This window comes from Leptodactylus fuscus, chromosome 2, assembly GCF_031893055.1.
Source record: "Leptodactylus fuscus isolate aLepFus1 chromosome 2, aLepFus1.hap2, whole genome shotgun sequence".
Lineage (NCBI taxonomy): Eukaryota > Metazoa > Chordata > Amphibia > Anura > Leptodactylidae > Leptodactylus > Leptodactylus fuscus.
Window position 1 is genome coordinate 10,973,413 of NC_134266.1, and position 288,358 is coordinate 11,261,770.

Here is a 288,358-nt window from a genome sequence, read left to right on the forward strand (position 1 = left end):
GTTTTCGTCGGTATGCAAATGAGTTCTCTCGCAGCACTGGAGGCGGCCCCAGCGCTAAAACCGCACTGGGGGCGGCCCCAATGCTGCTAGAGAACTCTCCAGCACCGCCTCCATCTTCTTCTGGAACAAGGTCTTCACCGCGTCTTCTTCCGGTGGTGTCTTCTAACTTCTAGGCCTCGGGCCTAAGGCAAGCCGACTGCGCATGCCCACCGGCCACGAGAAAATGGCCGTTTCCAATACTGTGTAAGTGGCCATTTTTCTTGTGGCTGTGAGCATGAGCAGTCGGCTTGCCCTAAGCCCAAGGCATAGAAGTTAGAAGCCACCGCTGGAAGAAGATGCGGTGAAGACCTCGTTCCAGAAGAAGATGGAGGCGGCGCTGGAGAGTTCTCTCACAGCATTGGGGACGCCCCCAGTGCTGTTTGAGTGCTGGGGCCCGCCCCCAGTGCTGTGAGAGAACTCATTTGCATACCAAAAAAAATAGATTTTTCACCGAATGGCTGGCCGGAGACGACTTATAAAGGTAGGAGAGGAATAGCCTCTCTTAAAACTATTCCGACCTTTGAACTAGAAAAAAAATGTTTAAATGGTAGAATCCGTTTAAAAACATGTAAACTAAAATAGAGAACCATAGACAATCGATGGCAAAAAAAACCTGCAAACATGTGTCGGGTCATGACCCAAGGAGAATGGATTGGTCCCAATGTAGTCAAGCTAATTGCATTAAATAGTGGTCTTCTAGAGAGGTAGACTTCTCAGAGAAGACGGCACAGAAAATGTATTCAGGGTAAGGGCCTGATCTTTGTATCTGGGTAAGGGCCTGATCTTTGGGAGAGGTTTCACTGTATCTTGAACATGGTGAGGAACTAGAACAGAAAAGTTGCAGACCAGTTCAGTATACAGTACTTATGCTTTTTTGTGCTTTATTAGCCCCTATACCACTTACCTCCACCAGGAAGGACAGTCTCTCGCTCTCGTCCTCAGGGACGCCTCTTCCGCACTTTTCTAGCTCATCTTTTGTGATCTGAAGTTTATTTTTTATCTGGTCCTCCAGGGCAGGCAGAGATTTCTGTGAACGTAAGAAAACTGTAAAATATCAAGAGTCTACCCGCAGAGTGACGTCACATAACCGTATGGGCAGCAACGTGGTGGAGAAGAGTGGAGAGGATTGGAGTGGTAGTTGGTCACAGTTAGGTTCATGGTGGCTGTAGATTTTACCAGAACTTCTGGGCTGGTGCAGTGATGGATGTTGGTGGTAATAGAAGATTCCAACATGGCACACAATGTGGTTCTGTCATCTGCCTGATGGTGGTTGGGGTGCTCATGATGTTTTATCACAAAGTGAAAATCACACAAGACTCGATGGATAAATCTTGCACATGTACCACTCACACACAGTACACATCATACACACCGCTCATACATTGAGTAGTAGTCCATTATACATAGGAGACATATTACACACAACAAGACACACCATACACATGGCACTTCAGTCATAGGACTTATGTCACAAACTGGCACCCAGTATGAGGAGTACACGTGTCAGGAGTACAATCGGTAGTACCCTCATAGTCACCTAATCATCCGAGACCCATTCTAAGAGATAAGATTTCCCACCTGGAGTGTCCCTTTAATATGTCTTACGTTGCACACTTCATCAGGATATTTAGGGGACTTACATTGATGTGCTCCACAAGTTCCGTCGTGAGTCGTTGAGCTAGACATGGGATGGTGGCCTTCTCCTCAGCTATGAGGTCACTGTAGTGATTGAAACAAGTCGATGATCAGATATGGACATAAAGAAAGAGGACATTTGCTTTATTACTGGACCCTCTGACCACAGCATAGTAAAATGTTTTTGGTTGGTTGGTAATGTTATCTGTCAGTGACTCACCAGAAAAACTCATGGTCCTCGAAAAAGTTCTTCTCCTTCTCGATGGCTTCCTTCAGTGACAGCCGCTCCTGGATCTCCTGCTGTCCCCGACACTTCACAATCATGTAGCCCTTCTTCAGGTGGATGACATTATTATTTACTATATTAACAATATCCTCCTCTGTTCCCTTGTCAATTAGATCCGGCTTAGTCAGGATTCCTGTGGTTGTAAAGAAAAAAATTACCATTTCTGTGTTGAAGACCATGTGCATCTTCTGGGAATTTTTGGTATGACGGTCTGAACGCATTTTCACTCTAGGATTGAGAATTTTTAATAAAACCCTTTTTTTTCTGTACTGTGTAAGCGGCCATTTTTCTTGTGGCCATGGGCATGCGTAGTCGGCTCTGCCCGAGGCCTACAAATTTGACCGCCTGCACCAGAAGAAGACACGTGAAGAGGACGCTCCTGAAGAAGATGGAGGCGTCTCTGGAGAGTTCTCTCGCAGCATTGGGGATGCCCACAGTGCTGCGAGAGAACTCATTTGCATACCACCGAAAACTGGTATTTCTACGGCAGCGCAGAGAAGACATCTAAAGGTAGGAGAAGAATAGCCTTTCTTAAGGTTATTCCTACATGTCAACAAGAAAAAAATGTGTTTTAATGATAGGATCCCTTTAACAATAAAAAAATTTCCCCGAACGTTTACATACGTCTTTGAATACTAAATTCTATTGACCTTGTTTGACATTGTCATTTTAAAAACTTCTTTAGTGACATCAAGTTTGTTGATCAGACCTTAAAGGGATCCTATCATTTAAACACTTTTTTTTCTAGTTGACATGTCAGAATAGTCTTAAGAAAGGCTATTCGTCTCCTACCTTTAGATGTCTTCTCTGACCCGCCATTCGGTAGACATACCGGTTTTTACCGGTATGCAAATGAGTTCTTTCTCAGTCTGGGGGCGGGCCCCAGTGCTCAGACAGCACTGGGGGCGTCCCCAATGCTGCCAGAGAACTCTCTCCAGCGACACCTCCATCTTCAACAGCAACCGCCTCTTCTGCGTCTTCTTCCAGCTGGGGTCACACTCCGGCGCCTGCGCAGTCGGCTCTACCATCGGGACGCAGGTAAGAGCCGAGTGCACAGGCCGGCCAGCGGCCATTTTTTTTGAGGCTGCTACGCGCGCATGCGCAGTATGCTCCTGTAATTCTATGGAGAACAGGAGAGTACTGCGCATGCACGCGTCAGTGGCCTAAAAAAAAAAGGTCGCTGGCCGGCCTGTGCACTCGGCTCTTGCCTACATCCCGATGGCAGAGCCGACTGCGCAGGCGCCGGAGTGTGACCCCAGCTGGCAGTGATCCCAGCTGGAAGAAGACGCAGAAGAGGCGGTTGCTGTTGAAGATGGAAGCGTGGCTGGAGAGAGTTCTCTGGCAGCACTGGAGATGCCCCCAGTGCTGTCTGAGCGCTGGGGCCCGCCTCCAGTGCTTCAAGAGGACTCATTTACACACCGGTAAAAAACGGTATTTCTACCGAACAGCAGGCTGGAGGCGACTAATAAAGGTAGGAGACGAATAGACTTTTTTAAGGCTATTCTGACGTGTCAGCTAGAAAAAAAAATATTTAAATGATAGGATCCCTTTAAATTGGGAACCCAAACATGCCTGGACCATCATAACCTGAAGTATGAGATGCCCATGATCCATTGGTGTGTAGAACAGAAGAACTTGGCACATAATGTAGAGTCAAGTCCTAAAGCAAAAATCAGATAGATTTCCCTTCTTGTACTGACTTACTAAACCACGCACCCACCATCCTGATCAGGATAGTCGCGCTCTTAGTCAACTTCTATTACCATCTATTGTAGGACAGAATGGACTTGTGATCCTCGGATTTGATTTGCCTTCCATTGATTGCTAATGTCTTTATAGAACGTAATCCTACTAATAGAAAATGGAATAGGATGGGACCAACACGAATCATAAGGTCCACTTGCGCTTTCTTTCTTGGATATACACACTTGAATATGTCTATGATCCCAAACTCACCTAAAGTTCTTTCTCCACTTGGATCCACCTCTCGTGCCATCTCAAGGGCTTCCGTTGTGGCAATGTCTACATTACAGGGCACCACAACCAAACAGATTGTTTCTTGCCTCTCAATATACTTCTTGATGAGTCTTTTGATCTGGAATTATATGGGTTACAGTTAGATCACCTGATACATCAGTCACGGGGTAGAGTTTCAAGGATAGTCGTCATGACTTAGGAGTTCCCGATCCCACTACGGACATGGGCCATATGTACAAATTCTGACCTGGGGCTTTTATACAAATGTTGTGTCTTTATAGCTATGTTAAGGTATTCTTTCCAGAAATAACTGTGGTTTGATTCCTTACCTTCTCCCCAATGTCTCTTGGTTGGTTCCCTACAGCAACTCTAGCGATTCCAGGCAGATCGATGAGCGTCAGGTCAGGGACTTCAGGAGAGACCACCTCAAGGCTTATAAGCTCAGAACTGATCCCCAAACCTGGACCAGCCATTGCATCCTGAGCTAAAATATAGTGTTAGAAACAATAAAATGGCCGAAAAATAATAACAACATAACAGAATTTTTGCCACCTAGGAACAGATGATACCGCTCACCTTTCATGATCTCCTTCTCCACCTCCATGGGGTTCTCCAGCTCTTGGTTGATTGTTAGGTAACTGATTTTTCCCCTCCATTCAGAATCCTTTTTACCTTTGATAAGTTTCAGCTCTAATGGACACCGGGTGACGATACCTGCAAAGTAAGAGGATGGTCGGGAAGTCAAAGATCTGGTGTCCGACTCAACCTTGGTGTGTGGAGCTGGGGTAAGGGGTTAGCTGCCCGGAACCCAAGAACTGGACCAACTGGTGCAGCGTGAGACTGGAGCTTGTCTCTAGACCACCAGGAACATTATGGCAGTAATATTTTGACACTGAGTCTTTGGATAACTTTGGCGCCTCTCACACCTTTCGGGGTCTTTATTAAGACTCATATGGGGGACGTGAATTTTAATAACTTCCCCCAGTGAGTTTATTATAATAAAGCTAAAGCTGTGTCTATAGAAGCTGCTGCTCATGTTGTCTGTGTGTGCAAGGTCCATAAGCTGTCCTCACCGCTTCCTCGGGGTAATGTGATTCCAGACAGGGCCTCCAGGACGGAGCTTTTACCAGAACTCTGATCCCCAATCACAGCGATCGCCGGTAATGCCAGATCCTTCTCCACCCCCAGTGACCTCAGGGAGTCAATGAGATCAATACATGGGCGGATCTTCTCCTCATAGGTGTCATGTAAGTAACTTGACATTCTGTAGGTACAAAAGTATGTATTTCGATTTTTAATATCAATGGGTGGTTGTGCTTGGTAGTGCAGACACTAGAAGTCCTGAATAGGACTAAGATGCCCTACCAGGCACTGCCAGGAATGTGGCACTCAATGGAGCCCCTTCATTCTTCTGACTGGTAGGGCCTAGAGGATCCTCTGATGACCTATCCTCAAGCCTGCTTCATACAGACAGATTTGATCCGGAAGATATGGACTAGGTGTTGGCAGTATTTCTTGGACCAAATCCTGAGCCGGCACCTGGACGTCCACCATCATAGTCATCTAGGAGTCCCTGCTCTACTGTTCCATACTGTACTTCTGCCACAGAGAAGTAGAGACTCTTAGTATCATAGATGACTATGATCTTGGGCATCCAGGTGCTGGCTCAGGATTTGGTATGGAAATAATGACAACATCTGCTTTGTATCTCCAAGACCAAATCAGTCCTTGCGAAGCTGGCCTAACAGTAGTAAAAGTAGTCACGTAAAAAAAAACATACTTACCTGTCCCACCTGCTCCAGGGCACTTCATTCCTGCAACTCCCAGGTCCCCAAGGCTCGTGACTGCTGAGGACAATTAGTGGCTTAAAGAAAGGACACGGGAAATCACAGGTGACGTTTGCGAGTAACATCTTGGTTCCTTGCCTCAGGTCACGGATTGGCCTCAGTGGTTACGGCGGAGAGAACTTCCACCTGAAGAAGAGGAGCACCAGGTCCGGACCATGGTGGGAGACACCGGAGCACCGGGACAGGTGAGTATGGGTTTGTTTTGTTTGCCAAAAACTGTACCCAAAAATAAAAGCTCAAGTGCCCCCCCGATCACATATAACAATAAATAATAAACAACATAAAGACATTAGGTCTCTGGGGCTCCAAAATGTCCGAACTATTAAAATATAAAAAGATTTATCCCAAAAGAATAAAAATGGCCAAATGGAGATTTTTTTTTTCTCAACACTTCTCCTAAAAAAAATGAAGTAAAAAGAGATCAAACCATCAGACCTTCCCCAAAATGGTATCAATAAAAACGCCATATTGTCCTGCATAAAAAGACGCCGCACCCAACTCCATGCATGTAAATATGAAAAATTGACAGGTGTCACAATATGGCGGCACAAACATTTTTTTTTTTTATTTTGCAAAGTTTAATTTTTTTTTTAAAAAGGTATCAATACATTACAAATACTATATAAATTTGGTATCGCCGTGATTGTACCGACCTTCAGAATACAGGTAACATGTCATTTATTCTACATAGTGAATGCTGTAAAAAAATTATAAGAGAATGGAACAAATGCATCCCCCCCCCCCCCAATTCCACCTCATTCAATTTGTCCCACAAACAATAAACCATCATGTGATTCTGTGAACTGAGAAATGATAATAATTCTGGCTCTTGGAATGGGGAGAGGGAAAAACAGAAATGCAAAAACAAAAGTCGTCATGAAAAGGTTAAGCAGTCACAGAGAGGATTTTGCTGTCTCACCTGTCTGGGTGCGCGGAGCTCGGTGCGACTACAGCCTTGGAGAGGATGGAGCAGAGTGAGAGCTTCTATGGCAGGAAACAGGGATGGGAGGGAGAAAATCCTCATTACAGGAAAACGAAACTAAGAATGCCGAATCTCAGAGAAATGAAAGTCCTCCCAGGACCCCCCCCCCCCCCCCCCCGAAATGCAGAGTCACAGAAACAGACATGGAATCGGATGCAGTTTTGTTTTTGTTTTGATCCAATACAAAGGAAATAAACATCTATATAACAAAAGAGGTGTAACTGCAATCATATACAAAGAGAAATACTGCATTTTTCTGGAACAAAGGTGAAAACCTTTGATAGATAGTTAGACAGATTAGATAGATAGATAGATAGATAGATAGATAGATAGATAGATAGATAGATAGATAGATAGGAGATAGATAGATAGAGAGAGAGAGAGAGAGAGAGAGATAGATAGATAGATAGATAGATAGATAGATAGATAGATAGATAGATAGATAGATAGATAGATAGATAGGAGATAGATAGAGAGAGAGATAGATAGATAGATAGATAGATAGATAGATAGATAGGAGATAGATAGATAGATAGGAGATAGATAGATAGATAGATAGATAGATAGATAGATAGGAGATAGATAGATAGATAGATAGATAGATAGATAGGAGATAGATAGATAGATAGATAGATAGATAGATAGGAGATAGATAGATAGATAGATAGATAGATAGATAGATAGGAGATAGATAGATAGATAGATAGATAGATAGATATGAGGCAGATATGATAGATAGATAGATAGATAGATAGGAGATAGATAGATAATAGATAGATAGATAGATAGATAGATAGATAGATAGGAGATAGATAGATAGGAGATAGATAGATAGATAGATAGATAGATAGATAGGAGATAGATACATAGATAATAGATAGATAGATAGATAGATAGATAGATAGATAGATAGATAGGAGATAGATAGATACATAGATAATAGATAGATAGATAGATAGATAGATAGATAGATAGATAAATAGATAGATAGATAGATAGATAGATAGATAGATAGATAGATAGGAGATAGATAGATAATAGATAGATAGATAGATAGATAGATAGGAGATAGATACATAGATAATAGATAGATAGATAGATAGATAGATAGATAGGAGATAGATAGATACATAGATAATAGATAGATAGATAGATAGATAGATAGATAGATAAATAGATAGATAGATAGATAGATAGATAGATAGATAGGAGATAGATAGATAATAGATAGATAGATAGATAGATAGATAGGAGATAGATACATAGATAATAGATAGATAGATAGATAGATAGATAGATAGATAGGAGATAGATAGATAATAGATAGATAGATAGATAGATAGATAGGAGATAGATACATAGATAATAGATAGATAGATAGATAGATAGATAGGAGATAGATAGATACATAGATAATAGATAGATAGATAGATAGATAGATAGATAATAGATAGATAGATAGATAGATAGATAGATAGGAGATAGATACATAGATAATAGATAGATAGATAGATAGATAGATAGATTGATAGATAGATAGATAGATAGATAGATAGATAGATAGGAGATAGATAGATAGATAGATAGGAGATAGATAGATAATAGATAGATAGATAGATAGATAGATAGATAGGAGATAGATACATAGATAATAGATAGATAGATAGATAGATAGATAGGAGATAGATAGATACATAGATAATAGATAGATAGATAGATAGATAGATAGATAATAGATAGATAGATAGATAGATAGATAGATAGGAGATAGATACATAGATAATAGATAGATAGATAGATAGATAGATAATAGATAGATAGATAGATAGATAGATAGATAGATAGATAGATAGGAGATAGATACATAGATAATAGATAGATAGATTGATAGATAGATAGATAGATAGGAGATAGATAAGTGATATGTAGGAGTCAGTTGTCCCTTCCAAACTTTTTTGTGAAATTGCCTTAAAGCAGTATTCCCCATGTACATAATCATATCTATATCTATATTTGTAGATAATTAAAAGTTTAACACTTTTGCAAATATAAGTAATTAAAAATTCTGCAAAGTTTTAAAGATTTTCTGTAACTTTCTTAGTGGTGACAGTCTTTTATCTTCATCGGTTGCCAATGGTTATGACCACTAATACAGAAACTTTCTATGCTCTGGGACTTGTCAGGTACCCATCCATGATTTTCTTATTGTAGCCGGGTTATCAGGCAGGGACACGACATGTAGCAGGAGATATCCCGGCCACAATAAGGACATCATGGCTGATTTTCTGACCTTAGAAAGGTCCTGCACTCATGGTCGTATCCATGGGTAACCGATCAAGAAAACAAGACTGTGACCACAAGATATTTAGAGAAAATCTTAAAAACGCTGCAAAATGTCTAATTATATTTGCAAAAATGTTTAACTTTTAATTATCTACAAATTTTAAAATAATAATGTACATGGGAATATCCCTTTAACTGTATTGTTTTGCTGCCACCTACTGGTGTGAGGAACTATTGCCAAGGACTCTACTAATGTGAGAGACAATAATCTCCCTGCTTCTGCCTGCTTAATGGTGCGGTCCAAAGGAAGTAGACGTGGAGCAGGAAGACAAGAGCAGCCAGTTTGGGCCCAGATTCTGTGCTGTGAGGACCTGTTAGAGGCCATGTCTGACTTAGGGGGCAGTAGAAGGCCGAGAGTCAGGCAGAGGCTGACAGGAAAAAGTGGCAGTGTTACTAAGAGAGTTCTTAGAGACTAAAGCCCGGCTGAGAGACTTTCTATGGACGGCTGACACTCAACAAATTTTGCATAGATTATTTTCTGGAGTTCTTTCACCGTTATGGAGGATTGTTGTGTGTGTGTTATGCATACCTCCCAACCGTCCCGATTTCCGCGAGACAGTCCCGATTTGGGTGACATGTCCCGCGGTCCCGGTTGGAGGGAGGTATGTCCCGATTTCAACTCAGATCTGCGTCCAGAGGACGCAGATCTGAGTTGAACACACATGCGGCTGAAGGAAGGAGCTGACACAGGTCAGCTCCTCGCTTCGCCGCTGCCTGCCTCTCTCCCTGACACACGCGGCTGAAGCTGCTCGCGTGCTCGCTTCGCCGCTGCGTCTCTCTCTCTCGCTGACACATGCGGCTGAAGGAAGGAGCTGACCTGTGTCAGCTCCTCGCTTCGCTGCTGCCGCCGGCTCCTGGTTTGTACATCGCGTCTACAAGCCAGGAGCCGGCTGCAGCAGCGAAGCGAGGAGCTGACACAGGTCAGCTCCTCGCTTCAGCCGCATGTGTCAGCGAGAGAGAGAGACGCAGCGGCGAAGCGAGCACGCGAGCAGCTTCAGCCGCATATGTCAGGGAGAGAGGCGGGCAGCGGCGAAGCGAGGAGCTGACCTGTGTCAGCTCCTTCCTTCAGACGCATGTGTCAGCGAGGGAGCGGAGGAGAAGGTAAGTTTAATGTGGAGGTGGAACGTGAATCTGGGGGCAGATGAAGGAGAGGACGGCATGACATTGGGGCAGAGATGGGGGACATGAATCTGGGGGCAGAGATGGAGAGGACATGAATCTGGGGGCAGAGATGGAGAGGACATGAATCTGGGGGCAGAGATGGGGGACATGAATCTGGGGGCAGAGATGGAGAGGACATGAATTTGGGGGCAGAGATGGAGGGACATGAATCTGGGGGCAGAGATGTGGGACATGAATCTGGGGGCAGAGATGTGGGGACATGAATCTGGGGGCAGAGATGGTGGGGACATGAATTTGGGGGCAGAGATGGAGGGACATGAATCTGGGGGCAGAGATGGAGGGACATGAATCTGGGGGCAGAGATGTGGGACATGAATCTGGGGGCAGAGATGTGGGGACATGAATCTGGGGGCAGAGATGGTGGGGACATGAATCTGGGGGCAGAGATGGAGAGGACATGAATCTGGGGGCAGAGATGGAGGGACATGAATCTGGGGGCAGAGATGGGGGACATGAATCTGGGGGCAGAGATGGGGGACATGAATCTGGGGGCAGAGATGGAGGGACAGGAATCTGGGGGCAGAGATGTGGGACATGAATCTGGGGGCAGAGATGTGGGGACATGAATCTGGGGGCAGAGATGGAGGGGACATGAATCTGGGGGCAGAGATGGAGGGGACATGAATCTGGGGGCAGAGATGGAGGGACATGAATCTGGGGGCAGAGATGTGGGACATGAATCTGGGGGCAGAGATGGAGGGGACATGAATCTGGGGGCAGAGATGGAGAGGACATGAATCTGGGGGCAGAGATGGAGGGGACATGAATCTGGGGGCAGAGATGTGGGACATGAATCTGGGGGCAGAGATGGAGGGGACATGAATCTGGGGGCAGAGATGGAGGGGACATGAATCTGGGGGCAGAGATGGAGGGACATGAATCTGGGGGCAGAGATGGAAGAGGGACATGAAACTGGAGGCAGATGAAGGGTGTATATGAAACTGGGGGAGAGATAGAGGGGGGACATATAATTTATGGGTGACTGTAGGAGGATTATACTGTGTACGGGCACATGAAAAATTAACGAGTGGGCGGAGTCAACACAAAAGTGGGTGGGGCTAAATTTGCCGTGGCGCGCTAAGCGCGATGCACATTTTGTCCCTCTTTCGCTTCTTCAAAAGTTGGGAGGTATGGTGTTATGGATAGGGTTGAGATGATCTTGAGATTTCAGGATCGATTTTAACCCCTTCCCGCCAATGGCATTTTTTGATTTTCATTTTTCGTTTTTGACTCCCCTCCTTCTAAACTCCATAACCTTTTTATTTCTCCGCTCCCAGAGCCATATGAGGTCTTAATTTTTGCGGGACAAATTTTTCTTCATGATGCCGCCATTAATTATTCTATATCATGTACTGGGAAGCAGGAAAAAAATTCAGAATGGGGTGGATTTGAAGAAAAAATGCATTTCTGTGACTTTCTTATGGGCTTTGGTTTTACGGCGTTCACTGTGCAGCCAAAATGACCTGTCCCCTGTATTCTGTGTTTCGGTACGGTTCCAGGGATACCAAATTTATATGGTTTTATTTACATTTTGACCCCTTAAAAAAAATCCAAAACTGTGTTAAAAATTTTTTTTTCTAAAAGTCGCCATATTCCAACGACTAAGTTTTTTTTATACGTAAGTGTACGGGGATGCATAGGGCGTCTTTTTTTTGCGGGGCCGGGTGTACTTTTCAGTTCTACCATTTTTGGGAAATGTTATTGCTTTGATCACTTTTTATTCAAATTTTTATCAGAATCAAAGCGGTTTGGCACTTTTGACTATTTTTCCCGCTACGGCGTTTACTGAACAGGAAAAATATTTTTATAGATTTGTAGAGCGGGCGATTTCAGACGCGGGGATACCTAACATGTATGTGTTTCACAGTTTTTAACTACTTTTATATGTGTTCTAGGGAAAGGGGGGGTGATTTGAACTTTTAATACTTTTTATATTTTTTATATTTTTTTTAACTTTTTTTAAATTTTTTTTTTGCATTTATTATACCCCCTAGGGGTGTTTAACCCCAGAGGGGCTGATCACTAATGCAATGCATTACAATGCTAATGCATTGCAAAAAATCATCCTCTCTTTTGCAGGCTGCATAGACCAGCCTGCAAAAGAGAGAATTTGCAGACAAGCCTGGGAGCCGCGAGATTTGGCACGTGTACACCGCGTGACCCTTTGCATGCCGTACACGCTCCCATTCATTTCAATGGGAGCGGGGATCGTATGCGCCGCGCTAGTTTGCGGCCGTGCATTTATTCACGGCCACAAACTAGCGCGGCGCATAGATCCCCGCTCCCATTCAACTCAATGGGAGCGTGTACGGCACGCAAAGGGTCACGCGGTGTACACGTGCCAAATCTCGCGGGACGTTACACCGTGTGAACGAGCCCTAAAGCAGTAGACACCCGGCGGCTATGGCGGTCGCCCGACTCCCGGGCGGTCGCCATAGTTACAGACCCGACATGCACCGTACTATTACGGCGCATGTCGGGAAGGGGTTAAAATCCGATTTCCGATCATTTTTCAGCCAATTGCGATCGTGAAATTTTCTCAATCGCCAATCAGGATCCAATCGTTCCCGATCGCTCAACCCTAGTCAATGCTTCTCTATGGGAAGAATCACTTTTAGGGTTGAGCCGATCTTGAGATTGCAAAATCCGATTTCCGATCATTTTCCAGCTGATCGCAATCGTGAAATTTGCTCAATCGAGAGCAGATCTTTCCCAATCTCTCAACCCTAGTTAGGGACTGTGCCTTAGATGTCTACGAGTTACTGCCAGAGTGTGCTGAGTTCCTGGACCCAGTCCTGCACCGAGGGAGCGCCGCAGACAGCTGAGACACTGTATAAATCCAGTACCGTACAATTACCTCAGGGTCAGATAGGGCCAGATTATATAGTGTGTTATACTCATACTGATATATAACTTACCATATATACTCAAGTATAAGCCGACCTGAGTATAAGCCGAGGCCCCTAATTTTACCACAAAAAACTGGGAAAACTTATTGACTCGAGTATAAGACGAGGGGGGGAAATGCAGCAGCTACTGGAAAATTTCAAAAATTAAAATGTTTTTTTTTTTTTGGTGCAGTAGATGCTGGGAAAGGGGAAAGGGTGTTTTGGTTGTCTGTCTGCCCCTTCCCTGAGCTTGAGGACTGTTTTTTTTCCCCCCACTTGGAATTCAGTCTGGCTGAATACAGGGGATCTGCAGTGCTGCTATTAACCCATACCTCCCAACTTTTGAAGAAAATTTAGCCCCGCCCACTTTTTTGTTGACTCCGCCCACTCATTAATTTTTCATGTGCCCGCACAGTATAATCCTCCTACAGTCACCCGTAAATTATATGTCCCCCCTCTATCTCTCCCCCAGTTTCATATACACCCTTCATCTGCCCCCAGTTTCATGTCCCTCTTCCATCTCTGCCCCCAGATTCATGTTCCTCCATCTCTGCCCCCAGATTCATGTCCCCACATCTCTGCCCCCAGATTCATGTCCCACATCTCTGCCCTCAGATTCATGTCCCTCCATCTCTGCCCCCAGATTCATGTCCCACATCTCTGCCCTCAGATTCATGTCCCTCCATCTCTGCCCCCAGATTCATGTCCCCCATCTCTGCCCCCAGATTCATGTCCCCCATCTCTGCCCTCAGATTCATGTCCTCTCCATCTCTGCCCCCAGATTCATGTCCCCCATCTCTGCCCCCAGTTTCATGTCCACTCCATCTCTGCCCCCAGATTCATGTCCCCATCTCTGCCCTCAGATTCATGTCCTCTCCATCTCTGCCCCAGATTCATGTCCCCTCCATCTCTGCCCCCAGATTCATGTCCCTCCATCTCTGCCCCCAGATTCATGTCCCTCCATCTCTGCCCCCAGATTCATGTCCCTCCATCTCTGCCCCCAGATTCATGTCCTCTCCATCTCTGCCCCAGATTCATGTCCCCACATCTCTGCCCCCAGATTCATGTCCCACATCTCTGCCCCCAGATTCATGTCCCTCCATCTCTGCCCCCAGATTCATGTCCCTCCATCTCTGCCCCCAAATTCATGTCCTCTCCATCTCTGCCCCCAGATTCATGTCCCCCATCTCTGCCCTCAGATTCATGTCCTCTCCATCTCTGCCCCCAGATTCATGTCCCTCCATCTCTGCCCCCAAATTCATGTCCTCTCCATCTCTGCCCCCAGATTCATGTCCCCCATCTCTGCCCTCAGATTCATGTCCCCCATCTCTGCCCCCAGTTTCATGTCCACTCCATCTCTGCCCCCAGATTCATGTCCCCCATCTCTGCCCCCAGATTCATGTCCAACATCTCTGCCCTCAGATTCATGTCTTCTCCATCTCTGCCCCCAGATTCATGTCCCTCCATCTCTGCCCCCAAATTCATGTCCTCTCCATCTCTGTCCCCAAATTCATGTCCCCTATCTCTGCCCTCAGATTCATGTCCCCCATCTCTGCCCTCAGATTCATGTCCTCTCCATCTCTGCCCCTAGATTCATGTCCCCACATCTCTGCCCCCAGATTCATGTCCCTCCATCTCTGCCCCCAGATTCATGTCCTCTCCATCTCTGCCCCAGATTCATGTCCCCACATCTCTGCCCCCAGATTCATGTCCCACATCTCTGCCCCCAGATTCATGTCCCTCCATCTCTGCCCCCAAATTCATGTCCTCTCCTCTCTGCCCCCAGATTCATGTCCCCTATCTCTGCCCCCAGATTCATGTCCCTCATCTCTGCCCCCAGTTTCATGTCCACTCCATCTCTGCCCCCAGATTCATGTCCCTCCATATCTGCCCCCAGATTCATGTCCCCACATCTCTGCCCCCAGATTCATGTCCCCCATCTCTGCCCCCAGATTCATGTCCCCTCCATCTCTGCCCCCAGTGTCATGCCGTCCTCTCCATCTCTGCCCCCAGTGTCATGCCGTCCTCTCCATCTCTGCCCCCAGTGTCATGCCGTCCTCTCCTTCATCTGCCCCCTGCCCCCTACCTGTGTCAGCTCCTCGCTTCGCCGCTGCCGCCGGCTCCTGGCTTGTACATCGCGTCTACAAGCCAGGAGCCGGCGGCAGCAGCGAAGCGAGGAGCTGACACAGGTCAGCTCCTCGCTTCAGCCGCATGTGTCAGCGAGAGAGAGACGCAGCGGCGAAGCGAGCACGCAAGCAGCTTCAGCCGCATGTGTCAGGGAGAGAGGCGGGCAGAGGCGAAGCGAGGAGCTGACCTGTGTCAGCTCCTTGCTTCAGCCGCATATGTGTTCAACTCAGATCTGCGTCCTCTGGACGCAGATCTGAGTTGAAATCGGGACATACTTCCCTCCAACCGGGACCGCGGGATATGTCACCCAAATCGTGACTGTCCCGCGGAAATCGGGACGGTTGGGAGGTATGTTAACCCCTTCCCGAGGAGCCCTGCAGATCCCCTATATTCAGTAGACAGGGCACTGTCAGACACAGGGAGACCTAATGTGTATGTGTGTCTCAGTCATTTACTACTTTTATATGTATTTTAGGGAAAGGAGGGATTTATAACTTTTATTTAGTTTATTTTTTTATTATATTTTTTGAAGCTTCTTTTTTTTTTCACCATTTTATGGGAGATTCTATACATTACTATTGCGGCTGGTCATAGTACTCCCCTCTTCCCCCCCCCAAAAAAAAAAAATATATTTTTTTTGCTTCTCTCGTGTATAAGCCGAGGGGTCTTTTTCAGCACAAAAACTGTGCTTAAAAATTTGGCTTATACTCGAGTATATACAGTATATGTTTCCCTTGTTATTTAATTCCCATTTCCCACAAGTAAACTCTGTTATATGTTCTCTTCAGCAGCCATGACTTGTAAATAGGCAGGCAATGCATCAAGAGTCCTGTCGCCTGCTGCTATTACCGTTGTCCCGCCGCCATTATCCTGTACGATGTCCCTGCTGCGTTGTACCGTATGAGCGTGCTGGGGTGAGCGTATATAATAAATGGTGATTTTTTTTGCTCAGCAATAAATGTGAATTCTTCTTCGTTGAAAAAAATAAGACATCTCCTGAAAATAAGTGTAGCGCTTCTTTGGGGGCACAAATTAATATAAAACACTGTTTTATTTTTGGGGAAACAGTCCAGGAGTTGGTAGATGCTTTAGTCCAGGTCTGAGAGGAGATCCCTCAGGAGACCGTCCACAACCTCATGAGGAGCTGCCCAGGCGTTGTAGGGAAGTCATACAGGCACGTGGAGGCCACCCACACTACTCAGCCTCATTGGGACATGTTTTAAGGACATTACATCAAAATTGGATCAGCCTGTAGTAAGTTTTTCCACTTTAATTTTTTTTTTTTTTTGGGGTGGGGGGCACTCCAAATCCAGGCCTGTCTGGGTCTCCAATTTTTAAGCCAGTGTTTTTCTCTGTTACTGTCAGAGGCCTGGCCTTATTATTACCCTAAAGGGCATAATTGCTTAGGATTGGGACGTGTACAAGTGCTTCCAAGCCACTATATAACAGTGGGTGGTTTGGGATACATTAACAAGCTGTTTTTGCCATTTCTTGACCGGACAGTGTTCTCCAGGCTTGTAAGTATATAGTGTATACAGTACAGGAAACGTTCTGCTTTACCATTCTCTGACTTGTAGGCCATAAGCCACCTTAGGACTGTAGGGCAATGTCTACACTTTCCAGATACCTTTCTTAATCTACATTGCAGCTTCAGTTTCATGACAATCAATGTTTTATTCTTTTTTTTAAATGTAGATTGTGAGCCCCATATAGAAATCATAATGTACATTTATTTCGTTATCAGTATGTCTTTTGTAGAATGGGAGGAAATCCACGCAAACACTGGGAGAACATACAAACTCCTTGCAGATGTTGTTCCTGGTGGGATTCAAACCCAGGACTCCGGCGCTGCAAGGCTGCAGTGCTAACCACTGAGCCACTGTGGTGTCCCATATTTTTATGTCATTACCTAGAGCAGAGAGCCCTGGCAAGAAAGGACACACCCATAAAGCATGCATAAGAATAAAGGACTAATTTGCATGAAAATGAAGCTGCAATGCAGAATAAGAAAAGCATCTTTGGAAAGTGTAGAATTCGCCCTATAAGGTGCTGTCGTTAGTTTGATACCCATCTTCCTGCTGATAGACTCTCACATAATGGGGGGCATCAGGGTCTTTAAGAGGAAAATTAACACAAGGGGTCAATTAATATGCGGGAAATCACAATGTATTGTAGGGGACATTATACTGATCACCATCATACCATTAGATGTCCAATAGATGCTCCATTTCCGTCAGCCTCATTTGCACCCTTTGGAAATACAAAAGTAAGGCTTAAGTGCAATGGGGGTGTGCCAAAGGCTCCAGGTGGGGGAGGGGGGGACACACACACCAGGTACTAGAGATGGGAGAACCAGGAGGCTAAAGGAGGATGGAAGACGCAAGGGAGCCCAGGACAGGTGAGTAACTCCTCCATCACCGCTTATCATACCCTGGAGTCTGAAGATACCCCAGAGTACAATAATCATTTTCGTATGGTGAACCCCCCAAAATTAAGGCTTTGGACAAATCTAAAATTTTTGGAAAATTGGTAACAAATCCTGCTTGTTATGATCTGGTTTGTTCACCTGTACCAGGCACATGTATAAGAATTCAACAAGAATCGTCCTAGCTGTAGGACAGAAAGAGGATGTCAATCTAGGACTGGGACAACAGTATATACCTGGAAACGGAGCCTCTTGGAGGCACTGACAGACTCCAATGCACTTGAGTCTCATTTGCATATTCCTACAAACTGATTTTTCAAGTTAATGGTGCATTTATAGGGACATAATGTCCCCTGCAATGGACTGTGACTGGTTTGATATTGAGTTTCCTGCTGATAGATTCCATTCAAACTTTGCTGTGTAGACTATGGCACGGTCCGCAGAGCCATCTCCTGATCACTGGAGGGTGCAGAAAGAAAAACAAGTCTGCTCGGCTGCTGGAGGTCCAGATAAGACATGGGAATAACACAATACACTTCATAAATAGGTCTCTGTTTGTGTCAGACTGCGGGTCCTTGAGCCCATTAATAAAAAAATTCTGAGGGCCGAATTTACAGCAACCCCCTAAGGAAACACAGTACTCTTCACATTTTGGTGTCTTCTGCTGGACCATAATTGTATTAAAGCCATGGCCCAATGGAGCATCCTCTGGTTCACTATGCTGACCCCTGAGGAGAGGGTTTGTACAACAATCTTTTTTTCGTGACTGTATTAGTCTATAGACAAGTTTATAGCCATTATCTCCCATTCATTGCAGCTGCCATAAATCAGACTCCCCCTGCCGCCATGTTTGTGCAGACAAGGACGTGTCTATTTGCAATGAGGCCGAACTCAAGGAAGCTTTGAAAACCAAAAAGCAACAAAATAATAAAAAAAAATCTATCAAACACAAGTTCTCTTCTATAGTTAATTTATAAAACTAACATTGCACGTCGATGACACGGAAATAGTAATAAATAGACCGTGTACAAGCACAAAGGGTTTTGGACATGGGTTTCCCAGGTTTTCTTATTGGGTAGGACGAGGGTCACATGTAAAGGTGATAAAAGAGCAAAGAAAAAAAAATCATATTTTGATTTATTTTACTAGCAACGGCCTTGGGGGACAGAACCCATTTATTCAGATTTCGAGTTGTTTAAAAAAAAAGTTCAAAGGAAAAGGAAATATTAAGATCAGGGACCCGTCAGACACCTTGTCTATAACAGAAATGTTAGGGAAATACAATGGAAACCCAACAGACCCCCTTATGGACCATTCCAAGTCCTTTGGGAACCATTGTTGGCCATCTTTAGATGGACCAGTTTGGTTCATTCATCTAGTCCTATGATGGACAAGAACAGATCAAAGGATGCAAATATGATCGTACCCTTATGCTAGGATCTCATATATGCCGGGTTCTTTGTTGTTTGAGGCCATCGAGGGACCCAAACAATAGAAAGCCAGACTGCTAAAACAACAGGTACCCATGAAATTCTAGAGAGAAACCTTCCGTCTTTAAAGTAACTGCAACTTGGCAGAAGACTTATTTGTGAGCAAGACAATGACCTCCAATGCCAGCCGGATAAGATTTCTTCATGCTGAGGGCAAAGATATGTAAGAGCGCTCTTCTCCCAAACCTCATGGATGGTATATTAATCCAAAAATTGTGCCCACCACCATCAACGTGACCTACAGTGTTGGCCAAAAGTATTGGCACCCCTGCAATTCTGTCAGATAATACTCATGTTCTTCCAGAAAATGATTGCAATCACAAATTATTTGGTATTATTATCTTCATTTAATTTGTCTTCAATGGAAAACCACTAAAAGAATTGTCAAAAAGCCAAATTGGATATAATTCCACACCAAACATAAAAAAAAGGGGATGGACAAAAGTATTGGCACTGTGTGAAAAATCATGTGATGCTTCTCTAATTTGTGTAATTAACAGCACCTGTTACTTACCTGAGGCACCTAACGGGTGGTGGCAATAACTAAATCACACTTGCAGCCAGTTGAAATGGATTAAAGTTGACTCCACCTCTGTCCTGTGTCCTTGTGTGACCACATTGAGCATGGAGAAAAGAAAGAAGACCAAAGAACTGTCTGAGGACTTGAGAAGCAAAATTGTGAGGAAGACTGAGCAATCACAAGGCTACAAGTCCATCTCCAAAGACCTGAATGTTCCTGTGTCTACCGTGCGCAGTGTCATCAAGAAGTGTAAAGCCCATGGCACTGTGGCTAACCTCCCTAGATGTGGACGCAAAAGAAAAATTGCCGAGAGATTTCAACGCAAGATTGTGCGGATGGCGGATAAAGAACCTCGACTAACATCCAAACAAGTTCAAGCTGCTCTGCAGTCCGAGGGTACAACAGTGTCACCCCGTACTATCCAGTGTCAGCGTCTGAATGAGAAGGGACTGTATGGTAGGAGACCCAGGAAGACCCCACTTCTTACCCAGAGACAGAAAAAAGCCAGGCTGGAGTTTGCCAAAACTTACCTGAGAAAGCCAAAACCATTCTGGAAGAATGTTCTCTGGTCAGAGGAGACAAAAGTAGGAAAAGGCCTCAACATAGAGTTTACAGGAAAAAAAGAGGCCTTCAAAGAAAAGAAGACGCCCCCTACAGTCAGACATGGCGGAGGTCCCTGATGGTTTGGAGTTGCTTTGCTGCCTCTGGTACTGGACTGCTTGACCGTGTGCATGGCATTATGAAGTCTGAAGACGACCAACACATTGTGCAGCATAATGTAGGGCCCAGTGTGAGAAAGCTGGGTCTCCCTCACAGGTCAGGGCTCTTCCAGCAGGACAAGGACCCAAAACACACTTCAGGTCAGCACTAGAAAATGGTGGTGAGAGAAAGCCCTGGAGACTTGTAAAGTGGCAGCAATGAGTCCAGCCCTGAATCCCATAGAACACCTGTGGGGGAGGGGGAGAGATCTCTTGGTGGAAGTTTGGAGAAGGCCCCTTCACATCTCAGGGGGGACCTGGAGCAGTTTGCCAAAGAAGAATGGTCTAAAATTCCAGCAGAGCCTTGTAAGAAACTCATTGCTGGTTAGCGGGAGCGGTTGTGCGCAGTTATTGTGTCTAAAGGTTGTGCTACCAAGTATTAGGCTGAGGGCGCCAATACTTCTGTCCGCACCAGTTTTGGAGTTTTGTGTAAAATGATCAATGATGTGACTTTTTTTTCATTCTCTTTTGTGTTTTTTCATTGCAAGCAAAATAAATGAAGATATTACCAAAGAGTTTGTGCTTGTAATCATTATCTGGAAGAACACGAGGATTATCTGACAGAACTGCAGGAGTGCCAATACTTTTGGCCAACACTGTATGTGTTTCACAGTATGTAATGAGTTTTTAATGTGTTCTAGGGAAAGTGGCGTTTTATGTTTTGTTTTTTTTGAGGTTTTTATTTTTTGTAAATTTTATTTGTGCATTTATTGCACTCTCTAGGGGTCTCGAATCCCAGGGTGTGTGATTAGTAATACAATGCATAATACCAGTGCTTCGATTGCAGGCCACGTAGCATAGGGTGCAATCGAAGTGCCGGTTTTCTGCAATGCATAGGCTGCAATAGAACCGTGGGTTTTATGCTATGCTTTGCATAATACTGGTCGGTGGCCGCAATGATCATCCACATCAACCCTTCCAGCGCCTCAGTCACAGCTGACCAAGGTGCCACTTCCTCCGCCAGCGCGTGGGCGCTGCTATGTTCCTTCTCTGCGCCGGCATGTGGACCAAGCTCCGGGACCCGCGTCACATTGCTATGGCAGCCAGGAGTCTTGCGCAGGGTCCCCGGCCTGTCGGTCTTCCGCTCCTATTGCAGCCTATGCTATGTAGCCTGCAGTAGAAGTGCCAGTTTTATGCTATAATATACCAGTGCTTCTATTGCAGGCTACGTAGCATAGGCTGCAGTAGGAGCGAAAGACCGACAGGCCAGGGACCCTGTGCAAGGCTCCCGGCTGCCATAGCTACGTGACGCCGTCCCCAGTGCTTGGTCTGGGTGCCGGAACTGAGAAGGAACATCGCAGCACCCACGCGCCGGCGGAGGACATGGCGCCTCGGTCAGCTGTGACTTAGGCACCGTTAGGGTTAATGGGGACGATCGTTGTGGATACCGGCCACCCCCCACCCCCACTGTGCTGGACTCACCTTGTGCATGCTGTGTAGGCCGCAACATCTGCCGGCTTGAGTGGTCCTGTGTAGCCGGACTGCATGCCGGCAGTGTGTAGGCGGCCTGTGATGGCAGCGGCGGGCGGAACATGCGGGCTGCCGTCATGTTGACTACTGTCTCTGTGATGAATGGCCCCGCCCACACTTCGCCAGCAATGTATGGTGTCACAGAGCTGGCTCCATAGCCCGCCCACACCCTGCCATGCACCAATAGGAGGTGCGTGGAAAGACCTGGACTAGCGTAATGCCAGCGCCTACAGCAGAGCCGGAGTGAACTTTTGAGGGTTACGGTGGCGATTTGGGGTGAGTGACCCACTTTTAGAGTAGCCTATCCTTCCTTCCTGGGCAATATGTCAGTGAGTGTGAAATTTCAACAAAATCCATTCAGCCGATTGGCTGTGATTGAGGAACAAACATATAATATTAGTAGGATATTAAAGGGGCTATTGACTGTCTAATATTAATGGCCTATTCTTGGTAAATGCCTTCGATATTAGGTACGTGAGGGAATAGCTATATACCTGTATATACTGTATATATATGGCTTCTTAGTCCACTTATCAGCTTCTTTTCCTCCAACCCCCTCCCAAACTGTCATTTACTCTAAAATCTCTCTTGGCCTCCCATAAAAGTGTCAGACTACAACTCACCATATAAGTCCAAGAAGAGAAGATGCAGAGACGTGAGAGAGAGAAGGAGAGATACAATTACTGACAAAGGCTGCTGGAGCTAATAATAGGTTTTCTATCTTACTTCAGGTGCTTTGTTCACATCAGTACTTTTCAACACATCTCCATGATGTTTCTATGTGAGTGTTAGTTTTGGAGCAGATTCTCCCTTTTTTTCCTCCTTCATCTCCTGTCTATGGAAGACGCTGTAGTAGTTAGAGAACCTTAAAGGGCAAAACTGCTAGAATATGCAGAATGCAAGTCCTATAAAGGCCAAAAATAGTATTACTCTTTATATATGTGTACATTGCAGCCAGTGGCGTAATGAGGCAGCTGCCACAGGGCCCGGGACATTAGGGGCCCGGCGACAGCCGCTACCCCTGCGTTTTTTTTTTTAATAGACCGTTACCAGCTGGAGTTACTCCAGCGGTAACGGGCCCTATATACTTACCGATCCTGGCAGGCACTATTATACTCAGGGGTCTTTTTGGACCCCCGAGTATAACGATCGGAGGCCGGGGAGAGGTAAGCTAACATAAAAAACTGTGTTACTTACCTCTCCAGGCTCCGTGCATGCTTCGGCCTACTTGTGTGATGTCATATGACCCGCGACGCAGGGCCCCAGTCACATGACGTCCCGGAAGATGGCCGACAGTGACAGAGAGTGCAGGGGAGTCGGGAGATAAGTAACAGTAGTTTGTTGTTTGTATCCCTCTGGGTCTCCGATTATTATACTCTGGGGTCTGAAAAGAGAACATTCTTCCAAGACGGTTTTGGCTTTCTCAGGTAAGTTCTGGCAAACTCCAGGCTGGCTTTTTTCTGTCTCTGGGTAAGAAGTGGGGTCTTCCTGGGTCTCCTACCATACAGTCTCTTCTCATTCAGACGCTGACACTGGATAGTACGGGGTGACACTGTTGTACCCTCGGACTGCAGGGCAGCTTGGACTTGTTTGGATGTTAGTCGAGGTTCTTTATCCACCATCCGCACAATCTTGCGGTGAAGTCTCTCGTCAATTTTTCTTTTGCGTCCACATCTAGGGAGGTTAGCCACAGTGCCATGGGCTTTACACTTCTTGATGACACTGCGCACGGTAGACACAGGAACATTCAGGTCTTTGGAGATGGACTTGTAGCCTTGAGATTGCTCAGGCTTCCTCACAATTTTGCTTCTCAAGTCCTCAGACAGTTCTTTGGTCTTCTTTCTTTTCTCCATGCTCAATGTGGTACACACAAGGACACAGGACAGAGGTGGAGTCAACTTTAATCCATTTCAACTGGCTGCAAGTGTGATTTAGTTATTGCCACCACCTGTTAGGTGCCTCAGGTAAGTAACAGGTGCTGTTAATTACACAAATTAGAGAAGCATCACATGATTTTTCAAACAGTGCCAATACTTTTGTCCACCCCCTTTTTTATGTTTGGTGTGGAATTATATCCAATTTGGCTTTTTGACAATTCTTTTTGTGGTTTTCCATTGAAGACAAATTAAATGAAGATAATACCAAAGAATGTGTGATTGCAATCATTTTCTGGAAGAACAAGAGTATTATCTGACAGAATTGCAGGGGGGCCAATACTTTTGGCCAACACTGTAATAATTGTTCATGTGTGTCCACAATGGAACATAATACTGTGTACTGGGGCCAATATAGGATATTAAAGTGTGCGCAGAAGGGGGGGGGGCGTCGGCGGTAGGGGTCAGTTGGTTGAGGTCTTCAGCGTCGGTTGGGGGGAGGGGGCATGTCAAAAGTTCGTCACGGGGCCCCGCCATTCCTAGTTACGCCACTGGGTGATATGCTGGTTCTGGTGACAGACTCCCTTTAAGTGGAGATATTCTGGTTATTATGACACTGGGGGTCTGCAGAACTCGGAGAGCTGAGTTTCCCTGTGTTAGTAATGTCTATTTTCTGATAAAATTTAACTTAAAAAGTTCAGTGAATAAAACAAATAAAATCCTTACTTCTGAGAAAAATAATCCATTGTAAATGTTAAAGGGTTTGTAGAAAGGACACGGGGCGACTCCTGCAGAACATTTTATCCAGAAAAGTCTGGATAAAGTTAGTTTCCATAGAAACCACTCTTTGCTTTTTACATAACTCATTATGCACAATCCACTGTAGATAAGATGTAATAATGAACCTGATGGCAAGTTCTCGTAAGGCGACGGATACACCGAGACTTGTCTTTGTAGCACTGACAATTGATTTTAACTATTGAGAGACAACTCAAGAGTATTGCATACAATGCAGGGAATTTCTGAGCTGGAATCAAGAGCACTCCAAAAAGTCTTAGTGCAGCCCTAGCCTTAGACCCCAAGCACATGACTGAGCAATAGACCCCATGCCCATGACTGAGCCTTAGACCCCATGCCCATGACTGAGCCTTAGACCCCATGCCCATGACTGAGCCTTAGACCCCATGCCCATGACTGAGCCTTAGACCCCAAGCCCATGACTGAGCCTTAGACCCCATGCCCATGACTGAGCCTTAGACCCCATGCCCATGACTGAGCCTTAGACCCCATGCACATGACTGAGCCTTAGACCCCAAGCACGTGACTGAGCCTTAGACCCCAAGCACATGACTGAGCCTTAGACCCCAAGCACGTGACTGAGCCTTAGACCCCAAGCACGTGACTGAGTCTTAGACCCCAAGCACATGACTGAGCCTTAGACCCCAAGCACATGACTGAGCCTTAGACCCCAAGCCCATGACTGAGCCTTAGACCCCAAGCACATGACTGAACCTTAGACCCCAAACACATGACTGAGCCTTAGACCCCAAGCACATGACTGAGCCTTAGACCCCATGACATGACTGAGCCTTAGACCCCAAGCACATGGCTGAGCCTTAGACCCCAAGCACATGACTGAGCCTTAGACCCCAAGCACGTGACTGAGCAATAGACCCCATGCCCATGACTGAGCCTTAGACCCCATGCACATGACTGAGCCTTAGACCCCAAGCACGTGACTGAGCCTTAGACCCCAAGCACGTGACTGAGCCTTAGACCCCAAGCACATGACTGAGCCTTAGACCCCAAGCACATGACTGAGCCTTAGACCCCAAGCCCATGACTGAGCCTTAGACCCCAAGCACATGACTGAACCTTAGACCCCAAACACATGACTGAGCCTTAGACCCCAAGCCCATGACTGAACCTTAGACCCCAAACACATGACTGAGCCTTAGACCCCAAGCACATGACTGAGCCTTAGACCCCAAGCACATGACTGAGCCTTAGACCCCAAACACATGACTGAGCCTTAGACCCCAAGCACATGACTGAGCCTTAGACCCCAAGCACATGACTGAGTCTTAGACCCCAAGTACGTGACTGAGCCTTAGACCCCAAGCACATGACTGAGCCTTAGACCCCAAGCACGTGACTGAGCCTTAGACCCCAAGCACATGACTGAACCTTAGACCCCAAGCACATGACTGAGCCTTAGACCCCATGCACATGACTGAGCCTTAGACCCCATGCCCATGACTGAGCCTTAGACCCCATGCCCATGACTGAGCCTTAGACCCCAAGCACATGACTGAGCCTTAGACTCCAAGCACATGACTGAGCTTTAGACCCCATGCCATGACTGAGCCTTAGACCCCAAGCCTATGACTGAGCCTTAGACCCCAAGCACATGACTGAGCCTTAGCCCCCAAGCACATGACTGAGCCTTAGACCCCATGACATGACTGAGCCTTAGACCCCAAGCACATGACTGAGCCTTAGACCCCAAGCACATGACTGAGCCTTAGACCCCATGACATGACTGAGCCTTAGACCCCAGGCACATGACTGAGCCTTAGACCCCATGACATGACTGAGCCTTAGACCCCAAGCATATGACTGAGCCTTAGACCCCAAGCACATGACTGAACCTTAGACCCCAAGCACATGACTGAGCCTTAGACCCCACGCCCATGACTGAGCCTTAGATCCCAAGCACATGACTGAGCCTTAGACCCCAAACACATGACTGAGCCTTAGACCCCAAGCACATGACTGAGCCTTAGACCCCAAGCACATGACTGAGCCTTAGACCCCAAGCACATGACTGAGCCTTAGACCCCAAGCACATGACTGAGCCTTAGACCCCACGCCCATGACTGAGCCTTAGATCCCAAGCACATGACTGAGCCTTAGACCCCAAGCACATGACTGAGCCTTAGACCCCAAGCACATGACTGAGCCTTAGACCCCAAGCACATGACTGAGCCTTAGACCCCAAGCACATGACTGAGCCTTAGACCCCATGCCCATGACTGAGCCTTAGACCCCATGCCCATGACTGAGCCTTAGACCCCAAGCACATGAATGAGCCTTAGACCCCAAGCACATGACTGAGCCTTAGACTCCAAGCACATGACTGAGCCTTAGACCCCATGCACATGACTGAGCCTTAGACCCCATGCCATGACTGAGCCTTAGACCCCATGCCTATGACTGAGCCTTAGACCCCAAGCACATGACTGAGCCTTAGCCCCCAAGCACATGACTGAGCCTTAGACCCCATGACATGACTGAGCCTTAGACCCCAAGCACATGACTGAGCCTTAGACCCCAAGCACATGACTGAGCCTTAGACCCCATGACATGACTGAGCCTTAGACCCCAAGCACATGACTGAGCCTTAGACCCCATGACATGACTGAGCCTTAGACCCCAAGCACATGACTGAGCCTTAGACCCCATGACATGACTGAGCCTTAGACCCCAAGCACATGACTGAGCCTTAGACCCCATGACATGACTGAGCCTTAGACCCCAAGCACATGGCTGAGCCTTAGACCCCAAGCACATGACTGAGCCTTAGACCCCAAGCACATGACTGAGCCTTAGACCTCAAGCACATGACTGAGCCTTAGACCCCAAGCACATGACTGAGCCTTAGACCCCAAGCACATGACTGAGCCTTAGACCCCAAGCACATGACTGAGCCTTAGACCCCATGCACATGACTGAGCCTTAGACCCCATGCCATGACTGAGCCTTAGACCCCATGCCTATGACTGAGCCTTAGACCCCAAGCACATGACTGAGCCTTAGCCCCCAAGCACATGACTGAGCCTTAGACCCCATGACATGACTGAGCCTTAGACCCCAAGCACATGACTGAGCCTTAGACCCCAAGCACATGACTGAGCCTTAGACCCCATGACATGACTGAGCCTTAGACCCCAAGCACATGACTGAGCCTTAGACCCCATGACATGACTGAGCCTTAGACCCCAAGCACATGACTGAGCCTTAGACCCCATGGCATGACTGAGCCTTAGACCCCAAGCACATGACTGAGCCTTAGACCCCATGACATGACTGAGCCTTAGACCCCAAGCACATGGCTGAGCCTTAGACCCCAAGCACATGACTGAGCCTTAGACCCCAAGCACATGACTGAGCCTTAGACCCCAAGCACATGACTGAGCCTTAGACCCCAAGCACATGACTGAGCCTTAGACCCCAAGCACATGACTGAGCCTTAGACCCCATGCCCATGACTGAGCCTTAGACCCCAAGCACATGACTGAGCCTTAGACCCCAAGCACATGACTGAGCCTTAGACCCCAAGCACATGACTGGGCCTTAGACCCCAAGCACATGACTGAGCCTTAGACCCCATGCCCATGACTGAGCCTTAGACCCCATGCCTATGACTGAGCCTTAGACCCCAAGCACATGACTGAGCCTTAGACCCCAAGCACATGACTGAGCCTTAGACCCCAAGCACATGACTGAGCCTTAGACCCCACGCCCATGACTGAGCCTTAGACCCCAAGCACATGACTGAGCCTTAGACCCCAAGCACATGACTGAGCCTTAGACCCCACGCCCATGACTGAGCCTTAGACCCCAAACACATGACTGAGCCTTAGACCCCATGCCCATGACTGAGCCTTAGACCCCAAGCACATGACTGAGCCTTAGACCCCAAGCACATGACTGAGCCTTAGACCCCAAGCACATGACTGAGCCTTAGACCCCAAGCACATGACTGAGCCTTAGACCCCATGCCCATGACTGAGCCTTAGACCCCATGCCTATGACTGAGCCTTAGACCCCAAACACATGACTGAGCCTTAGACCCCAAGCCCATGACTGAGCCTTAGACCCCAAGCACATGACTGAGCCTTAGACCCCATACCCATGACTGATCCTTAGACCTCATGCCCATGTTTGAGCCTTAGACCCCAAGCACATGACTGAGTATACATGGGGCCATTTATGCAGTGGAATGCAGTCGGATGACACTCGAAGTGCCTTCTATGATGCATCCATGTCTATGGGGTTTCCAATCTGTTCCATTTCGGTGACACAGAACAAGATAAGACCTGCTTTGTAATCATTTATGTGCAGCAGAATGGAGTATATCAGAAGCCCCAATATACATCCAACTACATGCCGCTGCAAACTTGATCCACTTTGGATGCGCACTGATATATATAGGGTGTTAGTGTTAGGAAACGTGAATCAGGGTCATTCTCATGTTTGTCCACTAGATGGCAGCATTAGTACAGACTCTGTAAGCAATAATACGACTGAGCTACCTGTCAGGACACAAGGCCTTCATATAGAATAACCTTCTGTAATAGACTAGTACTGTATAGTCACATTCTAACCTGCACAAAGCCATGTTATTACTGTGTACACAGAAGCAATATCATTCCATACAACTAATGCCATTGGAATAGACACAACCTATATTTCTATCTACTATTTCTTGCAGGTATATACTTTGTGTTAGGCAGCTATAGAGAAATGTGAATTACATGGAGGTCAGTTAATGAATGACCATCTATATGATGCAGCATGTAAACCGGGCAAAAAGAGTGGGGCTCTGAGTAGGACACCCCTCTGGGCTACCTATTATTATTATTATTATTATTATTTAGTTATATTTTGCTTTCTGTAATAAAAATGCAAAAGCTGGATTGTTGTGCAATGGCGGTATTCAATATATTAACTGAATAAGGACCGGAGGCCTGGTCTCTGAAGACCGGCCGATTGTAAAAATACGGCCGGTCCTCAGACATTATTATTATTATTATTTATTTTTTTGGGAGGGGGGGGGAGGGGAGTCTATGACCAGCCGCAATAGTAATGTATAGAATCTCCCATAAAATAGTGAAAAAAAAATCTTTAAAAAAATTATAATAAAAAAATAAAGTAAATAAAAGTTGTAAATCCCTCCTTTCCCGAGAATACGTACAAAAGTAGAAAATGACTATGACACACATACACATTAGGTATCCCTGTGTCTACTGAATATAGGGGATCTGCAGTGCTCCTGTTCCATCAGGAAGGGGTTAATAGGAGCACTGCAGATCCCCTATAGTCAGCCAGGCTGAATTCCAAGTGGGGGGTAAAAACCCGTCCTCAAGCTCAGGGAAGGGGCAATTCTGTGAAACTCTTGTAGGGTCAAAGTGCTCGCCATACCCCTTGATAAATCCCTTGAAGGGTCTAGTTTCCACTGTTTTGGCACCTTAGGGGCTCTGCAAAAGGGACCTGGTGCCTGAAAACTACTCTAGCAAAATCTGGCCTACAAAATCCAATTAGCGCTCCATCCGTTCTGAGAGCGACTGTGTGCCCGTACATTAGGGTACCAGCACATATGGGTTATTGTCGTGTTCGGGAGAAATTGTGCAACAAAATGTGGGGTGCAATTTCTCCTTTAACCCCTTGTGAAGATGAAAAATTTGGGGCTACAGTGACATCTTATTATAAAAAAAGTAATTTTTCATTTTCATGTCTCAATGGTAAAAAAATCTGTGAAACACCTGTAGGGTCAAAGTGTTCAGTGTAACCCTTGATAAATTCCTTAAGGGGTCTAGTTTCCAAAATGGGGTCATTTTTTTTTTTTTTTTTTTTTTTTTTTTTGGGGGGGGGGGGGGGGGGGTCTACTGTTCTGGCACTTCAGGGGCTCTCCAAATGCAACATGGTGCCTGAAACAGATTCCAGCTAAATTTGCCCTCCAAAACCCCAATAGCGCTCCTTCCATTCTGGACCTTACAGTGTGCCCATACATCACTTTACAGCCACATGTGGGGCATTTCTGTAGTTGGAGGACAATTCCTAACAAAATGTGGGGTGCATTTCCTCTTTTAACCCTTACTAAATGTGTAAATTCTAGGGCTAAATGAATATATTAGTGATAGAAATTGACTAACTGCTGTTTTGGATTCTTTCATAAGATAAGATAAGATATTCCTTTAATAGTCCCACAATGGGGAAATTTCAGTGATACAGTTTCATAGATGGTACAGTAGTATATAACAAGAGAGAAACACATACAAGCTCAGGGCAGATAGAGAAATCCTAGGAATCAGAGCAACTAAAACGAAAGAAACACAGACACACTGCAGGATCATTTAGTTCTCTGTGTGGATTGATGTTAATAATAATACAGCCCGACTGTGGTTGGAGGACACGAGGAGGGGGGGGGGGGGGGGGGGTCACAGCATGTAGATATAACAGGCAAAAAACATTTTTTGCTGAGGTGGGGGACATATGCAGCTATCATGATAACATGTGGTAGTTCCTTTGGTAGGTGGTGAGATCTCCTGCTCACAGCTGATAGTTCGGTATCTTGCATCAGCACTATTGTCCATTAACCACAAAAAAAATGGCCCAAATGTCCTTCATCACAAGCCCTCTTCCTCCTTCTTACCACTGTGTTCTACTTCCCCAAAGAAGTCTGAAGCCATCCAGGTATACATGGTGCTATTCTCCTGCCAAGCTTCCATAACTCCTGGGGTAGGTGGGTGATGGTTCCCAGGCTGTAACAGAGTCCCACGTGTCCACAGTAATAGAAAGAAATACCAGTCAGCTGTAGCATCTTCACACATCAGCAATAGAAGCCAAAAATCATCTCCTTGAACGAAGTCCACACATCCATGCAGGTTTCTCTTCCATGCCGCATGGAGTCCATGCTGTCCTAGCTCTGGGGGGATGGTAATAGGCACATGTGTAGACACAGGAAACCAGCTGAACCAGGTCTTGAGTCCATGCTTTACAATAGAAACAAAAGGAACAAGAAACTCCACAGGGTCTTCCATTCGATTTATAGTTACTAATTCATAGTGCTAGTTTCTTGGTTACAGGATTTTTGAAGATACAGAAAAAAAAGAGTGAAAAAGGAAAAGAAAGGAAAGATAAAGGTTGCTCCCAGCTTGAAGCCCTGTATCGAGGCAGCCACTAAGGGCGCCAGGAAGAGGAGGAGTGTTTCATGAGTGCGTTTTTGAGATTGGGGTGACTTATGTTTTGTTTTTTTTTTTATTAGAGATGCCTTTCAAGTTCCCTTCAGAACTCAACTGGTCCCTTGAAAAATGTGTTTAGGAAATTTTCTTGAAAATTTGAAAAATTCCTGCTTGACTTTTAAGCCTTATAATATCTGAAAAAAAAATGAAAGGTGATTAAAATGTGATTGCTACATAAATCAGAGACATGGTTCATTACATTTCTGAAAAAAAATTGGGTAGTATGACTTTTTATTTGAAAGGCTTGCAATTTCAGTTTGAAAACTGCATTTTTTTCAAAATTTTCGCCAAATTTCCTATTTTTTCATAATCAAAGATAAAACATATCGACCACACTTTATTACTGACATGAAGAACAATGTGTTACGAAAAAACATTCCGACCTTCCCAGAGGCCTTTGTTGCAATGATGTGGGATTTTACCAAGTACAGCCTCTCAGCCGAGGACAGCTGTTTCAACCTGATTGGATCTCTTCAGCCCGGCGCAGAGAAGACTGACTTGGCAGAGGTGAGAGGCTTCTAGACAGGGTTAAGGGGATATCGTCACTCCTTAGGGAGAGGTGTAGGTGTGTGGAGTCTCATCAAGCCATAGACGCTCCACTGTGAGGGATCATGGTAAGTATATGCAAATCTGTCTTCCATGATGTAATTAGGAAGACAAAGGCCTCTGGGAAGGTCGGGCATGATGTTAAAGGGAGCGCCCTCTATTGAGCTGCTTGACTGAGGCACTGTCTTCCTAATTACATCATGGAAGACAGATTTGCGTATTCTTCCTATTTTTCCTAAGTTATACTTAGAGTTTTAGGTAAGGCTTAGGCCTGGTTTACATCTGCGTTCGGTATTCCGTTCGGGGAGTCGACTTGGGGACCCCCCAGACAGAATACTGAACATATTAAAAGCAGTGAAAGCACACGGACCCCATAGACTATAGCTATTTTTTTTTGTGTAGATTGTGAGCCCCATATAGGAATCACAAGGTACTTTGTTTCCCTATCAGTATGTCTTTGGAGTATGGGAGGAAATTCATGCAGACACGGGGAGAACATACAAACTCTTTGCAGATGTAGTTCCTGGCGGGATTTGAACCGAGGACTCCAGCGCTGCAAAGCTAATCACTGAGCCACCATGTTTCCCCTATCCTGATGCCTTAACTCCTCTACCACATGGTAGGTGGGGCCCATTTATGCATTGCATTGGGACCCTGGAGCTTCAAGTTCTGCCCATAGCCATGTGAGCGGGCACAGAGGGTGCACTTGCACCCTGGCCCAAGAGCTTTAGGAGACCCACAAGGTATCAATATGAGGACACTGGTACTATAAGCGATACCTTATCGTTGGGTAGCTTTGTCAACAATCCAAAGTATACTGTTCTGTGGATGTCACTCCGTTTACATCTCCTACATTAACCCAACTTTCTAGAAGAGTCTCAGTCGGAGCCCTGTTCTCCTGTATCCATGTGCAGGGACTCTCGGACACGTAAGCGATCGGGTAACTTTAGTTTAGCCGCACGCTTGATGTTGCACAGATGCTAGCTGGGTAGATGTGTCACAATAGTTTCCTGCGATTCCGGCGGCTTTATTCTTTTTGTATAATGCATGTTTTATTTATTTGTATCTTTGTCATTGCCGAGCTTATGAGCAGTTTCAAAACGGTAAAACTTCAATGAAGTTGCGATGACAGGAGATTTTAATTTTTTATTTCTGTCAGCATTGGTTGTAAATAAGATTTCTTGGCCGTCCTATCACGCCAAGATCTACGTTTGAAGCTACAAGTTTTTGCTACAAGGACAAGAACAATGAAGACTATGAAGGATAATCTTATGCCACCTATATTTTACATGTCAACCCAAGACGCCCTGCGGTTTACTTCCAATCTCTTGGCGGATCAAATATGGGTTAAATTCTTAAAGAGAAGCTGTCACCATTATAGGTGGCTGTAGATTAGGACATACCGTGACAGGCCGTGGTCTTGTATTATGTCACCCACTTAAAGGGGATCTGTCAGCGCTCCTGAGAACTCTGTTTAACCCCTTCATGCTAAATCACATACATGTACATGATTCGGTACGATGGGGTGTATGGCGAGGGTTTAAGAGCCGAGCCCTGTCCATACACAACCAGCATCTGCCAACACCAATCGCGGTTGTTAACACCTTAGATGATGCGGTTAAAGAAGATGGCAGCATCTAAAGTGCACACATAGTGAATGCCGTAAAATTACTTTGGATTGGCCTAATAATTCAGTATAACACTAAAGCAGCTCTGGGATCTTGGATCTTCATCAGGCCCCGGCTACCGTATAAAGGAATCGGAGCATTGTATTTTTGATTACAGGGGTATCATTGCCTCCAAAAGGGGTGTCCTTGTGTGACCACATTGAGCATGGAGAAAAGAAAGAAGACCAAAGAACTGTCTGAGGACTTGAGAAACAAAATTGTGAGGAAGCATGAGCAATCTCAAGGCTACAAGTCCATCTCCAAAGACCTGAATGTTCCTGTGTCTACCGTGCGCAGTGTCATCAAGAAGTGTAAAGCCCATGGCACTGTGGCTAACCTCCCTAGATGTGGACGCAAAAGAAACATTGACGAGAGAATTTCAATTCGAGATTGTGCGGATGGCGGATAAAGAACCTCGACTAACATCCAAACAAGTGCAAGCTGCCCTGCAGTCCGAGGGTACAACAGTGTCACCCCGTACTATCCAGTGTCAGCGTCTGAATGAGAAGGGACTGTATGGTAGGAGACCCAGGAAGACCCCACTTCTTACCCAGAGACATAATAAGCCAGGCTGGAGTTTGCCAAAACTTACCTGAGAAAGCCAAAACCGTTCTGGAAGAATGTTCTCTGGTCAGAGGAGACAAAAGTAGGAGAAGGCCTCAACATAGAGATTACAGGAAAAAAAGAGGCCTTCAAAGAGAAGAAGACACCCCCTACAGTCAGACATGGCGGAGGGTTCCTGATGTTTTGGGGTTGCTTTGCTGCCTCTGGCACTGGACTGCTTGACCGTGTGCATGGCATTATGAAGTCTGAAGACGACCAACACATTGTGCAGCATCATGTAGGGCCCAGTGTGAGAAAGCTGGGTCAGGGTCAGAGGTCAGGGCTCTTCCAGCAGGACAAGGACCCAAAACACACTTCAGGTCAGCACTAGAAAATGGTGGTGAGAGAAAGCCCTGGAGACTTGTAAAGTGGCAGCAATGAGTCCAGCCCTGAATCCCATAGGACACCTGTGGGGGAGGGGGAGAGATCTCTTGGTGGCAGTTTGGAGAAGGCCCCCTTCACATCTCAGGGGGGACCGCGAGCAGTTTGCCAAAGAAGAATGGTCTAAGATTCCAGCAGAGCCTTGTAAGAAACTCATTGCTGGTTAGCGGGAGCGGCTGTTCACAGTTATTGTGTCTAAAGGTTGTGCTACCAAGTATTAGGCTGAGGGGGCCAATACTTCTGTCCGGACCATTTTTGGAGTTTTGTGTAAAATGATCAATGATGTGACTTTTTTTTCATTCTCTTTTGTGTTTTTTTTCATTGCAAGCAAAATAAATGAAGATATTACCAAAGAGTTTGTGCTTGCAATCATTATCTGGGGGACACCAAGGATTATCTGACAGAATTAATCAACACTGTATGTGTGTCTCCTTCTGTAATATATTACTGTATATTATCCTGTATCTGTATTACCATGCAGCTGTAACATCTTGAATTTTCCCCCAAGTGGGACTATTAAAGGATTATCTTATCTTATCTTTAGTGTAGTAGAACGTACATCACCCACAGAATCCGTCTATTTTTATGTTAACATTTTGATATTGATCTATTGTGACATTACGTATTAGTTAGCCAGTATCCACCCATCAGTATAGCGCAGGCTATAATGTGAGACACCTACTGCTTTGTATATAGTGAGGATGGGTTAGGAGATTATTCATTGGTTTATGACAATTCTGACTATTGGCAATGTCTCAAAAATCCTAGAGCTGTAATTTTGGTGTCATATAATAGCTGAGGATCTCATTGTTCTTATGACACCAGAAGGACTGCTCTATGAATTCAGGAGATATGTGACCTCTGAGCTTCAGCGGCCCTGCATTACATGGGAACCTGCCCCATATTCCTAGTGTAAGTAATGTACAGCTCTCAATAGAGAAAAGGATGGAAGAATAAAGAAGTCACGGATTTCACAGAAAGGAGTCTATTACAAAATGTATCAATGCCAGAAAATGAAAAGTTATGTGAAAGTTTAGTTCTGCTTTAACATTCTGCAGATCCTCCTACAATTACTTTGGAGAGGTTACGCATCATCCCGGACTGTGGTCAATCATCACTATTGTTGCTCAGGGTGAAATAATGACAAGCAAAGGAACCTCGATATAATTCACCATTAACTTCATTATAAAACTTTCTATTAACACAACATAGAAATTACCATAACAGTAAAATGACTTAAGCTCTTCATTATTATGCTAATTGCTCTCATCTATTAATAAGTTAATTTTGTAATGAACTTGCCAGAGACTTTCCTGAGTGCAGCTTTAGTTCCTGATAGACAATAAACCCCGGTAGGATTTTCACATTTGAAAGAAAAGGTCAAAATTTGCAGTTATCGGTAGAGTCTGGGGACGACTGAATGGCGAAGCAAAGCAGGTCATTGACTATAGCCGGACATACACAAGCAATAGACCAGACCATACACATGCAATAGACAAGGGGTCTATACGTCGATCGTGATCTACCGTTCGATCGCAAAGGACGTATGGGTCGATGGCGGGATGCAACCAGGGATCCCCGGTGTCCGCTTGTTCACAGTGCAGGCTGAGAGTCGACTCTCAGCCTGCGCTTTGAACAAGCACCCCGGACACTTGCAGGCCGGGCAGCAGCAGCTCTGGGGGATGACGCGCTCCTCGCTCTTAGGGATGGACGGAGCTGGGGTGCTGCTTGTTCACAGCGCAGGCTGAGAGTCATCTCCGGACACTGGCAGGCGGTGTCCAGGGATCCCTGGGCGGCCACAGAACGCCACTGTCTCCGCCCGACCCAGCCCACATGCCCTGCCCCTCCCACAGGCCCGCCTCGGCCCCGCTCCCCACACAAAGTGGGTAGTAGATCTTTTGCCTTGGTCAGTTTATAAAGTAGCTCACATGCTGAAAAAGTGTGAGCACCCCTGCAATAGATTACATGTTTATTTGTCTGACAGTTATCGCTCCTGACTCTTCCGTACTTGCTTGTCTTAGTTGGGTATGTATGTGTTTTCAATAGGGAGAGAAGAGTAAGTGGCTGCCAGACGTAACTTTATCTCCAGTGAGTACAAAGAATTATATAAAAAACAAAAAACTTGAGACTCTCCAGTAGTTGATATCTTTTTTAATGGCTAACTAATAATGATGACAGATTACAACGTTTCGAAGTTCTCGGCTTCTTCTTCAGGTATATCCTAAAAACCATTTCTGAAGGATGCATATTTATGTACAGAGGGACACATAGGAATAGAATTCTAGGAGGGAGGGTGGAAGAAGGTTATTGGTTATTGGTACATACAAATAAACAATTCATCAGTTTGCAATGTTCTTATCAGTTCAGAGTGTTTTTATGGTTTTCTCAGTTCAGTGATTTCTGTAGGATGCCATGAACCCATGTGACGGATTCACCCCTTTCTGCAATGTTTGAAGCAGGGTCATAAACTTGTGCTCATAAATCCGTCGCTCTTTCCTTGATTTAAAGTTCCCTCTTAAAACCAAATTTTTCATGTCATTGATGATATTATGATCTTCATTGCAGAAATGTTTTCATACGGGAAGGTCCATTCTTCGTTCTCTAATTGTATGGCGATGTGAATTCATCCGCATTCTAAGCTGCTGTCCGGTCTCTCCAACATACAGATTTTCAGTGGAACATTTGGTGCATATTATTAAATACACTACATTAGGTGTGTTACAGGTGAACGTACCTGGGATTTTATATTTCCTGTTAGAGTTTGGTATCTCTATCTTGTCGGTGCTCAGTATGTGCGGGCAGGTTTTGTATCTTTTTTGTCTGCATGGAAATGTTCCTGTGTTAGTTGATTATGGATGTTAGACGATTGTCTTTTCGCAGTAGTGGATGTAATTTGCGTGTGATTCCTCTCAGCGTCTCCAGGTGGGGGTTATATGTGACGACCAGGGGCACCCAATTGTTTTCCTGTTTGGTATTGTATTTTAATAAATCCGATCTTGGTATTCTCGTGGCCCTGGTGATTTGGTTTTCAATTGTTCTTGGAAGGTAACCCTGCCTCAAGAATGTGTTTTTGAGGCCCCCAAGGTGTTTGTCTCTATCTGCAGGGTCTGAACATATGCGATGGTATCTGATGGCCTGGCTGTAGACAATGGAGTTCTTTATGTGTTTAGGATGAAAGCTATCCCATCTTAGGTAGGTAGGGCGGACAATTGGTTTCCGATACAGTGAAGGTTTTAAGCTGTTGTTCAGTCCCAGTCCAAATGATTAGGATATTTGTATGTACCAATAACCAATAACCTTCTTCCACCCTCCCTCCTAGAATTGTATTCCTGAGTGTCCTTTTGTACATAAATCTGCTCCTTCAGTAATTGTTTTTAGATATACCTGAAGAAGAAGCCAAGAGCCTTGAAACGTTGTAATTTGTCATCATTATTAGTTAGCCATTAAAATAGGTATCAACTACTGAAGACTCTCAAGTTTTTTGGTTTTTATATTTCCTACCCACTGGCTAACACGGTACAAAAACAAATATTTTCCTTATACAAAGGATTAGACATGTTGAAATTCAGCATGCTCAGTCCTTCCTTTTCCCAATATCATTTGTCAGGGGTGAATCAGCACACCATTGTACTAATAAATTAGTCATCTGTCCCCCCAAAATGGTCATAGCTACAAAGTAGATGAGGTTGGATGAAGACATCAGTCCATCAAGTCCAACCTATAACCCATTAACCCCTTCCCGACATGCGCCGTAATAGTACGGCGCATGTCGGGTCTGTAACTATGGCGACCGCCCGGGAGTCGGGCGACCGCCATAGCCGCCGGGTGTCTACTGCTTTAAGCAGTAGACAACCGGCTCTAATGCCTCCGATTGGTGCCTGGACCGATCGGAGGCATTAACCCCTCCGGCGCCGCGGTCAAAGGCGCCGGAGGCGCCATTTTCCTGGCAGCGCATGGGCGCCGCCATTTTGGCCGGGATCGCCGGCTCCTGGAGCATGCTCCAGGGCTGACGTCCCGTTGCCATGACAGCCGGGAGCCTTGTACAAGCTCCCAGGCTTGTCTGCAAATTCTCTCTTTTGCAGGCTGGTCTATGCAGCCTGCAAAAGAAAGGATGATTTTTTGCAATGCATTGCAATGCATTAGCATTGTAATGCATTGCATTAGTGATCAGACCCCCTGGGGTTCAACACCCCTAGGGGGTCTAATAAATGCAAAAAATTAAAATAAAAAAAAAAGTAAAAAAAAATATTAAAAAATATAAAAAGAATTAAAAGTTCAAATCACTCCCCTTTCCCTAGAACACATATAAAAGTAGTTAAAAACTGTGAAACATATACATGTTAGGTATCCCCGCATCCGAAATCGCCCGCTCTACAAATCTATAAAAATATTTTTCTTGTTCGGTAAACGCCGTAGCGGGAAAAATAGTCGAAATTGCCAAACCGCCGTTTTTTCACTGTTTTGATTCTGATAAAAATTTGAATAAAAAGTGATCAAAGCAATAACATTTCCCGAAAATGGTAGAACTAAAAAGTACACCCGGCCCCCCACACTTACGTATAAAAAAGTTACGGCCGTCAGAATATGGCGACTTTTAGAAAAAATTTTTTTTAACATAGTTTTGGAAAAATTTTTAGGGGTCAAAGTGTAAATAAAACCATATAAATTTGGTATCCCTGGAACCGTACCGAAACACAGAATACAGGGGACATGTCATTTTGACTGCACAGTGAACGCCGTAAAACCAAAGCCCGTAAGAAAGTCGCAGAAATGCATTTTTTCTTCAAATCCACCCCATTCTGAATTTTTTTCCAGCTTCCCAGTACATTATATAGAATAATTAATGGTGGCATCATGAAGAAAAATTTGTCCCGCAAAAATTAAGACCTCATATGGCTCTGGGAGCGGAGAAATAAAAAAGTTATGGGGTTTAGAAGGAGGGGAGTCAAAAACGAAAAACGAAAATCAAAAAATGTCATCGGCAGGAAGGGGTTAATCCTCTACAGTGTTGATCCAGAGGAAGGCAACAAACCCCATGAGGCTCATGCCAATTGCCCCATTTCAGGGGAAAAAATTCCTTCCCAACTCCAGTCTGGCAGTCAGTATAAAAACTTGGATCAACTTGTTCTTAAAATCTATAACCCATAACCTGTAATATTGTTCTCTTCGAGAAAGGCATGCAGGTCCTCTTTGAACTTGTTCAACTAATTTTTCTTGTGTATGTGCAAGTGGACCCTTAAAGGTACACATAAGAAATCCCAATTGAATCACTTAGTGCAGGGTCTGTCATTAAAGGGGTATTCCCATCTCAATTATCCTATCTATACTGATAGCTTATGTAAATTCAAGAGTTTTCCTAAATACTTTGCATATATGTTTACTGGGCATATTATTTGATCTGCATTTACAGTATATTAGCATTCTAGTAATTATAATAAATAATCTCTCATAGTAAAGGCAAAGTCTATATTGTGATACTTCAGTGTTCTGTTCATCAAACAGTCAAAGCCGACTCCCCTCAGCTTGTAGAAGAATCCATTTTCCCGTGGCCTGTGCACCTGCGCAGTCTGCTCTGCTCAAGGCCTGACACCTAGAAGTTACGAGCCTGCACCGGAAGAAGACATTGAAGATGACGCTGCGGACGAAGAAGGAGGCGGTGCTTGGAGACAGTTCTCTGGCAGCGGTGAGGACACCCCCATCGCTGTTTGAGCGCTGGGGTCCGCCCCCAACCCCGCGAGAGAACTAATTTGCATACCGGTAAAAACTGGCATTTCTAAGGAACGGCGCAGCCAAGACCACGTCTAAAGGTAAGAGACGAATGGCCTTTCTAAAGGCTATTCCGACGTCTTATCCACAAAACAAGAGGTTTTAATGGAGAACATGAACTGGTTTTTCCAGGTCCTTTCTGTGACCGATCATCAGTAGATTAAAGAGTAATGAAATAATGGCAAGGCTAGAAAAGTGAGGCCCATTAAGCGTAGAGGCAGCGGAGTCGCTGAGCGCAGCACATTCCCTGTTTTCCGTGTAATCTATTTGATATATAAAATGACACTTTCTATCTAATCATCTTTCACGCCGCACAACATTTTTCCCCAGCACTTTATCTGACATTTGTGCTTAAACAAGGAACAACGCCCGCTGACAGTGCAAAATTATAGGGCGCAATGCTTCCAGATTACCATCTACATTAAGAGCAGACTTGTATACAGAATGTACTTGTGTACGCCGCGCTTGGGATGCGGATGAATGCCACTTCTGCTAAGTCACTGCATAAACAGGATGAATTGCAGAATAGTTTGCTTCTTACAGTACCGTGTGTATAGTGAGCGGTGAGCCGGCCTTATGTATTTTTGCTTATTGGATACAGAATCTATTTCGATACCAATTTATTTTGGTAGTAAGCAGCCTTCCTATGTACTGTATATGACAGCATGTGACTAATGTAGTATCAGGACCATGGAAAATGACTTATAACTAGACATGAAGGAATTCTTTAAGACATGCTCCTCTGCTGATTTCCCAAGACAATCCATTTTCCATTGATTTATGAGCTTGTTCTCATTATATTCCGTCTCTGTATTCCTACATTTTTGCTTTCAGCCACGTGGAGAGAAGAGGCCGCGGTGTGAAAATGAGCGGGATACTCATAATGGCGTGCGGCCATTCTCACACATCAGAAAACCAGTGCTTGTATCTGTATACCGGTATAAACTCCAGGGAGCTGAGAAGACGTATCGAAAGTCTGGTACACGTCCAGTGATTCGGAAAGTCTGGTACACGTCCAGTGATTCGGAAAGTCGGGTACACGTCTAGTGGGAATGGACAATGGACAATGACTAAGGCCACTTCTATCTGGAAGCAGATTAAGGCGTTGTGTGACCATTTGGGGGTCCAATTTTGAGTGGAAACTGGGTGGACTCCATTACAGTCCATGGGGTCCGTGTGTTTCTGTAGGAAACCGCTTGTAAGTGGATAGGGTTTCCGTGTTTCGGATCCCTGAAGAACGGAAACCAGAACGCTAGTGTGAACCTAACAATGAAAAAGTACAAAAACTGCTTTTGATGATTCTTCCGTTTTCCCTGGAACCAGTCTTATGGTTTGTAGGAGAAAATCTTTAAAGTTTCTGGAACTGTGAAATACCCGCCATTCATCAAAAAAGAGGCCAAAAAATGGCTCACTGGAGACTGGGACTTACTAGATTGGGACTTAATGGACTTAGCACGAGATTGAACCCAGGAATGGAATCTAAGGGACGGTGCATTTTTTAGCTATAACCCTTTTTTTTTTTTTTAAATGTACAGTAGATTGTGAGCCCCATATAGGCTGATAGCGAGTAGTATTGGATCGAGTAGGTATTCGAATGAATACTACGGTATTCAAAATAATCATACTCAATTGAATACTACTCACTATTCACAGTAAAGATTCGATTCAGAACCAGCGTTGATTGGCCGAATGCCATACAGTGTACATCATTCGGCCAATCAATGCTGGTTCTGCCGGAGGCTTGTCTGTGACGAGGCGGAGTCTAAGATCGGACCACAGCAGTCTCCATTGTGGTCCGATCTTAGACTCCGCCTCATCACAGATGACCCTCCAGCAGAACCAGCGTTGATTGGCCGAATGCTGTACACTGTATAGGATTCGGCCAATCAACGCTGGTTCTGCAGGAGGGATGCTGCAATACTATCCTGTGGGTCTATCATTCTCCACGTGCCGTGTCCTACTCCTTCCACTTTGCTTTTAGGGCTGCAATACTATCCTGTGGGTCTATCATTCTCCACGTGCCGTGTCCTACTCCTTCCACTTTGCTTTTAGGGCCGGATCACATTAGCGCTTACCTCCCGTCCGGAAGGAGTCCGTAGGAGGACCCCCAAATGGAATATCAGCGAAACTGCAAGCGCTGTGCAGTTAAAGCACACGGACCCCATAGACTATAATGGGATCTGTGTGCTTGCTGCACACTGCCCACACAAATCATTTGTGCGGGCAGTGCGCTGCAAGAACACGAACCCCGTTATAGTCTATGGGGTCCATACTCTTTAACTGCACAGCGCTCCTCCTAAACACTCTCCTCCTTCTACTCGTGGACTTGGTGACTCTCCTTTAGTAGAATAGTGGTTTCCCCTTAAACGAGCATTTTTTCCCATAGACTATAATGGGATTCGATAGAGTAGTCGAATATTGAGGCGCTACTCGAAACGAATATCGGATCTCGAATATTTCACTACTCGCTCAGCTCTAATCACAATATACTTTTTTTTTAACCTATCAGTATGCCTTTGTGGTACAGGAGGAAATCCATGCAAACACGGGGAGAACATACAAACTCCTTTCAGATGTTGTTCCTGGCAGGATTTGAACCCAGGACTCCAGCACTGCAAGGCTGAAGAGCTAAACACTCAGCCACTATGTTGCCCCACAGCTATAACCCTTGTAAGAATGTATGGACTTTATAATATATGGCTTTCCCAGTTTGCTAGCCCTTGAATAGTCTTTATTAGCAATGACTGACATACAGGCAAGCTGGTATTGAGGGGGTCGGCAGGACTCTTTGTCAGAAGAATTAAAGGTCAAAGACTGCTCAAGTTCAGTCATATCTGAAAGTCAAACATAAGTGAGGGAAAGCACAGCTAGAGGATGAGATCAGGAGAACAAGAGGACTGTGAGGAGCAGGAACAAATGCATAGAGGCAGATTGGAACCAAATGGACCTTACTACATAGGCTGAGAGTGGTGTGGGAAGGAGCTTTGTAAGTCTTGGAGTCACGTGCACTGACTCTTAAAGGGAGCAGGAACTGGAGGAGCCAACCCTCAGAGTGGAACAGTGTCACAACAAGAAACAGAGCACCACATATACATAGTAGTGAATTGGCAAATTAGGTTTGCCATATAACTACTGTCAAAATCATCCTATGATAGTTCCCTGTGATCTGGGGGACGACAAAGCACAAGTACGAAACATCCATATGTATATACTTTACTTGGCTGCATAGTCCAATGGTTAAATTGGGATGTTACATCCATTAACCCTTTCACTGCCAAGGGTCTCTGGAAATTTTGCACCTCCAGTAGCCGGAGCAATTTTCACAGTTTTGAGATGAACAAATCAAACCTAAATTGCAACATTAAAAAAAGCATCCAACCCCCCCCCCATACCTATATATTTTCTTAAAGTAGACACCTGCAGCATTGTCTCAATGCCACTTGATACCAAGTTCTTCATGATAGAACTTATAGTTTTGGAGCGATTCACTGTTGAAACACTGTCGGGAATTGAGATCTGCAGTTGGATCTCAATGCCAAATAGCGTTTGCAACAGTGAATCGCTCCAAAACTTTAAGTTCTATCATGAAAATCTGGGTATCATTTTAAAGAAGAGATTCTCATCCTTAAAATTCATCTTAAACCATCCAGATATCTGCATGCAGTCATGAGATATCGGCATTAGTAGGGAGGATATATTAGCTATGTCCTCTGCTACTGAAATGCCACCCTGGGAGGACGTAGAGCTGATGTCCTTGGCAAGAAAAGGGTAAAGCCAAAATATACGGCAATAACAATGCAACATTCTACAGCCATCATTAGACAATGGAGCTAGATAACATGCCATTTAGTTGGAATCAGTCACTGTGATATAAACTTAGAAGCTGTCCCAAATTCTATGGCCAGGCTTCACTGTCCCCACAAGGACTTCTGGGGTTAAGAAAAAAATAAATAAATGAATAAGTCAGCTATTCATAATACATGGATAGAATGTGCATGGGGGCTTATACACTTCATACTGAACTCGATGGGAGCTGTGTATCTGTATGCAGTCACCTAGTGTGGTAACCAATCCAATAGCAGGAATAAGAAACCTGCAGAATTTTCTGTTCACTGACTTGCGGTGATGACCTGGGGTGCATTTATATGTGACCACTGTAGCCAATCACTGCCTGGATGTATATCGCATGACTGCCAGTGCTTTACTGTTGTGGTCAGTGGTGAATGTGCAGTGCATTATTGCTACAGCCCAGTAAATGGAGACCAATGGGGCCATCAAAGCACTGGAGCAGGTGACTATAGTTCTGGCTCTTGTTCCTTGATAAGGATCTATGCATGGCTTCTCAATTAGAGATGAGCGAGTAGTGAAATATTCGAGATTCGATATTTGTTTCGAGTAGAACCTCAATATTCGACTACTCGAATCGAATATCGAATCCCATTACAGTCTATGGGAAAAATGCTCATTTCATGGGAAACCACTATTCGACTAAAGGAGAGTCACCAAGTCCACGAGTAGCAGGAGGAGAGTGTTTAGGAGGAGCGCTGTGCAGTTAAAGCGCACGGACCCCATAGGCTATAACGGGTCCATGTGCTTTAACTGCACAGCACTTGCAGTACTGATATTCTGTTTGGGGGGGTCCTCCTGCGGACTCCTTCCAGACGGGAGGCAAGCGCTAATGTGAACTCACTCGTCCTGCAGAACCAGCAATGATTGGCCGAATGCTGTACAGTGTATAGAATTCGGCCAATCAACGCTGGTTCTGCTGCAGGCTCGTCTTTGCTAGTCAGGAGAGCTGTCAGCTTTCGGTTATGCAGGAACTGACTTTTTCTCATAGGAATGCATTGACCAGCGTTGATTGGCTGAATACTATACAGTGTACAGCATTCGGCCAATCAACGCTGGTTCTGCCGGAGGCTCATCTGTGAGGAGGCGGAGTCTAAGATCGGACCACAGCAGTCTCTGCCTGCAGAACCAGCGTTGATTTGCCGAATGCTGTACACTGTATAGCATTTGGCCAATCAATGCTGGTTCTGAATCGAATCTTTACTGCGAATAGCGATAGTATTCGAACCAGTACGAGTTTTTCGAATACCGTAGTATTCTATCGAATACCTACTCGATCCAATACTACTCGCTCATCTCTATTCCCAATCTATTGGACGCTGCATAAGTGAAGACATAAAGCCATAACTACGATGCGCCATTGTGTTTTTACTCTCTTATATTTTCTTCCATTGCAGTCCTTTGTTATACCATTACTGAAATTCTGCTTGAGATGAGGAATCTTCCACTGCTTCTCTTCAGGGCATTTCTCTTCTTTCTATAAATTGTAGTTACTTTTCTTCTTCACCTGATACATTTGCTATTTCTTCTGTGGCACGTCTTCCCTCCTGTACAATATGGTCTTTAGTGGAGCCTTGTTTGGGCTACAGGCTGTAAAACATTAATATCCCTGAGCATTATAGTAATGAGGATGTTGATGTTCGCTCCTGTTGTTCGGAGAACGGTTTGTGTTGCAATGTAACGTCTTATCCCCTTAATAAGAGAAGGATAGTAAAGTTTCTAATGAGTTCATAGATATGGAAATCATAAATGTGATCCTGCGCCTTTCATTTCGGAGGGCGATGCATCGTAAGCTCATTACACAAGCTGTTGACATACAGAAAAGATTCTCCGCAGTACAAATAAATTGTCGGATGAATAAATTGACAGAGTATGGGCTGGTTTTAATTATTCTATATCCCATTAAGCCATTACAGAAACAGCTTTACTATATTATACAGGACTAGCAATATTTACTTGTATCAGGGATCGGGCTCTTGTTACAGTTCCAATTACTGAAGCTGCCAAATTTTGTTAGTATAATTTAATAGGCTGCATATGAAATGCACATAATTTAGAATATAACTTGTAAAAGAAGCTATCATATACAAATGAAGGCTGAAATATGTTTTGTGTGTTTTTATTGCTATGTATTATGAATATTATGGGCTTTTCCCATTGGAATACGTGTAATCCGTACCGCATACTGTATAGCTGAAAGCCATTTAACAATGGAATCTAATACTTGGCTCTATATTGCTTATGCACCATTCACACTTGGAATGATGAATTAAAAAGCTTTTGTTTGCAGCCTTACTGTTCCCATTTTATCTCCGCTTTGCTTGCATTTAGGACTTTGGATGATATTCCAGCACTGTAGATGAAATTTCTACTGTGGTAGTCTTTATTATGCACATGCAGAGTTTTTGAGCTTTGGAGGTCAACCCAACTTACAGCTCCCATACATAAGGCTAGGTTCACATTTGTGATCAGGTTTCTGTTCAGGGGGGTCCGCTTGGGGTCACCCCCCCCCCCCTGAATGGAAACCACATGGACCCCATTATAGTATATAGGGTCCATGTGGTTTCTTTAGGTAACTGCTCTTTAAAGGGGCTCTATCAGCAAAATTATGCTGATAGAGCCCCACATATGCGTGAATAGCCTTTAAAAAGGCTATTCAGGCACCTCTGAAGTTATATTAAATCCCCCCCCCCCCGTTTTAAAATAAAACCCTAAAAAATAATATGTTAATCTTATCTATCGTGCACGGTCGGTGGGCATTCAGGGTCCGACGTCATCTTCAGCCATGCCTCCTCTTCCAGTGATGTGCTCGGGTCCCGTCTTCCTCCGACACTGCCATTGATAAAAAATGGCGCGGGTGCATGCGCAGTAGCGTGCTGCTACTACTACTACTGCTACTGCACATGCACCCGTGTAGGAACAGATCAATGTGATTTAGTGTGCAGCGGCTCGGAACCGAGGAAGACTGTACCATATACAGTACAGTACAGTATTCTGCTGCATACTTAATCACGTACTGTACAGGGAGAGCTGGCAGCTTGCGTTTAAGCGGGAGTTGACTTATTCTCATAGGAATGCATTGGCCAGCCTTGATTGGCCAGTGTACAGCATTCGTCCAATCAACACTGGCCAGGAGGCGGAGTCTAATATCGGACCACAATGGAGACTGTTGTGATCTAATCTTAGACTCCGCCTCCTCACAGACGAGCCTCCGGCAGAACCAAAGTTGATTGGCTGAATGCTGTACACTGGCCAATGAACGCCGGTCAATTCATTCCTATGAGAAAAAGTAAGCTCCCTCGTAACAGCAAGCTGCCAGCTCTCCTGACTAGTCGGGAGTGCCAGCAGCTTGCTGTTACGAGGGAGCTTTACTTATTAGCTCATCTCTAGTCATAACCATGAAAAGTCTAATCCAAAACCGTCGTAACCCGAGGACTACCTGTACTGTAATTTGTTATATACTTTCTCAATAAAATGAGTTAAAAAAAATATATAAATCTTAGAAGAATGTCTAGAATTCAGAAGTTTCTGTAAATAGAAGGTTACAATGTCTCACAATCTGCATTGGTTTTTGTTGTTTCGTTCTTTTTTCCTCATACCGCTTGTAGTTTTGTATCATCGTTTATCGTCCTTTCCTTCTACTTACGGCCTCAGCTCATCCTCATCCTCTATTTCTCCTTCAGACGTCTGGAAGGTTTTGGACCTTCTTACGGGTTCTGCTTGATCACCCATTTACCATTTTGAGAATTGGTTACAGGAAATTTTCCTTGTATTATAAGAAGATTGGTTGGTGAATTCCATTAACAGGAACAATTGTATTTTGCTCTCTTATATTCTCTTTTTCAGCTAACAATTTAGAAGGCAACCTTTGGCACTTTCCTACTGCAAATGACATTTAATTAAATAAAGTGCTTTCAACATTTGTGCCAAGAACATCTCATGTCACCAATGTGCTTAACTTATTCATTATTAACATAATGGAAGAAAAAAATACACATTATAATGAGAGAGTGTTACAATGTCATGCACGTGGATGGCTGCGAACATAGCTGCAGTGTATTACTAATATATTATCATTTATTGTCATCTATATCATAATTGTTGATATGACTTACATCGGTTCTATGCTATGAATCAGCTTTATCGGTATGGTTTGTGTATTCTGCAAACAATGGAGGCAAAAGGACACATGTAAACCACCAAACCAGCGCTCAGGCGCACCACCCTCTCCTAAGTGTCGCTCAGAGCCTCTGAGGGGGACTGTCCATTCTCTTCATCTGAGAGGCCAAAAAGACCCATACTGCCATAAATATGGACATACTGGGCCTCAATGTTAAAACAGGCTTCCACTGAGGCCAAGGACCGCCCTTCAGAGGGAAGAACAATAGGTCCATCCAAGACAAAGCCTAAATATGTGGGACCCGTTCTGAAGTTACCATCCACATCGATGGGGTGCCACTGACTGCCCTGCTGGACACTGGTTCTCAAGTTACCACTATCCAGAGAGACACCTTCACTGAATTTTGGGGAGATGACCAGCTGATGCTCCCTCGTGAGTCTCCACCTATGGTGCTTATTAGCAATGGACTGGTGATACCTATCACATGGTAGTGGACCCCTGATGTACAGGCTGGATGGGTCAAGCTGTCTGTACTTTCTGAAGACTCATTTGAAGAAAGAAGAAATAAGAAAATTCTCCAAAATGGCGGCGCAGAGAAGAAACATAAAGGTAGGAGAAGAATAGTCTTTCTAAAGGTTATTCCGATGTGCGGTCAGTGAAAGTAGGGTTTCCCAATGATAGAATCTGGTAAACATGATGTATATGGATAATACAAGATGGTGGAAAGTGAAATAAATTCACCTGCTTATGGTGGTCAGGGATTAGATGGAGGTAAAAACTGGACATGACTCCACTGTCTGGAAGGACAAGTCAAGGAGAAGTAACAGAATTCTAATATTATAGTATTTCCTATATTCTCTGCCTATAATGGAAAAAAAAATGTAGGGGGAACTCTGGAATAATTATATACAAAAACCGGGGACGTCACCTGAAGCCTTCTGGAGCCAGGAGAGGTAAGTAACAGTGTTTTTATGTTCCCTCACCTCTCCTAGCCCTACGATCATAATACTCTGGGGTCTGAAAAGAGCCCGAGTACAATGATAGTGGTGTTTGTGGGGTTCTTTATACCATTCCGGTACAAATTGGGCATTCCGGTCCAATTTACGCAAAGCCTATATTGTTATATCAGATCTATGCTACAATAGAGTCACAAGGGAGGGCTTTACAGCCGGGGAATCAGCTTCAAATACCAGACAGAATCTGCCCCTCCCCCATTGTTTAAGGAGTGGTGGACACCTCTCATTTTTTGAGGTCACTGATAAAAGAAATTGCGGATTCTGCAGCTGATCGCACCACAAGAACCCACGGCACAAAGCTACTGTTGTTTAGCCCCTTTGTTTCTGAGGTTAAACTCTGAGCAAAGCTGAGGCAGAAGTCCGAAGCCCTTCCAGGGGTTATACAGTGCTGGGATTCTGTCATATGGACAAGGCCATAATCTCCTCCCCTCACAGTGGCGTAACTAGGAATGGCGGGCCCCGTGGCGAACTTTTGACATGGTCCCCCCTCTTCCTGAGCGACACCGAAGACCTTGACCGACTGACCCCCCCTCCCCCCGCCACATTCCCATGCGCTCTATTGTGCCCCTTAGTGGCCCCAGTACACGGGACTATGATACATAATAAACACCCACGAACAATTATTATACTCTGGGGTCTTTTCAGACCCCAGAGTATAATAATCGGAGACCGAGGGGAGATACAAACATAAAAACAAAGTTACTTACCTGTCTCTGTCTCCGCTGCAGTCTTTGGTGGTGTTGGCCATCTTTAATAACGCACGGATGTCACATGACATTTCATGTCCTCCCTCCATCTGCCCCCACTTTCAGGCACCCCTCATCTCTACCCCCATTGTCATGTCCTCCCCTCCATCTCTGCCCCAGTATAATGTTCCCCTCCATCTCTGCCCCTAGGTTACTGTTGCTCCTCAATTGCTCCACACCACACATACACACTCACACACACACACTCTCCATCCTGCATCTCACTACCCCCCTCCCCTTCAGTACCTAGCATTGCATCTTTCCTTCTCTTCCAGGACTGCACAGGCTATAAAGACACGCCCTCCTAGTTATGTGACATCTGACGTCACACACAGGTCCTTCAGCACAAGCTTTCCCCTCTCTTATCGCAGTTACAACATTTTGTCTGTTATAAGAGCGGGGGAAAGTTTTTTAATAAGTAAAACACTACAAGGAGCTGCGCGGGACAGGAGTATAAATGCGGGACATGCAGGGAGCTATGCCGTTACCGGATGGAGTAACTCTAGCCAGTAACGGCCTGTCATGAAAAAAAACCCGCAGGGGTAGCGACTGTCGCCAGGCCCCCTAATGTCCTGGGCCCTGTGGCAGCCGCTACCATTATCACTTACTACCAGTTATATATCAGGATACAGAATAGCAGTAGTACAGATGTCATGGAGGTCAGAGCCAGTCTAATATGGCACATTCGCCGACTGCTGAAGGACCTCTTATACAGGAGAGTCGCTTGATATAAGTTGAAAATGTCAGAAAATCCAAAACCGAGTCCTGCGCCAAGATCGTGAGCTCTAAGGCTGACATTCACCTAGAATGTAAATACATAGATATATTATCAATGAGTCATGGAGATCTAACACTATGTAACAGCAGAGCTGAAGGGTTACGTGTAAATATACAGGGGAAGTAAGAACTGATAGGGTTAATTATGATTTGTATTTATAGACACCAGGGGGCGCCACTGTAATGGGGATCTGCATGGAGAGAGAATAAAAACATTCAAAAACTACCGATATTTAACATAGTATAAACTATACTAAATATATATATGTGTACTGACTGTCAGACAATGTTCACTCTCTATATTACATGCCATATGATTGAATATTTTCAATAAAACGCAATAACTAACCGGAAATACAGCATTCAGGGCGGACCTAATACAGGATATCCATCCTATGGCAAGGAGTATTCGCTGGACAATGATATGTCGCTTCTCCGTTGGTTCAGTCCGAATTATCATGAACTTGTATTGGATGAAAATGATGCCAGCTCCTGTAATAGACAATGCATGTTATCAGAGATTTCTATAAGTCACTTCTATAGACACCTTCCATCTCCAGTAATGGCCGCCGGTCAGCGCTGATGTTTTCACTCCATTAGAAGCTCCACTTACCCAGAATGGAAGACACCATGAAGACCACCGTGTAGATCACTGACTTGGACAACTGAACTGCTGTCCCACTGTGAAAGAGAGTAAAATATAGGGTGTTAGTAGGACACAAGTGGTGGAATTGTTACATCTCATCCCTATATTACATCAATGTAACCTCCAGACACAAGTACAAGCAAAGGACATTGGTGGAGATTAGAGATGGGCGAGTAGTGAAATATTGGAGATGCCATATTCGTTTCGAGTAGAGCCTCAATGTTAGACTACTCGATTGAATATCGAATCTCATTATAGTCTATGGGAAAAAATGCTCGTTTCAGGGGAAACCACTATTCGACTAAAGGAGAGTCACCAAGTCCACGAGTAGCAGGAGGAGAGTGTTTAGGAGGAGCGCTGTGCAATTAAAGTGCACAGATCCCATTATAGTCTACACAATGCTTGCAGTTGCCCTGATAAAAAGTCAGCTCCCTCGTAACAGCAAGCTGCCAGTTCTCCCGACTAGCAAAGACGAGCCTGCGGCAAATCAACGCTGGTTCTGCAGCAGGCTCGTCCTTGCTAGTCGGGAGAGCTGGCAGCTTGCTGTTATGAAGGAGCTTACTTTTTTGTCATAGGAATGCATATAACCAGCGTTGATTGGCCAGTGTACAGCATTCGGCCAATCAACGCTGGTTTTGTCGGAGGCTCGTCTGTGAGGACTGCTGTGGTCCGATCTTATACTCCGCTTCTTACTGACGAGCCTCCAGCAGAACCAGCGTTGATTGGCCGAATGATGTACACTGACCAATCAACGCTGGTCAATTCATTCCTATGAGAAAAAGTAAGCTCCCTCGTAACAGCAAGCTGCCAGCTCTCCCGACTAGCAAAGACCAGCCTGCTGCAGAACCAGCGTTGATTTGCATAATGCTGTACACTGTACAGCATTTGGCCAATCAACGCAGGTTCTGAATCAAATCTTTACTGCAAATAGCTAGTAGTATTCGATCGAGCACGAATATTTCGAATACCATAATATTCTATCCAATACTAGAGATGAGCGAACACTAAAATGTTCGAGGTTCGAAATTCGATTCGAACAGCCGCTCACTGTTCGAGTGTTCGAATGGGTTTCGAACCCCATTATAGTCTATGGGGAACATAAACTCGTTAAGGGGGAAACCCAAATTCGTGTCTGGAGGGTCACCAAGTCCACTATGACACCCCAGGAAATGATACCAACACCCTGGAATGACACTGGGACAGCAGGGGAAGCATGTCTGGGGGCATAAAAGTCACTTTATTTCATGGAAATCCCTGTCAGTTTGCGATTTTCGCAAGCTAACTTTTCCCCATAGAAATGCATTGGCCAGTGCTGATTGGCCAGAGTACGGAACTCGACCAATCAGCGCTGGCTCTGCTGGAGGAGGCGGAGTCTAAGATAGCTCCACACCAGTCTCCATTCAGGTCCGACCTTAGACTCCGCCTCCTCCGGCAGAGCCAGCGCTGATTGGCCGAAGGCTGGCCAATGCATTCCTATGCGAATGCAGACTTAGCAGTGCTGAGTCAGTTTTGCTCAACTACACATCTGATGCACACTCGGCACTGCTACATCAGATGTAGCAATCTGATGTAGCAGAGCCGAGGGTGCACTAGAACCCCTGTGCAAACTCAGTTCACGCTAATAGAATGCATTGGCCAGCGCTGATTGGCCAATGCATTCTATTAGCCCGATGAAGTAGAGCTGAATGTGTGTGCTAAGCACACACATTCAGCACTGCTTCATCACGCCAATACAATGCATTAGCCAGTGCTGATTGGCCAGAGTACGGAATTCGGCCAATCAGCGCTGGCTCTGCTGGAGGAGGCGGAGTCTAAGGTCGCTCCACACCAGTCTCCATTCAGGTCCGACCTTAGACTCCGCCTCCTCCGGCAGAGCCAGCGCTGATTGGCCGAAGGCTGGCCAATGCATTCCTATGCGAATGCAGACTTAGCAGTGCTGAGTCAGTTTTGCTCAACTACACATCTGATGCACACTCGGCACTGCTACATCAGATGTAGCAATCTGATGTAGCAGAGCCGAGGGTGCACTAGAACCCCTGTGCAAACTCAGTTCACGCTAATAGAATGCATTGGCCAGCGCTGATTGGCCAATGCATTCTATTAGCCCGATGAAGTAGAGCTGAATGTGTGTGCTAAGCACACACATTCAGCACTGCTTCATCAAGCCAATACAATGCATTAGCCAGTGCTGATTGGCCAGAGTACGGAATTCGGCCAATCAGCGCTGGCCAATGCATTCTATTAGCCCGATGAAGTAGAGCTGAATGTGTGTGCTAAGCACACACATTCAGCTCTACTTCATCGGGCTAATAGAATGCATTGGCCAGCGCTGATTGGCCAGAGTACGGAACTCGACCAATCAGCGCTGGCTCTGCTGGAGGAGGCGGAGTCTAAGGTCGGACCTGAATGGAGACTGGTGTGGAGCGATCTTAGACTCCGCCTCCTCCAGCAGAGCCAGCGCTGATTGGCCGAATTCCGTACTCTGGCCAATCAGCACTGGCTAATGCATTGTATTGGCGTGATGAAGCAGTGCTGAATGTGTGTGCTTAGCACACACATTCAGCTCTACTTCATCGGGCTAATAGAATGCATTGGCCAGCGCTGATTGGCCGAATTCCGTACTCTGGCCAATCAGTGCTGGCCAATGCATTCTATTAGCTTGATGAAGCAGAGTGTGCACAAGGGTTCAAGCGCACCCTCGGCTCTGATGTAGCAGAGCTGAGGGTGCACAAGGGTTCAAGTGCACCCTCGGCTCTCCTACATCAGAGCCGAGGGTGCGCTTGAACCCTTGTGCAGCCTCGGCTCTGCTACATCAGAGCCGAGGGTGCGCTTGAACCCTTGTGCACACTCTGCTTCATCAAGCTAATAGAATGCATTGGCCAGCACTGATTGGCCAGAGTACGGAATTCGGCCAATCAGCGCTGGCCAATGCATCCCTATGGGAAAAAGTTTATCTCACAAAAATCACAATTACACACCCGATAGAGCCCCAAAAAGTTATTTTTAATAACATTCCCCCCTAAATAAAGGTTATCCCTAGCTATCCCTGCCTGTACAGCTATCCCTGTCTCATAGTCACAAAGTTCACATTCTCATATGACCCGGATTTGAAATCCACTATTCGTCTAAAATGGAGGTCACCTGATTTCGGCAGCCAATGACTTTTTCCAATTTTTTTCAATGCCCCCAGTGTCGTAGTTCCTGTCCCACCTCCCCTGCGCTGTTATTGGTGCAAAAAAGGCGCCAGGGAAGGTGGGAGGGGAATCGAATTTTGGCGCACTTTACCACGTGGTGTTCGATTCGATTCGAACATGGCGAACACCCTGATATCCGATCGAACATGTGTTCGATAGAACACTGTTCGCTCATCTCTATCCAATACCTATCGAATACTACTCGCTCATCTCTAGTGGAGATGGATTAACAAGAAAGCAAAAAACATGGCGGCCTATAGCGACCAATCAGATTGTAGTTGTCATGATGTATAAAACTTTTGGGAAATAAAATCAGCAAACCAATTGGTTGGTATGGGCAACAGCACTACTTCTTCTTGTTTATTCTATCCACTCCTGAATCTTTGGCCTTTCCATCCTCTTCATATGAGCACTACCATACCCTGACACATAACTCATCCCCTCCCCCATACTATCTGCCGACTATAATTGAATTCAATCACTGCCACTTTTTTATTAGCAGATGTGATGGCTGCAAGTCCTGAATAACCTCCGGCCCTTTACCTGCCTCTATGTATACTCTACACCAGGCATGTCAAACTCAGGGTACCCCGAGGGCCACATGAGTAACAAGAGGTTGTTGCGAGGGCCACACACAGCAGCTAATGTCACACACGTATTTTAACAGCAGTCATGAAAACAAGATATGAAGTAGTAATATGTAACAGCAACATATATATTTAACAAAAATACAGCAATTAAAAACTAAACATTTATTTGCTATCATTTTTTTCAATCTTTTTTTAGATTATAAGTGGTGATCAGTCAGCCTTGTTCTCTGAGAAGATTTTGTTAGTTTCATAAAAGAAAATTATCTATTTACATATACACCCTTCATCTGCCCCCAGATTCATGTCCTCTCCATCTCTGCCCCCAGATTCATGTCCCACATCTCTGCCCCAGATTCATGTCCCCCCATATCTGCCCCCAGATTCATGTCTCCACATCTCTGCTCCCAGATTCATGTCCCCCATATCTGCCCCCAGATTCATGTCCCCCATCTCTGCCCCCAGATTCATGTCCCCCATCTCTTCCCCAGATACATGTCCCCCATCTCTGCCCCCAGATTCATGTCTCCCCCATCTCTGCCCCCAGATTCATGTCCCCCCATATCTGCCCCCAGATTCATGTCCCCCCATCTCTGCCCCAGATTCATGTCCTCTCCATCTCTGCCTCCAGATTCATGTCCCCCATCTCTGCCCCAGTGTCATGTCCCCCATCTCTGTCCCCAGATTCATGTTTCCCATCCCTGCCCCCAGATTCATGTCCCCTCATCTCTGCCCCCAGATTCATGTCCCCCCATCTCTGCCCCAGATTCATGTCCTCTCCATCTCTGCCTCCAGATTCATGTCCCCCATCTCTGCCCCAGTGTCATGTCCCCCATCTCTGTCCCCAGATTCATGTTTCCCATCCCTGCCCCCAGATTCATGTCCCCTCATCTCTGCCCCCAGATTCATGTCTCCACATCTCTGCCCCAGTGTCATGTCCCCCATCTCTGCCCCCAGATTCATGTCCCCACATCTCTGTCCCCAGATTCATGTCTCCCATCTCTGCCCCCAGATTCATGTCTCCACATCTCTGCCCCCAGATTCATGTCCCCCATCTCTGCCCCCAGTGTCATGTCCCCTCCATCTCTGCCCCCAGTGTCATGTCCCCCATCTCTGCCCCCAGATTCATGTCCCCCCATCTCTGCCCCCAGATTCATGTCCCCCATCTCTGCCCCCAGTGTCATGTCCCCTCCATCTCTGCCCCCAGTGTCATGTCCCCCATCTCTGCCCCAGATTCATGTCCCTCCATCTCTGCCCCCAGATTCATGTCCCCCATCTCTGCCCCCAGATTCATGTCCCCCATCTCTGCCCCCAGTGTCATGTCCCCTCCATCTCTGCCCCCAGTGTCATGTCCCCCATCTCTGCCCCAGATTCATGTCCCTCCATCTCTGCCTCTAGATTCATGTCCCCCATCTCTGCCCTCAGATTCATGTCCCCCCATCTCTGTCCCCAGTGTCATGCCGTCCCCTCCTTCATCTGCCCTGTTTCACATTCCACCTCTATGCATACATACACACATTAAACTTACCTTCTTTGACGACTCCGAGTCCTCGCTCCCCCGCCGCACTCTCTCTCTCCCACCTGCCGTGACCATCGCGGTCGCGGCTTTCCCCTCCGCTGTCATCTCAAATGAATGAGCCGACATAGGAGGGAGCTGCCGGGGGCGGAAGCCGCGCGGCTCAACCCGCGCGGCTTCCGTCTGAAGATTTAGACGCGATGTGACGTCATCACATCACATCACGTCTACACAGCAGCGAGTAGCCGCGTGAGTATTGCACCTCTGCGGCCCGCACAAAAGTCTCAAACTTTGTCTCTTAGAGAGTCAAATAAAATGATTATTTCTGACATAGAATGGAATGATCTCCATTACCATATATCAATATATGGAATTTGATCTTCTGATGGTGTACAATTGGCTCGACCAACCAACCGGCCACGTAGTCACTCACCGGTTGTTCTCTTCCAATAATACTCCTCTTGGACTACTGTTTCTTTTAAGGGATTGTACTAATATAAGAATAGCATGTATCTTCTGTGTAAAACAGCTCCACTGCCCATCATGTATACTTTGTTTTTCCAGTCCGCACCATTACTATTACCTGCAAGATACCCTAAGAGAAAAAAAATCATATTGTAAAATATTCTCCGAGCTAAGTTTTTAGCAGGGCTCTTCTGTTTGACCTTCTATAGCTATAGTTTTTTTTGACTTATTACAAGGTAAGAGTGTTGCCGCTGTTAGACAATCCCTCCTTCTCCCTCCTGTACTGACCTCTGACATTCACGCTCATTGTAGCTAGTGGGGAAAACTACTGTCAGCAAAGCTAAAAGGCAAAATAATGTGATTGTAAACTGATGGTGTTGTGTTATAGGAAGACTAAACCGAAAGTGGAAAATTACTTAGTAGGAGAAAGTAAACTGATATCCAAGTTTTTCTGAAGGTTTTTAGAATTTTTCTCCTACTGACTCCAATGTCGGAGACTAGAGATGAGCGAACAGTAAAATGTCCAAGGTTCGATATTCGTTTCGAGTAGCCCCTCAATATTCGACTACTCGAATCGAATATCGAACCCTATTAGAGTCTATGGGGGGAAAATGCTCGTTTCAGGGGTAGGCAACGTTCGATCAAATTATACTTACCAAGTCCACGAGTGAGGGTCGGGCTGTATCCTCCAAGAAGTCTTCTCCGTGCAGGGTCCCCGCGGTGTCTTCCGGCTCTTCATTCACTCTGCCAGGCATCGCACTACAAGCGGACATGCGCAGTCGGCTCTGCCCAGGCCCGATGCCTGGCAGAGTGAATGAAGAGCCGGAAGATGCCGCAGGGAAGCTGCACAGAGAAGACTTCTAAAGGTAGGAGAAGAACCAGCATTGATTGGCCGACTGTATAGCATTCGGCCAATCAATGCTGGTTCTGCATCAAACTTTTACATTCGAACAGTGAGTGGTACTCGATCGAGTACGAGTATTTCGAATACCGTAGTATTCGATCGAACACCTACTCGATCCAATACTACTCGCTCATCTCTATTGAAGACCTCTACATGGAAACTGTCCCCATCATGTGATAATCCTAGGAATGGGGTTGTGGAAAGGATGAGGCTTATTTAAACCTTGCCCCAAAGTGGACATTTTTGGGGTGTTTTGTGAGCTTAAATGTCCAGATATGTATGGCCGGGTTCACACCTGCGCCTGGTCTCTGCTTTAGCCAATCTGGCCAGTTTCCTTCTTCTGCCCCAAGACACTGGACAGCAGACGGAAACCCGGCAGTTAGTTTTCAAACCCAGTCACTTGAATGGGTTTGCAAAGTAGCCGCCCACTTGCATCTTGTGTCTGTCCGCGTTTTTTTTTAACCAGACACAAATTCCTGCATGTGCGACTTTATGTCTGGTTAAAAGAAAAACGGTTTCGCCGCGGACAAGCAGAAGACGCACACAGGCGGTCAGTTTGCAAACCCATTCAAGTGGGTTTCCGTCTCCTGTCCATTTTCTCGGGGGAGAAGATGGAAACCCACTGGATTGGCTAAAGCGGAGACCGGGCGCAGGCGTGAACCAGCCCAATGGAATATTTCCCCTCATATATATTACCCCACTATTGAAGCTAGTATAGTTACCATGTAACTAAAGACTTACTGTAGGGATGAGGGAACTCAATAACTTACCCAACAATCAACAGAAACAAGGACTAGTCCTTAGCAAATAGTTTGACTTGCTTTAGAGAGCAAAATGTCCATGTACATCCATACAGCTGATGAGTCAATGACCATGAGAGGCCTATGGCTTCCTGGGAGCGGAGCGTCTAGCTGCTATCCTTTTCTGTTATCTAAAGGCATAACTCTGTCAATACGGTTCATGGAGAAATTTGGAAGACAGAACGAGAGAACAACGATGGCTGAGGTGCAGGACATTGCACACGGGTGTCGCTTCTCTCAACAAAGGAGGGAACCAATTACTGTATTGGAGCAAAAGCGCCTCAACATATAGAAGTCTTACCTATGTGCTGGATGTGATGTCACCGTGGGGAGGCACCAAGGCCAAGTCCAACAAAGAACTTAGCCTACGACTCAACAAAAGTTGTATCTCCCTTACACAAAATAACTCAGCACAACACCACAAAAGATGGTGAAGCACCAACCCAAGGATGGCAGATCCAAATTAAAAAGGACCTGTCTCCAGGTCTGAAAAGCCCAATAACATATCTCCTTTGATGCACAACATCACCATGAACATTTTGGAATCTTGGTTATCCAAATCCAGTTACATGGGAAGAATATGCAAATCTGACTTCCATGATGTAATTAGGATGTCAGTGCCTCAAGTATGCACACCAATAGAGGGCGCTGACTGAGTATGTGCCAGTCTATCTTCCATGATGTAATTAGGAAGACAGAGTCTCAGTCAAGCAAACCTATAGAGGGCGCTTCCTTTAACATCATGCCGACCTTCTCACAGGCCTTTGTTTGCAATGATGTTGGGATTATACCAGATACAGTCTCTCAGCCAAGGACAGCCGTTTCGATGCACTTGCATCTCATCAGCTTGGCGCAGATAAGACTCCATACACCTAAATGGAGTGACAATATCCCCTCAAATCCAGTTAGTCAAAGTTATAAGCCCTTTTAGTGTTGATGCAAACTAGGGTCTAGTAGACAAGTGGGAGGTAACACTTCATTACATACAGGACACAGATTACACTCAGATACGCCACAATGTTACCCCCATTTCTATCACTCTAACTCCTATGCCCTAACAAGCACAGAAACCTAATGATCAGAGAGGATCTGAGGGTTCTCCATTCTCCATACATTGATGATATTTTCATTCTTGATCCCCCATCATATGAAAATATTTGTTTCCGCTTGCAATGACCATATATTTAATGGATAAAACCAAGACTGTGACCCATACATGTGTGTAGACATGTTTGTATGCTGCACTTGATGTGCTGAGCTATGTAAACTGTTTCCTCGGAGTCGTTCTTTAAATAATACATGTACCCCTGGATACTTTTCATGTTTCTGGTAGATTTATTCCTTAACCTGGGCCCCCCATGAGAAAACACAACCTTAGGCTTTGTTTACACTTTTATGTGAGTTAGAAAGAAAACCTTCCACCAAATCCCTTTGGGAGAAGTCGTCTTCAATCCCCTGATCCTGCATTTGGTATTGAATATACAACTGACATATGAAGATGTAAGATGGGCAGAAAATATGTAGTGATTTATATGGCAGATGCATGACTAGTGTGTTTTGCAACCAAGCTCATTGTCCATTGAAATCTTTACTGAAGAAATGTTAGATACTGATATCCTTTAATAATGTACGTCGGGATTCTGTAGAGTATGGAGTGATAGATAGGAGACTGTGCACAGGAAGAGGACAAAAAACCCTAAAGGGATTTCCGGGACTATGATATTGATGTCCCTAGGAGTCAGCCCCACTTCTGCTTCACAGGCCTGTCATGTCACATTCATGGATCACATGGCCTCTGTGGCGTAACTACTAGAGATGAGCGAGTAGTATTTGATCATACTCGCTATTCGAATGGAAAAGTTCGATGCAGAACCAGCATTGATTGGCCGAATGCTATACAGTCGGCCAATCAACACTGGTTCTTCTCCTACGGAGCTGGTTCGGGCTGGATCCTCCGTGCAGTCTTCTCCTTGCAGCGTCCCCGCGGCGTCTTCTAGCTCTGAATTCGCTCTGCCAGGCATCGGGCCCGGGCAGAGCCGACTGCTCATGCCCGCGCTACAAGAAAATGTCCGCTTTGACTGTAAGTGGCCATTTTCTTGTAGTGCGGACATGCGCAGTTGGCTCTGCCCAGGCCCAATGCCTGGCAGAGTGAATTCAGAGCCGGAAGATGCCGTGGGGAAGCTGCACAGAGAAGACTGCACGGAGGATCCAGCCCGAACCTCACTCGTGGACTTGGTAAGTTCTATTTGATCGAATGTTGCCTACCCCTGAAACGAGCATTTTCCCCCATAGACTATAATAGGATTCGATATTCGAGTAGTCGAATATTGAGGAGCTACTCGAAACAAATATTGAATATTTAACTACTCGCTCATCTCTAGTAACTACCAGGGTAGCAGCTGTCGGGCTGCCACAGGGCCCGGGACATTAAGGGGCCCAGCCACACCCGCCGCCGCTTTTTTTTTTTTTTTAATAGGCCTTTACTGGCTGGAGTAACTACAGCCTATAATGGGCCCCATTTGCTTAGCTGTCTGGGCTCTGGGCAGGCTTCGGGCCTACTAGTGTGACATCCCTTACATCACATGACCTGCAACCATATGTGTCACGTCCCGTACGTCATTTGAAGATGGCTGACATCAGCAGGGAGTGCAGTGGAGCCGGAGATAGGTAAGTAACAGTTTTTTTTATGTTTGTATCCCCCTCTTGGGTCTCCGACTATTATATCAGATTATAATAATTGTTCATGGGTGTCCACAATGGGACATATTAGTGTGTTCAGGGGCCATTATGGAGCATAATACTGTATTTAGGGGCCACTATGGGGCATAATCGAACGGGGGGGGGGGGGGGAATGTCGGTCAGTCAGGGTCTTTGGCATCAGTCCAGGGGGGGGGGGGAGTCAAAAGTTCGCCATGGGGCTCTGCCATTCCTAGTTACGCTACTGCATTGCCTGTTTGCAGTTCAGTCCCATTCAAATGAATGGAGTTGAGTTGCAATGCAAAGCACAACCACTATATAATGGAACAATGAAGTCTGGAGTCCCATTTAAAGGGTGAGTTCACACGGAGTAACGCGCTGCGTGATTTGGCACGTAGACACCACGTGAGCTTTTGCGGGCCGTATACGCTCCCATTGATTTTGTTTACGCGGTGCTATTTTGCGGCCGCAAAATCACGGCCACAAAATAGTGCCACGTATACGATCCCGGCTCCCATTGAAATCAATGGGAGCGTATACGGCCCGCAAAAGCTGACGCGGCGTCTACGTGCCACATCACGCGGCACGTTACTCCGTGTGAAGATAGGTCACCAATACAGATGAGCGAACACTATTCGGAACGGCCGTTCCGAATAGTATGCTCCCATAGAAATGAATGGACTAAGTCCACACTCTATCCCCCCAAAAATTCTAGCTCCCATAACCTAGGATACTATTACTTTGAAAAACGATATCCAGGCCTCGTCGCGGCATCTAGCGCTCTGACTCTACCTCATTATGGCTTCCGGTGCCGGCCGTCATCACCGAGGCAGAGACCGAGCGGACGGTAAGTGAATGTTTTTTATCCCGTGTTATATCTGCTACACGTTTTGTTATTTGGGAACAAGACAGAGCTTTTAATTTTAGAATTACAGAAAGTTGTAAAGATTTGTAATTCTTTCTAGAGCTCCCCTTTAACCTCATGTCCCACCAATCACCTTTAGTAATGTACATGTGACAGGACATCTATCTTACAGGACACTCGCTCATTGATTAATAGAGGCAATGCGCTAGCAAAGGAATTAACCTCTTGTATGCCGGCTGTCTGCCATATTTATAGCAGTATTAGAAATGGTAAAAATATATAAGAAAATGAATTAATGAATTGAAGGAGATAAATGAATTCTCCTTGTTTGATGCTTAGCCTTGGTGGGTTGGTTCCTAGCAGGCTGCTGGTTAGCCACCTTTCCAGCCTAGTTATCATGACGCTTAGTGTGCCCATCGTGGCCCAATCACTGGCTTCATCAGTGACCCCAGGCTGTTGAGGTTACTGAAGACCACCAGATGTCACCAAGAAAGCATCGGATACCGTGAGGAGGCCAAAAAAAGGTAACGGAAAGAGAGTCCTATATATTCTGGGGTCTGAGTATAATAGTGTCTCTTTGTCCATTTTGACATAACTTTGGTTGTGCTTTCCTTAGAGAGTTAGACATTTAAGCCAATTTAAGGTGTGGTTTGTGCCGAACTTGTTCGACCTGAAACATATTGGGGACCAGTGGCGCAACTAGGAATGGCCGGGCCCCATGGCGAACTTTTGACATGGGCCGTCCCCCAACCAACACCTACCCAAGACCCCGACCGACCCTCCCCCACACACATTCCTGCGCTATTATTCCCCATAGTGGCCCCTGTACACACTATTATGTCCCACTATGGACTCCCATGAACAATTATTATACTCTGGGGTCTTTTGAACACCGGGCACCGGACAAGCCATCTCTGCAGGTAAGTGGACACCAGGGGGTACTAAGTAGCCAGAGGATTAAAAAAAAAATCCTCTGCCTACTTAGTGATTAAAAAAAAATCACTACACAGTGTGGATTCTAACAATTAAAGCGTTCAATCGTTAGATTCCATGCTGTATAGTGAATAGGATTGTTTTTAAAATCCAATCTCCGATTAGTAAAAAAATCCCATTGAATTGCATTGGGATCGGAATTGGGATCAAATGAAAAATGATTGGAAATCAGATTTCAAAATCGATCCTGAAAAGTCAAGATCGGCTCAACCCTAATATTGACACATCAAGGGGCCCTGGCCCCCTGACGTGTCGGGCCCTGTGGCAGCTGCCTCTGCTGCCTCTGTGGTAGTTACGCCACTGTTGGGGACCCAATCCTGAGGGGTTCGCCCATCTCTATTAATAAACATACCATATGCATAAAGCAACAATAACTGTCCTTTTTCTAGCACCTGTGACGTAGAAAGTAATATGTACCTTCTATACCTACTGTGCGTATACCGTATATCACAACACAGGGTGAATATATTTAAAGGAACAAGTAACAATTCCGTGTGCACGTTGGGTCTCCTTCGCACCTTACAAGCATATCATGAGAATAACTTCAATGCATTTTAGCCGCCCTTAGGAGAATGAATATTTGCACTCTTCAGAGATCAGCTCAACAAAAACAACATGGGCAAGTTTATCGTATAACCCAACCATTAGAGGTTAAAACTGCGTAGGTCGACTCTGAAACTTGATGTAAAAAATGGAAGTAATTTTTCCCTCCGCATCAGCTCCAGCACTCCTCCCTGGACTCATAAATAATGCACAGACCAGGAAGCATGCCACTTGGTTGTTGACAGCTAAGCTAGAGGTGGAACCGAAATTTGCTGAAGGCTGATGTACTGTAACTATTGATGATGTACTGCTGTTAGCAGTGGGCAGAGAGAATCAGACAACAAATAAACTAATGAGCACTTTGTTATTTCCTCCATAAGCGGAGCCCGAACATACTGTAATAAGAACATGTTCCGTTTATATCCTTCCACGTTGCACTTATGACAAGTAATAGTAACAAAGGTCACAGGAGGTCACATTGGGGGTTTCGATGAAGCGTGCGTCATTGTGTATTCTGGAAAATTGTTAGTCATTTGTTTATAGATTTATCTACTAAGCTGTTACTTCCTATGTAATAAAGCAATGCAATACAGCAACGAGGCTGTATACAGGGCCCGACACTTGTGCCTATAGACTTATAAAGAGTCTAGAACTTTCTACATGCATTGTATCATGGGATTATGTGGAGGTTAGGGGTAAGGGCCCTTGCACATACCATGTGGAACGCATGGCAGAGAGATGCATAGAGAACTGCGACAGTGTTATGATTAAGACTTCAAAGGATGTCAAGGGGACAGTATGGAGGCAGGAAGTAAGTGTAAAACAGAAGAAGAAGTTGTCCAAAGTTTGGTAGGCGAGTGCGGGGTGGAGCTAAGACCCACTGCATGTCCTGCATAGTACTAGAATCCCGGACATACAGCAGGTCCCGGCTCAACCCCGCACCTTATCCCGATGAGCAACAACCAAACTGCTGACTCCTCACCGCCGGTACGCAGATCAGTGAAACCAGCGCCGCACCTCCCATGATTCGACCTGAAGCGACCGCTTCAGGCGGCGCTATGCCAGGGCCCTGGGGAGGGCGGTATTTTTGCTGACCTAAGCCAGTCCAGGACAAGCCGTCACTGAGCAGTGGATTGGGGAAGCTGCTGGAGCAACGTTGCTCCAGCGGCCGCCCCTCACGCTCAGGCAGAGAGCAGGTCGTCTCCCTGCCTGCTCTCTGCCTGCTAAAGACGCTCGCTCCGCTAAGCCCCGCCCCCTCCGCTCGACCCCGCCCCTCAGTGCAGCCCCACCCCTTCTGATCGGCCCCACTCATTCTGAACGGCACCACCCCTCCGCTCCGCCCCCTCCTCCGGGGGGCGGGGGGCTTTCTGACATCTGCCTCAGGCGGCAGAAACCCATGGTTGGGGACCCCTGCAATAGAGGAATTACATACAGGAAAAAAGGAGCCCAAATATAGAAACAATCTCAGGCAAACGACTGTGCTAAAACATGATGAAATACCCCGCCTCAAGCCAGGATTGGACGGTGAAGCAGAAGTCTTATTGGGTCTGCGTCTCAAAGGTCTGACAGGCTAAGGACACCCAGGCAGAGGTTAACTGGTGATCACGGTAACCGGTAACCTTAAGGGTATGTTCACACGGCGGAAAATGAAGAGGAATTCCTGATTGGACCCATTTATCTGGCTGAATGAGGCACGGAATCCATGGCAAGGTCGAGCAGGACATTTCTTTTTTCTGAGTGTTTCTTTGTCTCCCAACTCTGTGGCAAATTCACATACTCTAAAGTTCCTAACAATATCCCACCTAGTGGCAGGTGCGTTACCTATTTGACTTGACAGGCTGATCATAAGGGCCAGCTCTGTCCTGGACCCAGTACAGGTGGTGGGTGACAGAAGGACACTGTCTGTGGAGGAGAACAAATCCCACCCCATGTATGGGACCTTGATGGGACTTGGCAGCACTGTAAGTGACCGTCTGCTTCACCCCAAGTGTGAGAAGGAGCTATTGCAAGTCCTTCCTTCCAACCGCGACCAGGCTGTATAATCTACATCAGACCAAGCGAAGACACTCCGCACAGAGAACTAATGATTATGACTATGAAGTCTTCCTTCTTTCTTCTTCTGTTCCTTAGCTGCTATGGACTCCTAGTATATCTTCTCTTCTCAGCATATGTGTGTCTACGTCTGTAATATATTACTGTGTATTATCCTGTATCTGTATTACTAGGCTGCTGTAACATGCTGAAATTTCCCCACTCTGGGACTAGTAAAGGATTATCTTATCTGAGGTTTTAAAGTTATGGCATATCAGTGTATCTATATCAGCATAATTTGCATAGATGAACGGTGACATCATTGTGCTCCATTACGGGAAACCTCTTTAGCGTTCTCTCCTCTATATAGGAATGAATGGCTTTAATGCAGTATTTAGCCCTAATGTTCAGAGAGCGGCAGACTGTCCCTATTATTGAGTGAGCGCCCCCTCCTGTGATCCCGCCTGTAATACCTCCCGCTGCCACAACCGCTACTCATTAAGCATAACAGTTTTGGCCCCGGGCATTATTCTGTTTACTAATGAATCGATGAATTAATGAATTCATTCTTTAATTCCTCCTGTCGGGAGCGGAGATTACTCACCTTATAACACAATAGCGGCAAAAGTTCACTTGACTTTGGGCAGACTTTCTTTGCGCTCATTATTTCTCGCTCTTCGGCTATTGTTACCCTATTAGACTATACAAATATAAATTAAGTCAATGGCCGCTCTTATGAACAGTCGGTCTGAAAAGTCAACACAACGCGGGAGAGCCCGGGCATAATTCTCGGTAATGAATGGCAATGGCTCCGGCGAAATCGTCTTGCCATATGTGTTTTAGACCCTCCTCTGTGTAATCTGAAGAGCAGGAGAATTGCCAGGTTCATTGTAAAGAGAGCACAAAATAATCACTTCATTAAAGCTGTTCAGGTATTCATGAAGTACTAAAATATGGATAATGAGTTGCGCTCCCTACTAAAATCATCATCTGTCCCCAATTAATACTGATGTATGGCACTTGTAAGAGCTGTTAATGATCATATTAATAGTAAATTATTGCTGCTCATATAATTTGTCCTTATAATCATGTATTTATCATACAGTGGTGGCAACTGAACAATACCCCAGGAGGCTTATTACCAGACATATTGTACAAAATTTATTGAGGGAGTTTATTTGTTGAGATTTATGGGAAAACAATAAAAAATAATGGTTTGCTGATTACAAAATGCGTAAAATTCGGAGTATTGTATAACCGGGAGTATACTAGTCAGATGTCGTGTATATAGGACAACGTATCGGGATGAGTCCCCCGGAGACCTCAGTCTATCTGTCTTCTTTAGATCAGGGGTCCCCAACCTCCGGTCCGCGGGATCAGTACTGAGCTGCGGGGCATGTTGCACCGGTCCACGTCCTGGCGGCGAGTGCCCGCCCGTGGTTGAGCCAGGACCGGCTCCACAACACTGACGCTTGGTTGTTGCTCATTGTGAAATTTACTCGATCGCCAATCGGGATCCGATCCCGATCGCTCAACCCTACCTGTGAATATGCCCAAAGACAGTGACAATATTTCTTTTCTTTTTATGTAGATTGTGAGCCCCACATAGCGCTCACAATGTACATTTTTCCCTATCAGTATGTCTTTGGAATATGGGATGGAAATCCATGCAAACACGGGTGGAACATACAAACTCCTTGCAGATGGTTTTTTTTTTTTTTTTTTTTGCCCTTGGAAGGATTTGAACACCAGGACTCCAGCGCTGCAAGGCTGCAGTGCTAACCACTAAGCCACCATGTGGCCCCCAAGTGACAATATTTCTGAAACAAAAGACCAACCTTTTTTCAAATCTCATATGACCTCTTGAGGACCATGTCAGGAGCAGGCCCAGTAGTCACGTCCCTATGGCCAGTATTTTAATAAAGAGTTTGCCTCTGATACGGCAGTGCTTCTAGACCTATTATACAGGACTTGATGGAAGTTCTTGGGTTCCAATGCCAAATCTGTAATGGGGCTCCTACCTACATTGTAATATTTATAACAGTCATCTATTTTATGTGGCAAAGGGACCTTTGGGGCTCCCTCAGGGTCTTGGGCCTGGTGGTGACTGCTACTGTTTTATAGTACAATATTAATAGAACACTAATTGTTACTGTCAGTGCCAGTTTTGAGTTTTTGAGTTTTGATCCATATCCCTTTCCAAGATCCTGCATTTGGTATATCCCTGATCTTCAGAGGTTTTATGATACAAACTATACGAATCCAGATTAGTTCAGTCACAATTTCATGTACTTGCAATTTCATGCTCTTGTGGGGTAAAGTTTCTCCATGCGGAGACCACCAGCTGATGTAGGAAGTCTCACAGGACATGCACCCTGGGATGTAGGTATGCAAATTGAAACATGACCACCAGGAAGAGACCCATCTAGGAACATTACACTGCTCATATACCATTAGTATCTGTCAAATTCATGGACTTTCTCTGATGTAAATTTTTGAATGAATTGCTTAATCATTTATTGAACATTCTGTGTAGAACATTTTGTACATTACTGACTCCCTCACAGGTTTTATTTGTCGGCTAGTTTCCTAATCTACAACTTTCTGGTCTCTGGACTTGTTTTAATAAGAGACGATATTTCCGTGTCATTACGCCACGGTACCTAGTTTTGGCTAATGAACATCAAAATCTTTGCAAACTTTTGAATGTTTACTGTACTCTGGATTTCTAGAGCAATCTGTTAAAGATGCCGTATTACCTATTCATATTGAGGACATTTTATTACTCCCCTATGCGATCGTATTTTTGCAGACCCTACAAAAACTTAAAGTTCTTCCTTGTAACTTACAGAAAAGCCAACTAAATCTCAAAAAGTGAAAGTGTTACTTTGTTATTAGAATTAAAAAGTGGTGGAATTTGTTGCATTTCCATTAAGGCTGTGTCCTTTTCAAGGCGATATTTACATGACGACTACAGATGAAAAAAAAAAACACCCATGAGAAATAATTTTTTTGCATCTATCTGAGAACTGTTTTCACAGACCCCATAGACTTGAGTCTATAGAGGGATCCATGAAAACACAAAAAGATACATGTCCTATTGTTCAGGTTGTTCACCAAATAGACACATAACTAGTCACATTGTAATAAATGTATTCTACAAACAGTCATGTGATGGCCATTTTTGTTGTTCCTAAGGCCCATGGTATAAAAATCACCTCTGTGATTTGGTGACTCCAGTAAAAGCACCAGCTTATAGTTATCACGTGGTATATGGCCACCATTTTATTCTTAATCTGCTTCTTTTTGTTATACCAATTGAAATGGATTTTCTTGAGGTTGCCGGCGAATGGTGTAAAGCTACAATGCCCAGCACTATCGGGTTCACACCTCCGCCCGGTCTCCGCTTTGTGGGTTTCCGTTTTCTGCCCGAGTAACTGGACAGGAGATGGAAACCCGGCAGTCAGTGTCCGCCCGTAAGCGTCTTGTGCCGTTTTTTTTTAACCGGACAAAATGGAGAGGCACAAGACGCTCATGGGCAGTCACTTTACAAAGCCATTCAAGTGAATGGGTTTGAAAACTGACTGCCAGTTTCCGTCTCCTGTCCAGTTTTTTGGGCAGAAGACAGAAACCTGCAAAGCGGAGACCGGGCGCAGGTGTGAACCCGTATGTAGGAAGACAGGTGCAAAAAATGAAGAGGACACAGTACTTAGCCAAACGCCTCAGCCCTTTCAAACATCTGATCAATGGGGCATGCCATGAGTCAGACCCCCAGGTATCTGATACCGACGGTCTAGCGAAGAGTTGTAGGAAGGATTTTGGTCACATAGAACAGAGGTTCTCTACTCTTACTTTGTATCTAAATAAGTGACTTGTTGCTATTGCACCTGGGGTACATACCATCTAGATATGCCCCTTGCCCATTCCATGGATAGTCCACCAATAAACTGATCCTAGAAAACCTATTTAGGTCGGGTTCACATCTGCACCTGGTCTCCGGTTTAGCCAATCTGGCCGTTTTTTGTCTTCTGCCTCGCGTTTTTTTAGCCAGACACAGGACTTTGTGTCCAGTTAAAAAAAACGGACAGGCAGAAGACGCACACGGGCGGTCACCTCTGCCAACCCATTCAAGTGAATGGGTTTGAAAGCTGACCACTGGGTTTCCGTCTCCCATCCAGTTTCGCGGGGCAGAAGACGGAAACCAGCCGTTGGCTAAGCTGAAAACAGGGTGCAGATGTGAACCCGCCCTCAGCTGCAATCGAATTTGTATCTTGTGTATGCACATAGCAAAGTGTCTTTAAAAAACCCATATACAAAGCTCAGCCTACTATATAACGCAGGTGCTTACAATAATTATATGGAAACCATTTTGAAAAACTTTGACTTCACCTATTGGGAATAGTTCTTAAAAAAAATTAAAAAAAATTCAACGACACATGAATTTTAATGTCAAAAAATTGTAAATCTTGAGAAGCTACTGCATAAAAAAGTAGATTGTAATTTTTATTAAACAAAAAGCTGAGTCTTGCTTTCATTTTTCTTCATTAAAACCCTGCAGATATATATTACCTTGACATGGCTTCAGCTTGACAACGTAGTATCGGGCTGATATTTCTGGGCATCCTTCCAAGTGTTGTCTAGAAATAAAAACCCATCATAAACAATTCCATATGTCCCATTCCCACAAGTCTTTGAACCTAGCAAGCATTGCTACTAAGAGATAAGATGCTGATGATGAATATTGGAAATGTGTCAAGAGCGCACAAAAGGAGGACACCGAGCGCCGTCCCCAAAGGTTTAACATTCAAAAGCTAAAAAGAGCGCAAAACACAACTATACATTCACTGCGTCGGCTAGTTGAAGAAACAATGTGGAATTTTCTTGGCCCGTTTTTAAGAAAAATACATTACCATGTCAATACGTAATAATATGGGGGAAAAACAAGCAAGGCCATATAACAGGCGAGACGCAGAAATTCTGAAACTCCTATTTTCTAGAAAATGTCTTGCCCAATCCTTTTGTTTCATGAAGAGGTAGGTAGCCCTATTGAAATAAGCGCTGCCGCAATATATCCTTTCAGAGGGAAGCTCTGTATTGTAGAGTTTTATAATAAGACCCCTGCCAATCATTAAAGAGGTTTCCCCACCTCCCTCTCTCAGCAGTTTTGCCTACTTCTCACTTCCTGTATTCATCCGCAAGCTGCAAATATAGATATAGATATTGCCATTCCTATGAGAGATTATTTATTATGATTACTAAATCATATATATCGTATAGAACTCTCATAGAAATGCAGATCAAATAATGAACACAGTAAATGTATATTATATTACACTGGTTTGGAGAGAAAAAAAAAACTTACACATGCTGCCTGGACTGACAAGGACTTGCAGTAAACTCAATGTTTCCTTGATGCTTACATAATACATAACCACACTCACTGTCTGAGCCTTTATCTGCAAAATTCAATTAGCTGGTCTGATTGCCCGGACAGAAGATAACAGCTCTGAAAGCAAGGGTAATCCAGAAAACTCACCCCTCTCCTCTAGAGAGTAGTGACCCATCCTGCATCATTACAGACATATGCGTAAGGACTTAGGCTAAATTCACATTGAGAAAGCTGGAACTGATTTTGAGGTGGACTCTGCCTCAAAATCAGTTCTAAATTTCCACTGAAATCTGCCTTCCATTGTTTTCAGGACACAGGTACTTAGTAGAGGCTATCAAGGCAGCTCTCTCTCTGTCTGGAGACACAGTAGAAAGCCAGTGAGAGACACATGTAAGCAATAGGTTGCTGGATGTTGTTTGTGAACTTGAAGGGAGAAGCTCTACAGCTGCTAGCTAGGGTTGTTTAATGTTTAGTTAGTGCAGGGCAGGCCAGGATTTTCTTTTGTTGCTGTTTTATTCTATTTTCTGTAAACTTGCAACCTTATCAATAAAGCTTGAGTCAGTGTCGGCTTATACTTGTTGCAGGTTGCTCTGGTTCTGATGAGACATACATTATGTGATCAAAAGTATCCAGACACCCCCAAAAACATAGGTTTTTCATATTAGGTGCATTCTGCCGCCACCTACTGCCAGGTCCTCCATATCAGCGACCTCAGTAGACATTAGACATCGTGAGAGAGGAGAATGGGGCGCTCCGCAGAACTCACGGACTTCGAACGTGGTCAGGTGATTGGGGGCCACACATCACACAGGTCAATGCCAAATGACGCCTCGCTTGGTGTAAGGAGCGTAAACATTGGACGATTGAACAGTGGAAAAACGTGTGGAGTGACGAATCCGGTACACAATGTGGTGATCCGATGGCAGGGTGTGGGTATGGCGAATGCCCAGTGAACGTCATCTGCCAGCGTGTGTAGTGCCAACAGTAAAATTCGGAGGCGGTGGTGTTATGTGTGGTCATGTTTTTCATGGAGGGGGCTTGCACCCCTTGTTGTTTTGCGTGGCACTATCACAGCACAGGCCTACATTGATGTATTAAACCCCTTCTTGCTTCCCACTGTTGAAGAGCAATTCGGGGATGGCGATTGCATCTTACAACACGATGGAGCGCCTGTTCATACTGCACGGCCTGTGGCGGAGTGGTTATACCACAATAACATCTCTGTAATGGACTGGCCTGCACACAGTCCTGACCTGAATCCTATAGAACACCTTTGGGATGTTTTGGAACGCCGACTTGGTGCCAGGCCTCACCGACCTACATCGATACCTCTCCTCAGTGCAGCACTGCCGTGAAGAATGGGCGGCCATTCCCCAAGAAACCTTCCAGCACCTGATTGAGAGTGGAAGCTGTCATCAAGGCTAAGGGTGGGCCGACACCATATTGACTTCCAGCATTACCGATGGAGGGCGCCACCAACTTGTAAGTCATGTTCAGCCAGGTCTCCGGATACATTTGATCACATAGTGTAGATAGATAGATAATAAATAAATAGATAGATAGATGATAGATAGATAGATAGATAGATAGATAGATAGATAGATAGGAGATAGATAGATAGATAGATAGATAGATAGATAGATAGATAGGAGATAGATAGATAGATAGATAGATAGATAGATAGGAGATAGATAGATAGATAGATAGATAGATAGATAGATAGGAGATAGATAGATAGATAGATAGATAGATAGGAGATAGATAGATAGATAGATAGATAGATAGATAGATAGATAGGAGATAGATAGATAGATAGATAGATAGATAGATAGATAGATGATAGATAGATAGAAGATAGATCGATAGATAGATAGATAGATAGATAGGAGATAGATAGATAGATAGATAGATAGATAGGAGATAGATAGGAGATAGATAGATAGCAGATAGATAGATAGATAGATAGATAGGAGATAGATAGATAGATAGATAGATAGAAGATAGATAGATAGATAGATAGATCGATAGATAGATAGGAGATAGATAGATAGATAGATAGATAGATAGATAGGAGATAGATAGATAGATAGATAGGAGATAGATAGATAGATAGATAGATAGATGATAGATAGATAGAAGATAGATCGATAGATAGATAGATAGATAGATAGATAGATAGATAGATAGGAGATAGATAGATAGATAGATAGGAGATAGATAGATAGATAGATAGATAGATAGGAGATAGATAGATAGATAGATAGATAGGAGATAGATAGATAGATAGATAGATGATAGATAGATAGAAGATAGATCGATAGATAGATAGATAGATAGATAGATAGGAGATAGATAGATAGATAGATAGATAGATAGATAGGAGATAGATAGATAGATAGATAGATAGATAGATAGGAGATAGATAGATAGATAGATGATAGATAGATAGAAGATAGATCGATAGATAGATAGATAGATAGATAGATAGATAGATAGCAGATAGATAGATAGATAGATAGATAGGAGATAGATAGATAGATAGATAGATAGATAGATAGAAGATAGATAGATAGATCGATAGATAGATAGGAGATAGATAGATAGATAGATAGATAGGAGATAGATAGATAGATAGATAGATAGGAGATAGATAGATAGATAGATAGATAGATAGATAGATGGATAGGTAGATAGATAGATAGATAGATAGGAGATAGATAGATAGATAGATAGGTAGATAGATAGGTAGATAGATAGATAGATAGATAGGAGATAGATAGATAGATAGATAGATAGATAGATAGATAGGAGATAGATAGATAGATAGATAGATAGGAGATAGATAGATAGATAGATAGATAGATCGATAGATAGATAGATAGATAGATAGATAGATAGGAGATAGATAGATAGATAGATAGATAGATAGATAGAAGATAGATCGATAGATAGATAGATAGATAGATAGATAGATAGATAGATAGATAGGAGATAGATAGATAGATAGATAGATAGATAGATAGGAGACAGACAGATAGATAGATAGATAGATAGATAGATAGATAGGAGACAGACAGATAGATAGATAGATAGATAGATAGATAGATAGATAGGAGACAGACAGACAGATAGATAGATAGATAGATAGATAGATAGGAGATAGATAGATAGATAGATAGATAGATAGATAGAAGATAGATAGATAGATAGATAGATAGATAGATAGATAGATAGGAGATAGATAGATAGATAGATAGATAGGAGATAGATAGATAGATAGATAGATAGGAGATAGATAGATAGATAGATAGATGGATAGGTAGATAGATAGATAGATAGATAGGAGATAGATAGATAGATAGATAGATAGGTAGATAGATAGGTAGATAGATAGATAGATAGATAGGAGATAGATAGATAGATAGATAGATAGGAGATAGATAGATAGATAGATAGATAGATAGATAGGAGATAGATAGATAGATAGATAGATAGATAGAAGATAGATCGATAGATAGATAGATAGATAGATAGATAGATAGGAGATAGATAGATAGATAGATAGATAGATAGATAGAAGATAGATCGATAGATAGATAGATAGATAGATAGATAGATAGATAGGAGATAGATAGATAGATAGATAGATAGGAGACAGACAGATAGATAGATAGATAGATAGATAGATAGGAGATAGATAGATAGATAGATAGATAGATAGATAGGAGATAGATAGATAGATAGATAGATAGATAGAAGATAGATCGATAGATAGATAGATAGATAGATAGATAGATAGATAGATAGGAGATAGATAGATAGATAGATAGATAGATAGGAGATAGATAGATAGATAGATAGATAGGAGACAGACAGACAGATAGATAGATAGATAGATAGATAGATAGATAGATAGATAGATAGTGTTGCTGACTCTTCTTGAGCTCTTTTTGTTGCTCTACAAATCAGGTAATTGTTATACTTTTCTCGTAGAATTGAAGCCCTGGACAGGCCGCGTTGTGTCTGGCGAGGGCCCAGTAGATAAAGTAGCGGTGCTTTATAAAGTTCGGACTTAGAACTACTTAGATAATCAATTCAATCTAATAAGTTCTCTCCTCTTTATAAATAGTCCTGAGGACAATTGTTCCCATTGACCTTCAAGATATGCAAGTAAGTTTGCTTAGAAAAGGCAATTGACTATTAACATAATAGCTTCAGCCGTAAGAAGTTTTTATACCAGTTATTTCGTAGAATCAAAAAGATTTGAAGTCGAGGCTTTTATGCTTAGCAGAAAATGACATGAATAATACTTGAACTTGAATATAAAATCTCCAGCTATTAGTGCCATGATACTTGAATTGTATAGTATTAGACCGCGCTTTATTATACGTACACAGAACAGCACAATAGCGGATCGTGTGCAGCTCACATTGTCCACATTACCTTTGACTGTTGCTAGACATGTACTGCACAATTTTTCATGATTTTTTGTTGTTTTTTTGCCCACTGCATTGTTGTGGCAGTGACTTTATAAAAGCGCTTTGTCATTTGCATGGAAAAACTGTGCGGAGACAAAATGGCGTAACACAATGGTAGCGCTGCTGCCACGTCAATCTAGTGATCGACATGGGTTATGAGGACAAGACTCCACGTGATGGACATTGGTGGCATGTTTTACCAATATATATCTATGATGAGATAACTCACTTTATTTACACGGTTGATAGTACTTACTGGCCTAGCTATAGGGGTGGCAGTTGTGACTTGGCCCATAGACCTGGGGGGCACAGAAATCACACTCCAGCAATATCGTACAGTCAGAATGCAATAAAAAGGGATAGGGGAAAGGGAGGGGTGGGTGGGGTCGGGGGGGGGGGGGGGCGAGCTGGTAGAGTACAGGGTCACATCATCTATTACATTCCTCTAGGCGGAATAGACAGTGGTATAGGGATGGGCATAAGACGCAAGTCCCGCCTGCGACCCTGGGCGCAGTGGTGCGAAAAAGGGCATAATGCCCAGAAAAAAGTCGCTAACGAGCAAAACAAACCATATGGATGTGTGCAGTAGCGCCAGGGTGACAGGTCAAGAGCTGCTACATAGGACAGGTAGGGGAGAAAGGCAACGGATCGAAAGAGGGAGGGGGAAGGGGGGGGAGTAGAGTGAAGGTATAGGGAAGTAACATTTGCAACTGTACAAATTAGGCATCAAAGGCAGCAGCGGTAAAATCCGAGAGTTTAATGCGCTGAAATATGAAAAGGCACCAAGTGCCTAAAAAGCGCCCCCAGGGCAAAATATAAAGAAGAGTGGGAATGCAGAGAAGCACTAGGGTGATAGGCCGGTCACCGCCATAAGCCAGGAAGCGGAAGAGTCCGCCACTGGCATCAATATGCATGTGGTACAAAAGATTAGACATTAACGCATATAACCACTATACAAACAATAGAAAGAGCAAGAGGAGTAAGAGAGGGAAGGAGTGAGGGGGGAAAACAAAAGGGAGAGAGGAAAGGGAGAGGAAGATGTGGTAAGAAGCGGTGAGAGGGAGGGGAAGGAGAAAGGGAAGAGAGGGAAAAGAGAAGGAGGGGGAAGGGAAGGATTTGAGAAGAATAGGGAGGGAGGGGGAAGAGAGGAGGGAGAAGGGGGGAGAAGAGAGAGGGGAGGGGAAGGGGGGATGGAGGCAATGGTTAGAAATGCAAAAATAAAATGGCGGATAACACTCTCACATGTCCAAATCAAGTGACATGGAAGCACAAGGGGAACAGTAGAGGGGGTATACAGGCAGGGCGAAGTATACCCAATCTTGATGTAGAGGTCAAATCATCCCAGGGAGAGGGCGGTCGGGATAATACTCGACTTGGGGTGAGCTCTCTTGTTCCCCAATGATTTGGTCCTGCCTGGCGTGCGTGGAGAGGCAGCGGGAGTAATCAGGGGTTGCGGTGGTGGTGAGTCCTGCACAGGCAGACAGGTGGGGATGTCCGGGGGGGGGGGTATATCAAGGGCCAAATAAAGTCCTTCCAAATTGGCAGGGGAGTATACATTAAATCTTTTCCCATTTCTCATGACCCACAAACCGAAAGGAAAAAGCCAGGAATACTGCAAGTTGTTGGCCCATAGGGCATCTAAGAGAGGCCTCAGAATTCTCCTCTTCTGGAGGGTGACAGGGGAAAGGTCCTGATAAAAATGGAGCTGGGCACCCTCGTGGTCCAGACCAGGCTTACCTCTCGCCGCTCGCAGGATTGCCGCTGTGTCTGCTGATGTGAGCAGTGCGCAGATAATATTCCTCGGTGGGTCTTCAGGACCGGGTTTAGGGCATAGTGCTCTGTGGACTCTCTCAATGCGAGACTTGGTGAAGGGCAACTCCACAGTGCACTGTTCAGGCGCAGAGGACAGGAGCTTATGGAAAATGGAGGCGATCACTTCCGGTAGTGCGTCCGGGAGAACCAGTTATGGAAGGCCGCGGATCTGAACATTTCTACGACGGCTTCTGTTTTCAACATCCTCCAGCATAAGGTAGGTCTTATTCAAGTGTTCCATATGGAGGTCAAGTTGTTTGGAGTTGGCTTAACGGGTCATAACGGGGGCGATCGCTTGAGCCAGTGCTTGAGCAAGAGTCTTTTTGAGGTAGTTCCTCGATATAGGCGCAGAGGCAGGGGCGGTAGTGGGTTCTGGAATATAGGAGTCCACATCGGAGTTGGCCGCAGCTTCAGCCACGCTGCTGCTGTCATCAGGCGCCATATTGTCGTGCTGGGAGGGTAACTTCAGCGAGCCTTTTTTCAGGAATTTGTGCATTCCGGACTGAGAACTGTGGGATTTCTGATAGCCTGGAGTCTCAGAGAATCTGTCCTTTCCAGTTCTCACCATTTTTCTCTGTTAATGGGCTGGATGGAGATGGATGTGGACACTCGTGTGGCAGAGCTGCAGATCAAGCTGCCATCTCGTTTCCCGGTTAGGCTCCACCCCACAGAAATCACACTCAACCTTAATGGCCTTGTAAATGTGTTACCCCTGCCCCTGGTGCACTGTAGTGAGACAGATTTATGATACCCAGCCTTACAATGTCAGAAAGGATAAAATTAACCTTGTAATGTCAAAATTAGCAGTTGGTTAACATTAGAGATGGGTGAACCTCTCAAGACTGGTTTTGTTTGGGTTCAGCAGCTTGAGTCCCTGATTTGTTTCGGGTCAAACAAGTTTGGCATGAACCACACCTTAAATTGGCTTAAGGGAGCCTTCACACGGAGTTTACACTGTGCTCATTCAGACACGTAATCACGTGTCAGAGTGACCGCTGTAAAACACAATCTCATAGACTTCAATGGGTGCCGGTCTTACGCGCGCTACACATTGAAATCAATGGGTTTAAAAGCCTTCCATTAATTTCAATGTGTAGCGCGCGTAAGACCGGCACCCATTGAAGTCTATGGGATTATGTTTTACAGCGCTCACTCTGACACGTGTTTACGTGTCTGAATGAGCGGAGCGTAAACTCCATGTAAAGGCTCCCTTAAGCCTAGAACTCTATCTATCTAATTTCTCACTCTCTAAAGCAAACAGAGCCAATGTTATGTCGATATAAAAGTCTTTAGACTCCAGAGTATAATAAGTGGAGGCTGAGGGGAGGTGTAAAAATTAAAAAAAAAAAAGAAAAACACAGGCCTTAGTGCTGAACCTGGGCCGATGATGTCACGGAAGAGCACCAAACATCACCAGGAGAGCACCAGATACTATGAGGAGGCCCAAAAGAGGTAAAGGAACGTAAGAATGTTTTGGGGTTTTTGGTTCTTTTTAAAAAATTTTTTACCTCTCCTGGGCCTCAGAACCTAGGATATAAGGCAGTGGCTATTTGGAAATTTCAAGCTGAACCCGGTTCAGTATGAACTGATTCACCCACCTTCAGTGAACAGAAAGTAAAGGAGGGGAGGTTATGATGCAAAGTTGGGCACGGTTGCTTTTTGCAGGGCACCGACAAGGAGTGGGAATAATGGGGAGCTTGTGTATTACGGACATGTGAACAAATCTTTATGGGTTCAAACCAAGGTGGAAAAGGAAACGTCAGGGCTAGAGATGAGCGAACGCTAAAATGTGCGAGGTTCGAAATCCGATTCGAACAGCCGCTCACTGTTCGGCTGTTCGAACGGATTTCGAACCCCATTATAGTCTATGGGGGGAAATGCTCGTTTCAGGGGTACGCAAAATGCGATAAAATTATACTTACCAAGTCCACGAGTGACGGTCGGGCTGGATTCCTCTTGAAGTCTTCTCTCGGCGCAGCGCCCCCGTGGCGTCTTCCGGCTGGAATTCACTCTGCCTAGGCATCAGGGCCTAGGCAGAGCCGACTGCGCATGTGAGGGCATGCCCGCGCATGCGCAGTTGGCTCTGCCTATGCCAGATACCTAGGCAGTGTGAATTCCAGCCGGCAGAAGACGCGGGGACGCAGCGCGGAGAAGACTTCTAAAGGTAAGAGAAGAACCAGTGTTGATTGGCAGAATGTATAGCATTCTGCCAATCAATTCTGGTTCTGCATCGAACCTTAAACTTCGAACAGCTAGTAGTGTTCGATCGAGTACGAGTATCTCGAATACCGTAGTATTCCATCGAACACCTACTCGATCGAACACTACTCGCTCATCTCTAGTCAGGGCTACTAAGAAGTATGAATGGAACAAAGTTGATGGTCATGCGGCGATATGGCCCATGGCCTCTCCCATCGAGTTTTGCATGGGGGCCTGTGAGCCATTCGTTACACTTAGGGATCACTTACTTAGAGGCTATCCGTGATTTTTTTTTAATTGTTAGCAATGTTTAATTAGATAGGAAACACGCACGGGTTTTGCTTTGTAATATTTTAGAACATTTTGTGTAAGAAATGTAGAAAAGCAATATCTTTAAGACGGATGTGGTTTAATTTAATATTAAACACATATTGTACTTTAGACCTTAAATTTCATTGAATTGGATTTTTGTGCAAATTAGGCAGATGAATGTTCGGGGGATGCGGTAGGTAATGTGTTGTCAACAATATAACGGATTCTTTGTTGCTTTGAACCATTTCTGTTACAAATTATATTAATATATGGCGCAATTAAATCAGGGTTCACATAAGGATCCAATTACTGTAATTGATGGCTATAATAGTTGATCTTTACTCTCTTTAGCCCAGGCGCCCTAGAATTCTGCAGCCTGATACAATAAATATTAACTCTCATATCAGATTCCTCTCTTCAATGGCAAGAAATCAAGATTTATTTTTTTTTGCCACTGGTTTTATTGGCTAAGTGTTGTTTTAATGCCTGTCCATACTCCGAGGATGAGGATTACGTACACGACTCAGCTGCCGCATAACGAAGGATTATGTAGATAATCTTGTTTCCCTTAGTCCTAACAGCGGCACAATGTGGGGTATTTCGTGCCCCTGTGTGCTGGTAGGACAGGCGGAGTTTTAATTAGCCATGTATTAATTTCACATGGCTTGCACCCTTTAAGAGGGCACAGATACCTCCCCCCTGTGTGTCAATAACAAGTAATAATACATACATTTCAAATAAACAACAATAGGGGGGGAAATCCTTGTGCCGCTGTTAGGACTAAGGGAAACAAGATTATCTACATAATCCTTCGTTCCCTGTTGTCCTTACCAGCGGCACAATGTGGGGAAATAGCAAGTAATCCCCATAAGGGTGGGACATTAAACACAAGCAGAATGTAATACAGTGCGCCCAAAGGCAGTAGCTTCTGAGCTATACCGATCAAGTCGGTAGTGCTTCACAAAAGTCGATTCTGAAGACCAGGATTCTGCTGCACAAATTTGGTCCAAGGCAAGAGCCTTGACTTCCGCCCAAGAAGTCAATACTGCCCGCGTCGAGTGGGCCCTTAGGACAGTGGGCGGAGGTAAGTTCTGATTTACAAAAGCCAATTTAATTGTTTCTTTCACCCAGCGGGAAATGGTTGCTTTAGAAGCCTTGAGGCCTTTATGGCCCCCTACAAAATTTATTAGCAAGTTTTCCGACTTCCTGAATGCGCGTGTGCGCTGAAGATAAATCTGCAGGTTCCGGACTAAATCTAGGGTGTGCCACTTCTCCTCCTCAGGAGAAGTGGGAACTGGAAAAAAGGTTGGCAGGCAAATGAGTTGGCCCACATTCGCCGTAGAGGAATTCTTCGGTCTGAACCCCGGCAGAAACCTTAATTGAACCCGGTCTTCAAAGAAGGCAATGTAAGGAGCTTCCGATGAAAGTGCTTGAAGCTCTCCTACTCTTTTCGCCGAGGTGATAGCGAAGAGAAAAGACACCTTATAAGATAGCCACTTAAGATCCACCTCCTCCAGAGGTTCAAATGGAGCAACACAAAGTGCTGTTAGGACCATGTTGAGGTCCCATTGGTGGACCGGAGCAGATACTGCTGGTCTCAGCCTAGTTGCCCCTTTAATAAAGGTGCTCACTAAGGGATCCTGAGACAACCGCCTCCCCAGATAGGCGGACAGAGCGGCCACATGTACCTTCAGGGTAGAAGCTGCAAGCCCTCTGTCTAGGCCGTCCTGAAGGAAATCCAGGATCACCCTCACAGGGGGATCGGAAGAGTCCACATCGTGATCCGTGCACCAGGATTGAAAAATATTACCGATCCTACGGTAATTCTTATTGGTAGAGTTGGCCCTGGCGCTGGCTAAAGTCATTAGGACGCCTTGAGACAGTCCTCTATTCCTTAATAGGGACTGGTCAACCTCCAGGCTGTCAGATTGAATCTCCTCAGATTGTGGTGTCTCAGCTCTCCTTGTGTCACCAGATCTGGGAGGGGGGGAGGCCTCCAATACCTGCCTTGACTCATCCACATGAGCTGGGCAAACCAAGTCCTTTTCGGCCAGAACGGGATTATGGCAATTCCCGAGACTTGGTCCTGTCTGATTTTCATCAATACCTTGGGTATGATGGAAACTGGAGGGAAGATGTATATCAGCCTGAACCTCCATGGGATGGACAGGGCATCCACTGCCAAGGCATTGTCCTCCTGGTACAGGGAGCAGAAGGTTTCCACCTTGGCGTTGAGTCGGGTTGCCATAAGGTCGACGTCTGGAAGGCCCCATGCCTGGACAATCTGTTGGAATATGTCTTGATTGAGAGACCATTCTCCTGATACAGGGATACCCCAACTCAACTGATCCGCTACTATGTTCAGGGAGCCTTTGATGTGAACAGCGGATAGGTGGGACAGATTATTCTCTGCCCACGTGAAGATCAAGTTCGCCTCTCTCAGTAGGGCTGGAACCCTGGTGCCGCCTTGCTTGTTCAGATATACCACCGTCGTCATGTTGTCTGACCGGACTTTGACTGCCTTCCCTTCGAGGAAAGGGGAGAAGTACTTCAGCGCCAGATAGACTGCCCTTAGCTCCTTCAAGTTGGAGGTTCCTACCTCTGGATTCCTCCACAGACCTTGGACGGTCCTGCCGTCTAGGTGGGCTCCCCATCCCAAATGGGATGCATCTGTTGTCAACAGGGTCCAACGAGGTTGGACCGAGGACCTTCCGTCTTTCAGGTGTCTCCACCATCTGAGGGAAAGACGGGTACCGGGAGAAAGGCAGATCTTCCTGTGCAGTCCCCGTGGAGATCCGTTCCAGGCTCTCAACACTTCCATCTGAAGGGGACGCAAATGCCATAAAGCCCAAGGGACCGCTTTGGCTGAAGACGACATTAGGCCCAGGACACGCATGGCGGTGCGGATGGTGACCCGCCGAGTCCTGAGAAGGCCTTGAACCGAAGTTTCTATCTTCGCTCGCCTTGGATGAGATAGGAAAATCTGCATGCTCTGGGAATCCAGAATAATTCCCAGGAATTTCTTCCGGGTGGATGGCACTATTTCTAACTTCTCCCAATTGATCAGCCAACCCAACTCTTGGAGGAAGGAGATGGCTATCTGGAGGTGGTGATGGAGAATTGAAGTAGACTGAGCTTTTATAAGCCAGTCGTCGAGGTAGGGAACCACGAAGAGGCCTTGCAGTCTGAGGGCGGCGGCAACTGGGGCGACCATCTTGGTAAACACGTACGGGGCTGACGATATGCCGAACGGTAGTGCGGTGAATTGTAGGTGCTCTCTGTGACCAGCCATAACAATGGCTATACGTAAATATTTCCTGTGAGGCGGGAAGATGGGAATGTGTAAGTAGGCATCCTTCAGGTCCAGGGTGACCATGACTTTGCTGTGTAATAGAAAGTTGGTTACTGAGTCTATGGACTCCATTCTGAATGGCTTCTTTTTTATGAAAAGGTTGAGGAACCGAAGATCTATGATCATCCGCCACCCTCCTGTGGACTTTGGAACCAGGAACACGGGTGAATAAACTCCTTGTCCCACTTCTGAAGGAGGGACCCTTTCCAGGGCCCCCTTTGAAAAATATTCTGCCACGGAAGCCTCCAGGCAGTCTTGTTGTAGAGCTGGTAAAACCCGCGTAGTGATGAACCAATCCACAGGAAGGTGGGAGAACTCTATTGCGTACCCCCGCTGAACAACTTGAAGGACCCAGGGATCCAGAATGTGTTGATGCCACGCCATGGAAAAATTGGAAAGGCGCCCTCCTACAGGAGAGCTGGTCACAGAGAGCGGCGTTTCTTCAAAACCCCTTCTTCTTAGGGTCCTCCTTGGGGATCTCCGCCCCTTTTGGGCGGTATCTGGGGCATCTCTGATTACCCTGAGGCCTGAACTGCGATGTAGAGCCTCGACCCCTAGGAGGGAGAGGCCTCCTTCCCCTGGACGCTTGCGGTAGAGACTTGCCTTTGCCTTCAGCCAGTCCCTCCATCAGGTCGTCCAGACCCTGGCCGAAAACCTTCCCTGGTTGAAAGGGGAGAGAACATAACGAAAATTTGGAGGCGACATCAGCCCGCCAGGGTTTGAGCCACAAGGGCCTCCTGGCAGCGGTATTCAGGGCCATGGCCTTGGAGGCCAACTTCACCTGCTGTCTTGCCGATTCTCTCAAGAAATCCGTAGCAAGACGGATCTCCCCCATGGACGCCAGGATGTCGTCCCTGTTGACCCCGGAGTCGATATCCCGCTCCAGACGGTCCAACCGGGCTTGAAGCTTATCCGCTACTTCCGTGGAGGCGATGCCCACTGTCACCTGGGCTGAAGCAGACGAATATGCCTTCTTGAGTGTTGAATCCACTCTTCTATCAAGTAAATCTTGGAGATTTGACCCATCATCGATGGGCACGACAGTGCGACGGGAGAGTTTTGAGATGGCCAAGTCCACCTTGGGCGGCGGACCCCAGCGATCCAGCTGGGAGGGATCAATCGGATACACTGCTTTGAAAGCTCTGGTGGTGACGTAAGCCTTCTCCGGCTGCTTCCACTCTTGTTCCATTAAGCTGGCCATGGAGGCGTCCACTTGAAAAACCCTCCGCTTTTCAGAGGTGGACGCAGAGGCTTCCCCCTCGCCAACCTGGTCCCACGACCGGATGGCCTTCAGCAGCTTATTAGTCTTCTCCCGGTGGAAAATTGGTCTGCTGGTACAGGAGGACTGATCGTCCAATGATATGGACACATCCTCCACCTGGAGGCGCTCCAGAGAGGGCAGTGAAGCAGAATGCCTCTCCACGCGCTGCTTCTTGGTGAGCTGAGCCAGTGAAGTACGGATATCCTTTAAGGAATCATCCTGTAAAAAACAAGGATACTTAGAAGCCAGAGGGGACCTTACCCCTTTAAGCAGCTAACGTACTCACCATGTACTCCTTGACCCATGCTACCATATCACTGGTAACGGGTTCCTCCCGCAGAGGTCCTCTGCATTGCTGGCAGCGTGACCAGTCAAAGCCTAAAGGCAAAGGATGACATTCAGGATACTCCCACCATTGGGAGAAATACCGGAGGAAAAAAAGAAAACTGCACCTACCATCAGGTAGTGGAACGTCACATTCAATGCATGCTAGATGTCTCCTTTTAGAAGACTTCTTCCGTCTCACTTGATCCCGGGGAGGGGTGGAAGAGGAAGACATGACAAATAGACAACTAGCTTTTCAGCGATACCTAAGCATAGGATATGGAACATAAGGAGTACATTCAAGGAACCATAAAGGAGACTCACCCAGCTTCTGCAAAACAACTTACCAAACTTCTTTTTGGAAATGATGCAGTTTAAGCAGCAGTACAAGCCACAATGCGGAACCAGCTAGGGTTAATGCTAGCAGGTAAATGAGAGAAGCCGCCATGCTCTTTTACAGCCCCGTAGACCGGAAGGGGCGTGGCCTTAAACAAAAGTGAGCTCCGTTCCAGCCCTCATTGTGAGTGTACCTAATTCAGGAGTCGCCCCCTCCCTATGTCATCCAGACATAAGACCTTCTCCAGACCTGCAATTACGCTCACCGCTGCACACTGTGTGGTCCCGGAGCGGCGGAGGCTAGACCGGAAGTTGCCAGTGTCACCCTTGACCGGCCGGGCGGAAACAAATCTCCCAGACAGGGAGGTTCCGAAAATCGGAAGTTCCCAGCTGGAGCCGCGCGCAGGCGCCGGACGGACGGCGTGCGGCTCACCATGTCAGTGAGGCAGGACGGGACAAACGGTAACCAAATGGGGAGGGAGGCAGGGAGAGACAAAATATAAAACCTTAGTCTTACCCTTTCTCCTGTGCAGGACTGAGACACAAGCCTAGCAGGACGGAGCACTCACAGAAGAAGACTGAACAGGTAAGTACCTGCAACTGAATACTCACACCTTCTTCTTTTCCTTCTTTCTTTTTAGGAGGACACAGAGTCCTCCCCACCTGTCCGATCCTTTACACAGGACAGAAAAAAACACACAGGGGGGAGGTATCTGTGCCCTCTTAAAGGGAGCAAGCCAAGTGAAATTAATACATGGCTAATTAAAACTCCGCCTGTCCTACCAGCACACAGGGGCACGAAATACCCCACATTGTGCCGCTGGTAAGGACGACAGGGAACCTCATTTTGACCAAGTACAGTAGTAGATTCATGCCAGTCATTGCTTAAAAGACAGGAATTAACCTTGCAACACTAGTTGACTTGTGTGTTACAGTGTGCACATACCCCAACTACAATTAAAACAGCCACAGCGTCAGTAACTAGGCTCAACATGTATTGACTAGAGATGAACGAGTAGTTAAATACTTGATATTCGATATTCGTTTTGAGTAGCCCCTCAATATTTGACTACTTGAATCGAATATTGAACCCTATTATACTCTATGGGGGAAAAATGCTCGTTTCAGGGGTAGGCAACGTTCGATCAAACTGAACTTACCAAGTCCATGAGTGAGGGTCGGGCTGGATTCTCCGAGAAGTCTTCTCCGCGCAGCGTCCCCGCGCCATCATCCGGCAATTAATTCACTCTGCCAGGCATCAGGCCTGGGCAGATGATGCATCAGGCCTGGGCAGAGCCAACTGCGCATGCCTGCACTACACGGCCGCAAAATAACGCGGCGTATACGCTCCTAATTCCCATTGAAATGATTGGGAGCATTTTGAGCACGCAATCTGCCGGCACGTGTATATGTGCCAGATTGCACTCCTTTTTCCTCCGTGTGAACTTACCCTAAAGCTCCTGGCAGAGCTAAAAAGACCAGAAATACCATTGCTGAGATTATTATCATACACATTCTCATTGTTAGTTCATGTACAAGTGCTTCCTTCTGCCTCCTTTCCTCCTCCTGATCCAATTACATGATAAGCTGCCCTGTCCATGTGTCTGGATTTCTGACTTAGAGCAGAATGCAGTATTCTCAAGTTCCAACAGCAGCAGCTACGTCCTGGCTCTTATCTATTGATTTCTATCACTAATCTGCTATGTGTAATTACTTGAATTCTGACTAAATTCACCTATTCTAACCATAGCTTGCAAACTTTTCAAAACTGTGCAGTGAGATGAATCACAGACCTTTCACTATCTCCACCATTACTGCAACTAGCTTTTGATGATGCTTGCAGCACCTTATATAGAGTATATGACATCAGCACTGTAAGGTGTCTACCTACCACTGTCTATTGGCTGAGAGGCTGTGAGCTGATATCAGGTGGTGGCTCAAACATCACAGTCCGAGTCCCACACACGTGTCTCTTCTGTATTTCTTGGCATTAGGGAGAGTGTGTGCCTACATAGGCAGTACGGAGACTTACAAGTCATTCCTGCTCCGCTAGGGATTCTGGGTAAAAAAATATGCAAATCTATTCTCCAGGATGTAATTAGGAGAACAGTGCACTCTGTACACCGCCCTCTAGAGACAGCCCCCTTAACATCATGCATGAGCCTACTGACATGATGCGGATTTCCTGTTCAAACTTTTTTCCTGTTCAGATATTCAGGTTGAGTCTGCTTAGTGTAAGCAATTTTCTACATCTCTAGTGTCAGCCAACCCACAAAATAGCTAGCCATTGTGTCCCTACATAGTGTTATCCTTACGTCCCACTCTATAATGTCCACCAACATCATGCACAATATTCAATGCACATAGCAAGATACAGTGGCATCCGTCCTGCACATTTAGGTTCATATTAATGTACTAGAGGATGGAGCTTTATGAAAGGTGAGATCTAGAACAGATCACACATATATACCCAAAGAATGGCCATAATATATATTTCATATCTTACAATGAGTGTAGTTTCTATTTTCGTTGACCACAGATATCGTAATATTTCAGAAACTTTTTTGTTTTCTATTCCCCAGTGCAAGAGTCTCAATTGCATGATAACGATTTCTGTGGTTGTTTCCATTACACTTGTCTGGCCTCGTCCTCCTTTACCTTACCTTCATCTTTTCTGACTGTAATTGTCTCTTCTGTTACTAAACCGAGACATAAATCAACTTCAAGCATGTACCATGTTTCCCTGAAAATAAGACAGTGTCTTATATTAAATTTTGGGCCTAAAGAGATGATATGTCTTATTTTTAGGGGTGTCTTATTTTATTTTTGTGCGCTACGCTGAGATGTGCTCGCTGTGCAAAGACTATATGAAGTAAAACATTGCAGCCGGCTGAATGCTTTGTGCGGTGCACTGTGTGTACAGGAAAGCCGGCTGCTGCTGTTGTGATATCATACGTTGTATCCACTGTTCCTGCTGCTGTGGGATGAGCTGCGAGAGCGGACTCCCCGCCGTATACGATGCTTAGTGTATGCACAGTGGGAATCTCCCAGCTCATCCTACAGCAGTAGGAACAGTGGATGCAACGTATCGTAACCTGTGCACACGGAACATCGCGCACAGTGTTCAGCTGGCTGCAATGGTTTTCTTCATACAATCTTTGCACAGAAAAATTATTATTATTGGGGGATGTCTTACTTTTGGGGGTTCCTTATATTAGGCAATTCAACAAAACCTCTGCTATGTCTTAATTGTTCATTTTTAATGAACTCCTAGCATCTTTATACACAGTCTAATATCTAGACTATTCTGAATATTAAGAGGAATTTTTCTGTGTACATATCCAGATTATGGGCACAGTTATATTGTACCAAGGAGGCTCGTCTGTGACGAGGCGGAGTCTAAGATCGGACCACAATGAAGACTGATGTGGTCTGATCTTAGACTCCACCTCATCAGAGACGAGCCTCCGGCAGAACCAGCGTTGATTGGCTGAATGCTGTACACTGTATAGTATTCGGCCAATCAACACTGGTCAATGCATTCGTATAAGAAAAAGTCAGCTCCCGCATAAATGTAATGTAATAAAATGATCCCCAGTCCATGTATAACAAATAGGTTTCATTGAGTCCCTATTCTTCACGTTTTCTTTCTGTTGCTGTGAGTTGCATTGGAGATGCCACCTGTTTACCATTATTAGGTGAAGATTATTCCAGGATATGTTTTATATCATGATGCCATGCTGCGTAGCATAGCACTGGAATATATTGCTAGTTAAGAGTATTAGCCAAAGCCAACTGCAGATAAGAAGTAAGCCAGCATTGGATGGTGCCATTCCTTTTGCCAAAGGCTGGTAAGAACCTTTGCCTGACTTTGTTCAGAGAAACTGCACTTTGGGTTGAACGCGGTCTCCATATTACAAGCTTGAACATCTAGATACCAGCACAGTGGCTTAGTGGTTTGCACAGTCCTGGATTCCAATCTAGCCCAGAGCAATTTCCGCATGCAGTTTGTACGTTCTCTTTGAATTTCCTTCCACACTCTAATGACATATTTAGATTGTGAACCCTACTTTAGACAGTGAGTAACACGGGAAGCTGTTTTGGGAGAAAATGGTGGCAACTAAAGATGTAGCTTAGAAAATAAAAGGAGTCTTTCATGTATAATGTACAGAAAATAGATCATGGCTAGGGTTGAGCGATCAGGATCGGAAAAGATCGGATTCCGATTGGCGATCGAGTAAATTTCACGATCGCGATCGGAATTCTGACCCGATTTTTTCCAGCGGGATCGAGATCAGAGATTTTCTCAAGATCGGCTCAACCCTAAAAGTGACTCTTCCCATAGAGAAGCATTGACTAGGATTGAGGATCGGGATTGGAAAAGATCAGATTCCGATCGGTGATCGAGTAAATTTCATGATTGCTATTGGAATTCTGACCCGATCTTTTCCAGCGGGATCGAGATTGGAGGATTTCTCAAGATCGGCTCAAACCTAAAAGTGACTCTTCCCATAGAAAAGCATTGACTAGGGTTGAGGATCGGGATCGGAAAAGATCAGATTCCGATCGGCAATTGAGCAAATTTCACGATCGAGATCGGCTGGAAAATGATCGTAAATTGGATTTTAAAATTGATCTTGAAATCTCAAGATCGGCTCAACCCTAATCATGGCTTGATCTTTATATGAATTTTTTACAAATTGGTGAGTGTCATTACTTCTATCATTTCAGATTTTTTGAGTAAATTCTGTGCTCTCAAGATCCACTAAACAGTATAAAAGGCAGCAAGTACGAACTAATACAATCCCTTTAATGTTGAGTGGTCCTTAACGTAATTAAATGTCTTATGTAATGAAATGCAATGTTCATTTTGTAAATTGGATAATAATAACCTGCAAGGTCCTTATCAACTTACTGCTTGACCTTTGAGAAACACTTTCTTTGTAACCTTGTGTAACTCTGTTGGCCATTACTGCGAAGAACGTTATGTGAAAGAGACACATCCAGACCGCAATCGATTTCACAAACGTTCATTGGGGACAGGGATTAATAGCCTTGCTTTGCATTATGCAAACTAATTAAGAAATGTAGCTTTAACCAGATTTTAGGAATTGACTCTTTTCTTAGGCATTTTGAAGAAGTAAATTAAACAGACGTTTGTTCGTTTCTATACAAAATTTACAGAAATTGACTTCTGCTGGCCACGTCTTTGAAAGTCAAGCTCTTACTTTTTGGAATAATAGACTTATTTTATCGAGGTTCACCTCTACTGATCCATATAAATATCCATGTAAGGGTATAATATCTTATCCATAATTTAGAAAGAAAAAAAAATTCTAGCCAAAGAAACAGATGAATAAACGATGATAGATGATTTAAATATCTTATTTAACACAGAAATACTTGTTTTGGGTGTTTATACAGAGGACTGGCTAGTTACTAAAGTCCTGTGATTACAGCAGCCACGGTACTGATTCAATCATTATGTGGCAGTATACTTTCAGGTAGGCTCAGACTGGCCCACAGGGGGACAAGTAAATTCCCCCCTTACCCATTGGCTTATCCGGACCCTAATTGTTGCAAGAGTGGTGCATGGCACAGTACACTTATTGTGATACATATAGCATACATCTTACACAATCTATGCTCCTACATAATAAACTGGGTAGAATATTTCAAAATTACTCAGATTATTATATATAGATGCATTGGGTGGATGAAAACTAGGCAAAGAAGCAGGCTGACCACTATTCTCCTTCCTGGTCTCGTCTCCTTACTGTCACTGTGGGGTCCCAATCATCTTGCTCACATAGTCTTAAGTATAAGGGAATTGCAATAGGAGCATATCCCGAGTAGCTGCTGGAAACCCTGGGAAAGGGGCACCAGAGACAGTAAGCCCTGGTCTGAAAGCCCCCACTGTCCCTTCCTGCTTGCCTGGTTCTATCCTACGTAATAGGCAGCAACTGGACGAAAGACCCTTCCTAAATATGTGACACACAAAACACGGACAAGACAAACAACAACAAGGGAGGTCAGCCAGCCAAGGGTCAGTAACAGTTGAGCAATGCAGTGTCAAAATCGATATCCAAAAGAGAAGTCAATAGGGAAAGCCAGAGGTCAAGAATCAGAATACAAGAATAAACAGCAAGAGAAAGCCAGCACGCACAAGGCAATAGAAAGCACCAATGTGAATGTGAGCCAAGAATAAATAGGGAGGAAGAACCGGCCCTGGAGTTGATAGGTGGATAGGCTGTCAATCACAGGACAAGGCTAAACTTAACTATTAGAGGAACAAAGGGAAAAGAAGGTGTAGGCAGACGAGTGTGGTGGAAAATCAATTACAGAAATAGAGCCGTGTTCACAGAGTACAACCAAAAACTCTAAGCAAGGAATGAAACTGCACACGCCTCCTGCACCGCAGCATGAGAGCAGAGGGTGGCGCAGTAACCCGAACAGGCAGAGACGTTACACTAAGATGTCTAATCTAAGAAGCCCTTAGTCTAAGATAAGAGTGAGTCAGTAAGCTATAGAAACAGTCCAAGGTAAGGACTAGGTAGCAGGCCAATACTGAAAAAATATGTATCTACAGTTTTATTAATTTGCCAATTGGTGGCAGGTAATATTTGCATTTAGTTGTATAGTTGTCCCCCATAATTAATGGGAGCGCCCCTACTGGTGGGCCATTGGCATTCCAATTTGACATTGTTTTGGGGTATATAGGAGTGGCAAGCATTATGTAAGAAAACAGGCTTGTTCATGTATATTACATGTATTTTCCCTTAAAAGCAATGCTAGGGGTAACTTAGAGGCACTGTATGCTGGCTACTGAACCTATAGGCACCATATAATGTCATTGACCTGAACAAATGAGAACAATATTACTCTTTTTTGATATTCCTTAAGAACTCCTCTTTCCACAATACAAATTCAATTTGGTCTTGTGTTTTTTTTCTTGGAACTTACCATTCACAACTCAAATGAGATATTTAATGTAAAAAAAATCTAATACAAAAAATTAGAAAATTAAACAAGATTAGAAAAGATAAGTATAGGAAAGAGAAGGTGATCTATTCCCTTTAGATATCTAACCAGGTGCCTGCACCACAGAATTGGAGTTAGGCTTTAAATCTTCTTAGGGTATTAATCTTCTCTTGTCATGTTCCGGAGCAGAACTCTTGTGTATCAGTACAATTAGTACCGAGGTTTCAGGTTAATGTGTTCTCCAGTGTCCTTTCACTTAAGAGTGATAATCTTACATAATGTATTGCATGGGGCAAGTCATTATCTCAAATGTCACCCGTACTAAAAAGTAAAGCTTCAAAGAAAATATATTTTACTTTCTTCTCGCCTTCTTTCAGAGATTAAACACTATAAAAGTGATTAATAATGAAAATGGCATTGAAAAAAATGTGGATTGATGCTGATGGGAAAGTAAAAATATTAAGTCAAGGTATAAATCAAGGCTCGGTCCAATAGTGAGTACCGCTCCGCAGGTCGTGCAGGAATCACAATGGTCTCCAGGGCATTCTCCAGTAGTAACCATTGGAAGTAAGATATCTCTGATTACACTTGTATAATATTCCCTATACTTGGTAAACCTTCATATACTATCATAATTGGAAGGGTCTGCAGAGATGAGCGAACAGTGAAATGTTCGAAGTTTGAAGTTCGATTCGAGTAGCCGCTCAATACTCGACTGTTCGATCGAACATCGAACCCCATTATAGTCTATGGGGAATAAACACTCGTTTAGGGGGAAACCACTATTCGACTCAGGAGGGTCACCAAGTCCACTAAGACACCCCAGGAAATGATGCCAACACACTGGAATGCAACTGGGACAGCAGGGGAAGCATGCCTGGGGGCATCTAACATGCCCAAGTCACTGTATTACGTCGGGATCCCTGTCAGCTTGCGATATGCAGGAGCTGAATTTTTCCCATAGGAATGCATTGACCAGCGTTGATTGGCCGAATGCCATACAGAGTACAGCATTCAGCCAATCAACACTGGTTCTTCCGGGGGAGGCAGAGTCTAAGATCGGTCCACAGCAGTCTCCATTCTGGTCTGATCTTAGACTCCGCCTCCTCACACACGAGCCTCCGGCAGAACCAGCGTTGATTGGCCAAATGCTATACTCTGTATGGCATTCGGCCAATCAACGCTGGTCAATGCATTCCTATGGGAAAAAGTCAGCTTGCTCATATCGCAAGCTGACAGGGATCACGACGAGATAGAGCCCAAAAGAGCTGGGTGAGTAACATTCCCACCTAAATAAAGGTAATCCCTAGCTAACCCTGTCCCTGTCTCACAGTCACATGATTCACAGTCTCATGAACCGGATATTACTTCCACTGTTCGTATAAATTGGAGGTCACCTGATTTAGCCAGCCAATTACTTTTTCCAATTTTTTTTCGATGCCTCCGTTGTCGTGCTTCCTATCCCACCTCCCCTGCACAGTTATTGGTGCAAAAAAAGTGCCAGGGAAGGTGGGAGGGGAATCAAATTTTTAGTGAGTTTGCCACCTGGTGTTCGACTCGAATCGAACATCTCGAACAGCCTGATGTCCGATCGAACATGTACTCGATTGAACGCTGTTCGCTCATTATGATCAGAGACCAGATTATGGGGATAATGTCACTCCATAATCTGGTCTCTCAGCCTCTCACTTCTACCAAGTCAGTTCTCTCTACGCTGCACTGAAGAGGTCCAACCAGACCGAAACAGCTGTCCGTAGCTGAGAAACTAACTTGGTAAAAATCTCACATTATGTAGTAAAGGCTTCTGGGAAAGTCGGGCATGATGTTCAGGGTGCTTCCTATAGAGGGCAGCATAACAGAGGCACTGTCTCCTTATTTACATCTTGGGAGACAGTTTTGCATATTCCTCCCATGATAACTTTATCCAGTTAAATATCCTCTGAACCTACAATGGTTTGCACCATCGCACTTAGAAAATAGAAGGTTAGAGTAGCGTTCTTGCTTCCGATGAAGCCTATTAGAGATGAGCGAACACTAAAATGTTCGAGGTTCGAAATTCGATTCGAACAGCCGCTCACTGTTCGAGTGTTCGAATGGGTTTCGAACCCCATTATAGTCTATGGGGAACATATACTCGTTAAGGGGGAAACCCAAATTCGTGTCTGGAGGGTCACCAAGTCCACTATGACACCCCAGGAAATGATGCCAACACCTCTGGAATGACACTGGGACAGCAGGGGAAGCATGTCTGGGGGCATAAAAGTCACTTTATTTCATGGAAATCCCTGTCAGTTTGCGATTTTCGCAAGCTAACTTTTCCCCATAGAAATGCATTGGCCAGTGCTGATTGGCCAGAATACGGAACTCGACCAATCAGCGCTGGCTCTGCTGGAGGAGGCGGAGTCTAAGATCGCTCCACACCAGTCTCCATTCAGGTCCGACCTTAGACTCCGCCTCCTCCGGCAGAGCCAGCGCTGATTGGCCGAAGGCTGGCCAATGCATTCCTATGCGAATGCAGAGACTTAGCAGTGCTGAGTCAGTTTTGCTCAACTACACATCTGATGCACACTCGGCACTGCTACATCAGATGTAGCAATCTGATGTAGCAGAGCCGAGGGTGCACTAGAACCCCTGTGCAAACTCAGTTCACGCTAATAGAATGCATTGGCCAGCGCTGATTGGCCAATGCATTCTATTAGCCCGATGAAGTAGAGCTGAATGTGTGTGCTAAGCACACACATTCAGCACTGCTTCATCATGCCAATACAATGCATTAGCCAGTGCTGATTGGCCAGAGTACGGAATTCGGCCAATCAGCGCTGGCTCTGCTGGAGGAGGCGGAGTCTAAGGTCGGACCTGAATGGAGACTGGTGTGGAGCGATCTTAGACTCCGCCTCCTCCAGCAGAGCCAGCGCTGATTGGCCGAATTCCGTACTCTGGCCAATCAGCGCTGGCCAATGCATTCTATTAGCCCGATGAAGTAGAGCTGAATGTGTGTGCTTAGCACACACAAAAGCACACACGTTCAGCTCTACTTCATCGGGCTAATAGAATGCATTGGCCAATCAGCGCTGGCCAATGCATTCTATTAGCTTGATGAAGCAGAGTGTGCACAAGGGTTCAAGCGCACCCTCGGCTCTGATGTAGCAGAGCCGAGGGTGCACAAGGGTTCAAGTGCACCCTCGGCTCTGCTACATCAGAGCCGAGGGTGTGCTTGAACCCTTGTGCACACTCTGCTTCATCAAGCTAATAGAATGCATTGGCCAGCACTGATTGGCCAGAGTACGGAATTCGGCCAATCAGCGCTGGCCAATGCATCCCTATGGGAAAAAGTTTATCTCACAAAAATCACAATTACACACCCGATAGAGCCCCAAAAAGTTATTTTTAATAACATTCCCCCCTAAATAAAGGTTATCCCTAGCTATCCCTGCCTGTACAGCTATCCCTGTCTCATAGTCACAAAGTTCACATTCTCATATGACCCGGATTTGAAATCCACTATTCGTCTAAAATGGAGGTCACCTGATTTCGGCAGCCAATGACTTTTTCCAATTTTTTTCAATGCCCCCAGTGTCGTAGTTCCTGTCCCACCTCCCCTGCGCTGTTATTGGTGCAAAAAAGGCGCCAGGGAAGGTGGGAGGGGAATCGAATTTTGGCGCACTTTACCACGCGGTGTTCGATTCGATTCGAACATGGCGAACACCCTGATATCCGAACGAACATGTGTTCGATAGAACACTGTTCGCTCATCTCTAAAGCCTATACCATCACAACATCACATCCCAGAGTCACTCCTCCGCATAATAAGAACATATCTGGTAAGAGACAATGGTAAATCAATCCTATAAATAAATTATAATTTTTTTTTCCTTTGTACCTCTCTTTCATGTCTTTTGTTTATTAGCAATCAAAATCCTCCAATTCCCATTATGGGTAATGGTATGAATTATTACAACTACACACAAAAGATCACACATCCTAGTAAGTGACGCTCATTGATCACAATGAATATTTCATCATCTGTTAAACATTTTGCCTCTTTATTTTTACCACTGAGGATCCCCATAGGGATTCCCTTTTACATGGTTCCAACCTAGATACTCAACTTTAACACCGACATGGCTTAGATGGAGAAACACAATGAAATCTAACAATGTCAAACTTTAAAGACCAGATGTTCTGTTGTTACCAACAATCCCAGACCACCTGTTTTCACATCATCTCCTTTATCACAACCTGTCATTCAAAGGTCCCACGAGCCAAGAATTGGCATCACGGTTACACAAGATTTTGGAAGAATTTCAGCAATTCTACAGGAAGTTCTCGTAATTAATTTCTACAAGCCAATAACAAATATTGGTGGAATGGTTAATTATGCGATTTTGATTTTAGATAATATAGTTTGAGAAAAAAAGATAGATAAAAACTAATTACTTCTTGAACGCTTACCAAAAAAACTAGACTGATTTGGAAATACATGGCATTTCAGAATATTTCGTTCCTGATGGAGTTATTCAAGGGTAAAATAAAATACAGCGCTTACTGATAATGTTGAAAGACATGTCCATGTTTAGTATATGTATAAATAGTGATGGGGGAACCTATCGAGCTTGGAGAATATTTGCGAGGATCACTGGAAATTCATTTTGGTCCAAACCAGAAGGATGGGGTTGGTTGATGATGATACTCTGAGGTCCGTCCAGGCCTTCGAGTATAATACTTGTAGGCCAAGTGAGGGGCATAAAATTAATAAAAAAAAAGAAACCTCTCTAAAAGACCACCTCATTGTGAAGACCAACTACTTACCCAAATCAAAATTTCAGTTTTCCATACTAGCCATCTTCTTTGGGAAGACCACTTGTCTAGAAGACAAACTTTTCAAGCAACTTTAGGTAGTTGTCTTTGAGAGGAAAAATATCTATGTAAAGAGAGATTAGCCTTCCGCCATCTTGATCTGAAAGATTCCATTTTGTTCTCATAGCCTCCATTATATAAAAAGTTGTCTGCCATGTAGCTTGCTTAAACCTTGAGATTTACAGTTCTGCTCTCTTGTCTTATTTAGAAGAAAAGGTTGGAATGTTCCTAAGTTTATCGTGTTCCATAACAAGACACAAAATGTTCACAAGATATGAAGTCGTTTCTAATCTCTTGTTTTTTTGTAGCATCCAATAACATGAAACCTGGAAGGTCATGGCATCCATATTGGCAGTCTGATTAGAAACTACAATGGATTACACAATCATGTGTTAACTCCTAAATTGCTTATGCATGTATTTGTGGCTGTATGTTTCCCAAGCTCGGTAACCATTTTGTTTTAATTTGGAAACTACAGCATGTGCTCCTTGGGGTGTTCCCCCCAACATTGTCTCAAAGAGCTTTCACTGTACTTATCTTTCCTGAACTCCAATGTAACATCCTCTGGCATCCTGGTCCCTGGTCTTCTTCGCAGCCATCTGCTATGTCTTTTGGCCCCAACATGCCCATGAGGTCATCATGCTTTGACAATGAAATTTGCTATCACTGTGAGTAAATATTACCTATTGTAAGGGAATTTCAATAGGAGTAATTGCCCAGTAGCTGCTGGAAACCCTGGGAAAGGGGCAAAAGAGACAGTGAGCCCTGGTCTGAAACCCTCCACGGTCCCTTCCTACTTACCGGTCCTATCCTAGACAATAGGTGACAACTGGACGACAAAACCCTTCATAAATACGTGACACACAAAACACGGACAAGACAAACAACAACAAGGGAGGTCAGCCAGCCAGGGGTCAGTAATAGCCGAGCAATGCAGTGTCAAAATCTATATCCAAAAGAGTATTCTATAGGGAAAGCCAGAGGTCAAGAATCAGAATACAAAAATAAACAGCAAGAGAAAAGCCAGCACGCACAAGGCAATAGAAAGCACCAATGTGAATGTGAGCCAAGAATAAATAGGGAGGAAGAACCCGCCCTGGAGTTGATAGGTGGATAGCTATCAATCACAGGACAAGGCTAAACTTAACTATTAGAGCAAAAAGAGAGAAATGAAGGTGATGGCAGACGGGTATGGTGGAAAATCATTTCCAGAGATTGCACAGTGTGAACACTGCTGAATGAAAAACACTAAGCAAAGAATCGAACTGGATACACCTCCTGCGCCGCAGTGTGCGAGCGGAGGGTGGCGCAGAGACCAGAACAGGCAGAGACGTTACACCCATATTAGAAAAATGAGCTAGCGTTTCCCCAAACCTCACCAATGACGTTTCACTATATTTTTTACTGTCAGTAAATTGATGAAAGATATGTTACACACTGATGGAAAAGGGACGTTAGAAGCATACAATTTTAGGCTATATTCACATCTGTGTCGGAGTGTTAGGATTGTGCAGCAGGTGCGGCCATGATATCACAGTCACAGCCTGTTCCACTATTTCGGCTCAGTCCAGCATGAATGGGGTTAATCCCCTTGCAGCCGATAGGTGTGGCTGGTCTGCTTACTGACACTGGTGTCGGCCTATCGGCATCTGGCTTGAAGCACCTGGGCCGGTTTATTGGTCCCGCCTTCCCTCTATTATCAAACCAAATACTGCATGCTGCACGTTAGTTGGCCTCAGCTAGGTGGGGCTTTAGTTAGAATTTGCCCTAGAATTGCCCAGGGAATTCCCACCTAGCTATCCTTAATCTCTACTCTTACGTGTGCTGCGGCTGTGTGTTTGGCCCAGCACTGTTATAGCACTGTCAGTACCTTAGGCCGGCTGTTGCCTGTGTACTCCACAACAGGGAGCGGCCCAGTAAGCTTCTGGGAGCCCACGGTCATTGTTAGATGTCTAGTGGTGAAGTAACAACTAAGACTCTTGTATTCATTTAGCGGCGGCTTTGTCCTGCAGTGGCAGCTTCCCTGTGTAGTTAATAGAGGTGAGCGAGTACTATTTGAAACTCCCATTTCGAATAGCACGCACCCATAGGAATGAATGGACGCAGCCAACATGCAGGGGGTTAAGTGGCCGGACGCCGGCAAAGTCGGCGTGCCGGCCGCTTCCATTCATTCCTATGGGTGCGTGCTATTCGAAACGGGAGTTTCGAGTAGTACTCGCTCATCTGTCATGGCTAACAGTGAAGCACCTAGTTTGAGGTGTAGCCCAGCAGTGAGCTTGTTCACACCTATACGCCCTGCAGTTCAGAGCCCAGTGGGCCCAGTTTTTTTTAATCTATCCTGCCGACTGCAACATGGAGTCTCCGTTGGAGGACTTTTTCCTCTGCTGATTTCCGTTTTATATCAATGGACACCGGATGGACTCCATTCGAGTCAATAGATTTTGCCAGGGTCCATGTGTTACCAATGGTTTAGTGATCCGCCTCTCCATTGTTTGGGTTCCTCAACGGGTCCAACTAATGGAGAGGCGACACTAAAGTGAACCTATCGTAATCTGTTTTTTAACGTCCAGTTGTGTGCATATAAGTCATATCAGGTAAAACAAATACACATCTTCCTATCCATTCCTGGAAACGGTTGAAGATCTTTAGGTTTGCTCAGAGACTTGGGGACCGTACTCAAGCATCAGAATAAAAATATAGATTGCAATAGCTCCTACTGTATGCCTCGCGGAGAAACTCAAATCCACAGAAAAACTACATACAGAACATAAACAAACTGACAGATGAGGAAGATTTAACAAAAACATGCCCTGGAGGAAAAAGTGAAAAGATAACAAGGGAACCAGGAGAGGGTTATACTATGAATAATTTGTCAGGAGCAATCTGCAATATGCAGATACATAGGAATGGGAGACAAGAGCGAGGATGGGATTTACTGTGATAAAAACATAGTCATAATAAGACATCTTAAATGCAATTGAAATAGTTTTTCATCCTGTAAACAAGCAATTTATATTAACTGCTTGGCAATTGTATACATCATGGGGGGCGGTGTATAATGCTGCAATGGCAAATTGGTTAGTCGTTGCAGAGTTTTCAGCCACATTCATTTCTGCAAATGGAGTAGTTGGGAAGTGGCGAATACTGACAGCCAGAGTCCCAAAGACAAGGCCTGGGAGGTTTATTACAGCCCCTCACTTACTGTATACACAATGTTCAACGAGAGCTGTGCAAGGAGCTATGGAAGCCACCATGACGCAGCTTCCTCCCAGCCTGGTGGTCATTTTATTTCTGGATGCTGGAAAACCTCATGAGTTGTTGGATCATAGATCAGCTCCACAGTACATGTCAGGATGTTGTATCTGACATGTAACATGTTACCCCAGCTTACTGTGTAAGCGGCCACAGGAAAATGGCCACGGGCATGCACAATCGGCTCTGCCCAAGGCCTGATGGCAGAGATGACTTCACATGGCTAGAAGTTTGAAGCTCGCACCAGAAGAAAACGCAGGGAGAGGCCATTCCAGGTAAAGATAGAGGCGGCGCTGGAGAGTTCTCTTGCAGCAATGGGACCGCCCCCAGTGCTGTGATGAGAACAAATTTGTCTTCAGAAGAAAACCGGGATTTCTACCGAATGGTGGCACAGAGAAGACATCTAAAGGTAGGAGAAGAATAGCCTTTCTTAAGGCTATTCCTACGTGTTAGGGAGAAACAATTTTAATGATTAAGCCCCTTTAATTTTGTACAGCCCCTCTCCATTGTTTGCCTCATATATTGATCCTTTTTTTTTCTTTTTTTGCTGGACTCTGTTCCATTTTTAATGTGATTCTGCTCTTAGTCATGTTGGCTCCAGTAGTGAACTGATCAACATTGTAATGTTTGATGATAATGCTGTGTATCTGTAATGTACGGTATACGTAGGTGTGGACGCGAGAGACTGGAAAAATCTTCGAGTAGAGACTGCACACTTCAAAAACAAACAAAAACATTAATCTTCATCATTAACAATTAATCTAATTAATTTCTTACATTATAAACCTCACTTGGAATAAGGACAATGCAGAAATAATAATTTAAATAATTAATTGAAATGATAAGATACATCAAATATCTTTTTAATAAATAGTATATAAATTCATGAATTATTTTAAAACAATACTGTATATACTCTTGTAAACGTTAATCTATCCAGCCCATAAGGCTTGTGTTTTTATAAAACCCCACTATTTTCAATGGTCCTAACAATGACAGTGGTGTCACTTTCCACATAATACCTGTCTCCTTATACTTGTAATAAACGTAGCTACAGTATCAGTATCTCAGCAATGTCCTCTACGCTGAGCTGCTGTCACTTTGCCTTGGTTTATGCACACGAGCCCTAGACACTATCATTGACTGATGAAACCTATTTAGACATGGCTCAGTTATCACTGGAGTGTTTTTCATGCTACATCTCAAGCTCAGATCCAGATAGACTCACATGATCAGTTTTAATTAAAGGTAAGTATGTGGCCAGATTATAGGCAGGACAAATGGAGCAATTACACAGGGACCTTCCACCTCCAGGAAGTCGTGATTGTCTAAATTGAATGTGTCATTAGAAAATGATCTACGGTTTTAATTGAATTCTCTGGTATTTTTAAATATTGTGTAACACATAGGGTTGAGCGATCGGAAAAGATTAGATCCCGATTGGAAATCGAGTAAATTTCACTAAAAAAAGATCGGGAACGGAATTCTGATCCCGATCTTTTTTAGTGAAATTTACTCGATTGCCAATCGGGTTCTGATCTTTTTCGCTCAACTTACCTGCACAGATCCGCTGCCGCTCCCCATTCTTCTCGCTCCTCTTCTCTCTCATTGACATGTCTTCAGAGCACCCTGCGCACCCCCGCCTGCCTAGACTAGTGTTAGAGATGCTGGGAGAATGTGGGCGGGTACTGGGAGGGGAGACGTGAGTGATGCACTCACATCTCTCTGTCCACACTCTCCTAAGCCATAACAAGTCCTGCCTACTCCCATCATCTCTAACACTAGCCTAGGGAGGTTGGGGCGTGCATTGAGCTCTGAAGGCGTGTGAATGAGAGAGAAGAGGATTGAGAAGAACGGGGAGCGGCAGCAGCAGCGGATCTGTGCAGGTAAGCGGACAACAGGGGGGTTAAGTAGCCGGGGGATTTTTTTTTTAATCACTACACAGCATGGAGTCCAAAAAGTGAAACAATTTTTGGACTCCATGCTGTGTAGTGAATAGGATTGTTTCTAAAATCCAATCTTTGATAATTAAAAAAAATTCCATTGACTTGCATTACGATCGGAATTAGGATCGGGATTGGGTTCAGATGGAAAATGATTGGAAATCGGATTTTAAAAACGATCTTGAAATTTCAAGATCGGCTCAACCCTAGTCACAAAGTATTATTCTATGTGTGTTTGTATGAAGCTACTGCGCTGTTGTGTTGAGAATCGCAGCCTTTCACAAGTCTTCTTAGCATGTTGCAATATTGTATCAAATTGGTTTAATCTGAAACTAATTTCACAAAATTCGAGCTAGGTTATCGGTAACACATTGGTATTTTTGATTAATTTTTTTGCATTGATTTTTGAATTTTTCATGAATCTTTTCCTGTTCTGTAGAGATCAATTCTTAGAAGCCATCAAAGGAAGCAAAGGGGCTTAGAGGTTAAGATTGTTGTCTGGCAGCCCTGGTGAGTTGGGTTTGGATATTTTCCTGCTTTTTTTTGTAGGTCTCTTCCAGATACTGAAATTTCATCCCACGTTACAAAAATAAAAAAATGAAAAAAATTGTGATAGGTTAATGTGTAAACCCCCATTGAATATGAGTATTTTGGCATTGTATGATTGAAATATTAAAGATAAAAATATTTTCAATATTAAGTATTCAAATATTTTAAATATTAAAATAATAATAGACAAGAATAGGCAGGATATTAAAGAAGGGTAACACCTATATATACAGTAGATAACACAGGACTCACCATTGGATTCATCATTCACCATCCAATAGGTGATGGTCTAAGAGAGCCTTCACACAGAGTTTACATAAACTCGTTCAGAGTGAGCGGCGTAAAAATCAGATCCCATTGACTTCTATGGGTGTCGGCATACGCGCGCTCCCCATTGAAATCAATGGGAGGCTTTTTTACCTATTGCTTTCAATGAATGAAGCGCCATTCCCTTTGTTCATAAATCATTTGCTCTACATGTTTACTTTTACTGTCTGCTTATCAGGTATTGAGATAAACTCCAGAACCAAATGATCAAAACCAGCCAATGGTAGCCATAGTCAGGATAAGACGATGGGTCTTAGTCATTGAATGTAGGTCAATGACCTATTTTCAATGACTAAGAGGAACATCAACATTTTTATTGATTACTTAGTGAAACAAAGTCAAAAAGTTTCAAATTTGCCTGAATCTACAATTTTGGGAAATATGGACTGAATTCAATTTATACTGAATTGATTTTTTCATCTCTAGTTAAGATTAGAGATGAGCGAACACTAAAATGTTCGAGGTTCGAAATTCGATTCGAACAGCCGCTCACTGTTCGAGTGTTCGAATGGGTTTCGAACCCCATTATAGTCTATGGGGAACATAAACTCGTTAAGGGGGAAACCCAAATTCGTGTCTGGAGGGTCACCAAGTCCACTATGACACCCCAGGAAATGATACCAACACCCTGGAATGACACTGGGACAGCAGGGGAAGCATGTCTGGGGGCATAAAAGTCACTTTATTTCATGGAAATCCCTGTCAGTTTGCGATTTTCGCAAGCTAACTTTTCCCCATAGAAATGCATTGGCCAGTGCTGATTGGCCAGAGTACGGAACTCGACCAATCAGCGCTGGCTCTGCTGGAGGAGGCGGAGTCTAAGATAGCTCCACACCAGTCTCCATTCAGGTCCGACCTTAGACTCCGCCTCCTCCGGCAGAGCCAGCGCTGATTGGCCGAAGGCTGGCCAATGCATTCCTATGCGAATGCAGACTTAGCAGTGCTGAGTCAGTTTTGCTCAACTACACATCTGATGCACACTCGGCACTGCTACATCAGATGTAGCAATCTGATGTAGCAGAGCCGAGGGTGCACTAGAACCCCTGTGCAAACTCAGTTCACGCTAATAGAATGCATTGGCCAGCGCTGATTGGCCAATGCATTCTATTAGCCCGATGAAGTAGAGCTGAATGTGTGTGCTAAGCACACACATTCAGCACTGCTTCATCAAGCCAATACAATGCATTGGCCAGCGCTGATTGGCCAGAGTACGGAACTCGACCAATCAGCGCTGGCTCTGCTGGAGGAGGCGGAGTCTAAGATCGCTCCACACCAGTCTCCATTCAGGTCCGACCTTAGACTCCGCCTCCTCCGGCAGAGCCAGCGCTGATTGGCCGAAGGCTGGCCAATGCATTCCTATGCGAATGCAGAGACTTAGCAGTGCTGAGTCAGTTTTGCTCAACTACACATCTGATGCACACTCGGCACTGCTACATCAGATGTAGCAATCTGATGTAGCAGAGCCGAGGGTGCACTAGAACCCCTGTGCAAACTCAGTTCACGCTAATAGAATGCATTGGCCAGCGCTGATTGGCCAATGCATTCTATTAGCCCGATGAAGTAGAGCTGAATGTGTGTGCTAAGCACACACATTCAGCACTGCTTCATCAAGCCAATACAATGCATTAGCCAGTGCTGATTGGCCAGAGTACGGAATTCGGCCAATCAGCGCTGGCTCTGCTGGAGGAGGCGGAGTCTAAGGTCGGACCTGAATGGAGACTGGTGTGGAGCGATCTTAGACTCCGCCTCCTCCAGCAGAGCCAGCGCTGATTGGCCGAATTCCGTACTCTGGCCAATCAGCACTGGCTAATGCATTGTATTGGCGTGATGAAGCAGTGCTGAATGTGTGTGCTTAGCACACACATTCAGCTCTACTTCATCGGGCTAATAGAATGCATTGGCCAATCAGCGCTGGCCAATGCATTCTATTAGCGTGAACTGAGTTTGCACAGGGGTTCTAGTGCACCCTCGGCTCTGCTACATCAGATTGCTACATCTGATGTAGCAGTGCCGAGTGTGCATCAGATGTGTAGTTGAGCAAAACTGACTCAGCACTGCTAAGTCTCTGCATTCGCATAGGAATGCATTGGCCAGCCTTCGGCCAATCAGCGCTGGCTCTGCCGGAGGAGGCGGAGTCTAAGGTCGGACCTGAATGGAGACTGGTGTGGAGCGATCTTAGACTCCGCCTCCTCCAGCAGAGCCAGCGCTGATTGGTCGAGTTCCGTACTCTGGCCAATCAGCGCTGGCCAATGCATTCTATTAGCCCGATGAAGTAGAGCTGAATGTGTGTGCTTAGCACACACATTCAGCTCTACTTCATCAGGCTAATAGAATACATTGGCCAATCAGCGCTGGCCAATGCATTCTATTAGCTTGATGAAGCAGAGTGTGCACAAGGGTTCAAGCGCACCCTCGGCTCTGATGTAGCAGAGCTGAGGGTGCACAAGGGTTCAAGTGCACCCTCGGCTCTCCTACATCAGAGCCGAGGGTGCGCTTGAACCCTTGTGCAGCCTCGGCTCTGCTACATCAGAGCCGAGGGTGCGCTTGAACCCTTGTGCACACTCTGCTTCATCAAGCTAATAGAATGCATTGGCCAGCACTGATTGGCCAGAGTACGGAATTCGGCCAATCAGCGCTGGCCAATGCATCCCTATGGGAAAAAGTTTATCTCACAAAAATCACAATTACACACCCGATAGAGCCCCAAAAAGTTATTTTTAATAACATTCCCCCCTAAATAAAGGTTATCCCTAGCTATCCCTGCCTGTACAGCTATCCCTGTCTCATAGTCACAAAGTTCACATTCTCATATGACCCGGATTTGAAATCCACTATTCGTCTAAAATGGAGGTCACCTGATTTCGGCAGCCAATGACTTTTTCCAATTTTTTTCAATGCCCCCAGTGTCGTAGTTCCTGTCCCACCTCCCCTGCGCTGTTATTGGTGCAAAAAAGGCGCCAGGGAAGGTGGGAGGGGAATCGAATTTTGGCGCACTTTACCACGTGGTGTTCGATTCGATTCGAACATGGCGAACACCCTGATATCCGATCGAACATGTGTTCGATAGAACACTGTTCGCTCATCTCTAGTTAAGATATATCACTGTCAATGGAAACTGGTGAAGAATAGAGTTGAGTGATCGGGATCGGTAATGTTCGGATTCCGATCGGTGATCGAGTAAATTTCATGAGCGCGATCGGAAATCTGATCCCGATCTTTTCTGGTGGGATCAAGGTTGGAGGTTATTTCCCACAATGCTTGGCTACTGGCCAAGCTTTAGGAAATAAGCATGTGGGAAAAGCTATAGTATCAGATGAGCGAGTACTATTTGAAACTCCCGTTTCAAATAGCTTGCACCCATAGGAATGAATGGAAGTGGCCGGCATGCAGACTTTGCTGGCGTCCGGCCGCTTAACCCCCTGCGTGCCAGCTGCGTCCATTCATTCCTATGGATTTACCACAGCCTGCCACTCTTCTGCTTCGTCCCTGTTTTACCGTATACTCAACTCTGCTACATCTGAGATGTAGCAGAGCTGAATATAGAGTAAAGCAGGGACAAAGAAGAAGAGTAGATAGTATCTATCTACTTGTGAACTTCGCTCAACTTACCTGCACAGAAGTGCTGCCGCTCCCCATTCTTCTCGCTCCTCTTCTGTTAGTGATGCTGGGAGAAGGTGGGGCTTGTGGCATACGAGAGTGTGGGCAGGTACAGGGAGGGGAGACGTGAGTGATGCACTCACGCCTCCCCGCCCTGTACCCGCCCACACTCTCCTAAGCCACAACAAGCCTCGCCTTCTCCCAGCATCAGTCACACTAGCCTGGGAGGCGGGTGCGGCACAGTGCTCTGCTGGCATGCGAAGAGAGAGAGGAGACGAGAGAACAATAGCCCAGAGCTCCAGGATAGAGTAGGCGGGCTTGTTGTGGCTTAGGAGAGTGTGGGTGGGGAGATGTGAGTGCATCACTGACTTCTTCCCTCTCAGTACCCACCCACACTCTCCTAAGCCACAAGCCCTGCCTTTTCCCAGCATCTGTAACACTAGTCTAGGGAGGCGGGGGTGCGCACGGCGCTCTGAAGGCATGTGAAGGAGAAAGAAGAGGAGCGAGAAGAACAGAGAGCGGCAGCGGCAGTGCTTCTCTGCAAGTAAGTTGAGCGATCGGTATCGGAATTCCGTTCCCGATTTTTTTTAGGCGGGATCGGAACTCGATCATGATTGTGAAATTTACTCGATCGCCGATCGGGATCCGATCTTTTCCAATCCCAATCACTCAACCCTATTACAGACACGTCAATATCAAATATGTATTGTTTTTATTAATTGTTTTCTTATATAATTTATTTTATATAGGAAAAGGGAATTTTTGGGGCTTTATAACTATATAATATATATATTTTTTACTTTTTTTTAACTTTTTTTATTTGTCCTATAAGAACACCAGAACCAGTGATCCGAGAGCATCACTGGTTCTGTACCATAGACTTGCAATAAACATCTATTGCAGTCTATAGAGGAAGTCAGCCTATGCATAGGCTAACTTCCTCATTACCCGACAGGTCAACCAGGTACTTGGAGTCACTGGCCAGATCCCAAGCTGCAGAAGATACTTATGGACACCCCTGATCTTACCGGGTGGGTGCCCAGGGGGGACTTTACATATCGCGGAACCCCATGTTTGACCGCAGCATCCAAGGGGTAAAAACCTCTGATCAGAGTGGAGCTGTGACTGGAGGTTATACAGCAGGGTGTTAGCTTACAAATATAGCTAACACCGGCTCCTGATGTCGCCCACGGGCGGGCGGCATCTAATGTCAGGGAAAGTTTGTTATTCCAACAAACTTTCCCTGACATGGCTGCTACATGAACAGAACCTGAATTTATCATGTCTAATAGCTGCTAGGGTCCATGGATTTCCTGACCCTTGGGGAGACCCAATCCCCAATTTGGAAGGGTCAAAGCCCAAGCCGCGCCAACGTTTACTAAGTGACCCTTCTAAATTGGGACTTGGGTCTCCCCAAGGGTCATGAACTCCGTGGACCCAGCCTTTATTTACAGCGAGTGGGCATGAAGCAGTTAAATACATTCAAGACAAGGGGGTGTAAGGAGTCTTATCACTTAATTTATTACTTGCCTTACTTAATAGCGCACAGCTACATCAATTTTACTTTGCAGGATAAAAAAGGTAAAATCAATCCGTAAAAGGAAATAATTCTCATCATCGATACGAACAGTAAAATTTATTTACCGGTTATTAAAATGCAGACGAAATTTTGTAGGAAACCCAAGCGATGCGGCCTGGAGAGTCGAAGCCGACTCTGCATTTGATAGCCTTAGATAGTCAGACGTGATATAATCCACAACATGAAAAACAAAACAACTATTGACTTTCTAACAAGCTGACCCATAGACGTCATAAAACAACTGTGATAGTGAGATAAGCCCTATAAAATCCAAATTCATCAGTGATAACTAGGAAAATTTATTGCAACAATGTCAGTCATCTTATTTTAAATCGATACGAATCTCCCATAAACCTCCTAAAATCCAATAAGCAAGTAGCAAACCCTTTCTGTAACAGATTAGTGTTAATGCAAAAATAAAGTGCCCCGAGGATAATGATCCATCGTGCTTGAGCAGACGGCGGTTATTTCTTAGGCGTTTCCATTTATTTTACTTTGGACGTCTTTATTGGCATCTGGGATGTATGACATAATGCTCAATATTTTATCTGGAGGAATAATATATCGAAATGTTAAGAATCCCCCGGAGATAAAAGGGTTTCAGCGTCTCCCTCAATTCTGCTGAATACATGTAAAAGAGATGAGAAAGTGCTTTAATAAATAGAGTTTTTTGGTGTTCTTCAAATCTTTTACCATACGAGATGATAGAAAGCGAAAACGTATCTCGCTCACACACCTCACACAGCCCTGGAGCGCTCACCACTTCCCCGATCCTAACGCTACATCAGGGGACTCTTTTCTGTTCGTGGATTTTTAACGTTGAGTAAGTAAAAGTTACTTTTCAGCCTTTTGTTTTATGATTTCTTCACATCGCCTTCTTTGTTGCCGTTCTTCTAGTCCATCAGATGACCAGAAAAACCAGACACAATTTTACCCCTTGGAATGGACCCCGAGAGACCCCATTGGCTGTAATAGGGCCCATGGTTGTCCACTTTTTGTAAACTAAAATTGCCGGATGCAAAATTTTGGACTTGCAACAGTTTACATCGGTCATTTGAAGATGGGTTTGGATTGGACGGACTCCCAGTGTAAACGTGAGCTTAGGTTAGATTGACATCTTCGCATGAGTCTCCATTCCAGGGGTCCACTTAAAAAAGCATAGGCTAAAGTGGACCCCATAGACTATAATGAGTTTCCATTTTGTTTCCACTCAAAAAGGGCGAAAAATATGCAAAGGGGAAAGGAATCTCTGTACGGAGTGCAAGTGCAGATGTGAACCGAACCTAAGCATTGGAGGAAAATGGTGAGGAATTGGGTGTGAAATTTCAGCGCTGAAAAAATTGACTCACACACATTGACTTCAAAAGGTTCCTTTTTCGGCTAGTAGAAAAAGGAACCCATTGTAGTCAATGGGAGGCTTCTTTTTCAGCGCTGAAATTCCACACCCAATTCCTCACCATTTTCCTCCATGTGAATGGACCCCAAGGCTTAGGTTCGGTTCACATCTGCACTTGCACTCCGTACAGAGATTCCATTCCCCTTTCCGTGTGAATGGACCCTTGCTGGGATAGTCACCTACCTACATGGCAAAGGAAGAAGGAAAATATTTATAGATATGGATATTGACCAATATAGAGATACAGCACTGTACAGAAGTTTTAGGCAGGTGATTAAAATGCTGCAAAGTACGAATGCTTCACAATATAAAAGTACTAATAGATTTGTTTTATCAATTAATCCTTTGACTTCCATCAATTCTCCTTGGTACACTTGCTGCCATCTTGGAGAACTAAGCACAGGATCCTCTGTGGATGTCGGCTTGCTCCAATCCGTCTATCTCTTCATGTCATCCCAGACAGACTGGATGTTGTTGAGATCAGGGCTATATCTGTGGGGACCGTATCATCACTTCCAGAATTTCACCTCCAAAGGGCAAAGGTCGCACCAAATATGGATGGGATATCCATTTTTCTTTTGCTCATTCACTTCATTTTATTGATTGACAAAAAAATAAACCATGGATATTATTTTTGAAAGTGTTCTTATATAGCGTAATCCCCCGCACCTGCCTAAATACTGTCTATCTAGATAGAAATAATACTTGTAGATATAAGCAATATATAGGTGTGATTAAAATACTTAGCTCTGCAGGAAAAAACTATTATTACTTGCTGGTTCTCAAGTACATGGATATCCACCAAGGCAAAAACAACAATGTGTCAGAAGAGCCGTTGGACACGCCATCCCTCTCCATGACCTTCATATAGTCTAAGGTGTCATATGATAAAGGTGGAAATAACAGTTCTAATAAGATCCCACACTGTCTACATAGTCCTCTAGAATGGTGGCATTTTCTGTAGCCGTGATGGTTGTGAGCAGTTATCCCTGTCTTGGCAGCTATTTTACGAAAACGGGAATAATCCATTAACATGAATCTGATAGGAAGCTGCAGCGTGATCATACAAAAGTTATGGAAAAGCACAGAAATAAGTAAATTTAATGTCGTCTGCCACTCATCAAAACACCGCTTTAGTCATTAATAGAGATGAGCGAGTACTATTCGAAACAGTAGTTTCGAATAGCACGCTCCCATAGGAATGAATAGATGCAATCGGCACGCAGCCGGGGCCGGCGTTCTGACACTTAACCCCCTGCGCGCCGGCCGCTCCCATTCATTCATGTGGGAGCATGATATTCAAAACTACCGTTTCGAATAGTACTTGCTCATGTCTAGTCATTAACCCTTTCCTGACACCCACCGTAATAGTATGGCAGATGTTGGGTTTTTCATTATGGTGCTCATTCAGATACTGAGTAGGAGCCACAGTCGCCAATCCAGTGCCCGCCATCAGAGTCCTCTAGTTGTGTACATTAACTCTTTATAGTGCTTCTGATCCCCCTCTGTGATCCCCTGGCCAATCCCCACCCCAATGGCATAACCAGGACCTGATGAAGTGCTAGACGCACGAAACGATCATCGCTTTTTTCTTTTTTTTATCATTCCATCTTCTCTGTCCTGATGGTCGAAATGGCTGACCTTGTTTTTTTAAGGATGAAATAAAATTTTGCTGTTTTTAGATCCGTTGACTGGTGAGTGCCCTATTTTTCTTTTCTATTTTTTTTTTTCATGTGCCTAATGATAGCAGTGTTTATGGGGTGTACGGGCTCACTTACCGATCCCCTCTCCTGATCACAGCCACCTATGCAGGAAGGGGCGCCCGGTGGCCATGAGCACAAGTGAGGATCGGTAAGTAAATAGGGCCCATTTCCTGCTGGAGTTACTATAAAAAAACAAAACAAAACAAAAAAAAAACAACAAAGCATCAGGGGCCCACCGGGCTCCCTAATGTCCCAGCACCTGTGGCAACTGCTACCACTGCTACCCCGGTAGTTCTACCCCTGTCCCACCCCTATTCTTACTTCCAGGTCCTGACACATCTCCCACATATCACGATCGCAGAAGTCAACCGTTTCAAAAACATCCGGGAGCCTTCTTAAGAGACACAAAGATGTCAAGTAGTCCTGATAGAGAGATGTGTTACGACTCAATATATCCGAGATTTCATATAAAGCTATTATAGGTAGTTCACACGGTGCCCTTTATACCCAGATCTTGTTGGTTTTAATTTTTTTTAAATAAAAAACATGGCAACATTTCGAAGGAAACAAAATGTAGCAAAGAAATAACATTGCTATACGATGGAACGCCTGAACTCCAGCTCCGGGGAGACGCATATTATAAATATTCTATTGTCCGTCGTTCTAAACATTGAATTTTATATCTCCGGCACTTTAAACTCGGAGATAATGGGAAGAAGCACTTTCCTTGATTAAACACTACAAACCACAAGACCCACAAGATCCATTTCAGAACAGTTTATCAAGAGGCAAGGTGACCATGATAAAACACGCTGAGCATTGACTTGGTAGAGGTCTTCTGGACGAGGGCGTCTCATTGTTCTATCGCCTAATGGAAATTTAAATGACACGTACGACAAAGTGAGTCTTTTACAAGCGCCCGTCTTTTGGGTTTTTCTAAACTCTTCGAACATAAAAAGATATACAAAAAAAAAACAATTTAGATTTTTTTCGCGTGTATTCAGTCTTGTGCCTACCACTTAGCAAATTAAAAGCGATCAACAAAAAGAATGGCGGCTGTTGTTGAATGTTTTTGGTCCTTACCCGCCATTAAAGTTTTTTTATTCATTGTGTTATTTTTTTTTCTTTCGGTGGTGAGGTTCTAAATTTCCCTTTTTTTACTTCGTTCCTACGGATTGCTTTTCCACAACAGCCAGCATCTCGGTGCATAGATATGCAAATGAAAGCATTCAGTGAGAGTCTTCAATTGCCTCCGAAAAAGTATTCCGAAAGTAATTTAGAGAAGAGAGAATCTCCTGGATGTAGCCGTGCACGGGCGCAGCGTGACACAACTCATTTCCTGCAGAGCTTGAATCAAGACAAAAAATTTTTTTTTTTTTTTTTTAAGCTTATCTATATATAATTTTCCGTTTTCTCATCTTGGTTTTACCCTGGTTGCTCCGAGGTGTGCAAAAAAACACGATGTACATCTCGGTGTATATGAGAACATGGATGAAATGAAACCTTGATACACCTCTTTTATCTCCTCTGTGCAAATAGTTGTGTTGAATATTAAACAGGTTTTTCTTTTTTTTAGCAAAAAAAAAAAATATCTGGGCAGTACTCAGGTCATCCCTGGGAAGTGTTTTTGAAAAAAAATTGCAAAAGTTAAAGGGATTATCCAGGGGATCATAAAATGTAACCACTGCATTTTCTGCTGGAGCCTTAATACCCATTCTCTGCCCCCTGGAGCCTGATTTATTACCCTTGTGGAGGGCAGAAATCTTATTCCCTTGCTAGGTTCATACTAGCGTTCGAGACTCTCCATCCCAGATTTCACTTAAATTTGCAAGAAACACGGAGGAAACGCGCTAGACCCAATGTGGTCTATGGGGTTGCAGGTTTCTACATGTAACTTCTTTTTAAGCGGACAGGGTTTCTGTATTTTGGGTCCCAATGCGGACTGTAAGGACAGAGACCGGAACGGTACTGTGAGCCTAGTCAACCTTGGTCAAATAGCCACCTCCATTCTATTCTATGGACCTACAAGTTGAGGGGAGATGGTGACACCAGTGAGAGTCAGAATGGAACACAGGAATGAGAGTTTTGGCCTCACCAGCCGCCATCTATAAATGTAAGAAACAAGGCTCCATGGACTGGGTTGGGAATAATACCTGCGTGTTTAACAGCCTGTGCACCAATCAAGTCTGGCACGGGTTCTGGACTTTCTATAAACTGGTCATAAGCCCACACAGGTTTGCTGGCTATTGCAACTTGTCCTGGCTAAGCTGGTTCCTTGCTATTGTATCTCTGACTTCTGACCTTTGGTTTCCCTTGTGACTACTCTTTAGGATTTTGATTTGGTACTGCTTAGTCTTTCTGTAGAGATGAGCGAGTAGTGAAATATTCGAGATTCATTTCGAGTGGAGCCTCAATATTCGACTACTCGATCGAATATCGAATCAGTAATTCCAAAGATATAAGCCTTGTTAGTGTTTATGCAAATTAGGGTCTACTGGCCAAGTGGGCGGTAACAGTACATGACATACAGCACACAGAAGCAATGCTATGAGAAAAACCACAGTGGTAACTAGATGACTAGTGTACTCTAACTTGCAACAACACTAACAGGGCTTATATCTTTGGAATATCTGAATGGATCTGGATAAGCAAAATACCAAAATACTCAGGGTGACTGTGCAGATGTGGCATGTCATTGGGCTATTGAGGCCTGGTGACAGATCCTTCTTAAAACTGCAGAACATTATCCAGCGATAGTGTTATGCTATAATGTGCTGCCACACGGTGTTCTGGCCATAGCATAGCCGCACACAGCACTAGCCCTGCCAATGATTAGGTGACTAATTAGGAGCTATTTTTCATTACTGGCAATGTGTTGTTACTATGTAGCCAGAAATGAATTTAAGCCACAATTAATCAGCTTGGAGTATGGCTATGCAGTTGTCAGAACACCATATACATAGCACCTTTAACCTATCAGTATGTATTCATTCTAAATTGTATTGATCAGTTGTTATGGAATTGCTGGTTGATCAATTCCCTAGTGCTGCTGCTGAAACCAGTGAGAGACATTGACAGTGAGTTGCTCACTCAACCCCAGCCTCTGTCCCTACCTACTTGCCACAACCATCCTAATGATAGGGACAACAGGATGACCATCCCTTTTCTGAATAAGTGATACAGAACAGGATAAGACAAACAACACAGAAGCAAAATCAGTATGCCAAGGGTCAAAACCAGAGAGATACAGATGAGCGAGTATTATCCGATCGAGTAGGTATTTGATAGAATGCTACGGTATTCGAAATACTCATACTCGTTCGAATACTACTCCTACTCGCAGTAATGATTCGATTCAGAACCAGCATTGATTGGTCGAATGCTATACATTGTATAGCATTCGGCAAGTCAACGCTGGTTCTGCAGCAGGTTCGTCTTTGCTAGTCGGGAGAGCTGGCAGCTTGCGGTTATTCGGGAGCTGACTTTTTCTCATAGGAATGCATTGACCAGCGTTGATTGGCCATAATGGAGACTGCTGTGGTCTGATCTTAGACTCCGTCTCCTAACAATCAAGCCTCTGGCAGACCCAGCATTGATTGGCCAAATGTACACTGTATAGCATTCGGCTAATCAATGCTGGTTCTGCAGGATGAGTAAGGGCCGGTTCACATTAGCACTTGCCTCCCATCCGGAAGGAGTCCACAGGAGGACCCCCTCGAACGGAATATCAGCGCAACTGCAAGCGTTGTGCAGTTAAAGCGCACGGACCCGCTATAGTTTATTGGGTCCATGTGCTTTAGCTGCACAGCGCTCTTCCTAAACACTCTCCTCCTGCTACTCTTGGACTTGGTGACTCTCCTTTAGTAGAATAGTGGTTTCCCCTGAAACGAGCATTTTTTCCCATAGACTATAATGAGATTCGATATTCAATCGAGTAATCGAATATTGAGGCTCTACTCGAAACGAATATCGAATCTCGGATATTTCACTATTCGCTCATCTTTACAGAAAGACTAAGCAGTACCAAATCAAAATCCTAAAGAGTAGTCACAAGGGAAACCAAAGGTCAGAAGTCAGAGATACAATACAATAGCAAGGAACCAGCTTAGCCAGGACAAGTCACAATAGCCAGCAACCCTGTGTGGGCTTATGACCGGTTTATAGAAAGTCCAGAACCCGTGCCAGACTTGATTGACGCACAGTCAAACACGCAGTTAAGGCTAAGATGTGAAACAAATAAATATGAATTAGAATTTTGGAGACTCTATTATGAAAAGAATAAGGTGGAATGGTAAGTAAGTATATTATTTGTGTTTGTTCTGCTATTATATACAGTAAAGTTTAATCTAAAGAAGGTAATAGAAGAGGTTGGGGGGCCGGGTCTGCGGCGTTAGGTTTAGCTTAACACATTTATTGGGTGACTGAATCATCGATGGCCATAAGGGCTGAAGAAACTTTCAGAACATTTATAATAGTCTCTTCTATCCTATGTCGTTTTAAAATTGTATTTGAAAATCGATAAAGCGAAGTCAAAGAGTGACTTTGTAGTTGTCCGACTTCTCAATCCATAATGATTTATTCCAGTCTAAAGGGAGTCTTCAGTTTATAGAAAAGGAACCTTGCCTGTATTTTTCTTACATTGTGGCTGTGTCACCTGTTAGGTTTTATTCGGTGGAACTTTTTCTCATTACCTTTGTTTACATGGGTTATATAACTTTTATTGCTTTTTGTTTGATGAGAGTTTCGGTTTTCTTATAAAAATAGACGATGTCAGAAAAAAAGTAATTGTCAAATATACAAAGTGCTCTCAAAGATGAGTGTGTGTTTGTAGCAATGTCTGAAGAAATACGCTTCATAGTCCCTAAAGTATCCAGAGCTTAGCTTCTATCCCTCTCTTGTATTCAGCTCTCAAATCAAATAGGGCAACGAAAATCCGATGACTGGTTTACTTTAAGGCTCAGGCCATATGTTGAGAAAATGCAGGTTTTTGGTTATTGCAAAAATACAATGTAAAAAAACATCGCAGCAAATTGCTTTTGGACGTAGAGGCCCCACGTTGCAGAAATACAGCTTTTTTTTTTTGCATATTTTGCTGTGTTTTTTGAACCAAACCCAAGAATGGCTACCAAAGGAATGGGAATTGTGTAGGAAGTTCTTATACTTCTCCCTTCTTCTCAATCCCCTCCTGGCTTTGGCCCAAACAAATGCAGAAAAATCTGCAACAAAAACAAAAAAAGTCGGAAGGTTGAATTTTTTTAATACACAAGGGGTTTTTGAAGGGCATGGTTATTACTTGCAGAAATACAGTTTTTCCCATAGACATATATGGAAGGGAGGATATCTAAAAATCTAAAATGAAAAACATAGCAGAAAACCAATGTAAGAGAGCCTTCACACGGAGTTTACGCTCCGCTCATTCTGAACGTAAACTTGTTCAGAGTGAGTGGCGTGAAAAACAGATCCCATTGACTTCAAGGGGTGCCAACTAGAGATGAGCGAGTAGTGTTCGATTGAGTAGGTGTTCGATCAAATACTACGGTATTTGAAATACTCGTACTCGATCGAACACTACTCGCTGTTCGAAGTTTAAGGTTCGATGCAGAACCAGCATTTATTAGCAGAATGCTATACATTCTGCCAATCAACGCTGGTTCTTCTCTTACCTTTAGAAGTCTTCTCCGTGCAGCGTCCACGTGGCGTCTTCCGGCTGGAATTCACTCTGCCTAGGCATCCGGCCTAGACAGAGCTGAATGCGCATGCGCGGGCATGCCCTCGCATGCGCAGTCGGCTCTGCTCAGGCTTCGGGCCGGGCAGAGCCGACCGCGCATGCGCAGTCGGCTCTGCCTAGGCCCCGATGCCTAGGCAGAGTGAATTCCAGCCGGAAGACGCCGTGGGGGGGCTGTGCCAGGAGAAGACTTCAAGGGGAATCCAGCCCGACCGTCACTAGTGGACTTGGTAAATATAATTTTATCGAATGTTGCGTACCCCTGAAATGAGCATTTCCCCCCATAGACTATATTGGGGTTAGAAATCCGTTCGAACAACCAAACAGTTCAACCTCGGACATTTTAGTGTTCGCTCATTTCTAGTGCCAACATACCTGTGTATCACATTGAAAGCAATAGGTAAAAAAAAGCCTCCCATTGATTTCAATGGGTAGCGCGCGTATTCCGGCACCCATACAAATCAATGGTATCTGTTTTTTTACGCTGCTCACTCTGAACGAGTTTACGTTCGGAATGAGCGGAGCGTAAACTCCATGTGAAGGCTCCCTAAAACACAAGCATTTTTGCTGTAGGTGGCCTTAGCCTAAAGGGGTTTACCAGCCGTAAGTTAATATTCATACTGATGACCTGTTTAATATAAATAAAGTGACTGAGGGAGCAGAAAACCGCTTCAAAAACGCATCAAAGCTTTTAGAATTTGCCTCTCTGTATTTCAATAGTTTTCAACTATTTTCCTTTTTTTTTTTCTTCTTTTATGTTAGATCGGTAGAAAACTGATGAGTTAGATGAGTTGTATTTTCATATGAATCACAGTGTCAGTCCTTGAGATACGTTATAAACATAGCGCTATCCTAGAACTCGGGAGAAAGTCAAGGTGACCTTGTGTCAGCTCCAAGTATTACATTCCTCAGACTATAATCCTGTCACTTTTACCTTCACATAACTTTGGCTGTATTTGCCTTAGAGAGCTAGAAATTGGATAGATAGCTTCCTAGGGGCCCCAAGTGTGCTCTACACTATGTTTTATAGATAGGTTCCTAGGAGCCCTGACAGTGTTATACACTATGTTTTATAGATCAGATCCTAGGAGCCCTGACAGTGTTATACACTATGTTTTATAGATAGGTTTCTAGGAGCCCTGACAGTGTTATACACTATGTTTTATAGATAGGTTCCTAGGAACCCTGACAGTGTTATACACTATGTTTTATAGATAGGTTCCTAGGAGTCCTGACAGTGTTATACACTATGTTTTATAGATAGGTTCCTAGGAGCCCTGACAGTGTTATACACTATGTTTTATAGATCGGATCCTAGGAGCCCTGACAGTGTCATAACTATGTTTTATAGATAGGTTCCTAGGAGCCCTGACAGTGTCATACACTATGTTTTATAGAGAGGTTCCTAGGAGCCCTGACAGTGTTATACACTATGTTTTATAGGTAGGTTCCTAGGAGTCCTGACAGTGTTCTACACTATGTTTTATAGTTAAATTCCTAGGAGCCCTGACAGTGTCATACACTATGTTTTATAGATAGGTTCCTAGGAGCCCTGGCAGTGTTATACACAATGTTTTATAGATAGGTTCCTAGGAGCCCTGACAGTGTTCTACACTATGTTTTATAGATAGGTTCCTAGGAGCCCTGACAGTGTTACACACTATGTTTTATAGATAGATTCCTAGGAGCCCTGACAGTGTTATACACTATGTTTTATAGATAGGTTCCTAGGAGCCCTGACAGTATTATACACTATGTTTTATAGATAGGTTCCTAGGAGCCCTGACAGTGTTCTACACTATGTTTTATAGATAAATTCCTAGGAGCCCTGACAGTGTCATACACTATGTTTTATAGATAGGTTCCAAGGAGCCCTGACAGTGTTCTACACTATGTTTTATAGATATGTTCCTAGGAGCCCTGACAGTGTTATACACTATGTTTTATAGATAGGTTCCTAGGAGCCCGGACAGTGTTCTACACTATGTTTTATAGATAGGTTCCTAAGAGCCCTGACAGTGTTACACACTATGTTTTATAGATAGATTCTTAGGAGCCCTGACAGTGTTATACACTATGTTTTATAGATAGGTTCCTAGGAGTCCTGACAGTGTTATACACTATGTTTTATAGATAGGTTCCTAGGAGCACTGACTGTGTTAAACACTATGTTTTATAGATAGGTTCCTAGGAGCCCTGACTGTGTTAAACACTATGTTTTATAGATAGGTTCCTAGCTGACAGTGTTCTACACTATGTTTTATAGATAGGTTCCTAGGAGCCCTGACAGTGTTCTACACTATGTTTTATAGATAGGTTCCTAGGAGCCCTGACAGTGTTATACACTATGTTTTATAGATAGGTTCCTAGGAGCCCTGACAGTGTTCTACACAATGTTTTATAGATATGTTCCTAGGAGCCCTGACAGTGTTATACACTATGTTTTATAGATAGGTTCCTAGGAGCCCGGACAGTGTTCTACACTATGTTTTATAGATAGGTTTCTAGGAGCCCTGACAGTGTTACACACTATGTTTTATAGATAGATTCCTAGGAGCCCTGACTGTGTTAAACACTGTTTTATAGATAGGTTCCTAGCTGACAGTGTTCTACACTATGTTTTACAGATAGGATCCTAGGAACCCTGACAGTGTTCTACACTATGTTTTATAGATAGGTTCCTAGGAGCCCTGACAGTGTTATACACTATGTTTTATAGATAGGTTCCTAGGAGCCCTGACTGTGTTAAACACTGTTTTATAGATAGGTTCCTAGCTGACAGTGTTCTACACTATGTTTTACAGATAGGATCCTAGGAACCCTGACAGTGTTCTACACTATGTTTTATAGATAGGTTCCTAGGAGCCCGGACAGTGTTCTACACTATGTTTTATAGATAGGTTCCTAGGAGCCCTGACAGTGTTACACACTATGTTTTATAGATAGATTCCTAGGAGCCCTGACAGTGTTATACACTATGTTTTATAGATAGGTTCCTAGGAGTCCTGACAGTGTTATACACTATGTTTTATAGATAGGTTCCTAGGAGCCCTGACTGTGTTAAACACTGTTTTATAGATAGGTTCCTAGCTGACAGTGTTCTACACTATGTTTTACAGATAGGATCCTAGGAACCCTGACAGTGTTCTACACTATGTTTTATAGATAGGTTCCTAGGAGCCCGGACAGTGTTCTACACTATGTTTTATAGATAGGTTCCTAGTAGAGATGAGCGAACAGTGTTCTATCGAACACATGTTCGATCGGATATCAGGGTGTTCGCCATGTTCGAATCGAATCGAACACCACGTGGTAAAGTGCGCCAAAATTCGATTCCCCTCCCACCTTCCCTGGCGCCTTTTTTGCACCAATAACAGCGCAGGGGAGGTGGGACAGGAACTACGACACTGGGGGCATTGAAAAAAATTGGAAAAAGTCATTGGCTGCCGAAATCAGGTGACCTCCATTTTAGACGAATAGTGGATTTCAAATCCGGGTCATATGAGAATGTGAACTTTGTGACTATGAGACAGGGATAGCTGTACAGGCAGGGATAGCTAGGGATAACCTTTATTTAGGGGGGAATGTTATTAAAAATAACTTTTTGGGGCTCTATCGGGTGTGTAATTGTGATTTTTGTGAGATAAACTTTTTCCCATAGGGATGCATTGGCCAGCGCTGATTGGCCGAATTCCGTACTCTGGCCAATCAGTGCTGGCCAATGCATTCTATTAGCTTGATGAAGCAGAGTGTGCACAAGGGTTCAAGCGCACCCTCGGCTCTGATGTAGCAGAGCCGAGGCTGCACAAGGGTTCAAGCGCACCCTCGGCTCTGATGTAGGAGAGCCGAGGGTGCACTTGAACCCTTGTGCACCCTCAGCTCTGCTACATCAGAGCCGAGGGTGCGCTTGAACCCTTGTGCACACTCTGCTTCATCAAGCTAATAGAATGCATTGGCCAGCGCTGATTGGCCAATGTATTCTATTAGCCTGATGAAGTAGAGCTGAATGTGTGTGCTAAGCACACACATTCAGCTCTACTTCATCGGGCTAATAGAATGCATTGGCCAGCGCTGATTGGCCAGAGTACGGAACTCGACCAATCAGCGCTGGCTCTGCTGGAGGAGGCGGAGTCTAAGATCGCTCCACACCAGTCTCCATTCAGGTCCGACCTTAGACTCCGCCTCCTCCGGCAGAGCCAGCGCTGATTGGCCGAAGGCTGGCCAATGCATTCCTATGCGAATGCAGAGACTTAGCAGTGCTGAGTCAGTTTTGTTCAACTACACATCTGATGCACACTCGGCACTGCTACATCAGATGTAGCAATCTGATGTAGCAGAGCCGAGGGTGCACTAGAACCCCTGTGCAAACTCAGTTCACGCTAATAGAATGCATTGGCCAGCGCTGATTGGCCAATGCATTCTATTAGCCCGATGAAGTAGAGCTGAATGTGTGTGCTAAGCACACACATTCAGCACTGCTTCATCACGCCAATACAATGCATTAGCCAGTGCTGATTGGCCAGAGTACGGAATTCGGCCAATCAGCGCTGGCTCTGCTGGAGGAGGCGGAGTCTAAGGTCGGACCTGAATGGAGACTGGTGTGGAGCGATCTTAGACTCCGCCTCCTCCAGCAGAGCCAGCGCTGATTGGTCGAGTTCCGTACTCTGGCCAATCAGCGCTGGCCAATGCATTCTATTAGCCCGATGAAGTAGAGCTGAATGTGTGTGCTTAGCACACACATTCAGCTCTACTTCATCAGGCTAATAGAATACATTGGCCAATCAGCGCTGGCCAATGCATTCTATTAGCTTGATGAAGCAGAGTGTGCACAAGGGTTCAAGCGCACCCTCGGCTCTGATGTAGCAGAGCCGAGGCTGCACAAGGGTTCAAGTGCACCCTCGGCTCTCCTACATCAGAGCCGAGGGTGCGCTTGAACCCTTGTGCAGCCTCGGCTCTGCTACATCAGAGCCGAGGGTGCGCTTGAACCCTTGTGCACACTCTGCTTCATCAAGCTAATAGAATGCATTGGCCAGCACTGATTGGCCAGAGTACGGAATTCGGCCAATCAGCGCTGGCCAATGCATTCTATTAGCCCGATGAAGTAGAGCTGAATGTGTGTGCTAAGCACACACATTCAGCACTGCTTCATCACGCCAATACAATGCATTAGCCAGTGCTGATTGGCCAGAGTACGGAATTCGGCCAATCAGCGCTGGCTCTGCTGGAGGAGGCGGAGTCTAAGATCGCTCCACACCAGTCTCCATTCAGGTCCGACCTTAGACTCCGCCTCCTCCGGCAGAGCCAGCGCTGATTGGCCGAATTCCGTACTCTGGCCAATCAGCACTGGCTAATGCATTGTATTGGCTTGATGAAGCAGTGCTGAATGTGTGTGCTTAGCACACACATTCAGCTCTACTTCATCGGGCTAATAGAATGCATTGGCCAATCAGCGCTGGCCAATGCATTCTATTAGCGTGAACTGAGTTTGCACAGGGGTTCTAGTGCACCCTCGGCTCTGCTACATCAGATTGCTACATCTGATGTAGCAGTGCCGAGTGTGCATCAGATGTGTAGTTGAGCAAAACTGACTCAGCACTGCTAAGTCTGCATTCGCATAGGAATGCATTGGCCAGCCTTCGGCCAATCAGCGCTGGCTCTGCCGGAGGAGGCGGAGTCTAAGGTCGGACCTGAATGGAGACTGGTGTGGAGCTATCTTAGACTCCGCCTCCTCCAGCAGAGCCAGCGCTGATTGGTCGAGTTCCGTACTCTGGCCAATCAGCACTGGCCAATGCATTTCTATGGGGAAAAGTTAGCTTGCGAAAATCGCAAACTGACAGGGATTTCCATGAAATAAAGTGACTTTTATGCCCCCAGACATGCTTCCCCTGCTGTCCCAGTGTCATTCCAGGGTGTTGGTATCATTTCCTGGGGTGTCATAGTGGACTTGGTGACCCTCCAGACACGAATTTGGGTTTCCCCCTTAACGAGTTTATGTTCCCCATAGACTATAATGGGGTTCGAAACCCATTCGAACACTCGAACAGTGAGCGGCTGTTCGAATCGAATTTCGAACCTCGAACATTTTAGTGTTCGCTCATCTCTAGTTCCTAGGAGCCCTGACAGTGTTATACACTATGTTTTATAGATAGGTTCCTAGGAGTCCTGACAGTGTTATACACCATGTTTTATAGATAGGCTCCTAGGAGTCCTGACAGTGTTATACACTATGTCTTATAGATAGGTTCCTAGGAGCCCTGACTGTGTTAAACACTATGTTTTATAGATAGGTTCCTAGCTGACAGTGTTCTACACTATGTTTTATAGATAGGTTCCTAGGAGCCCTGACAGTGTTCTACACTATGTTTTATAGATAGGTTCCTAGAAGCCCTGACAGTGTTCTACACTATGTTTTATAGATATGTTCCTAGGAGCCCTGACAGTGTTATACACTATGTTTTATAGATAGGTTCCTAGGAGCCCTGACAGTGTTCTACACTATGTTTTATAGATAGGTTCCTAGGAGCCCTGACAGTGTTACACACTATGTTTTATAGATAGATTCCTAGGAGCCCTGACAGTGTTATACACTATGTTTTATAGATATGTTCCTAGGAGCCCTGACAGTGTTATACACTATGTTTTATAGATAGGTTCCTAGGAGCCCTGACAGTGTTCTACACTATGTTTTATAGATAGGTTCCTAGGAGCCCTGACAGTGTTACACACTATGTTTTATAGATAGATTCCTAGGAGCCCTGACAGTGTTATACACTATGTTTTATAGATAGGTTCCTAGGAGCCCTGACAGTGTTACACACTATGTTTTATAGATAGGTTCCTAGGAGTCCTGACAGTGTTCTACACTATGTTTTATAGATAGGTTCCTAGGAGCCCTGACAGTGTTACACACTATGTTTTATAGATAGGTTCCTAGGAGCCCTGACAGTGTTCTACACTATGTTTTATAGATAGGTTCCTAGGAGCCCTGACAGTGTTACACACTATGTTTTATAGATAGGTTCCTAGGAGTCCTGACAGTGTTCTACACTATGTTTCATAGATAGGTTCCTAGGAGCCCTGACTGTGTTAAACACTATGTTTTATAGATAGGTTCCTAGCTGACAGTGTTCTACACTATGTTTTACAGATAGGATCCTAGGAGCCCTGACAGTGTTCTACACTATGTTTTATAGATAGGTTCCTAGGAGCCCTGACAGTGTTATACACTATGTTTTATAGATAGGTTCCTAGGAGCCCTGACAGTGTTATACACTATGTTTTATAGATAGGTTCCTAGGAGCCCTGACAGTGTTATACACTATGTTTTATAGATAGGCTCCTAGGAGTCCTGACAGTGTTATACACTATGTTTTATAGATAGGTTCCTAGCTGACAGTATTATACACTATGTTTTATAGATAGATTCCTAGGAGCCTTGACGGTGTTCTACACTATGTTTTAAGCCAATTTAAGGTGAGGTTCACACCAAAGTTATTTGATCTGAAACTAAAAGGGGACCTGAGTCGCTGAACCCAAATACGTAATGAAGCTTGAGAGGTTCGCTTTTCTCTAAACATAACCAGCTGTATATTAGAAAAATCATCTCAAATGAGATTTAAACAATTGAGAGCTATTGTAATTTTTTCCTGCAAATTGTGTCATTACCATTTTTCCTTTATGATGAAAGGCTACAAGATGTATATAATGGAAAAAAATTGTTATGGCAAAGTGAAAGTGACGTTTATCTCTATGGAAAAAGGAATGGTAAACAGTAAGAAGTGCTGAAATCTAACATTAACATTTATAATGCTCCAAAATTTACCCATTTTTGGGAGGGAAAGATGCCTGACCATGGTTGTTTTAGACAAACATGGCGGTTATTTTGCAAATAGCGATGGTTTTGTAGAGAAACTAGCCCATCATGATGACTTGTAAGTGCTGCAGGTTTATTATGATTTTGGAGACATTTTTGCACCTGTGAGCCGCTTGAAAAGTGATAATTAGAGATGAGCGAGTAGGTGTTCGATCAAATACTACGGTATTTGAAATACTCGTACTCGATCGAACACTACTCGCTGTTCAAAGTTTAAGGTTCGATGCAGAACCAGCATTTATTAGCAGAATGCTGTACATTCTGCCAATCAACGTTGGTTCTTCTCTTACCTTTAGAAGTCTTCTCCGTGCAGCGTCCCCACGGCATCTTCCGGCTGGAATTCACTCTGCCTAGGCATCCGGCCTAGGCAGAGCCGACTGCGCATGCGCGGGCATGCCCTCGCATGCGCAGTCGGCTCTGCCTAGGCCCCGATGACTAGGCAGAGTGAATTCCAGCCAGAAGAAGACTTCAAGGAGAATCCAGCCCGACCGTCACTCGTGGATTTGGTAAGTATAATTTTATTGAATTTTGCGTACCTCTGAAACGAGCATTTCCCCCCATAGACTATAATGGGGTTCAAATCGGATTTCGAACCTCGGACATTTTAGTGTTCGCTCATCTTTAGTGATAAAGAATTGGCTTTAAAAAAATATTAAAAAATGCTACCAAAAATGATCCCTTTACGGCAGCAAATGTGAAATCAAAATGTCTTTTTTTATGACAACACTAGGACACAAACAGTTTGGTATAGAGGAATGTGAGGGACCACATTTGGATATTGGATATATCTGGTGGGAGCTGTGGCAATGAATGACATGATGGACTAGGCCAAAGGACATGTGTGACTGAGCGGTGGCAGTGGTGGTAGATGTCTGACTGACAGCAGTACAGTAAATGGAATGAAGGAAGATGATGGTGCCAGTATTTGGAGGCATCAGCTGGGGGTGTGTGACAATCCTAGTAAATCCATGTCTGATCCATTTTGACAAAATCATTTTTGTACACACTTGTGTTGGACAGTTTCGCCCCTTGAAGATGTTACAATGCCACTGGCAGCGCTGACATCCTCTTGGCCATTATGCTTGAGGCCAGACGAAATAAAATTTCCATGGCAAACTAGTCCAACTCCTTCCATTGCTCTAACCTGTTGCAATATCAGTGCACTCTAGGTATAACTGCAGCAGCTGGAGCAGCCGTGTGGGTCAGTTGCCTGTTGCGACTTTGGTTGGTGCTTTTACTTTTACTCTATTTGGGTACACATGCATCTGACAGTTGCAATGGTCTCCCTAAACACTGCAGTGAGCTTTGCATATAGAATATCCTAATAATATTTAAATTTTTCTTCCCTTTGGGAAACAGTAGAGAATTCCCGCATTTTGGCTTTATAATGAGGGAATAAGAGCTCTGCCATCCAATCCCTCTGATTGATACTAATAGTACACTTGTCACTGTGTAAGGCCTTCCATGATAGCCAGTGTGTGCGTGGACCCAGGGGCCTGCTATGATTGGTGATCTTGGCCAGTGTGGTCGTCATCATCATCATCATCATCATCATTATCTTGGAACTAATCACCCTATTCCTCTGGCAGTGTGTGTGATATGTCAAGGGCCCCCTCTCCATGCAAAGATAGTCTTCCTCCTCCTTCTCCCCCTTCAGTCTAGGAGTTGCAGATGCTGCACCATAATGACCCTGACCCAGATCCTCATCCCCCCCCACTAACCAAAGGTGATGTAAGGATTTTCTGCAAAATATACAATAGTGGTATCACATTGCTGATGCTGCGGTTGTCCTTTCCCTCTTCAAAAAAAACCCGAGAAGCTGGCACACTTCCCACATAAGCCTCCAATGATATATCTCGAAATAACACATTATCCCTGTGGTCTGCTGCATACAGTAATCACTCACCACCACCGCTCTCACACAGATGCTCCAACATGTGGAGTCATGTTGAGCTGCAACAGGACAGATCTGGCTATGAGGAGGTTAGTAAAGTGGTGAACCTCCAGATTATGGGCATGCGCCATACAGGGACAATGTGCTATTCATCCAAACTGCAGCACAGCAACAATATTAGGACCATTGTCACTGGCAGTGCTGCCCATTTGGAGTGAGGGAGAAGCCATAGTTTTTGTATTTGCAGGATATAGCAAAACAGCATCTTCGCAGCGTGGCTCCTCTGATCCAGGCTCATGAAACGAGGGGGAGGAGGAGGAATGGAAACAATGCCTTACTCTGGTGAAGATGGTGGAAGGAAATAGTCCAGAGACAAGGATCCAGGGGAGGTGGATAGGCACTGCGTGGTGTTGGAACCAGGCCTGGACAAATAGGGTGAAAGTAGCACTTGGCCTTTCTGCGTTCCTGCGTTTCTTGATTGTGGCCAATGCATGGTCATGGTTAAGTTTCTGCTTGCAGATCTTGCGCATTGCCATAGATTTGTTGTTTGACAATATACAGAAATATTCCCACATAGAGATGACTGCATGTAGTTGCTGCAGCCAACACCACCAGCAGTGGAAATGTGTCTGCCAGTACCGCCAACAATGCCACCACCACCCCACGAGGTTCCCTTAGACCTGCCCCAGCCAGCCTTTTTTTATGTTAGGCCTGTGCAATGGCTGGAATTGTTACAATCACCACTGCTACCAGCCATCTTTATTTTTTATTCTTATTCTTATGGTAGAGTTGGAAGGGACCTCAAGGGCCATCGGGTCCAACCCCCTGCGAGTGCAGGTTTTCCTAAATCATCCCAGCTATATGTTTATCCAGATTCCGCTTGAAGATTTCCATTGATGGAGCGCCCACCACCTCCCGTGGCAGCCTATTCCACTCTCTCACTCCCCTCACTGTCAGAAAGTTTTTCCTAATGTCTAATCTGTATCTCTTTCCCTTTAGTTTCATCCCATTGCTTCTTGTACTTCCTTGTGCTAATGAGAATAGGGTCGATCCCTCTGCACTGTGACTACCTTTCAGATATTTGTAGACTGCTATTAAATCTCCCCTCAGCCTTCTCTTCTGCAAACTAAACAATCCCAATTCTTTTAGCCGCTCCTCATAGGACATGGTTTACAGACCTTCCACCATTTTGGTTGCTCTTCTCTGGACTTGCTCCAATATATCGATGTCTTTCTTGAATTGAGGCGCCCAGAACTGTACACAGTATTCCAGGTGTGGTCTGACCAGGGAAGAGTACAGCGGAATAATGACCTCTCTTCATCTAGATTCAATGCTTGTCTTAATACATCCTTGTATTAAGGATGTATATTTGATGTCTCCTTGTCACCCTGACCTGGTTACCAGGTCCTATCCACAAAAGAATCATCAGCGGCAATATCATCATCATCTTCCCTGCCACTACAACCTCTGCAACTCCTCTGATTGCACAATGTTGAATGTTTTCATCCAGCTCATCAAAAAGACGGGGAAGACTGCTCAGAGTAGGATCAGAAATAGATTTCTTAGCAGATTACATAGCAGGTGCTCAGGGGTGAACCATGGCTTTCTGCCACCTGAAGCGGACGTCAGAAAGCCGCCCCCCCCCCCCCCCCCGGGGCCGAGTTGAGGGGGCGGGGCCGAGAGGATTGGGTGGGGCCGAACGGAGCAGGGAGAGGACCTGCTCTCTGCCTGAGCGTGAGGGGCGGCCGCTGGAGCAGTGCTGCTCCAGCGGCCTCCCCAATCCACCGCTCAGTGACGGTGACCCTAAGCCAGTTCAGGACAGCTTGTCCTGGACTGACTTAGGTCAGCAAAAATGTCGCCCTCCCCGTGGCCCTGGCATAGCGCCGCCTGAAGCGGTCACTTCAGGTGGCCTCATGGGAGGTGCGGCACTGCAGGTGCTCAGTGAAGAACATGACAACATAGTTGCAAGTCCAGAAAGGGTTGCTGTAAATTATTTGTTATGTAGTAGTAGTTGTGTCAGTCTCGAATGTAATATCCTTCTGTCCCTAAGATGAGAGAGTTGAGTGATCAAAAAACTTAATTCTCAAGTGCTACCAAAACCAGAAGCATTGATGTTGTTGCCGCACACATACTTATTGTTAGTACTTGCACAAGTGTTTCCTCATCCCCTGTCTCCTCCTTTGTTCTTTCCAGTCATTTTTTTATGTACACTGTTTAACCACATGAGGACCGCCGTACGTAAATTTACGGCCTCATGTGCTGGTACCTAAAGACCGGACTATTGCCGAAATACGTCCGGCCTTTAGGTACCTTTCTGGCGGGGGGAGGGGTGCGGGGGGGGGACACCTAACCCCTTCCTCCATAACATCCAGTCAGAACTGAGTCCGACTGGACGTGTTAACCCTTTCGATCGCGCCGTCAAACATCACGGCGCGATCGAAAGGTATCCGCCGACAATTGAAAGTGATCGGCACCCCCCGCGGCGAGATCGGGGGGTGCCGATGTCAGTAAAAGGTAGTCTGGGGTCTGGCCAGTGACCCCAGACTACCGGAGCCCCACATACCTGGTGATCCTGCCAGGCGGTGGAGGAAGTGAGCGATGTGTCTCACTTCCTCTGCAGCTTGCAGGACACGAGCAGGCTCATGTCCTGCTCGTGTCCTGTCTGCTACTGTGCTGAATCAGCTGATGCTTTCATCAAAGCATCAACTGATTCAAGTGTCCTAAATGGACACATGAAAAAGTAAAAAAAAAAGTTTAAAAAAAAAAGTGTATGAAAAAAGTAATAAAGTTCTAAAGTCCAAAAATCCCTTTTTTCTATACAAAATGAATTATATAAAAAAAAAGCACTAAAAATTAAAAAAAGCAATGCATATTTGGTATCGCCGCGTCCGTAACAACCTGTACAATAAAACTGAAATAATATTTAATGTACACGGTGAACGTCGGAAAAAAAAACGGAAAAAACTCGCCGGAAGTAATGATTTTTTGCCATCTCATCCTACAAAATATGCTATAAAAAGTGATCAAAAAGTCATATTCACCCCACAACAGTGCCAATAAAAAGCGCACATTGTCCCGCAAAAAATAAGCCCTCAACCAACACTGTCAACCGAAAAATAAAAATGTTACGCCTCTCAGAAGATGGCAATGCAAAAAACATTGATTTATGTCCCCATATGTGTTTTTGTTCTGCAGAATTAGTATCGCATAAAAAAACAACATAAATGAGGTATCGCCGTAACCGTACCGACCCGCAGAATAAAGGACACATGTTACTTATACTGTACGCTGCATGGCGAAAAATTTTAAATGTAAAACTCAATGCAGGATTGATTTTTTTTTTTAATCCAGCAAGAAAGAGTTAATAAAATGTATTCTATAAGTTGTAGGCACCCAAAGATGGTGTCATTACAAAATACATCACATCCCGCAAACAACAAGCCCTTATATGGCCACGTCACCAGAAGAATAAAGAAAATATAGCATCTAGCAATGTCAAGGCAAAACCCCCCAAAAATCGCCAAATTATTAGAACACAACTGGCTGCGGCAGGAAGGGAATATATAAGCTGTGCGAGCGAATATCAGGGGACACCCCAGATTTACAGCTAATGAGCAAAAAGACACCAGAAGTGACCCCTAAAGTGACCCCCAGAGTGACTCCCCCAATCATAGGAGCTACTGGGACATAGCAGGGAATTTGGTGTCTGCAATTTCCTCCGCACAGCTTACATATTCCCCTTCGCCATCCGCTGTGCAGTCACATCTGGGATACTAATACTCACTACACCCCCTGATAAATTCTTTGAGGGGTGCAGTTTTCAAAATGGGGTCATTTGGGGAATCCGCTTTTCTGGTACCTTACAGGCTCTACAAACATGACATGGCGTCCAGATACCAAACATCCAAATCTGTACTCCAAAAGCCTCATTGCGCTCCTTCGCTTCTGCGCCCTGCTGTGCGCCCAAACTGCAGTTTATGCCACATGTATGACACATGTATGACACTGGTGTACCCGTTATATCGGACGTAATGTCATATGTGGGTATAAACTGATATTAGGGCACAGCTGGACGCAAAAGGGAAGAAGGGTTATTGGGTTTTTGGAGCACAGACGGTTTGGTTTTTGGATGCCGTGACACTTTTGCAGAGCTGAAACGCCAGTAAAGTGGAATCCCCTGATATGTGACCTTATTTTGGAAACTACACCCCTGAAGGATTTCTCCAGGGGTACAGAGAGCATTTTTAACCCCCAAGTGTTGCTATAACTTATTATCCATAAATGAATACGAAGATGATTGTGAGAGGTGAAAATGACCATTTTTCCAGGAATACGTCATTTCAGTGCGTAATATGTTGTGCCCATCTTGTATCAGAGATGAACACTCTGAAAGCTCTTGTGCCCGGGATACCCGCTTACCAGTTTTTGGAGTGTCTCTGCTGACATAAGTTGGGCACAACATATCGGGCACTAAAATGGTGAATCTGTGGAAAATTTTCATTTTTAACTTCTTATTATCAGCTGTGATTTCATTTCTGGAAACTAAATAAATACAACACTCAGGGGTTAAAAATGCTCGCTACACCACTTGATAAATCCCATGAGTGTGATAGTGTCCAAAATGGGGTGACATGTCTGCGGATTCCACTTTATTGACAATTCAGGGGCTTTGCAAAAGTGGCATGACTTCCAAAAACCAAACTGTGCTCCAAAAACCAAAATAGCGCTCCTTCCCTTCTGTGCCCGGCTGTGCCCAAACAGCCATTTATACCCACATATGGCATTAAGTACGTTATCCGGGGTACACCAGTGTCATACATGTGGGCATACACTGCTATTTGGGTACACAGCAGGACGGAGATGTGAAGGAGCGATATGTGCTTTTGGAGTGCAGATTTAGAGTCTTTGTTTTTGGACACCACATCACATTTGCAGAGGCCCTAAAATTGTCCCTACAAAATGGGGTCACTTCTTGGTGAATTCCAGTTTACTGTCACCTGTGTAGTTTCTAAAATGGGGTAACAATGGGGGGTTTCCATTGTATTGATACCTTAGGGGCTCAGCTAATGCGACATGGCACCTGAGAACTATTCCAGCCACATCTGCTTTCTAAAAGCCAAACAGCGCTCTTTCCATTCTGAGCCCCACCATGTACCCATACAGCAGATTATGGCCACATATGGGGTATTGCCGTGTTAAGAAGAAATTGTGTAACAAACTCTGGGGGGCTTTTAATTCTTCAACTATTTGCAAAATTAAAAATATGGCGCTAAATGGACGATTAATTGGAAAAAAAAGTAATTTTTCATTTTTACGTCCCATTGTTAATAAAATCTGTGAATCAGCTGTGAGGCCAAAATGCTCACTCTACCCCTATATAAATTCTATGAGGGGTGTAGTTTCCAAAATGGGGTCACTTTTAGGGGGTTTCCACTTTATTGGTACACTAGGGGCTCTGCAAATGTGACATGGGACCTGAAAAATATTCCAGCAAAATCTGCCCTTCAAAAGCCAAATAGCGCTCTTTCCATTCTGAGCCCCGCCATGTTCCCATACAGTAGATTATGGCCACATATGGGGCATTTCTGTGTTCAGGAGAAATTGTGTAACAAACTTTAGGGGGCTTTTTCTCCTTTATCCTCTTGTGGAAATGAAAAATTTGGGGCTAAATTGACAGTTTGTTGGAAAAAAGTAAATTTTCATTTTCATGTCCCAATGTTAATAAAATCTGTGAAACAGCTGTAGGGTCAAAATGCTCACTCTACTCTTTGATATGTTCTGTGGGGGGTGTAGTTTCCAAAATGGGGTCACTTTTAGGGGGTTTCCACTGTATTGGTTCTCTAGGGGCTCTGCTAATACGACATGGCACCTAAAAATTATTCCAGCAAAATCTGCCATCCAAAAGCAAAATAGCGCTCCTTCCATTCTGAGCCCCGCCATGTTCCCATACAGCAGAATATGGCCACATATGGGGTATTGCCGTGTTCAGGATAAATTGTTTAACAAACTTTGGGGGGCTTTTACTCCTTTAACCCCTTGTGAAAATGAAAACTTTGGGGATAAAGTGACATTTTAGTAATTTTTCTTTTACACATTCCAATGTTAGTAAAATCTGTGAAACAACTGTAGGGTCTAAATACTCACTATACCACTTGATGAATTCTGTGAGGGGTGTAGATTCTAAAATGGGGTCACTTTTGGGGGGTTTCCATTGTTTTGGTACGCTAAGGGCTCTGCAAATGCGACATGGTGCCTGAAAATTATTCCAGCAAAATATGCTGTTCAAACACCCAGTGTCGCTCCTTCCCTTTCGTGCACTGCCGTGTGCCCAAAAATCAGTTTACGCCCACATGTGGGGTATTTCTGTGCACGGGAGAAATTGCATAACAAAATGTGAGATGCATTTTCTCCTTTAACCCTTTGTGAATGTGTTAATTTTAGGTCTAAATGAATGTATTAGTGAAAAAAAATGAAATGTCTAAATTTGACCTCCATATTATTTTTATTCTTATGAAATGCTTAAAGGGTTAAAAAAAACATCCCAAATGCTGTTTTGAATAATTTGAGGGGTGCAGTTTTGAAAATGGGGTGATTTATGAGGTTTTCTATTATATAGGCCTTTATAATTCCTTTCAGAACTGAAGTGTTCCCTAAAAAATTAGTTTGAGGAATTTTCTTGTAAATCTGGAAAATCGCTGTTACACTTGTAAGCCTTGTAACGTTCAAAATAAATTAAAAGACAATCAAAAGATGATGCCGATATAAAGCAGAGATATGGGAGATAATATTTATTCATGTATTTGGATGGTATGACTATCTGCCTGAAAAGCAGAGAATTTCACATTTTGAAAATTGCAATTTTTTCCAAATTTCCATCAAATTTGCTAGTTTTTTTTATAAATAAATACAAAAATATTGATTAGTGTTTACCACTAACATGAAGTATAATGTGTTACGAAAAAACATTCTCAAAATCACTTGTGTAAGTTAAAGCGTCTCAAAGTTATTGCCATTTAAAGTGACACATGTCAGTTTTGAAAAAAAGAGGCCCGGTCCTTAATGTACTTCTGGGCCTGGTCCTTAACCGGTTAATTATAGTGATTGGCAGCAATTCTAAAAAATTAGCTTTAAATAACAGATTTTTTAAAATTTCAATTAGCACATGCTGTGGGCCTGTATATATGAGCAGCAACAAAAAAAATTGCCTAAGAAACAAATATTTTTTTTCAAGTTAACATTTCGTTGTACTATGTATTGGGTGAGTAGAGCAGGAAAAAACATGAACTAACAAGAGGGTTTTTTTTTTTTTTCACACAGGCTGCAATACTGTATTTATGAAGAGCATGCTTAAGAAGCAAATATTCTTTCAGGATAACACTCCATCACACCCTGAATTGGATGAGCAGAAAAAAAAAAAAAAGAGTATTTCATATTCGTGCAGGCGTAGGCTATTGGACTGTATATTGGGTGAACAACAAAAAAATCCCTCCTGAGTAATAGATTTTTTTTCTTTATTTGCGCAGGTGGAATCAGCACTTTGCTATTAGAACAAAAGTTTGTATGTATTTAATGGAAAAATGTAAACATTTGCCCAGTAAACCCTTTTCACGAGCAGGAGCTGCAGGACTGACTGTCAGCAAAAAGTATGTTTAATTTGACTCCACCAATTATCTGCCTTGTGACTAGAGATGAGCAAATACCAAGGTATACTAACTAGAGATGAGCGAACAGTGTTCTATCGAACACATGTTCGATCGGATATCAGGGTGTTCGCCATGTTCGAATCGAATCGAACACCGCGTGGTAAAGTGCGCCAAAATTCGATTCCCCTCCCACCTTCCCTGGTGCCTTTTTTGCACCAATAACAGCGCAGGGGAGGTGGGACAGGAACTACGACACCGGGGGCATAAAAAAAAATTGGAAAAAGTCATTGGCTGCCGAAATCAGGTGACCTCCATTTTAGACGAATAGTGGATTTCAAATCCGGGTCATATGAGAATGTGAACTTTGTGACTATGAGACAGGGATAGCTGTACAGGCAGGGATAGCTAGGGATAACCTTTATTTAGGGGGGAATGTTATTAAAAATAACTTTTTGGGGCTCTATCGGGTGTGTAATTGTGATTTTTGTGAGATAAACTTTTTCCCATAGGGATGCATTGGCCAGCGCTGATTGGCCGAATTCCGTACTCTGGCCAATCAGTGCTGGCCAATGCATTGTATTGGCGTGATGAAGCAGTGCTGAATGTGTGTGTTTAGCTCAACTACACCGGTGGAGTAGTTGAGCTAAGCACACAGATTCAGCTCTGCTTCAATCAGCGCTGGCCAATGCATTCTATTAGCTTGATGAAGCTACTACATCAGAGCCGAGGGTGCGCTTGAACCCTTGTGCAGCCTCGGCTCTGCTACATCAGAGCCGAGGGTGCGCTTGAACCCTTGTGCACACTCTGCTTCATCAAGCTAATAGAATGCATTGGCCAGCGCTGATTGAAGCAGAGCTGAATCTGTGTGCTTAGCTCAACTACTCCACCGGTGCCAGAGTACGGAATAAGGCCAATCAGCGCTGGCTCTGCTGGAGGAGGCAGAGTCTAAGGTCGGACCAGAATGGAGACTGGTGTGGAGCGATCTTAGACTCCGCCTCCTCCAGCAGAGCCAGCGCTGATTGGCCAAAGTACGGAATTCGGCCAATCAGCGCTGGCCAATGCATTCTATTAGCGTGAGCTGCGTTTGCACAGGGGTTCTAGTGCACCCTCGGCTCTGCTACATCAGATTGCTACATCTGATGTAGCAGTGCCGAGTGTGCATCAGATGTGTAGTTGAGCAGAACTGGCTCAGCACTGCTAAGTCTCTGCATTCGCATAGGAATGCATTGGCCAGCCTTCGGCCAATCAGCGCTGGCTCTGCCGGAGGAGGCGGAGTCTAAGGTCGGACCTGAATGGAGACTGGTGTGGAGCGATCTTAGACTCCGCCTCCTCCAGCAGAGCCAGCGCTGATTGGTCGAGTTCCGTACTCTGGCCAATCAGCACTGGCCAATGCATTTCTATGGGGAAAAGTTAGCTTGCGAAAATCGCAAACTGACAGGGATTTCCATGAAATAAAGTGACTTTTATGCCCCCAGACATGCTTCCCCTGCTGTCCCAGTGTCATTCCAGGGTGTTGGCATCATTTCCTGGGGTGTCATAGTGGACTTGGTGACCCTCCAGACACGGATTTGGGTTTCCCCCTTAACGAGTATATGTTCCCCATAGACTATAATGGGGTTCGAAACCCATTTGAACACTCGAACAGTGAGCGGCTGTTCGAATCGAATTTCGAACCTCGAACATTTTAGTGTTCGCTCATCTCTAATACTAAGGTATTCAACATATTCGATTCCAATCGAATGCCAAAGTAAATGCAGTAAAAAAAACGTATCCCCTCCCACCTTCCCTGGCGCTTTTTTTTTTGCACCAATAACTGCGCAGGGGAGGTGGGACAGGAAGGAGGAAAACGGAGGCATCGAAAAAAAAAAAATAGGAAAAAGTCATTGGCTGCCGAAATCAGGGGACCTCCAATTTATAAGAATAGTGTCGGCCATGTTTGTGTTAGATGCGGCTTGGAGTTAGACAGGGAGAGACGTTGTGCTGAGGGTTAGAGAGGATTTAGCTTCTTTATATACACCTCCAGTATATACACCTCCTGTATATACACCCCCAGTATATACACCCCCAGTATATACACCTCCTGTATATACACCCCCAGTATATACACCTCCAGTATATACACCCCCAATATATACACCTCCAGTATATACACCTCCTGTATATACACCTCCTGTATATACACCCCCAGTATATACACCCCCAGTATATACACCTCCTGTATATACACCCCCAGTATATACACCTCCAGTATATACACCCCCAATATATACACCTCCAGTATATACACCTCCTGTATATACACCCCCAGTATATACACCCCCAGTATATACACCTCCAGTATATACACCTCCTGTATATACACCCCCAGTATATACACCCCCAGTATATACACCTCCAGTATATACACCTCCTGTATATACACCTCCAGTATATACACCTCCAGTATATACACCTCCAGTATATACACCTCCAATATATACACCTCCAGTATATACACCTCCAGTATATACACCTCCAATATATACACCTCCAGTATATACACCTCCAGTATATACACCTCCAATATATACACCTCCAGTATATACACCTTCAATATATACACCTCCTGTATATACACCTCCAGTATATACACCTCCAGTATATACACCCCCAATATATACACTTCCAGTATATACACCTCCAGTATATACACCTGCTACTGCTCCAGTATATACACCTCCAGTATATACACCTCCAGTATATACACCCCCAATATATACACCTCCAGTATATACACCTCCAGTATATACACCTCCAATATATACACCTCCAGTATATACACCTTCAATATATACACCTCCAGTATATACACCTCCAATATATACACCTCCAGTATATACACCTCTAGTATATACACCTCCAGTATATACATTTCCAGTATATACACCTCCAATACATACACCTGCTACTGCTCCAGTATATACACCTCCAGTATATACACCTCCAGTATATACACTTCCAGTATATACACCTCCAGTATATACACCTGCTACTGCTCCAGTATATACACCTCCAGTATATACACCTCCAGTATATACATCTCCAGTATATACACCTCTAGTATATACACTTCCAGTATATACACCTCCAGTGTATACACCCCCAATATATACACCTCCAGTATATCACCTCCAGTATAAACACCTCCAGTATATACACTTCCAATATATACACCTCCAGTATACAGTATACACCTCCAGTATATACACCTCCAGTATATACACCTCCAGTATATACACCTCCAGTATACAGTATACACCTCCAGTATACACACCTCCATGCCTGGCCCACCTTTTTGAACTTAGTGGTGCAACGGTTTTTGAAAACGTACCCCAATGTTCAAGAGCTACTGGTGAAAGTGCAGCATTTGTGCGCCCACTTTCGTAAGTCTACAGTAGCCTCTGCTAGCCTCAGAACCCTCCAGCAACGCCTACATCTGCCCGAATACCGGCTGTTGTGTGATGTCCCCACATGCTGGAACTTGATGTACCAGATGTTGAGCAGGGTGTGTGAGCAACAGAGACCCTTGATGGAGTACCATCTCCAAAACCTAAGGGCTCCTCAAAGTCAGTTTCCTCAGTTTCTCCACCATGAGTGGCCATGGATGGCAGACTTATGTGAGATACTACACGTCTTTGAGGAGTCCACCAAGAGGGTTAGCTGTGACGACGCACTATGAGTGGTCATGGATGGCAGACTTATGTGAAGATACTACGCGTCTTTGAGGAGTCCACCAAGAGGGTTAGCTGTGACGACGCACTATGAGTGGTCATGGATGGCAGACTTATGTGAAGATACTACGCGTCTTTGAGGAGTCCACCAAGAGGGTTAGCTGTGACGACGCACTATGAGTGGTCATGGATGGCAGACTTATGTGAAGATACTACGCGTCTTTGAGAAGTCCACCAAGAGGGTCAGCTGTGACGATCTGCTGTGTAACCATCCCGCTCCTCTGTTTGAAGGCGAGAATCCCTCATCGCCATCAGGGTTAACGAATTGCACGCTGAGGAGATGGGGATAGGAGCAGAAACATCCCAGCAGGATAGTCAGTGCACACTCCTGTCAACTTCTCAGCGTGTAATGATGGAAGAAGAGGAGGAGGAGGATGAAGTGGCAGATGATTTCATTGTCACACACGAGGCTAGCGAGGAAGTTCATTGTGTCCCATTGCTTCAGCGCAGATGGGGCAAAGGGGAGGAGGAAATAGAAAGTGACCCTTCCGGTGGAGTCAGCGAAGTCATGCCAAGTAACACTCTGGCACACATGGCTGACTTCATGTTAGACTGCTTTTCCAGTGACAAGTGCATTGTCAAAATTATGGAGAGCAACCAATACTGGATTTTTGCAATCCTTGACCCCTGGTATAAAAATAACATCTCATCTTTCATTCCAGTAGAGGGGAGGACCAATCGCATTCATGATTGCTACGAGCAACTGGTGCAGAATATGATGGAAATGTTTCCATCAACCCTGGCTGGCGGCAGAGAGGAGAGTTCCTCTAAAAGGCTAACAACTGTCATTCGGTCCACACCCACTAGGGGCACACTCTCCAAAGTCTGGGACACGTTAATGGCATCCCCTCGCCAAACTACCACCACTGAGGGGCCTAGTGTCAGCAGGAGAGACAAGTATAGGCGCATGTTGCGTGAGTACCTGGCCGACCACAGACCTGTCCTCTGCGAACCCCATGCGCCCTACACGTATTGGGTGTCGAAGTTGGACCTGTGGCTGGAACTGGTGCTTCACGGCTTGGAGGTGCTGATCTCCCCTGGCGCCAGCGTTCTATCTGACAGGGTCTTCAGTGCAGCCGGTGGCATCATCACCGATAAGCGCAGCCATCAGTCAGTTGACAGTGCTGACCGGCTGATGCTGATCAAAATGAACAGCCACTGGATTGACCCAGGATTTGCATGTCCACCAGTGTTAAGCACCACAACATGAAGTTTCATGTTTGTGCTCCAGCTCTCCAGTTTCTCCTCCTCCTCCTTCATGACCATCAGCATTGAAAAACTCTGCTTCTACTAGGTTCAAGTCACCTCAAGGACCTAATACTCTGCTCCTACAAGGTTCAACTTACCCAACGGCCCTAAAACTCTGCCGGTACAAGGCTCAATTCACCCAAAGGGCCTAAAACTCTGCTGATACAAGGCTCAACTCACCCAAAGGGCCTAGAACTCTGCTGATACAAGGCTCAACTCACCCAAAGGGCCTAAAACTCTGCTGATACAAGGCTCAACTCACCCAAAGGGCCTAGAACTCTGCCGATACAAGGCTCAACTCACCCAAAGGGCCTAAAACTCTGCCGATACAAGGCTCAACTCACCCAAAGGGCCTAGAACTCTGCCGATACAAGGCTCAACTCACCCAAAGGGCCTAGAACTCTGCCGATACAAGGCTCAACTCACCCAAAGGGCCTAGAACTCTGCCGATACAAGGCTCAACTCACCCAAAGGGCCTAGAACTCTGCCGATACAAGGCTCAACTCACCCAAAGGGCCTAAAACTCTGCCGATACAAGGCTCAACTCACCCAAAGGGCCTAGAACTCTGCCGATACAAGGCTCAACTCACCCAAAGGGCCTAAAACTCTGCCGATACAAGGCTCAACTCACCCAAAGGGCCTAGAACTCTGCCGATACAAGGCTCAACTCACCCAAAGGGCCTAGAACTCTGCCGATACAAGGCTCAACTCACCCAAAGGGCCTAAAACTCTGCCGATACAAGGCTCAACTCACCCGAAGGGCCTAAAACTCTGCCGATACAAGGCTCAACTCACCTGAAGGGCCTAGAACTCTGCCGATACAAGGCTCAACTCACCCAAAGGGCCTAAAACTCTGCTGATACAAGGCTCAACTCACCCAAAGGGCCTAGAACTCTGCTGATACAAGGCTCAACTCACCCAAAGGGCCTAGAACTCTGTCGGTACAAGGCTCAACTCACCCAAAGGGCCTAAAACTCTGCCGGTACAAGGTTCAACTCACCCAAAGGGCCTAAAACTCTGCCGATACAAGGCTCAACTCACCCAAAAGGCCTAAAACTCTGCTGATACAAGCCTCAACTCACCAAAAGGGCCTAAAACTCTGCCGATACAAGGCTCAACTCACCCAAAGGGCCTAAAACTCTGCCGATACAAGGCTCAACTCACCCAAAGGGCCTAGAACTCTGCCGATACAAGGCTCAACTCACCCAAAGGGCCTAGAACTCTGCCGATACAAGGCTCAACTCACCCGAAGGGCCTAAAACTCTGCCGATACAAGGCTCAACTCACCCAAAGGGCCTAGAACTCTGCCGATACAAGGCTCAACTCACCCAAAGGGCCTAAAACTCTGCCGATACAAGGCTCAACTCACCCAAAGGGCCTAAAACTCTGCTGATACAAGGCTCAACTCACCCAAAGGGCCTAGAACTCTGCCGATACAAGGCTCAACTCACCCAAAAGGCCTAAAACTCTGCTGATACAACCCTCAACTCACCCAAAGGGCCTAAAACTCTGCCGGTACAAGGTTCAACTCACCTCAAGGGCCTAAAACTATACTAGTGCAAGGCTCAACTCACTTCAAGGGCCTAAAACTCTACCGGTGAAAGGCTCAACTCACTTTTTTGATGATACACGCTCTATATGACCACTCCACCAAGGATCAACTCACTTTAAGGGCCTAAAACTCCGCCAGTGCAAGGCTCAACTCACCCCAAGGGACTAAAACTCTGCTGATACAAGGCTCAACTCACCCAAAGGGCCTAAAACTCTGCCGGTACAGGGCTCAACTCACCCAATGGCCCTAAAACTTTGCTGGTAAAAGGATCAACTCACCTAAAGGGCCTAAAACTCTGCTGATACAATGCTCAACTCACCCAAAGGGCCTAGAACTCTGCTGATACAAGGCTCAACTCACCCAAAGGGCCTAGAACTCTGTCGGTACAAGGCTCAACTCACCCAAAAGGCCTAAAACTCTGCTGATACAAGCCTCAACTCACCAAAAGGGCCTAAAACTCTGCCGATACAAGGCTAAACTCACCTCAAGGGCCTAAAACTCTACCGGTGAAAGGCTCAACTCACTTTTTTGATGATACAATCTCTATATGGCCACTCCACCAAGGATCAACTCACTTTAAGGGCCTAGAACTCTGCCGGTGCAAGGCTCAGCTCACCCCAAGGGCCTAGAACTCTGCTGATACAAGGCTGAACTCACTTCAAGGGCATAAAAGTAAAGTTTTATATGGCTCCGCTTAAAGGCCTCTAACTCAATTTGGAAGGCCTCACGTCAAGGGCCAGAAAAGTAATTTTGGAGGTCTCACCACATCACACACACATATACAATGACAGTTAAGGGTGGGGGCTGTGTGATTTCCCATTGCCTATGCCATCTGTGGTTGTCATGGGCAATGTGATTTTAAGGGGTGCATGCTAATTTTTCTTCAGCTTAAAATTAGTCTTTCTATCCATACTAATGTAGAGGAAGGAAGGTTTCCAAGTATTTTTCCACTTTCCATATCGAGTTTGGAGTGTCTAGTTGATAGGCTGTGATAGTGGGGTAATACTGGGACTTGGGCGTGTTAGATGCCCCTAGGGTGTCATTGTGGACTTGGTGACTCTCAGTCGAATTTTGATTTCCCCTGAAACGAGCATTTTTTCCCCATAGACTATAATGGGATTCGATATTCGATCGAATAGTCGAATATTGAGGGTCTACTCGAATTGAATTCCGAATATCGAATATGTCACTACTCCCTCATCTCTACTTGTGACAGTGCAGACAATGTTTACATCGGGGAGCAACTTTAGGTACTGTCGTATTGTAGTATTGTAGTACCTAAAGATCCCGCTACAGTTTGGAACAGAATGTTATCTCAAGTTTTCGAATGACTTTTCTGTTGATTTTGTTGTTAAGATATCACACTGCAGTAATTCTAGACTATACATCTATAAGATCAAACAGACCTTGTGGGTGCAGCTAAACTTAACATTTTTGGGTAAAAGAAAGATTTACACATACAGAAATGTGATCACAAGTAACCTGTAGCAGAGGCTTGGGACAAGCTCTGTAAGTACTCCAGTATTGTTTTAAACCGTACCTAACACCTCTCCTCCTTTGACCATAACTGATGGTGGTTAGCAGAGTCACCATCATAAGCATTAAAATCTGTAGTGTGTCTGAGACTGCCCAGGTAGCCTACTTTCACAGGATTCAATATTAATTTTCCAACATCATGACTAGAGATGAGCGAACAGTAAAATGTTCGAGGTTTCGAGTAGCCCCTCAATATTCCACTACTCGAATCGAATATCGAACCCTATTATAGTCTATGGGGGGAAATGCTCGTTTCAGGGGTAGGCAACATTCGATCAAATTACACTTACCAAGTCCACAAGTGAGGGTCGGGCTGGATCCTCCGAGAAGTCTTCTCCTTGAAACATCCCCACGGCGTCTTCCGGCTCTGAATTCACTCTGCCAGGCATCGGCTCTGGGCAGAGCCGACTGCGGACACTACAAGCGGACATGCGCAGTCGGCTCTGCCCAGGACCGATGCCTGGCAGAGTGAATTCAGAGCCGGAAGACGCCGCGGGGAAGCTGCATGGAGAAGACTTCTAAAGGTAGGAGAAGAACCAGCGTTGATTGGCCGACTGTATAGCATTCAGCCAATCAACGCTGGTTCTGCATCAAACTTTTACATTCGAATAGCGAGTGGTACTTCATTGAGTACAAGTATTTCGAATACCGTAGTATTCGATCGAATACCTACTCGATCGAATACTACTCGCTCATCTCTAATCATGACGTTTAGACAAGAAAGAGAAGAAAGGGGGTGACATGACTATTTTTTTTACACACCTCCCCTAGACTGACACTTATTATGTTCTGGGATCTGAAGACTATAGTAACAACTCGGGTTGAGCCAATCTTGAGATTTCAGGATCGATTTCAAAATCCGATTTCCAATCATTTTCCAGCCGATCCCGATCGTGAAATTTGCTTGATTGCCGATCGGGATCCGATCTTTTCCGATCCTGATCCTCAACCCTAGTCAATGCTTCTCTAGGGGAAAAGTCACTTGAGGGTTGAGCCGATCTTGAAATAATCTCCAACCTCGATCCTGCTGGAAAAGATTGGGTTGGAATTCCAATCGCGATCGTGAAATTTACTCGATCGCCGATCGAAATCTGATCTTTTCCAATCCTGATCGCTCAATCCTAGTAACAACAGTAGCAAGCATGTAAATATTTACAGCGAGACTCATCCAACACTAGCCATGACCCCATTCATCTGCCATACGTATGTAAGGCCATTGTTCACAGCTCAAGATTCCAATGCTGATGACATAGCTAATCCCATTGCGCTATCAATCGAGGCCCAGGGGGAGATACTGAGTAAAGTTTAGTAGTTATCAAGCATGGGACCACCCATGGGGCACCTCATCTGTATATCAGACAAGGCTACATGCCACGTTTGTAGCCATGACTGCCCCACTCTTTATTGAAATTTCATTAAAGAAAACCCTACACCTTAAGTAACACGGAATTGAACTATCCCTTAAAATACAAAAGTCAAATTTCTTCTATGTAACATTTTTATTTTTCCTTATAAATCTACTTGAGCTTGTTTTACTTGGTTCAGCTTATTATCCGGCAAACAATTCCTCCCATAACCGATCCATTAGCAGTGTATTACAGAATCATATTCCCTTTATAACTCTTTGTTTGCAAAATGGCCTTAAGCGATGTTTCTTAGGTAGAGCCGGGATCGCTCTGAGAATAGTGATTATTAATCTTGCTTTTAGCACTGTTTGCAGCCTACAGCGTTTATTCCTCCTACCTGTCTGAGATTTTTTTTATTTATTTTTTTTGGTTATTTTTTTTTTTTTCTAATTCTAAATCATCTGGGATTTCTATACCCCACAGCGTAACAAACGGCTTTAATTCCTAGTGTTTAAAGTCTGTGTTTCCTGATAAATATTTATCATAAAATGAATTTTAAATTGGGCACCGCTCTTCTTTGTAAATACCTGTAGAATTAGAAGGAAGCGGGCATTTCATTGGAATGTGTTCAGAAATTACAGTTATTCAACAGATGGGGTGGCAAAAGCTTCAAGATAAAACCGTGGCACAGTGGCGGTGTGCATAAAATTGGCGAGGTACCAGTTTACCATTGTACGTATTTTAATGGGGAAAATTCATAGAGTCCAGTATTCTGGTACAAAAAAAAGTCTGCTTTTTGCGTGCGAATCCTCGCAACTTTATTTATTTTTTGTCTGTCTTTGACAATTTTCCGAGCATTGGACAGGGGGGTTGCAGGAGGAGCTCAGTATAGGCATTTTAATTTGGTCTAGAATAGGACAAATTCATTTGGAGGTGACTTCAGAGCTAATAACTTTCCACTAAAGTCTATTTCTTATGCCCTAATTCACTAAATTATGGGGATAACGTCCCTCCTTAGGGAGAGACCACCTTCTCAGGTGTGTGGAGACTTATACAGCCATAGTTGCTCCACTGCAAAGGAACATGGGAAGAATATGCAAATCTGTCTCCCAAGATGTAAACAGGGAGACAGTGCCTCTATTATGCTGCCCTCTATGGGAAGCACCCTGAACATCATTCCCGACTTTCCCAGAAGTCTTTACTCCCTAAGGATGGACGTTATCCCCATAATCTGGTCTCTCAGCCTCTCACTTCCACCAAATCAATTCTCTCCAGGCTGCGCTGATGAAGTCCAACCAGACAGAAACGGTGCCGTCTGTAGCTGAGAAATTGATTTGGTTATAACCTCGCTTTATACAGTAAAGACTTCAACCACTATGTTTGAGCTACCCAGCGTAAAGGTAAGAGGCTAATCTCAGCTCCTTGTCTGTTCTTTTCTTTTAAGACTTAGTTTCTCGGGCGTAGTCTTGCTGCAGGGAGTTGCAGCAGGTTGCGGCTATTGTGAAAACCTTGTAACATGGTGTTTCAGGAAAGATGTTTTGTCTTTTATTCCTTTTTATTTTAATCTACTGTTAACACATATTGTGTACTAAGTCTATCTCTAGATTTGATCATTGCTATTATTTTAAATATGGTCTTGTACTGGCTTGTTTTTTTACTGGCTTGGTTTTTATTATATTTTTATGTTATTTTTGTGTGATATTTCTGTTTTATATTTTCCATGTCTTGTGTTTTTAAACAGTTTATGCACTTGATAAAGGGCATTTAGGCCCGAAACACGGTGAGTCTGTGTTGTGCACTCCAGTTTTTTCCCAATAAATCTATTGACCTGTGAGCGCGGTCCTTTTGGTTTTTTACATTTCTTTCACACCTGGTCCTTTCCTATTGGTGTTCCTGTGACGTGCTGCTCCCTCCACCTAGTCATCAATCTTCTAAACGTAACTGTGAACGGGATCACAGTCACATTAGGTGAGAGGCCAATCAGGTCTATTTGTCACTTGTGGGGTTTTTCAAATTGCCACAGAATATTTATGATTATCTGCACTATGAGTGTGCTCGGTGTCTACTTTTTGTTCTAGTTCCAACTATAATTTATGACCAGTATAGCTTTTGCCACCAGCCGTTACCCCCAGCTCGGCGACACAGAACCTGGCCAACCCATTAAGGTGGGTACTCACATTTGAGATACCCGCCATGCGTCAGACCACCCACCACCATGACTAGTACCAGCTTATGCTGAGAGGGGGTAGCCACCACACAGGCTCCCCCCCACCGTATTTCGCCACCTCCAAGGACCCCCGCCTGCCACCGTGACTCCAGGACCGCAACCCCCAAAGGAGGCACCCACACATTCCAAACGAAGTAGAACGGCACCTGAAAAAAAAAAGGACACCACCACAGGAAAATACAGAACCAATGACAAAACAATAAAGAAAAACTAAACAACACAAAATAGGGAGGGAGGGACTGTTTTCTACGGCATCTGCCCGCTGAATGGCGCTTCTCTGGCTAACCGCTGGATGTGACGAGTAGCCCCGCCCGCCGCTACCGGCATTCCGCGCGGGAGAGCGGGGCAGCGCCATCTTGGAAAAGGTAAGTGAAGCGCCACTTCGCCTTACCCTTTCCTAAGCACCACTACGAAGGCCAGTCATGCCGGCCTCCGCTGGCGGTGCCTGCGGCCCTTGCTCCGGCCATTACTTTACTCTCTGCTGCTACCTGCTGACCACCTGCCTCAGCCTTCTGTATCCTTAGACCTACACCGCAACCAGAAACATCTGCTGGTAAGAGATCTCCGTGTCTGGTTTGCTGTGATTTGTGGTGCGCTGTGCGTTTGGCATTTCCCGACCCGTCCCACTCCCCTAAGCAGTGCAGCCAAGTCCATCCCCACCATCTGAGGCTCTGGTGAACACCATTGTGGAGTTGGAGTTGGTGCGGCCCAGGGGTTGTTGGACACCGTGTTGGAGGGGTTGTTGGACACCGTGTTAACCATTTTAATTGGTATATTTAGTACTGGTTCCTACTTTGGCTCTGAACTGCATCTGCTATCCTAACATATATCCTGTTTTTAATCCTATTCTACTTATTGTCATACAGACCACATGGTCACCTATTACTGTATTCCTATCACAGTCAATTTTTGTGTTGGCTCATATTGTCCTCCTGCTGTGAATATTCCTATGATTTACAGTCTGTACTATTCACTGCAATCTGAAGTAGGACAGATATAGGAGAATGATGTATACTGTATGTGTGTGCTTTACCTAGAATGAAGATAAACTGTGAAATGGAGAAGCTTCAGAAACTGAGTAGAAAACAAAAATCTTCTTTTCCTCCAACTGGGGATGGATAAAAGCGAGAACGCACAGTATAGGCAGGGATGGCCGTCCTCTGAAGTAAAGTTGATCATCTTTACAATATTTCTTTTGGAGAAGAAGGAGTTGTTCAAGGTAAAGATAGGTCAGAAATATTGGATGTGTGCATTTCCAACATATGGGCAAAATGACTAGACGTAGACATGGGCGAACCGACTCGTATTGAGCTGGTTAAGACCCGAATATTCAATTGTTCAGTTTTTTATTAAATCAAACAAATAGAGATGAGTCTCGGGTGGCCTAAAATGTCCACCACTTTATACTTTGAGATGTCTTCAGACCCCATAATATAATAGATGAAGGCCCAGTGGAGGAGTCAAAAATAATAATAAAAAAATCATACTCACTTAATATCACTAGAGATGAGCGAACACCGTTCAATCGAATATCAGGCCGTTTGAGGTATTTGATTCCAATCGAATACCACGAGGCAAACGCAGTAAAAATTCATATCCCCTCCCACCTTCCCTGGCGCATTTTTTGCACCAATAACTGCACAGGGGAGGTGGGACTGTAACTATGACAACGGAGGCAGTTAAAAAAAAATCAGAAAAAGGAATTGGCGGCCGAAATCGGGTGACCTCCAATTTAGAGATGCAGCCAAGCAGAGCGCACGCCCAGCACTGCTACATCGGAGATGAAGCAGAGCCGGTCGTTCGCTGAGCTTGGCTACTCTGGAGTAGTCGAGCTGAGCGCACAGCCCGATGTAGCAGTGCTGGCCGATGTAGCAGTGTCCGATGTAACTGAGTGTGCAGCAGGATTCAGCGCACACTCAGCTCTACTTCATCTCCGGTGTAGCAGTGCCAGCGCTGCTAAATCTCGGCATAGGAATGCATTGACCAGCATTGATTGGCCGAATGCTATAGCATTCGGCCAATCAATGCTGGTTCTGCCGGTGTAGGCGGAGTCTAAGAGCTGTCCACAGCAGTCTCCATTTTGGTCCGATCTTAGACTCCGCCTCCTCACAGACCAGCCTCCGGCAGAATCAGTGTTGATTGGCCAAATGCCATACTCTGTATGGCATTCAGCCAATCAACGCTGGTCAATGCATTCCTATGGGAAAAAGTCAGCTCCCGCATATCGCAAGCTGACAGGGATCCCGACATAATACAGCGACTTGGGCATGTTAGATGCCCCCAAACATGCTTCCCCTACTGTCCCAGTTGCATTCCAGGGTGTTGGCATCATTTCCTGGGGTGTCATACTGGACTTGGTGACCCTCCTGAGTCGAATGGTGGGATCCCCTGTAGCGAAGCATTTTCTCCCATAGACTATAATGGGGTTCAATATTCATTCGAATAGTCGAATATTGAGCGGCTATTCGAAACGAATATCGAATATTGAACATTTTACTGTTCGCTCATCTCTAAATATCACCTTTTCTCTAACCATCTTAGTGGTAACATCTTTTGTCTTGATAAGTAGCCAATGGATATGATAATGGACACAGGAACGTTTTATGGTCTGGCACTTATCAGAAACTCAGCCATGATTTCTTTATTGTGGCCAAGCCATACTATGTTCACATCTGCGTCCCCTTGTCAGGGGTTCTGCTCCATTTGAGGACTAGAACAAGGACACAAGAATCGTTCAAATAGCAGACACAAATGGTACCACAGACCTCATTGACTATAATATAACGGGATCCGTCGGTTGTTCACTCTTTTAAACTGCTGGTCTAAAATGTCAGACTTGCGGTACTTTTTCATTTGTTGACTTTTGGCAGTCACTATGACGGAGTCTCTGGATTTAACAGACAGGGACGCTACATGTGTGAGAAGATAACCCGACCACAATAAGGACATCATGGCAAGTGCCAGACCATAGAAAATTCCTGATTGTATCTATTGTTCACCAATTCTAACAGACAAGTAGATGATCTTGAATTGTTCGTCTTTAATTAAACCATACAATTTAGCATTCACCTGAGATTAAATAAAATGCCCACCAAGACATCCATTGTGGTGAATTATTATACTCTGGGGTCTCTTCAGACTCCAGAGTATAATAGGTGGAGGCCCAAGGGAGGTGAAAAAAAGACACTTATACTCGCCTTCCATTACCTCTTTTGGGCCTCTTTGCGGCGTCCAGTGCTCTCCTGGTGATGTCATATGTCTGGGGTCACCACCGAAGCCTGTAATTGGGCCACTACGGTTATATAGGCATGCCAAGAGTCATGACATCATGATGCGTGAAGTAGCCATACCACCATTGAGGCTCAATCATAGGAATCAGTGGTGACTCTGGGCGCATTATGTCATAAGGAGAGCATTGGATACTGGCTCAAAAGACGTAACAGAAGGCGAGTATAAATGTTTTTGTGTACACCTCACCTGGGTCCCCACCTATTATACTCTGGGGTCTGAAGAGTCCCCAGAGTACACTGTCTACCAATAAGTATTCGGACCCCTGTAGTAGTATAGAAAAACAACATCTCTTCCTATTCAATATTTGGTAGACCCCAGCAGATGTTTCCATACGGATGGGATTGAGTGACACAATACTCCCGGATGCCTGGTGACACTCCTGGTGTATGGGAGCCATCGGTTGGGTGCGGTTTCTCTGGCCAGTACTCATCGGTCTCTACCTCCCAGTTTCGGGGGTCTGCCAACTCGGGGCACATTCCGGCAATCACTATTCACCTTCCACTTCGTAATCACATAGGACACTGTTGATTTTTGGTAATTCAGTTCACTTTCTATGTCCCAACCATTTTTGTGGTACCCCACCATTACCCCTTTCTCAAAACCGGACAACTCTGCACTTGGCGGCATCTTGCATGTGACCAATGTCAATGCTGTTTCCTATTTAATGGCGGAAGGCGTGACGTACATCACGAGCGCAGAGATCTGCATTTGCATGGCTGTCCAAATACTTATTGGTAGACAGTGTCTATTAATTTCACTTCCAGTTAGTACTAAAATGAATCAAGGACCCGAGCCACCCAAAACGAAATAGTCTTGGGAGGTTCATGGATGAATGGATGGATGGATGTCCGGTAGGTAAATAGATAGGTGATAGATACTGTGGGCAGATGATAGGGAGAGATGAGATAGATGTACGTGCTTTTCACCAGTGCGATCCTTCGTCTTGGAGCTGGGCAGCAATTCAGTATCCCAGTAAATGTCATGAGCGGTGACGGCTGCTCGCGGGCATAGCTCTCCCTGCTCTATGTTTGGCACCTCTGACTTCCACACAGCTTGAAAAAGACAGATTAGACTGATACTGGCAGAGCGTGATTACCTCCTGCAGCACTGCTTAGGCCATTAGAGACTCTTTTGGTCTTTGCTCATTTTTCAGCAACGCTTTCTCATTTTCTTTTCTAACAATGATGAGTTTAAAGGGTTTCTAAAGCGAAATAACAAAGCTGATACAATGGCAGCAAATCTAAAGAGCCGGATGTGTCTGTCTCCTATACATAGATCAGTGTGTCTGGGATTTCTCAAACATGGAGACACGTGACATTAGACGGTAGGGATCACAGGAGTGGTTTTGGCTACCTGTATCGAGTATCAGTACTGGCGGCCTTCCTGAAGCCTGAAATGAATACTTAGAAGAAACAGTCTGCAGTAAAACACAGAATCTGTATGCAAATAAAGCTAAATAGACATCACATTTGGCATTGTCTTCCTGGGTGACTTTTTGACATTCTCCCTCCGAGCATATGGCTACACCAAAAGCATTCAATTGTATGCCTATATGCATAAGTCTGCCATGGACGGCCTTACAGACATGGCAGCGTGATGGTATACATGTAAGCTTAGTGAACTATATTTGGATACAATCTTTCCTGCAGAATCTTTGTATTAGAAATGAGAAAACCAGTTCAAATGAAACCACATTAGACCCGAATTTTCCAAAAGTTTACTCGTTGCTTGAACATGAAACTTTGGGAGTCCATCATCCATGAACCAGAAGTGAAATTATTATACTTGGGGCCTAAAATTGTGCACAATAGTCTATGTGTGGCCGTGATTTGTATAGAGACATAACAATGTCCTTGCCATGAGAATCTATGCTTTGGATGAATTCCATTTATTTGCCTTGGAACTGGTCACTAAAGGTAAGATTTAAGTTTGAGCCGATCTTCAGATTTGAAGATCAATTTTAAAATCCGATTTCCGATCATTTTCCAGCCAATCTCGATCGTGAAATTTGCTCGATCGCCGATCGGAATCTGATCTTTTCCCATCCCGATCCTCAACCCTAGTCAATGCTTCTTTATGGGAAAAGTCACTTTTAGGGTTGAGCCGATCTTGAGATAACCCCCGATCTTGATCCCGCAGGAAAAGATCGGGTCGGAATTCCGATCGTGAAATTTACTCGATCTCCGTTCGGAATCCAATCTTTTCCGATCCCGATCGCTCAACCCTAGTAAGATTACTATCCACCAAAACTCCCAAGTCTTTTTCAGTGGGAGTGTCACCAGTTAATTCTTTGACCAAAATCCATAACTTTACATTTCATAGGAACTTCTAAAACCATGCTAATTGGGTGTTATAAGGATATTGTCATTGAAATATTCCAGAAATACTTTTTGACCTATTTTTAAATAGGGGTACCACATTTGTGTTTTCCCCCCTTACCACCGTGGCCATATTTAGATTTTTTTGACTCCTCCCCCTTCCAAACCATGTAACATGTTTTTATTTTTCCGCTCACAGAGCCATATGAGGTCTTAATGTTTGCAGGACAAATTGTTCTTCATGACACTACCATTATTTGTTCTGTACAATGTCCTGGGAAGCTGGAAAAAAATTCAGAATGGGGTGGATTTGAAGAAAAACTGCATTTGTGCGACTTTCTTACGGGCTTCGGTTTTACAGCATTCACTGTGCAGCCAAAATGACCTGTCCCCTGTATTCTGTGTCCCCTATGTTTTGTTATAATTCCAAGGATACCTGCGTTTTCAGACACAGAGATACCTAATGTGTGTGTGTTTCATAGTATTTAAGTGCTTTTATATGTGCTCTAGGGAAAAGGGGGGGGGGGGTTGATTTAAATTTTTAATAATTTTTATTTTTTATTACTGTTTTACTTTTTTGCATTTATTAGACCCCCTAGGGGGTCTAATCACCATTGAAATGCATTACAATGCTATTGCATTGCAAAAATTTGGCAGTTCTATTGCAGGCTACATAGAGTAGCCTGCAATAGAACATATTGAATGACAGGCCGGGGAGCCCCACAAGGCTCCCAGCTGCCATGGAAACAGGACGCAGGCGCTGGAACTTGCTCCAGCAATCCCTGGAAAAACTGCTAAAGTGGCTCCTCGGTCAGCTTTCACCAAGGCACCAGAGGGTTTAATGCTCGCGATATGTGCGGGCACCAATCAAGGGCTTTAGAGCTGGGTGTCTGCTGTATAAAACAGCAGAAAACTAGCGACTATGGCTGCCACCTGGCTCCTAAGTGGACGCCATCTTTAAACACCCAGAACTAGTACATCAGATGTTGGGAAGAGGTTAAGAAGCCTCTACACTTCATTCCAGGTAGGCAGGTGATATTTAATAGATAATTTGCTTTATCTTTAGTTATATTCCAGGTCATTGCATTTTCCTTTGTAAATACACTAGGGAAAAAGATATTTAATAGATTTGCATCCTCCGGCACCATTACTTCCAGACTTTTAAGAGGACCAACAGTCTCCGTTTTAATTGTCTTGTTATTTATGTAATTTAAGAATATTTTGGAATTAATTTTAACCTCCAACCTCTTTCCATGTTTTTTTGCCACCATTTTTCTGTTCTTACTCATCCTGGCATTAACAGCATATACTGTACACGTACTTTAGTTGTTCTTCATTAACTGTTCTTATACCTGTCACTATCTTTCCTTTCTATAACATTCATACCCCTCCTCCCACTCTCAAGTTTAAACACTCCTCCCACCTTCTAGCCATCTTTTTCCCAATCTTCAACCCTCCCCATTGAGGTGCAGCCCATCCTTACTGAAGGGCATGTAGCCAACAGAAGTTGACCCAGTTCCACCAAGAACATCACCAGCTCCTGAGCCACGTTTACCTCCCACTAATCTCCTTCTGGTTCTCTTGTGTGGCCCCTGAAACAGGTAGTATTTCAGGAAACACCACTTTGGAGGTCATTGTCTTAATATTTCTGCCCAAGTCCCTAAAATAATTTTTAGGACCTTTCACCTACCTTTATTATTATTATTATTATTATTATTTATTTATGTTGCACCATTAATTCCATGGTGCTTTACATTTGAGGGTTCACATACGGTACACAAAATGTATAAACAGATATGATACTAACAATGACTGACTGGCACAGTGGGATAGAGGGCCCTGCCCGCGAGGGCTTACAATCTATGGGGGAAGGGGGTAGAGACAGAAGGAGATGGGGGGAGGCTGGTCAAATGATGATGTGGTGACAGTAGTGTTATTAGGGGTTGTAGGTCTTCCTGAATAGGGGAGTCTTCAGGGCCTTCTTGAAATCTGTGATTGTGGGGGATAGCAAGCAATCCTTCTAAGGCAGGGGCCTCAAACTCGCGGGCCGCAGGCCAACTGTGGCCCTCGGGACAATAGTTTGTGGCCCCTGGCGGACATCCCGACATCCGCTGTAATAGTACGGCACATGCCAGGTGTGTAACTATGGCGATCGCCCGGGCTTTATGGCTTTAAGCAGTAGACAACCGGCGCTAATGTCTCTGATCGGTCCCGGGACCGATCGGAGGCATTAACCCCTCCAGCGCCATGGTCAAAGGCGCTTGGGTGCCGCCATTTTGCCGGTGATCGCCGGAGCCTGGAGCAAGCTCCAGGACCGACGTCACATTGCTATGACAGCCGGGAGCCTTTACAAGGCTCCCAGGCTTGTCTGCAATCTCTTTCTTTTGCAGGCTGTTCTATGCAGCCTGCAAAAGAAAGGATGATTTTTTGCAATGTATTGCAATGCATTAGCATTGTAATGCATTGCATTAGTGATCAGACCCCCTGGGGTTCAACACGCCTAGGGGGTCTAATAAATGCAAAAAAATTTTAAAAAAAATATTAAAAAAATATAAAAAGTATTAAAAATTCAAATCACCCCCCTTTCCCTAGAACACATATAAAAGTAGTTAAATACTGTGAAACACATACATGTTAGGTCTCCCCGCGTCCGAAATCGCCCGCTCTACAAATCTATAAAAATATTTTTCCTGTACGGTAAATGCTGTAGCGGGAAAAATAGTCAAAAGTGCCAAACCGCTGTATTTTCACTGTTTTGATTCTGATAAAAAATTTGAATAAAAAGTGATCAAAGCAATAACATTTCCCAAAAATGGTAGAACTAAAAAGTACACCCGGCCCCGCAAAAAAAGACGCCCTATACATCCCCATACACGGACGTATAAAAAAGTTACGGCTGTCAGAATATGGCGACTTTTAGAAAAAAAAAATTGGGAAAACCTGATGCGGCCCTGCCTCACCCAGACTCTACCTCCAGCGGCCCCCGGGGTAAATTGAGTTTGAGACCCCTGGTCTAAGGTGATCTTACAAGTTTTCACATATTTTTCCCGTGTGCAATATCAATAAAGTGTTCCAGCCGGCCTCATCTAAACTATATTACACCTTCACCAGATCTCTCTCCTTTGCAAGGCTGCTATTTTGTGTGATTGTCTTTAACAAAGTAGTTTTCAACCACAAAATTATTACTTTGGCGGCTTCCGCAGCTGTATCGGGGCCATTTTCAGTTCTCTGCAATGACCTTTCTTACTATAAATACCTGCTCTCCGGTTACCTGGGCACAAAGTGCACAAATTTCCCAGATGGCAATGAAAAATATCGTCAGCCTAATTAGTAGTCGGTAGATTTGCTTCTGGAAATTAATCACACAATTCTATGGGATGGCCTTAGAGAACAATTGTATTTTGATACAGCTGGAACAACACTATATACAGCACATAATATAATAGCAACTGCAATTTAGTTTTTTTTTCTTGTTAACATGTTTTAGATATAGTCGAAGTACAGTCACATAGAGATTATTTCATAACAATCATTATTGCATTATTACTAGGGTTGAGACGATCTTGATTTTTCAGGATCGATTTTGAAATCCGATTTCTGATCATTTTTCATTCGAACCCGATCTCGATCCCAATTCCGATCCCAATCGGAGATCGGATTTTAAAAACAATCCTATTCACTATACAGCATGGAATCTAACAATTGAACACTTTCATTGTTAGAATCCACGCTGTGTAGTGATTTTTTTAAATTTCAAGAGTAAAAAAGATCCAGCAAAAGCCAAGGTAGATGGTTCAATATAGAAAATTTTCTTCTTTATTATAAATCGCACATGCTCAATAAAAACCGCAACGGTACAAACATTACAAGCAAAAAATAGCGTCAGACTGACGCGTTTCGGATCCTATGTCCTTCCTCAAAGTCTGAACTACCACCATTGAGATCACCACGCTATTTGAACTGTTGTCGATGGAATTATAGAGAACACCTGATGTTGTTATAATCAGGTGCCAAGTATCTTGCGTCAGTTGCATAAAAAACGTCGTGATCTCAATCTGTCTTGTGTATACTAGACAAAAACACATTTATGATTTCAAAATACCCAAAACCCACAATAATGAACAGTCAATTGTTTAAAAACAAACAAGAATTCGTGTGAAATAAACCCACGGATCTCATACTAAGTAAAAAATTAAAAACAAGAGAAATAGAGACAAAATCAGGAAGATTTTTCATTTGCAGAAGAATATCATCAACTTGTTTATCTAAACAATATGTATCATTTTATTTCATTGGTCTATATCCATTACAATAGACCTATATAGGAGATAAAGATTTCGATGCACTATGTCTATACAGGTAAGGAAAGTCCATATTCACTATACGTCATTGCGCATACACCTACTGCGATCTCATGGTCACTATACGTAGGCAATCATCATTGGGATAATTGACATGCCAGGGTTGCATGGATGAGACCTCACTCGTCAACCCCCACGTCATCATACGGTGTTCCACAGCCCACTCATTCATATCTATACCACAGGCAGAAGTTGTAATGCACAATGCCAATATCAAAGATGGAAGATTCATGTTCTCGATAGATTAATGCGCATGCTCCTGTTAATATCCCACAATGCGCTATGCCAATATAAAAGATGGAGACTTCATGTCCTCTGTATATTAATGCGCATGTCCTTGTTGGGATCCCATAATCTCCATACAACAATGTCATCGGCTATATATTTAGCAAATCAGACATGCGATCTCAAAGTCTCTATGCATAAGCATCATCATTTAGATGGTCAACAGGCTAGAGTTGTACGGATGAAAACTTCACTCGTCAACCTTCATAATGTTGTCCGGTATACTATTATTTGCTTTTTCATGCCCGTTATTCCATAATGCGCTATGCCAATATCAAAAATGGAGACTTCATACACTCTGTTGTTTACAGCGCATGTTCTTATTGGGATCCCATGATCTCCATATATCAGTGTCATCGGCTATATGTTTGATGAACCGGACACTAAATAAAAAGAATACCAAAGAAAGGGGGGAAAAACAAAAATTTCATTACAAGAGAGGTAAGTAAATTGACATATCTATCAGAAATGCTCACTCCTATCAAGAAGAACACACATTCGCATTTTTTCTTAATATCTGATATAAGCCCAAAACAGTAACATAGGTATAATTCTTCTTATTATCGTGTACTTTTTCTTATAATAAGAAATCAGATGTTGTAAATATAAGATACATAGTTTCTGTTGTTCATACCTTCAGGGAAGCGTGTACTAAGCTTCCATATCCAATAATAGTATACCGGACAACATTATGAAGGTTGACGAGTGAAGTTTTCATCCATACAACTCTAGCCTGTTGACCATCTAAATGATGATGCTTATGCATAGAGACTTTGAGATCGCATGTCTGATTTGCTAAATATATAGCCGATGACATTGTTGTATGGAGACCATGGGATCCCAACAAGGACATGCGCATTAATATACAGAGGACATGAAGTCTCCATCTTTTATATTGGCATAGCGCATTGTGGGATATTAACAGGAGCATGCGCATTAATCTATCGAGAACATGAATCTTCCATCTTTGATATTGGCATTGTGCATTACAACTTCTGCCTGTGGTATAGATATGAAAGAGTGGGCTGTGGAACACCGTATGATGACGTGGGGGTTGACGAGTGAGGTCTCATCCATGCAACCCTGGCATGTCAATTATCCCAATGATGATTGCCTACGTATAGTGACCATGAGATCGCAGTAGGTGTATGCGCAATGACGTATAGTGAATATGGACTTTCCTTACCTGTATAGACATAGTGCATCGAAATCTTTATCTCCTATATAGGTCTATTGTAATGGATATAGACCAATGAAATAAAATGATACATATTGTTTAGATAAACAAGTTGATGATATTCTTCTGCAAATGAAAAATCTTCCTGATTTTGTCTCTATTTCTCTTGTTTTTAATTTTTTACTTAGTATGAGATCCGTGGGTTTATTTCACACGAATTCTTGTTTGTTTTTAAACAATTGACTGTTCATTATTGTGGGTTTTGGGTATTTTGAAATCATAAATGTGTTTTTGTCTAGTATACACAAGACAGATTGAGATCACGACGTTTTTTATGCAACTGACGCAAGATACTTGGCACCTGATTATAACAACATCAGGTGTTCTCTATAATTCCATCGACAACAGTTCAAATAGCGTGGTGATCTCAATGGTGGTAGTTCAGACTTTGAGGAAGGACATAGGATCCGAAACGCGTCAGTCTGACGCTATTTTTTGCTTGTAATGTTTGTACCGTTGCGGTTTTTATTGAGCATGTGCGATTTATAATAAAGAAGAAAATTTTCTATATTGAACCATCTACCTTGGCTTTTGCTGGATCTTTTTTTTTTTTACTCTTGAAATTTGTGCCTACTGCTCCGAGTCGAGGGAGTCTAGCTTTCCGGGCATAGCCTTACCGAGGATATATCGGTGAAAAGGAGCTTTACACATGGAAACCGAGATTCGACGACGTTTGGGCTGAGTATCAAATCTTTTTCTTGCTCAATTTTTTCACTGACTGTAGTGATTTTTTTAATCCTCTGGCTACTTAGTCCCCCCTGGTGTCCACTTACCTGCAGAGATGACTGCTCTGGTGCCCGGTGTTCTCGTTCTTCTTCGCCTCGCTGTCCCCGCCTCCCAGGTTAGGAGAGTGTGGGCGGGTACTGGGAGGGGAGACATCACGTCTCTCAGCCCTGTACTCGCCCACACTCTCCTAAGCCACAAGCCCTGCCTTCTTCCTAGCTCTTTAAACACTAACCTGGGAGGCGGGGGCAGCCAGGTGAAGAAGAACGAGAACACCGGGCACCGGACCAGCCATCTCTGCAGGTAAGTAACTACTAGAGATGTTACCTAGTCTCCCATTAGAATGAATGGGAGAAGCGCGCAGGGGTTTAAGGCTGTGTGCCGGCTGCTTCCATTCATTCCTATGGAACTGCAGCGGAGCCTTCACACTGAGTATACACTCCGCTCAGAATAAGTGGAGGGTATACTCAGTGTGAAGGCTAACATTGTTAGCTTTTCCCACAATGCTTGGCCAGTAACAAAGCATTGTGGGAAATAATCACCGATCTCGATCCCACCTAAAAAGATCGTGTTCGGAATTCCGATCGCAATTGTGAAATTTTCTCGATCGCCGATCGGAATCTGATCTTTTCCAAACACAATCGCTCAACCCTAATTATTACTTATGGTGTATATAACACCAACATATTCAGTAGCGCTATAAAGATTGCTATTCGCATTAGTTCTAGTTTCAAATACAAATCAGAATCCCATTAGTATGTTTTGGACACTAACCTGGGAGGCGGGGGCAGCCAGGTGAAGAAGAACGAGAACACCGGGCACCGGACCAGCCATCTCTGCAGGTAAGTAACTACTAGAGATGTCCAATTGGAGGGGTCACGAACACTGATCCCCATTGATTAGGAAGAAGGGGTATTGAAAGTACCCCTAAAGCCCCCATGTAAATGGTGTGACAGTATGCTTCCATGATAAGCACATTCACTTCAATGTGGCAGCCAGGACTGTAATCTCCAGCAGTGTGCACAGCCCCATAGAAGTAAATGGAGCGCCAATCACACAACCCCCCTGGTGCTCCTTTCACAGAGGCCCTAGGGTGACTTTCGATTCTGCTTCCTCCCGATCACTGAGGGACGCCTGTGGGTAGGGACTGTCTGAAAAACAACTTACCCCCTATCCATGGGACCACCAGAGATAGGTGAAACACTGTCTTGCTATCTCCGGTGGTCTCATTGAAATTACATAGATATAGGGATAGCTTGTTTTTACTTCTAGTTACCAGTCAACCCTTTAAAGAGAATCCAAGTATACATTGAGACTTGTCAGTTGTAGCAAATTCACTTTCTAATATTATGGCCATACTAACGATAGTTATACATTTAAGGGAAAATTTACTAGATTTGTGGAATGATGTGCACCAAAAAACTGTCTAATATGCATTGTAGTATACAGTATTTATCATGCACTTAAGATTCATTCACTGCTAGTAACAAACAAAGCATTAGTGCAAAGGGTGAGACTTAGCGGAAAGTGGGCATAGTCTAAGTCGCAACCCCATATGTGCAACAGGTGCCAACATTTTGTTGCATTTCTCTGGTGTAAACTTAATTTGATAAAGGCACAAATTTATCATCCAGTATCAGACACTTTGATAAATCTGGTGCATTTGAAGACTAGTCTAACTATTAGATAGTATTAGTAAATCTGCCCCATAAAACATATTTGAAGGGATGAGTGAATTACTTTGTAACAAGCCCAGGGAACTTCTCAAGTCTGTGATTGGACCTTAGAAGTCGCATGGACAAACCTATGTCGTGATTAGTGATGAGCGAGTAGTACTCGATTGAGTAGGTATTCGATCGAATACTACGGTATTCGAAATACTCGTACTCGATCGAGTACCACTCGCTGTTTGAATGTAAAAGTTCGATGCAGAACCAGCATTGATTGGCGGAATGCTATACAGTTGGCCAATCAACGCTGGTTCTTCTCCTACCTTTAGAAGTCTTCTCCGTGCAGCTTCCCCGCGGCGTCTTCCGGCTCTGAATTCACTCTGCCAGGCATCGGGCCTGGGCAGAGCCCACTGTGCATGTCCACTTGTAGTGCGAGTAGTCGAATATTGAGGGGCTACTGGAAACGAATATTGAACCTCGAACATTTTACTGTTCGCTCATCTCTAGAAGGGATCAGTGGATTACTTTGTAACAAGCCCAGGGAACTTCTGAAGTCTGTGATTGGGCCTTAGAAGTCACACGGGGCAAACCTATGTCATGATGCTTAAATGCAAGACCCACAACATTGGCAAACCCCACATGAACACTCAGTCCCAATCACAGAACTTAGCAGTCCCCTGCGTTGTGATTGAAGAGTCCCGAAGACTCACCAAATGCCGAGACAGAGCATAGCACAGGTGAGTATTAGAGATGAGCGAACAGTAAAATGTTCGAGGTTCGATATTCGTTTCGAGTAGCCCCTCAATATTCGACTACTCAAATCGAATATCGAACCCTATTATAGTCTGTGGGGGGAAAATGCTCGTTTCAGGGGTAGGCAACGTTCAATCAAATTATACTTACCAAGTCCACGAGTGAGGGTCGGGCTGGATCCTCCGAGCATTCTTCTCCGTGCAGCTTCCCAGCGGCATCTTCCGGCTCTGAATTCACTCAGCCAGGCATCGGGCCTGGGCAGAGCCGACTGCGCATGCCCACACTACAAGCAGACATGCGCAGTTGGCTCTGCCCAGGCCCGATGCCTGGCAGAGTGAATGAAGAGCCGGAAGACGCCGGGGGGAAGCTGCATGGAGAAGACTTATAAAGGTAGGAGAAGAACCAGCGTTGATTGGCCGACTGTATAGCATTCGGCCAATCAATGCTGGTTCTGCATCGAACTTTTTCATTCGAATAGCGAGTGGTACTCGATCAAGAATGAGTATTTCGAATACTGTAGTATTCAATCGAATACCTACTCGATCGAATACTACTCGCTCATCTCTAGTGAGTAGGACGTTTTATTATTTTTGCTCACCTCTCTTGGGCCACCGCTTATTATACTCTGAAAACTACTTTATATAGGCTTCATGGAGCAGATTGACTAATACTATCCAAAATTTAGACTGTAAATAAGTTAGACTAGACAGTGTTATACTGCACCAGATTTATCACAGTTATGGCTTCTACCAAACAAGTTTTGTCCAAAATCAACTTGCCGAAGATTCCTAAGTCGTATCTCACAAGTTTGGCCCAAGCTTTAAAAATGTTGTCATAGTTAATCGGAAAGAAGTTTTTGTCTTCTTAATGTTTACTGAAAGTTCCAGCTAGAGAATCCGTGCGGAGTTGATAAGCAGATGTTATGTAAAATTAGTAATTAACAGGGAGATTGTTTTTGTGAAAGTCGGTTATAGAACAATTCATTGAATGTATCTCCTAATTAATCAAGTATCAAACGGCAACGTCTCCGACTGCTCATAAAGTAACAACAATACATAAATCAAGCTCTAACGTTAATAAGCTTATCTCCAGTCTTATTAATATTAATGAGCAAATATAGATTTTCTACAACTGACTAGAGAGCAGCCTCCTCCATATGTCTATTGACTTATCCTGTCTTGACTCTTAAAACTTTTTGTCCATAGAACTTATTGATCATTGAGTATTTGAACACGATCGATGGTACAATCAAATTGTTTCTCAAACAGAACAATATTACAGATTATGGGTTCTAGATTTTAAGGACACGTTGATCCAGGGTTTTTATACTGACGGCCGGATTGGAGTCGGGAAGGAATTTTATTCCCCTGATATGGGGTAATTGGCCAGAGCCTCATGGAGATTTTTGCCTTCCTCTGGATCAACACTGTAGGGGATTGTAGGGTTATAGGTTGGACTTGATGGATTGATGTCTTCATCCAACCTCATCTACTATGTAACTATATGTAACTAATAAATACACGTAAAGATGTAAATAGAGTAGTCCATATCAATCAATGAGAGCACATATCCACAGCAGCCTGTCAGTCACCGCCATCAAATAGATGGGGAGAAGGCTGCGGGAGGTGGGGGGCTTCCTTGTAATGAATAAGATGGTACAGTTACTGGAGAAGAATTTTCTCCTGAAGTGGTTGGCGTAGTGCTCTTGGGAGAAGAACTCGTGTAAATGGAGCACAGCCATAGAATATCCACCATAGTAGCCTAGATCAGAGTCCTAGAAAGGACCTTGAGGTCCTGGTACACCATGTCATTGGAGTCTACCAACAATGCCTGAGCTATCCTCCCAATCATATTCTGATGTTCTTGGGCACAAGAAGACAGGGATGAAAGTAATAAGTGATGACAGATGACAAATCTGCTTTAAGAGTAAAAATATATGGGGTAACATTAGGTAATATATATATATATATATATAAATATTGAAGAGGACCTTTCATCACTTGGGGCACATGTGGTTTTATATACCGCTAGAACACCTTTCGTGATCTGTGTCCCAGGTGAAGAGCTATCGGTCCCGGTACCGTAGCTCTTCACCATCAGAAAGGCGTTCCTGAAAGTCAGTCAGAAATGTCCTTCCGCACAGCAGTGCCTATAGCGCGGTACTGTGAGAGTGGTGAGGAACGTTCCTCACAGTACAGCACGGTACCGGTACCGATAGCTCTTTACCCGGGACACAGATCGGGAAAGCCGACAGTGCGGTATATAAAACCACATGTGTCCCAGGAGGTGAAAGGTCCTCTTTAAGTTATTGGCCCCAGTTACAGGGGAAATCAGCCCAAAAAATTATTGTAAAAAACACATCAAAGTTTTGATATGATATGTAAAAAAAAATGTAAAACAAAAATGAATTAAAAAAAAATCACACTAGCACACACACATCATAGGCTTTAGCCTTACCACAGTGACACAAAACTGTGTCACCTACATAAAAACAAATTCAGTAATTAAGAAGAAAAACTTTTGAGTTATTAAAAAAAATTGCTTTCCTTTCCTTTGCTCTCCTATTTTTGTAATCTAGATATAAAAAAATTCAAATAGCAAAAATTAAAATGAAATAAAAATAAAGCGCTGTACATTACACAAAAATAAGACCTAAAAATTATTATTTCAATGAAACAAATGAAGAAAAAAATGTTAAAGCCTTCAAACCACTTTAACCAAAAAGCCCAAATATGTGTCTGGTCAGGAAACCAGGGAAAATGGATTGGTTACAACAATGGAGACTGCTGTGGTCTGATCTTAGACTCCGCCTCCTCACAGATGAGCCTCCGGCAGAACCAGCGTTGATTGGCTGAATGCTGTACACTGTACACTGCCTCCCGTCTAGAAGGAGTCCGCAGGAGGACCCCCAAACGGAATATCAGCGCAACTGCAAGCGCTGTGCAGTTAAAGCACACATACCCCATTATAGTCTATTGGGTTCCGTGCGCTTTAACTGCACAGCGCTCCTCCTAAACACTCTCCTCCTGCTACTCGTGGACCTGGTGACTCTCCTTTAGTCGAATAGTGGTTTCCCCTGAAACGAGCATTTTTTCCCATAGACTATAATGGGATTTGATATTCCATCGAGTAGTCGAATATTGAGGCTCTACTCAAAACGAATCTCGAATCTCGAATATTTCACTACTCGCTCATCTCTAGTAACTATATGATTTTGTTTAGGGCAAACTAGAATATATAAAACGTATTATGTACTATTACCGATATGGCAGAAGTGATCTATAATCCCAGAATAGCCTCCAAACAATGACATGTCCAGGTGGAGAAGACTCGTAGTCAGAGAATGAAGAGCATTTGTCTATCGGTTGTACACTTCTTATTGGTTACAACCGTCATACTACAAATATTAACACATTTCAGAATCTTCTCCCCTCCCACTCCCCACAAATGTTCTACCCTCCAGTCTTTTGTGTCCATTCTATTACATTACCGATAGTTTCGGCACATTTTTGTATCTCACCAGAAAATTACATAAAAAAGTTTCGAGATTCTCTGGCCCAAAGGTTTTTGTTAATAAAATTGTCCCCATTGTTCTTTAAACGGAACATTTTGTAACGTGTTCCATTGAGCGTTATATGATAATAGCTATAATTTCATAATTTTTTTCCTGAATTTGATAACCTTGTGTCTAGTCGGCGGCTGTATTTTAATGACATTTAGTAAAATAGTTTTTTCGATTGCTAATAGGAAACTGTATAGATGAAAGCTTTTTAGTAGCACTGCTCTTGGAACATATTTTGTACATTGTTATATCAGTGATTTTTGGCAGGATTAGAGTATTACATTGGTCACTAACTTACCTAAAATTACAGAAAGCTGTCTAAAGACGGAAGTGTTTGCCATGTCCATCATTGGAACAATAATTCTTGGCTAAAAGCAGATATTACCAGTCATTTCCATGTACTGTGTCTGTAGATGCCTTAAAAACCCAGAGCATTGCTCCCATTAGGAATACTGGGGCACCATGTTGGCAAATTTTTTCTCCCCACTTCCTTTGGGGAGATTACTAAAATGGGTTTATTAGAATTCATGTTACTGCTAGAGATGAGCAAGTAGTGAAATATTTGAGATTCGATATTCGTTTCAAGTAGAGCCTCAATATTCAACTACTAAATCGAATATCGAATCCCATTATAGTCTATGGGAAAAAATGCTCGTTTCAGGGGAAACCACTATTTGACTAAAGGAGAGTCACCAAGTTTAAGAGGAGCGCTGTGGGGTCCGTAAGCTTTAACTGCAAAGTGCTTGCAGTTGCACTGATATTTTGTTCAGGGGGGGGTCCTCTGCAGACTCCTTCCGGACGGGAGGCAAGCGCTAATGTGAAATCACCCTTACTCGTCCTGCAGAACCAGCATTGATTGGCTGAATTCTATACACTGTATAGCATTCAGCCAATCAACGCTGGTTCTGCAGCAGGCTTTGCTAGTCAGGAGAGCTGGCAGCTTTCGGTTATGCAGGAGCTGACTTTTTCTCATAGGAATGCATTGACCAGTGTTGATTGGCCGAATGCTATACAGTGTACAGCATTTGGCCAATCAATGCTGGTTCTGCCGGAGGCTCGTCTGTGATGAGGTGGAGTCTAAGATCGGACCACAATGGAGACTGCTGTGGTCCAATCTTAGACTCCGCCTCCTCACAGACGAGCCTCCAGCAGAACCAGCATTGATTGCCCAAATGCTATAAACTGTACAGCATTCGGCCAATCAATGCTGGTTCTGAATTGAATCTTTACTGCAAATCGCGAGTAGTATTCGAATGAGTACGAGTACTTCGAATACCGTAGTATTCTATCAAATACCTACTCGATCCATTACTACTCGCTCATCTCTAGTTATTGCGTTAAGGTTTTAGTAACTTATAATATAACTAAAACATTAATGTAGAAGAATTACATTTACATTAATTACATCTTATTGTATACATTATATCTCCTTACATTAATTTAATCTCATTACATAAATTAAATCTCTTTAAAATGTAATTATATATTTCTCACTCTGGCTCTCCTGGGTCTCGAAGCCTAACAGTTGAGCAACATTGTTAATTCCTTCCCGCTTTCACTCTTTCTCTTCTTTTTGTGCATAATGTACAGGTATATTAAGATGTATCTCTATATGGCAATATATTTTAGGCTTCACAATTATATGTATGTTTAAACCTACAAATACTGGCATATAAATACAGAGGTAATATAGAGATACTGGCTTCTGCCCACAACTTCATCTGCGTGGACTTCAGAATTGGGTCCAGAGAGAGATGAAAAATGTGTGAGTAACAAAAATGTTTTGCCTACTCTGGCGTTTCAGCAGCTTTCAAGCTGGCTTGCCGCTGAACTTGTTCCTCGCGCCGTGCCTGTGATTGTTCCGGCATCTCAGCAGTTTGCTGGTGCACTATATAATGATCGAGTTGTTGGCATCGATGATCCGGCTGCTCTAAGAGCCGCTTGACTTATAGTTTGCTCAATCCTCCTCAGCTCCACTTGAGGAGAAGTCTGTTGACTTCTGGCAACCTTCATAGCTCTCGTTTTTTGAGAATTTTGTGACACATTAGATTTTTGTTTTATCGGCATGTTTAAAATTGGGAAACTGTCAATTTGGATTAAAGAGGTTTTCCCATCTCACTGTCTCAGCATGCTGCCTCCCTCCTCCCTCTGGTTGAACAGGACACAGAACACTTATGCAGATCAGATATTTTGCAAATGCTTGTACAGAATGGACTCAGTGTTATCTGTGTGTTTACATAGAGATATAACAGACCTGGCTGTATCATCCAAGTGCAATTAGCTGAAAGATTGTCCTGCAGTTTGACTTAGTATATTAACAAAAATTCATAATAGTTGTGAAGCCATGTCATTTCCCAGGATAAAAAGCCTTCCAGGCTACAAACTATCTACTTGCAAAATGTCATCTAAATCCGTTCAGCCGTTTTTGCATGATTGAGTAACAAACATACAAACATCCAAACACACAAACTTTCACATTTCTAATATTAGTAGGACATGTCTATGGCTCAGCGTTTAGTACTGTAGCCTCGCAGCACTGGAGTCCTGGCTTCAAATCTAGGCAAAACAACATCTGCAAGGAGTTTCTATGTTCTCCCCATGTTTGTGTAGATTTCTTAAGGGGACTCTGGTTTCCTCCCACACTCCAAAGATGTAATGATAGAGAATTTAGATTATGAGCCCTATATGAAACAGTAATGACAATATGTTTAAAGTGCTGCAGAATATTAAGGTGCTATATAAGTAAGCAAAGTAAATAAGCATAATTTATGTTTAAAAGAAAAATATTATTGAGTCTATAAGTCAGAAAAAATCTATCTATTACGAACAGTTGATGCTAGGTTCACACCTGCGTTCTTCTTTCCGTTCTGTGCTTTCCGTCTTCTGCATGCCAGAAGACGGAAAGCACAGACCGGGTCCGGCCGTGAGCGGCGGTGAGCGTTTTTTTTTTAAAATCCGGACACAGAGTACTGCATGTCCGACTCTGTGTCCGGATTATAAAACCCGGTTTCGCGGCGGAGAGCATAAAACGCTCACTGCCGCTCACGGCCGGACATCTCTCTCACCCATTCAAATGAATGGGTGAGAGAGACTCCTCCAGGTTTCCGTCTCCTGCCTCTGTTTTAGGCAGGAAACTGAAACCTGCATAACGGAGTTCACAACGCTGATGTGAACGAGCCCTGAGTCTGTGGCTCAATTATTAGGACCTGTATCTACCATACAAGAGGTCATGGCCTCGAGAGAAATATACACAAAAAATAGACTAAACCTTGAAATAGATGAGTGGTTGCCTCGGGAAGTCAGAGTGAGGAATCTTGACATATTGACAGCCACTGATCTCACAATGCAGGGAGTACTAACAAAGAATCAAATAAAGGGGCATGAGTAGGGTTGAGCGATTGGGATCGGAAATGTTTGTATAATGATTTAATTCCGATCGCAATCTTTCACGGCGGGATCGAGGTCGGAGGTTATTTCCCACAATGCTTGGTTACTGGCCAATCATTGTGAGAAAAGCTATAGTATCAGATGAGCGAGTACTATTCAAAACTCCCGTTTCGAATAGCATGCACAGATAGGAATGAATGGAAGCAGCCAGCATGCAGACTTTGCCGGCGTCCGGCTGCTTAACCCCCTGCGTGTCGGCTGCATCCATTAATTCCTATGGATTTACAGCAGCCTGCCACTCTTGCTTCATCTCTGTTTTACCGTATACTCCACCCTGCTACATCTGAGATGTAGCAGAGCTGTATACTCAACTGCTACATCTGAGAGAGCTGAGCTGAGCAGAGCTGAGTATACAGTAAAGCAGGGACGGAGCAGAAGAGTAGATAGTATCTATCTACTCGTGAACTTTACTCAACTTACCTGCACAGAAGTGCTGCCGCTGCCGCTCCCCGTGCCTCTCACTCCTCTTCTGTTAGAGATGCTGGGAGAAGGCGGGGCTTGTGGCTTAGGAGAGCGTGGGTGGGTACTGGGAGGGGAGACGCACTCACGTCTCCCTGCCCACACTTTCCTAAGCCACAACAAGCCCCGCCTACTCCCATCATCTCTAACACTAGCCTAGGGAGGTGGGGGCGCACACGGCACTCTGAAGGCATGTCAATGAGAGAGAAGAACGAGGAGTGACAGCGGCAGTGGATCTATGCAGGTAAGTGGACACCAGGGGGGCTAAGTAGCCGGAGGATTTTTTTTTAATCACTACACAGCGTGGAGTCCAAAAATTGAAACAATTTTTGAACTACATGCTGTGTAGTGAATAAGATCGTTTTTAAACTCCAATCTATTATTTAAAAAAAATCCCATTGATTTGCATTGGGAATTGGGATCGGGTTCAAATGGAAAATGTTTGGAAATCGGATTTTAAAAATGATCCTGAAATTTCAAGTTCGGTTCAACCCTAGGCATGAGCCAGTGGACCGCCTTGCCATTGAGCTGTGATAGAGCCCCTAATGGCAGTGTCTCTAGTACTGCCCTGTGGATAACCCTGTCTCAAAGTACTGTATACTACTCTAGGCCATATAATGGTTGTATGTTCTCCGTTCCGAGTAAAATAAATTATATACTGCAGGGCACAGCACTCTGTGTGACCCTTAGTATTGAAAGTAATGGTAAGCTAAATGTTTCTATATTGTGGTGCAAAATTACTTTTACAGAGCTTAGTAAAGTCACTCACATACTGTAGGTTGGAAATTACACAGCGGCACACAAACAAAACTACACGGATGAGATTCAAGCAATTATATTGTCAGCATTTATGGGTAGACTGTCAGTGTCTATTGTACGAATGCATTCATTTCCATTGTCAGACTTTTTATACACATATATATTTATAAACTATATTTTTTCCTACCGTTTCTGCCTTCCAACAACTTACAAAAAGTAATAATTATACTTCAGAGTTCTTTGGTCACTGAGCGCTTTTTTCAGTGTCCAGTATGCGCTTCTTTGATATTGAAAGAATTGGTTGCCTTGCCCGTCGACTAAAGGGGGCTGAAGACTTATTAAATAAGGAAGGATATTGGATCCTAGTTATGGATAGTTTATCCCCCAAGTAGGGTTGAGCGATCGTGTTTGGAAAAGATCGGTTCCGATCAGCAATTGAGAAAATTTCACGATCAGAATTCTGAACACGATCTTTTTAGGTGGGATTGAGATCGGTGATTATTTCCCACAATGCTTTGCTACTGGCCAAGCATTGTGGGAAAAGCTAACAATGTTAGCCTTCACACTGAGTATACACTCCGCTCACTCTGAGCGGAGTGTATACTCAGTGTGAAGGCTCCGCTGCAGTTCCATAGGAATGAATGGAAGCAGCCGGCACACAGGCTTAACCCCCTGCGCGCCGGCTGTGTCCATTCATTCTAATGGGAGACTATCTAACATCTCTATTAGCTACTTACCTGCAGAGATGTCTGGTCCGGTGCCCGGTGTTCACGTTCTTTTTCGCCTCGCTGCCCCCGCCTCTCAGGTTAGTGTTAAAGAGCTAGGAAGAAGGTGGGGCTTGTGGCTTAGGAGAGTGTGGGCGGGTACAGGGCGGGGAGACGTGATGTCCAATTAATATTCCATTCGATGTACTGGGAAGCTGGAAAAAAAATCAGAATGTAGTAGAATTATTATTATTAGTAGTAGTAATAATACAAAATAATAATAATAATAATAATAATAATAATACAAAATAATAATAATAGTAATAATAATAATAATAATAATAATAATAATATAACAAATAAATTCAGGAGGACGCGAGTAACTTACAGTACTATGCCATTCTGTATAACACGTTTGTTAAAAGTTTCCATGTTATATTTGCTTCCAAATATTTCAGACCAGTTTTGAACAATATAACAATTTATACCGGACTGATACGGTGGCATGGATTTACTTTCTATTTTTCTACAGTAAAACCAGAACTCATACATGAACTAAAAAAAATCAGGAAAGGACAGATAAATCATGGACCAACTGGCCTCTAGGTCTCTCTGGTGATATTTTTCTTAGATAATCTATTTCTTCTAGTTTATAATGGATAATCCATTTAAGTGTCCTTATCAGGCGCCCTGTAGCTCTTTCCCAGTCATATCAGGAGGCAACTAATCTCCCCCAGAATGGTGAATGATCTAAATTATAACAGGAACACTACATGACATCTCTGATATAGTAAGAAATATGAGGGATTTCTAATTAGTTTTGGAAAGTTCCCTGCCAACGTGGTTTTGTTTATGTCCTTGTGTGAACTGACAATGAAGAAACAATAGAGATTATGAAAGGAAGAACATGGCCAAGGGAGATGACTTCTAACTTCAGATCAAGAATTCTAAAAAGAGTCAAAGTGGTGAGTATTTGTATCATTACATCAAACAATTCTATACCGTTACGATAATATACATGAATATTTAACTAATTATCACCTTTATTATTTTAAGTATTTTATAAAGAGATTATTTAATTTAACTTCTTATTTTTATTTTCCATTTGCATTTTTTCCACCCACCATTCCAAAAAGTTATACCCTTTTATATTTCTGTTTTTGAAGTTGTATAAAGTCTTTTTTTTTTTTTGTGGGTCAAACTATACTTCCTCGTAGCACCATTTAATATTATGTACAATGTATTGGGAAGCTCCAAATAAAATGAATTGGGTAGAAATGGGAAAAAAATTGCCTACGAGTTATGGTTCTCACTGTAAGGTAAAAGTGACACATTGGGAGAATTTATTTAGACTGGTATTTCCCCTGCCAGTCTTTATTCATTACCTTGCTGACCAAGATGCACCAGAATTATTAAAATCCACTAACCTCTTAATAATTAAATTTTTAGTACATGGGACCTTGAAATATGTGCAAGAATTATTAAGAGGTCAGCAGATCTTAATCATTCTTGCACATATTTCAAGGTCCCATGTACTAAAAATTTAAATCTGTGCCAACCAGGCACTGGTGAGGATTTCAGTTATAACTTGTCATCTTCCTGCCATGCGTCAAAGTAAATGTAATGGGCCAAAGCATTCCCAGTCCTGCTCAATTTCTACCCTGATCTGCCCACCTTTATAAAAAAGTGTCAAGCAGCTTGGAAAATATGGTATTTTATTTTTATTCTTACAATTACTTTTATTCTGCTGGCCAGTGCGATTATGGTGATACCACATTCTTGCACATATGTCAAGGTCCCATGTGCTAAAAATTGAAATCTGTGCGTATTTCAGTTATAACTCTCATCAGCTTCCTGTCATGAGTCATAGTAAATCTGTTGGGCAAAGGCATTCCAGCCCTGCCCACTTCAATCCCTACCCTGATCTACCCACCTTTCTAAAAAAAAGTGCCAAGCAGGTTGGCAAATATGGCATGCATGTTTTTTTATCATGGTGATACCACATTTACATAGGTTTTCTGATGTTTTAACCCCTTCCCGACATACGCCGTAAAAGTACGGCGCATGTCGGGTCTAACTATGGCCTTTACAAGGCTCCCAGGCTTGTCTGCAAATTCTTTCTTTTGCAGGCTGGTCTATGCAGCCTGCAAAAGATATGATGATTTTTTGCAATGCATTGCAATGCATTAGCATTGTAATGCATTACATTAGTATTCAGACCCCCTGGGGTTCAACACCCCTAGGGGGTCTAATAAATGTATAAAAAGTATTAAAAATTCAAATCACCCCCCTTTCACTAGAACACATATAAAAGTAGTTAAAAACTGAGAAACACATACATGTTAGGTATCCCTGTGTCCAAAATCGCCCGCTCTACAAATCTATAAAAATATTTTTCCTGTTCAGTAAATGCCGTAGTGGGAAAAATAGTCAAAAGTGCCAAACTTTTTTTCACTGTTTTGATTCTGATAAAATTTGAATAAAAAGTGATCAAAGCAATAGCATTTCCCAAAAATGGTAGAACTAAAAAGTACACCCGGCTCCGCAAAAAAAGACGCCCTATGCATCCCTGTACATGGACGTATAAAAAAGTTACGGCTGTTGAAATATGGCGATATTTTTTAACACAGTTTTGGATTTTTTTAAGGGGTCAAAATGTAAATAAAACCATATCAATTTGGTATCCCTGGAATCGTACCGAAACACAGAATACAGGGGACAGGTCATTTTGGCTGCACAGTGAACGCTGTAAAACCAAAGCCCGTAAGAACATCGCAGAAATGCATTTTTTCTTCAAATCCACCCCATTCTGATTTTTTTTCCAGCTTCCCAGTACATTATACAGAATAATTAATGGTGGCATCATGAAAAAAAAATTGTCCAGCAAAAATTAAGACCTCATATGGCTCTGGGAGCGGAGAAATAAAATACTTATCGGGTTTAGAAGGAGGGGAGTCAAAAACGAAAAATGAAAATCAAAAAATGCCATCGGCAGGAAGGGGTTAATACCCCTATAAAATTGAACAAAAAATTCAACATAAAATTTTCTTTGGCTTGCAATATTTTGGTACCAATAACTTTTTATATATTTTCCTCTACGGAGCTTATTAACCCCTTAAGGACACAGCCCAAAAGTATGTTAAGGACCAGGCCTGTTTTTTCAAAATTGACATGTGTCACTTTAAATGGCAATAACTTTGAGACGCTTTAACTTACACAAGTGATTTTGAGAATGTTTTCTCGTAACACATTATACTTCATGTTAGTGGTAAACACTAATCAATATTTTTGTATTTACTTATTAAAAAAATAGGAAATTTGATGGAAATTTGGAAAAAATTGCAATTTTCAAAATGTGAAATTCTCTGCTTTTCAGGCAGATAGTCATACCACCCAAATATATTAATAAATATTATCTCCCATATCTCTGCTTTATATTGGCATCATCTTTTGATTGTATTTTAATTTATTTTGAACGTTACAAGGCTTACAAGTGTAACAGAGATTTTCCAGATTTACAAGAAATGTAACTATGTTTATTTTGTTTGTTTGTTTTACACACTTTATTTTATTTTTTTTTTAAATACTTTTTTACATTTGTGCTGTAAGCACACTAGAACCTGCGATCAGAGAGGATCACTGGTTCTATACTAACTATAGACTTGCAATACACGTGTATTGCAGTCTATAGAGGAAGCTAGCTATGCGGATGCATAGACTAGCTTCCACTCGTCCTGGCATCCAAGGGGTTAACCCTCCCCCCCATCGGAGCTCGCTCCGATGGGGGGAGGGATTAAGGAGCAGCGTGTAGCTGTAAATTACAGCTCACACAGACTCCAGATGCTGCCGGCAGTATGATTTATAGCCCGGCCAAACCCCTAGGGTGCCATGATCACTATGGATCATGGCACCTTAAGGGTTAAACAGCAGGGGTCGGTGCAATCACCGTCCCTGCTGCTACAGGGGAAGCCTGGCTGTCAGATACAGCCGGCCTCCCGTGGAGATCGCACGGGCTCTGCTTCTGAGCCCGTGCAATCTCAATCACGTACAGGTACGTGGGAATGCGGGAACTAACCACATTCCCTGACGTACAGGTACGTGATTTAGCGTTAAGGGGTTAAGGGCTCTTTTCTGTGGGATGTGATTTATTGGTACCATTATGGGGTATGCACATCTTTTTCATTATTTTTATTCAATTTTGGGAGGGGCAGTAGTGATCAAATATAATAATATTATTATTATTGTTATTATTATTATTATTATTATTATTATTATTATTATTATTATTATTATTTTATTTTTCTTTCGGTGGTGGCAAATCTATTCCACTTTCCTATGGTCACATTTGATATAGTCAGTGCTTAAATGCCCAATTATAGTTTAGTAAAAAAAAGAATGATAAAAGATAGTAAATTCTATTTTTTGGCAACAAAATAGCAGAATAAGACGCAGTTATTCCACATATGTAATTTTCACAATGGAGAACCCAGCTTGTATCTCTGAGAATGTAATCTGCTATTGTCTAACCAGGATGAATCAAATGTGTATCTCATAGCTGATAGCACGGAGTACATCATGGTTTGTCTGTTGGTTATTGTATTAACCCGTGACCTCCAAATGTAATCATATGGTATTAATAGACAGACTGCATCCCCAGGCATAACATCCATCCAGATCACATTCATTAATTCATTAATACCACCTTTATATCCTGACACCCACTTCCAAGTACTTCTTCATTTGTGACATTTCTCTGCCTTGTATCATGCTTCACTGCACTCTGATCAGGTCATTTTCTTTGATTTTAGTAAGAAAATCTATTTTGTTTTCCGGTTGGTCTTCTTTTTTGAGTCTATCATATAGAAAAGCGCATTATAGTGCACAGCAGGTCATCTTCTTTGTGGATGGATGCCCATCACATTGCTTTGTGCTACATTCTTAATTTACACTGGTGCCTTTATTTGAAGGTGAGATGGTAAAAAATACACATAGTACTGCTATAATAGAAAAAAAAAATCACAGTATTTGGAAGAGATTTTTTTTAAACCTCAGTGGACATGTAAGTAATAGCAAATGAATGCAATTGTAATAGTCTAAAAATATATTGTATCAAGCCTTGCAGTGAAAATGCAGTTTTATATTGTAAATGGGGTAGATAAACAAGGGGGATAATACAGATTGGAAGAACAAGGAAAGAACAGAGGAAGGATGGGCAGGCTTAGAATAGAGGGAAAGAACAGAGGAAGGATGGGCAGGCTTAGGAGAGAGGGAAGAAGAGAGGAAGGATGGGCAGGCTTAGGAGAGAGGGAAGAAGAGAGGAAGGATGGGCAGGCTTAGGAGAGAAGGGAAAGAACAGAGGAAGGATGGGCAGGCTTAGGAGAGAGGGAAGAAGAGAGGAAGGATGGGCAGGTTAGGAGAGAAGGGAAAGAACAGATGAAAGATAGGCAGGCTTAGGAGAGAGGGAAAGAACAGAGGAAGGATGGGCAGGTTAGGAGAGAAGGGAAAGAACAGAGGAAGGATGGGCAGGCTTAGGAGAGAGGGAAAGAACAGAGGAAGGATGGGCAGGCTTAGGAGAGAGGGAAGAAGAGAGGAAGGATGGGCAGGTTAGGAGAGAAGGGAAAGAACAGATGAAAGATAGGCAGGCTTAGGAGAGAGGGAAAGAACAGAGGAAGGATGGGCAGGTTAGGAGAGAAGGGAAAGAACAGAGGAAGGATGGGCAGGCTTAGGAGAGAGGGAAAGAACAGAGGAAGGATGGGCAGGCTTAGGAGAGAGGGAAGAAGAGAGGAAGGATGGGCAGGCTTAGGAGAGAGGGACAGAACAGAGGAAGGATGGGCAGGCTTAGGAGAGAGGGACAGAACAGAGGAAGGATGGGCAGGCTTAGGAGAGAGGGACAGAACAGAGGAAGGATGGGCAGGCTTAGGAGAGAGGGACAGAACAGAGGAAGGATGGGCAGGCTTAGGAGAGAGGGACAGAACAGAGGAAGGATGGGCAGGCTTAGGAGAGAGGGACAGAACAGAGGAAGGATGGGCAGGCTTAGGAGAGAGGGACAGAACAGAGGAAGGATGGGCAGGCTTAGGAGAGAGGGAAGAAGAGAGGAAGGATGGGCAGGCTTAGGAGAGAGGGAAGAAGAGAGGAAGGATGGGCAGGCTTAGGAGAGAGGGAAAGAACAGAGGAAGGATGGGCAGGCTTAGGAGAGAAGGGAAAGAACAAACACAAAGAACAGTGACAGGATAAGTAGTCTTAGAATATAGGTAGGATGGGCAGACTTAGGAGACCAGGACAAGAAAAGAACAAGAATGGGCGGGCTTAGCAAAAAAAAAGGAAAGAATAGACAATAGACAGACTGGAACATGGTCAGAACAAAGTCAAGATCGGCAAGTATAGCAGAAAGATGTTTTGCATCCTTGGCAGGGTGGTCAGGCTTAGAAGAAAAGGAAAAGAACTGACTCAGGGTGAAAAGGTTTAGTAGAGAAGGGAGAGAACACAAGCAGGAATAGCAAGCTAAGCATAAAAGAGAAAAGGTGGAAGCTGGAAGGGCAGAAAAGGGAAAGATTCTGCTCTGTCAACACTGACTAAATAATACCAAACTGTTTAGGACACACCAACAACTGTAACAGCCATTTGTCATTGTATTCATAAACTGTAGGAGGAAATACATAGGAGTAGAAAATACTGGGCAACATAGCAGACTTCTGAGTAGGGCCTTCCCTCCTCCAACCTACAACAGCCATTAAAAAATGTATTTTATTTCAAGTTTAATATATTGGGAAATTTTGTAAAATTCAACGCTGGAGGATAACTGAATCACTATGGGTGTGTCCTAAATAGTCAATTTGTCGTGTTTTTAATGAGTAATTTGCATATTTTAGGAAGTGATATTCCAATGCTGTAGATTTTTATTTACATTTGCATCTCATTTCCATTTTTTTCTGTATCTATAGGTCTAATAATTATGTACATGGACACACAGGACTGTTTCAGAATTAGGAGCACCAAAGTCATGTATGACAAACTGCATATAACCAGAGACAGGCCGAGCCAAGCACACAAGGGCAATACAACCAACAAGCAATTATACACAATGACTTGCTTAAGGGCAAATTCTGAGCAAAACTGAAAATCAATTTTCTGGGGAATGTCATACATAAAGAAAAGGTTATTTACCTGGGATCCGGCATCCGTGCAATACAACCTGACCTTCATGTTGTTCTTTCACCCAGGACTACTTCATTTGCTCTTGTTGTCAAATAGCATCCGGCCTGTTAGAAGAGAATAGTCTTAGTGGGATTGTAGTGACCGCCAAAGCCGCCTCTAGTCACTATCAAGAAAAGGGAGGAAAAAAACTTCTCTCGGTTATAGGAAATAAGGGCACAAGGGGAAGCCATTCTGCTGATTTACCTTGTGAGTGACAAGTAGATTTTATTATACTGTATTATATTTAATCAATTAGTACATGTGTACATTGTATCCATTCCTGTTAAACAGAAACATAATAAATTAACACATTCCTTACCGATGATGACAACCTTTACAATGCGCTATGAGCTGCCTCATCTTGACATATATTTTTATCATGATGATTTTGCGGGTGTACATATTAGATTGGAGGATGGAGTTGGGCTTTAGGCTGAAGCCCCACATTGTGGAAACGCAGCTTTTTTGTTGCAGATTTTGTTGCATTTTTTTGAGCCAAGGCCAGGAGTGGATTGAGCAGAAGATTGAAATATAAGAACTTCCTAGATAATTCCCATTCCTTTTGTAGCCATTCTTGGCTAAATCTGCAGCAAAATCTGCAACAAAAAAAGCTGCGTTTCCGCGACGTGAGGCTTCAGCCTAAAGCCCAACTCCATCCTCCAATGTAATATGTACACCCGCACCCTTAGCCTTGCTTTTGACTGAAGCTTCTATGGTCAGAAAAACTTCTGATGCAGAGAGTTAACCCCTTCAGTGCTGTGACCCTGCAGCATTATTCAAGGAACTGAGCCCCTTTGTAGAGGGGATTACCAATCCCAACAGCACTTCTGACTTCACCATGGAGACATCCTTGGACTCAGGGTTGGATTATAATAGGGGCAATTTTAGGTTATTGTTCAGAGATTAAATGGGGTCCAATGGCAAGAGGTAATTGCCCCCATTATAATCTGACCTCAGAATAAACTGTATTGGCATCAGCCGACACAGTTGGTTTTTTTGGCATGGTATTTTCTTTTACAGGCCATTCTAAGGGTTAGTGCACACAGGGTTTTTTGGTGCTGAATTTGACGCGGATCCTGCTCAAAATCAGCCTTCAAAAAAAGCCTCCCAATAGAACTGAAGCGGATTCAGTGCCAAAATCAGCCCCAAAAAACTCTGTGCGCACTGACCCTAAACCTATAGCCTATGAGTGATCTGGACCAGAGGCGTAGGTGGTGCGATGATGTCATCACACTGCCAAAGCAAGGCTGCAAAAGTTCTGACCAAAGGCTGGAAGAGGCCTGCATCACATTGTTGGAGCAATGCTATTAGGCACGGTATTTCTACTAGCATAGGGGTCAGTATGGGACACAATACTTGCGGGAAAGGGATGCTATGGGACTTTTACTGTGTGGAGGCTTATTATGGAACATTAGAGTTGTGAAGGGCCAGTATGGGACTTTATGCTGTTTGGGGGCCCACTAGGCGAGATTATTATATAAGGATGGTAAACATGGAAAAATATTCTATTTGGAAAGCTAGTATGAAATATTCATTATACTTGTAGCCGCCATGGGACATTATACTGTGTGATGGGCCACTATAGGACATTATAGTCCTATAGGATGACAGAGACTTCATCATTGTGTGGGCAGAGTAAGAGGAATGATTTAAGATATTACTAGAGATGAGCGAGTAGTATTCGATCGAGTAGGTATTCGATCGAATACTACGGTATTCGAAATACTCGTACTCTATCGAACACTACTAGCTGTTCGAATGTAAAAGTTCGATGCAGAACCAGCATTGATTGGCCGAATGCTATATAGTTGGCCAATCAATGCTGGTTCTTCTCCTACTTTTAGAAGTCTTCTCCGTGCAGCTTCCCCGTGGCGTCTTCCGGCTCTGAATTCACTCTGCCAGGCATCGGCTTGTAGTGCGGGCATGCGCAGACGGCTCTGCCCAGGCCCGATGCCTGGCAGAGTGAATGAAGAGCCGGAAGATGCCGCGGGGACGCTGCATGGAGAAGAATTCTCGGAGGATCCAGCCCGATCCTCACTCGTGGACTTGGTAAGTATAATTTGATCGAACGTTGCCTACCCCTGAAACGAGCATTTTCCCCCCTAGACTATAATAGGGTTCGATATTCGATTCGAGTAGTCGAATATTGAGGGGCTACTCGAAACGAATATCGAACCTCGAACATTTTACTGTTCGCTCATCTCTAGATATTACATTTGCTGCAGTATTGCTCCCTCTTTCTGTCCATGGTATTTTCCTGTATATTGCAGTATTACAGTATTTGAGGCACAATAGTGGGTATAACATCTGAATGCAGGGGTGGATGCAAAAATACAAATAAATTCTACAAATATAAAAAATAATCTGTGATGCCGGCTGTTCAGCGGTAGGAATATTTCTGAAAGTCTCTGTTTGTTCTATTCCCACAATACTATAGCAGTGGTCGACAGAATTTTTATAGAGAGGCATCTAAGCATTAGTACCAACCAACAAATCAATGGGAGATATGGGAGCTGCAATCTCACATACATGGGCTTCAAATGTAGATATGTGATTCCTACTAGTTTACGATTTGATTTCCATCATAGAACTTGACATATCACATGTATGTAACACAACACTTAGCGGAATATGACCTATAATAGTAATCTGACTCTTTCAGAGACTTTTATTGACCAAAATAGATCAATTTAATGAAAATCATTTGGAGCTATTACGTTACCTAGCTCAATTCCTAAAGAGGACCTGTCAAATACTTATGTTTCCAATGAATCCAAATTGGTACAATATTACTACTGACATAATTTGGTTACAATAGTACAATTTTTATTTGGGTTATAATTTCTGCATAAATTGAAAGAAAATTAGAAGCATTTTATGGTTAGTGGACTCTGATACTTCAAGATTTGTTCTCAACACTCTCTGGTTTGTGATGCAGACGCTATAACCTTGGATTTTATTGTCTGTTATTTTTATATTTACTTGCTAATAGGGTTGATGGATTGGGATCGGAAAAGATCGGATTCCGATTGGCGATCGAGTAAATTTCACGATCGCAATCGGAATTCCGAATCTGATCTTTTTAGGCGGGATCGAGGTCGGAGGTTATTTCCCACCATGTTTTGCTACTGGCCAAGCATTGTGGGAAAAGCTAACAATGTTAGCTAGGTCCCATAGGAATGAATGGATGCAGCCGGCACACAGCCTGTGCCGGCATCCGGCTGCTTAACCCCCTGCACGCCGGCTGCGTCTATTCATTTTAATGGGAGACTAGCTAACATCTCTAGTAGCTAACACTTACCTGCACAGATCTCTGGTCCTGTCCCCGCTGTTCTCGCTCCACTTCTCACCTTGCTGCCCCAGCCTCTCAGGTTAGAGTTACAGACCTAGGAAGAAGGTGGGGCTTGTGGCTTAGGAGAGCGTGGGCGGGTACTGGGAGGGGAGACGTGAGTGATGCACATTGGTGCTTGCTATTGCCTCGTGCGTGCAGGCGTTTCTCTTGCTGTTTATTACTTGTATTCTTATTCTTGACCTCCGGCTTACCCTTTGACTATTCTCTTGGATATCAATTCTGTACTGCCTTGCTTGACTATTACTGGACCCGTGGCTGGATTACCTCCCTTTGTTGTTGTTTGTCTTATTTGCGTTCTGTGTTGTCAGATATATAGGAAGGGCCCATCGCCCAGTTGTTGCCTATTACTTAGTATAGGACTGGCAAGCAGGAAGGAACAGCAGGGGGTTTCAGTTTAGGGCTCACTGTCTCTTGTGCCCTTGCCCCCAGGGTTCACCAGCAACTACTGGGTAATTTCAGCTCTAGCAATTCCCTTACAATGGAGTTTAATTTTCAGTGAATAATCCTAATAGAGAAGAAGCATAAATAATAGATCAGTACTATAATAGGTCATGGCTAATAACTTTATAACCTAAAACAGTTTTAGTATGTGCACTCCAAGTAATTTAATCTCTTCTGCCATTTGACCTGCCATTCGGTGAATATATCTTTCCCGCGGAACAGTAACAAATATTTGAGCAGTTAGATGTTATTGTCTTCACTTCCACGCTTATCTATTTCTTTGCCTGCAGAAAGATGTTCAATTATAAAACTATGTGGGGACTAACTAATTGGAGAGATTCCGAGGGAAGATTAGTGTCCTGCTTATGTCTACAGGGAATGAACTTATCTGTACAGTGAATATTTATGGAATGGAGTTAAATTCACATAGAAAATGGAGCTCACACCTTCAGACTATGGAATATGATAGAAAATCACTTGCCTAGCAAATTTCAATCTCAGGCATGGTTATTGTAATACTGTAGGTAAGATCCGACTCTGGCAATTGTATTCTAATTTATCGAGACAAATCCGCCTCCTATTTCCATTTGTGCCATTTCTCGAATTCTAAACTTACGATAGTTTTGATCGATGTTTGCTCTATGAGTTGGTGAAAGTCTCCATATCCTGGTTAGCAAAATTAAATTTTGTTTGAATTAGAATTTCTTGGCAAATAGAAAAGAAATGAGAAGGATTTGCAGAGAGCGGAATACAACACGTCGAGATTTGCTCCGAACGCTGCGTGCTTTGTGATAAATAACAGTACACGGTTCTCGTAGGTTATTTTTATCATTGTGCTTGCTATGACTTGTTCGTACCCTTCTCTGGATTTTATTTTATTTTTACTTTTTTTTTTTGAATTTTTTTTATTTCTAATAAAATAAAAAAATAAAAAAATTAAAGCATTCTACTTTAGTAAAATTGTTTATAGGAATGGGCCCTTCTTTATCTGTCCTATTGACTGGACAAATCCAGTGTATTTCTCTTGTCCTCTAATACAGGGAATGTTTTATCACACTTTCAGTTTTGCTGGTATTTTCCTTTGTTGCAGGGATCTTGATGTAATTTCAGCTACTGATATCACCGTACTGTTACGGGGTTGGACTTACATCTGACTTTATACTTCTATATTCTTGTGCTGTGAAGGGGGATGTGTTTCTCTGCCCAGCAATGATGCTGAGCTGTAAGGCTGGCCCCTCAGACAGTACAATATAGGTGAACGAAAATAATGGTACCAATATCTCTGCAGTGGGGAAAGATACTTTGCCATGATATATAACGTCTAGAGATGAGCGAACACTGTTCGGATCAGCTGTTCTGAACAGCACGCTCCCATAGAAATGAATGGAAGCAGCTGGCACGTACACTTTGCCGGTGGCCGGTCGCTTTGCCGGCTACGTCCATTCATTTCTATGGGAGCATGCTGTTCAGAACGGCTGATCCGAACAGTGTTCGCTCATCTCTAATAACGTCCAATCTCAGAGGACATGAAAAGTTATCTTTAAGCAGCTTTTTCAAGAAAAAAGGTTGTTGAATTGGTTAAATGAGAACTTGGAATTCTTAAGCAAACTGGAGATCAGTTAAATGTAGATATGCCTGTGTAAGATAAGATAAGATAATCATTATCTTATCTATAAAAGGCTAGCCTATTACTACTAGCACTGGCTTTGGGCATATATGGTACTGCTAGCACAGGCTTTGGGCCTATATGGTAATATCCCAGACCACGTGACGTCTGGGCATTACCATATAGGCCCGAAGCCTCCTAGAAGTAACATTGGATCCCAGAGAGGTGAGAAACAGTGTTTATTATTTTCCCTCACCTCCCCTGGGGCTCCGATTATTATACTCAGGGTCTGAAAAGAGATTTTGAGATTTCAAGATCGATTTTAAAATCCGATTTCCAATCATTTTCCAGCCGAACTCGATCCCGATCGTTAAATTTGCTCGATCGCCGATCGGAATCCGATCTTTTCCGATCTCGATCCTCAACCCTAGTCAATGCTTTTCTATGGGAAAAGTCACTTTTAGGGTTTAGCCTATCTTGAGATAACCTCCTATCTTGATCCCGCTGGAAAAGATCGGGTAGGAATTCCAATCGTGAAATTTACTCAATCGCCGATCGGAATCCGATCTTTTCTGATCCCGATTGCTCAACCCTACAGACAAGTGAAGGGGATCATATAAGTTTATTTGGGAATCTGTGATTTCTTCCAGAAGTAAGAAAACTATCCTCTTACTCTTAGTAAATATTAAACTCCTTTAGGGCCAAGACAACATTGGTGCTCCTTCCAGAAGAAAGATCAATGTTTTTCCATGGACGACTCCATTAAATGAGTTCTTTATATTCACCATATACTGTATACAGGTGCTGTAATGCACGTAGCATTATTTATAATAAAACAAATGTGTATACTGCACTCAGATAATTCAATATTTACAGCTAAACTAATCTCCATTGAGATTTCCCTGCTGAAAGATGTGAAACAAGCTGTGAGAAAAAACAAGATATTGCAATTTTTTGTTCACACTTTAATGTTATGACAACTAGACCCAATAGCATAATTATATTACAAGAGTAAATAACAATAAATAGTCCAACTTCCAAAAAATAATTGTAACTAGACAAGTACGACACTTCTAAGTAACAGAATACAAGTCTTGTGAGACTGGTTGCAGGAAATCTTCATAAACAATCCGTTCCTGGTGACAACACCCAGATCAGATGTTTATTATCCCCATACTGAGATGATCCCTCCTGGGCTGTGAGAACCAGACTATCACAGTGTTCCAGGAGTGTTCACTGCTGACTGTAACAGCTTCTGGTCCAGGTGTTATTATCAGGACTTGAAACTGCGCTACCACTCTTATCCTTGCAGAAAGCGGGTCCCATCTGGACTGGAAGTGAGGACATCCTGCTCATTGTTATGTGACTGTTGTAGCTGATCACTGGGCTCACTGTTCACATGACAATTATTAATTCATTGTTTGCTGCACTTACTGCACACATTATTTTATGTATCTTAGCCAGGTCCAGTGAGGAGCGCCCCCCTCCCAAGTAGTAGTTTAAGGACGAGGGGACATTCTTCACAGCTTATCGTCATAGCTGAACAGTAAGGAACACCCCCCTCTGACACTACAGAGCTACGGAAAGACTGTCAGGAACGCTCTTCTGACAGTGGGCAGAGATCGGTAATGGCACCGATAGCTCTTCCCCCAGGATACATAATGGGAAAGCTGATTTTCTAGTGGTATATAAAACTGCATATGCCCAAGGTCGTGAAAGCTCCTCTTTAAGCATTCCAAGTTTTTATGTGGTCTTATTTGCAAAGTCCAATTAAAAAAAAAAACTATACAAATTACTAGAGATGAGTGAGTAGTGAAATATTCGAGATTTGATATTCGTTTCGAGTAGAGCCTCAATATTTGACTACTCGATCGAATATCGAATCCCATTATAGTCTATGGGAAAATGCTCATTTCAGGGGAAACCACTATTTGACTAAAGGAGAGTCACCAAGTCCACGAGTAGCAGGAGGAGAGTGTTTAGGAGGAGCGCTGTGCAGTTGAGCTGATATTCCCCATTATAGTCTATGGTGTCCATGCACTTTAACTGCACAGCGCTTGCAGTTGTGCTGATATTCCATTCGGGGGGTCCTCCTGCAGACTCCTTCCGGATGGGAGGCAAGCGCTAATGTGAACTGGCCCTTACTCGTCCTGCAGAACCAGCATTGATTTGCCGAATGCTATACAGTGTACAGCATTCGGCAAATCAACGCTGGTTCTGCAGCAGGCTCGTCCTTGCTAGTTGGGAGGGCTGGCAGCTTGCGGTTATGCAGGAGCTGACTTTTTCTCATAGGAGACTGCTTTGGTCCAATCTTAGACTCCGCCCCCTCACAGATGAGCCTCCGGCAGCACCAGCATTGATTGGCCGAATGCTGTACACTGTATAGCATTTGGCCAATCAACGCTGGTCAATGCATTCATATGAGAAAAAGTCAGCTCCCGCATAACCGAAAGCTGCCAGCTCTCCTGACTAGCAAGGACGAGCCTGCTGCAGAACCAGCGTTGATTTGCCGCATGCTATACAGTATAGCATTCGGCAAATCAATGCTGGTTCTGAATCAAATCTTTACTGCGAATAGCGAGTAGTATTCGAACTAGTACGAGTATTTTGAATACCGTAGTATTCTATCAAATACCTACTCGCCCATCTCTACAAATTAGCCCTCTTCTAGAAAACAGAAAATGACCTTCCTAGGCCTTCATCCAGCAAAAACTTACCTCTGTCTTACCTGGGAAAGTATCCAGAAATAGTTATCTGTAGATGGGTGTTTTGCTTGGCTTGCAGTAATGTACACAAGTTTTAGGCATGTGTGGGAAAATGTTGCGAAGTAAGAATGCTGTCAAAAATAATAGAAATAATAGTATATTTGTCAATTATAATTCAAATTGAATGAACAAAATAGAAGCCTAAATCCCATCCATATTTGGAGTGCCCTTTGCCCTTTTGAGGAGGAGTATGGAGGTGATGATACGGCCCCCATAGAGTCCTGTTCTCAACATCATCCAGTCTCTATTTAGTATACAACACCAATATTTTAGCCCCAGGAAACCTTTTAAAGAGCGTTATATCTGTATTTAGAGCCAAAGGCAGGACCAGATCCCACAAAGCAATGAAGAGTTTAATCCTAAATTAATCCTAAGCATGAGTCCTTGGTTTAGTACATAGATATCAATGGAAGTAATACAGGATAAATCAGTAAAAGTTATACAAATTATTAAAAAGTAAAAGTTATAGAATTCAATTACTTAGAAATACAAAGAAAGTCTACCCTGCTAGAACTAAAAGCTAAGAAGTTATGTTAATGTACATAGGTATATAATAGACTGTGGAAATGTGTCCCTTAAAAATTCACTTACTGTATTTCATAGCTGTCTATTGATCTACGTTGGATCAAACATTCATTGTATGATATATGACACTGATATATTCTACCACTAGGCACTGTATGAGTATACATGTATGATAACTATATGATCCATGGTCAGGAGGAACAAGGACTAGAAATCTTATGTAATATTTACATAGTTACGATAAAAAAGCATTTTATAGTGTCGGCTGTCCAACAGTACATAGAACTGCCTGTGATGAAGTACTGGATCCCTGAGATGTGTCTAATAAACAAAACCGTTATGAGACTTACCCTTCCTAGGTCCAGTACTGGAGCTACAATATCCATTAAACAAGGAAAGACCATGTTTCTTTATAGGGAAAGGGGAATTAGTTGTTAGAGCTAAGGGTTGACATGATCCTTCTTTCCTATGATACCATATGCCGGAGCACACCACAGCATACATATGTTACTACTAAAATCAGCAGGTTCATTTGACTTACTTTTTGGATGTATGAGCACCCAATAAAAAAGTGAATAATGGATAGAAAGAGACAAGAGCACAAATATAGAGACAGCATAATGTACTGTTAGCCTTGGATATTTGGTCCCATGTCCTTCGTATGATGAAAAAAAAAAAGTAGCACTCAAGATGTTGTGAAGATTCAAGAGGATCCTTCATTCACTCGTGGTAGGCTGAAGTTTTTTTGCTCACAATGATACATAACCAAGGTTCTCTGCAACTTCAGAATGTATATATATATATATATATATATATATATATATATATATATATATAACATAATTGTTGCTAAAAATACCAAGGATGCAGAAATAGTAGACACACTGCATTCATACATCTGCTACCAGACTCCCTAGTACTGTACAAGTAGCACATCAAACTTATAATGGTCCTTCCAGCCTTGCTGTGAGTTCAAGAACCAGCAGAGAAAATTGTTGGGAATTGTTTAGGATTCTATGTTAATACTTTAGTAATTGCTTTATACTTTATACTTAGATCTATATGTAGTATTAGCAGTTAAAGTAAAAGAGAAAAGACTTCACTATGGAGATTGTTACTGATTCAAGGTCCCCCCAAAATATTTTAAAAAGTGAAAACTAGGGTTGAGCCGATCTTGAAATTTCCGGATCGTTTTTAAAATCCGATTTCTGATCATTTTCCATCTGAACCCGATCCCAATTCTGTTCCTAATGCAAGTCAATGGGATTTTTTTTAATGATCGAAGATCGGATTTTAAAAATGATCCTATTCACTACACAGCATGGAGTCCAAAAATTGTTTCAATTTTTGGACTCCATGTTGTGTAGTGATTAAAAAAAAAATCCCCCAGCTACTTAGCCCCCCTGGTGTCCACTTACCTGCACAGATCCGCTGCCGCTCCCCGTTCTTCTCTCTCATTGACATACCTTCAGAGCGCAGTGCGCACCCCCACCTCCCTAGGCTAGTGTTAGAGATGATGGGAGTAGGCGGGGCTTGTTGTGGCTTAGGAGAGTGTGGGCGGAGAGACGTGAGAAAAATGAGGCATTTGGTGCACTGGAGGCAGGCCTTCAGCTCCTTGGTGCTTAAGTAGGATGTCTGATGTCATAGTGGAAGGATCAACTCTCACTCCTTGTGGTGATGCAGGCAGGAGATGGCAGACTCCCATTTAAGTTACTACTACCTTCCTTCCATAATTGTACACAATTCTACAATTTTTTTATTTTATTTTTGGCATTGCCTACTTTTTTTTGTAAATCTTATTTTATTTGATTTTTACAACTTTTACATATACAAGAGAAAAGCTTTTTCACAGACTTACTGTATATACTCGCAGAAGAAGCCATCTTTGAGAAGTGAATCTAACCATTTACCTGTGAGCTGGGACCAGAAGTCGTCCCGACATTGTACATTTCTAGACAGGAGATGAGGGTGTAGTTCTGTAGGGGAGGTTCTAGAGGGGGGTGGTGCCAGTTGACTCTTGAGACTGTGCCAAACCTCGCAAGGGCCTTTTAGTAGGGGATCACCATTAGGAAAACGAAAGAGTTTTAGCAAAGGAGTCCATAGTTTTGCATTCAAAGAAGGGCCAAATTCATTTTCTGCAATTTGTCTAACAAGAGAGTTTTCCAATGGTGCACTAAGGGATAGCCATCTAGTTAGCATACTCGCCTTGTAGTATACTGACCTATCAGGGAGTGAGATTCCTCCTTTCTCTTTTTGTTTAGTTAGCAAACGACAAATCCAGACAAATCTATTGAACATTGACCTTAATGAGTTCAGAAACGCCTTTGGCAGAGATATAGGTAACATTTGGAATCTATAGAATACCTTCAGTACAATGTAACTTTGTAACAAATGTCTGCGTCCAAAAGAGGGCAAAAAAAGGTAGGTCATAAGAGGATAGTGCGCTGTCTGATTCCTTAAGGAGGGGGGGAAGTTTTCCTTATAAAGGTCTTCCAGTTTGCTGGGAAGTTTAAAGGCGAGGTATTTGACAAAGTCTTGTTTCTAATCGAATGGGGAGGATATTTGGGATCTTTCTCTTGTCTTTTTATTTAGGGAAACAACTAAGACCTCTGATTCCGACAAGTTCGGCTTATAATTAGACAGTGGGCCATAATGAGTCATTAAGTCTATCAGTATCAGAAGTCCTTCTTCCGGATTTGTCAGCAGAAACTATACATCATCGGCAAACGCTACGGCATGTAGTGAGCATGAGCCAATGGAAAGGCCTCTAATTTGCGGATGTTGATGAACCGCTTGTAGCAGGGTCTCAAGAGTCAAAATAAAAAGTGAAGGGGAAAGTGGGCAGTATTGCCGCAAGTCTACAAGTTTCTGCAATGTGATGAATTGTTGTAGTGTGATACTGTATCTTAAAATAACAAACATGAGTGTTGAGAGTGTTAACACTCTGAGGCCCAGATTTACCAATAGATAACCGTGTGAACAAGCAGTCTGAAGATACGTCAGATTTATCACAGTGGTTGAAGTGTGATACTGTTTCTTACAACGGAACACAACTAAAGCCATTGAGAGTGTTAACACTCTGTACCACAGTGGCCGAGAGATTCTAATAGATCAACAGTGTAAGCAACCAGTCTGAAGATACGTCAGATTTATCACAGTGGTTGAAGTGTGATACTGTATCTTACAACGGAACACAACTAAAGCCATTGAGAGTGTTACCACTCTTTACCACAGTGGCCGAGAGTTACTAATAGATCAAGAAGTGCAAACAAGCAGTCTGAACATGCGCCATATTTATCACAGTGCTTGAAGTTGGATGATTAATCAGCATATCTTTACTTCATCTAATCTACATTTATACCACCTTTAACTTACTTTGAGCTACAATTTTTTGCAGCTGGAATCCGCCTGAAGGAAGCTTTTTTATTCTGCTAGCAGAAAAATTCTGCGAGTCGACCCATAGAACTCTATCGGGGGGCGTTTTTTCCACATGGATTCTGAAGCGGATTAAGCATGAAAATCAGTACCAAAAAACTCTGTGTGAATGGACCCTTAAAGGAGATCTAGGAACACTGAACTGCAAATATAGGGCAAATACATGCAGGCAAGACAAAGCTAAAGAGATCCCTGAAATAGGAAAAGAGTATGGACACAGTCAGGAAAGCTGCTTTCTGTCTGTGAATAATATCCTATCTGTAATAACATGAGCAGATGTGCCAAAAATGTGCCATGTTTACAACAGTGTCTAGTATGATAGATCTTGGCCGGTGTTGTTACAACGTTAAGTGTCATGGTAACCATTGCTACATTGCCTTAGTTACTCAATTTCAAGATTCTACATCTACACCTATAATTAGGGTTGAGATCGGAAAAGATCGGATTCCGAGCAGCGATCAAGTAAATTTCACTATTCTGATTGGATTTCCGACCATATCTCTTCCAGCGGGATCGAGATCATAGGTTATCTCAAGATCATCTCATCCCTAAAAGTGACTTTTCCCATAGAGAAGCATTGACTAGGGTTGAGGATCGGGATTGGAAAAGATCGGATTCTGATTGGCGATCGAGCGAATTTCATGATTGAGATCGAGATTGGCTGGAAAATGATCAGAAATCGGATTTTAAAATCGATCTTGAAATCTCAAGATTGGCTCAACCCTACCCATAATGTAGGGCCTTCTTCAACTCTGTGGTTTCCTCAGCCATCTTTTTCGGTGTGGCCTGCTGGGGGTGCAGTATATCAACCAGGGACAGAAATAGACTTGACAGGCTGATCAGAAGGGCCAGCTCTGTCCTGGGGAGCCCCCTGGACCCAATACAGGTGGTGGGTGACAGAAGGATACTGTCTGTGGTGACCTCCATGCGGGAGAACAAATCCCACCCCATGTATGAGACCTTGATGGGACTTGGCAGCACTGTAAGTGACCGTCTGCTTCACCCCAAGTGTGAGAAGGAGCTATCGCAGGTCCTTCCTTCCAACCGCGACCAAGCTGTATAATCTACATCAGACCAAGCGAAGACACTCCACACAGAGAACTAATGATTATGACTATGAAGTCTTCCTTCTTCTTCTTCTGTTCCTTAGCTGCTATGGACTCCTAGTATATCTTCTCTTCTCAGCATATGTGTGTCTACGTCTGTAATATATTACTGTGTATTATCCTGTATCTGTATTACTAGGCTGCTGTAACATACTGAAATTTCCCCAATGTGGGACTATTAAAGGATTATCTTATCTTATCTTATGTATCCATGGACAGGCTGATTCCTTATCCTTCATTTACATTGTAACACTTATAACTTATCTTTTGGTCGTTTGACTCTCATCTCTGAATCTTCCCAAGCAATGATATTCAAGACGTTGCTCTTAATGTAGGTAATAGGCATTAGTATTGTTAATAAAAGAGAATAGCAGTCAATAAAGCGATACAAGCCTATCAGGACACTTCTGTTATTTCTCCAGTTCTTTATGATTTTAATCAGTGCTCATCCACTCCTTGCCCGGGCTTTAAAATTAATGTTCTAAGCACTGAAGCTCCTTGGTGTTTGAAGGGATATTATTTAGTGCTCTCAAATATAATTTCCTGAGGCAAGCCATATGCAATGGATAAGATCCAGGCAACTTCCTACTGATCTCTAGGTGGACCAGATTATTTTTCTACTTTGTATGACAAAAACAAGAGCTAAGCTGGAACATTTGACATTTTTGCCTGCAATAAAAGTATCTTAGATTAGATCAGTTTCCTTTTTTTTTTCCCGTACAACCGTCTGAATATTTCATTTAGGGAAATATTTAGCAGGGTTTTTATTTTTAATCTATCGCTTTTTAATGGTATTTTTGAAATAGAAGTTGCTGGGAAAAAAAGCTGCAGATAAGTTAATAATAAATTATGAGCTCAATTTATATAGAAAACAGAGGACACTTTTATTTTTAGGACGCCGACATAACATACATAATGTATCTCCGAGAATTCTAGAGCGGAATATGAGCATCTCGTACAGATGTAGCAGCGATAAAGATGCAGCCAAGGAGACAAACACCTGCAATCTTCTAGCATTGTGCAGAGCCGTCCATTAATACATATTAAATTAATTGCTGTTAATCCACTCCTACATCCCACTCATTCTATATATAGTAGATGATCAGCATCAGCTGGTTTTGCCTACTGAACTACTAGAGATCAATGAAGATAGGTCATTGACTGATCATACAGCTTGTGCAGGGACTTCTTTGTACCTTAAGGGGTCCCTGCACTAGTTCACCTCAAGCTGTATCACAATTGTATCATTTCTCGGGAGATACAGTGCAGCGTAATAGAAAGTACAGGACCACATGATATAATCAGAGATGAGTGAACAGTAAAATGTTCGAGGTTCGATATTCGTTTCGAGTAGCCCCTCAATATTCGACTACTCAAATCGAATATCGAATCCTATTATAGTCTATGGGGGGGAAAATGCTCGTTTCAGGGGTAGGCAACATTCGATCAAATTACACTTACCAAGTCCACGAGTGAGGGTCGGGCTGGATCCTCCGAGAAGTCTTCTCCGTGCAGCTTCCCCGCGGCATCTTCTGGCTCTGAATTCACTCTGCCAGGCATCGGGCCTGGGCGACTGCACATGCCCGCACTCCAAGAAAATGGAGTGCGGGCATGCGCAGTCGGCTCTGGAAAAAAGAAAAAACTAGTTGCTATGGGGAACTAAGACAGTTTTTACTTTGAGACACGCTTTGTAAATCTGCCCCAATCTTTAAATTATTTTTAAGTCTGTTTGCCTTCTTTCAGTCACCATTAAGGTCCCTTGACAAAGTCCAGTTCCCTGGACGAAACGCACGTCGGGCGATTTACACACTGGCGGTATGGCATTAATGTGATCATGTGACCTGTATATTGTGTAACTGTAGCATGCCATTTGCCTTACATGTTAGGGTGATTTTCATTACTTATACTGCCAGTTTGCCAGCCTTCATGTATGTATATTATACTGAAGTTTCCCCCCATCCCTGGCCAATTATATTAATAGCATACATTTATTTCATTTCTCTTCATTGGTTATTTTTCCATACCTCCTTTGATTGTATCCGTGGTAAACTCTCAGTTCATTGATTATTATGTCCCCCTTCTGTATCATGTTGTTTTTGGCATTTCTATACCCTTTTTAATCATGTTGATAATAAATTTAGCAATTTTTATAGAGCTATGTGTGTGTTCTTTTGGAGTCACCGTTAAGGTGCAAATTCCAGTTGCCTAAGAACCTCTCGACTTACTTAGGTAACATCTACAATCATGTGTCATAAAGTAGATAATCTAAACCAGTGTTTCTCAATTTTTTTACATGAAGTACCCCCTAGAGAAACCAAACCAAGTATCCTCAGAGTAGCAATCACTTTGTCTGTCAACAGTTATGTAATGGCCCCCTCAGTGCCCCCACATGTAGTATAGTGGCCTCAGACTTAGTAGAGAGGTATAATGGCTCCATCAGTGTCCCTACGTGTAGTATAATGGCTCCATCAGTGTCCCTACGTGTAGTATAATGGCTCCATCAGTGTCCCTACGTGTAGTATAATGGCTCCATCAGTGTCCCTATGTGTAGTATAATGGCTCCATCAGTGTCCCTACATGTAGTATAATGGCTCTATCAGTGACCCTACATATAGTATAATGGCTCCATCAGTGTCCCTACGTGTAGTATAATGGCTCCATCAGAGTCCCTACGTGTAGTATAATGGCTCCATCAGTGTCCCTACATGAAGTATAATGGCTCCATCAGTGTCCCTACCTGTAGTATAATGGCTCCATCAGTGTCCCTACATGTAGTATAATGGCTCCATCAGTTTCCCTACATGTAGTATAATGGCTCCATCTGTGTCACTACATGTAGGATAATGGCTCCATCAGTGTCCCTACCTGTAGTATAATGGCTCCATCAGTGTCCCTACATGTAGTATAATGGCTCCATCTGTGTCCCTACATGAAGTATAATGGCCCCATCAGTGTCCCTACCTGTAGTATAGTGGCTCCATCAGTGTCCCTACCTGTAGTATAATGGCTCCATCAGTGTCCCTACCTGTAGTATAATGGCTCCATCAGTGTCCCTACCTGTAGTATAATGGCTCCATCAGTGTCCCTACGTGTAGTATAATGGCTCCATCAGTATCCCTACCTGTAGTATAATGGCTCCATCAGTATCCCTACCTGTAGTATAATGGCTCCATCAGTGTCACTACATGTAGTATAATGGCTCCATCTGTGACCCTACATATAGTATAATGGCTCCATCAGTGTCACTACATGTAGTATAATGGCTCCACCTGTATCCTTACATGAAGTATAATGGCTCCATCTGTGTCCCTACGTGTAGTATAATGGCTCCATCAGTGTCCCTACCTGTAGTATAATGGCTCCATCAGTGTCCCTACATGTAGTATAATGGCTCCATCTGTGTCCCTACCTGTAGTATAATGGCTCCATCAGTGTCCCTACATGTAGTATAATGGCTCCATCAGTGTCCCTACCTGTAGTATAATGGCTCCATCAGTGTCCCTACCTGTAGTATAATGGCTCCATCCGTGTCCCTACATGTAGTATAATGGCTCCATCCGTGTCCATACATGTAGTATAATGGCTCCATCAGTGTCACTACATGTAGTATAATGGCTCCATCAGTGTCACTACATGTAGTATAATGGCTCCATCAGTGTCACTACATGTAGTATAATGGCTCCATCAGTGTCCCTACCTGTAGTATAATGGCTCCATCAGTGTCCCTACCTGTAGTATAATGGCTCCATCAGTGTCCCTACCTGTAGTATAATGGCTCCATCAGTGTCCCTACCTGTAGTATAATGGCTCCATCAGTGTCCCTACATGTAGTAAAATGGCTCCATCAGTGTCCCTACACGTAGTATAATGGCTCCATCCGTTTCCCTACGTGTAGTATAATGGCCCCATCAGTGTCCCTACATGTAGTATAATGGCTACATCAGTGTCCCTACATGTAGTATAATGGCTCCATCTGTGACCCTACATATAGTATAATGGCTCCATCAGTGTCCCTACGTGTAGTATAATGGCTCCATCAGTGTCCCTACATGAAGTATAATGGCTCCATCAGTGTCCCTACCTGTAGTATAATGGCTCCATCAGTGTCCCTACCTGTAGTATAATGGCTCCATCTGTGTCCCTACATGTAGTATAATGGCTCTATCAGTGTCCCTACATGAAGTATAATGGCCCCATCAGTGTCCCTACCTGTAGTATAATGGCTCCATCAGTGTCCCTACCTGTAGTATAATGGCTCCATCAGTGTCCCTACCTGTAGTATAATGGCTCCATCAGTGTCCCTACCTGTAGTATAATGGCTCCATCCGTGTCCCTACATGTAGTATAATGGCTCCATCCGTGTCCTTACATGTAGTATAATGGCTCCATCAGTGCCCCCACATGTAGTATAATGGCTCCATCAGTGTCACTACATGTAGTATAATGGCTCCATCAGTATCCCTACATGTAGTATAATGGTTCCATCTGTGTCCTTACATATAGTATAATCTCTCCATCCGTGTCCCTACATGTAGTATAATGGCTCCATCTGTGTCCCTACCTGTAGTATAATGGCTCCATCAGTGTCCCTACCTGTAGTATAATGGCTCCATCAGTGTCCCTACATGTAGTATAATGGCTCCATCAGTGTCCCTACACGTAGTATAATGGCTCCATCCGTTTCCCTACGTGTAGTATAATGGCCCCATCAGTGTCCCTACATGTAGTATAATGGCTACATCAGAGTCCCTACGTGTAGTATAATGGCTCCATCAGTGTCCCTACATGTAGTATAATGGCTCCATCGGTGTCCCTACATGTAGTATAATGGCTCCATCAGTGTCCCTACATGTAATATAATGGCTCCATCAGTGTCCCTACACGTAGTGTAATGACTCCATCAGTATCCCTACATGTAGTATAATGGTTCCATCTGTGTCCTTACATGTAGTATAATGGCTCCATCCGTTTCCCTACGTGTAGTATAATGGCCCCATCAGTGTCCCTACATGTAGTATAATGGCTCCATCAGTGTCCCTACACGTAGTATAATGGCTCCATCCGTTTCCCTACGTGTAGTATAATGGCCCCATCAGTGTCCCTATATGTAGTATAATGGCTACATCAGAGTCCCTACGTGTAGTATAATGGCTCCATCAGTGTCCCTACATGTAGTATAATGGCTACATCAGTGTCCCTACGTGTAGTATAATGGCTCGACCAGTGTCCCTACGTGTAGTATAATGGCTCCACCAGTGTCCCTACGTGTAGTATAATGGCTCCATCAGTGTCCCTACATGTAGTATAATGGCTCCAACAGTGTCTCTACGTGTAGTATAATGGCTCCATCTGTGTCCCTACATGTAGTATAATGGCTCCATCAGTGTCCCTACATGTAGTATAATGGCTCCATCCGTGTCCCTACATGTAGTATAATGGCCCCATCAGTGTCACTACATGTAGTATAATGGCTCCATCAGTATCCCTACATGTAGTATAATGGTTCCATCTGTGTCCTTACATGTAGTATAATCTCTCCGTCCGTGTACCTACATGTAGTATAATGGCTCCATCAGTGTCCCTACCTGTAGTATAATGGCTCCATCAGTGTCCCTACGTGTAGTATAATGGCTCCAACAGTGTCTCTACGTGTAGTATAATGGCTCCATCAGTGTCCCTACCTGTAGTATAATGGCTCCATCAGTGTCCCTACCTGTAGTATAATGGCTCCATCTGTGTCCCTACATGTAGTATAATGGCTCCATAAGTGTCCCTACATGTAGTATAATGGCCCCATCAGTGTCCCTACATGTAGTATAATGGCCCCATCAGTGTCCCTACATGTAGTATAATGGCTCCATCAGTGTCACTACATGTAGTATAATGGCTCCATCAGTGTCCCTACCTGTAGTATAATGGCTCCATCAGTGTCCCTACCTGTAGTATAATGGTTCCATCTGTGTCCTTACATGTAGTATAATCTCTCCGTCCGTGTCCCTACATGTAGTATAATGGCTCCATCAGTGTCCCTACCTGTAGTATAATGGCTACATCAGTGTCCCTACGTGTAGTATAATGGCTCCATCAGTGTCCCTACGTGTAGTATAATGGCTCCATCAGTGTCCCTACGTGTAGGATAATGGCTCCATCAGTGTCCCTACGTGTAGTATAATGGCCCCATCAGTGTCCCTACCTGTAGTATAATGGCTACATCAGTGTCCCTACGTGTAGTATAATGGCTCCATCAGTGTCCCTACGTGTAGTATAATGGCTCCATCAGTGTCCCTACGTGTAGGATAATGGCTCCATCAGTGTCCCTACGTGTAGTATAATGGCTCCATCAGTGTCCCTACGTGTAGGATAATGGCTCCATCAGTGTCCCTACGTGTAGTATAATGGCTCCATCAGTGTCCCTACGTGTAGTATAATGGCTCCATCAGTGTCCCTATGTGTAGGATAATGGCTCCATCAGTGTCCCTACGTGTAGTATAATGGCCCCATCAGTGTCCCTACGTGTAGTATAATGGCCCCATCAGTACCCCCACATGTAGTATAATGGCCCCATCAGTGTCCCTACATGTAGTATAATGGCCCTATCAGTGCCCCCACATGTAGTATAATGGCCCCATCCGTTTCCCTACCCGTTTCCCTACAAGGACCAGGAAAGGAACCTCACACACCAGGTAAAACATGATAGCACGACTCCCCTGTAAATAAGCCATTGATCCGGACATGACCTATTGGTGACTGTTTCCTCCAGGCCAGAGACTGCGCTGTGCGCAGGGATCAGTAGAGCCACTATCCCAACCATCAGGACCGCAGCGGAAGCTAAAACCAGAAGAAGAGAAAGCGAAACGTCCAGTTTCCTAGCAACTGGACATAGCTGTTGAGCTAAGCTGCGGTTGCTTCATGGGAAGTGGTGCTGAAACACAGCCAAGGTGAATAAACTTCTATTCGGTCACCTCGAAGCTTAGAAAAATTACACACACACACACACACACACACACACACACACACACACACACAAAAAAAAAAAATCACATTTGCAAACAAACAAGATCAGAAGGAAAGTGGGGAACATAAAAACTTACAAAGTATCTACAAACCGCAAGGAGATGAAAGAACACGATGTACGAGTGACAAATAATGCTCTGTATTATCGCTGTACATGTTACAATTTGATGAATAAGACATAATATAAAATAGAAACATATGGCGGACAGAACCGTATCATTTCATAATGAGTATGAGCGACGGACCATATGGTTAGACGTGATGTAGTGGAGCTGAAAATGCCATCACCATAAAAAAGTTCTCCGTAAAAGATGTTCATATGAGGAAGCGATAAGACAGATCATACGGCATAGTAATACTCAGACAAGGTTCCAAACTGATGAAACAATCCATAAGTAAAATGAGGTTTCCTCTCCATGTGTTCCTTCCATTGTAGTTGCTTGACGTTGCTTTGTACATTTACCATAATATTCTGAAAAACTTATCTCATTGAGCTCCAGCGAATATACAGTGTGCACATGCGCCAAACTACTGACATAAGATGCAATATTAAAACTTGCATGTGGACTACTAGTGCTAGGGTATACTGGTATATATCATGGATTGGGCTCTTATCCTGTTTAGTGAGGGGAATGCACTAATGTTGTCATGCTAGTTTTGTGGCACAAAAGTGGACAATTTTGTAGCAAAGCCATCTATGTTACAAATCTGTATTTTCTGACCTACTGGTTGCTTTTGAGAATAGGGGAGGGAACAGACAAGGGGTAAAGGGTCACTAGGGCGGGTGGTGCTAGCATGAATTATACCGGCCTCATTGACTGGTGTAGACTTCAGTTTTGTCACACAGGATCTCCTGCAGTCAGCCAGAATTGTGTACTTGATATATATACTTTTTATGTAGATTGTGAGCCCATATAGGACTCACAATCTACATTTAGGGCTCCCAATCTGCATATAGAGCTCACAATCTATATCTAGGGCTCACAATCTACATACAGGGCTCACAATCTACATACAGGGCTCACAATCTACATACAGGACTCACAATCTACATATAAGGCTCACAATCTACATACAGGGCTCACAATCTACTTATAGGGCTCCCAATCTACATATAGGGCTCACAATCTACATATAGGGCTCACAATCTACTTATAGGGCTCACAATCTACATATAGGGCTCACAATCTACTTATAGGGCTCCCAATCTACATATAGGGCTCACAATCTACATACAGGGCTCACAATCTACATACAGGGCTCACAATCTACATACAGGGCTCACAATCTACATATAGGGCTCACAATCTACTTATAGGGCTCCCAATCTACATATAGGGTTCCCAATCTACATATAGGGCTCCCAATCTACATATAGGGCTCCCAATCTACATATAAGGCTCCCAATCTACATATAGGGCTCACAATCTACTTATAGGGCTCACAATCTACATATAGAGCTCACAATCTACTTATAGGGCTCCCAATCTACATATAGGGCTCACAATCTACATACAGGGCTCACAATCTACTTATAGGGCTCCCAATCTACATATAGGGCTCCCAATCTACATATAGGGCTCACAATCTACTTATAGGGCTCACAATCTACATATAGGGCTCACAATCTACTTATAGGGCTCCCAATCTACATATAGGGCTCACAATCTACATACAGGGCTCACAATCTACTTATAGGGCTCACAATCTACATATAGGGCTCCCAATCTACATATAGGGCTCACAATCTACTTATAGGGCTCCCAATCTACATATAGGGCTCCCAATCTACATATAGGGCTCCCAATCTACATATAGGGCTCACAATCTACTTATAGGGCTCCCAATCTACATATAGGGCTCCCAATCTACATATAGGGCTCCCAATCTACATATAGGGCTCCCAATCTACATATAGGGCTCACAATCTACTTATAGGGCTCCCAATCTACATATAGGGCTCCCAATCTACATATAGGGCTCACAATCTACATATAGGGCTCACAATCTACTTATAGGGCTCACAATCTACATATAGGGCTCACAATCTACTTATAGGGCTCACAATCTACATATAGGGCTCACAATCTACATATAGGGCTCCCAATCTACATATAGGGCTCCCAATCTACATATAGGGCTCCCAATCTACTTATAGGGCTCCCAATCTACATATAGGGCTCCCAATCTACTTATAGGGCTCCCAATCTACATATAGGGCTCACAATCTACATATAGGGCTCACAATCTACTTATAGGGCTCACAATCTACATACAGGGCTCACAAACTACATACAGTCTCCCAATCTACATACAGGGCTCACAATCTACATACAGGGTTCCCAATCTACATATAGGGCTCCCAAACTACATACAGTCTCCCAATCTACATACAGGGCTCCCAATCTACATATACGGATCACAATCTACATATAGGGCTCACAATCTACATATAGGCCTCACAATCTACATACAGGGCTCACAATCTACATTTTTTCCGATCAGTATGCCCTTAGGCCGGGGCCCCACGGGCCGGAAACGCGGCGTTTTACAGTACTTGCAAAGTGGATGGGATTTCAATTGAATCCCATCCCCACTTTGCGGAAAAAATAACAGCGCGCACACGCTGCGATTACCAAAACCATTGCGTTTTTGGAAATCGCAGCATGTCAATTATATCTACAGAAACACTGGCGGCTTCCCTGTAGATATAATTGTAACAGAAAGTCTGCAAGGGAAAACTCTGTGAACTTTCTGTTGAAAGCGTTGCAGGAAGAACCGTGATGCATGCACGCTGTGGTTGTTCCCTTAGCCCTTTAGCCTTAGAGTGTGGGAGAAATCCACGCAAACACAGGGAGAACATACAAACTCCTTGCACATGTTGCTTTTGGCAGGATTCAAGCTCAGGACTCCAGCGCTGCAAGGCTACAGTGCTAACCACTGAGCCACCGTCTGACCCCGAAATTAATAACCTGTGACCAGCATTATCAATACTAAGGCGATATGCCGTATATCACCAGGCTGTGAGTGAATGGCATGGACGACATCCGCGTGCCACCCATGCTTCCATGTCCCTACTCTCAAAGTTAGTGAGCATGGGCCGCAAAATAGACAGGAATAGGAGCAATCCTGATTTTTGCTCTTGGCCCACAGCCCATCCATGGGACCTCCGTACTTATGGGGCCATAGAGATGAGTAGGTCAGTGTGCTAATCATGAAAAACTGTAAGGTAGTCTTGATAAATTCCCCCCAACACAAAACAACCACAAAAAATTAAATCCATATTATCTATATAATGCTATCAAACTATCATTCTAAAGATTTTAACATTTTAGTCTTACACTTTCATCTCGTTCTTTAGACGTCTGTATATACCCCAGACATCCACAAGCCTAGATGAACCATCTTCAGACATATCCCGCACGAATCTCTCCAGGCACATGTCCAAGATATTAGCGTCTAGACAATTTAATACTCCTCAGTTTTCCGTCTGCGCCTGAGGAAAAGGCTTGTCCTCCTGTTGTTTATTTTCTGGTGAGCATGACCTCTACCCCGTCACTTAATTGCTACCCTTTTCCGCATGCAATGACCTTTCCTTGTCTCCTGACCTTGCATTGGCCGCTCTTTTTCTTTCCTATCCCTTTATCTATTTAGTTATCAATGACACAAGCCCGAGGCATTAACCTGGCATCCCCTGTAGTCAAGTCTCTTGCAGGTGTCTCTAGGGAAGCTGTAGCCTGTATTAGACTTATAGCCTGAGGTGAGCCCATTTCAGTCCCCCCCCCCCAGGTGGGATAATATTATATCAGTATTCCATATAAGTGTAAGCACTACAAGTGCGGCACTGCAGTCATACATTGGAGTTCAGATTTTATTGCTGGGTATAAGAATCACATTGGTATTCAGCACATCCTCAGACAATCTAACGTAATATAATGATTTGGTCTTGAATGAATGGCTGATAAATTGGGTAGAAACTTGGAATATCTTTTCATCAGTGGCAGGGAAGCTTTCGGCTTGTGGAAAACAAACTAGTTATGGAGATAATAGTCTGCAGAGCCGCACTGTTGATATTAGTTATTATGTGTTCATTAACACAAGGCAAATATCTGCCGAAAATAATATGGAGTTGGAGATATTGTTTTATGTATTGTTTATTCATAGATGACAAATACCGCCACCTGCGCACCGCGCTATTTTGCTATTTCTAAGTATCTTTTCCGCTCACATAGTTCTCCAACTTTAGGTGTACGACTAAATGCCAGGTCTATATCAATGCTTAGGTTGTAATGTATGTTTCGAATAATCCAAAGAAATATTGTAATAGGTCAACGGGAAAGACAAGAAAATGTCCCATAAAAATATATAGTGTTGGCCAAAAGTATTGGCCCCCCTGCAATTCTGTCAGATAATACTCATGTTCTTCCAGAAAATGATTGCAATCACAAATTCTTTGGTATTATTATCTTCATTTAATTTGTCTTCAATGGAAAACCACAAAAAAAAATTGTCAAAAAGCCAAATTGGATATAATTCCACACCAAGCATAAAAAAGGGGTAGACAAAAGTATTGGCACTGTTTGAAAAATCATGTGATGCTTCTCTAATTTGTGTAATTAACAGCACCTGTTACTTACCTGAGGCACCTAACAGGTGGTGGCAATAACTAAATCACACTTGCAGCCAGTTGAAATGGATTAAAGTTGACTCAACCTCTGTCCTGTGTCCTTGTGTGTACCACATTGAGCATGGAGAAAAGAAAGAAGACCAAAGAACTGTCTGAGGACTTGAGAAGCAAAATTGTGAGGAAGCATGAGCAATCTCAAGGCTACAAGTCCATCTCCAAAGACCTGAATGTCCCTGTGTCTACCGTGCGCAGTGTCATCAAGAAGTTTGCCAGCTGCCATCATAGTGCATAGGTAACAGAGGTTGTTTGTAGGGTTGGGACTAGAGATGAGCGAATCGAAGCTGACGAAGTGGAATTCGATCCGAATTTCAGGTAATATTCAGTTCGCATTGAATCTGGATTTCCTCCTACTTCATGGTAAGGAATCACATGTTAGGATATGGAGCAAAGAACTCTGGGAACACGGGATAACCCACAATGCCATGTACGCAGCCAATCAGCAGCCAGCTAGCCCTGTAAATACCCCCCACCATCTTGGATTCAAGCATTTTCCGTAAGAAGTCAACATTACACAGCACCTGCGCCCTCACTTGGGAATACGTGAATCTCCCTGTCCCTGGCCAATCCCTCCATTCTTTATTGTGGTACTATTCAAGTATCCCATGTATACATTTAAGAATATGCACTTGAGCAAGGGCTATTCTCACCCGAAACGCGTTGTGCCTCGTACTTTAATAAAACTACGGTCAATACGTCCGCTTGTCCTTCATCTTTGACCCGGTCCACCTATCTCTTGTGTTTGTGTTTAACACTCCATTGACACCTTGGCCTGCAGGAGAATGGCATTGTCCACGATTGTCTCAGCTCAAGACTTGTGTCTTGTTAATACAATAACATATTGCAACATGTTGGCCACGTCCTTGATGCACTGCAATTCCAAAAGCAACCAGCGGGCGGCCGCACATGACCCAGCCATCTTGTGGCAGAATATCACAAAATCATGTTTGTTTGAGAACCTGGTCATCTAGTAACACTGATATGTGGACATGTCCAGCCTAGAGAAGAGGTACAAGAGGAACATAAGTCATTTGGAGAAGGAAGGCAATAAAGTGGTGTCTCTACATATTCATAACCACAACACTCAATAAACCTACAAACCCCAAATACTTTATATCTCTCAACTTTCTAAATTATTAACGAAGATAACATTTTAATTTAAAACAAATCCAACTTTTTATTAAGAAATATTATAAGCCCAACTAAAAAAAAACCGCCAGTGTGATTTAGTTTCCAGGACATGCTATTCATCCTGAAGACCTTAGAACTGGGGACGGGGATGGCGGAATTACAGAATATAAAACATTTTTATACCTAGTTCTCTCCTTTACACATTATAAATAATCTTCATATTCAATATTTGGTTCTGCCTCTGTAATATACATTATTCTATGCAAGTTAAACAATTCAAAGAGTATCATTTAATATACATGAATGCCGAAACATAATATATTCATTGAAGTTATTGTGCATTGAAGCTATAAAATGAAGTACCCTGTACATAATTAAAGAAGCCTTTATATGAGATTTCACTTAATCTGCATTGGTAGAGAAATGTGTTACTATAGAAAGAAATTGAACCCAACTTCAGTGCAGTAACGGCAGATACTAAGGGGAGATTTACTAAGCTAAATGCACCAGCATTCTGTCACAATGTGCACCGTATAGATTGCAGGAAATGCCGTAAACCAGATTTATTATATGTTTTAGATACTTTATATATCTCACTATACGGCTTACTAATCATTCTAGAAAAGGAATCATTAAAGCTTAAAGTGGATCTTTCATGTCCTCGGTAGGGTTGAGCCGATCTTGAAATTTCAGGATCGTTTTTAAAATCCGATTTCTGAGCTTTTTTTCAATTCGATCCCAATCCCAATGTAAGTCAATGGGATTTTTTTTAATAATCGAAGATTGGATTTTAAAAACGATCCTATTCACTACACAGCATGGAGTCTAAAAATTGAACGCTTTAATTGTTTGACTCCATGCTGTGTAGTGATTACAAAAAATCCTCTGGCTACTTAATCCCCCCTGGTGTCCACTTACCTGCAAAGAAGCGCTGCCACTGGTCCGGTCTCCGCTGTTCTTGCTCCTCTTCTCACCTCGCTGCCTCCGCCTCCCAGGTTAGTGTTACAGAACTAGGAAGATGGTGGGGCTTGTGGCTTAGGAGAGTGTGGGTTGAGGACTGAGAACAGTGGGGACCGGACCAGCGATCTGTGCAGGTAAGTGTTAGCTACTAGAGATGAGTGAACACTAAAATGTTCGGGGTTCGAAATCCGATTTGAACAGCCGTACACTGTTCGACTGTTCGAACGGGTTTCGAACCCCATTATAGCCTATGGGGAGAAATGCTCATTTCAGGAGTATGCAACATTCGATCAAATTCTACTTACCAAGTCCATGAGTGAGGGTCGGGCTGGATTCTTCTCCCTGCGCAGCTTCACTGCGTCCTCTTCCGGCCTTGAATTCACTCTGCTAGGCATTGGGCCTGGGCAGAGCCGACTGCGCATGCCCGCACTACAAGCAGACATGCGCAGTCGGCACTGCCCAGGCCCGATGCCTGGCAGAGTGAATTCAGAGCAGGAAGAGGACGCTGCGCAGGGAGAAGACTTCTAAAGGTAGGAGAAGAACCAGCGTTGATTGGCAATGTATAGCATTCTGCCAATCAACGCTGGTTCTGCATCGAATCTTAACTTCAAACAGCTAGTAGTACTCGATCGAGTACGAGTATTTCGAATACCATAGTATTCGATCGAACACCTACTCGATCAAGTACTACTCGCTCATCTCTATTAGCTACTAGAGATGTTAGCTAATCTCCCTTTTAGAATGAATGGACGCAGCCGGTGCACAGGGGTTTAAGCGGCCGGATGCCGGCACAGGCTGTGTGCCGGCTGCATCCATTCATTCCTATGGGACCTAGCTAACATTGTTAGCTCTTCCCACAATGCTTGGTCAGTAGCAAAGCATTGTAGGAAATAACCTCTGACCTCAAAAAAGATCTGGATCGGAGTTCCGATCGCGATCGTAAAATTTACTCGATCACCAATCGGAATCCGATCTTTTCCAATCCCGATCGCTGAACCCTAGTCCTCGGACATTGGTGGCATTATATACCGCTAGAAAGCTGACAGTGCACTGAATTCAGTGGCATGTGCTGTCAGTTTCGGCACCAACATCTCCCCACTGTCAGGAGGGTGGCCCTTACAGCCTAGCATCATCACTAGGCTATAAGGCTAGCCCTTCTGACAGTGGAAGGATATCAGTGCCGAAGCTAACTGCACCAATATCTCCAGTACCTGGGTGCATACCGCAAAGGCTGTCAATGCTCTAAAGTTCACAAAAAACCTGGCAAAATGTTTCTCTGGGTGTTATTCATATAAGTGTAATGTTCTATTTTGACCCTGTTTGACTTGTCTGTGATGTAAATGAGATGCAAGGAAATCCCCGGCAGATTTGTCAAGTGTCAATCTATTATTACGCTTAGTGACCTGAGTGAAAATTGCAGGATATAGTACTTTTTATAAAGATAGATAGTGATATGGAAAATAGTAAAAAATTGTTATTCTTAATTCTAATTTGTACTAGTGGTATAGGATATAGGCATTTTTTTGGTGATGCATTTCTTTTCAAGAAGTTATTTTGCCAGGAAAAAAAAAATGATAAAGAGATAGCAAATTTCTGTTGTCGATGGTTTGCCTCTTTCGGCAGCTGTCAAGCTGGCCTACCACTGAACTCATTCCTTGCACTGTGCCTCTGATTGTTCCGGCATCTCAGTAGCTCGCTGGGACACCATTTAATGAGTGTGTTGTTGGTGTTGATGATCCCCATCAGCTCCGCTTGAGGAGAACTCTGTTGAATTCTGCCTACCTTCATAGCTCTCGCGGTTTTAGAATTTTGCGTCAGATTAGATTTTCTTTTTCTCGGCATGTTTAAAATTGGCAAACTGCCAATTTATATTAAAGGTGTTTTCCCATCCAGTGTATCAGCACATTGCCTGTAGCAGATCAGATAATATACGGATGCTTGTACAGAATGGACTCAGTGTTATCTGTGTGTTTACATAGAGAGATAACAGATCTGGGACCTGAGATAAGCTGCTGCAGTAGCATTGTAATATAGTATGTGAACATAAATTCATAACAGTCGTGAAGCCATGTCATTTACCGGGATAAAAAGTAGCCTATGTGTTAATCGAGGTTACAAACTATCTATGTGCCCAATTTCATCCAAATCCATTCAGCTGTTTTTGCATGAAAGAGTAACAAACACACAAACCCACAAACTATCACATTTATAATATTAGTAGGACGCCACTTATCAAATTGCTGTGACCAGTGATTGACCTAGAGGTGATTGTGTTAATAGCGACCCCTGCAGCATTGACATGGGACTGCAGGAGATCAGAGAGCTGAATATTGCACAATCTCAATAGTGCACAAGCCCAAATACACATGGGTGCCCACAATCATTCACCAGGTTAGGGGGCATTCACACGGAGTAACGCCGGGCGTGTATCACAGCCATACACGCCGGCGTTATGGCAGACTGCCGAACACTTCCCATTCACTTCAATGGGAGCGCTCGTAACAGCGGCGTTTACGAGCGCTCCCATTGAAGTGAATGGGAAGTGTTCGGCAGTCTGTGGTAACGCCGGCGTGTACGGCTGTGATACACGCCCGGCGTTACTCCATGTGAATGCCCCCTAACTCTGACAATGAGTGGCTGTCCTGGTGACATATAATCTTGCTAATAAATAATGAATAATACATAATAACTGCATAATAAATATTCAGCGGTATCTGCTCATAGGAAGCCAGGCTGATAGCAAAAACTGTAATCAAGGGAAAGAGAGAAAATATTAATGAAGAACGAGAGGCGGCCGGTGTCAATATCATATGCATGAGGCTCGTGCTGTTTGATGAGCGTCACATGATAACTAGAGTTGAGCGAGTAGTGAAATATTCCAGATTTGATATTCGTTTCGAGTAGAGCCTCAATATTTGACTACTCGATCGAATATCGAATCCCATTACAGTCTATGGGAAAAAATGCTCATTTCAGGGGAAACCACTATTCGACTAAAGGAGAGTCACCAAGTCCACGAGTAGCAGGAGGAGAGTGTTTAGGAGGAGCGCTGTGCAGTTAAAGCGCACAGACCCCATAGACTATGGGCTGGTTCACATTAGCGCTTACCCCCCGTCCGGAAGGAGTCCGCCCCCCGAACGGAATACCAGCGCAACTGCAAGCACTGGACAGTTAAGAGCACGGACCCCATATAATATAATGGGCTCCGTGTGCTTGCCACGCACTGCCCGCATGAATCATTCGTGCGGGCAGTGCACGGCAAGCACACGGAGCCCATTATATGCTATGGGGTCTGTGTGCTTAACTGTACGGCTGGTTCTGCCCGAGGCTCGTCTGTGACGAGGCGGAGTCTAAGATCGGGCCACAATGAAGACTGCTGTGGTCCGATCTTATACTCCACCTCCTCACGAGCCTCCAGCAGAACCAGCGTTGATTGGCCGAATGCTGTACACTGTATTGCATTTGGCCAATCAACGCTGGTCAATGCATTCCTATGAGAAAAAGTCAGCTCCTGCATAACCGCAAGCTGCCAGCTCTCCTGACTAGCAAGGACGAGCCTGCTGCAGAACCAGTGTTGATTGGCAGAATGCTGTACACTGTATAGCATTCGGCCAATCAACGCTGGTTCTGAATCGAATCTTTACTGCGAATAGCGAGTAGTATTTGAACGAGTACAAATATTTTGAATACCTCCTCGATTGAATACCTACTCGCTCATCTCTAATGATAACACATATTGTCTTGCCTATAATATGGCCGTAAGACGAGGGGAGTGTAATACTGTCTTGCAGTTCTTTCTGTTCTCTCTTTTATATGAGGGACAGATCAATTGAGGGAAAGTATTAAGTTACTTTGCTTTACTTATTATTAGTCTACCTTTCCCTTTTGCAGGTTATCAGGGACAGATCAATTGAATGATAATGATAGGGCTCTATCCATCTGTTGCCACTTTGTTCCCACTTTTCCCTGATTACATTTTTCTATCAGTCCGGCGGACTGTGCGACACTATATTTTACTCTCAGTTTTTTTCTTATGAACCTAATCAGGTTTTTTTTTTTTACCTATCTTTCTGTCCAATAAAAAAGTAATAGAAGAAAATCTATAACATCTTTTTTTCTGTAATTTATTTAATGTTAAAAAAGGTTTCCACTTTGGAAAACTTCGGCGTGTCATTTGGGTCAAGCACTGCGGTAAGAGTCAGGTAAGAAGAAATAAACTTCTGAGATACAGATGGAAGTGTCGATCTTTATATAGCGTCAGACTGCGCTAATGTCATATATTAAAGGGAAGGTGACTTATTCTCTTTATATCAAGTCAAGTTTAAATTGTATTTATCTTCTAATTTTCAATATCATTGTCTAAATTTTAAAAACAAGGACAGGTTTATCAGGCATTGTGCGCTGACATTCTAGCAACAAGATAGGAAAAGTTCTACAATGTTGCGCAAATCAGATTTAGTGCAACAATTTGTGAGTTTTTTCTGCTTCGTGCTACCCTTGGCACTTTCCTGAAAGAGAAGTATGATAAAAGGTGTGGTGTGGGCAGGGCCCCCTCCAGATTTATGATCATTTATGGCCAGCGCGGCACCTCCCATGAGGCCTCAGGTGGCGCTATGCCAGGGCCCCGGGGGGTGGGGGCATTTTTGCTTACCTAAGCCAGTCCAGGTCAAGCTGTCCTGGACTGGCTTAGCGTCACCGTCTCGGCAGCCCGGCACGGGAAGCGAGCGGTGGATTGGGGAGGCCCTGTGGACGCAGCATTGCTCCACTGGCCTCCCCTCATGCTCAGGCAGAGAGCAGGTCCTCTCCGTGCCTGCTCTCTGCCTGCTAACGCCTCTCCACCACACCCCCTTTGATCCGCCATGCCCCCTCGCTCCGCCCCATCAGGCGGCAAAAGAGGTAGGCTCACCCCTGTTTATGGCAGTCTACTGTGCAGGGGCACAACCTGATTTATGCGGAGTCATTTATGCGGTGTCTCCTCTGCACCCTTCCGCTGGAAATATTACAACACCAAAAGTCAAAAGGCGCCATTCTTCATAAATTTGTCCCAATAAAATCTTATAGTTTTCCTTTAGGACGTCTAGTCTTACACCATGTTACAAATTATTAAGCAAATCAGATTGAAGTGTCATAAAGACCACCTTTCTCACTGACATCCCCTCCCTGTTTCCCTAGCTAGCCTGCCCACCCCACCCCCTTACCCCATCATAATTATTTGTCTTCCAGTCCGGACCTTCTGGGCATGTGAGGTTACTTTTTCTGGGCGCCCAGCACCTCCTTTCCTATCAGTATGTCTTTGTAGAATGGGAGGTAATCTATGCAAACATGGGGAGGACATACAAACTCTTTGCAAATGTTGTTCCTGGCAGGATTCAAACCCAGGACCTCCTTTTCTATATGTCTGTTGGCCTGCACAATAGAGCTGAGGTGCTATCCTTTCCAGAAATGGAACATCACCAGTAAATCAGAAAATGTGACTGAACGCCAAGGCAATCTAGGTAAACATGGATGTTTTTGTACACTAAGTAATTTAGAAGGCAATTGCGGGTGGGGTTTAGCGTATATTAGAAATATGACTTTATCCCAGACAACCCTTTTAATCATTGTTATCCAGCAATCATATTATCACTGGAGGCGGATGAATCTCAAATCGCCAGTTTGTGTCTTGAGATATACCCCAGACAGTCAGGCTTCAACGAATATTACAGAAACATTGGCACATTCAACAAAGACAACATCTTTATGTCATACAGATGGGGTCCTTATCTGAGGGACCAGCTGGTAAGAGCTGACCTCGGTCCAGGAACATGGCTAAGATAGTCCAGAATTCTTGGAAGCCAAAATCTTGTCGCAGTCCAATGACTGGGATATGCCCAGTGTGACAATGTAGGAACTGGCCCCACATTCACATATCATATCATTTCACATGTGATACAGATTTCGTGATCTATCTTTCCATACGACTATGTGGTTTGGACTATGTGTGTGTGAAGCTACCTTAAGATCAGAGAAAGAATCTCAAAAAACAAATCCACCATCCAAAATGGAATTCTTGAGCTGCCCATTTTCTAGAAATCAATCACAAGCCTCACCAACTTAAGTTTAATATTATTTAGTGGGTTCCTCAAAAGAAAACTCATAAATTCCCATACACAATAGTGCCTGGTAAACAATTAAGGGAATGCAGCACTCCCCTTACCAGCCTGACTCCCCACAAAGCTGTTGTTGGCCTATCCTAGGGATAGTCCATTAATATGAAGAGTTTGTCCAACTCACACACACAAAGCTGCTTCAAGGGATTGTCCGACATCTGGAGGAACAAACAAGTCACCCCCTATCCAAGTAACCTCTGAAACAGATGAAGCAGCGCACATGATCCGACCTGCTTCTCCATTCACAACTGAGGTGCAGAACAGACCACGTTGTGTGATTGGTGAGGACCCCACAATCAGAGAGTGAACTTGTTTTTCACTTATATTAGCTGGACGACCCCTTTAAATAAAGCAATGTCTTTAACCAAACTAAAAATAAAAACACCTCCCCTCCCACCCCACTCAATGCTACTGTTACTTTGTGATAATGTCAGATCAATGGCAGATCACCGCTGTGGCAAACCATACTGGCAACTCTCCATCACCACAGCAGCTTCATACACACAATGATCGTCCATCAAATGCTGTGATACTAGGGTGATCGCAATCAGGTTCCAATCCCATCTAAAGAGATTGGGAACGGAATTCCGATCCCGACCGCTCAACTTACCTGCACAGAAGTGCTGCCACTGCTGCTCCCCGCTCTTCTCGCCCCTCTTCTCTCTCATTGACATGCCTTCAGAGGGCCCTGCGCGCCCCCGCCTCCCTAGACTAGTGTTAGAGATACTGGGAGAAGGCGGGGCTTGTGCCTTAGGAGAGTGTGGGCGGGTACTGGGAGGGGAGATGTGAGTGATGCACTCACGTCTCCCCGCCCACACCTAACCCGCAACAAGCCCCACCTACCCCCATCATCTCTAACACTAGCCTAGGGAGGTGGGGGTGCGCACGGTGCTCTAAAGGCATGTCAATGAGAGTGAACCGGACTGAGAAGAACGGGGAGCATCAGCGTCAGTGGATCTGTGCAGGTAAGTGGACACCAGTGGGGCTAAGTACAGTTTGGAAAATCAGCCCCATTAGGTGTAAAGATTTAGCAATGAAGTATTTCAATAGACATTTCGGCTTTGGCGATCCTTTACATAGAATGATCCTGGTAGAGCGGTGACTCCGGCAGCCAATACTCATATATCTAATGACAAAGTGCAGCTCTGTTCACTAAGTATTTTTTTCAATACTTTACATTTATAATTTATTTCCTGATTAGAGATGAGCGAACAGTGTTCTATCGAACACATGTTCGATCGGATATCAGGGTGTTCGCCATGTTCGAATCGAATCGAACACCACGTGGTAAAGTGCGCCAAAATTCGATTCCCCTCCCACCTTCCCTGGCGCCTTTTTTGCACCAATAACAGCGCAGGGGAGGTGGGACAGGAACTACGACACTGGGGGCATTGAAAAAAATTGGAAAAAGTCATTGGCTGCCGAAATCAGGTGACCTCCATTTTAGACGAATAGTGGATTTCAAATCCGGGTCATATGAGAATGTGAACTTTGTGACTATGAGACAGGGATAGCTGTACAGGCAGGGATAGCTAGGGATAACCTTTATTTAGGGGGGAATGTTATTAAAAATAACTTTTTGGGGCTCTATCGGGTGTGTAATTGTGATTTTTGTGAGATAAACTTTTTCCCATAGGGATGCATTGGCCAGCGCTGATTGGCCGAATTCCGTACTCTGGCCAATCAGTGCTGGCCAATGCATTCTATTAGCTTGATGAAGCAGAGTGTGCACAAGGGTTCAAGCGCACCCTCGGCTCTGATGTAGCAGAGCCGAGGCTGCACAAGGGTTCAAGCGCACCCTCGGCTCTGATGTAGGAGAGCCGAGGGTGCACTTGAACCCTTGTGCACCCTCAGCTCTGCTACATCAGAGCCGAGGGTGCGCTTGAACCCTTGTGCACACTCTGCTTCATCAAGCTAATAGAATGCATTGGCCAGCGCTGATTGGCCAATGTATTCTATTAGCCTGATGAAGTAGAGCTGAATGTGTGTGCTAAGCACACACATTCAGCTCTACTTCATCGGGCTAATAGAATGCATTGGCCAGCGCTGATTGGCCAGAGTACGGAACTCGACCAATCAGCGCTGGCTCTGCTGGAGGAGGCGGAGTCTAAGATCGCTCCACACCAGTCTCCATTCAGGTCCGACCTTAGACTCCGCCTCCTCCGGCAGAGCCAGCGCTGATTGGCCGAAGGCTGGCCAATGCATTCCTATGCGAATGCAGAGACTTAGCAGTGCTGAGTCAGTTTTGCTCAACTACACATCTGATGCACACTCGGCACTGCTACATCAGATGTAGCAATCTGATGTAGCAGAGCCGAGGGTGCACTAGAACCCCTGTGCAAACTCAGTTCACGCTAATAGAATGCATTGGCCAGCGCTGATTGGCCAATGCATTCTATTAGCCCGATGAAGTAGAGCTGAATGTGTGTGCTAAGCACACACATTCAGCACTGCTTCATCACGCCAATACAATGCATTAGCCAGTGCTGATTGGCCAGAGTACGGAATTCGGCCAATCAGCGCTGGCTCTGCTGGAGGAGGCGGAGTCTAAGGTCGGACCTGAATGGAGACTGGTGTGGAGCGATCTTAGACTCCGCCTCCTCCAGCAGAGCCAGCGCTGATTGGCCGAATTCCGTACTCTGGCCAATCAGCACTGGCTAATGCATTGTATTGGCGTGATGAAGCAGTGCTGAATGTGTGTGCTTAGCACACACATTCAGCTCTACTTCATCGGGCTAATAGAATGCATTGGCCAATCAGCGCTGGCCAATGCATTCTATTAGCGTGAACTGAGTTTGCACAGGGGTTCTAGTGCACCCTCGGCTCTGCTACATCAGATTGCTACATCTGATGTAGCAGTGCCGAGTGTGCATCAGATGTGTAGTTGAGCAAAACTGACTCAGCACTGCTAAGTCTGCATTCGCATAGGAATGCATTGGCCAGCCTTCGGCCAATCAGCGCTGGCTCTGCCGGAGGAGGCGGAGTCTAAGGTCGGACCTGAATGGAGACTGGTGTGGAGCGATCTTAGACTCCGCCTCCTCCAGCAGAGCCAGCGCTGATTGGCCGAATTCCGTACTCTGGCCAATCAGCACTGGCTAATGCATTGTATTGGCTTGATGAAGCAGTGCTGAATGTGTGTGCTTAGCACACACATTCAGCTCTACTTCATCGGGCTAATAGAATGCATTGGCCAATCAGCGCTGGCCAATGCATTCTATTAGCGTGAACTGAGTTTGCACAGGGGTTCTAGTGCACCCTCGGCTCTGCTACATCAGATTGCTACATCTGATGTAGCAGTGCCGAGTGTGCATCAGATGTGTAGTTGAGCAAAACTGACTCAGCACTGCTAAGTCTGCATTCGCATAGGAATGCATTGGCCAGCCTTCGGCCAATCAGCGCTGGCTCTGCCGGAGGAGGCGGAGTCTAAGGTCGGACCTGAATGGAGACTGGTGTGGAGCTATCTTAGACTCCGCCTCCTCCAGCAGAGCCAGCGCTGATTGGTCGAGTTCCGTACTCTGGCCAATCAGCACTGGCCAATGCATTTCTATGGGGAAAAGTTAGCTTGCGAAAATCGCAAACTGACAGGGATTTCCATGAAATAAAGTGACTTTTATGCCCCCAGACATGCTTCCCCTGCTGTCCCAGTGTCATTCCAGGGTGTTGGTATCATTTCCTGGGGTGTCATAGTGGACTTGGTGACCCTCCAGACACGAATTTGGGTTTCCCCCTTAACGAGTTTATGTTCCCCATAGACTATAATGGGGTTCGAAACCCATTCGAACACTCGAACAGTGAGCGGCTGTTCGAATCGAATTTCGAACCTCGAACATTTTAGTGTTCGCTCATCTCTATTCCTGATCACAAATCTGCAATTGAGCAAAATATAAAATGAAACGTGTTGGAATACATTGGAAACAATGGCCGAGAGCCAAAGTGATATTAAGTAATACATAATTAGTTAGAGCTATTTTATCTGTTTGACATTGTTAAATGAATCAAAGTGTTTGAAGATCAATATTTCACTAAGTCAGAGCGAGAAAGTGGACAACTCTGCACATAGCCATGATGAAGGTCTTTGTTACTGCGATGGAAACTACAGGCAAAACTTTGGACCCATTAAAGTTCAATGCTGAGAACTTGGTAGGGACAGTTTGTGTATCCAGATCCTATACAGCCATGCACAAGGTCCCTGTAGGTTTATAGCGGTCCAAAGGAAGTTTTATATAGGTTTGTTTAATAAAGTATATAGCACGGCTTTCATGTACAACTCCATTTGGTACCCAAAAGAATGCAGCAAAATCTGCGACAATAAAACAAGCATCAAAGGGATCCTATCAGTCAGACACAATTTTTTTGTAGGTACCACATTCGAATAGCCTTAAGAAAGGCTATTCGTCTCCTACCTTTTGTCGTCTTCTCTGCGCTGCCGTTCGCCTACAATCCCGGTTCTTGTCGGTATGTAAATGAGTACTTTGGCAGCAATGGGGGCGGGCCCCAGCTCTCAGACAGCACTGGGGGTGGCCCCAATGCTGCAAGAGAACTCTCTCCAGTGCCATCTCCTCTTCTTCAGCAGCATCATCTTCAGCCTCTTCTTTCAGCGATGGCTTATAACTTCTAGGCCTCGGGTCTTGGGTAGAGCAGGCCACATTAGAATGGCTGCTTAAAATACTGTGCAAGCGCCCATTCAGGAGGCCAGAAGAAGTCTGAAAAGGATAAAGATTCATATCAATAAAGGACAGGCTTCTAACATCACCCAGGCTGGAAGAGGGTGGAGAAAGTGGTGTGGGAAGAACTCCGGATGCTGTGCCTATATTTACCCTCCTTTCAACACTTAGGGGGCATTCACACGGAGTAACGCCGGGCGTGTATTACAGCCTACACGTCGGCGTTACGGCAGACTGCCGAACATTTCCCATTCACTTCAATGGTAGCGCTCGTAACAGCGGCATTTGCGAGCGCTCCCTTTGAAGTGAATGGGAAGTGTTCGGCAGTCTGCCGTAACGCCGGCGTGCACGGCTGTGATACACGCCCGGCGTTACTCCGTGTGAATGCCCCCTTACATTGTGGGGACTGCAAAGAGCAGACGTTCCACCTACATTGTTACTAGAGATGGGAGTGGGAGGTATAGTATAGGCAACGTCAACTCAAGCCCCTCCTGTGTATGAACATTATAGAAGCCCAATGCTATGAATTGCCTTGGTTTCATGGATACTTTGTTCCAGCAAACTAAACTTACTGCAACAGTTACTTTATATATTTCCAACAACAATAATGGTCCTACTGTAAATTCTGTATGGCTATAGAATACTAATACTACAACCAACCAACCACTTTTCCATGTCTAACGTTTTCATTGTCTAAACATTGTCCCCAAACTCTTATGTCGCTCATTATTATTGAGATCTATTGGATTGGATAGAAGTCTAAACCTCATTGTTCCTGCAGAACAGACCAGCAAACACTTTTTGTATCCAGAGAACATAAAGACCTTGTCTTAATAGACCTCACACGGCGTCTACTTAATTTCCCTTGGAGTGGGCTTTTTGCACTGTGTGAAGAATGTGTGCTAATTCTAATCATGCTTTCATGGTAATAATACAAAGCACTTCATCATCATCTCAAGAGTCCATTTATTTCCGAGAACTCAAGTGGTTAAAACAACAAATTTATTATGTTATGAGCAAAAATGGAAAAAAATATGTTTTAAACATGAGTAATTCCACGGCGACCTACAAGGCCATCCACAACGTGTCCCTGACATAGAGAGAAACTTCCTAGGCTTCGTATCTCCATCAAGTAATTTAATGCTTAAATATTTATAATACGAGGAAACAGGTTGCATCGTGGAATCATGTAGAATCCCTAAAATGTGAGAAGGCGCCCATGGAAGGGTTGGTATAAATATGAAGGATTATGTGCAATCCTATTGCAGAAGCGACAGAGTCAGAATCATTTTTTGGATAATATGTGTTTTGTTATTAGAAGCTTAGACATCTGAGTTCAGGATGTTACATCTGCAGAGACATACTAATCTCTAATCATTCTGCACAGAAAGGATCTTCTCAATGTGTTGTTTTAGTGGGAATTTTACAAATCGTACAGTCACAGTTCGCCGGCGCGCTACCCATATGACACCTCAACTCGTCTTCTTATTTCTCTTCTTTTGTCTTATATCATAATTACAGAGCATGAATAATAAATGAGTAAAGCAATGATATGATTCTTCTCTACACCAGCAACCATGTTACCCCCCCCCCCCCCCTTCATGTTTAGCAGCACATAGTTGGTTTAGGCTACTTTTTTGCCTATTCAGTGAGTGTTGCCATTTTGTTGCAAGGAATCTCCCAAGTAAATGACTGTAGGAAACAGTGTATACAGTTGTACCAATAGTAATGGTGGAGGAAGGAATAGTGCCAGCATTAGTATCAGTAGTACAGCAACAGTATCAATAGTCGTGTCAATAGAAGAAGTAGTAGTGGTGCCATCAGTAGTATCAATAGTAGCAGTAGTATTAGTAACAATGGCAATAGTAGTATCAATAGTACCAGCTGTAGTAGCAGTGCCAGCACTAGTATCAATAGTAAAGTAGTATTAGTAACAGGTGCTAGCAGTAGTATTACTATTACCAGCAGTAGTAGTAGTGATGCCAGCAGTAGTATTACTATTACCAGCAGTAGTAGTAGTGGTGCCAGAAGTAGTCCACCAGTATCAAGCACCCCAACATGAAGTTCCATGTTTGTGCTCCAGCTTTCCAGTTCCTCCTCCTCCTCCACCATCAGTGTTGAAAAACTTTGCTCCTACTAGGCTCAAGTCACCCCAAGGGCCTAAAACTCTGCTGGTGCAAGGCTCAACTCACTTCAAGGGCCAAAAACTCTGCTCCTACAAGGCTCAATTCACCTCAAGTGCCTAATACTCTGCTTTTACAAGACTCAACTCACCTCAAGGGCCTAATACTCTGCTGGTACAAGGCTCCACTCACTTCAAGGGCCTAAAACTCTGCTGGTACAAGGCTCCACTCACTTCAAGGGCCTAAAACTCTGCTCATTCAAGGTTAAACTCACCCCGAGGGCCAAAAACTCTGCCCCTACAAGGCTCAATTCACCTCAAGGGCCTAATACTCTTCTCCTACAAGGCTCAATTCACCTCAAGGTCCTAATATTCTGCTCCTACAAGGCTCAACTTACCTCAAGGGCCTAATACTCTGCTGGTACAAGGCTCAACTCACTTCAAGGGCCTAAAATTCTGCTCCTACAAGGCTCAACTCACCCCGAAGGCATAAGACTCTGCTGGTGCAAGGTTAAACTCACCCCAAGGGCCAAAAACTCTGCCCCTACAAGGCTCAATTTACCTCAAGGGCCTAATACTCTTCTCCTACAAGGCTCAATTCACCTCAAGGGCCTAATACTCTGCTGGTACAAGGCTCGACTCACTTCAAGGGCCTAAAACTCTGCTGGTGCAAGTCTCAACTCACCTCAAGGGCCTAATACTCTGCTGGTACAAGGCTCAACTCACTTCAAGGGCCAAAAACTCTGCTGATGCAAGGATAAACTCACTTTTTTGATGATACAAGCTCTATATGACCACTCCACCAAGGCTCAACTCACTTTATGAGCCAAAAACTCTGCTGGTGCAAGGCTCAATTCACCCAAAAGGCCTAAAATGCTGCCGGTGCAAGGCTCAACTCACGTCAAGGCCTAATACTCTGCTGGTACAAGGCTCTCCTCACCCCAAGGGCCTGAAGATAAGTTTGGGAGGGCTCACCCCAAGGAGCTGAAAAGTAAAATTTTGTATGGCTCAGCTTAAGGGCCTTAAGGGTTTGGAAAGGCTCACCTCAAGGGCTAGAAAAGTAATTTTTGGAGGTCTCACCACATCACACACACACAGTGTGATAGTGGGGTGATACTGGGACTTGGGCGTGTTAGATGCCCCCAGGCAAGCTTACCCTGCTGTCCCAGTTGCATTCCAGAGGTGCTGACATCATTTCCTGAGGTGTCATTGTGGACTTGGGGACTCCAATTAGTTGAATTTTGGTTTCCCCCTGAAACGAGCATTTTTTCTCCATAGACTATAATGGGATTCAATATTTGATCGAATAGTCGAATATTGAGGGTCTACTCGAATCGGATTCCGAATATCGAATATTTCACTACTCACTCATTTCTATTCCCTATTCCCTAGAGAAAGGCAGCCAGTAGATCCTGCACACTGCTTGATTGGGAATATATTGGATAATGTGAAGGCCAAAGAAGTGTTGCAATCTGGTGGATCCATTCCTGGGAAACTCTTGCTATGTGTGGGTAGGAATTATCCTGCTGAAAAATACCAATTGGAAGCCCTTTCATGGAAAGCAATTCATGTAGCCTCAGGATGCACTGAGCTGAGCTGTTAGTGTCCCAACTATCATTTGTGATGGCTCCCCCAGATCATTACACCAGCAGTTGTGGCCGTGTACCTAGGAAAGGCAGGATTGAAGCCCTCACCGCAAAGCCTCCATACTCAAACCCAGCCATAGTTGGATCATAGCCAGAACCTGGTTATGACAATATGGTTGTAGCTTGTATCTGTCCGGGTTTCTTGTTCAGGACATCACTGTAAACAAAAGAAACATTGGGTGGCTGTCAATGCCAGGGCATGTAAGAAGCACAGTGACAAAAATTTCCTTCTATTAAGTGGCTGGAAGAGGTCCAGGCAGAGTTGGAGGGTGTTATGAAGGTGCCATCTACAAATTTTGGCCACACCTTCTCATTCAAAGAGTTTTCTGTATTTCCATGACTATATAATTGTAGATTCACACTGAAGGCATCAAAACTATGAAGTAACACATGTGGAATTATATACTTACCAAAATAGTGTGACACAACTGATAATCTGTCATATTCTCGGTTCTTCAAAGTAGCCACCTATTGCTTTGATTCCTGTTTTGCACACTCTTGGCATTCTCTTGATGAGCTTCATGAGGTAGTCACCAGAAATGGTTTTCACTTCATAGGTGTACCCTGTCAGATTTAATAAGTGAGATTTCTTTCCTTATAAATGGGGTTGGGACCATCACTGTGTTGTGCAGAAGTCAGGTGGATACACAGCTGATAGTCCTACTGAATAGACTGTTAGACTTTGTATTATGGCAAGAAAACAGCAGCTAAGTAAAGAAAAATGAGTGGCCATCATTGCTTTAAGAAATGAAGGCCAGTCAGTGAGAAAAATTAGGAAAACTTTGAAAGTGTTCCCAAGTGCAGTTGCAAAAACCATCAAGCACTACAAAGAAACTGGCTGACATGAGGACCGCCCCAGGAAAGGAAGACCAAGAGTTACCTCTGCTGCGGAGGATGAGGACCGCCCCAGGACAGGAAGACCAAGAGTCACCTCTGCTGCGGAGGATAAGTTCATCCGAGTCACCAGCCTCAGAAATCGCAGGATAACAGCAGCTCAGATTAGAGACCAGGTCAATGCCACACAGAGGTCTAGCAGCAGACACATCTCTACAACAACTGCTAAGAGGAGACTTTGTGCAGCAGCCGGCCTTCATGGTAAAATAGCTGCTAGAAAACCACTGCTAAGGACAGGCAGCAAGCAGAAGAGAACACAAGGAATGGACATTAGACCAGTGGAAATCTGGGCTTTGGTCTGATGAGTCCAAATTTGAGATCTTTGGTTCCAACCACCGTGTGTTTGTGCAACGCAGAAAGGGTGAACGGATGGACTCTACATGCCTGGTTCCCACCGCGAAGCATGGAGGAGGAGGTGTGATGGTGTGGGAGGGGCTTCGCTGGTGACACTGTTGGGGATTTATTAAAAAATGAAGGCATACTGAACCAGCATGGCTACCACAGCATCTTGCAGCGGCATGCTATTCCATCTGGTTTGCGTTTAGTTGGACCATCATTTATTTTTCTACAGGACAATGACCCCAAACACCTCCAGGCTGTGTAAGGGCTATGTGACCAAGAAGGAGAGTGATGGGGGGGCTACACCAGATGACCTGGCCTCCACAGTCACCAGACCTGAACCCAATCCAGATGGTTTGGAGTGAGCTGGACCGCAGAGTGAAGGCAAAAGGGCCAACAAGTGCTAAGCATCTCTGGGAACTCCTTCAAGACTGTTGGAAGACCATTTCCGTTGACAGTGAGTGTGCAAAGCAGTAATCAAAGCAAAAAGTGGCTACTTTGAAGAACCGAGAATATAAGACAGATTTTCAGTTGTTTCACACTTTTTTGTTATGTGTATAATTCCACATGTGTTACTTCATAGTTTTGATGCCTTCAGTGTGAATCTACAATTTTATTAGTCATGAAAATACAGAAAACTCTTTGATTGAGAAGGTGTGTCCAAACTTTCGGTCTGTACTGTGTGTCCGGATGGTGGTAACTGATTGTGCTTGTTGGCAGATCCAACAATCCTTTCTACCAGTAGTCTGTCTGGGTCGTCTGGAGCCTGGTCACCATGTTTGCATGCCCTCATCACTACTCTGAACTCCTCCTAACAGCAAGGTCAGAATGACCTTGGGGTCGGCAATTCATTGAAACCACCATCCTGTTTCTTTCCATCTATTGATGCACATCCTTTGAAAGCCTTGCAACTGGGCAAAATATCTTTGAGGGCATCATAGAAGGATGAGTAGCAGTCAATAACTCTACTTATAGGGCACCTGGGGAGGCATTTTTGCATTCTCTTTTGGCAAGACCCTATGTCTAAACAGACTATACCTATACTTATTTAGTTACAGTATCTGCTGAGACATAACTGCATGCAGAGGTTTGCAACATTTCTATCTCGGTGCATTCTTTTTTTCCCTCCATAAGTATATTTTTTGTAACGTACTGAAACAACTAAATTGGCTGCAAAGCTGAATACACCACATACACCACATACATATGTTTTTCTATTCCAATCTAACCACAGCATGTTAGCAATATCGGTGTAGTGACTCTTTGTTATTGGTTTTCAGTTTTGTTTGGAGCACAGCGGTGCTCTTATTAAGATATATAATGCTTTACACTCCACAAACATGTTCATAAATTTAATTTGGAGTATAATGTAGAAAACGTCCAACTAAAATGAGGAAATCATTATGATCTCCTGTAGAAAGATTGTGTCTCATCACTCAATGAGACATGGATTTATTGTATGTCGGCAATATTATTTATATTTATAAAGCCCATCGCACACCTTGAAAATCTAAAATTTATCGAAGATCATAAAGTCCATCATCATCTCTTTTTAAAGCAAATCTTCAGTTATGTAGCAAGCGAATATAAGAAATGATACGGAGAAGAAACAAGAAGAATAATAATATAAGACTCTACCACTGCACAGAATGCGGCAAAGAATCAATTAACAGCCTGCTCCACTACCGACCCCCTCCATAGACGCCTGTGCATGAGATGGAGATAGACTCTATATAAATAAATAGGGTGAGTGAAGATAAGACAACTCATAAGAATCTGGTGGTGGGAATGCCTTGGCTGGATATATTAATTATAACACTGGGTTATGAATAGAGATGAGCGAGTAGTGAAATATTCGAGATTCGATATTCACTCACTCATACTCACTCATCTCTAGTTATGAACAAAATCTACACTAGCTGTGTACCTGATATATTAAGAGGCCAGAATTTATCTTAAAAAGTTTGGGGCCTTTCTTAATACTAGCATAGGAAATTCCAGTCTTAATAAATTTCCCCCAATGGGATGATAATTTTTGCGAATTTTTAGAGAATGTATTATCTATTCATAAGCAAGAGGAATACATAGTTATGACCCTTGCACACATCTGTGTGCGGCCCACTAGCCGTGATTGAATGGCACGGCCTAAGCGCAGGCAGCACACAGATCTGTGGCTAATCCCATCAATACATTACATAAAAATATCCTCAGCGGAAATGCTGCGATTTCAATAACTGTACTTTATAAACTGTATTTTGTAAATTGGATCCTGTCAATTATACCTACGGAAATTCTGGCATTTTCCGTATACCGTATATACTCGAGTATAAGCCGACTTTTTCAGCACATTTTTCATGCTCTCCTCGGCTTATACACGAGTCAGGGTCCACGGAGCACAGAAAACTGGAAGGACCTAGAAGGGGGCAGTGCTACTGCTCTGTGATTGGCTTGTCATGAGGTCATGTAACTGTGATGTCATCAAAGGTCCTGTAGCCATTTGGTATGTAACATCTGCAGATAAGGTTGAGTCTAAATCCTAGTAGCTCCGCCCACACCAGAGTCCGATCACATGGTCATGACGTCATCAGAGGTCCTTTAGCCCACTAGGATTTAGCATCTCCCCTGCAGATGAGTGGCCGGGATTCATTGTGTCTTATGGAAGATGTCTGTTGTATGGAGGAGAGGAAGCTACAGTAACGTGACACACAGGGACCTTCCTTTAGTTACTCTGCCTATTGATGTCAGGCATTTGGGGTTATTAATTTAGTTTCAGTAACCCCTGTGTGCCTCATATTAATAGGAATAAACCCCATCATGTCCCTCATATTAACCCCTGTGTGCCCCATATAAGGGTTACTAATATGTGAGACACATGAGGGGACTAATGAAGGGCCTTAATTATGAAGATACCTAATTATTACCTCCATATGTCCCACATATCAGTAACTCTTATGTGAGGCACACAGGGGGTTAATATGAGGGACATGATGGGGTTAACTGCTATTACTATGATCCCCATGGAGTTACTGAGCTGCAATGCACATGACTAGACTTTTATCTGCAATGGTGGATCCCCCCTAGGCTTATACTCGAGTCAATAAGTTCTCCCAGTTTTTTGTGGTAAAATTAGGGGTCTCGGCTTGTATTCGGGTCGGTTGTGACAGCGAGACCCTGTTAGAGCTGACTGCGCATGCTCAGTAAGGTCCGTACAGCCCTCCGACGCGCGAGTGAACTCATCCAGGTGTCGGAGGTCTGCGCAGGTGTCACACTTGACGAAGAAAGAAGACGACAGACAAGGGGAGGAGGCAGATGAAGAAGAAGGACGCCCCCATTGCTGCCGAGACCTCATTAGCATACCGGAAAGTACCGGTATTTCTAAGGAACGGCGCGATGGAGACCACATCTAAAGGTAGGAGACGAATAGCCTTTCTTAAGGCTATTCCGACGTGGTAATTAGAAAAAAAGTTGCTTTAATGGTAGAATCCCTTTAAATGGGAGCCGTCTAGAGATGAGTGAACACTAAAATGTTCGGGGAAAATTTTCGTTTCAGGGGTACGCAACATTCGATCAAATTCTACTTACCGAGTCCATGAGTGAGGGTCGGGCTGCATTATTTTCCCTGCGCAGCGTCCCCGCGTCCTCTTCTGGCCTTGAATTCACTCTGCTAGGCATCGGGCCTGGGCAGAGCCAACTGCTCATGCCGGCACTACAAGCGGACATGCGCAGTCAGCTCTGCTCAGGCCTGATGCCTGGCAGAGTGCATTCAGAGCCGGAAGAGGACGCGGGGACGCTGCGCAGAGAGAAGACTTCTAAAGGTAAGAGAAGAACCAGCGTTGCGAATGTATAGCATTCTGCCAATCAACGCTGGTTCTGCATCGAATCTTAACTTCGAACAGCGAGTACTACTCGCTCATCTCTAGAGCTGTCTATTTGGTCAGGCTTTTGAGGTGGATACGGCGTCAAAATCCTGACCAAGAAACTGTGTGAACTTACCCTAATGGCTTGGACACTGACTTTACAAGATGGCGACCCATTGGTTTCACTGGAGAAGCCTTTTTAATTCCTTCTACTGAGAAGCCAATTTGGATATCTAGACTAACAGAATAATTTCCGTCTGTCACTCAGACAAGAGTTTTGGCCGCCTGAACCTTTCCTATAATTTGTCTAGAAGCAGCCTATGTAGAACATGTTAAACAGTGTAAATTAGAATTTAACATCGTCTTGTTTTTTTGCGCTTTCTTGGGAAATGTTGAACCCTCGGCAAAAAAAAGAAAGAAAAAAAAGCTTAACAAATAAAATGCAATTTACATTTCCAGCGTCTTGTACTAATTCATAGCTGGAAGGATTACAAATAATTATTCACCTCGAGACTTTTAGACCATTCATTATTTTTTTAAGCTTGGGATTTCTCTTTAAACTAAATCAATAATTTAGAGCCGTACACAAATCACAACCGCAGGGAATCCGGCAGAAAGGTAATACATTTATATCAAGCTGGGTGTTATTGTATGACATTAAAGTCACGCCATAGTTGAAAAAATAAAATCCCAAAAGCTGAATTGCAGATGAATAGTGGAAGATACTTTGGATTTTATAATGAAGGCAAGGGCGTAGCACGCTGTAGGCATTGTCTGTTTGTTTGGAATGTCTGGCAATAACTTGCCGAGGTTTTTGTGAAACAGTTTTGCATTGTTGCACAGCTGTGACTGTTCTTTAATAATATGGATGTTAAAGGCTATGCCAAAGATTTGCACAGTTCCTACTGGCGTTTTAAAGGGAATGGATCTACTTTTTATTTTTAAATCATTAAAACCAGATATTTTTTGCTAACTTGTTTTTATTTTCTTATTGTATTTTTTTCAGTTTTTTTTATCGAGTGAAAACATGTCAGATATAGGGCTGCAAAATACTGTAGTTGTCATCATTTACTGTCCCCTTAATACAAATTCATAATACGATACATGATACAATTAATAATACAATACATGATTAGGGTTGAGTGATCGTGTTCGGAAAAGATCGGATTCCGATCAGCGATCGAGAAAATTTCACGATCGAAATTCCGAACACAATCTTTTTAGGTGGGATAGAGATCGGTACTATTTCCCACAATGCTTTGCTTAGCCTTCACACTGAGTATATGCTCCGCTCATTCTGAGTCCTAACTCTAGTGTTCCTATGGATGAGAGCTGCCGTGGGGCCCCTAAGACAGGGGGAGTCTACAGGTCCATCCACTGCATTAACACTCTCCATTTTATGATGGAGCAGAGCACTCCCGAATTGCTTGGCCTATCGAAGTATTATCCCTTCCACTTCCCTGTATGAGGGGTTTTAAAATGTACCTTTTGACTGCCCAAGACCACCAGGAATCCATACAACACCCTACCATATGGAGTCCTGGAATTATCCCTCTCACCTACATAGACCACTTGGTTTATGGGCATTTTCCTTTTTGCCTCCCTAGACAACTACGAATACTGATATTAACTCCTTCACTGTCCTAGAGCACCATATCTATTGATGTTATCCTCTATACTTCCTAAAACTTTATTGTTTCCAGTAGGAAGATATCAGTGTTCATAGAACAGGGGTCCCATGTCCCCCACTTGAATGGCCATGCATACATTTAACTTGGCTACTTCTTGGTCGAAGAATAAAGATTGAATGGATTGCAGTTAGAGATGAGCGAACACTAAAGTGTCCGAGGTTCCAAATCCGATTCGAACAGCCGCACACTATTTAACTGTTTGAACGGATTTCGAACCCCATTATCGTCTATGGGGGGAAATGCTCGTTTCAGGGGTAGACATCATTCGATAAAATCATACTTACCAATTCCACGAGTGACGGTCGGGCTGGATTCTGCTTGAAGTCTTCTCCCGGCGCAGGGTCACCGCGTCCTCTTTCGGGTGGAATTCACTCTGCCTAGGCATCCGACCTAGGCAGAGCCGACTGCACATGCGCGTACGGCTCTGCCCAGGCCCGACGCCTGATCAGAGCTGACTGCGCATGCGCGAGTATGCGCGGGCATGCCCGTACATGCGCAGTCGGCTCTGCCTAGGCCGGATGCCTAGGCAGAGTGAATTCCACCCGGAAGAAGACTGGGGGATGCAGCGCGGAGAAGACTTCGGAGAGGTAAGAGAAGAACCAGCGTTGATTGGAAGAATGTATAGCATTCTGCCAATCAACGCTGGTTCTGCATTGAACCTTAAACTTCGAACAGCTAGTAGTGTTCGATCGAGTACGAGTATTTCGAATACCGTAGTATTCGATTGAACACCTACTCGATCGAACACTACTTGCTCATCTCTAATTGCAGTCTATGTCCAGTCCAGTTGTTCTATTCAAACAGGGCACACAGGAACATTGGTTGGGCCTCTAACAAGTAGGATCTCGTCCATACTTCATTTGTCTGTGAGTAAATCTTTTGTATAGATTTTTATAGTAGTTTTGCATATACTCTAGTAATGTAGTTAGTGCATGTATAGTGGTGACCAATGGGCCAAAGTTCTGGATGATCTGGTACCCCCATGGCATCAAGCTCTAGGCGGGAAATACTAAAGTCATTTTAGACTTAAAATTTTCTTAGTAGAATCACCTATGTAATGACTTACACTATTGTTCTGTATAGTTACGGTAAGATAGTCATGTCCAGGGAAGGCATGTTTATGACATTGGTTGAGCTGGTCCCTTCGTAAAAAGAAATGTATGACATGTCTGCTTAACAGAGTTGTGCAGAATTAGAAATGTGGCTACTTTTCTCCAAAGATAATCATTGCAACTCACGTCTAGAGATAAGGGAACCAGTTCATAACAAGACAGGTTTGTTCCGAGTTGTCCAAAAATGTTGGGTTCACCACCAACAAATCATTGTTATATTCTATGATCTTGTCATATCCCAGATCATTTTAAGTGGAGGACCATGGAAGGTGGGGAAAAAATAGCAAATATTCATACTCACCTTCTCTCTCCTCTCTTGGGCTCCCTTGTGGAGTATCACAGGTGCTGCGGTCCTCTACTGGAATCCTGGGTGAGGTCAGTGACTTGTGATTGGGCCTCAGGGGTCACATGAGCCACCCTGACGTAATCAAACAGGAATTCCCTTTTCATCTTCTGGGGATCGGAAGGAAATTGATTGGAGAACCTCATGAGTATTCATGAAACAAATCTTGTGAGGTCCACCAGATTTGGCATTTTTTAGGTTATGGCCAGACAATGTTGCCGAATCTCCTGCAAACTTGTACTGTCATTGGTCGGGGATTCCATCTCGCATGGTAACAATAACGTCTGGCTGTACAATGAAGTAGATTTAAACAAATTACAGATTTATCTGGTTAGATCATTATTTGTGAAATTGGAGTCGAGATTGTAATTGTTATAAACATTAGTTAGAAATTATTTGATATATTTCTTCTCAAATGCTTTTTCATTAAGAAACACTTAAAGGAAGAGCAATATTATTAGAATTCAGCAGAATTATCTGTTACATTTTCACAAGTGTTAGGAGACATATTATTGAAGTCATTTTCATTAGGTTACATATTTATTTATCCCATTAGGTTTTATAATTAGGTTTCAAGTTTAGCAGAACATTACAGGTTCTTCAGGTACAATGTTGTGCAAAAGGATTTGTGCCCTTCCAAATGTTTCCTGTGATCGCTTGTTTGTTAAATAGTTTCATATTTTTTTAAAGGAGAACTCCACTATTAGAGCAGACAAAATATCATTGTATAGATGCAGCAAATTTTAACTTGACACTTAGCATTAAACTTCAAATTGACTTGGGCAATGGATTTGCTGTGTAGCCTTGTGTAGTAATGCAGAGTCATCTCACAATTGTTGGAGGTAACATCAACAATTTTACTATCACAGTACTGAGTAAGGCAGAGTAGTAAAGCTGGCCATACACTTTAAAGGGGCTCTATCAGCAAATTCCTGCTGATAGAGCCCCACATATGCGTGCATAGCCTTTAAAAAGGCTATTCAGGCACTGTAAAAGTTAAATTAAACTACCCCCCCGTTTTAAAATAATAACTTAAAAAAGAATGTTCTCTACTTACGGAACGTGCACCCTGGGCGGGCATTCAGGGTGTGCCGTCTTCTTCTTCCCCGCCTCTTCTTCCTCTGACGTCTTCGGGTCCCGTCCTCCTCCGGCGCTTGCTCGCGGACACTGATAAAAAAAAAAGTAGCCCGGGCGCATGCGCAGTAGCCGTAGTAGAGGCCGCGTGCTACTGCGCATGTGCCCGGGCTATTTTTTTGGATTTTGCTGATAGAGCCCCTTTAATACCTGTTGGCTGAATGCTCGTTTGGTGATGCTGTGTCCTTCTTTACATAATGTCTTGGCTGGACATGTCCAGATGTGAATTACAATTAAGTTCACATCAGCTTATTATTATTTTTTTAATGTAGATTGTGAGCCCCATATAGGGATCACAATGCAAATTTTTTCCCCCTATCAGTATGTCTTTGTAGAATGGGAGAAAATCCACACAAACACGGGAAGAACATACAAACTCCTTGCAGATGTTGTTCTGGGTGGGATGAAAACCACTGAGCCACCCTGGTGCTCCACATCAGCTTAATTTCCATTGACTTTGAAATGGACTAAAAAAACGTATATAATGACGGACGCAGATAGAGCCTATTTTGTCTGTGTCCATCATCAATAACTTTAATGTAAAAAAACATGATGGAAACAAGATAGAAGTTTCTGTTTCCTTTCTAGTCAAGATAAACTAACAGTGAAGAAAAGAATAGTCAGCTCACACACCACCACAGCTCTTCATTGGTTGTGTAACACCAGTGTCTCCTGCCTCACCACAGTCCCCTGCCTCTTCCTCACTGATCGCCCAGCCTCTATCATTCCCCTAGGTGCACATACTTCCCGCGTGCATCATCTGCTGCTGTAAGGTGAGCACTGTCCTTCTGGTTCCCTTAAAACTCCAGCACCTACATCTGTTAGTGTGTTGTCAGCGAATACGAGCCCTCTGAGCTATTTCGTATTTCGCATAGCAGTTAGATTCCATTAATTGCTGTTAAGTTATGCCCAAGTTATCCTCATGTATTATCTACCCATGTTTGACCTCTGGCTGGTCCCTGACTTCCCTCTTTCCAGTCTATGGGTTTTGTTTTGTGCTACTTCATGTATTATCTACCCATGATTGACCCCTGGCTGGTCCCTGACTTCCCTATTTCCAGTCCATGAGTTTTGTTTTGTGCTACTTCATGTATTATCTACCTATGATTGACTCCTGGCTGGTCCCTGACTTCCCTCTTTCCAGTCCACAGCTTTTGTTTTATGTTACTTCATGTATTATTTACCTATGATTGACCCCTGGCTTGTCCCTGACTTCCCTCTTTCCAGTCTATGAGTTTTGTTTTGTGCTACTTCATGTATTATCTACCCATGATTGACCCCTGGCTGGTCCCTGACTTCCCTCTTTCCAGTCCATGAGTTTTGTTTTGTGCTACTTCATGTATTATCTACCTATGATTGACCCCTGGCTGGTCCCTGACTTCCCTCTTTCCAGGTCATGGGTTTCGTGCTATTTCATGTATTATCTACCCATGATTGACCCCTGGCTGGTCCCTGACTTCCCTCTTTCCAGTCTATGTGTTTTTTTTTGTGCTACTTCATGTATTATCTACCTACGATTGACCCCTGGATGGTCCCTGACTTCCCTCTTTCCAGTCCATGAGTTTTGTTTTGTGCTACTTCATGTATTATCTACCTATGATTGACTCCTGGCTGGTCCCTGACTTCCCTCTTTCCAGTCCACAGCTTTTGTTTTATGTTACTTCATGTATTATTTACCTATGATTGACCCCTGGCTGGTCCCTGACTTCCCTCTTTCCAGTCTATGGGTTTTGTTTTGTGCTACTTCATGTATTATCTACCTACGATTGACCCCTGGATGGTCCCTGACTTCCCTCTTTCCAGTCCACAGCTTTTGTTTTATGTTACTTCATGTATTATTTACCTATGATTGACCCCTGGCTGGTCCCTGACTTCCCTCTTTCCAGTCCATGAGTTTTGTTTTGTGCTACTTCATGTATTATCTACCTATGATTGACCCCTGGCTGGTCCCTGACTTCCCTCTTTCCAGGTCATGGGTTTCGTGCTATTTCATGTATTATCTACCCATGATTGACCCCTGTCTTGTCCCTGACTTCCTTATTTCCAGGTCATGGGTTTCATGCTATTTCATGTATTATCTACCCATGATTGACCCCTGTCTTGTCCCTGACTTCCTTATTTCCAGGTCATGGGTTTCGTGCTATTTCATGTATTAGCTATCCATGATTGACCCCTGACTGGTCCCAGACTTCCCTCCTGTTAGTCCATGGGTTTGGTCTTTTGCTACTTCATGTATTATCTACCCATGATTGACTTCCTTCCTGCTAGTCGTCTCTGTTCCACTGGATTCCTCTTGCTGACCTTGGCTAGCCTTTGACTACCAAACTTTGCTGCCTGCTTTTTAGCCTTTGACCCACTAATCTATCCGATTCATTGATACTATATGGCATTTACACTGGGACAGTAAAAGTGGTAGCAAATTGGTAATCTTTTTGTAGTGTAGTCTACCTCCCTTTATGGTAGTTAAAAGGGGAACACAAAAATGATTACTTAGGATTGGCCCAAAATCAAACTGGTTAGTTGGCATAGTGGCTTTACATACTACTGCCCATGACAGGTGCATGGACTACATTCCAATAAAGCATGTATGTATCAGTAAAACAAGTCTTGTCTCGTGCCAGCTGTGACTTAGCAGTAACCATCTTAAAAATGTATTTGCATTTTAGCATCTTGTTTTTTGTTGGATTTGACCATTCCTACCAATGTAAGATTTTGCACGTGATCTCTCCTGGCCTTGTACAAGCTTTGTCCCCTGACTGACCAACTCCTGTATGAACATATGTCAAAGAAAAGTTGCAAAAATCACAATGGCCCCGGATCACAGTGAGAACCCTGTCCAGTGTTCTGTATAATGGGGTCCATCTGATTTTGTGATGGTGCCTTTACTGGGAAAAATAGCAGAGTCCCTTTATGTGGCAAATCAAAGGCTTTTATAGCGATAAGTGACCTCAATAGGAGCTGTAAAAATGATGATGTTTGGAAGGACTAGACATGAGTAATGTGCACTTCTTACTGAAATGTTCTGGCTCTTAATCTCTAAATAAGCTTCTATCCGTATTTTTTATTTTATTAAAATTCCTCTGCCATCCTTTTAGCATATTCAGGTCGAATACGAGTAACCGTGGCTGTAGATACATTCGCTTTTTTAGCCCGAGGAGTGGAATACTGAAAAACCTTCCCTATAATAGATCTATTTTAGCAATTTATCTTGCTTAAATTTACTCAAAATAATGCTTTCTTCTCTTGGCTTGTACTCTAGCCGTTCTCTGCATCACATCCCAGCTCACATTAGCGCTGCTGTCAGCTCAGAAACAAAACAACTCTGCAGGCCTTTCAAATTTTCAGCAATTGTCTGCACTTATTTTCCCTCCAGTTCTTGCTGGAATTTGTTCCTTATGTCGGTAATTTACAGACTGCCTGCCTGTATAGTCTCTGATTTGTTTTAATTTTGTTCTGCATTTTTTACGATCATTTTTGTGCATTAATTACAGGGTTTTTTAAGTGATTATTTTTATTAAATTGTATCTTTAAATTTTTTTTTAAAAGTTCTGCAATGCCATGATTTCTTTCTTACGCTGCTGACAAATGTAGTATAATGACTATACTGACCTCATCCTGTCCCTGCTGCTTCTATGCCAGCGTTTCATTGGTACCCTGGTTGTCCTGGCTTCAATGATGTCATGTCATCTTGACTAGAGATGAGCGAACAGTGTTCCATCGAGTACATGTACGATCGGATATCAGGCTGTTCGAGATGTTTGATTCCAGTCGAACACCAGGTGGCAAACTCGCTAAAAATTTGATCCCCTCCCACCTTCCCTGGCGCTTTTTTTGCACCTATAACTGTGCAGGGGAGGTGGGACAGGAGCTACGACAATGGAGGCATCGAAAAAAAATCAGAAAAAGTAATTGGCTGCCGAAATTAGGTGACCTCCAATTTATACGACTAGTGGATTTAATATCCAGGTCATATGAGACTGTGAACTATGTGACTGTGAGACAGGGACAGATGTACAGGCAGGGTTAGCTAGGGATTACCTTTATTTAGGGGGGAATGTTACTCACCAGCTCTTTGGGGCTCTATCTGGTCAGGATCCCTGTCAGCTTGTGATGTGTGCGAGATGACTTTTTCCCATAGGAATGCATTGACCAGCGTTGATTGGCCGAATGCCATACAGAGTACAGCATTCGGCCAATCAATGCTGGTTCTGCCAGAGGCTCGTCTGTGAGGAGGTGGAGTCTAAGATCGGACCAGAATGGAGACTGCTGTGGACCGATCATTGACTCCGCCTCCTCTGGCAGAACCAGCATTGACTGGCCAAATGCTGTACTCTGTATGGCATTTGGTCAATCAACGCTGGTCAATGCATTCCTATGCCGAGATGTAGCAGTGCTGGCCGTGTGCTCAGCTCGGCTACACCGGAGATGCAGCCAAGCTGAGCGCACGGCCAGCACTGCTACACTGAAGATGTGAACCCTGCTGCACACTCAGCTCTGCTGCATCAGAGATTCGCTGAACCCTGCTTTCCCGATTTGTGCCCCAGGTAAAGCGCTATCGGTACCGTAGCTCTTCACAGTCAGAAGGGTGTTCCTGACAGTCAGTCAGGTACGTCCTTCTCCACAGCAGTGCCTATCGTGTTGTACAGCACTCTCTGCTCACAGTGCTCGTCCATAGATGAGTATTATCAGGAGGGAGGGGGCGTTCCTCCCCGCTTACACTGTACAGCGCGATAGGTGCTGCTGTGCTGAAGGACATTCCTGACTGACTGTCAGGAACACCCTTCTGACTGTACAGAGCTACGGTACCGGGACCGCTAGCTCTTTACCCAGGGCACAGATTGGGAAAGCCAACAGTGCGCTGAATTAAGCGTACTGTCAGCTTTCCAGCAGTATATAGAACTGTCTGTGCCCAAATCCATGAAAGGTCCTCTTTTACTGGTCCGGGCCTGTGTAATGTAGGTGTCATCTGTGTCTGGGTGGTAAGCAAGAACAGTGTAGGAGCTGCTTGTGATTGTCAGTGGATGAAGCAATCTTTTACTAGTCATCTGGACTTGTCACTGTGTGCGTGCTTTCATGTACCTGCTGCTCCTAACACTTCCTAATAGCTTGGTCATATAGCTTACATCAGCTTACATCATGGGCAATTCAATGAAATGATCATTTTGTTTCTCTCAGTCCAATGATTCTTGTGTCAATGAGTGTAGACAGTTGAATGGGTCCCGGATGAGACTACTGGATTGGAAACTTGTGCACATGACAGCAATGCAATGCTATTGCTGCAGTTATAAGATGATGCGTGTCGTAAAACGGTTTACAGTAAGGTGTCAATTTGTTATATTATTGAAAAATGAAAGGCCATATTGGGTCACTTTGGAAGGTGAATTATCACCATTTCGCTAATATAAATCTAATAAGAGATGACTCCTTTTCAATGTAGATAGTGTTTATGGTAGCGTGCTTATTGTCTATGAATAAAAAAGAGCTCTATCGCAATATCCGTCGTATGACTACTAATAAATCAGTATCCCTGTGCTATGCTGAGGAGGCCCAATAGGCCAAAACAGCGCTGTCCATAGCTGGGAATCTGTTCCTTTTGGAATAGAAATACTGATTTGGCAATTAAATCCGCATCATGTCAGTAGACTTTTTAACTGAGTCACGCATGATGTTAAGGATGCTGCCCTCTAGAGGGCGGTGTACACATCCTGGAGAATAGATTTGCAATTTTTTTTAATACTAAATACTGATGGTGGCAATAGACAAGAGCATCACTGGTAAATCCATGTTAGGCTGAGGACCCACAATGTGGAAGTGCAGTTTTATTTTGTCTTTCCCCCTATCAGCATGTCTTTTGGAGAGTGGGAGGAAACCCAAGTAGAACAGACAAACTCTTTGCAGACGTTGTCCTTGGCAGGATTCAAACCCATGACCCCAGCACTATAAATCTGCAGTGTTAACCACTGAGCCACAATGTTGCCTTGAAAGATGCATTTTTTTTTGTTGTTGTTGCAGATTTTACTGCGGTGTTGTGAGCCAAAGCCAGGAGTAGATTGAGCAGAAGGTAGAAGTATAAGAACTTCCTATAGATTTCCCATTGCTTTTGTAGCCATTCTTGGCTTTGGTGCAAAATACCGCAGCAAAATCTGCAACAAAAAAAGCTACATCTCCGCAACACGAGGCCTCTATAATCTTTAAATTCAAGGGATTGTTTGGAAAGACACATTCATACAGTAGACAGAGAACTTTTACAGTCATGAAAATCTGACTTTTGTGAACTTACATCCCAATGACCCGTTCTTACTACTATTGAGTGTTTCTCACTAGAGATGAGTGAGTAGTATTCGATCGAATACTACGGTATTAGAAATACTCGTACTTAGGGTTGAGCGATCGTGTTCGGAAAAGATCGGATTCCGATCGGCAATCGAGAAAATTTCTCGATCGCCATCGGAATTCCGAAACGATCTTTTTATGTGGGATCGAGATCGGTGATCTTTTCCCACAATGCATTGCTTAGCCTTCACACTGAGTATACGCTGTATACTCAGTGTGAAGGCTCCGCTGCAGTTCCATAGGAATGAATGGAAGTAGCCGGCACACAGCCTTAACTCCCTGCGCGCCGGCTGCCTCCATTCATTGGAATGGGAGGCTAAACTAACATCTGTAGCAGCTACTTACCTCTACAGATGGCTCCTCCAGTGCCCTCCTTCTTCTCGCCTCGCTGCCCCGCCTCCCAGGTTAGTGTTTAAAGCGCTAGGTAGGCGGGGCTTGTGGCTTAGGAGAGTGTGGGCGGGTACAGGGCGGAGAGAAGTGACGTCTCCCCTCCCAGTACCCGCCCACACTCTCCTAACCCGCCCACACTCTCCTAACCTGGCAGGGAGGGGGCAGGGAGCAGCGTGGAGCGGCAGCCAAGCAAAGAAGAAGGCACCGGGCACCGGACCAGCCATCTCTGGAGGTAAGTGGACACCAGGGGGGACTAAGTAGCCAGAGGATTAAAAAAAAATCCTCTGGCTACTTTAGTGATTCACTACACAGCGTGGATTCTAACAATTGTTAGATTTCATGCTGTATAGTGAATAGGATTGCTTTTAAAATCCGATCACCGATTAATAAAAAAATCCCATTGACTTGCATTGGGATCGGAATTGGGATCGAGATCGGGTTCGAATGAAAAATGATCGGAAATCGGATTTTAAAATCGATCCTGAAAAGTCAAGATCAGCTCAACCCTACTCGTACTCAATTGAATACTACTCACTATTTGAATGGAAAAATTCGATGCAGAACCAGCGTTGATTGGCCGAATGCTATACAGTTGGCCAATCAACGCTGGTTCTTCTCCTACCTTTAGAAGTCTTCTCTGCACAGTGTCCCCGCGGCGTCTTCCGGCTCTGAATTCACTCTGCCAGGCATTGGGCATGCCCGTGCTACAAGAAAATGGCCACTTTGACTGTAAGCGGCCATTTTCTTGTAGTGCGGGCATGCGCAGTTGGCTCTGCCCAGGCCCGATGCCTGGCAGAGTGAATTCAGAGCCGGAAGACGCCGCGGGGACGCTGCACAGAGAAGACTTTTCGGAGAATCCAGCCCGACCCTCACTCGTGGACTTGGTAAGTGTAATTTGATTGAACGTTGTCTACCCCTGAAATGAGCATTTTCCCCCCATAGACTATAATAGGGTTCGATATTCGATTCGAGCAGTCTAATATTGAGGGGCTCAATATCAAATAGCAAACATTTTACTGTTCGCTCATCTCTATTTCTCACCCATTTACATTCCCAATGACGTGTATATCTCTGCTTTGTCCTTTCTCCCTTTTCCTTAGGAGTCAAATCAAATCAAATCAAATGTGCTTTATTAGTATTACCAAAGAAAAAAGCAATTGGTGTTGCCAAAGCAAAGAATGGTTGGGGGTGGTGGTTACGGGTTGCATGGGTTGGGGGTTCAAGTGTCCTTGGAGTGTCATTGTTCTTGTTTGGGTGTGGGATAGACGGGTGATGGGGGGTTTAGCGGTCTTTGGGTGATGGGGGGGGGGGTTTAGCAGTATATTGGGTGGTGGGTGAGGGGTTTGAGTGTATTGAACAGATTTCAACCGTATCACAAGGAGACAAATAAGTGAAGGAAGGCAATTTTCTTTAATATACTAAGTATATTACTAAGTTTATCTTCACCAGCACTAGGGATTTACAAAACCTAATAAAGGACTAAAATTTGGGGTACTCTTTAAGAAATGAGCCCATACATCTTTGTACCCATTTCCACTTATCTGGGCTGTATGGTCATCAGCGGGTCCCCATAGGATCCTCCGATACCAATGGGGGCAGAGAGACTTCTTCACATTCAGATCACCGTTCTTCATGTTGGTGTTCAGAGCTTTATTGTTAGGCGTACAGTCAGCTCTCGGTATACATTGTGATTCTGACAGTATAAATGTCTGCAGGCCGCTCTCTCAGCTGTAGGTAGGAGCTATTTAAATCCTATGTGAAGGCAGAATATAAAGATTTATACCTAAAATCGCACTGCAGTGTAATGGATGGCTAGAAGGAAATCGTCTCCCCGTCACACAATCCGCTGAACTTACTTTAGTTTAGAAACTATTCGTCTCTTACTTTGTCTATCTTCGCCAATATTATGCATAATGGAAACCTTTCACATTGGGATTAATGGGTTGCGGCAACCATCAAAATAATCGATCTCGCAGATGGATAAAAGAAGATAAAAGTTTATTTAGACGTGAAGTTACAATCAAAAGGGATTCAGAGAAATAATGGAATCAATTAAAAGTGGTACAGGCCGGGAGAAAACAAAAAATTCTGGCCCTCAGGCCAAAAACAGGGATTGTGAAGCCAAATTCCTGGAGATTTGCCATCAGGGATTCTCCTTACAATTATAATCAACGTCACGCTCGTGGGGAAATTAGCATAAATTTACATATGTCATGTAAGGCGATATGTGGACTAAACAATGGGCCTGCCTCTCTCGAAGGCCTTGCTACGTAATGTCTGTACGATCCTGTAAGTCTGGTCGTTCTTAAATAGGCCTCTGAAGACGGTAAGTAGAAGTAGCAAGGTCACATATAACATATCTGTAGTATTGCAAATAGGCTATAGGGAGTGTACATCTCCCTATATTATAAAAATGAATTCTTGTCTGTCTGTCTGTCTGTCTGTCTGTCTGTCTGTCTGTCTGTCTGTCTGTCTGTCTGTCTGTGCTCTAATGCGAACCAAACGGCTGGACCGATCTTCACCAAATTTGGTACAGAGACACTTCAGGTATCTGGGAAGGTTTAAGACGAGACTCCAACTCGCTTGGACGTACCGTTGCTGAGATACAGCATTCCAAACACAGTGCCCCCCCCCCCCCTTAGCCAATACAAACCTGCAAGACTTTCACTCATATTCCAACTGCAATACACACGGTCACTCCACATGCACAATACAACACTGATATCCAAACTGAGATACACGCATCAGAGGATTAGATACACAGATCAGCACACAGTATCACACACCAGAGGATTAGATACACGCATCTGCACACAGTCCCACAAACCAGAGAATTAAATACGCACTTCTGCACACAGTTCCACACACTGATGGATTTGATACAGGCATCTAAACACAGTTCCACACTCCAGAGGATTAGATACGCGCGTCTGCACACATTTGTACACGCCATAGGATTAGATACACGCATCTGCACAGAGTACCACATGCCTTAGGATTAGATACACGCGTCTACACACAGTTCCACACTCCAGAGGATTAGATACGCGCGTCTGCACACAGTTGTACATGCCATAGGATTAGATACACACGTCTTCACACAGTACCACATGCAGTAGGATTAGATATGTGCGTCTACACACAGTTCCACACGCCGAAGGATTAGATACGCGCCTCTTCACACAATACCACACAGGGAAAGATTAGATACATGTGTGTGCACACAGTACCACACTTTGGAGGATTAGATACATGCCTCTGCACACAGTACCACAAGCCAGAGAATTAGATACGCGTCTCAGCACACAGTACCACATGGGGGAGGATTAGATACGCAAGTCTACACACAGTACCACATGCCATAGGATTATATACGCACGTCTGCACACAGTACCACATGCCGGGGGATTGGATACATGCTTCTACACACAGTTCCACACACTGTAGGATTAGATACGCACCTCTTCACACAATACCACACAGGGGAGGATTAGATACACGTGTCATCACACAGTTGTACACGCCATAGGATTAGATACACGTGTCTGCACACAGTACCACATGCCGTAGGATTAGATACGTGCGTCTACACACAGTACCACATGGGGGAGGATTAGATACGCGCGTCTGCACACAGTACCACATGCCGTAGAATTAGATACGCGCGTCTACACACAGTACCACACTCCAGAGGATTAGATACATGCCTCTGCACACAGTACCACAAGCCAGAGAATTAGATACGCGTCTCAGCACACAGTACCACATGGGGGAGGATTAGATACGCACGTCTACACACAGTACCACATGCCATAGGATTATATACGCACGTCTGCACACAGTACCACATGCCGGGGGATTGGATACATGCTTCTACACACAGTTCCACACACTGTAGGATTAGATACGCACCTCTTCACACAATACCACACAGGGGAGGATTAGATACACGTGTCTTCACACAGTTGTACACGCCATAGGATTAGATACACGTGTCTGCACACAGTACCACATGCCGTAGGATTAGATACGCGCGTCTACACACAGTACCACATGGGGGAGGATTAGATACGCGCGTCTGCACACAGTACCACATGCCGTAGAATTAGATACGCGGGTCTACACACAGTACCACACTCCAGAGGATTAGATACATGCCTCTGCACACAGTACCACAAGCCAGAGAATTAGATACGCGTCTCAGCACACAGTACCACATGGGGGAGGATTAGATACGCACGTCTACACACAGTACCACATGCCATAGGATTATATACGCACGTCTGCACACAGTACCACATGCCGGGGGATTGGATACATGCTTCTACACACAGTTCCACACACTGTAGGATTAGATACGCACCTCTTCACACAATACCACACAGGGGAGGATTAGATACACGTGTCTTCACACAGTTGTACACGCCATAGGATTAGATACACGCGTCTGCACACAGTACCACATGCCGTAGGATTAGATACGCGCGTCTACACACAGTACCACATGGGGGAGGATTAGATACGCGCGTCTGCACACAGTACCACATGCCGTAGAATTAGATACGCGCGTCTACACACAGTTCTACACTCCAGAGGATTAGATACGCGCGTCTGCACACAGTTGTACACGCCATAGGATTAGATACACACATCTGCACAGAGTACCACATGCCGTAGGATTAGATACACACGTCTACACACAGTTCCACACTCCAGAGGATTAGATACGCGCGTCTGCACACAGTTGTACACGCCATAGAATTAGATATACGCGTCTGCACACAGTACCACATGCAGTAGGATTAGATACACGACTCTTCACACAGTACCACACAGGGGAGGATTAGATACGTGTGTGCACACAGTACCACACTTTGGAGGATTAGATACAGGCCTCTGCATACAGTACCACATGCCAGAGAATTAGATACGCGTCTCAGCACACAGTTTCACATGGGGGAGGATTAAATATGTGCATCTGCACACAGTACCACATGCCAGAGTCATTAGATACGCGCGTCTGCACACAGTTTCACTTACTGGAGGATTAGATACACGCCTCTTCACACAATATCACATGGTGAGGATTAGATATGTGCATCTGCACACAGTACCACACCAACAAGGATTAGATACTTGCGTCTAAACACAGTACTACACGGGGAAGGATTAGATACAGCTTTACTCCAGGTATCCATAACAACTGATCATAGGTTTTTCACTGACATCCAAAATGAGATTCACATAATCACATTACGCTTATGGACATACACACAAACCACATACAAAATACACCCGTGCAAAATTGGACAATTCTTATGGGGGGTCTTCCCTCTAGTACCATATATACTCGAGAATAAGCCGAATTTTTCAGCATAAGCCCCCCTCGGCTTATACTCGAGTCAAGCAAAAAAAAAAATTTTTTTATTTTTTTTATTTTATTTTTTTTTGGGGGGGGGGTCTATGACCAGCCGCAATAGTAATGTATAGAATCTCCCATAAAATAGTGGAAAAAATTTGTAAAAAAATATAATAAAAAATAAAATAAATAAAAGTTGTAAATCCCTCCTTTCCCTAGAATACATATAAAAGTAGAGAATGACTGACACACATACACATTAGGTCTCCCTGTGTCTGACAGTGCCCGGTCTACTGAATATAGGGGATCCGCAGTGCTCCTGTTCCGTCGGGAAGGGGTTAATAGGAGCACTGCAGATCCCCTATATTCAGCCAGGCTGAATTCCAAGTGGGGAAAAAAAACCCCAGTCCTCAAGCTCAGGGAAGGGGCAGACAGACAACCAAAACACCCCCTCCCCTTCCCCAGCACCTACTGCACCCAAAAACTCCGACCATTTTAATTTTTGAAATTTTCCAGTAGCTGCTGCATTTCCCCCCTAGGCTTATACTCGAATAAGTTTTCCCAGTTTTTTGTGGTAACATTAGGGGCCTCGGCTTATAGTCGGGTCGGCTTATACTTGAGTATATACGATATGTATCATGAGAACACAATATTGTACAAATTCATTTATAGTAAAGGCTATGATGATTTGGGTATAGAGGGTCATACAATGGGTCATTATTAAGACTGGAGCTTCCTATACCAATCTTAATCAATCTCCCACTGACATGATATGTGCCTGGAATATTAAGAGGCGTAATAATTTAGGTGCACCCCAGGAGATCTTGTGTGCCCGATAAAGTTTATGTCAGCCAAGAACTGGCGCAGATTCCATAACTCATACCAGTTTTGTAGATTTGCCGAGTTGAAGCAATCTTGCCTTGGCCATTGGCCTACTCCACCCACCTACATAAAAAGAGAACAAGGCACCGAGCCAATAATGTTGGGCATGTTTGACACAAGAAGGGCCACGCGCCAAAGATGCATCACAACTATTCTCATCGACGACAGTCTTCTGGCGTAGAAGGAATTGTATATTCCCCCCTTTATATTGTACTGAATGTAAAGTGTTCAGTATATTGTACTGTATACTGAGAATTAAGAACAGTAACAATAGCCATATTGATGTGGGGAGGGGGAATAATGGACATAGTGATGTCAAAAATCAGCAAAAACAAATAGGTTTATCACAATACATAGAATAAAACATTGACACATGAAAGGGTTATTGTAGTCACAGTATAGGGATAATGAGAACCAAGCCCAAGATAATAAGCAAAGCATCATAAAACAAGGATAGTCTTAGTGATAGTGATTAGAGATGAGCGAACACTGATCCGATCCGAACAGCAGGCTCCCATAGAAATGAAAGGAAGTACCTGTGACGATGACTTTGCCGGCGGCCGGCCGGCGTCACAGGTGCTTCCATTAATTTCTATGGGAGTGTGCTGTTCGGATCGGCTGATTCGAACAGTGTTCGCTCATCTCTAATAGGGATGTCGTAGCACAGAGGTTCATAAACTAGAAGATAAAACTGAAGGATAATGCTCAAGTATAGGGATAATACATAGTACGGAGGATAAAAATTGATATTCCCTTACTCCAAAGGCTGGTCTTACATGACCGTAATGTAAGTCCGCAAATGGTCCGCAATTGAGGGTTTTCAATTGCGGACCATTTGCGGACACATTATACTCAATGCAGCCTCTTACACCACCGGATGTTTTATCCGTGGTGTGGTTGGGCTGCAACCGTGGTCCGCAATTCATAGAACAGGTCCATAATGCCCATGAATTGCAGCACTGCACGGACTCGCCCATAGAACTCTATGGGCGAGTGCGGCAGGACACGGACATCTGCGGAGTGTATGTTGCCGATCAGCAACTAGTGTTGCTGATCGGCAACATGCGGACCATAGAATCATTACAGTCGTGTAAGACCAGCCAAAGACATACTGATATGGAATTTAGTTTGTGCACCCTACTTGGGACAGTATTGACCATATCTCTGTAAATCACTGCAGTATATGATGGCGCCGTATAAGTAAGCAACATAAATAAATAACTAATTGTCATGTATTCGCCTTGTCCAGTTCCAGTGCCCTATAGAATATAGAATATGGCATTGGAACTGGACAAGGTGAATGTTGCAGTGACAGTCGGAGTTGTGTTGGGTCTTTTCACAACATAACCACATGGACCAGTAGACATGGTGGCACTTGATATACCTCTGTTGGATAAACCGCACCAAACACGTGCAGGTTGAATTGGTAGGAACAGTAAAAAAAAAATCTGTTCTTTCCACTAGGTGACTGGCAGATTGACAGCTTTCCCTATATCAGTGTGTGTCGAGAAGGCTGTCAGTGATCCTGTATGGACAGGGTAAGCAGGACTCTTTGGGCTTTGTACATACCCCAATATATATTTCAATGGCTCCATTGTGTTAGACGTAAAAATTGTTAAAAACAGATCAGTAGGTGGGTATAAAAAACACCAATGAAATTCATCCTTTTGTTCAATGATCCATTAAAAATGGGGCAAAACAGATGACACCTGGATATCAAAGTGACACCGAGTCGTTACAAATTTGATGTATAACCGGCCATTAAAAATGGACCAATTGGTCTGTTTTTCATGCCCAAGAACTGGACTTGGTTGTGTGACTCTAACCCTAACTATAGAAATGACTCCAAATCCTATAAGCCTATATCCAGTATCATGGAGCTCATTCATCATAAAGCCTCATCCAGTGACCTCACGGTGACAGCCCACTCTAGAGCATGAACGTACGACCCCAGGAATAATGCTCCTACTCAGTGTAAAATTTTATAGAATACATTACGGATGTGAATTATGGTGTATGATGTTATCACATGACAATACGGTATAGTTACAGATCTTGCAATGAACGGTGCGGAGGATGATAGAAGAACCTACTGTAGATCTTCTTCGCAGGATAATTAACGTGTCTGACGCCGCGGTAAGAAGTGTCAAGGTTTTTAATGAATAAGTTAAAAGATTTGCATTAGTTATTTCATAACTTATTTATCAATATATCACATCATTACGATAGGTGAATATATTAAGCTGTATGTGTACCATCAAGCTATATTTATTCCAACCATATTGCAGCAGATTCCAAGATTCTTGGAGCTTGTCGCCAGTAAGCTCGATATCCACCCAGCCACGGTGCGTTATATGGGACAATAGGTTGGGCACTGTCATACCATTATATGCACCGCTGCAAATATGCAAATGAGGCTTAAGTACAATGGGCATGTTAGACTCTCTAGGGCAGGGGTGCCCGATACGTCGATCGCGATCTACTGGTAGATCGCAAAGGACATATGGGTCGATCACAGGATGCAGGGATCCCCAGTGTCTGCTTGTTCACAGTGCAGGCTGAGAGTCATCTCCGGACACTGGCACGTGGGGCTGCCGCAGCCGCAGCCGCAGCCTGCCAGTGTCCAGAGATAACTCTCAGCCTGCGCTGTGAACAAACAGACACCGGGGATCCCTGGGCAGCCACAGAACGCCGCTGTCTTCTGCTCTCACGATCCGCCCGGCCACGCCCACATGCCCTGCCCCGCCCACATGCCCTGCCCCGCCCACATACATACCCGCCCCGCCCACAAGCCCACCCGGTCCCGCCCACAGGCTCGCCCGGCCCCACCCTAGTAGATCTTCTGCCTTGGTCAGCTAATAAAGTAGCTCACACGCTGAAAAAGTGGGGCTCACTATTCAGAGAGGCTTTGGTGTGCCCCTATATCTACTGGACCAAATTTACCTTGTAATGCACTGAAGCTTGCTTGATGATCTTTTCAGACCTCAAAGGGTAATAGAAATATAAAAAATAATTTAGATTCCCCATCCTTTATCTCTTTAGAGTCTCCCCATGTTATGATGCTTGGGTACCCATATAAATGCTGAGGCCCAATCCAAGTAAGGGAAGGTGGGTAGGAATGTTTTTAGTTTTTCTATTCTTTCAGCTCCCCTGGGCTCTCTGAAGAGACTATAGAGTATAAGGTAGCAGCTATATTAGTTCGTCCAAGACAAAATTTCCATTTCTGTTAGAGAATTGCCTGTTGAACAATTCAGCAATTCCCCAGTGGCTTCTGCTGAAACCTGGAAGGAAGGGAATGAGTCCATTGAGTCCTAAACACAACCCAACCCCTGTCCTTACCTACTTGCCTCAACTACCTTAGGCGGTAGAGAACAACTGGGCGACAGTCGCTTACACAGAAAAGGACAAGACAACACAACACAGAAGAGGAGTCAGCAAACCGAGGTCAAACCAAAGAGACAAGCAGTACCAAATCGAAATCCAAAGAGAAGTCAAAGGCCAAAAAGCAGAGGTTAGTAATACAAGAAAGAGCAAGAACAAATGCTTAGCAAGGTCAGAGACACAATATCCAGCAAAACTCTGTGGGCTTATGACCTGAATATTGGAGGTCCAGAACCCACCCTAGGCTTGATTGATAGATAAGCTGTCAATCCCAAAGCACACAAAAGTAACCCTAACTGTGCCAACACAAAATGACCAGGAGTCCAGGAACAGTTAATTATGAGCGGACAAGCCTCCTGCACTATACAATGTGGCCAGAGGATGGCGCAGAAGCTCAAACGAGTGGGGACGTAACAATTTGCTTCAGTTTCATTTTTTTTTAAAAAACTGGAATATTTGGGTCAAACCTGACTTGGTACAAGTCGGTTCGCCATCTCTAGTCTAGACATTTTAGTTATCTCATAACACAAACATCTGGACTTCTCCAGTCAGGGTGGGTTCACACCTGAGCCCAGTCTCTGCTTTTGGGTTTCCATCTTCTGCCCATAGAAACTGGACAGGAGACGGAAAGCCGGCAGTCAGTTTTCAAACCCATTCATTTGAATGAGTTTAGAAAGTGACCGCCCGTGAGCGTTTTCTGCCTCTCTGCGGCAAGACCGTTTTTCTTAACCAGACACATAGTCGGACATGCAGGACTTTGTGAATAGGTTTAAAAACTGACTGTCATTTTTTTGGAAGAGCCTGACAGCAGTTCCCCAGTGCTATAAATGAACCCTGGAGGGGAAGGGTCACAAGAGACAGTGAGCCCTGGTCTGAAACCCCTCACTGTCCCTTCCTGCTTGCTGGTCCTATCCTAGGTAATAGGTGACAACTTGAAGATGGGCCCTTCCTAGATATGTGACACAAAACATGGACAAGACAAACAACAACAAGGGAGGTCAGCTAGCCAGGGGTCAGGGGTCGGTAACAGTCGAGCAATGTAGTGTCAAGATCGATATCCAAAAGAGTAGTCAATAGGGAAAGCCAGAGCTCAAGAGTCAGAATACAAGAATAAACAACAAGAGAAAGCCAGCACGCACAAAGAAATAGCAAGCACCAATGTGAGCCAAGAATAAATAGGGAGGAAGAACCCACCTTGGACTTGATACGAAGGCAGGCTGTCAATCACATGGCAAGGCCAATATTAATTATTAGAAGAGCAGAGGGAAATGAAGGTGAAGGAGATGGGTGGTGGACAATCAATTACCAAGGTGAAGGAATAGGACAGTGTTCATACAATGTGAGAAGAACCCAAAAGAAGAAATCACAGCCGAACACGCCTCCTGTGCTGCAGCATGCGGCCATATGATGACGCCAAAGCTCAGATGGGCAAAGATGTTACAGTCAGGTTTCCGTTTCCTGTCCAGTTTCTCAGAGTAGAAGACAGAAACCGGCCAGACTGGCTATACCAGAGAACTGGCGCAGGTGTGAACCTGCCCTTAGAAGGAAAGCTATAGCAGCTCTATGGCATATCAGGTAATATCTTGATGTTTATCATCCCACGTTCCTATTTACTACTGTTGGTCCATCACTTATGCAGAAAACTTTTGTGCTTTCAGCCAATTTGGACTGAGCACATCAGAACTACCCAAAGACTCTTGACCAGGGGGGGAGGGGGGGGGATTTCAAGATAATTCTACCATAACACCTGTATACTTTTAAGTATAAGTTAAAGGGAATGTTTACCTTACCATTATAAATGTTCATTGCTCTCATCCATCATAGGATGAGTCTAAGCAGTGAACATTGATGGAAGTGATGAAAGCTTCCGTTATGTTGTTCTTTTTACATTTGAGTGAATGCAGATGGATGGCGCGCCTTCTGCTTCAGTCACTCTATTGCCATTAAAGTCTATTGCTCATCCGATGATGGAGAGCCACGGACATTAATAACGGTAATGTGAACTTTCACTGTCATATCATTCTGCTGGAAAAAAGCAAACAAAAAACCCTAAATATTAATTATAGTGGAAATATAACTAATTATCTGACTTCCTAATGGAGGGAGAACACCAACAGCAAAATATAATGATGGCCTGAAGACTATTATGTATTGGACTATTAGACGGTAGTACATTATGTTTTCTTGCTTCCTGTCTGGGTAACTTCTGGGTGAATACATTATATACATTCACATAGCACTAATGAAGGTTCATTTCATATTGTATAGTTTGGCCTCCCTTCACTTTGAATGGGAAGCGACTAGAGATGAGCGAACACTAAAATGTCCGAGGTTCAAAATCCGATTCGAACAGCCGCTCACTGTTCGACTGTTCGAATGGATTTCGAACCCCATTATAGTCTATGGGGGGAAATGCTCGTTTCAGGGGTACGCAAAATTCGATAAAATCATACTTACCAAGTCCACGAGTGACGGTCGGGTTGGATTCTGCTTGAAGTATTCTCCGTGCAGCGTCCCCGCGTCTTCTTCCGGGTGGAATTCACTCTGCGTAGGCATCCGGCCTAGGCAGAGCCAACGCACATGCGCGGGCATGCCCGCGCATGCGCAGTCGGCTCTGCTCAGGCTCGACGCCTGAGCAGAGCTGACTGCACATGCGCGTGTATGCGCGTGCATGCCCGCGCATGCGCAGTTGGCTCTGCCTAGGCCGGATGCCTAGGCAGAGTGAATTCCACCCAGAGGACACAGCGCGGAGAAGACTTCGGAAAGGTAAGAGAAGAACCAGCATTGATTGGCAGAATGTATAGCATTCTGCCCATCAACGCTGGTTCTGCATTGAACCTTAAACTTCGAACGGCTAATAGTGTTCGATCAAGTACGAGTATTTCGAATACCGTAGTATTCAATAGAACACCTACTCGAGTGAACACTACTTGCTCATCTCTAGAAGCGACCATGCTACGCGAAATGAGTAGATCGGAAATTGTAAAACAAATGTACGTTAATGGCCGAATGTTTATTTGGTGACTGCTATGTGTCTACTGGTATCTACTTGTTGTATAAGATACTTAAAGCAGCCCTCCAGGTCGCACCTTATTCAGACTCACCCTCAATTTGTGCATCATCGCTTTTCCATTGAGAGTTTAGTCATCTGAATTTTATAATTTTTTGTAGTGGATTCTGTCTTAAATTGGCTCTTTGGGAACTGACTGCTTGGTGAGCCTGCCATTCACTTATACGTAGATGTGTTTTGAGGAGATAGCGCTTCAGGTGGAGGATGAGCACTAAAGATACAAATACAAATGAGCTTTAGTAGCGTTACCAAAGAATAAGACATTTGGTGTTGCCAAAGCAAAAGGAGGTTGGGGGTGGTGGAGGGGGGGTGGGTACGGGGTCCGTGGGTTGGGGGTTTGAGTGTCCTTAGGGTCCCATCGTTCTTGTTTGGGGCGTGTGGGTGTTGGTGGGTATGGGGTAGACAGGTGATGGGGGGCTTAGTGGTGTTTGGGTGGTGGTGGTGGGGTGTAATAGTCCATGGGGGATGGGTGGTTTGATAGTCCATGCGTCTCATCTTGCTCTTGTTTGGTGACAACTGGACACGTATTGGGCAGCGATCTCCACAGTGGCCTCCTCTTCTCCCAGTAGGATGTTGAGTTTCCTCTTCTCGTCTGCAGAAGTAGTTTTCTAGGTTCGTTCGCCAGAGATTATTTTCTAAGTTTGTCCGCCAGTTTTGTTTAGTTCAATTCAAACCAGATGTTTGATATCCTCTGAGGTCTCTTTAGACCCCACGATGGAGGATCAAAGGGGGTACTAAAAACACAATAAACACTGATACTCACCTTCCCTCACCTGTCCTGGGTCTCCCTTGTGGTATTTTGCACTACTTTGTTGTCCTCTTTGGTCATCTTCCAGCCTCTTCTGACCTCCTGGGTGACTTCATGGGCCTCAGGGGCCTCAATGGGACCATTGAGGCTTGTGATTGGGAATCAGCAGTCATGTGAGGTGTACCTTCATGATGCTTTGATGTGTTGCACCCCACATGACCACTGAGACCCAACAAGGTTACAGCTGTCCCTATGGGCCCAGGGATGCATGCTACTGGACCCCAGACCTTAAGGTGGCCTCAAAGGTTCCTTTGTCAAATAAAACATACTGCTATTCTAAATGGCACATGGTAAGTTAGGAGCCCCATTACAGATTCTGCAGTAAGGCCCAGAAGCTTCAAACTATGCTACTGTATGGGCCCATGATGTCACAAAGGATGCTGGAAGAGGCCAAAACATGACTGAAGAAGATCACAAGGGATCCCAGGAGAGGTGAGGGACGGTGAGTATCAGGGTTCCTTATGCACTTCCGCTGTGCTTCTCCTTATTATACTTTGGAGTCTGAAGAGAATCTGAGAGTTTGAAATTTTAGGAAAATTTGTATTAAACCTGGCTCATTATGAACTGGTTCATTCATCTCTAGTGAGCACCAGTCTGAACCAATGAGAAGACAGGGGGGGGGTGTCTCAGACTACCTCGTTAGTAGGTAATGTATGTAAGCTGTAGTCATAGATCACAGCTGAATTAAGGAGTATCAAACACTGAGGAACATAAATCACAGGTATCATCCCATATAGGCACTGGATAGTCACTTTAACAACCATGCTATATCTTCTCTTAGGTACTTAGGACTGGGCCTTTACTAGTAATATCAATGTCTAAGTGAAATTCAAAGCTAACCCAGTTTCTCCAAAAATAAGACAGTGTCTTATATTAAATTATCTTAAATATATGACCTGTCTTATTTTCGGGGGATGTCTTATGCAGTGGCTGGAGCGAGGGACAATCGGCAGTCATGCCGGCGCTTCCTTAATGGTGTAGGTGGTCCAGGAGGTAAAGGGGGGGATGTCTTATTTTCAGGGAAACAGGGTATATAGCAAGTAGAAATTGCAGTTCTATATTTACAGGGGTTGTCCAGGACAGATTTGATCAAAGAGGCCAGGGAAGGTGTAATAATAATGATACTACTACTACTACTAATAATAATAAAGACATACTCACCTGTCCTTGGTGCACCAGTGTCTCCAACATGGTCCAGTCCTGCTTCTCCCAGGGTCTTCTTCCGGCAGAAGTCCCCGGCTCATTCGACCACTGAGGCCACTGAAGAAAGGAATTGGGCAGTCGCTCACTCGCTCACATATATATGGACTCTAGTTTTTAAGGACACGTTGATCCAGGGTTTTATACTGACTGCCAGATTGGAGTGGGGAAGGAATTTTTTCCCCTGAAATAGGACAATTGGCATGAGCCTCATGGGGTTTTTTGCCTTCCACTGGATCAACACTGTAGTGGATTGTAGGGTTATAGGTTGGACTTGATGGATAGGTTGGATCTTGGGTTCCAATCCAACTAAAAACAAAATCTGAAAGCCATTTGTATATTCTTCCAGCGTCTTTGTGGCTTTGCACTGGTTATTCCTTGGGGACTAAAGTGACAATTTTTGCACAGCCCTGTGAAATATCTCTGGCACGACATCAGAAAATAAAAAAACATCTGCCTAGAACCGCTTAGCACCGTTGACTTTTCTTTGAAGGCGGATAAACTAGAAGGGCGCACTCGATCTCACTGTGCCCTGCCGTAAGGACCTTGTAGTAAAACAAATAACAGGGTCACCTTGCGCCATTTCCTGACTGTTTGGTTACGTCTGAATTGGTTTTGTGTGGGGAATAAGAGTCACTTCTATATATATGCAAATTATTTGTGCAACTCCTTCAGCAACTGCATAAATTTCCTTTTTCATTGTAAATAACTATCCCCAGGTAACTGAAGGATGTGATCATCATAAATAGAAAAGAGATTTATTTAAAACACTGAAGCAAATTTTAGCCGGCAAATGGTCAAAATAAATGAATATCGTTGCGCCCATTGGTTACCGCCTTTTTATCTCCTTCCTCACAGTGCACCATAAAATACGGCTTCAATTGACAACGTCGCGTAAATGTCCTGACGGTGTCATTGTATTATTATACTGTGATGACAAATTGTTTATATAATATTGGTGTCTGCGCCGTCCGTTCCGTAGTGTCATCAAGTCCGAGGTATGTCTCTCCAGTTTCTAGAAAATGATGTCTGCGAAGGGGCCTTGCTTTTATGCAATGAAAAAATCTGTGCAAGGCTTCGTTCTCACGGAGTAATGCGATGCTCATATAGACACGTATACACGTGTCAGGGCACGGCGCTTCAAAACAGATCAGGTTGATTTCAATGAGTGCCCTGTGCAGCAAGGTTCAGCGCACACTCAGCTCTACTACATCTCTGATGCAGCAGAGTTGAGTGTGCAGCAGGGTTCAGCGTATCTGTGATGTAGCAGAGCTGAGTGTGCAGCAGGATTCAGCACATCTATGATGCAGTAGAGCTGAGTGTGCAGCAGGGTTCAGCGCACATTCAGCTCTGCTGCATCTCTAATGCAGCAGAGCTGAGTGTGCAGCAGGATTCAGCGCATCACTGATGCAGCAGAGCTGAGTGTGCAGCAGGGTTCAGCGGTTCTCTGGTGTAGCAGCGGTTCTCCGGTGTAGCATTGCTGGCCATGCGCTCAGCTTGACTGCATCTCCGGAGTAACCGAGCTGAGCGCACAGCCAGCTCTGCTTCATCTCTGGTGTAGCACTGCTGGCCGTGCGCTCAGCTCTGTTGCATCTCAGGGGTAGCCGAGCTGGACGCACGGCCAACACTGCTGCATCTCAGCATAGGAATGCATTGACTAGCTTTGATTGGTCGAATGCCATACAGAGTACAGCATTCGGCCAATCAACGCTGGTACAACCGGAGGAGGCGGAGTCTAAGATGGGTCCACAGCAGTCTCCATTCTGGTCCGATCTTAGACTCCGCCTCCTCACAGATGAGCCTCCGGCAGAACCAGCATTGATTGGCCGAATGCTGTACTCTGTATGGCATTCGGCCAATCAACGCTGGTCAATGTATTCCTATGGGAAAAAGTCAGCTCGCGCATATTGCAAGCTGACAGGGATCCCAACCAGATAGAGCCCCAAAGAGCTGGGTGAGTAACATTCCCTCCTAAATAAAGGTAATCCCTAGCTAACCCTGCCAGTACATCTGTCCCTGTCTCACAGTCACATAGTTCACAGTCTCACATTAACCGAATGTTAAATCCACCATTCGTATAAATTGGAGGTCACCTGATTTCGGCAGCCATTTACTTTTTCTGATTTTTTTTCGATGCCTCTGTTGTCCTAGTTCCTGTCGCACCTCCCCTGCGCTGTTATTGATGCATAAAAAGTGCCAGGGAAGGTGGGAGGGGATACAAATTTTTACTGCATTTGCCTGGTTGTATTCGATTGGAATCGAATACCTCAAACAGTCTGATATTTGATCGAATATGTATTCGATCGAACAGTGTTCGCTCATCTCTAGTAATTGTAGATGAGCATATATTTTTTAAAAATTTTTGTCACCTCCCCTGGGCCTAGAACTATTATACTCTGAGGTCTGAAGAGAACGTAACTTGAGGAGATGCAGAGGGTGCAGTCACACCAGGGCCCAGGAGCCTTAGGGGGCCCATAAGCACTGGCATCAGTATTCAGATTGCAGCTTCCATCTGGCCCATACACCAAGCAGACCCATAGATTACCCAAACCACACTAAGGTGGATCAAACTCCTTAGACCCCGTAACCATCACTAGCAAGAATTCTCTGTAGGCATGAGGTAGGGGGCCCCGGACAAAAGATTGCACCGGGCCCACAAGACTGGTCTGAACATAGGATGAATAGAATCTTCTGAGGTTCACGCGTCACTACTATAGACTACAATGGAACATCTAGATGCTGCTTTACTGAAACACCTGGGAAATCTGGGGAATCAGCCTAAGGTTCCACATAGCAAAAACCAGCTAAAGAGAAAGACAAAAAGTGCATTTTTTTCTGCAACAATGTGTAAATTCCCGAATGTGTAAAAGCACCCTTTAAAATACCCCCTTAGAAACCCTATGTAACCTTGGATTAGCATGCTATAGAGCAGTAAAGACTGGAAGATGGAGGGTGACGATTTATCATTGGATTTGTTCCTAGTATGTTTTTATCTATTTTACTACTTTGTTGAGACCAATTTATTAAGTGTGTGCGGTATTTTTTAGTGATTTAGGTCTAACATGCCTTTTTTCACTGGTTTTAACTGGTAATGCAGGCATGGTTTAGGTGATACATAGGTGTACATAGGTGTATATAGGTGATACATAGTGTACAGTATATAGGTGACACATAGTGTACAGTATATAGGTGATACATAGGTGATACATAGGTGTATATAGGTGATACATAGGTGTACATAGGTGTATATAGGTGAACATAGGTGTATATAGGTGATACATAGTGTACAGTATATAGGTGACACATAGGTGATACATAGTGTACAGTATATAGGTGATACATAGGTGATACATAGGTGTATATAGGTGATACATAGGTGTACATAGGTGTATATAGGTGAACATAGGTGTATATAGGTGACACATAGGTGTACATAGGTGTATATAGGTGACACATAGGTGTACATAGGTGTATATAGGTGATACAAAGGCGTATATAGGTGATACATAGGTTTACATAGGTGTACATAGGTGTATATAGGTGCTACATAGGTGTATATAGGCGATATATAGGTGTATTTAGGTGATACATAGGTGTACATAGGTGCATGTAGGTGATACATAGGTGCACATAGGTGTATATAGGACATACATAGGTGTATATAGGTGATACATAGGTGTGCATAGGTGTATATAGGCGATACATAGGTGTATATAGGTGATGCATAGGTGTAAATAGGTGTATATAGGTGTACATAGGTGTATATAGGTGTACATAGGTGTAAATAGGTGTATATAGGTGTACATAGGTGTATATAGGTGTACATAGGTGTATATAGGTGATACATAGGTGTATATAGGTGTACATAGGTGTATATAGGTGATACATAGGTGTATATAGGTGATACATAGGTGTATATAGGTGTATATAGGTGATACATAGGTGTGTATATAGGTGTATATAGGTGTACATAGGTGTATATAGGTGATACATAGGTGTATATAGGTGTACATAGGTGTATATAGGTGATACATAGGTGTATATAGGTGGTACATAGGTGTATATAGGTGTATATAGGTGATACATAGGTGTATATAGGTGTATATAGGTGATACATAGGTGTATATAGGTGTACATTAATTTGATTCCATCATTTATCTGTTTTTGGCCCCGGATTGCCTTATTGCCTGTTAAGCCAGAATACAAGACAAACTGACTGAATTATCCGGGGCCAAAGACCTTCTGTATTTTATCCTCCTTTTCTTGTTACATCTCCCAGCATAGGAGCGAGAGACATCTGCATCACCTACACATCAGCTCAGAGCTCTGCACGGCACCACACAACCCTTCCAGGTCAGCACAATGACCCTGGAGGATACTTGTACTTCTATCCTTATCCTGAGGATTATCTACATCATTACGCTCCCTCCAGTATACAGATATAGGTGGCTGCCTGTCACTAAGGAGGACTGCACTCCTATACAGAAAAGCAATAAGAAAAAAGAATCAAAGTCTTAGATGTAATAAGATACAAGTTGCAGACAGTAGTGTAAGATACATCTTATATACATATATCTTATCTATATACAGCATATGTAATATTTATATGTAATAGAAATCACTGGAATTTCTGCAACTGCTGTTATGTGATTTATCGCTAAAGACACCAAAAAACAATGAGAAGTTAAGAAGAACACTTATTTCAATGACTTCATTATTTGTTGTCTTCTGTGATAAGTATACATAACCATTTGTAGAGGTCTGTGATATGTACATATTGTGAGAAGGTGGCAGGTGGAGTGCTGGAGTCACAGTATATCTCCCCCAGGCTTCTGACCTATCTGTGGTCTATGGCGGGTCTTGAATAGGCCTCAGCTCCAGGTGTGGGTCCGGGGCTCCTTACTGAGACACAAAAGGCTACAGAGCTTGCACTTCAGGGCAGATCCTAGGAGCGAGAGGAAGTGCCTGGGTCTGTCCTGAGATACTGAAAGTCTGGTGAGACCGTACTGTGCTAGTTTGTAAGCCACATGAACAGTTAGCTTCATACCATTTACGTTAGCGCTCGGACGAGCAGGGGTTTGTTTGAGGTTTTTTCCTGAAGTTGCATATGTATTTTATTTTGCCTATTTTCTACCTGAAGTAAAGGTTTAGTTATTGTTAATGTTCTGTAATAATCTTCCAAAATAATAGATCCCGATTGTTAATGGCTCTCTTCCATTGCTCCTAGTAAGCGCCACCTCTGTGATATCCACATGTCCTAGTATGACATATAGAAATGGCTTATAGACATAAAACAGACCTAGAAATATAGGCTAAAAGTTATTCCAGAACTAAAGCTCTTCTCCCTGTTCATCAGTCCGCAGCTTTTTCTAGTGGAAATCTGTAAGGAATGGGGAATTAAAAATCATAATTTTATATAGTACTAGCTTCTGCCCGCGACTTTGTCTGCAGGTTGTTGATGTTGATGATCCGCCTATATTTAGCAAATTGCTGCTGTCGATGGTTTGCCTGCTCCAGCATTTTGGCAGCTCTCAAGCTGTCCTGATGCTGAACTTGTTCCTCACACCGTGCCTGTGATTGCTTCAGCATGTCAGCAGCTCGCTGGGGTGCCATATAATGAGTGTGCTGTTGTTGTTCATGATTCACCTGCTCCAGCCTTTGGACAGCTGTGAAGCTGGCCTGCCGCGGAACTTGTTCCTAGCACTGTGCCTGTGATTGTTATGGCATCTCAGCAGCTCACTGGGACGCGATATAATGAGCGTGTTGTTGGCGTTGATGATCCGCACGCTCCAGTGTTTCAGCAGCTCTCAAGCTGGCCTGCCACTGAAATTGGTTCTTGCACTGCATGTTACAGCATCTCAGCACATTTCTGAAACATCATATAATGAGCTTGGTCTTCATGATCTGCCTGCTCCGGTTTTTCGGCAGCTGTCAAGCTGGCCTGCCGCTGAACTCGTTCCTCATGCTGTGCCCTTGTTTGTTCCAGCATTTCAGCAGCTCGCTGGGATGCCACATAATGAGTGTGTTGTTGGCGTCGATGATCCCCCTCAGCTTGAGGAGAACTCTTTTACTTCTGGCTACCTTCATAGCTGTCGTTGTTTGCGACAAATTAGATTTTCTTTTTCCAGGTGTGTTTAAGATTGGCAAACTGCCAATTTGGATTAAAGGTGTTTGCCTGTGTTTGTCAGCATTGGAGCAGATCAGATTTTTTTTTTTTTGTCTTCCTTTCTTGCCATCAATGCACAGGGGGGTTTAGGTATCACATCTGCCTCTGCCCTGCAGTAAATAACAATACATTACAGATGTGCATCATGTACAAATAACAGGTTGAACAGAGAAAAGCCTGTAAAATGGTAATGAATGTATCCTAAGGATTGGTGATTAATCCGTGTACAATATATGTATAATTACCTTGTTTATAGTGATCATTGCTGTCAATTACATGCACATATACAGTCCCTGTGGTTATTAGCTGCATTATGTTCTACAAATGAGTAACTAGAGGGATACAAAATGTCTGTCTAATAGAAAGCTGAAAACACAATGCACCAGGTAGTCACTAACTCAAGCGACTGTTCTGGATCTTTCTAAAAGGAGTTGTATAGGCTTATCATGTGCTCCATTGAAAAAGATTTTTTTAATCTACTCAGGTTGAAGTCACAGCTAGGCTTGAGCGATCGTGTTCGGAAAAGATCGGATTCCGATCGGCGATTGAAAAAATTTCACAATCGCGATCGGAATTCCGAACACGATCTTTTTAGGTGGGATCGAGATTGGTACTATTTCCCACAATGCTTTGCTTAGCCTTCACACTGAGTATACGCTCTGCTCATTCTGAGCAGAGTGTATACTCAGTGTGAAGGCTCCGCTGCGGTTCCATAGGAATGAATAGAAGCAGCCGGTACACAGACTTAACCCCCTGCGCGCCGGCTGCCTCCATTCCTTCTAATGGGAGACTAAACTAACATCTCTAGTAGCTACTTACCTCCAGAGATGGCTGGTCCAGTGCCCACTGTTCTCGTTCTTCTTCGCCTCGCTGCCGCTCCATGCTGCTCTTCTCGCCTCGCTGCCGCTGCCTCCCAGGTTAGTGTTTGAAGAGCTAAGAAGGCGGAGCTTGTGGCCTAGGAAAATGTGGGTGGGTACAGGGCGCAGTACCCTCCCAGTACCCGCCCACACTTTCCTAATCCGCCCACACTCTCCTAATCTGGGAGGCAGGGGGGAGTGAGGCAAGAAGAGCAGCGTGGAGCGGCAATGAGGTGAAGAAGAAGGAGAACACCGGGCACCGGAGCAGCCATCTCTGCAGGTAAGTGGACACGAGGGGGGACTAAGTAGCCATAGGATTTAAAAAAATCCCCTGGCTACTTAGTGATTCACTACACAGTGTGGATTCTAACAATTGTTAGATTTCATGCTGTATAGTGAATAGGATTGCTTTTAAAATCCGATCTCCGATTAATAAAAAAATCCCATTGACTTGCATTGGGATCGGAATTGGGATCAAGATCGGGTTTGAATGAAAAATGATCAGAAATCGGATTTTAAAATCAATTCTGAAAAGTCAAGATCGGCTCAACCCTACTCACAGCTAGAGATGAGCGAGTACTATTCGAAACGGCAGAATGAATGGGAGCGGCCGGCGTCCATTCATTGCTATTCGGAACTGCCGTTTCGAATAGTACTCGCTCATCTCAAGTCACAGCTACAAAGACATAGGTTTATAAGATGACATGTTGACTACCTGCAGCTAGGGGGGAGTAATCCAGTTCATAACAAGTAAAATAATTAAATAGTGAAGGTCCAAGGTAGGTGCACAAACAGTCTTAGGGTGCATGCACACTACGTAACGCCGGGCGTGTATGAGAGCCGTACACGCCGGCGTTACAGCAGGGCTGCCGAACACTTCCCATTCACTTCAATGGGAGTGCTCGTAAACGCCGCTGTTACGAGCGCTCCCATTGAAGTGAATAGGAAGTGTTCGGCAGTCTGCTGTAATGCCGGCGTGTACGGCTCTCATACACGCCCGGCGTTACTCAGTGTGCATGCACCCTTACTCACCTCTTTTGGGTTCCTCTATTGCGTCTGATACAGGTCCTTGTACTCTTCTGGCCTCTTCCGGCCTCCTGAATGATGTCAGCGGAACCTCTAAGAACTGTGATTGGGCCTCATCGGCCATGAAGGACATGCTGATGTCATGATAGTTACATGTAAGTGGCCCAAAACAAGGTTTGCTCAACACTGCCTGTAACCACCCCTTTAGTGGGGGTTGTAGGTAACCTATTAACTAAAGTATCAGGGCCCCTATACATTACACTTACAGGAGCTTTATGACATCCCATTCCAAGTCCTAATAATGACCCAGAAAATAAAGCTATGGCACAATTTTTACCACACAAAACACCATAAGGGGCACCATGTGGCATTTTACAGCCCCTACATAGTGGATGAGAGTCCAGCGATTCCCATCCACACACTACAGAACAATAAGCATAGCGGATGCACTGCAACTTCCAAAACCGTTGCAGTTTTGGAAATCGGAGCATGTCTATTATACCTACGGAAATGCTGGCTGTCCTCCAGGTCTAATGGCAAGTGCAGGAAAAACAACAATGCGTTGCTGCTGCTGTTTTACACGCAGAGCCTTTTGATTGCAGCCTGCTAAGTGGGGCCTTAGGCTCCGTTCTCACAAAGTAACGCACCGCTCATTTATACACGTATACATGTGTCAGAGCGCGGCGCTTCAAAACAGATCCCATTGATTTCAATGGGTGCCGGCTTACACGCGTAACGCATTGATATCAAGGGGTTACAAAGCCTCCCATTGATTTCAATGTAAGCCGGCACCCATTGACATCAATGGGATCTGTTTTGAAGCGCCGCGCTCTGACACGTATATAGGTGTCTAAATGAGCAGTGCGTTCACCGTGAGAATGGAGCCTTACCCTAAAATTTGATAGAAAATAGCACAGTTGCATTTTTTTTTCCATTCCCTCCCAGACTTTTTTTTTCCAATTCCATCCCGAACTTTTTCCCAGAACATTAAATGATGCCATTAGAAAGTATAATCGGTCCCATTAAAAACAAGCCCTCATACTAAGATATGGAAAATGGCAGGAAAGGGTTAGAGTGGATTTTTTAAAATTTCTTATTTCTTATTTTTTCCTTTGATACATTTCTTTATTATCTCAATTAATTTGATACATTTCTTCTGAAATAAGAGAATAAATGAACTCCGTATTGAATACAACCCATCTGCAATAAAGCGGAAAAATATCTATCCTACTTTTAAAAAAAAATCCAGCCTTGCCTAAATAAATCAGTGACAAATATGGAAATGTATTTTTAAGAATATAAATAATCTGAAGGTTTAATAGATAATGCACAGAAATGATGCATTGAACTGGATATAGTAGAACGCGGCTCATCCATCAATGGGAGCTCTAAATGAGTTTGATCATGTCACATTTAAGTGTAACGGGCCATAAAAAATAAAAAAAAATATTTCAGCTACTTAAGTTAATTCTGAAAAAACAAAAAAAAGTGCCGTCTCATTTCCCAGACAAACTTACACTAAGGCACAAAATATGAGCTCTTTAGATGAGAGAGATTCAATCCATAAATTTCTTTACCTTGGCCGGGCTCCAGCTGTTTTTTTCTCCTTCCGTCACTTGATGACACTACTATCATTCTTTCTCCTTTCTTACACAGTATGCTGCACTTTTCTTTTTGATGTCTGCCTGATTTTTTCACTTTTTACTTGGCCCTATTCCCAGGCTGCTATATCCTTTCTGAATTGCCTCAGTTAATTGCTTCCACTTGGATTTGATGGCCACCTCTACCAATGCTATTACTTATTACCATTCCCAAACTGCTGTAACATAAGGTACCGCCATCCGCCGTACAAGGTCATTCATATTGTGGCATATTTCACAATGTACAATGGTTACCTACCAGATCAGGATTAAGTAAATGTTGTGGCCCGGACAATCGTACCAGGAATGTGTAGAGCATAATTAAGTATATATATAGGGTTAATAGTTTATTTTTGGGAAGAATATGCAAATGTGTTTCCCAGGATGTAAATAGGGAAACACTGTCTCAGTATACTGCCCTCTATTGGAAGCAGCTCCCTTGAACATCATGCCCAAATTTTCAACAAGCCTTTATTTGCAATGATGCGGGACTTTGCCAAGTCAGTATCATCGGCACTGTTTCGATCTGATTGGATCTCATCAGCACAGTCTAAGAAGAACTGACTTGGCAGAGGTGAGAGACTTCTAGACCAGATTATGGGGATATTGTCACTCCTTAGGGAGAGACCACCATGTAGGTGTGTGGAGTCTTAGAAAGCCATTTTTGCTCCACTGTGGGGGATTATGGGAAGAATATGCAAATGTGTTTCCCAGGATGCAAATAGAGAAACACTGTCTCAGGATTCTGCCCTCTATTGGAAACAGCTCCCTCAAACATCATGCCTGACTTTTCAACAAGCCTTTAATTGCAATGATGTGGGACTTTGCCAAGTCAGTATCATCCCAACTACTGACAGCACCGTTTCGATGCAATTGGATCTCATCAGCACAGTCTAGGGAGAACTGACATGGCAGAGGTGCGAAACTTCTAGACCAGATTATAGGGATATTGTCACTCCTTAGGGAAAGACCACCATGTAGGTGTGTGGAGTCTTATAAAGCCATGTTTCCCTATTTACATCCTGGGAAACACATTTGCATATTCTTCCCATAATCTCCCACTTTAGAGCGAAAATGGCTTTATAAGACTCCACACACCTACATGGTGGTCTCTCCTTAAGGAGTGACAATATCCCCATAATCTGGTCTAGAAGTCTCTCACCTCTGCCAAGTCAGCTCTCCCTAAACTGTGCTGATGAGATCCGATTAGACCGAAACGGCGCCGTTTACAGTTGGGATGATACTGACTTGACAAAATCCTGCTTCATTGCAATTAAAAGCTTGTTGAAAAGTCGGGCATGATGTTCAAGGGAGCGGCTTCCGATAGAGGGCAGTATACTGAGACAGTGTTTCCCTATTTACATCCTGGGAAACACATTTGCATATTCTTAACATAATCCCCCACAGTGGAGTGAAAATGGCTTTCTAAGACTCCACACACCTACATGGTGGTCTCTCCCTTAGGAGTGACAATATCCCCATAATCTAGTTTAGTTTTGCCAATTAAGAAAGTTAAGAGAAATTTAAATCCAATCCATATTTGGTGTGACCTTTTCTCTTTGGAGGAGGAGTCCTGGGAGTGATTATCCAGCCCCCGCGGAGCCCTGATCTCACCATAATCCATTCTGTCTGGGATGACATGAAGAGACAGAATGATAGAACAAGCCTACATCCACAGAAGATCTGTGCTTAGGTCTCCAAGATGGCGGCAGCAAAGGACCAACCTCCCTGCCGAGTTCCTTCAAAAAACTGTCTGCAAGTACCAAGAAGATTTGGTGGAAGGCGAAGGGCAAAGGTCACACCAAATATTTACATGATTTAGATTTCTTTTTTTGTTCGTTCAATACATTTTGTTATTTGACAATTATCAATTCTTAACACCTATTTTTTAATGCATTCTTACCGTGCAGAATTTTTTCTAAAACTTTCCTATGGGGTTTGGGAAGCGGGGAGTCAAAAACAAAAAAAAAACGAAAATTTGTCACCGGTGGAAAGAGCTTAAAATCTACCACAATGCAGTCAATCAGTCTCACCGTGTGCCAGATTGTTGAGTGTGTAATTTGGCCATCCTCATGTCAGACAATGGACTCCTATGAAGAGAAATCCCCTTAACACACTTACACTTTCAATAGTCAGACATAATGGCCAATCATACACAATTTCAGCACATAAGTGCCCCCCTCCCACGGTATCAAATCCATCGTAGGTCTCTCAATTTCAACAATTTGAACAACATTTAAATCCAGTATTCAGATGATGATTGATCACAATGATTAAAATTTCCTTTTTTAAATCAGTTTTTATTGAACATACCAATTAAGTATTAGTTATACAAATGCAATATGGCACAGTAAAAGTTTATAAAAATACAAAATATGAAAAACAAAGCCCATCCAGAATATCCTCATCCCTCCCTTACTCCCCAACATGTGTAATACCATCAGACCATTGCTTCTTAAACTTAGTAGGAATACCTCTCCTATAGAAAGCTGTCACCAGAACACAGCACAAGAACCTAGAGAGATAGGTTAGGGTCAGGGATATTGTTGTTTGTATCAATATGCAAATGATTCTTTGGAGCAATTAGAGTGTTGTCACATACAAATAGCAACACCCTTGTTACTCCAAAGAGAACATTTGGTAATTAATAAAACAGCGATATCTTAACAGAGGCATCAATTCACAAAGGGAAAACATCTTTTCATTCAGGCAATCCTAACCTATCTATCTGCAGGGCTGGGGTGATATACTGGTTCTGGTGACAGTAACCTATCTATCTGCAGGGCTGGGGTGATATGCTGGTGCTGGTGACACTAACCTATCTATCTGCAGGGCTGGGGTGATATGCTGGTTCTGGTGTCAGTAACCTATCTATCTGCAGGGCTGGGTTGATATGCTGGTTCTGGTGTCAGTAACCTATCTATCTGCAGGGCTGGGATGATATGTTGGTTCTGGTGACAGTAACCTATCTATCTGTAGGGCTGGGGTGATATACTGGTTCTGGTGACACTAACCTATCTATCTGCAGGGCTGGGGTGATATACTGGTTCTGGTGACACTAACCTATCTATCTGCAGGACTGGGGTGATATGCTGGTTCTGGTGACACTAACCTATCTATCTGCAGGGCTGGGGTGATATGCTGGTTCTAGAGACAGTAACCTAACTATCTGCAGGGCTAGGGGATATGCTGGTTCTAGAGACAGTAACCTATCTATCTGCAGGGCTAGGGGGATATGCTGGTTCTAGAGACAGTAACCTATCTATCTGCAGGGCTGGGGTGATATGCTGGATCTGGTGACACTAACCTATCTATCTGCAGGGCTGGGGTGATATGCTGGTTCTGGTGACAGTAACCTATCTATCTGCAGGGCTGGGGTGATATGCTGGTTCTGGTAACAATAACCTATCTATCTGCAGGGCTGGGGTGATATGCTGGATCTGGTGACACTAACCTATCTATCTGCAGGGCTGGGGTGACATGCTGGTTCTGGTGACAGTAACCTATCTATCTGCAGGGCTGGGGTGATATGCTGGTTCTAGTAACAGTAACCTATCTATCTGCAGGGCTGGGGTGATATGCTGGATCTGGTGACACTAACCTATCTATCTGCAGGGCTGGGGTGATATGCTGGTTCTGGTGACAGTAACCTATCTATCTGCAGGGCTGGGGTGATATACTGGTTCTGGTGACAGTAGCCTATCTATCTGTAGGGCTGGGGTGATATGCTGGTTCTGGTGACAGTAACCTATCTATCTGCAGGGCTGGGGTGATATACTGGTTCTGGTGACAGTAACCTATCTATGTGCAGGACAGGGGTGATATGCTGGTTCTGGTGACAGTAACCTATCTATCTGCAGGGCTGGGGTGATATGCTGGTTCTGGTGACAGTAACCTATCTATCTGCAGGGCTGGGGTGATATGCTGGTTCTGGTGACAGTAGCCTATCTATCTGTAGGGCTGGGGTGATATGCTGGTTCTGGTGACACTAACCTATCTACCTGCAGGGCTGGGGTGATATGCTGGTTCTGGTGACAGTAACCTATCTATCTGCAGGGCTGGGGTGATATACTGGTTCTGGTGACAGTAACCTATCTATGTGCAGGACTGGGGTGATATGCTGGTTCTGGTGACAGTAACCTATCTATCTGCAGGGCTGGGGTGATATGCTGGTTCTGGTGACAGTAACCTATCTATCTGCAGGGCTGGGGTGATATACTGGTTCTGGTGACAGTAGCCTATCTATCTGTAGGGCTGGGGTGATATGCTGGTTCTGGTGACACTAACCTATCTACCTGCAGGGCTGGGGTGATATGCTGGTTCTGGTGACAGTAACCTATCTATCTGCAGGGCTGGGGTGATATACTGGTTCTGGTGACAGTAACCTATCTATGTGCAGGACTGGGGTGATATGCTGGTTCTGGTGACAGTAACCTATCTATCTGCAGGGCTGGGGTGATATGCTGGTTCTGGTGACAGTAACCTATCTATCTGCAGGGCTGGGGTGATATGCTGGTTCTGGTGACAGTAGCCTATCTATCTGTAGGGCTGGGGTGATATGCTGGTTCTGGTGACACTAACCTATCTATCTGCAGGGCTGGGGTGATATGCTTGTTCTGGTGACAGTAACCTATCTATCTGCAGGGCTGGGGTGATATGCTGGTTCTGGTGACAGTAACCTATCTATCTGCAGGGCTGGGGTGATATACTGGTTCTGGTGACAGTAGCCTATCTATCTGTAGGGCTGGGGTGATATGCTGGTTCTGGTGACACTAACCTATCTACCTGCAGGGCTGGGGTGATATGCTGGTTCTGGTGACAGTAACCTATCTATCTGCAGGGCTGGGGTGATATACTGGTTCTGGTGACAGTAACCTATCTATGTGCAGGACTGGGGTGATATGCTGGTTCTGGTGACAGTAACCTATCTATCTGCAGGGCTGGGGTGATATGCTGGTTCTGGTGACAGTAACCTATCTATCTGCAGGGCTGGGGTGATATACTGGTTCTGGTGACAGTAGCCTATCTATCTGTAGGGCTGGGGTGATATGCTGGTTCTGGTGACACTAACCTATCTACCTGCAGGGCTGGGGTGATATGCTGGTTCTGGTGATAGTAACCTATCTATCTGCAGGGCTGGGGTGATATACTGGTTCTGGTGACAGTAACCTATCTATGTGCAGGACTGGGGTGATATGCTGGTTCTGGTGACAGTAACCTATCTATCTGCAGGGCTGGGGTGATATGCTGGTTCTGGTGACAGTAACCTATCTATCTGCAGGGCTGGGGTGATATGCTGGTTCTGGTGACAGTAGCCTATCTATCTGTAGGGCTGGGGTGATATGCTGGTTCTGGTGACACTAACCTATCTATCTGCAGGGCTGGGGTGATATGCTTGTTCTGGTGACAGTAACCTATCTATCTGCAGGGCTGGGGTGATATGCTGGTTCTGGTGACAGTAACCTATCTATCTGCAGGGCTGGGGTGATATACTGGTTCTGGTGACAGTAGCCTATCTATCTGTAGGGCTGGGGTGATATGCTGGTTCTGGTGACACTAACCTATCTACCTGCAGGGCTGGGGTGATATGCTGGTTCTGGTGACAGTAACCTATCTATCTGCAGGGCTGGGGTGATATGCTGGTTCTGGTGACAGTAACCTATCTATCTGCAGGGCTGGGGTGATATGCTGGTTCTGGTGACAGTAGCCTATCTATCCGTAGGGCTGGGGTGATATGCTGGTTCTGGTGACACTAACCTATCTACCTGCAGGGCTGGGGTGATATGCTGGTTCTAGAGACAGTAACCTATCTATCTGCAGGGCTAGGGGGATATGCTGGTTCTAGAGACAGTAATCTATCTATCTGCAGGGCTGGGGTGATATGCTGGATCTGGTGACACTAACCTATCTATCTGCAGGGCTGGGGTGATATGCTGGTTCTGGTGACAGTAACCTATCTATCTGCAGGGCTGGGGTGATATGCTGGTTCTGGTAAAAAATAACCTATCTATCTGCAGGGCTGGGGTGATATGCTGGATCTGGTGACACTAACCTATCTATCTGCAGGGCTGGGGTGATATGCTGGTTCTGGTGACAGTAACCTATCTATCTGCAGGGCTGGGGTGATATGCTGGTTCTGGTAACAGTAACCTATCTATCTGCAGGGCTGGGGTGATATGCTGGATCTGGTGACACTAACCTATCTATCTGCAGGGCTGGGGTGATATGCTGGTTCTGGTGACAGTAACCTATCTATCTGCAGGGCTGGGGTGATATACTGGTTCTGGTGACAGTAACCTATCTATGTGCAGGACTGGGGTGATATGCTTGTTCTGGTGACAGTAACCTATCTATCTGCAGGGCTGGGGTGATATGCTGGTTCTGGTAACAATAACCTATCTATCTGCAGGGCTGGGGTGATATGCTGGTTCTGGTAACAATAACCTATCTATCTGCAGGGCTGGGGTGATATGCTGGATCTGGTGACACTAACCTATCTATCTGCAGGGCTGGGGTGATATGCTGGTTCTGGTGACAGTAACCTATCTATCTGCAGGGCTGGGGTGATATACTGGTTCTGGTGACAGTAGCCTATCTATCCGTAGGGCTGGGGTGATATGCTGGTTCTGGTGACACTAACCTATCTACCTGCAGGGCTGGGGTGATATGCTGGTTCTAGAGAAAGTAACCTAACTATCTGCAGGGCTAGGGGGATATGCTGGTTCTAGAGACAGTAACCTATCTATCTGCAGGGCTAGGGGGATATGCTGGTTCTAGAGACAGTAACCTATCTATCTGCAGGGCTGGGGTGATATGCTGGTTCTGGTGACACTAACCTATCTATCTGCAGGGCTGGGGTGATATGCTGGTTCTGGTGACAGTAACCTATCTATCTGCAGGGCTGGGGTGATATGCTGGTTCTGGTAAAAAATAACCTATCTATCTGCAGGGCTGGGGTGATATACTGGTTCTGGTGACAGTAGCCTATCTATCCGTAGGGCTGGGGTGATATGCTGGTTCTGGTGACACTAACCTATCTACCTGCAGGGCTGGGGTGATATGCTGGTTCTAGAGAAAGTAACCTAACTATCTGCAGGGCTAGGGGGATATGCTGGTTCTAGAGACAGTAACCTATCTATCTGCAGGGCTGGGGTGATATACTGGTTCTGGTGACAGTAGCCTATCTATCTGTAGGGCTGGGGTGATATGCTGGTTCTGGTGACAGTAACCTATCTATCTGCAGGGCTGGGGTGATATACTGGTTCTGGTGACAGTAACCTATCTATGTGCAGGACAGGGGTGATATGCTGGTTCTGGTGACAGTAACCTATCTATCTGCAGGGCTGGGGTGATATGCTGGTTCTGGTGACAGTAACCTATCTATCTGCAGGGCTGGGGTGATATGCTGGTTCTGGTGACAGTAGCCTATCTATCTGCAGGGCTGGGGTGATATGCTGGTTCTGGTGACAGTAACCTATCTATCTGCAGGGCTGGGGTGATATGCTGGTTCTGGTAAAAAATAACCTATCTATCTGCAGGGCTGGGGTGATATGCTGGATCTGGTGACACTAACCTATCTATCTGCAGGGCTGGGGTGATATGCTGGTTCTGGTGACAGTAACCTATCTATCTGCAGGGCTGGGGTGATATGCTGGTTCTGGTAACAGTAACCTATCTATCTGCAGGGCTGGGGTGATATACTGGTTCTGGTGACAGTAACCTATCTATCTGCAGGGCTGGGGTGATATGCTGGTTCTAGAGACAGTAACCTATCTATCTGCAGGTCTAGGGGGATATGCTGGTTCTAGAGACAGTAACCTATCTATCTGCAGGGCTGGGGTGATATGCTCGATCTGGTGACAGTAACCTATCTATCTGTAGGGCTGGGGTGATATGCTGGTTCTGGTGACAGTAACCTATCTATCTGCAGGGCCGGGGTGATATGCTGGTTCTAGATTGGCTCTCACAATTTTATCAGCACATGCCCTAAGAACTTCATTGACCTCATATTAATGCCCTTGGTATGAGCAGAGCGCTGTTGCAAAGTGTTGTGTCCATTGTACAGAAATGTCCATCTTCTTATCTAATTCCTTGTTTATTTTGCCGGGTGTTCACATCTCGATTATCCTCCTATTATTGGACTCTACAAAGCTGCAGAAGAAATAGAAGTCTTGCGTTTACCACTAATTTTCTTTATTGCTGCTCTAATATCCTTATGGCCGTAGTAATGTCCATTAGTTTGTGTATAAATGCTCCTTTTCTCTGACGCTGCCTGTGAAATACATAAATATCTGTCTCATTTGATCAATAAGAAGGGAAACCTACCGGCTTACTGAGAACAATACCAATTACTTTCATTTTCTCCGCATCAATATAGCGTGACTGGTAAATATCCTAATTAACCTTTTCCTTTGACAAAGGGTAAATGTAGACATTTAAATGCAGAGATCATTGTCAGTGCCAGGGTCACAGCAAAAAGACGCGAGGCGGGTGTAATTAATAACGAATAAATGCTAATGCTATAATAATATCGCATTGGAAATAAGCACGAGAGACACCCAGAGAGATATCTTATCTATGGATATAGCTGGAGGGTGGACTGGCAAAGTCTAGATATACAGCGGGTGCTAGGGTACCTGGGAATCCTTGAAACAGGAGTGACAGAGATTGTAAAGTGAGTATTACTCAGGCTTTAGAATAATTTGTTTCTGGCTGGACAATTCCCCCCCTCCCCCCTGCTCCGGCAATGAAGTCAGGCTCTTATCACTCGTATTCACCAGTATGGAATAGTCAGTATATTTTGGTCTATGGTTTATGTCTACAATATTTGTGGCTTTTCGATGTCAGGGGTAACAACCAAATTTGGCAAGATAAGAAAAATAAAAATTGTGCTGCCCTAAATTGTACAGATATCAGTGACAGATGCCGATGTCCTGCACAGGATCTAGTGGATAGGTTCAGCAAGCTAGAATGAAGATAGTGGTATGATTAATAGAGATGAGCGAGTAGTATTCCAACGAGTAGGTATTCGATATAATACTATGGTATTCTAAATAATCGTACTCGATCGAATACTACTCGCTATTCGCAGTAAAGATTCGATTCAGAACCAGCGTTGATTTGCCGAATGCTATACACTTTCTGCAGCAGGCTCTTCTTTACTAGTCGGGAGAGCTGGCAGCTTGCGGTTATGCGGGAGATGACTTTTTCTCATAGGAATGCATTGACCAGTGTTGATTGGCTGAATACTATACAGTATACAGCATTCGGCCAATCAACGCTGGTTCTGCCGGAGCCTCATCTGTGAGTAGGCGGAGTCTAAGATCGGACCACAGCAGTCTCCATTGTGGTCCGATCTTAGACTCCGCCTCCTCACAGACGAGCCTCCGGCAGAACCAGCATTGATTGGCCAAATGCTATACACTGGATAAGCAACCTGGATAACTTCCTATAATAGCATTAAGATCCATATGGAGATTAAAAGGTGAATACTAGGTAGTCTGTTTAGACAATGTCCTTAGAGGTGGCCCATGGCCCAAAGTCAATTTCCTGCCTGTTTCATGTGTATTGGGAGATATTTCTGTAAATGTGGTCTTAAATTGGTATAGACAATCATGAAGAGCAAAGCCAATGGTGGAAAGGGTTGGAGTTTGGATATTGTAGTGGTTGTGGATGTTAAAAGCTAGGCATATAATGGTTGGACAACCTTGCCTAAGGCTGGGGCCCCACGATACAAAAAGGTTGCATTTCACAATACCTGCAAAGCAGATGGTATTCTGGCTATTCCCATCCAACCATTGCAGAAAAAAATCTGCGGTGGAAATTCTGCAATTTCAAAAACACAAGAATTTTTGCAAATCTCAGCATGTCCTTTATAGCTACGGAAATACTAGTGTGTTCCGTATAGATATAATAGAAGCAGAAAGTCCACGGAGGAGACTCTACGGACTATATAGAAAGAATATGTCTATATGAATCTCCACCTATTACATTCAGTCTGTACATTCTAGAAAACATGGATTGGAATGAGATTGTTACGGACGATATTAAGTCTCTATTATACCCGGTGCGCCTCTTACTGGCACAGCTGTGTTATCATCACACATTTTCGGCTGTTCCTGCTTGTTGTGATAATTCATCGGTGGAGTCCCGATCTTCTAGGCGTCTTCCTTTCACATTGACATAATGCTGATACCAAGAAGCCTGCAGATTGGATTTGCTACAGTACATTTGTCCCTTGCCGGGATCGCACCTGGTTACTTCTTGACACTGATCTGTTTGGACATTTTATATCATTTAATTCCACTGTGCAATTAACTGCAAATAGCGCTCACAACAAACAGATGGATGGAAGCGATTGTTACACATTACTTACTTAAAATTTGGCTTTGTGTCTTTCTTAGAGTTTGTGTCAAAATGGTAAAAATCAACCCGCGAAACCATATTTTGCTTTTCTATTGTGATACTGTGTATAGGGGCTGTTTAAAGGGATCCTGTCATTAAAATCAAATTACACACGTAGGAATAGCCTTAAGAAAGGCTATTTGTCTCCTACCTTTAGATGTCTTCTCCATGCTGCCGTTCTGTAGAAATCCCGGTTTTCGTCGGTATGCAAATGAGTTCTCTCGCAGCACTGGGGGCGTCCCCAATGCTGCGAGAGAACTTCTAGTCCTCAGGCAGCCGTCTGCACATGCCTGCCGGCCACAAGTGAATGGCTGCTTACAATACTGTACTAGATTTCCAGGTAAAGCTGCAGAGGTAATGCGGAAGAACATTCATTAGTGGTCGGCTGGAACTCTAGGATCTAGTTATCTAGATGGTTAAAGGGAGTCTGTCTACAGAACTATCTGCAATAAAGCAATTAAATACTATTTGCACTGATTCCTATGGAATTTAAGGATATCCATTCGTCCAATGCTGAGAAATCAAGTTTTTTATAAAGATGCAAACGAAGCCCCAAGTTCTACCAGAGGCATCATAACACAACAGAACCAAGTGCCACCTCTAAGCTCCTGCCTCTTTGCTCCTCAGCCTTCTTCTCCCCATTCCTTACACCTAAAACCTTCACTAAACTCCCCACCTCTATCCTGATCTGAAGTATATAGCCTATATACTGTACAGCTTCTGAATTCTGACCCATACATGATATTTCTGAATGGACTAGGGGTGGAGGGATGTGAATGAAAGGACCGGGAGCCGGGAGGAGATCAGAGGCACTTGGTTCTGAAGGAAAGTCTGAGTAAGACTTGGAGGTCATTTGTATATTTATAAGAAGAAGCAGAAAACGTTACCATTGGATCCAGTGTCGGGTAATTTATTGTACTATTTGTTTTACGTTTATTCTCCTTTGCTGACAGACTCACAATAATATGGGGCATCGAGGAGGAGATTTATTAATCTTATATGCAACTTTTGTGATGTAAAAACCTTCATAACTTTGTAAAGTTTAAAATTTTTGCAAAAGCTTTTTTGTACCTCCTTTGTCACTTTTTGCAAAGGGCGTGCTGTGTACGGGGCCATTGACCTTTCCAGATTTCTCATAATTGACCCCAAAATACTGGTATAAAAGATGACTTAAAGGGGACTCTTCATGTCTTCTGACAATGGCGGTATTATACAGTACACTGATAGAAAGCTGAATTCAGTGCACTGTCAGCGTTGCTGGTATGTTCCCCGATGCCAGAGATATCAGTGCCACTAGTTTCAGCACCAATATCCCTCCACTGTCAGAAGGGCGAGCCTTACAGCTCATTGTCATCACTGGACAATTAGAACTATTATCCTCCGTCCCCAACAGAAGAGACAGTATGGAAGAGACAGTAGAAGACTATGGAAGAGTACTATCGGAGAGGATGGGGAAGCGTTCTTCACTGCCCACTGATGACCCTGAGCTGTAAGGATCGCCCTTCTGACAGTGGAAGGATATTGATACACCGATTTCTCTGGCACCAGGGCAGATTCCAGGGCACTGAATTCAGCTCACTGTCAGTTATCTAGTGGTATACAGTATAATGTCAGAGGACATGACAGGTCCTCTTTAAACCTTCACTAGCTAGGAGCTGCCCTCTATAGCAAGCACCCTGAACAACATGCCCGACTTCCCAGAAGCCTTCACTGCATGATGCGAGGTTATAACCAAATCAATTTCTCAGCTACGGACGGCACCGTTTCTGTCTCTTTGGACTTCAATGTTGTTCAGGGTGCTTGCTATAGAGGGCAGCATAACAGAGGCACTGTCTCCCTGTTTACATCTTGGGAGACTGATTTGCATATTCTTCCCATGTTCCTTTGCAGTGGAGCAACTATGGCTGTATAAGTCTCCACACACCTGAGAAGGTGGTCTCTCCCTAAGGATAGACGTTAACCCCACAATCTAGCTAGGAGCTGGCACATATTTCAGTGCAGGCGCGCGACCTGGTGGAGTTTGTCCTGATTTACTATTTATGATCAGGTGCTTCCTCCATCAGTGCAGAAGATATGAAGACTGGCATTAAAACACCAGTCTTTGTGAATCTTCCCCATGGTACTTCTAAATTCGTAGGCGTACTCAACACAGTGTAGCGATACATGTTGTGCCATTATGTGACATAATATTCTAAAGGATGAATAGCATTCCACTAACGTAAGGCAAATGTCACCAGACCCATATACTTTATCTAGGGTAAACTAACAGCCTCCGATATACTGGATAATAATTTTGTGATGAATTATATTGGTTAAACCATTAAATTGTTAATTAACCGTATAAAGGATAAATTACAAATACCAGGAGATTGCACAGATGTACCGCCAGATACTGCTGCTATTCTGCTAATTTGATCGCTAGCTGCATTAAGCTTGCAGGGGTTCCTAAAATGTAAATGCAGCCATGCTTGAAATTACAGCATTTGGTAAGAAAAGGTATGTATGCGACTCATGTACGCAATGGAATTAAATCACTCAATGGTGTCATCTTAAAGTGCAAGTAACCTTAAACCCATGACAAAAACGCAAAGGATTTTATTGATTTGTCACAAAGGTAGTAAAGGACGTGAGATGCTATGCGGAGGATCTGCCGTCTCACTGGTCCAAGTCCTGAAAGGAACATATGTGATATCTTCCTGTCTTTCTTGTAGTGAACATTAGTAAGACATATAGAATTGTTACATTATCACTAGGGTTCAGCGATCGGGATCGGAAAAGATCAGATTCTGATCCTGATCTTTTTTGGCAGGATCGAGGTCGGAGGTTATTTCCCACAATGTTTTGCTACTGGTCAAGCATTGTGGGAAAAGCTAACAATGTTAGGAATGAATGGATGCCGCCGCTTAACCCCCTGCGTGCCGGCTGCGTCCATTCATTCCTACGGCATAGCAGGGAGGAAACAGAAAAGTAAATGGCATCTACTCTTCTCTTTCCTCTTTGCTGTGCCGTATCTTCGACTCTGCTATAGCGGATCTTTGCAGGTAAGTGGATTTGTCTATTGACTCTTCTGCTCCGTCCCTGCTTTACCGTATACTCATCTCATATGTAGCAGAGCTGACTATACGATAAAGCATGGACGAGGCAGAGGAGTCGATAGACAAGACCACTTACCTGCAAAGATCCGCTGCCGCACCCCGTCTGCTCTCTCTCGCCTCTTCTTGATCCATGCACGCCCCTAGCTCCCAGGTTAGTGTTACAAACCTAGGAAGAAGGCGTGGCTTGTGGCTTAGGAGAGTGTGGGTGGGTACTGTACCTGCCCACACTCTCCTAAGCCACAACAAGCCCCGCCTACTCCCAGCATCAGTAACACTAGCCTGGGAGGCGGGGGCACATACAGTGCTCTGCAGACATGCGCAGTAGAAAGAAGAGGAGCCAGAGCAGCGTGAATTGGCAGTGGTAGCGCTTCTGTGCAGGTAAGTGGACAGCAGGGGGGACTTAAGTAGCCGGGGGATTTTTTAATCACTACACAGCGTGGAGTCTAAAAATTAAAGCGTTCAATTTTTGGACTCCATGCTGTGTAGTGAATAAGATCGTTTTTAAAATCCGATCTCCGATTATTTAAAAAATTCCATTGACTTGCATTGGGATCGGAATTGGGATCAGAATCGGGTTTGAATGGAAAATGATTGGAAATCGGATTTTAAAAACGATCCTGAAATCTCAAGATCGGCTCAACCCTAATCATCACAGTAATCGGAGTATGCAAATGCAAAGTAACATTTATTTGATGATTTTACTATGGGGCCACCATCATCAAACATCACGGATTGATAGGTTAGGATCAACTGACCTAAACTGTAAGTGTTATGAACCAAATGCAGTACAGAGATAGATAGTTAGTTAGTTAGTTACAGAAACCAGACACCCCTGCACACTGTGGTAGACTACTCTGAGCATCCGGCTCCCTCCCGAACCAAACCGAAACTAGCCTTCAGAGGTTTTCACCAGAGCTCCTGAAAGTGGACATGGACTTAGCTGCTTCCTTTGGCCAGAGTAGCAGAAGCCCAGAAAGCGCAGGATGCACAGTGCACCACAAGTCACAGCAGGCCCAGAAATCCGAAAACACTCACCTGAGCACGTGCAGAGATTGATCGAGGATCAGAAGCAGAAGAAGATGCAGTAGCAAGCAAGGTCCAGGAGGTGGCAGAGGGTTAATAATAGTGTAGTCGTACAGTCCACAACAGTAGGTAGCGCAGTACAGAGGGATGATCTGGAAGAGTAGTCAGAAGAGCGGGTCCGTATCAGGAGGTAAATTCGGTACCAAATCAGAGATCAATGAGGAGTGCTCTAGAAGGCAAGCGGTGGTCACAACAGGAGGGAGGGGAGGTACAGAATCGGCAGGCAGAAAACAAAGTCAAGGAATGGGATCAAGAAGTCAGACACCAACGGTAATGAATAACGCAGATCCAGAAGCTAACACCCCGAGATACTGAATAGCCAGCAGAGTAGGAGCGACAGAAGTATACAGAAATAGGTTCAGGAGTGAGAAGACCATTAACCCTTGATGACAAGAGCACACTACAGGCATGCATAAGGAAAGGAGTGGCACCTCACAGCGCAACTATAAAGGTGTCGGCTCCAGTCCTAACAGTAAAATCTTTGGAGCAACAAGGGCATTGCTGTTGCTCCAAAGAGCTCATTTGCATACTGACAGAAACAGTTATATCTTGGCAATGATGGCAATGGTTGACAGATGCCCCTAACCCAGGGGTAGGGAACCTTTGGCTCTCCAGCTGCTGTGAAACTACAACTCCCATCATGCTCCATTCACTTCCATGGGAGTTACCAGAACAGCAGAGCCAGTATGCATGCTGGGAGTTGTAGTTTTGCAACAGCTGGAGAGTCGTACGTTCCCTACCCCTGCCCTAACCTATCTACAGTATGTGTAGTCAGTTGCTCTGCTGAGTTGCTGGTGACAGACTCCCAGAACCAGGGTTCACGTGGACCCTTGAAACTGAGGTTTCAGTCCACTGGTCACATTTAGGTATTATTGAACTAAGTTAACACCAATCACATCATACTTTTAGGGGTTGATTTAACCAACAAGAACTGCAAGAGTTACCAATGTTACAACAATAGTTTATTTAGCTTTTTAATAACTTTCTAAATAATGTGAAATGATTATTTGTTCTGCTGCTACAATCAACGTTAAGAACGTAATCATAAATCTGTGATTGTTATCTTATTTACACCTTTAGAACATTGCAGAATACATTATTGGTAAGATTGAACTCTTCAGTGACAGCTCCAAAGAAAATCATTAGAGTCTTTTGTAATACAAATATTAAAGTGCTTTATAACATTTGGCATTCTAGCAGCACAGATAGCATTTGTAGCACAATAGTTATAGGAGTTTCTATCTTAGACAAGGATATTTAGTTAGAAGTGCCCACTCCAATGACAGCTAATCACGAGGGGTCCTGATTGTAGAAATTACAGCAATCATCTGCAGATTATAGAGTAACGGGAAGCAAGCGTCTAATTCTCCTGCAGTGCCTCTAGAGGTGAAAAGAAGGGTTACAAGGCAACCACAGAGGGCAGCATACAGAAGCAGTGTTTCCCTATTTACATCCTGGGAAAACATTTGCATATTCTTCCTATAATTCCCCACAGTGGAGCGAAAATGGCTTTATAAGACTCCACACACTTATATAGTGGTCTCTCCCTAAGGAGTGATAATATCCCCATAATCTGGTCTAGAAGTCTCTCACCTCTGCCAAGTTAGTTCTTCCTAGATTGTGCTGATGAGATCCAATCAGATCGAAACGCTGCCATCCACAGTTGGGATGATATTGACTTGGCAAAACCCCGCATTATTGCGATACAGGCTTGTTGGAAAGTCGGGCATGATGTTCAGGGAGCTTCCCATAGAGGGCAGCATACAGAGGCAGTGTTTTCCTATTTACATCCTGGGAAACACATTTGCATATTCTTCCCACAATCCCCTACAGTGGAGCAAAAATGGCTTTATAATAGAGATGAGCGAACACTATTCGAAACTGCTGTTTTGAATAGCACACACCCATAGGAATGAATGGAAGCGGCCGGCATACAGACTTTGCCGGCAGTCGGCAGCTTAACCCTCTGCGTGCCGACTGCGTCCATTCATTCCTATGGGTGCATGCTATTCGAAACGGCAGTTTCGAATAGTGTTTGCACATCTCTACTTTATAAGACTCCACACACCTGCATGGTGGTCTCTCCCTAAGGAGTGACAATATCCCCATAATCAAGCAGAATACACCCAAATTTGAAGGATACAATGGTCTATTTCCTAGGGGTTATTGGTGGGGGTACCATCATTTTATCTGGTGGGTTCAAGGAGCCTCAGTGTAATACAAGGTGCTGGACTAGGCTCCAAATCCAGATGCAGGATATACATATATATCTACAGTATTTGATTACTTGGCTACAGACTTGAAGCTCCATGGCCCCAATGAAAAATCTGTAAGTGGGCCACTTGCTACCATGTGCCATTTAGACTAGTGGTATATTCTATATGGCAGAGGGACTTTTGAGGCCCCATTAGGGTCAGGGACTCTGCTACCAAAGCGCCACCATTAGCTACGCCCTTGGCTGCATGCATGATGTGCCTAGCTATACACATGACATCACAGACCTCAGTGTTGGTGACCCGTGCCTTGCCATCCATAGATTGGCTGCAATGGCCGCATGGGTACATGATGGTCCTTGTGTTATTTTATCCCAATTTATTCCAATTTTTTTTTAGGATCTTGGACAATGTCTTCAACAGACGACGTGAATATTCTGAAAATGTGAATATTACGACACAATTATAACGTCTGACACTTTTTCCTGACAAGTGTGAGCTTCTTTCGTAATGATGTTATTGCACAGTTCTTCCACAATCCCTCACTTATCAACAGCCATATGGCTAACTTTCATATAGTGTTGCCCTATACTGATGGTGCCATATGTTCTGCTGTGTTTGCAGAGGAAATAAATTTCCCATCGGAATGCAGTTTGCAGTTTTTGCATTCTGCTCATAAATACGTCACTTGTTTATACTTTACATTACTTTTAATGTCACAATCTATTATCGAAACCATGAATCTTGCATATTATTACCTGCTTGCATGCATTGCTTTGAAATTACACAATTTAGTATTCTAATTCACAGGTGTGTACAGTACAGAGCCATGATGGCTCCCATGGCAAAAATGAAATGTCAGCTCCCTCCTGAAATAAAGGTCTTGTTAGTTGTTTTCATTGCAATTGTTTCCATCCCTTGACGAGATTCTAGTTTATATAGGAGGTAATGCATAGTGTATATGAAGAGTGGCAGTCCTGAAGGAATTTAGAGTTGGAGCAACCTGAGCCTTGTATGATACATATTTGCTTGGAATTACACTTTCTGTGGGTGCAGGACACCTGTTGGTTGGAATATTCCTATGTTCCATCTCCCGGCTCCCATCCATGGGCCTACAGCCTGCGGACTGGTATCAATTAACCAGGTCTGAGTACCCATGGTGTCCAGGCATCCATGAAAGTCACGAATAGAGGCGATGAGGTCCTCCATGCCCCGAATATCCTCCACTTTGTGGACCCAGTGGTGGAGGGAGGATAGGTTGGGTGATTCCAGAGCAGATGGCTCCTTACATTGTATAGTGGCCATACAGTGTTACTGCAGCTTGGCTTCCATTGAAGTGAAGGGGCTCGGCTACTATACAATGTACCCAACCATTTTCTTCTGGCTCCATACACTGAACAGTAGAGATGAGCGAACAGTAAAATGTTCGAGGTTCGATATTCGTTTCGAGTAGCCCCTCAATATTCCACTACTTGAATCGAATATCGAATCCTATTATAGTCTATGGGGGGGAAATGCTCGTTTCAGGGGTAGGCAACGTTCGATCAAATTATACTTACCAAGTCCACGAGTGAGGGTCGGGCTGGATCCTCCGAGAAGTCTTCTCTGTGCAGCGTCCCCGCGGCGTCTTCCGGCTCTGAATTCACTCTGCCAGGCATCGGGCCTCGACAGAGCCGACTGCGCATGCCCGCACTACAAGCGGACATGCGCAGTCGGCTCTGCCCACGCCCGATGCCTGGCAGAGTGAATTCAGAGCCGGAAGATGCCGCAGGGAAGCTGCACGGAGAAGACTTCTAAAGGTAGGAGAAGAACCAGCGTTGATTGGCCGACTGTATAGCATTCAGCCAATCAATGCTGGTTCTGCATCAAACTTTTCCATTCGAATAGCGAGTGGTACTCGTGGTGGAGTACGAGCATTTCGAATACCGTAGTATTCAATCTAACACCTACTCGATCGAGTACTACTCGCTCATCTCTACTGAACAGTACTAGACCTGGCACTAGGGAGTCAGAATCCCCGATCAGATATTGGTAGCCTTCCCGGAAACACCTTTGAGCTTTAGTCGTGTCATCGCTCATGCTTCACACAGCCCAAATCTCAATTTATAAAATGAAACACATAGAAGGTCATGGTGTCCCACTAGATCAATACGGTGTTCTTCTGAAATACTTTGTCCTGCTGTAAAATCTACGATACTCAGATCTCATACAAATTAACTTCCCTCCTCACTTTATGGTGAGCACAAAACACTGAGCGTAGTAACAAGCATTCTAATAAGAGACGTGCAAAATATCTGCGGCGACATCATGTAGAACCATTAGTCTTATGAGATATTATTGGAACACTACTGTCTATGCTTCACTTATAGGGGTATCCACCATCGTATGCCATAAATATCTGATGCGCTACATAAGAACGGCCTTCTCAGACCCCAGGGTATGATAAATGGAGACCTGGGGAGGGGAGTAAACATTACAACTGGCTTACCACTTCTCCTGGACACTGTTGTGACATCCAATATGGCTTTACGTCTTCTTCAAGTCTCTTTCAAACTCTTCTAATTATGTAAGTGGCGCCAGGGCCTGTAACTGGACCTCAGTGGTCACATGTGGCATGCCAAACTCAGAACCTACAGTCACAAGTGTCATGACTTTGGTGCACCCCATGTGACTGCCAAGGGCTTAGCCTTCCCCCAGGAACACTGATGTCATTGAGGTTGGGGACCCACACTGGATGACGTGATGGAGCCCATAAGAGGTGAGTAAGTTTATTTGTTATATCTACTCACATCCCCCCAAAATTTCCTGTTTATTTTTGAGAAAATTCACCATAAGGTTGAGTTCACAAATGCACCCGTGTCCGCTTTAGGCAATCCTGCTGGGTTTACATCTTCTGCCCCGTGAAACTGGACAGGAGATGGAAACCCAGCAGTCAGTCTTCAAACCCATTCATTTGAATGGGTTTGCAAAGTGACCGCCCGTGAAAGTGGCATAACTATGAATGGCGGGGCCCCGTGGCGAACTTTTGACATAGCCCCCCCCCTGACCGACACCGACGACCTCGACTGACCCCCTTCTACGCATTCTGGCACGCTCTATTATGCCCCATAGTGGCCCCTTCACACAGTATTATCCCCCATAGTGGCCCCTGCACAGTATTATGTCCTTTAGTGCCCCCTGCACACAGCATTATTCCCCATAGTGGCCCCTGCACACAGTATTATGTCCCTTAGTGGTCCCTGCACACAGTATTATCCCCCATAGAGGCCCCTGCAAACAGTATTATGCCCCATAGTGGCCCCTACACACAGTATTATCCCCCATAGTGGCCCCTGCACACAGTATTATGTCCCATAGTGGCCCCTGCACACAGTATTATGCCCCATAGTGGCCCCTGCACACAGTATTATGCCCCATAGTGGACCCTGCACACAGTATTATGTCCCATAGTGGCCCCTGCACACAGTATTATCCCCCATAGTGGCCCCTGCACACACTTTTATGCCCCACTGTGGACACCCATAAACAATTATTATACTCTGGGTACTTTTCAAACCCCAGAGTATAATAATCGAAGACCCAGGGGGAGAAAAACATAAAAAAACCTCTGTTACTCAGCTATCTCCCATCTCCTACGATGTCGGCCTCCGAAGTAGTCGATCTTCAATGACATCAGACGTCACATGACCCGGGACGCAGGCCGAGGTCATGAGTCGTCAGAAGACTAGGCCGAAGTCTGCTTGGATTGTGGAGAGGTAAGTAACAGTGTTTTTTATGTTTCTTACCTCTCCCGGGCTGCCGATCATTATACTCAGGGATCCGAAAAGACCCCCGAGTATAATGATAGCAGCGGTAGTGGCTGTCACTGGGCCCCTAATGTCCCGGGCCCTGTGGCAGCTGCCTCTGCTGCTATGGCGGTAGTTACGCCACTGGCCCGTGAGCATTTTGTGCCTCTCCGCAGTGAAACAGTTTTTTTTTTTTAACCAGACACAAAGTCCTGCAAGTCTGACTTTGTGTCCGGTTAAAAAAAAACGGTTTCGCTGCGGAGAGGCAGAAGATGCACACGGGTGGTCACATTACAAACCCATTCAAGTTAATGGGTTTGAAAACTGACTGCCGTGTTTCCGTCCCCTGTCCAGTTTCCTAAAGCGGACACGAGTGCAGGTATGAACCTGTCCTAAACGTGCCTCATCAAGAACCAGTTACGACAACTCATTCCCTTCTGTTTTTATATAAGAGCCCCTATGCTTTGAACACAAGAAAACACATTCCGCGGGACGACTCTCTTGAGGAGCGAACTTTGAATCAATTCAGGAAAAACTTTATTTTCGTTCCGACATTAGCATCGGCTGCTAATCCTCGTCGTGGTGAAGTCGTCGCTTAGCGGAAAGTGTTCTGCTGGGAAAGGTGTTATTTAAATTAAATATTGAATAAGAAGCTATTCGGTCGCCGCGCTCCTGGGAACTTTCAGCAGAGGAAAGTTTAAAACAATTCTGGTGCTAAATGGCCAATCAGAGTCATCCGTTACGGCGGCGGCGGCACAATTCTCCTGAAATGTAAATAGTGCCCTGAGTCATTCCCATCCTGGAGAATTTCATTTTATAAAACAAAATGAGTTTGCGACACATTACCCTAAACATGATTGTTCTGGTCATATAATTTTCTGTCACGAAGGGAATGGAATATGGCGGGGACATCTCTCTACTTCTGATTTCTCATTTGACTTTAATTAAGTTTGCCTGAGGCTCTAAAGCTTGCAGAGTTAACAAAAATGCAATTCCAATAGATATAGATGGGGATTTTTTTTTTCCGGTCAACTTTTTAAAACTGATGTCCGGGTTTTGTTTTTTTTCCCAATGCATTGTTTTGCTTGTTTCGATGATTTACACTTTCAATAAACCTAATGTGACAAGATCCATAATGAGGGGGGGTATGGTAAGTCTACAGGTTTCAGTGATCTGTCTGTAGTGAATTATACAGATGGGAGAAAATTAGAGATGAGCGAGTAGTATTGGATGGAGTAGTTATTCGATAGATTACTAAGGTATTCGAAATACTCATACTCATTCGAATACTATTGCTATTCGCAGTAAAGATTCAATTCAGAACCAGCATTGATTGGACGAATGCTATACACTGTATAGCATTAGGCCAATCAATGCTGGTTCTGCAGCAGGCTCTTCTTTGCTAGTCGGGAGAGCTGGCAGCTTGCGGCTATGCGGGAGCTGACTTTTTCTCATAGGAATGCATTGACCAGCGTTGATTGGCCAGTGTACAGCATTTGGCCAATAAACGTTGGTTCTGCAGCAGGCTCGTCTGTGAGGAGGCGGAGTTTAAGATCAGTCCACAATGGAGACTGCTGTGATCTGATCTTAGACTCCGCCTCCTCACAGACGAGCCTGCTGCAGAACCAGCGTTAATTGGCCGAATGCTGTACACTGTATAGCATTTGGCCAATCAATGCTGGTTCTGAATCGAATCTTTACTGCGAATAGCGAGTAGTATTCGACCGAGTACGAGTATTTTGAATACCATAGTGTTCTATCGAATACCTACTCACTCGAATAATACTCGCTCATCTCTAGTAAAAACCAAAAAAAAATTTACAGCTCTCTAAGCACATTTTTCCACCAATAAAACAGTTAAATTAGAAGCTTCTTATAAGCAGCATACAGCTGTGACCTTTTCCTTATTATGGAATGTTTACATGTGGCTTTTTGTCTTTTTGGTAAAAACAACAGGAAAAATATCTTTTTTTTTTTTTTTCATTCTTACTAAAAATACAGAATAAAGCCAGAAAACTGCCACAAAAATATCACTGGCAACATAACTGTATGCAAAAAAGTTGAATCCGGCCTTTGAGGCCGGATTCAACTTTTTTGATCATAGTTCTTCACACCCAAGGGATAGAGTGTGCCGTGCACCCCGAAGTTATATAAGAAGAAGCCGAGAAGCCAACTATATTTGGGTGAGCTAAAAAAACTTTTTTTTCAACATAACTGTATATTGTACAATATACTGGGTGAATGTAAGAAAGCAAAGCAGAAAGGTGTCCAAGGGCCTTCATAAATCTGCGGCTAGCAATGGAATTTCCTACAGCTTTGTACTGTTCATTTATAGAGATGAGCGAGTAGTGAAATATTCGAGATTCGATATTCGTTTCGAGTAGAGCCTCAATATTCAACTGCTCGATCAAATATCGAATCCCATTATAGTCTATGGGGAAAAATGCTCGTTTCAGGGGAACCCACTATTCGACTAAAGGAGAGTCACCAAGTCCACGAGTAGCAGGAGGAGAGTGTTTAGGAGGAGCGCTGTGCAGTTAAAGTGCACGGACTCCATAGACTATAACGGGTCCGTGCGCTTTAACTGCACCGTGCTTGCAGTTGCGCTAATATTTCATTCAAGGGGGTCCTCCTGCGGACTCCTCCCGGACGGGAGGCAAGCGCTAATGTGAACTTACACTGTATAGCATTTGGCCAATCAATGCTGGTTCTGAATTGAATCTTTACTGTGAATAGCGAGGAGTATTCGAATGGGTACGAGTATTTTGAATACCGTAGTATTCTATCGAATACTATTCGCTCATCTCTAATTTTTTTCCCATTTGGATAATTCACTACAGACAAATCACTGAAACCTGTAGACTTAGAATACCCTCCCTCATTATAGCTCTTACTACTATGGATACCTACTCGATCTAATACTACTCGCTCATCTGTATTCATTTACAAAATGGGTTTTCCGGCCCCTAATCCATTATCAAAACTGATCACGTATCCACAGGATATTGGACCCCACAAAGATGAGCTGTTCTGGCCGCTCCAGATGCTGGAATTAATAGGAGCAAAGCTTCAGCCCCATCCACCGCATAACAGTGACCCCAGGGTACTGCAGCTCCGCTCCTCAAATTTCGTATTTTTATTCAAACTTTATGCATTGTGGGAATTGATTGCCCTTTCTTCAAGACTTAGCCATTATAAATATATGTCTTACCAACAAACACCTACCCACCCTCATAAAATACCACACTGTTTTCTATTCATCATCAATGAGATAATAGGTGTTTCACCCACTGACTGTAACTGCATCTCATCACAAGAGCAAAGAGTGGCAGCTCCTCAGGGGCGGAGCTGAATAAACATTGGTAGGTAGTGTAGTAGAATCCAGTCAGTACTCATGAGTATGAGATGTGGTTCTATGCTGTGAGCTGGGATATTTAGTTACATTGTAATTACTGTTGAAAAAAGACATATGTCCATCGAGTTCAACCAGGGGATGGTAAAGGCCAGGATTAAAGAAAATAAGTATTCAATACAGTTCCATAAGCATAAATGCTAAAATATATCTAAGCATATTTTGAAGCTGCCAGCTTTGACTCCTGTGACCAGCTCCTGGGGTAGGCTATTCCTCAGATTCACTGTACTTACAATATAGAACCAGCTCCTGGGGTAGGCTATTTCACAGATTCACTCTCCTTACAGTATAGAACCACCTCCTGGGGTAGGTTATTCCACAGATTCACTCTCCTTACAGTATAGAACTAGTTCCTGGGGTGGGCTATTCCACAGATTCACTGTCCTTATAGTATAGAACCAGCTCCTGGGGTAGGCTATTCCACAGATTCCAGTCCTTTTAGTGAAGAAACCTTGTTGGCTCTGAAAATTAAACCTTTTTTTTCCAGACAGAGGGATCACCCCCTTGACTTCTGCGTTTTTTTCATTTTAAGCATGTCAGCTTTTCCCCATATTTCTTGTATGGACCATTTATATAGGTTTATCACATCATAGTGTCTCTTCTCCAGACTGAACAGATTTAATTCCTTTAATATTTCCTCAGTTGTGTGGTCCTCCATTGAACCCTTTCTAACTCTAGACATCCGAGCTGAATATTCCAGATGGGGGCGCACTATTGGCTTATGAAGTGGTAATGTTACATCCCTGTCCCACGAGTCCGTACCCTTTTTTAACCCCTTCCCGCCGATGGCATTTTTTGATTTTCGTTTTTCGTTTTTGACTCCCCTCCTTCTAAACCCCATAACTTTTTTATTTCTCCGCTCCCAGAGCCATATGAGGTCTTAATTTTTGCGGGACAAATTTTTCTTCATGATGCTACCATTAATTATTCTGTAGAATGTACTGGGAAGCAGGAAAAAAATTCAGAATGGGGTGGATTTGAAGAAAAAATGCATTTCTGCGACTTTCTTACGGGCTTTGGTTTTACGGCGTTCACTGTGCAACCAAAATGACATGTCCCCTGTATTCTGTGTTTCGTTACGATGCCGGGGATACCAAATTTATATGGTTTTATTTACATTTTGACCCCTAAAAAAAATTCCAAAACTGTGTTAAAAATTTTTTTTCTAAAAGTCGCCATATTCCGACGGCCGTAACTTTTTTATACGTAAGTGTACGATGCATAGGGCGTCTTTTTTTGCGGGGCCGGGTGTACTTTTTAGTTTTACCATTTTCGGGAAATGTTATTGCTTTGATCACTTTTTATTCAAATTTTTATCAGAATCAAAACAGTGAAAAAAAGGCGGTTTGGCACTTTCGACTATTTTTCCCGCTACGGCGTTTACCGAACAGGAAAAATATTTTTATAGATTTGTAGAGCGGGCGATTTCGGATACGGGGATACCTAACATGTATGTGTTTCACAGTTTTTAACTACTTTTATATGTGTTCTAGGGAAAGGGGGGTGATTTGAACTTTTAATACTTTTTATATTTTTTTATATTTTTTTTACTTTTTTTTTTTATTTTTTATTTTTTTGCATTTATTAGACCCCCTAGGGGTGTTGAACCCAAGGGGGTCTGATCACTAATGCAATGCATTACAATGCTAATGCATTGCAATGCATTGCAAAAAATCATCCTCTCTTTTGCAGGCTGCATAGACCAGCCTGCAAAAGAGAGAATTTGCAGACAAGCCTGGGAGCCTGTACAAGGCTCCCGGCTGTCATGGCAACGGGACGTCGGCCCTGGAGCATGCTCCAGGAGCCGGCGATCCCGGGCAAAATGGCGGCGCCAAAGCCGCCGGGAAAATGGCGCCTCCGGCGCCTTTGACCGCGGCGCCGGAGGGGTTAATGCCTCCGATCGGTCCGGGGACCGATCGGAGGCATTAGAGCCGGTTGTCTACTGCTTAAAGCAGTAGACACCCAGCGGCTATGGCGGCCGCCCGGCTCCCGGTCGATCACCATAGTTACAGACCTAGTATAGTACTATTACGGCGCATGTCGGAAAGGGGTTAATACATGGAAATATACCGTTGGCCTTAGAAGCAACTGACTGACATTACATGCTGTAATGTAATCTATGATCTACAAGTAACACCCAGGTCCTTCCCCCACCAGTGGCTCTCCCAGCTTTAGAGTCCATTCACACTGAGTTTTTTTGGTGAGGATTTTGGCGCTGAATCTGTGTCAGAATCCATGTGGAAAAAACACCTCCCCATAGAGTTCTATGGGTTCTGCTAGCTTTTTTTTTTCCGCTAGTGGATTTTTTTCTGCTATTGGAAAAAAAAGCTTCCTTCGGGCGGATTCCGCGGAGTCAGCCAGTGGGAGGCGGAAAATCCACGTGGAAATAAACCGCTAGCGATATTTCCAAAGTCCATACACTGTGCAGGAGGAAAAAAACATTTCCTAATTCCTGAAGTGGATTTTTTTCGACGCCAAAATCCTAATCAAAATCCTCTGTGTGAACAGACCCTTACTCTCCCTAGGGTATATGCTGGATGTCAATTATTTTTACCCAGATTCACAACTTTACATTTATCCTCATTGAACCTCATTTGCCATATGGATGCCCAAACACTCAGTCTGTCCTCAGTCTTCTTGTAAATTACAAACATCCTCTATAGACTGAACTGGACTGTATAACTTGTATCATCTGTATATATACAGTACTACTACTCCCATCCTCCATAGACTGTACTGTATAACTTGTATCATCTGTATATATACAGTACTACTACTCCCATCCTCTATAGACTGTACTGTATATCTTGTGTCACCTGTATATATACAGTACTACTACTCCCATCCTCCATAGACTGTACTGCATATCTTGTGTCCTCTGTATATATACAGTACTACTACTCCCATCCTCTATATAGTATACTGCATAGCTTGTGTCCTCTGTATATATACAGTACTACTACTCCCATCCTCTATATACTATACTACATAGCTTGTGTCCTCTGTATATATACAGTACTACTACTCCCATCCTCCATAGACTGTACTGCATAGCTTGTGTCCTCTGTATATATACAGTACTACTACTCCCATCCTTTATATACTATACTACATAGCTTGTGTCATCTGTATATATACAGTACTACTACTCCCATCCTCCATAGACTGTACTGCATAGCTTGTGTCCTCTGTATATATACAGTACTACTACTCCCATCCTCTATATACTATACTACATAGCTTGTGTCCTCTGTATATATACAGTACTGCTACTCCCATCCTCTATATACTATACTACATAGCTTGTGTCCTCTGTATATATACAGTACTACTACTCCCATCCTCCATAGACTGTACTGCATAGCTTGTGTCCTCTGTATATATACAGTACTACTACTCCCATCCTCTATATACTATACTACATAGCTTGTGTCCTCTGTATATATACAGTACTGCTACTCCCATCCTCTATATACTATACTACATAGCTTGTGTCCTCTGTATATATACAGTACTACTCCCATCCTCTATATACTATACTACATAGCTTGTGTCCTCTGTATATATACAGTACTACTACTCCCATCCTCCATAGACTGTACTGTATATCTTGTGTCCTCTGTATATATACAGTACTACTACTCCCATCCTCCATAGACTGTACTGCATAGCTTGTGTCCTCTGTATATATACAGTACTACTACTCCCATCCTCTATATACTATACTACATAGCTTGTGTCCTCTGTATATATACAGTACTACTACTCCCATCCTCTATATACTATACTACATAGCTTGTGTCCTCTGTATATATACAGTACTGCTACTCCCATCCTCCATAGACTGTACTGTATAACTTGTATCATCTGTATATATACAGTACTACTACTCCCATCCTCTATATACTATACTACATAGCTTGTGTCCTCTGTATATATACAGTACTACTACTCCCATCCTCTATATACTATACTACATAGCTTGTGTCCTCTGTATATATACAGTACTACTACTCCCATCCTCCATAGACTGTACTACATAGCTTGTGTCCTCTGTATATATACAGTACTACTACTCCCATCCTCCATAGACTGTACTGCATATCTTGTGTCATCTGTATATATACAGTACTACTACTCCCATCCTCTATATACTATACTACATAGCTTGTGTCCTCTGTATATATACAGTACTACTACTCCCATCCTCTATATACTATACTACATAGCTTGTGTCCTCTGTATATATACAGTACTGCTACTCCCATCCTCCATAGACTGTACTGTATAACTTGTATCATCTGTATATATACAGTACTACTACTCCCATCCTCTATATACTATACTACATAGCTTGTGTCCTCTGTATATATACAGTACTACTACTCCCATCCTCTATATACTATACTACATAGCTTGTGTCATCTGTATATATACAGTACTACTACTCCCATCCTCCATAGACTGTACTGCATATCTTG

General features: G+C 43.9%; 1 protein-coding gene across 2 annotated transcripts in view; it reads right to left on the reverse strand.

Moving 5' to 3' along the window:
- Positions 1 to 6,747, reverse strand: part of LOC142194332 (interferon-induced GTP-binding protein Mx1-like) — a 14,095-nt gene extending 7,348 nt beyond the window's left edge. Inside the window, exons 1-8 of one of the 2 annotated variants that reach the window (XM_075263399.1) lie at positions 6,704 to 6,747; positions 5,011 to 5,201; positions 4,514 to 4,651; positions 4,267 to 4,421; positions 3,917 to 4,055; positions 1,895 to 2,093; positions 1,680 to 1,758; positions 944 to 1,066 (exon numbers count right to left, since the gene is read on the reverse strand). In XM_075263399.1, coding sequence (XP_075119500.1) covers positions 944 to 1,066; positions 1,680 to 1,758; positions 1,895 to 2,093; positions 3,917 to 4,055; positions 4,267 to 4,421; positions 4,514 to 4,651; positions 5,011 to 5,200 — 1,023 coding nt within the window. In that variant the 5' untranslated portion in view covers position 5,201; positions 6,704 to 6,747. Of the gene's footprint in view, positions 1 to 943; positions 1,067 to 1,679; positions 1,759 to 1,894; positions 2,094 to 3,916; positions 4,056 to 4,266; positions 4,422 to 4,513; positions 4,652 to 5,010; positions 5,202 to 5,721; positions 5,783 to 6,703 lie in introns of those variants that run through there. The other variant, XM_075263400.1, reaches the window with a different exon arrangement.
- Between the last annotated feature and the right edge of the window lie 281,611 nt (positions 6,748 to 288,358).